This window comes from Cinclus cinclus, chromosome 3, assembly GCF_963662255.1.
Source record: "Cinclus cinclus chromosome 3, bCinCin1.1, whole genome shotgun sequence".
Taxonomy (NCBI): domain Eukaryota; kingdom Metazoa; phylum Chordata; class Aves; order Passeriformes; family Cinclidae; genus Cinclus; species Cinclus cinclus.
In genome coordinates this window covers 73997362-74285719 of record NC_085048.1, presented here as the reverse complement: position 1 = coordinate 74285719, position 288358 = coordinate 73997362, and the positions used below count along the sequence as shown (strand labels likewise).

At 38.1% G+C, this 288358-nt stretch overlaps 1 protein-coding gene across 2 annotated transcripts; it reads right to left on the bottom strand.

The window, feature by feature from the left end:
* Positions 1-104848: 104848 nt before the first annotated feature.
* Positions 104849-269414, bottom strand: PDE10A (phosphodiesterase 10A). Of its 2 annotated transcripts, XM_062489171.1 has the most exons (24): positions 268559-269414; positions 262800-262826; positions 209140-209157; positions 196366-196494; positions 169453-169481; positions 158430-158550; positions 156519-156568; positions 143675-143815; positions 141118-141273; positions 138353-138403; positions 136484-136542; positions 133833-133884; positions 130163-130305; positions 127909-128001; positions 127140-127326; positions 125591-125733; positions 123539-123622; positions 120997-121147; positions 118242-118397; positions 114912-115084; positions 113689-113800; positions 111867-111947; positions 109919-110007; positions 104849-104966 (listed from the first exon to the last, which is right to left on the bottom strand). In XM_062489171.1, exons 1-24 carry the CDS (start codon positions 269412-269414, stop codon positions 104849-104851), a joined length of 3219 nt encoding a protein of 1072 aa, XP_062345155.1. The 2 variants fall into 2 exon arrangements, with proteins under 2 accessions (XP_062345155.1, XP_062345156.1); XM_062489172.1 differs by lacking the exons at positions 209140-209157; positions 262800-262826.
* Between the last annotated feature and the right edge of the window lie 18944 nt (positions 269415-288358).

Below are 288358 nucleotides of genomic sequence, written 5' to 3'. Positions count from 1 at the left end.
ATTGCTCAAAGCCTCATCCAACCTTGGCCATTCCTTCTTGTCCTATCACTACATGATCTTGTAAATTGTTCCTCTTCAGCTTTCTTGTAGGTTCCCTTCAGTACCGGGAGGCTGTAATTAGGTCACTTTGAAGCCTTCCATTCTCCATGCTGAACGTTCTCTCAGTCTTCCTCACAGGAGAGATGTTTTATCCCCCTAATCACCTCAACAGCTCTTCAGCCATTATGATCTATCTGTGATATGGTTCACTTTTCTGTGTATTCAGTCTTTCAGTGGTTTGTAAAATTCTGTTCCTCCTACTCCAAGCACAGAGGGAGAAGTCTCCAGGAGGTGACTGCTCATAATATCATAAAGTGTTAAAATCAACTGCCAGTAACTTCAATATTTTCTCTTCTATTAAATAAAAACAAAGCAGCACAGTTTTTCCTAAACAGGGCTATTTGTTTCAGTGAAGACATTTGATATTTTTTACTAAATGAAAATTAGCATGACAGAAATTTGCCTTTCTGGCATGCAACAGAAATGAAATATTCCCAAATAAAGCTGATTTCCCCCTGATCAATTCACCTTGAAAGATGTTCTACATTACTTACCATTGGTAATGAGTGCATGATGGCACAGAACATTAGCATATGTTTGTCACAGACACTTCTCTGCACCCATGGATTTATGCCCATTTCTAAATTGTTTAGCATCCTGATTACAAGGGTACCAAGTACCCTGATCAAGGAGATTCTACTATGCAATTTAATCATTTAAAGCTGGGCTTGCTTCCATGGCTTCCATAGTTAGTTTCCGTAAGTCCTGTGACTGTGCCAGAAATATGTCAGAGGATAAGGTCTGGATACAAAACCATTTTTCTCAGGGACATTTCTTAAACTGCTATTTCATTGTTAATGCCGCATACTGAGTTAGCCACAATTAGCCCTGAAACCCCCTCTCCAAGCATGTATAGAAAGTTATCTGTTCTCATTAATTCATTAAGCAGTAATGAATTAATTTCTCTGTTTCCCTCTGAACTCACTAAGGTGATAAATGAACAACTTCTCAGATGCCTAATTATCTTCTGATCCACTCTTTGCCCAAACAAATAATGATAAGTTCTCCACCTCTTTCTTGCAGATATGGAGTCTCCCATATCCCATTCTGTTCTGCACTCTTTCAAGACGCATTCCACAGCTCAAATCTGAGCTATGTTTGTAGGTAGTAGAGGAAAGGGCAAAATCTAGGAGCACTATTTTACCAAGTAGTGTCTCAAAGGAGGTTGGTTGGAGAAAACTATGCTTTGACTATGTGTTTGGGGTTGGTTCTTTCCCTTTTCCCTCTGTGGAATTTTCCTCATTGTCATGCTAAGATACCTGTTGACTGGGCCCTGGTGACAAGGGGGAGGGGAGGGAACAGGGAAACCCCACGAGATTCAAACAACCAGAAGAGGAAGCGGAAGGCTGGGCCTCGGCCCATTCCCCCCGCGGAGTTCGGACGAGAAGGACAATCGCCACCTCCTGCCCCATCCCTGCCATCCCAGTGTCAGGAGCCATCCTCACTGCTGTTGGACCCTGCCCTGCTGTCTTCTCGCTGTGAACTACCACCATCCAGCACTCTGCTGAGCATTGGGACCCACACCGTGAGTGGAGAGCTCTCTCTCCATCTCTCTCTCCCCCTGGGACAGCGCTGCCATCACCCTCAGCCCTCCTGCAGCTCTGTGGGACCTGCCCGCCCCCAGCACTGGGAACTGCAGCTCAGGGAAAAGGTGCCTGCAGCCAAAAAACACTGGGACTGAGTTACTGTTCTGTTTGTGGGTAATTTCATAGCTGTTGTTGTTCTTGTTTGTCTTGTTAGATATACTAGTAAAGAACTGTTATTCCAACCCCATATCTTTGCCTGAGAGCTCCCTTAATTTCAAAATCATAATAATCTGTAGGAAGGAAGGATCACATTTTTCTGTCCAAAAGGAAACTTCTGCTTTCCTTAGCAAACACATGTCTTTCAAACCAAGACACTATGAGATACCTGCAGGAAGAAAAGAGAAAGAGAAGTAGCAGCATGCCATGGAAAAAGACGCATTCTCCTTTTCAGTACAGGCTAATTTGTCAGCATTCCTTCACCCTAGGAAAAGGGTTAGAAAATGCCATTAGGATCAGCATAGGTTTTGTGTAACAAGTTAAAATAAAATTCCTACCTTGATCCTCATCCAGCAACAATGTGCATGGTTTATAATCAGTACAGATGCTCTAGAAGTGCAACAGCCTTACATAGACCTTCAGGATCACCACATGTCCTCTTCTGACTGCAGGGTTTGCAGCATCTGTGGGAAATCTCACTCCAAACTGCATATCTGCAGGGGTCAGGTGAACTGAACAGTTATCCTGCAGGCATTTGCCCATCCACATCAAAACATCTGTCATGTTTGAACATAGATGACTGGGAGCCACAGCAATACAGGGTAAAGACAGATGTGTGTTCAAGTCCCATCTGAATGAGGACATAGATGCAGTTTCTGATTTACTTGCGCACATTCATTTGTAACTGTAGCTGTGATACAATAGCCCTGAGTGGAGCACTTGTGGCAAGCAATGCATTATCAATAAACATCATAGGTACTGAGGGTAATCTATACCTGAAAGGAAGGTGACAACTTTCCTGCAGTTGGTAGAGCTGTGTCTTCGCAGCAGTGATGGATTCAAAAGACAAAAAAAAATCTGTACTAATTTCAGGCCTACTGCTGCTGTGCATGGAGCTCACACACTTCCAGGAGCATCACTTAAGACTGGCCAGCAGCAGTTGCCTTCGTTCCTCACATCCTCTTGCCTTCTGTGCATTTTATCCCCCTGAGCAGACATGAAGCAGAAGCAGGTGCACACCACTGTCAGTTCTGGTGCCGGCCCCCGAAGCAGAAGATTCCAACAGCGTGTATTTGCTGATCTCTCTTTCCTCAGGCAGGGCAGTGGGGTCACGGCCTCCCGCACCAATGCCGTGGCACTGCTATAACTGCTGGGGGAAAACAGAGGGTTGGAAGAGGGATCTTGCTTTTCAGTTCCATTTTTCCTTTTGCACCATGTGACAAAATGAAGTGTGACACTGCAATGTCAGTCTCCTGCATATAGTCTGGATGTTGATTTTTAAAGTAATACTTTAAAGAAGAAGAAACCATGGAAGTTGCCCTCAGCCCTGAGACAACATTCAGAAAAGCCAAGTCTTTTGTTTTCCCTAGGCAGCTGACTCACAGACTCTTGCACCACTTCTCTGCATTTTAGAGTAAACTGCTGGGTTTAGGAATTCCTAACCTCTGCTTGCAGTTGCTCTTTCTGTTGTCACCTTTTTCCTATACAATGAAAAATTTTTATCCATCAACTATAGTCCTAGAAAAAGAGAAAATGTTTCCTTGGCATTTCCTGCAGGTAAAAGCAGTCAGAATGAAGCTGTAAATGTGGGGTTTGTGTGAGCAGCGCTAGCACTAACTATAGCATAAAGAAACATTAATTGGGAGATAAGAATAAGACCAAGAACAACTGTGGTTCCAGTTCAATTTCCTGAAGTTCTTAATGATATTACTGTTACAAGTGGTAACAGAAGGGACATCAAAACACATCTCCTGAACTCATACACTGGGCAGCAGTACTGGTACTAACAAAGATAAGGTTCCTATGGATGTGTGCTTTATTCCTGAATTTCCTTATGTGTAAAAAGTAAAACCCCAGTAAATTCTTTTGACATGGCTGGAAATTTTTAAATGCTGACTACGTGTGGCTTCTGCTCCTCAAACACCTTATTAATGTTGAGACCACAACTTCTCTATGAGGTCTACTGGGTCTCTTCTCTATCCATGTACCTATCTGTTGGGTTTCTACTTCAACCCCATACAAAAACAGCTGGCTTCAAATCTTTTCAACAGAATCAAGACAAGCAAAATATGCATGCATTAGATTAATATACTCAGGAAACCAGTGTCAACACATTAAAAGAAAAAAGTTCTCTGTGCAGACTGCTGACACTCTTACCTTTAACTAATGCTCACTTAGTTCCACAAAATCCCTTTCAGACAGTCCTATATATGAATTTTGCAGATGAGAAACTGTGGCAGCAAAAGTCTTCCTAAAACAAGATAATGCCATTTACTGTCGTGAATGAAAGGTGGAAATTACTTGCTCCAAAACTACTGTAAAAGAGGTAGCACTCTTTTGTCAATACTCCTCAAAGATACAAAATTCCAACATTTACGAAGGAACATTAAAGCCACCACTAATCAGAGTCACTTGGCATTTTCGTATACCTGGAAGATTTTATCCTGATTTCTACGATCTTCTATTAGATCTCATAAGCAACAGAAGACAGACAATAATTGAATTTACAGAATAAAGTAGTCTGAAACTGTTTTCAGAGGTGATGTCCCACTCCTATAACAGGGCCACCTAAAAAAAGTGATTCACAATGCCAGTATACTATCTAAAGCTTTGAGTTCTCTCTAGATTTGACTGACTCCTACAAAATAAAACTTAATATTTAAGGAGGTCTCCTCCTCCAGTCTTCCTCTTTGTTTTTCTTTCACTGTAGAACTCAAAGGGTTTTCTGACAACACACATTGCACTGTATATTCATTACTAGTTTTCTACAAGTTATAAGATTTTATATTACTGAGTTGTGTAGACCTTGCACCAAACAAAAAACACTCTTCAAAGTAATAAAGCAGCATGCTTCTGGCGTCAGAAATATTTCCTTATGTTTGTCATCAGCCATGTAAGCAAATACTATCACTAAACAATATAGAATACACAAAGAATGCAACCTGCATTTACAGATACATATGCCTGTGCAAGATACATGCGTTCAAGACGTCATTCAGGAGGCCAGTCACATCTAAGATGACAGACAAAATAAAAAATAGAATGCTTTGAAATAATGAAATAATTTTACAGTATTGTAAAACATTGCCTTTTGTTCTACACTATTGTTCTCGGCTGAATTTTTTACTGAAGAAAATACATTTTTTAAAAGAGACAGCTTAAAGCTTTGCTGCTGAGTTTCCCATAGTGCAATGTATTTATTCACTCAAGTGCTGCAGGCCAAATGCTATGTCTAGTTCCAAAGGAATTCAGTGGGAGCTTTGGCTTACATGATAGGGACAATCAGCAGATCACATAATTTGCAATAACAGTGTGGCCTGCAGGCCTTTCCTGTACCAGTGAACAAGGCAGCCATCAAACCTGCTAAATGGGCAAGGCTCCAGCAGGCTTCAAACTGTGCAGAACCCCAAGAGCAGCAGCAGCAGCATCTTCTGCACTATCAAATCCTCCACTGTATTGCACAGTGACTGGAATGGAACAGCAAAACTGTTCCACACCAAACCCACAAAACCCCTGAGACATGTCCAGAACAAGCAAATAAGGAGATACACCTACTCTGGCATTTCCACTGAAGTTGTAGGCATGTAGAAAGGAGAGAACAGAAGCTGGCCAGCTGCATTTCTGGTGTGTGATGGGAAGAGGTCTGGTGGGGAAGAAGAGAGAAATCTGGCAGCACCATGTTCACAATTCAATACTCAGTTTTCTGCTTCCAACACTACTAATATCAGACAAGAAGGAAAAAACAGCTGTCCTAACCTGTCATCCCAGCCACCTCTAGAATCAGTCAAACCGTGCTCTGGGCTTCCTCACAGCCTCTTGTTTCCATGTGACCATTCTTCTCTTGACTTGCAGTCCTACAGGCTACCTTCACCTTTCTTATCCTGTAGCTTTGTATCTGCACTGTGACGTAGCATAGACTGTCCTCACATAATAATAATAAAAAATCATAAAAGACATTTTCTGCCAAGGGCAAAAGACACTGATAGTTTCCTTTAGGCAAGTTTGCATAGCATATGTTAATATTAGTTTAGATGAGGTCAGAGGGAGATGTTTTACACGTGGAGCAAGAAGCTATGGGGATGCTCTCTGGTGCTTTCATCCTAGGGCAAGTGCATTGCACAGGTGCAGACAGCAGCTACAGAACATCTACTGCCCCAAGAGCATCAAACAATGCAAGAAGAGAGAGTTTACCAGTGGTCCTGTCCACTGAGGCATATAAGGCAGAGACAGACTGGGAGAAGGAAGGAGAAGAAGAAAACAGGGATCTCTTATCTCTGGTGTCTTGTGTGCTTTCTACTTACCGTTCATGTCAACAGCTGCATCTGGTTTGGAGTGCTTTTCCAAAAGAAGGCTCTGCTAGAGCTATTCTGACAGCTTGCTCGTTTCATCATAGCTGCCAATACGCATCCCAGAGCCATGATATGGAGGAGCAGTTAGACTAAAGGGAACAGATACGACAAAAGGCAGAAGAGGACGCCATTGGAAAATGGTAGGAAAAAAGGAATAAATTGTTCTAAGCAAAATCAAGTGAAATAGAGAAAGGGTGCTAAAAAGTAAAAAGAGAAGACTGAAAAATATTGTCCTCTAGCTAGCACAGTGGCATGTTCACATTAGGAAGGATGCTCTGAGACCTAAGGCATGGAGCAAAGAACCAAGATATGTGGGTTCATCTTCCATCACTGACAGATTTCCCCATCTGATCTGACTGGAGACATCCATCTCCCTATTTTCAGTTCCTTGGCTGCAGAACACCCTTCACTTCTTGGTGCTGCTCTTTTAATGGAGACCCTTCAGCAAAAGATCTGGCTCTGAAACTGTGAGGGGTGACTGCCTTGTGTCAGTGGCCATGCCATTGCTGTCAGATAAGTGGAAGGCAGGAAGCTGCAGGCCATGTTCACTGCTTGCCACAAGCACTCACATGCAGACATATTCTCTAGACCAGCTCTGGACAGCACAGCTGTACCTCTCAAGTGAAAAGCTTCAGACCTACCACAAGTTCTGGGGTTAACTCCAGGCTTCATTTTCTTGCTGGATGCAAGGGCTTGAACTTCTTTTGTCTAACCAGCAGCATCCAACCCCTCAATTAGATAGAGGCTGAGGTCTCGTATCCACTGTGTGGCACACAAAACAACCTAAAAGATGAGATAGTCCCCAGAAAGGCCCAGTCCCTTTTCCATAGTCTTTTTTTTCTGTCACCTGAGCTCAAGCCGTCTGTGCACACAAGAGCTTTTTTTGCTGACTTTCTGGGCCTCTCAGCTAGCACCCACTGCAGATGGAAAGGATTTGTTATTTACAGCTAACAGAGAGCCAGAAATAAACGCTTAATTGGAAAGTGGACAGCAAAGGATATGTACTTTCTGAACCCCTCCAACCCCAAAAAAAAAAAAAAAAAAAGAAGCAGCACACCTAGCTCAAAAGTTTACCTCTTATACTGGAGAATTTACCACATAGAATTTTCACACAAGTCATAGTTATTAACAAAACTATGTAGATATCACCACAAAAAGCCACCACACCTTCTGTCTTTGTCAAGGAAAGGCACTTGCCAAGAAGCCAAAGTGTGGTGCTCCTTCACAACACAGATCTGCTCAGCCAGCACAACCTGACCTGGCCAAGTCTGGCTTGCTCCCTCAACCTGCCATTTTCCCTTACCTAAACATCTTTGTGGCATTCTAACAGACTCCTTCCAATAAAAGAGGGCCTAGCACTGATTGTGGTATTCCAGACACAGCTTGACAAGTGCTAAATAGAGGAGAACAACAATTTCCTTTGCCTTTCTGGCTCTGCTCTAAAGATGTGGTACCTGTCTTTACTTTCAGCTCACAAGAAGTCTTAAATGGTGTTTCAAAACTTGCCAGTATCTAGCTTATTCCTACTTCTTCCATTATATGTTTTTCTCTCTTCTTTCTGGGGCTGTTTGTTTGTGTTTTGTTGTTTTCTGTTTGTTTTTTGTTGGTGGGTTTGGTTTTTTTTGTGGTTTTGGGATTTTTGGATTTTTTTTTTTCTGGTTTGGTTTTGTGTTTGTTCATTTGGGTTTTTGGTGAGATTTTTGTTTTTTGGGTTTTTTGGTCTATTTTTCTTTCAATTTTTGGGGTTTTTTTAATTTTTTGTTGTTTGGGTTTTTTTGGTTTTTTTTTTTTTTTCAGTTGGCTCCTCTTTGGCTGTACTTACATAAGTTTCCCCTACTAATACCATTCTGATGCTAATAAACCTTCGTGGAAAAAGTCAAAATTATACAGCAATTTCTGAACTGACAAGTAGAAATACATCACTCCAATAAATCTGAAAAATTTTGACAGGTTCTTCTTTGGGTCAATAAAAATACTTTTTCCTATCCTTATGGAAGATTGCCAAAGCCTGGTGGCTTAAAATACATCAAAATGTCACAGTTCATATACACTCAGATAAAATCCAGCAAGCAAAATCTGAGGGTTCTGTCGGAAGTGGACACACTTCATTTTCTTGCAAAGTTTAGCACTCCCTGGACTGCACAGCTCTGGACCAGATGGACAAGACTGCCATGGAGATTCATGTAGTAGTGGCTTCATGTGAGGATGGGTCCACACTGCTCTGGGAGAGACTATATTGAGAAAATCACTTCAGAAAACCTCTCTTTGCAGGCTCAGGGGAAAAAAAAATTAAAAAAAAAACTCCATGAACTCAACAGGAGGAATTATATGAAAAAAAGTTCCTAATTTAGAGATGATAGGATGAAAAATAGTTAAGGAAAGTTAAATATAGTTAAGAAAAGTTTGTTTTTATTGGCAGACATGAAATTCCTTTGTCACATTCTGACAGATGTAGCTGGTTGTCAGGCTTGGCTGGTAGCAAATGTTTCTGCATCTTTTTTGTAAACAACTATCTCTTCAGACTGCTTACAGCAGCAAGAGATAAGCCCCTCTTCTACTGGAAACATAAAATGTATTATCCACCACCTGCTAGGAAGGCTTTTGTTACTTGAAATTTTTCTTTTGAGCTCTGTGGAAAGCAAGTATGTATTTTAAATGTATTTTCAAATAATGAAGCAGTTCTGATGCTTTAAAACATGTTTTCTTCAAAATAAATAACAGATTTTATCACTTGAATTGACTTTTAAATGCTTGTAAAAAGGTTCAGGATGAAGCCCCCTAGAGAGAATAAGTTTCTCAATTCCCAGAAAGCCAGGCTGTAAATCCCTTACTGCCAATGGCAAACAGCAACTCACACGCATAACTCTGTGAGCACTGGTAAGAGCAATCCTTCACTGGTGGGAATTAAGCTTTCGTTTCTCTAGCTCAGTATAGCACAAAATGGTCACCATCAGTGGATGTTTCCTATGACATCCTTCAAAGTGAGCATCAATATCCTTCTGGAGAGATCTCTCAAGGAAATCCAAACAAAATCAAATCACCAGACGTCACCATTTACTGGAGCAAAAGTCAGGCGCCCTTTGGATGGAAAGACATTTTTTTTAAAAAAACGTTGCACTGGAAACCTTATTTTACAGAAACCTGGAACCAAACACTACACTCTGTACAGGCAACATAAAACAGTCAGCAGCAATTAATGCTGGTTAGTGTTGACTTGGGCTGAAGGTGAGCCAGGCTCTGTGGGAATAGGGCATTCTCAGCTCTCTGCTACTAAACTCCAGCAGCTATTGTCATTTATAATAGGAGCACAGCTGTGGAGAATTTGAAAGATAAATAATGGCATACCAGCAAGCATTTATCAACAGCAACATCATTAAAACACTGGGAAGGAAAGACTTTTTAGAAGTCCTCATCAGCTCCCAGAGAATTCCTCCCTTCACACTGGCAGTGCTATTAAAAAGAATACATGGATCGGTGTATTTTAGAGCAAGAGAACATTGCTAACAATTGTCTGACCTAAATATACAAAAATCACATCCACATAAAATGCTTTAAAAATAATGCCACTAAGGTCAAATAATCCAGCATTCAGAATTCTCAAAATAGCTGTACTAAGGTTGCCAGCATGACCTTAACTCAGCAACCCTTAATTCAGACTCCCTCAGTGTGACTGCTGAGAATGGACAAGGCTCCTTAAATAGGTAGGCAATCAGCTGCTACTTTTGCCCTTGTATTTCAGAGCAGCAGGCAAGGCACACCACAAAAACCCAGCCCCAGGACTGCCTGTCATTTCACAGGTCATTACAGTCCCAGAGCCAGCTCCCAGCGGCGACTCACAGGGCATTCAGAAAACCTGTATGAGGCCAAGACTGAAGGAATGGGAAAGGCATGGGCCAGATACTTAGAGTCCTTTTGAAACCTGTCTGCCATTTCAAGAGTCTCAGTCCAAAAATTAGAAGTTCTGCATCACCACTTTTAGTTGTGCCTGCAGTCCTTTGCAGGTAAGAAAATACCTGCTTCTAGTTGTACACAGAAGAGCTCATGTCCAAGCAATGCTACATTTCTCAGGAGCAGTCTCATAACTACAATCCAAAGGAAATCCCATAATTAACTCTTTTTCTGACCTCAGTGGTCCACTGTGGTGATATATTTATCAATAAGTACAAAGGCCAGAGGGAGACATGGTGTGCCAGCCCTCTCCTTTATCACTCTTTAGCAGTGGTCATGGTGTTCAATCAGACTGAATAGCTCTGGGTTTGTAAGTATTCTTTCCTTAAATGGGTTTGTGTACCTCTTTGGGCAATATTCTCATTCCACTAAATAAGCATTTTGTGAGCAGCCATACTTACCAGCAGGACTGCCCACCACAACAGCCTTTGATACCAGTGTCAGCACAATTAACCTTTGTTTCCACATCATCAGACTCAAAACAGGCTTGTATGTCCTGTCCTCAAGTACACATATTTCAGATGGAATAAGGCAAATAGTAAACCAGGCAAAGGGAGTCCACCTTGAAACATCCAGTATCCCTCAGGATAACCTAATCTGAGCCCAGAAAGTAGAATATCATAGCTCAGAGGAAGGACAAAAAGAGCACACTTCTGTAGAAGTAAGGCAAGTAGCAATCCTCTGGTTCTTTAAGTCGGCTTTGACAATTGAAACATTTCATATATGAACTTGATACCTCCCAAGAATCTATCCCTACTACACAGCATAGGGCCATGCAGAGTCACCCAAGCCAGCAAGCCTACCATTTCCAAATGGTAAAACAAACAGCAGGCACACACAAGAAACACCAATTGCTGTTCTGGATGCCAGTGCTGGCAAAGCCAGCAGATCAAAGGCTTTACCTTTCCAAAGGTTGGAAGCTGGCAGAAAGCTCCATTCTATCACTCCTTCCCCCCAGCCTGTGGATCTAGGCAAGAACACTTTTTTCCAGACAGAGGTTTTTGGGTTTTTTTTACACTAGCATTCTCATAAAGACATCAGAAATTTCCTGCCTTGGTACCTGGTTTCTGACTATTCATGAAATCTAATCCTCCAAGCTGCTGTGGTGAGGAGGATGGGATTTGTGAAGGCTTTGAAGACCCCAGGCAGGTAATTCCTGAGGTAATTCTGAAAGCAAAACAAAGTGACAGTCTGCTTCCTGATCCGTTTTTCTAGGAAAATTACATTTTACAGCCAATTCTGTCCTTACACACTGACTATAAAATTAACTTATTAGCTGACTCAACTCCATTTTATGTGAAGGATTAAGAAGGATTGCCTCCAGCCCTTGTCCCTTTAACTCTAATTATCAAGTGTATACCGGATTAAATTCAGAATGAAGTAGCCAGGTCAGGCAATCTACTTAAAGTTTAATGGAAGTTAATGATTCATTGATCAAACTCATTTATGTCTAATTAAACCCTTCCTGCATTATAAAAGACAAGGGGGAAGTTTTATAATGCACCTCACACCCCTTCAGCACATGGTGGATTTGCTGCAGAACTCCATGGAAAATTCACAGCATCTGCCTTTCATGAGTGCATTGTTTGGCAACAGCCCTGTAGATTTAAAAGTATAATTATCCTGGATGACTTCAGCAAACGGATGGGGTTTACACAATGCTGGCAAATACAATACCAGTATCCAGCTGCACACAGTCAGACTGAAAACTGAGCTTGTATGCACCAGCACTGGAACAATGGTGGAGTCCAGTGAGCGTAATAATAATTAGACCTGCATGTGGATCTCAAGCATGAATAAGGCAGCAGTGAAGTTAAGCCTGAGACAGGGAGAAAAGCTTCCTATTGCATGTGGATGCACCTCAGTCTCTGTTCATCCTTCAAAACTGGCAAAGCAGCCAAACATCCCAAGCATGGCACAGGCAGTGTTCAGCATTCACACATCAACAGGCATGGCAGGCAACCCACTCCAACACTCAGGATTTATTCCTTCCTCCACTGACTGCCCCCTCTTATTAAGCACTTTCTAGACATCATCTTGTATATAAAGATGTGATCACAGTACAATGGCCCTACTGAGGGGCTATCTACCAGAACATTACTTTAAGCACAGTTATTCAAAACAGTGTAATTAAACAGGAATATTATGGGCTACTGCAATATTTATCATTTTGTTACATAGATTTTAAATCTATACCATTCATGTGAAGAGTAAAAATTTTTGACAATCTCGGGCTCCCGGGGTACAGAAAGAATGCTTCTTTTTTTTTTTTTTTTTTTTGCAATTTTTGCAACAGTCTTTGAAACTATGCTTTTCAAGCCTTTTCAGATGTACAGATCCATAAGATAGTATAGTAATATAAATTATTCTGGAGAAGCAAAATTAAAGGTACTGTAATAAATTTCCTTCTTCAGTAGTCTACACCCCTATCACTTCTCAGTTGTCTGACACAAGATAAAACCAACTGGCCTTGAATTTGCTGAATACATTAAATGGTTTTGTGATGGAGCTAGTGGCTTTCAAGTGATAGTAGGACACTCCTTTTTTCATCTCCCATATTATTCGAGTTCTATAGTATTTTTCAAGTCTGTATTGATGTCTAATGATAACTTGTTAACTTATTCCTTCTGCTTCCTGCTTATTATGCCACAGTGGAGTATGTTTCGCTGTCTTCAAAACTACATTCTGACTGCATTCCTGATGGTCCAATATAGCTGTCCTCTAAGTAAATATGTATTTTCACTTATTGTGATGTTAATATGAATGGTTGCTTATATATTTAATGGTTACCAACTCCCAATTAATATCTGACTTGTCCCAAAGAACCATTTTGAACCTGACCAGCTGAATTTCAAGAAAGTCTGTTAGAAGCAGCAGCAAGCTTTGGTCATTTGTACTTTTTTGCCTGTAATTCTTTCTACCATCCTTTCCAGCCCTGGCACACCAGTAAAATGTGGCATCCTGCAGTCTGCTAAGCTGCAGATGAAATAGGCCTTCAGAAGCATTTCTTCTCATTTCCAAAATGATCTACCATTTATATATATATAAAATGGTTTTATTTTTGACAACTTTATTTTACAAATCCTTAACAGTTTTAACTCAGTTTAACAGTGGTGAGTGGCTGTTATTTTATGGCCGTAAGGCATGGCTCAGTTTCTATTTCACAATAAATTGTGCAGACCAGCTATGAATACACTGAGGTTCATTATCTCAAATGGTACTGTTTGGCACTCCACTTCTGCCCAAATATTTTATTTCTTTATCCATAACTGTTCCAAGAAGTCAGTCAATTCCCAGAAGTCTACAGAGAACCCAGTAATAATGAGGCTGTTTGTATAATTTGCAGTGGAAAGTTTATTTCCTATTTTTTTTCTGAGGTCTGTTGGGAATGGCTTGTATTTTCATTGTTTCCTTTTGCTATTTGGTCTGCATTTAATTCAACCACTATTAAATCAAATGGCAACTGCAATTTAATTTAGCTGTTACTGCAATTAATTCTATGATCTCTGAAAAAGTCTCTTGGTCAAGTTTGACTGGTATATGGCCCCTCTGGGTTTCCAGAGACAGACTTTGATTCCAGAATGGTCATGCATATCCTTTGGGGTGAATAAAAGGAGTTGGTGACCTAGGCAGTATGACCCAACCACCTCCATATGTGTCACTATATACACTCAAATAATCTTGGTATTTCCAGCAGCCTTGAAAGACAGATGGGGTTTATCCTAGTTGCCAGACCATTCAGGGAGGATGATGCACATGAGTGCTTGTAAACCTTTATTTCGTAGATTGTTTTTACCAATTCTTTTCAGTCCCTGTCTTGTGTCTCACTAATAACCCTTAAAGAGCATGAAAATTAAAGAGGAACCACACAAAAATTGGAAACAAGAACATATGACCAAGAATGAATGAAGGAGTAACCCAGCCCAGAAGACTAAAATCAAGAGAGGAATACACAAAATGAGTTATAGCTAGCAAGGAACACAAAAGGTTTCAAGGAAAAGTTCACTGATTGCATCAGAAACAGTTCTATATTTTTACAGAATATAAGAGAAAAAAAAGAAAATGTGTGAACCATATACTTTGGAAGAACAAGAAATAACATATGACACAGATAAGACTGAAACACTGACATTTCAATCCTTTTTTTTTTGGAATGACACAATGCACAATAAAGGAGAGAGGAACACGAACCAGAATAAGGAAAGGATATCTTAAAAGTACGAAGGCAAGATAGATACTTTCAATATAGCTGGACCTGACAAAGCTCACCCTAAAGAATTTCAGGAATTGGTAAAACTCATCCCTAACAATTCAGAGGGCAAAAGTGTCTCTCAGAAACAGAGAAAACCAAATCAGCACCAGCAGCGTCTGTCTAAAATAACATTCTAATACATATTAATCGAGTTTTTGCCAGTGCTTAGGAAAATACCAGCAGGAAATACTTAAATTATTGATTACTATGATCAAGAAGACAATATGCTAATAAAAAGCAATAATAAAACAATTATAAATTATATTATGCCAGGTTAATTTGGTATATTTATGTGTACTGGCCTAGGTGATAAGGAGAAAGACACAGATATGGTATTTATGTTATCTGCCTGAACTTTTTCACATACCTGCGTGATATTCTCACCAAGAAAATGCAATTCAAAGGAAATGTCAGTGCATGAATACCTGAGTTTGAAACATGCTCATGTCCTAAGTTGGAATTTTCAGTCTCAAGATGGGATTTGGAGAGATCTGTAGTGAATCCAGTGCTTGTCAGAATTTTCAACAATGATTTAACATGAAATAAAATTATATTTAAAGTATTAAGTCCAGTCCCCTGCTCAAAAGGATTGCTAGCATCTCAGATATCAAGTCAGAACCTTTGAGAATCACAGAAACAATTATAGGAAAATTTAAACTGAAAGGGACTTCAAGAGACCTTTAGTCCAACTTTCTGCACAAAGGATCAGATCGGGTTTCTCAAAAAGGTTTTCAAGACCTAACTGGCCAAAAACAAGTATGGAGACAGCAGAAACTGCAGTTACAACCTGCCAAAGGCAATCTGTTCCACTGTCCTCACTTTGAAAATGTTTTCTCTTATATTCAGGATCAGCTGTTTTTATTTCCACTCATATCCATAGTCTATCATCCTCCCACCCCTGTGAAGATTCTGACTCTTTTCTTCTCGATGACTTCCTCATGGGTGTTCAGGGGGACCTGCCAGGTTTCCACAGTAATTCTCCCATTTAAATGTAATTCTCCTTCCCCTCAGTGTTCCCACACAATCTAATAAGAAAAAAATGTGATAAATAGATACATCTTAAGATCTGGGAAAGAAACAGTTACATGCACAAATACAAAATGGGAAATAGTTAGTGAAGCAGCAGTGGTTCAAATACTAACAGGCTCTAGCACTGTCTTAGTAATGCTGTAACACATTCATTTGCTGTGCTTGGCACTTGTGAAGCTTTGGTTGGATGCACCCCAGAGTCCAGTCCTGAGGAAACAACCAATAAGATAGATGCAAAAGACTATAGTGGAAATAACTCTGGATTTGGAAATTTGGTGACATACATTGCTAGGAAAAACAAAGACATTTTTTTCTCTCTGAAGAGAGAAGGAGAAAGCGGTGAAAGAGAAGAGCAAAAAGGGCATGGAAACAGTATTCCAGTCACTCAGTAGGCAAAAGTAATTCTTCCCATACTAAGGAAAAGAGCTCAAAGATCCCCTGTGCTCACTGTGACCGTGTCAAATAGAAATACTGGTGGCCAAAAAATATTAGATCAGGGAGTATGAAAAAATCTCTAACTACAGTAATAATCAAGTAATAAATTAGGCTGCAAAGCAAGGCCATGGATTCTACATCATTAGAGCCTTTCAACCAAGGGTAGATAAATACTGTCAGCTCTGTGTCAGGTCAGAGAGGAGAAACAGATGATGTCTCAAACGTCTCAGATTATGTCATACATTTCTATTCAAAGACAGAAAATTTCTTGACAAGTTTGACTGATGCCTCAGATAAACCAAATTTTTCCAAATAAAATCTAAGCAATAACATTGCCTTATGAAACATTTTGAAGTCTTAAGGTCATTAAAGGGAGTCAATGAAATACTGTGAAAGTTGCAGTGTTGTGCTTCTACAATATGAATTTTCAGTTTACTTTTCCTCAGAATTTCATTGCAGTTCACAGCATCCAATGACACTGTTTTCTTGTTAACAAAACTTCAATTTGGCTTTGACTGAGTTGTCTTTTGCCTTGTCTAACCAAGATCACTCATTTATATTCAGCAGTTTATCCACCATTTAGCGTTTTGGGGGTTGCAGAATGTTGCTGTATTATTATATTTTTACATCTGGTACTACTCTAAGTTTCACAAAGCCTTATGCTTTCTTGTTTATTCAGAGAGTTTCCTATTTTAAGTGCGTTTGCATATCATTTATATTAAAAAATTCTCATTATTTGTATCATAAGCTTCTTAAGTAAGAAAATCTTTCTTTTCTTTCCAAGCTTGCAAGCCTTGCTAGGTCTTTTAACACAGTTACTTCATATGACTTTACATAAAAATTTGTATTTGTACTTCTGCAGTGTGGCACAGATGATGCTTGCTCATAAAATATTTGCACTTAAGTGATCTTTGGTCCCAGGGGACTGGAATCCCAAACTCTACAAGAATGTCACTGAGACATTCTCCATTTCCACTTCTACTGAACTTTGTTAAAGTGAGCCTTTCCCCTACTATAAGCTAAAGACTAATTGTTGCACACATAACACTCTTTCTCAGCTGTCTGCTATATTATTCTGGGGAATGGTAGGAAAAGAAGTTAATCTTCATGTATTTTATTTGTTTTATATGTATTTTGTATATGTATACATGTATTTTCTTTGTTTCTGATAACTGTACCTACAGAAAGTTAGTTCACTTTACTTTTGGAAACATGTCAAATGTCTGACTGTAAAATGATACAGAAACCCCCCCCACCCAAAAAAAACCCCATCAAAACTGTATTTATGGGCTTTATTCCTTGTCCTAATTCTCTCTTATCAGGCTGAAAGAAATTACCTGAATGCTGACATTAACTGAGGACAGCAACAAGTTTTCCTCATCCTTGGATGCCTTTTCTAGGGTCCAACCTGAATTTTGCCCCAATCGTGATTAAGGAAAATAACTCCTAAGTTACTTTAAAGCACAATAAAAATAACTAAAAAAATAAGCTTTAAGTAGATCTGAAGTAAATAAAAATGCATAGATGTTCTCAGAAAGAACTGAGCTATTAGGGAAAAAAAAACAAACAAAAAAAACCAAGCAAATTTTAACATAAGCAGCCCTTACGCATTGTGAAAAGTTCAGGAAGGTGAAAATGGTGAAAATTGTGAAAATGGTCAGGAAGAAAAGAGTAAGAGGTAGGAGAACTGCTTTATCACCCCTTAAGCCTGACAGCAATAGATTTCAATCATTCAGAGCAATCAGGAGGACTTCAAAAAAGTAAAGCTTCTCTTACTTCCCCTCTATATTAGGTGGTGTATAACAAAAATATATCACTTACCCTGTCAAGGTTTACTACCAACTACAAAATTACAGAGAGACACAAACACTTTGATTAAGATAAACATAGAGTGACAAGTGAGCCAGTGGAAGAAAGTTATTATTCCATGAACTCCACTGCTAAAAAGTAAAATATCTATGAGATGCATGTTTTCTAGCAGAGCAATAGAAAAAACCCAACAAATTAAAATAGAATGATGAACTGTAACCTGTAGCATAGGTTATCTTTGGAGTATGGCTGAATATGAGCCAAGTTGAATAACTGTCTTAATTAAGGTTTAGAGCACAGCTCGTAGGCAATGTTGAGTGAAATAAATATTAGTAATTTTAACAAGGCAGTATAGAAATGCAAAAATAATGCACATCCCTTAAAATATTTTATTCTTTTTTGAGATATGAATATCCTTAAACTGTCACATTTAATAGAAATCAGCATTTTAGTTAATGAACACTAGACACAGCAAAGTTTGTCTTCCTACAGGTTGTATATTTTCTACCCAGGCCATCACTTCCTACCCTCAATACCAAACTACACCTCCAGTCTGCAACAAAACTTGCACTGTAGGTAGGAAGCTAGAGACTCTCATCCCTGTTCTAGCAAAGCATTGCAAAGCTTTGACTAAAAGGGTCCACCTATTTCTAGAGTCATAAAAGCAGCAAAATTCCAAAATCTGATTTTCCTAGAAGGAACATTATATAACTGAGAAGGTTCCTAAACTCTCACCCTTTATTGCTGTCTTCCTCCCTGAGCGACTGCAGTAAATCAAATATGCGCCTTGACCAGTCAGGAAAGTAAGGAAATACACAGCAGTTATCAGTCCAAGGCTCAGCCTGGATCCTGCTGAACTTTGTTGGGCTGGGAGCCAGGAACTGCTTTCATAGGAATGCACTTGTTGCTCCTTCAGCCCAGCTGTCCTTGCCAACCACTGTCTTTTTTTCTAAACCACTGCCTTGTTGGCATTCAATTCCTTATAGGGGTTCTTGGACTTAGAGGTTCTTGCTACAGTCAGACAATAAATATGGTTTAAGTACATTATTAGTTTTATTTAGTTTAAGTCCTGTGGCTTTAGCACCCAAATTTTAAAGTTGAACTATTACACCTCCATTAAACCCATCTAGCATCCAATGATTTTGTGACACATAAGAATTTAATAAAATTAGCCTACTCTTTTGGAAGATCAATATCATCTGCAGTTTTCCTAAATTTCTGAAATATTTTGAAAGATTTAATGGGTTTGACACAAAGGTGTTACCACAATGAACAATCCTCCACACATATTTTGATTTTGAACCAATTCATATTGGATACATGAAATTAAAAAAAAAAAGGCTGAGTACTTAATAACCAGCTGTATTTTCTTATGACATTTAAGCCTCAAGACAATATTAAGATTGGGTGGTTAAAATCCACAGAAAAAACACAAAGTCACACATTATTTATGACTGAATTCATCCTGTCCCTGTTGTATCTTCTACAGACACATAAATAAAAGCTAAAAGACCCAACATTCATTCCCACAAAGTTTCTTGATCTGGCAATTTGCTTTCATCAGATATGTGAGCAATAGGTACAGGACAGTGGCCCTTCCTTGACACAAAAGAACATGGATGGTCTCAGCTAATAACAATCAGGTAACTATCAACCTGCTAATTCCTTAAGATTGAACACTCTTTGTAATTCTCATTAAAGACATGGTATTTGTACCTCTTACCACAGGAAGGGAAGAATAAAACCTCTTCTACAAATTTTCAGCAAAGCAGAAAGACCGTATGGTCCAGATTTTATTGCAGCCAAGCATCTAACATGACCAGAAATATTGCAGCCAAATCAACATCTCTTTCAAGGGATTGCAGCACGATGTACTGTCATCATGAGGCTGTGGGTGTGAGAAGTGTGTGGCATACTAAGATGGAAAACATACAGATAGAAAACACATTTCATGGAAAAGGTTTGTCAGGGGAGATTAAGATAACTGCTTTTGACATTAAAAAGTAGGATTTAAGTTGCAAGGCTCCACATGAATTCAGAATAAGTTTTTGCTTTCTATGATATAACAATGAGAAAACTTCCTTTCTTTTACAGTCTTACAGTTGCACCATCTTGGAAATGACATTCAGTGTTCGTAGATAAACATTATTGAACAATATTCAAGTTTTGTTAGTTTAATTTTGCTCAATAAAGATTTCCTGCAAAATTCTAGTGCATTTTAAAATCTTCAGCCCTAAGTATGAATAATCGTTAAATTACCACTACTTCTACAGTGAGTTTATACCAACTGTTTTCAGCTGGAGAACAGATTGCCATAAAGTCTTCTACAATGCTCTGAATCTTGAAAGTGAGCAGAAGGTAATAATTCTCCCCTGTCCTTTCTATTCCCAGAGAAAAGGATGGAGAAAAGGAGAAATATGGAAAAAAGAACTGCAGGAAGGACAGGAAAAAACTTGCATGCGGCTATCAAAAGGAGAAGAGAGAAATCAAGAAGAGGCATTTGTCCAGTGAAACAAAGGATTCCTATGAAACTGATACTGGGTAAAATGACTGTAGGGAAAAAAAAAAAAGGGTATTAAGTTATCAGCTTTATAAAAACTAGCCAGTTTTCAACTTGAAGGAAATTCCTGCATTGTGCATGACAATTTTGGTAACTCCCCTGCATCACCAGTAGGATCAAATTAATTTTAGAAATACTAGTCTTTTAAGAAGGAAGACCACTCCCGATAATGTGGATTTATTTACGCACACACACACTTCCCAAATAGGTCCATACAGGGCTCAAAGATCCTGAGCTACAGGCCACAGTATGAGTCAGCTCACAAAGGATGGCCGCTGCAGACATATCTGGCTAACTCATCCTATCCTCATGGATTTGCAACTCACAAAGCCCAGCAAAACTGAAAAGGCCAATTTGCATCTTGTCATGTCATGATTTAGAAATGGCACTCACCAATTTAGTGCCGCTCCCTTCCTCCCCTTCCCCCAAGACTGCCCCAAATCAGATACCATTCTCCTGGACTCCCCAGTTCCCTTCCCCTTCTGGAGATGGAGTTGAGAATTGGAGGCACAAAAAGGTGCTATGGGTTGAGATAAGAACAATTAATTTACTGGAAACAGTAATGACATAGGAAAATGAATAGTAGCAGCTACAATATTAATAACAAAACATGTAAGTCAAGGATTTACATGTAAAACCCACGACAAATACCAAACAGCTCTTTTCCCATCACACCATGCTTTCTCCTGACTAGAAATGGAATGCCTTTCCCCCAGGAAGCAGGAGTCCCTTTTCCCCACCACTGGCAACAGTATAGGATGGCATAGAATAAAATTACTGCCTTGTGCCCACGTGTCACGGAGTACTGCAGCCTAGGACAAATTGTAAAATGAAATTAGGATTCCTGGGCTCAAGTAATCCAGTGGGCTCAGTCTGCCTGTCAGCTGGGACTAGAGGACCACCAAACCCAGCAACTGTAACAAAAATTAACTGTCCTGTTGGCAGGAGCTAAGACACCAACAAAACAAGCTCCCTCAGTGGCAGGAAGCACTTAAGCTAGAATAACAAGAGGAGGGTGCACAGACAGAAGAGAAAGCAACTTGAGGTACTGGGACACAAAAAGGCATAATAAAGCTTTCTACAAATTGTAAAATAAAAGTGTAAGAAAGCATCAATATCACTGATTTTTTTGGAGTTAAGACAAAACTTAACTTACAGCATGGAGTCTTCATGATGTGTCCACATTTCTGTTCCACTAGGAAGGGTGAATCTGCATTATTAATCCTGAAATTATAGCTCAAACATTATTCTTGTCACTCCCTACATACTACGCTTGTCACTCTCTTCAGACCTGAAGCACTAATTTTCCACATCAAAAATTTAATAGGTGATGCATTACTGGAAATATGAAAAAATAACTTGCATTAAAAAAAACAATATTTTAATAAGCTTTTAATGTTAATTAGTCAAGAGTACTTTCAAGCTATCATATAAGATCTGTATCTCTTATTTTCTGAGTAATTGGGGTTTGTTGGTTGTTGTTAACAGAAAAAATACCTATAATTCTCTCATTGCAAGTAGAAAGTTTTAGGACACATAGATAGAACACTCCCAACTTTCAATGCCCAAATTTCCTTCATACGTATACCTTTAATCAAATAAACAAATTGTATTCAGAATAATAACATACCGTAGAATTATTATGGGTCACAATCACAAATTATTCTTATTTGAGGCCTTTTGACTATTGCAATAATCCAAAAATCTTGGTGTTTTCCCATGTTAACGGAGAAACCTTGATCAGGGTGGAAAGGATAGGTCAAAAAAATAAAACTTATGGGTTCTTTTCTTAATTTTCAATCTATATACATAATTTCATTATTTAGCAGCTGCATGCCATACATTTAAAATCAGTACAGCCTTAGTATTTTTCAGAAAGGATTTGACCTGCAAGTGTAATAAATAGGCCTCATAGGATTACCTAGAAATACTGAATTATAAACTGTGGAACTTTACTGTACATGTTCAAAGAAAAATCCAAAAATCAATGTAAAAAAATTCTAATGAAAATGCTTTTATATTGTAACATTTTTCACATCAGAATGAAAACAAAACAAAAACATGTAGTCAATTATTCCTGTGAATTATCATCTGCAGAAAATAAATGGTAAGGAGTCCTCATCACAGGAAAAGTTGGCTGGATCTTTTTTAAAGGTGTTGAAAGAGAATGCCAAGGGCTTGCTTTGTTTTTTTTTTTAGTTCTATCTGTATTGCCCAAGTTTTTCAGCCTCCCTCCATGCCCCTATGAATGAATGTTGTTTAAACTAGTCCATTTAAAAGGTAGGTTGAGCCATTTTCACATTGACTTATATAAGGCCATTTTTCCTGTTTTATTAGTCACATTAGCATTCTATTGCCCTTTAAATGTCACAAGTTCAAGACCATAGCTGTACATATCCTGGAAATATTCCTGTTTTATGTAATAAAACAGAAAGTTACAATTTCTCATAGCTACCAAAAAAACCCTAAAAACAAAACAAACAAAATGAAAAAAACAAACCAAACCCCCACCTCCCCCCCCCCCACAAAAAAAAAAAAAAAGAAAGATAAACAATAGCACAGTAAAACAACAACTGGGTAAGACAAGATTGTTTGCAAGTGCAGGAAGAGCAGGAGAGCTACTGAGAGCACAGATTCAGAAACGATTGCTTGCATTGTCTCTATCAAAACATGTGAAACAGCTGATAAACCCACCACTTGCTCTAACTCACAGAAGGGAAGAAAAATGACACTGCACTCACCCCCTGACATATTCCTTAATCTTTGAGGGACCTCTGAAAAGCCACATCGTACATTGGAAGCACTCTCATTTATTAGTGCTTTTTATTTGAAAGCAAAAACCTACAAAATTCCCTAACTGTATGGTATCTAACCTAAAATATTTCCAGGTTTATCAAGGGCAACATGAAAAGCCCAGGCTGCTTGGAGGGAGTTATTGGAAATCAAATTAATTTTGAAGTCTGCAGGATCTGACCTACCATCTTCTGTCAAAGGCAGGTTAGTGCTTGAAAATATCACCTGAGTCACCAAGTCCAGTTACCTTCAGAGGAAAGAAAAGTACAACAATTTTCTCAAGAACTTACATAATAACATCTTCCCTACATGTTACCATAACCCACGCTACACTACCCACCACCTCCTGAGAAATACAAGGCTCGTTATATTGTGGCTCTTAAATGTCTACTACAATGTACCACAAGAAGACATAACTCTGCTTCTGTTGCCAAGTGTCACAGGTCCCCACAATTGCAAATAATTTGCTAGATAAATTAGCTTAAGAGGAAAGTATGCCGCATGGTACAAAGGAGGACAAACTCTTCATCTCCTCTGCCTTCCTTCCACTCCAGAAATCTTTGCCAAGCTCATTAAGGAGAAAACCACATACACCCACAAGGATGCACGTAACATGAGGATTTGCACATCTACATAGCCACTCAGCAGGTATATTTTCAAGTTTTGTGCATATGTTTTAACCCCAGCTGTCAATTAAGCACCATGCAGATACACACTCATTGCTTCATCCTGTTGGTGAGGGAGACAATCAGAATAGCAAGTGGGAAAATTTGTGGACTGAGATAAAGACAGTTTCGTAAGTAAAACAAAAGCTTCATGCATGCAAGCAAGGCAAAACAAGGAATTAATTCACCATTTTCCATGGGTAGGCTGGTATTCATCTACCCCCATGAGAGCAGGGCTCCACCACATGTAGCAGTGACTAGAGAAGACAAATACACTTTTCCAACTTCCTTCCCAGCTTTTTCTACAGAGTATAATGCCATATATTATGGGATATCCCTATGGTCAGTAGATGCCAGCTGTGCCAGAGGTGTCCCCTCACAACTCGTTGTGCACCTTCAGCACTTACTGGTGTCGAGGGATGAGAAGAAAAGGCCTTGTCTTTGTGCAAGCCCTGCTAGCAACAATAAAACATCCCTGTGTTACCCGCACTGTTTCCAGCACAAATCCAAACCATACCATCATATCAGCATTCTGAAGACACTTATCTCTTCCCCAGCCAAACCCAGCGCAGTATTATTACAACTGCATCATGGCACCTGAGCCAAGTCCACACCAACTAACACTTGGAAGCTTCAGCATTCTTCATGGTCCAAAGCACAGGGTGTCACAGGGTGCAGTGGTTCCCTGGTGGCTGGAGGTCCCATCAGGGTCTGTTGGGGCAGAGCCCAGTCCTGTGATGCAGCCCCTCACTGAGCAGAGAGAGGTTTACTGGTCTCATCAAGAGCCCTGAGAACCAAAACTTAAAATGTGGGAGTCAGCTTGACCAACATCCCAGGCCAGACCAATGTTCTTACTGGAGTTGCCACTCAGCCCCAAGCCAAGGCATTTGTTTAGGTTCATGATAGACTCCAAAGAAAAAGGTAATCAAAAGTTTTGAACTGTTTATAATAATGTTTTATAACACTCATTTCCCATTGGTTGCCCTTATTCCCAATTATGTCATCCCTTTTCTCCTCCCAGTTCTGGAAAGTTCTTACATCTTTGTGCCCCCATTGGTTCATGTTTGCTGTGTCGTTCCATCCCATCCTACCCTACTGGCTCCTGCCCTGCATTGCTCCTCTTTTGCACCACTTTTCCCTTTACCCATTGGATTCTGACCCTATACCCACCTCTCATCATCCCTTATAAATACCCTGGATTTTCCCTCACCCTTGACTTCAACCTTTGACTCCTATAGTGTATGCATGTGTTTTGGGCCCCATCCCACATTTTCTTTTATAGTTATTAAAGTATTTTGTTCCAGAGCTGTGTTGTGGATCCTTTCCTCTTTTCACAACCCTTGCACTGATATCGGGGAACATTTAGAGGTTGGTCAGGAGACTACCCTCAAGTCTCATCCTCAAAAAACCCCAACATTAAAAGGCAGCCCTGGTGCAGCCTCTGGATTGCCCAAACAGGGCTGTACACAGCCTGTGGAAACTGCTGTGGAAACTTCATCTGGCAGCTCCGCAAAAGGTGGCAGGTAAAGGGGGGGGGGGGGGGGGGGGGGGGAATGAGAACTGCCACATAACGGGTGCTTGGAAATCCTACACCTGTGGATGTAGCTGCCTGCTCCAGCACAACCTATGTAGTACCTGCTGTCAGGTTCAGAGGCAAACAAGCAAGTCACTGCCAGTCTGAAGATCCAGTTATGGCTCTGGCAGCACAGGAAAGCCAGCCAAGTAAAGGGCAGCACCTCCTGCTCCCAGCAATAACAGCATCTACTCAAATGAAGGTAGCAGCATTCTGTAGTATTTGCTTAGTATTCCTGTCTGGCCTTCCAGCTGGCAGGCTGTCACCACACTCCTGAGGGCCCCAGAAGGGCCCCAGAAGCAGCACCAGGGACCAAGCTGTGTGCCACTGCCCAGATGTTATGAGATGTCGTACTTCAAGGATTTTTATGCACAGTAAAGTTCTACACATGGCAACAGGCAAAGGAAGAACTCATCTGCTGAAGGCTGTCAACACCAGCTGCCCATGTAGAAGGGACCTTGGTGCACAATACACAAGATGAGTGATGCTTGACAGCTGCATAAGAATGCTGAGGCACCGAGATCTTTGCCTGACATAGCCAACTTAGCAGTCCACAGGAGGAGGAGTAAAAAAAGTCACTCAGGAAAAGGGTTTTGTCTAACCCAGCAGTTGCTCAAACAACCATGCCTAAATTTGGCCCTGGCAACAACAGCCTCAACATTGTATTTAAGCAGTCAAGTGAGCAAACAATCTGTAAGCTATTGAATATCATCTTGTCACAACAAATGATGGAGTAGTTCAAGGATAAGAAACACAACTGCCAGTCATGTCTTCCATTTTAGACTATCCTAATCCATTCTTGATTTATATATAACACAAAGCACCCTTGTTGGGGGTTGGTTTTTTTTTTTCCCCCCCTCTCCTCTCTGTCTGGAACTTTTTTCCCATTGACATGCTAAGATGGCTAGTGATAGGGGAAGGCTCCCTGTTCTTTTTTGGAGTATCTCTCGCAGGGCAGGGCGGGAAAGAGGGAGAACACCATGAGATCAGGGCCAGGTAAAGGAGAGCTAGGGACAGCTGCTCACTCTCTCGCTTGTTTTGGCTCTCAGAGGAGGACAGCCACAGGAAAACCTCTCCCTCCCATCCCAGTGCTGGGAGCTGCCTTTCCTGGTGTTGGATCCTGCACCTCTGCTTGGACACCCTCCTGCTTCAGCCTACCACCTCCAAGCATCCTGTTGGAGCACCAGGACCAACACTGCCCCAAGGACCCGTGAGCAGAGCCTCTCCTCCACCCTTCCCATGGGGACACAGCCTCCATCACCCCCAGCGCTCCTGCAGTCCCGCAGGATCACCGCATCTGTCCCTGCCCGCCGGGAGCTGCTGGCACTGACTGCCAGTGGGATGGGAACTGCAGCACGGGGGAAAGGTGGTTAATTCTGTAGTAGTTGTATTTCCTATCTCCATATCTTTGCCTGAAAGCCCCTTAATTCCAAAATTATGCTAATTCAGAGGGAGGGGTTTATTACCTCCATTTCGAGGTGCTCTTCCCTATCACATACCTGTCTTTTCAAACCAGGACAACCCTAATGAATCCAGTATAACTCTGAACAAAGATCTGAGCTCAGCTCTTTTGCATATGCTTTCTCTATGTGAATGTTTTAATTCCAACTCAGCAAAAAATATGATGCGAATGTCTTCTAGGAAATATATAAAAATTGTCATGCTCAGTGCCCATTGAAAAGTTCATTCTCTTTTCTTGAAGCTGAGATTGCTCTTCCCTTGAAGTCTGTAAGGTCTGCAACCAGAGTATTGAAAATGTTCTCCAAGGATCTGTTAAATCCACTCATCAGATGTGGTACAGTAACTCTGGTTAAAGTTAACTATGCTTCAGGATCAGACAGCCCTCACAATTCATCCTCTGTGATAGACACTGATTGATTTCTTTGAGAAAGAAATTCCTAGCTTTGAGCTAACACACAAATCCCACACTTTTCATAGAATTGTTTAAGTTGGCAAAGACCTCCAAAATTTTTGAGTCCAACTGTAAACCCAGCACTTCCAAGTCCACTACTAACCCATGTCCCTAAATGCCACACCTACACACTTTTAAATCCAACCAGAGATGGTGACTCCAACATTACCCTGGGAAATCTGTAACAATGCTGGACAACTCTTTTGGTGATGGAACTGGGCCTGATCCCCTGGTTGTTCTACACATGCTCTGGCATGGCACTCAAGAGATCTGCTCCATGACCTTCCTTGGCACCAAGGTCAGGCTGACTGGCCTATAGGTCCCCAGATCCTCCTTCTGCGCCTTCTTGTAGATGAACATCACACTTGCATCACATAACTTCCAGTCAACTGGGACCTTCCTAATTAGAAAGGACTGCTGGTAAATGACTGAAAATGGCTCATTACACCCTAGAGCGTCTTCCTGCAAGCTGTTTTGACATTTCTTCTCTCCCTTTTGTTTCAAAATCTAGGGAGATGAATTTAGGCAGAACTACATTCAAGCCTTTTTCCAAGCTAGAGAAGTTAGGCATCATTTATGCTGCATAACATGCTATGCAATGCCCACCATCAAGTTCCAGAAAGAAATTGTTCAACTTACTCACTTCTCATGAGAATAGGATTAAACATTTCTGACAAAAACTTTTATCTCCCTTGTTTACAGTAAACATGATGTTTCTTTTTTGAGATAAAAAAAAGCTATTCTAAGTTCTCCAACGCTGAAGCACTCTAGGAAAGCCAACAATAAAGGATACAATTGATTCTTCTGTGTTTTCAAAAACTGTGTTTGAATAACACTAAGATTACTCATAATGCTTTAGTTCAGTCATGTTTTCCTGAATTTTAGCTTTTGTTGGTCTGTCCTTATGAAGAAAAAGGTCTAAACTGTGGAAGTTTCTGATATGTGTATTCTACTGCAGTAATGCAGAAATGGTCTTACCAACAAAGGGTAGACATTAATTCGGTCCCCATGGTTAGAAAAGAAGGCAAAATCAGAGAAACCATGGTTAGGTGTCCCCTAAAGCCTGTGCCCAGATCGCATTAATTAGGAAAGAGGGAAGAAAGAAGGAATACCCTTTGTGGAGATAAACTTTATCAGCTCTCAAGTTGTGCAAAAAACATGATACCCAAAGTATAAACAGTGTGGTTAATGTGTCTTCCTGTCTACTTTAGTAAATTTTTATCTATATTTTCTGTTCTACTTTATGTAGACTTTCATCACTCCCTATCATCTTCCTGCAAGGAAATTAAGGTCACTTTGAATCCTCTTTGCTCAATGCCTGTTCTGAGCCATTCCCAAGCAATAGAGGACTTTGGGAGAGACCACTAGGTTTCTGTGCCAGTATCAATCTTCCTTCAGAATCAGTCTCCTAATCTGCTTCTTCCTGTGGGCCAAATCAAACTTAGGAATAATTTCAGAGTTCAGGTCTGCCCCTAAATGCATCTCTTTCTCCCCCATTTTTCTCCATCTCTCCACCCACCACTACCTCCATATTCATGGAGATGCTTTGAAAGCAGACTAAATTAGAGAAAAAAAAAAATCTTTCTCTTGTCCTTACCTCTCTGACTCACCAAGCACAAAAAGACTGGTGCTCTAAACATAGCCCCTGACTACCTATCAGAGCCAAAGAATACCAAAGAGCCTGGCAAATACATAGTAACTCAACATGAACCCAAGGAGTGGGTTAATTATGCTGTCTAGTCTTATACAATTGAAAGTCATCACCAAAATAAAAGCTCATCTTCAAAACCTTCATTATTTCTCACTCAGAAAACTTAAAAAGGAAGTCAGGAAATCCATTTTCTTCTTTTTATATGATATTTTCTGTTTGGAAGTGTAAGGAAAGAAAACACTTGCTGTTACTGGAAACATTAAAAGAGCTCAATGTCTGTTTCCACACCAGATTCTGCAGCAGTGGCACCACCACTACCTTTTGAAGAACAAGAGCATAATCCCTAAATTGCACATGCTCTTTGACTTTTGTGGCTCCCAGGGAATTTGAAGGGGTTTAGATGCTTACCCAAGATAGAGTGCAAGGCTGGGATACAGCATTAGAAGCAATAACACATCACCCTTTCACAGCACAGCTGGAACAGCCTGCTGTGAGGAGAAGGCAGCAATTTAATTGCCTGTTCTTTACCCTATGAGAACCACATTTAATCTTCCAAAAAGGAAGACAGAAGAGCCTACATGTAACCCTAACATTTTCCAGCTGGCCATGGCACCGAATAGAAATGTCGAAGTAAAATCTACTTTTCCTGTAGCTGAACAATAAAGACACTTATGCATCACATCCCAGAGTTGAAGACATGATTTTCCTGGAACGGGATCTTTTGCTGATCTGAATCTCTCCTCTGGAATCAGCAACATTTCTGCTAATGAGAGACAGACCCAGACTGAGTCTCGTGTCACCTTTGGGGTAGACTGGGAGATAAGAAAAAAGGCAGGGGGAAAAAATTCTCAGTGATTAAGAATCAAGCTCTAATCTGAATCAAGATCAAAATCAAGACTCTAATCTGATTGTTCTATGAAAGGTGATGCACTTCCTAAGAAGGCAAGCACTGTCATCACTGACCTTAGTGGGTGATTTGTACATGCCTGTTGTAACACAGCCCTCCATACTGCCCCTTGGCAGGAGACTGTTCATCATCATCTGCCAGCTTTAGTGGAACGTAAGTGGCTATAAGGGAGAACTTTCTGGAGAAGGAAGGGGAATTTTCCTCCCTCCCTCCCCTGCCTTGCTCAGAAACTAGGAGGTGCAGCTCAGGAGCTGGATCTAGTTGGTAGTGGAATGTCTAGACAGAACTAGGTCCTGTGTGCACCCTCCTCGAATGGATGTAATGTCAGCTGTGATCATGGGCTTATTATGACTAACATATTGAGACAGCCTCCAAAACAGGGTTTTTTCCTTTACTGACACAACATGAGGAGACTCCTTGTTCTTCTATAGCAGTGGCCTGCAAATTGGAACTGCAAGTTCTGACTCAGGTGGAGTCAGAACTGGGTCTCCTCATTTGTACATTGCAAAGCAACTAGGAAGACAGGTAATTAAGTCCTCCCTGACTCCTGCTATGACCTGAAGGCCAAGTCCTAAGCAAGAGTCCTAAACTGAGTGAGCACCACATAAGCAAAGCTGCAGTGAGTTTACAATCAGTGACTCTCCCTGACATCATGACTGTGGGGAAAGGGTCTATCACCAAATAGTGAGTTACACAAATCCTTTCTGCAACGTCCAGAACCTTGATTGTTTGCATGGCTGAAGACATAAAAAGAGTAAAGTTTACATCCACTGTGCCATAAGGGTAAAGAAGAAATGCATCAATGGGATGTTTGTTGTTGCTGCAGTTACAAGCTCTCCATATTACCATATATTACCTCTTTGCAAAGACAAATTTGTGGGTTTCTCAAAGCTCAGACAACATTTAATGTCAGAAACTTGGTCATATGTGAAAATTCCTTTAAAGCCTTGTATGAAATAATAGAAAACATGGAAAAAAACTTACATTTAAAAACTGTTTTCTGGCTGAAAATATTTCCTCACAGGCTTTACTAAACACAATATATAGTAAGAGTCACACCATATGTGTCTTTGAAGCAGAGTATGACAAAGCAGGCACAAAATAATGTTGTATAAAAATATTTTTGAATGAAAATGGTAAATTTTCATTGCTGGCATGCAAAAGGTAAAGGTAATAAGGAATAGTAGATGAGAACTTCACTTTTTTTTTTTTTTGGTATTTGGTATCTCTAGTTTAAAAAAAAATAACATCAGAGAGGTGCATAAAAATAATATCAAGCCAAAATTTTCCTAACAATACCAATACCAGACTGCTTGAAATATAGAGGTCAGTTATGACTGACTTTTAATAGGGCAAAATAAACCCCAAAAATTTTTTAAATCTACATTTCATAAAGTCAGAACAAATCAAAAACTCTTGCTGTCTTCCATCAGCTTTTCCCACCCCAATACTTTTTTATCCTGCCTTCTTTCATTTATAATGCCTCCTATTTTTCCCATGAGAAATCTAAATTGATAGATTAAAATAGCCCATCTATTTGATTTCTTTAAAAGTAATTGAAGCTTCAAGGAGTCAAGCTAAGGATATAAACACATCTCAAACTCATTACCACTCTTTTTTGAATATTAAAGCCATATATTTTAAGTCTTTCACATGATTAAGCTGTGAATCCAAAATCTTGTTATGCACGGCCCCGCACATCAAGTAGCAGAAGGAAATTGAGAGACAGCTTTTGTACAAGAGCTCCAGAAGTCTCACTGTACAACACAGTTGTTACTCAAAAATCTTTAAAATGCATTGCAGTGATGAAGACAGAAGCTACTGGTCCTTGTTATACCTTATTACTTATTCAACTCTTAAAAATACACTTTCACAAATACTGGTGTGAAGTTCATTGAGAAGAATATTTTCACTCGTAGTCACACAAGCATCTCTCTTTTCACTCCTATTTTAGGCCTTGATCTTATCAGAAACTTCAGGGGAAACAAAAATATAACCTGCCCCAGCCACAAATACACACAAGAATTTAAATATCAGTACATCCCTCTCCAGAACCTAGTTAAAAAAAGCACATACAAATTCACTAAATTCAGCAGAATCTTTCAAGTGACCCCAGCCCCTCCAAGTATTAGGCAGTGTTGTAAGATAGTTGAAAGACAGAGTTACTAATGTGTTTCTTCTCATGTGATATCAAAGTGGATTATGCTACCAAACTTGCATTGAAAACTACGTTCACCTCACATAAAAGACTCAGTAATTTACTGTTTCACAGAAAAAAAGTAAAATGCTCATAAAACAGCTCTGCAAGGTAGGTTCAGGGCAATAAGGTTTCGAATAAAGGATGATATCTAGGACTAAATAACATCCAGTGACTAAAAGAGGTGCAGATTGTCCAGTCACATGGAAGACTAGAATACACAGCTATAGCACTGCTATAAATAAAACAGTTAAAACAGAGCCTTCAAAGGCAGTCCTCTCCACAAACAATTGTCTCACTGGGAAAGATGAAATGAAAAATGCAAACAAAAAACGCAACTCCTCTGACGCAAACTCATATAATTGGAATAACACAGTTGTCAAAGAACCTATCTAAATCAGAGACAAATCACAAGCTGGGGAGACATCCAGAAAAAAATAGAAGATTGTATTTTGAACAACAAGGATGCTATTTGCCACCAGTGTGACACACAAGCTTTTAATTTGTATAGATTACAGCATTATTCATGATGCATGCATGATGGAGAACATTTTATTCTGTAAGATACAAACCCAAGATGAAATCTTTTATTCTTATTTCTCCAAAATAAATGTCAGAACTTTCTGCTAGGTCAGTCTTTTACACTGAAAATTCTGCTACCATGAGCTCTTGGAAAAGCAAAACAGAACAAGAAAAAAAAATCAGACACGCAATGACAACAACTAACAAAATCCCTCAAATCTGAACAGTGCTACAGTTTCACAAAGTACAGTCACTAAGAGGCTTTTTGTAGGTTGAGCTTTAACTTAAATGTGACTTCAAATTCTGATTACCTGAAGGTAAGCTTAATATCATATCGCACTAAAACGCACTTGAGTTCTATATTAAATCCTCTTATTTTGTTGAGATTGCAATTCTGCAGAAAGTCCTTAAACAGAAAAGAGGAAAAATAAAAATCTGTGTGTGAAAGATGTTAAAAAGTAAATGTTCCAAAGGCAGATTAAAAGTCAGTTCTAAAAACAAGCAAGTGACAACATTTTAATATAAGTAGCATCACCCAAGTAGCCCTACTCTACAGGGAACATTCCAGCTTCTCAGGAAATGCCTCATATTGTGAAATTTTGCCCATTGTTCAAAAAAGATGATGCCATACAAAGATGGTGCCTAAGAGAATAATTTGCAAAGATGTCAGGCACTAGTGATTTGGATCAACAGCTGGTAAGATGACCCTCATTAGTGTCCCTCTCTTCGCTACTCTGAATTCTGATAAACTGCTCTGCATGTTTCAAAAACTGTATGTATCCTTTGGGTCCTCAGGGAAAATGCTTTATCCACCTGCAGCTGGTTTAAGACCCATTTATATACAGATATTTTCATACAGCTACCCCCAACAGAAGAGAAAGCAGAACCTTTTGAGATAATTAATGAGATTAAGGAGTAGTAAAGCTGAAAAAGGTTCCTTTTCCTGACCTTTCCTGTGAGTCTAAGTGTCAATGGATTCACAAACCATGGCAGGTCGGATATAAACACATAAACACTTAAACCCCAATTCCTTTCCAATCACAAGGGGAAACATTTTCCCAGACTCAGTGAAGAATTTACTAATGGTACAAAGAGCAGGAGAAAAGGAAGAAAAGGATAAAGAAAGAAAAACAAAAAAGGATAGGAAAAGAAAATAATGTAATAGATTTTTAAATAACTACGTGATGAGAAGAGATATGGTTAGCTAAACCATAGGTTTATAGCTACGAAAGGTGTGGGGAAGGGGGAACGATGGAGGGAGAAAAGAATTGTACAAAAATGAAGAAGGATGGTACTTTAAAAAGAAAACCAATATGGAAATATATGAAAATATATGGAATATATGGAAATATAGAATAGTGAATTTCCATAAGGACATACCCAGTGCAAATCTGGTTTCCCTGAGGTTATATATCAGAAAAACTAAGGATAACTGAGCTGGTAATTTGGTACATAATGCTGAACTAACTTTCAGTATTATGTACAAAATGACATTAATTTTAATAATCTTAAACTTAAAACTGAGCTACAGTTATTGGTCCTTCTCTGTAATGGACACCTGAGAAATACATAGCTCTTTCTGTCCAGAAATATTTCTCACAGAGTTTACCTTGTAGTCCCACCCTCCTCATCCAGATTTTTGACCCCCAGAAACCACTCAGTAGATTGCCCATCTAGCAGGCTAAATAAGGACTGCTGGTACTTTTCTATAGCAAAAGCTCCTGTTTAAGATGAAAGTTTTGGGATATCCTTTGATAAGGGAAAAAATACATATATATATATATATATAACATTATTATTTAGAAAATTAGTCCAAGGTAATACTATGGCCTTCAATAGTGTATACTGCTGTAAAGAAAACAAAATAAAACTATAAGTGTGTATATTGAATTGGTGGTTTCACTATTTAATTTCACTAATTACATTGCCTCGTTCTTAGCATGATTTGTGCACAATTATAATTGTCAAGTGAAATTAATTCACAAATTACTTTCACCTCTAGGGTTTACTTCACATCCTTGCTGACACAATTATTCTCATAGTGTACTGCTTTACTTGCACAGTTATTGTTGTACATGTCCCATGCAAGCCACAGACAGCACCATTTTCTAGATTATATAAATATTTTTTAAAAAGTAAAAGAAAAAATCCTAAACTTCCTAGAATTGTTTGCAAAATGTCCACATTCAGCTTAATGCTCATAAGGTTTTTTGCAGCAGTAAAATATTTCCGAGGCCTGGCAGGGATGATTTTTAATACAGAGCCAGTGTTAGCAAGAGTTCAATAAAACAGTCAAACTTTCCATTTCCAAGGCAGGATCATAAAATATGCCTATGCCAAATAAGTAGAAATAGAGAGCAGATCAAGGGCTACATTTCTCAGAGGGCACCTAACAGTTTGGAGGAGGTGTCAGCTCACCTTGGCTGAAAATACAGTCTAGATTTTAATGACAAAAATTCTCTAACTTGGCAAATTTGCAGACGTTGATCAGCAACATCAAATGAAAGCCATCAGCTGTCAATATGAAAGACAACAATCAGCATTATATTTGTCAAAAGCATGTCTTTGGATAAATCCTTGAGAAATTCTGCTACTAGTAATAATTCCATAAATCTCCATAGCTCTGTGCTGCATATCAGGGAGACTGATCTTCCTGAGTATTCCTAAAGACTTAACAATCATATGGCTATAGAACCTTATGCTGAATTAGGAGCTTCCTAACCTACACAAACCTCTATTTCCCTGTTGACTCTAAAACAGCAATAACAATGCTGAAAAGACTTTTTATCAGTCAACAGATCTCCTGAAATTTCCCTTCCCATTACTAATATCAAATATAGCATTGATTTATCTGCACCAGGTAAGACAGCAACCACATCTGACCCTTTGACTGAAAAACAGATTGCACTTTATGGCACCTGTGTGAGAAGAGAATTATTGTTCTAGAGTGACAGACCTGAATGTCCTCCAGAAATAATGGCTTGCCGTTTCGCAGCAGTGATTATCAGTGCACAAAGGCTACTGTCTGCAAAGAGTAAGTTCAACATCAAAGACCTCCTTCAGGAACCAAACAGCAATGAGATTTCTAGTTTCTTTCACTATTCTGTCCAAAACAATTAATTTAATCAGCAGACAAGGTTCAAGCTATTAACTCATGCAGATTACTTAAAACATCTCACATATGAAGTTAAGCTTCGCTTGAAAATCACATCCAATAATTTTAGTAGCAAGGTTATCTCCCCTTGCTGAATCAAAAGTTACCCCACCAAGCACAGATGCAGCAATATTTTGGTAAAATTATGAATCCAGAGCATTAGATGCACACTTTAAGAAAAAAAAAAAAAACAAACTATACCAACAGCAAACAAACAAAACAAAAAAAACAACCAAAAAACACCAAACAACCCCAGGGGTTGTCTCTTTTAACATTTGTCTCTGTATTCCTGTAGTCAGTCCAGCTAGGACGGAGCTAGCATTCCTCATAGCAGCCCATATAGTGTTAGGAATATATATACACCTATGGTGGATACTGGTGATTAGAACTGTGTGGATAACACACCAGTGCTTTGGCTACTGCTGCACAGCTCTTGCAGAGCATTCAAGGCCATCTCTCCAACCCCATATGTGCCTGAAAGGCTTTTACCAACCCAATCCAACCCAACTCAACAGGTTGGGAGAGGACAAGGCTGGGATCCCTGACCCCAAGATTAACCCACCATGCTCTTTTCCAGCACCCAATGTATGTGTCCAGCTCCAAAGAGATAAACTTTCAAAAAGGACATGGTTTCATGCAATCTGGAAACGAAACATATATAGATTGATATGCTGGTTTGGGCTAGAGTGGAGTTAATTTTCTTCAAAGTAGTTGACAAGGGCCTGTGGTATGGATTTATGCTGGAAACAATACAACACCAACAGGGATGTTTTGGTTATGGCTGAGCAGACTCTTGACAGGGTCAAGGCCTTTTCTGCCTCTCACCCCATCCCACCAGCAAGTGGGTTGTGTGTGAGCAAGGAGCTGGGAGGGGACACAACCAATCTGACCCCAGCTGATACAGGGATCTTCCATGCCATATGGCATCATGCTTAGCACATAACCTGGGGGCAGAAGGAGGAAGGGTAGGGTGTTTTGTCTTCCCAAATGACCACCACATATGTGAAGCTGAGGAAGCCCTGCTTCCCTGAACATCTGCCTGTGATGAGTGACTAGGAATTTAGAGCCAAGCAGCTCGATGGAATTTAAAACTACATTTCTAGTTGACATTCACTGTTTATGCTATTCAATCTGTAATGAAACATCAACATGAATTCACTCAGTTGTAGAACAATAAAAAATCCTTGTAAACAAGTCAAAAACCTTTCTGGAGAGGTGAACTACAAATTATCTTAAAACCAACTAAATATTTTTAGCAGCAGAGCATATAGTAGGATACTCATGGTTCACATGTAACCTCAACATGGAACAGAAAAGCCCATTAATTATTATTTTTATTTTGAACTTTCTCAAGGTACAGACCTGCTCTGTAAAGGTGGATCCAGTCTGGTAGCAACTAAAATCTCTGGTCATACCATGCTTTCTAAATCTTGCCTAGTAACACCAAGGACCTGCAGGTTCTCAATATGGACTAGAACATCTTCCAAACTTCTGTGTATGCACAGAGGTAGTTCTCCTAGTACTAGAGACAAAGAGATGATCTAGACACCTAAAGCCAAGGTATTGAAATTCCTGGGTTTGGGACAACATGGGATTTTCAGAGCAAAAGCAGGAACTTTCTGTGAATAAGGCATTTCAGAAGACCAAGACCAAGTAAATGAATGAATAAGATTATTCCCTTTGAGCAAACAAGTAGGAAATTGCAAAGTCTGAACTCATGATAACTTTCTAAAGTTTAGGTACTGAATTCAGATCTGGATTAATCCTTTTCTTCAATTAGGCATCTACAAGTCTCCAGAAAAAATCAAACTAAAAGAGTAGTATCTTTCTAAGCCAGAGGTGCTGGAAGAAAAAAAGAGGACATTACCATGGCCCACCATTTATATAACAGGTTTCCCATATATTTTGGATCAAAAGAACACAGTCATTTTTCTGAACTTATCTAAAATAAAGGCAAGTTAAGTGGTCAAATAAGTAAAGTGAGATGCTATTAACACCCACATAGCTACCACTGTTTCTTCAGCATTCTGTGGGATTCTTTTCATTGAAATTACAGAAACAATCCTGAACAATAAATACCTAGGCATTGACAGAGCCGCAAACCTGTTCCAAGGCTTGCTCATTCTGAACAATTGGGTCAAGTTTCTTGCAGAAGAGGGAAAAGCCCTAAAGATTTCTGGACATTGGTTTTTACTTGATGGGATGTGAAGAAGCAGAACTGAGCTCTCCATGTTGAGAAATTGCTGAGTGATTTTTAAAATAATGATGAGTAGAGAATCAGCTTTTAAAACATGGTACAGAATTAACTGGCAAGATAGCAAACCTTGGGCATATCTTATCTCACCAGGTGTGCCCTCTGTGTGGCAGACTGATGAGCACAGAGCATGGACCAGGCCACATGTCAGGAGCATAGAGAGAACCCTGACTGTGACTGAGCAGCACAGGGTGCCTGCCCTTTCCACCTCAACTGCACCCACAGCAGGCTTTCCCTCTAAGAAAAGAGAAATGAGACCTGCTCATGAAGGGTCCTGCGTGGAAGGGAGGAGGTCAGAATAGTGCAGCTTGATACAGGAGAAACAGGGGTCTTCTTCCCTGGGACACACTGCCAAAGTTCCAAGGTGGAGGACAATTTAATTTGTTTCAGTGTAGTTGAGCCATCTAGATAGCAAGGCAACCCTCAGTCTTTTGTCTCATCCTTTGTAAAGCCTTTTGATATCTCTTGAATGCAGTGAGAAGCATGGCCTTCAATCACAACAATTTTAAATTTATTTCTACTGAATTCCAAATTAAAACCATGAAGTGAATTTGTTACAAACAATCTCCCTTTGAAATAGGTTCAAGACAATGTTGACTACTATTCAGTTGCACGAGTCTGCTACTGACTAGTAAATGAAAAATTCTTCACTGGAAAGGTGAAGCTACTAAACTCTCACAGGTAGGGCTGGAAGACTTTAAGATTAATGTAATTATGGATAATATTATATGTTGACTGGAAAGATATTATATAGATTTAGTTAGCTCTCTGGGCTTTTTCTGTGTTTAAGTTTTTGTTGGAGTTTGATACATTTATATTCAAAACCCTTATTTTGTTGAGAAGGTCTTTGTGAGATGGCCACAAGTTAAAGAATGGGAATTATCAACTATATTCTTAATCAAAATCAAATGTTGAATTTGATTTGAGAAAAAAAAAAAAAGGCAAAAAGCAAGGAAAAGTGAGAGAAGGTGATTAGAATAACCTGCTAGAATTAGTCTTTTCAGAGGTTGCTTGGACCCAAGAGAGCTGATTTGATGGGATACATGCAAACCTTTTTTAAAAATTAAGATCAAAACATTTTAGAGACAACCTCAGAAGGTTCAACTAAGCATCAAAAAGCAAACAGAAATGTTCTTCATTTAAAAATTGTGAATATGCAGTAACTACAGTGGGTTCAGCAGTTATTTTTCTAACACATCGATACAGCACATATTGATGGCCTTTGAAATAGCCTCCCACATTTATATTTCACACAAACTTTGAGACCAAGGCCTCCCACGAAGCAGTACTAAAGTTATTCTGAATGATAGTTTGGGGAGGGAGGGCATTACATCCCATGGAGATGTTAAAGTATGTGCCCTGACAGCTTATACTTAATCTCTGACTGATGGAGGAACAGGGAAAGAGAAATTAAGCCTGGAAATAGCAAGAATCCCATGAGATGGGGCCTTCTGGGGAAAAAGGGAAGGTTTTACAGGGTGCAAGAACTGGTTGGCCTGAAGCAAGATTACAGGTCCTGAACAGGAGTAACAATGAAGAGAACAGTGTGGAAAAGTGACCTCCATGATAGCTGAGCTATCTGCACATCAAAATGAGTTTGATTCTCACAGAAAAGTTCCTTTCTGCCCCCATTAAATGAGCCAAGAGGCCAGGCCAAGGCCAAGTACCCACCACAACACAAAGCAGTGGAAGACCCTCATGTATTTGGCACTGCTACAGTGAAAGTAGACATGAGGTGTCCTTGAATGCTCAGACTAGTTCAGGAAGCAGCTAGGCTGTGAAGCCAACAGTCAGCAGCAAATTCTAGCCCCACACAGACACGACAGTAATGCAAAAACATGAGAAGGTAGGCAGAAGAAGTGTCCAACAAATAGAAAATGGGCCTGGGGAAGTTTGGACAGGTCTGTTTTTACTCATTAAGTTATCATCAGGGTTTGTTCTTGAACAAAAGAAATCTTGAAACGGGATATATTCAAGTGGCTCCAGTTGTGTCACTTTGGAATGTGTCCTGTGCTAACCAAAGCTTAGCCAGGCCAGTCACTTGAAGTTTATGTCTCATCATACTGTGTCATTTCTACTTGTGGCCAGAGTGAGGAAGTGCAGACAACCATGACAGAGGAAAGCAAAGCAGCAAGCACAATTACTCTTCAGCTGCTCCACGACCATAAGGCAAGTCACTTGATAGGATCAGAGTCCTGTCAGAGCTGCTCCATCTGTACGACCTTCATTCCAGGCATTTATTACTCAGCATAAACGTGTAAATTCCTAAGTAGCTTCTAAAAAATTGTAAAAGGAAAAAAAAAAAAGGCACTTTCCAGAGTATTAACCTAATAGCAAAATAATGTAGACTAACAGGATGCATACAAAAACAGGTGTGTTGTGTTAATCACAAGCAGCTTGATGGCAATGAAGTACCAGAAAGAGGCAATAAGGGAACAAATAAAGAATCCGTAACACGAAGTTGTATTATGCCTACTTCGATAAAAACTCCCTCATAGCACATAATGGACTCCTAGGAAGAAGTGAACATTACTGTATATTTTGGAAATAGAAGGACTGACATGCTTTCATAGAGCTCAAGCATTCATTTATTGTGTGAGTCCACTGCAACACTGAACATAATGCTGGGCCAACCCGCAACATCATTAATACCATGAACATCTCCCAGACAAATTAACACAAAGCCATAAAATCGCTTCAGTGGAGCAAGTCTGAATGATCACATTAAAACCTTCAGTCCATGCACATCTGCAACTTGTGACTCAACACCATACTTTTTGCCTTTTAGAATTACTTTAGCAGCATCTCCACACAACTGATTATCATTATGTATTGGGGCAAAATTCACTATGAGGTCTCAGGGATCTATTTGTACATTGTTTCACAGCTTCATGAGCCTGTGTGTGTGAAGAAGTAATAAACAGCATGAAAGCAGGAAGAGGGCAGTCACACTGACAGAAACCTGTGGTGAAATGGTGATTTACATGTCATTAACCAAAGCCATTGGCCCAACTTGCTAGTCCTTCTCTAGCCAGTACTTTTAGGTTAAATTTCTTAGGGATAAATGTCACCACATCATCTTTGAATAATCCCAACCCCACAGCAACATTGGTGAAATTTTTAATTATGCTGAACTGTTTCAGTATATATTTAGTTTCTAGTTTGGATATGAGTGTTATGACAGATAACAGTTTGAAAAATGCAGTAGAAAAACTGGCCTGTTAAAAAAAAATTAAAAAATCATACCTGATTCGTGCATTTGTCTCCAAATACCAAGCAGCACTCTTCATTCCTGAAGTTTTTATGTCTTAAGAACAGGTTATTTGCTCCCATTTCTGTTCCCTTCCTTTTCTTTCAGCAAACTGCGTGTTGAAGAAAAGCCTTGAATGCATTTGCTATCTCCACGTGTGAAGTCTTGGATAATTTCTGACAACAGCTTCACAATATGGTGTGCCAGTCCACTTTGTAATCCTATTGTTCAGATTTGTCTGCACCAGCTGGAACTTGCCATATTAACATTTTTGCCCAAGATCTTTCTCCACTCTGCTATGACAAGAAGCTCTGCCTGTGGTAGCTCTGGCACCAAAAGTATACAAAAAAAACATTACTGCCACACTGCAAAAGGAATCACAAACAGAAAACAAACCAGCAAAAAAAAAAAAAAAACAAAAAAAACCAAAGACAAAAACATTAGCAGTCTCAGGTAACATGGAGCAATGAATAATGAAAAACACCATTCCCTCCATTCTCCTTCTTGAAGAGAATTCTGATGCAAAATAAATATTAGTCATTCTGTTACACAGGGTGGAAGAATGAGACTGTATGTGAAAAGAAGCAGTAGTGAATTTGAGAAATAAACCAGATAAAATACCAATAAATTTTAAATATTGTCATTCTAATGCAGGAAGTGGAATTACTTTAAGATATAGCAATTTATCCCCCTATAATTAGCTCTGGAAACAACATTTATTTCTATTTTATCCAGGAATAAATGGCAGAGAGAGGAGTTCCTAGAAGAGAGAAGCAAATGCTTTTTCATTTTGGACTTGGATGGGGTTGAAAATGCATCTGTGCATATAACTACACAATTTTTTATCTACCTGGGTATGACATTTCTGATGCCAACAATGAAAGCTGATCTGAACTATTAAACAGCTGTGGATCTCTACTCTCTCGCACCCACTTCAACAGTGATTGTGTCCTTGCCATGTCTCCTTTGATTAATGATGGCAGGCTGGCCACTGCAATGTGGAATTCAGGAGGGAAGGAGCAGATCAATGCATTTGTGTGGAGTTGTGTTTTGCCAGCCATGGTTATGAACAGGTTTTAAAAGTTGGTCTATTGAACCCAGACTAATTTCAGCAATGCAAGATTGTTTTAAGACACACTAAAAAATGTATATATTTCTAGGAGACACTAACTAGTGACCAAACTAAATTCAGTTTTCATGAAAAAAAATCTTTATATTGCAACTACTGATTATCATATTGCAGAAAAAATAAAGCACAAATCTAGTAAATGATTTAACCATTACAAAAAGGAGAAGATGTAAAAGTAATATTGGTCATTCAGACAGTATTTTAAAATCAATGTTCTGATTACCAAGCTATTAAAGGAAAGTTGACCTCTTTCTGTTTAGCAACTTAAAAGCAGTCACTTTTCGTCCAAAACTTTGGTGGATTTTCTTTGAGGTTTGAATTGTACAATCTGTGAAGTTATTACACAGTAAGTGAAACTACCTTTAGCTCTGTATATTCATTTTTTGTACTGAAGGGTATTCAGTGCTTGCCATTGTCAATTCGACCCTTACAAATGGATGGTGGCACCAGAAGTTTACACATCGTACCCAGAAATGAAATCTATGTTGACTGTCAATAAAAACTATTGTATGCCCAAAAAGGTCTGAGGGAAACTTAATAGAGAAAGAGAAAAAGTACAGTAAAGGAGCACTTCTATCTAGTGCCCTCCCTACATGAGGGGTCTGGAAGGGTCCAGTAAGAAACAATGAATCCAACAGAACGTGCTAAAAAAAAAGTAACTACATGCCAGGTAGCAGAGCATCTGCCTGTGGATTCAGAAACTAGTGAGGTTACAGCAGGGATGTCATTTATCCTTGCAGAACTGTGTATATTTGATGGCATTTTTCTAAAGCATCTGACTGTCATAAAATAATACCACTGAGCTGAATCATATGATAGATATGTGACATTTAAAAAAAATACATATTAAAATTCAGGTGGAAAAAACCCTTTTTCCCCATGCTTAAATAATTCAGACTTGATTTTCTGGACAAGAATGCCTATTGCCTGTCTGTTTCTTTAGTGACAACAAAACATTCTGAAAGTTTCCCTTAGATAGTTTCAATTACTAGAATTGTAAAACCAAAACAAAACCAAACATTTAAAAAAAAACCCCAACAAACCAAAATAAATTCTTTTGCTAACCAGACTCAAAGTAGAAATGTCTTGAAATAAACCATATGATGGAGATTTCAGCTCAGCTTATACCAGCCCGCACACTTAACTCAGGTGTCACTTCATTTTTCAGGACTGGACAATTATGAAGGAAGAAATCAAGATAGATTCTAATAGAACCAAAGCTGATTATCCTGATGAAAGATCTGAGGGAATTCCATTTGTAAGCAAGTGTTAGCCTTGACTTTTCCACAGTAGGGACACTATTCAGAAAATAAAGACATTATACACTTTCCTTCTTGAATCTAGACATTGACAACTCTGGATTTGTAGAGGCAATATTGTGGATTGTATATGTAAGGAGTTGATAGCATTCAGAAAAATATATTCTCTTTGTGCTGTGGGCAATCAGATCTTGACAATGTTTTTTCATCTATAAACTTTTTCCTAATTTGTCATAAGTCCTCCTATTTTGCAGAACAGAATCAGTGGATAATGACAAGATCACAAATGAACATATTTTTACATGATTTCCAAATTGCCTTATATCAAAAGGAAACATAACGGCAGAAAGAAGAAACAAAGGAAAATAAAAACTACCACACAAACCAGAAGCAAATAGGTTGTTTCTCTTAATAAACACTAGAAGACTTGAAAGATGATGTGGTTTCCATCAGGTCATGTTGCTGACACGTTTTAGAGAAGGAATAGTAGGATCAAGAATTTGGGAGTGGATTGCAGGTCTTCTGCTTTTTCCAAATAGAGCCTTCATGCTCTTTAAATTTAGGAAGTTACTGTCAAATCACTATTTGTCACCCGTTTTGCATCTGTGTGAAATGAAATGATAGTACAAACCAAACATGTAGCAAAGTAAAATATGAATCACAGAAGTATTACAAGCCATACTAATTGGCATTTTAGCAATACAGTTGGCCCTTACCCAAATGGACAAGTTACATACCCTTTTAAATCCTAGCAGGGGACCTTCTGGGTAAAATATCACAGAACTACAGAATAAATTATGTTGGAAAACACCTCTGAGATCATCAGGTCCAACATCCAACCTAACACAATCTCAACTAGACAACAGCACTAAGTACCACATCCATTCTTCCCTCAAATGCCACCAGGATGGTGACTGCATTACTTCCCTTGGCAGTACATTCTGGCTTCTAACCGTCTGTGAAGAAATTCTGCTTAATGTCCAACCTAAACTGCCCCTGCTGCAGCTTAAGAGTATGTCCTCTTGTTCTGCCCTGTCACTGGTTGCCTGGGAGCAGAGGCTGACACTCAGCTGTTCACAACCTCCCTTCCAGTAGACGTCTATGCAAGGAAGCCTGAAGAACTTTCCAATACAGTGCATTATGCTATGACTACTCAGAGAAGTCATAGTCAAAATTCTAAAATCTGGTATCTTTATTAACAGAAAACCAGACTATTCTCCCTACTACTGCCCTATACTGGAGGAGCCAGAAATGCCTAAAAGCCACCAATAGAAGTTTTTTTTCAGAACAAGTCCCAAAGCAGTAGATATGTTGGAGTTGGGAATATGCTTTGCATACACTGAGCATTCATAGAGAAACTGTTGTAAATTTAGCCTAATCTATCTCCAAATCTGCTCAGGGACATCATGTAGCTCCAGCAGGCCTTCCCTACTGTTTTCTCCTTGCAGTTTGACCTCAAAGATGAAAAGTACTCTTTCATTGTTGGTGTCTTCACTTTTATCTTCAATTAAAGACCATGAAAGTAACAGTCAAAGCATTATTCTCCCTGTAAAGATGTTTGGATACATCAAATGTAGTAAACAAAAATTTATTTCCTAGCTCTGGAAATCAGAGTAACAAAGTCCACAAGAATCAATAAAACCCAAGACCCAGCTCTAATTCACTTGTTCCACTCTAACAAAGATATAATTCTCTGACAATTTACCTCACTGTTAAAGCAAAAAATACTGACTGCAGAAAAAAGTTATAGAGACTATAAGCAAAAGTAGCCATTGTAAGGGAAATTACATTGTTGAGAAAGTATTTTTATGTCGTTTAAAATGACAATAAAGTCAGAGCTCTGCTGAAGTCAACTAGCCAGTCAGATAATCCACAGCATAGAAAACCCTAAGAAATGTATTTAGCCAGCGATGGGGTAATAAGTCTGTGTGATGCTTGTGGCCTAACAAAATACAGATCAGCTTTACTGTTTATTTCCCAGCCAAAAAAGACCCATTTCAAAAGACGCAGACAGCTTCCTACACTCTTTCCCACTGATACACTTTCAAAAAACCTCATGGAATTACTCCACTGCTCATTCCATTGCAAAAGGACAATGGTAAGTTGCACAAAGCTTCTCTAGAGTTATTCAGCTGAAGTTTCATGGGCTTGTGGAATGGTTTAGGCGACAGGCATTTCTATTGGTATGTGAAGAGTACTGCAATGCTTTTTTTTGGAGAAAAATGCACTGGCTTTCAAAGTTTTTGTATTTCAAAGCAAAACCAGCATAATTTCAGCTCAGGTAGGATCTCTGGTTTTAAAAGGCTTATTGCTTCACTGTTTATGAGTCACATTATTATGAGACGTCTTTCCACATATAGATTATCCAACGCATTCATCGAGTGCACAATAACTGTCAGATTTAGAATCCGAGTCAATTAGTTATTCATCAGTGCAGAAGGCTTTTCCAATCAAAACCCTTTGTCCATCTCTTCCTATAATGTGCATAATTGACTTCTTTTCCTTCCAGCACATCCCACTCTCACTTCCTCTTAACCCTTGGCAGAGCTGCTTATAATGCTAGCATGGAGAGCTCTGAAGATTTTGACATCTGAGAAAGCCTGAAAAGCAGGGAGAGGTGGAAATATTTAACAACAGCAGCTGCATCCCATTCAGCTGCCTTGTCAAAGCACATCCTGATTGGAATAAATTGCATCTCAGCCTCTGAACACTGGAGAGGAAACACGCTGTTTACAACATAACACCTACTTGGATCAATTCCAAACCGTGGCATATGTCACACAAAGTTGTCATGACGGAGCTAACTACAGGTTTCTCTCCAAAACTGAAATCAGTGCATTAGCATTAAAATATTGATCTTCATTTTGAATGACAGCATCATAACATTAGCATATAATCAACATAACCTTGTAGAGAAATGAAAGATTGATTATGTTGATGGAAGACAGGGATGCATCTTGAAGAAATATGTTCATACTTTAAAATGGAATAAAGCCTACAATAAATTATCAAATTTTCCAGATAAGATACCAGATACATTTTCCTCAGCTTCTATAAAATGAAGTCACTCTTAAGGTGACTGGCATTTATAAAACAAATAGAAAGCTAAAATATAAGTCCTGTTATGGGTACTAAGAGCAGTTCAAAGCCAAATTCTGGAAATCCAGCTGCAAGTTTCCATTGTAAGTTTCTCTTCTCCTGTACCCAAAGTGATAATGAATTTTGTTAATCATCAAACAAAGATTGAAAATAGGCTGCAAGTTAAAGGCAAAGGCTGCCATGCTAGTGAATTAACCATTTATAGCTCAGTGAAGACTTCTTGCATCTTGGTTAGCCATGTGTTGGCCTCTGTTGATCAGAAAAAAGTAGAGCTCTCCTGAATATACATAATGCAGCTACACCATGTGAACAGAAGTGGTTCCTGAGAACCCGAGGCAAGTGGGACCAGAGACAAACAGGTCTTAGACACTTCCAACTCTTGTTTTTCTGATTATATCAGGCTATTGGTCATGACAAACTTAGCAACAGACAACAAGGATAACAATCTCTGCACAAGTTGTCTCTGCTTGCACACAGAACTCAATGATCATAAGCAAAAAAGGTAAATAAATAAGTCTTATGTTGCAGCTTTATAAGCATACATGCTTTTTTTTTTGTTTGCTACAATAAGGATTTGACACTACATACTTCAGGTATTTTACATTCACACTGAATAGCTACATCTGCTCCAACAGAGAGATATAATTTTTACCAACAAAGAATTTAAAAGTTGAAAAGGAGAAAAAAAGAATGTCATGAAGTCTTCGTTTCACTAGATTTATAGAAAAACAGTGCTAAGATTTTAACATCAGCCAAAGATGACGTAACAAAACAGGTCATGACCCTGAGTTATGGGAACTTCAACAAACATGAGCTAATGCTGAAAAAAATCATATTCCTACTTCCCTATGCCCTCATGAGACATTTATCTAGTAATTTTAGGGCCCAAATCAAATTTGCCAAAGCATGCATACAAAGATTATATTAAGCAATTGCAAACTATTTGCACAAAGAGAATATTAAGGAGTTTTGTGAACTTATTTATCACTTAAAGTTCTGATTGTAGAATTGTAGTACTAATGGATGTTTGTGTCAGGGTGCACACAGTCTAGCTTCCTCAGTTTTGAAGGACAGCTCATGGCTGAGGATTGCTGTTTTTCAGCACAGTCCAGCTGAATGATTTCCTCAATATCCTTCCAAAAGGTAGTTAAGATTATGCATTTCTGAGTGGTTTTGTGCTTACTCAGTGTTAGGGAGGCAGCCACTGCTAAGCAGGGATAGTTTTGTCACCAGTTTTGAATTTGTAACTCAATTATGGCAAAGAAATTTGCTTCTGTTTACCACATCACATGGCAGGTTATGGCAGTTCCCATCCTTTCTCCCCCTCTACCAGTCTCACTCAGATCAGCTTAATGGTCAATCTCCCACCCTCCTCCTAGATCCCAATCATTATGAAGAGTACAAATAGACCCCCTGACCTACCCCTTTGGCTTCACCTTCATCATTGGGTTGCTTGCTTCATTTCCAGATAGGCAACTGAATAAATGTGTTGAACTGTCTGCATTTAAGCAGAAAGTGACACTGATTGTCACTAAATATAGTGAGTCCCGTATGTATGTTTCATTGGAACCACAAGCTCAAATTAGCCTGTCAGAATTTGACTGTACCCTGATGCTAACCTGTCAAGTGACTCAATTAGCTCAAGAGAATAAAGAAAAGGCTTGTCAAAGCCATCAAGGCTTTCCACTTGCTCAAGTCCCATCCTTTTGCTCATTGCCTTTATTAAATCTAAATACATTTCATATTTGCATTTGGGTAGATGCTGTCTCTTCATTCTCTCTTCCTCAACTCCCTCTTCACCACCACTTTCTAACTGAAAAAGTCATCAAATATATGGAGAGGAATAGGAAGTAATTTCTTATAGGTCCCTAAAACCTGGTTTTCTCAGAATGAAAGGAAATACCTGTAGATAAAGCCTTATCAATAGTTCAACTTCTCTTTTCTTGCAGGGCCCTAAAAAGCATTAAAATAATATTGGTTTTAGAGATGAAATGAAAGAGCAGAGATTTCAATCAGAAGAGCTGTCTCCTTATAATTCTTTCTTTCCCTACAAGTGCATAAAGAAACACAGCATTTCTTGTCACAGATGTCTTAGAGACTAGCAGAAAAAAAATTGAAATCAAGCCCAGAATTGCTATTTGTTTCCTCAAGGGCACAGCCATGCCTAATGCAAACTGCATACTCACTAATCCCAAGCATGTCCAAAACTGATTCAGAGGCTGGAAACTCTGAGCTGCAGTTGGATCTACAAAGCAGTCAGCCTGCTCAGACACTCCTTAGCAATGGCACTTTGCACTTTTCCCAAGCACCCCCTCCCATCTCCTTCCCAGCTCTTGGCCCTGATTCCACACCACCTCTTTGCAATGTCAAAAACCCTGCAATGATACCAGCTCATCAGCCATGAGGGAAAACAAAATAGAAAAATTAATGGCATATCCTCTGAATCAGTATGGTAGTGGTTTTCCTCCTCTGAAAATATTTTGATTTGTATGGCTGTTTAAAAAAAAAAAATATTAAAACCAACATCAGGCCTTATTTTGGTAAGGACAAGACTCATAGAAGAGACTATGAGAGCATATTAGGCATTCTAGATCAATCTGTATTTCCTCTTTGCACTGCCTATCTTACAACCAATATTTCTGCACTTTAACACAAAATAATTGCTCAGCTTGAAGGCTTCTCCTTTGGCTTTGCTCCTGAAGAGTCTAATAGGCTGTCAAGTGCATCATGTCTTTTAGGAACTAAAATTCAAGAGGGCATTAGAACACTTGCTCCAGTGCACAGCTGTAAATGCCAGTCAAGTCAAAACAATCCTTACTGCTTCTGCACTTATGCATGAAAATATAGATCTGATGGATGCAACCTTTTTTAAAATCAATTAATACCTTACAACCCCTCTGATGTATAATTTGTTGGTGATGTACAATAGCTTATATTTGTAAAGAAAGAGTTCCTAAAGGGTATTTTTCATGAACCTTACTTCTGAGGTACTATGGGATCCTCTGTAGCGTCAAGCAGCCAAATTTTTTCTGTCGTGTGGTTTGTTGAAGCTTCAACCAATGACTGGTAAATGAAAAAATTCAGCTGCACTGAGCAAGAGAAAAAAGAGCATAATCAGTGCACTAACATTTAAATATTAATTAGACAGGACTGAAACATGGAAGCATTTAAAATAAATGTTCTTGTGGTATTATTAAATGCAAAATTTTATGCATGCTAAATCATTTTGTAGCCTGTTAAAACAGTTTCTTTCTGTGGCCTACGAGATGTATAATTAATATATTTTTTCTAGCCATCTATGCTTAATTATTAAAAAGTTTGACTAACATTGAGATTGCAAAAACAAAACTCTTTTGAAAAGCCTAACCTTTTTGGGAAGAATAGAAGTGAAATAAGTATTTTTTATTAGAGATTATTTTTATAATAACTTATTTCAAAATAATACATATTGATTTTTCAGGTCCTTCTGAAATCTAGGGTAGAGAAAGAATTTTAATTTCTATTCTCTAGTTTCTTTTTGAATATATATAGCTCAAGTACTTTCTTGCACTGACAAGAAAGAGAAGAAGAGCAAGGAAAAGCTAGTTAAGTATGAGAAACTAACTTACAAAATAACTGTAATTTTTATTGTTAGGTCGTCTTTATATGTACCAGCCAAAAGTGAGACATTTAAAAGCAATAAAACTTTTAACTACAGATTTCAGCTTACAAACCTATATCCTGTTTATTTGACCAATACATCCATTATAAAATAAATCAAACATAAGTTTATTAAGAAAACAGAAAAAGTTCACACAAACTTGCTTAGCCTGAAAGAGACCCCAAAACAGTGCTGCCAGTTTTGAGAGGGGTTGTGGAAGGAAGTCCCTGTAGGGCTGGTACTGACCACACATCTGGGTGACACTACAGCTTACATCATGCAGCAAACAGATGCCTTCCATGGTTATTGAAGCTTGGCACGCACCTACTCCAAACACCTATGTACTCATATAATGAATTTAATGATATCACTGGGGCATCACTGCCTTTTCTGGTTCCTATATACTGAAAAAAATCAAGCAAAACCTAATTGCTAGATACATAACAACAAGGGAGTGGAAGGATGTTCCCCAATAACTGTGGCACAAATTTCTATCTTGCCTTCGCAAGGCAAGCCTGCTGGTCACACATAAAAGCCCATAAAAAAAGGCAGAAATTCAGAGCAACAGCCTCCAAGCTCTAGGGGTTGAATGCAAGCAAACAGGCACAAAGGCGAGGGTCTCAAAAAAGGAGAAATGATCACTCAGAACCACAGGTGATGCCAGCCAGCCTGCTGGTGGCCCAACACATGGCAGCCCAGCTCCTGTCAAGTGTCTGGTAGGTATTATGAGAGTTTTAAGGAAAATGACAATCAGGGATTTGGAAAAGATCAGTGAGGTTACTTCAAGGTGGTGGAGGAGACTACTGGAACTGCTCATGGGCACCTGTGCTAACAGGAGACAGCACAAAAGTACTCACCCAAGAACTTTAAAAAAATTAGGATGTGAGTGTCTGGAAACTGCTGGTTTCCACGTGGTTTACTGGAGATGGAATTTGACCTTTGGGTGCATGGAAAAAGGTGAGGTCCTAAGAATAAAACCATGGCTTATGTTTGATGTCACAAAGAGAAGAGCAAAGTGATGATAAATGATGTGCAATACAAATGATGATTGCAGGAGGAGTACATAGTAGTATCCTAAATGGAAGGGGAAAACACTGGGTACTTGGAAATAGTTTGATATGGAAAAGAGAGAGAATTCAGGGGAAAATATAGTTTTTTTTCCTGTGGGAAGAAGATTCTCACTTTAAACACAAGAATACAGATTTTAGTATGAAAAGAGAAACAAAATGTAACTTTGCAGCAGCTTTCTTATCACAGGCTAAAAGCTGATTCCTCTTTTTCCTTGCTTTTCAAAAAATCACAGCACCACCATTTCACAGGAGTCCAGTAAGAACCAGACCTAGCTTGAATAAATGCAGCAGGAGCACTGCTGCTTTCCAATATGCTTTTCTGGAGCATTCCTCCCACACCCTCTGAGGGAATAAAACAAGCTGATAGCTGAATAATGCAATCAACAGCTATTCATTGACTTGAAGTTTAGTAAATAAGCAGGAGATATGGACTATGGGGTAACATACTTTAGAAGAAAAACACATTATTCTACAGAAGCAGACTGGGATTTCCTCTGTTAATGAAAATTTTAAATAGATAGTACTCAATGAATATACAGTTCAATGCTGTTCTTTAGGGGATGTATCATAATAGGTATGGAGTTCAAAAACATTAATGAAGGCTGGTTGAAGCATATAGATCTTGTAAAACAATTTTTTTGAGCAAATGTGAAATTGCTAGCCCAGAAATTGTAACTCCCATCCAAAAACAAAATTAAGCACCTCATTATCTAAATGCATTCAACTTGTTCCACTAAAAGCAGTATCTGTTCTTAGTGAGTAAAACACCCCACCGCCTTTGCTTTCCTGAAAAACACCACTGATGACAACTCATAATAGCAATTATTTCTTCTTTTTCTGTGCCAAAACTGTTTTCTTGCCACCCTGCTATATCCTACCTGGCAGTGTGGTGTTAGCTTTGATGTCCTCCCGTCCAGGTTTCTCACTAACAGAACCTGGGCTGACCATATCCACCCAAAGTGTCTATAAACGTGTCAGGAAGTCTTGAAGATTAATCCCTGGATTATGTGACTCCAGGACAAAATTCACCTATCATCACAGAAGGTTACACAGACAGGAGGAGAATTGAAAATAAAAATACAGTTAAAACAAAACACACAAATAACCCTCCCCCCCCCAAAAAAAAAACAAAACCCAAAAACAAACAAACAAAAAAGTGCTCAAATTTCTACCCAGTACCCATATTCTTTAGATGCAGAAACAAGTAGTTGGCAAGTAAAACACAGAAACAGAGGGGGACACCATGTTGTGAAAGATAAAAAAATGAGATAAACAATCAGACTGGGGAGGGCGGGGGGAGTGGGGGAAGATAAAATAGTGATCCAAAAGCATTTACAGTAGAATTTCTCAACATAAACCCAGAATCTTATATGCCTATTCACTAGAGAGCTTTTTAAATTCTTTAGTTAAGCCCACAAAAGAAGAAAATAGAAGAAATCTGAAGCAAATCTGTAGGGGTTGGGTTGAGGTTTTCACATTTATTCTTCATGTGCACTCACTAGTGAATAAAACTCAGACTCTACCTACAAAAGAATAAACTCAGTATTTAAAAATTAAATTGTTACCTTAAGAAATGCAGAGTTTAGCTCTGATGGGCTGAAGTACTCCTTTCTTTCTGAAAGGCATCACAAGCTAGCTACTGTCAAGTCAGAAGCATAAAAGAGAAGACAAATGAAATCATAGATGTGAGTGTTCCAGAGCAACAGCAAGATCTCAGACTTGTTGAGGGTGAAATAAAGGTTTCACACCTCAGATCAATATGAATACACTCAGAGCATTGATACAATTTATTGCAAACAGTACTCCATAAAAAAGTTGCTCAAATAAACAATTTAATCCTGAGCTTTGTCTTTGGAAAATTGGTCTTCGTAACCTCTTGACAGCACTGCAACGTGGTATGTAGACAACTTCTCCATGTGGATAGTTGAGGTAACAAACTCAGAATTCTTGTTTTGTAGAAATGAAGATGTTTCACCCCAACTCAAAGTCAAATAAGTAATATTTTTCCCTATTCTCATATACTTCATGACATGAGAAGAGCAATACACTACAGAATTTATTCAAGATGATTGAGACCAAAAGCTAAAATATTTTTCTTACCAGTTTATAAGGGTTGAAACATTTTCTTCCTCTCAGTCAATATCTGCTTTGATTATTGTGAAATATTTTGACAGAACAATCTGAATTTTTTATTACAAAGAGGTGAAAACATGAAGAGGAAAATACTCTGTTGTTTTTTATGGAGTAGCCTCCTTGATTATTCAAGCTAGAATTTTTATATCTGAATAACACCTCCTCAAGTTTAGCTTTAAATAAAGTCTTAGAATATGATTATACCCCAAATAAAAGAATTACTGAAATAGCACCAACCAGTCAAACTTCTGAGGGTAGAAACATGAAACTTATAGGACTTCACAGAGTAGCCCAGACCTAATCCATATCCTCAAAGAGGTCCAATATTATTTTAAAAAGAGTCCAACATATTTTTCAAATATCCTGACTATTCCTAGCACCGGGCACTCACCCTAGTGAGTATTAAGTCTTTTCTCAGATTTAATATGCCCAATATCACAGTCCTTCCCTTTAATTCATCTTCTCTGGCCCTTACAAAACCACTTGTAAGTTGTTTTCATACTTTCTGTCAGGGTCTCCAGCCTATGTCATTATTTTGGTTTTTTGGTATTTAAAAATGCTTTCAGCTATGTGCATTTCTGGTGAAGTATGTACACACAGTAGTAAGAAGCAGATAAACTTCCTGTATCTTCTCCCTTTTCAAGGGAGGTCAGTGCCAACCACAGTACTTTTCCTCTGAGAATTTTGTGTTCTCCTCCTCAAGCGACCTCACTTATATCTTCCTCCCTCATCATCATATAACTGGGATTTATTGCAACAAGTATGTAAACTGCTTTTTAGGACTCCAATAGCAGAGTATACCACCGATGAAAAAGTGTTTGAAAACCTTACTGCTACTAGGATTAGTCTTTCCTTTCATTTTCAGCAAATCTAATAATCCACTCTGGGCTTTAGAACATTAATTTTTCTTACTTGCATTTCTGATATTAAAAAAAAGTCCCCATCAAGTTTAAAGATGAATTTAGGAAAGAACTGAAAAAAATATTTTAATTGTGCTCAGTCACGGGTCAATAATAAGAACTGCAAGGGCAGGGATAGCAGGAGAGAATAGGAAAAATGGCCATGGCTGTTGAATGTTACCTTCCCTCAGCAGTCTGGAGCATAACAGTCCAAATACTATTTAGCAATTTCTCTCACTGCCTGTGGAGATTCATTTCTTTTTTATGTTTTTTGCCCCTGTTAATACCTTTAAACAGGGAACCAAATAATCACCCAGTATTGCCACTCATAGCTGGGCCAATTCTACTACATGCTAATTTTAAGGACATGAAAAGTCAGACGCTATTTGCCCTTAAGGTGCTAAAGTTTGCATGCATGCACAAATGATTGCCACTACAGTTCTGACATTTCTCTTTATGATGGACATGGTAAGAATACCACTTGAAAATTGCCAAGGTTTTTTTTTTTTTTTTTTAATGGAATCTATGCTGTCTGTTTTCATATAAATGAGAAAATACCCTTTTACTGGGGGCTGATGAGGGGGAGCAGAGAGTATAAAATTCAACAGGAATCTGCCCCAAAACCAAAACTTTTTTGTGCAGATGTTGCCTGCTGGGAGTTTTAATTAAGTGCCATAGGGGTATCCTCAGCAGACAACTGTACTCCTTGGCCACACTCAGCTCCCAGTATATCCTGTCATTTCCACATTTAACAAGTACTCAACCTTCATCAGCTCTGGGGTCCCACTCCTGTTGGGAATGCTCATACTGAAGAAAAAGTGAATAGGAAACAGATACATCATTGTTTTGTTTTTTTTTTTACCAAATAACCAGCTGATAGCATGAATTTTGAGGAGAAAGTCTGAAGTTATCTCCTGAGAGTAGACACTTTTCATAGACCAACATGTCAGTCAAAATCATTTTTTCACTAAAAACTATTTACTTAGGTCTAACACACACAAAATAAAATTAATCTCTCTTAGAGACCATCCCTGGGTTTTATAACAACATTGGTGGGCTGGGGGCAGTAGTAAAAGGAAATAATTTCTCTGGTTTTCAGATCTTGGGGAAGAAAAGAAAAAAAACAAGATTAGCCTGGTGCAGTCTATAGGCATAAGGCTTGGACACCACTGCAGTCCTACATAAACCATTAGCACTGGTTTTGAGTTCATAGTGGTCCTCTTCAGGTGGGTGAAGATTACTCTCAAGTGAGATAATTATATCAACCAAAACATCTGAACCTGTATTATCTCTCAGGATTATAGCATTATCACTTGTCTTTTCCCCATCACTCCCTGACCTCATTGTACAATTTTGTATCAAGTAGTAGAGATGTTTGCTGCGATAAATACGTGGGAGGCCTATTTTCAAAGGTGGCAAAACCAGAATTTTGCCTAGTTTCATACACCACTGAAAATACTTTGTCTGACACTAGATGTAACAGCAGGATCTGTTCAGCTATCCATACAACAAAAAACTTACTTGGAACACATAAATGTTACGAGAAAAAAAAGTCATCCTAGTTGCAGGCTTCAGTTCTGGAGGAAGTTAGAAGTTCAAGAGAGCAATTAATTTGCTCTAAACTTTTTTATGCACATACTAATTCCATTTGTCTGGCAAGATTTTTCAGCTGCAGATTTATCTTTTTTTTTTTATCCCCTGTGGCCAGTAGTTTCCAGCAGGCTGCACTTTCAATTCCTTTGTTTCACAAAGTCAGTTTGTGAGACTGCAGGTAAAAATTCTGTTTGGGGAATGCAGTTTTATTATTTATCGATAAATGCTTTATGTGTTTTATTCCATGTCCAGAAGTACTCTGGTCACAGGGGTTAATAACAAAAATCCACCATTATGGATGGTGACTGGTTGCTTAGGCTTTGCAGCCTTACAAGTTCTCCCTGTGGTTGCTCCAGGATGATACAAATATGCTGTAAGTGCCCTTACATTCAAATGTATTTGGACTTTGCAGCGAAGAGCAACATTAGTTAAGATAACAGTGGGGATGTATTTCAAAATGTATAAGGGGCCTTTCAAGTTCACACAAAATTATGGTGAATCACAGCACATGAACACTGAGAAATTAATTATTATATATATTTAACAATGATAATATATGACATAATAGCCATTCACCTCTGTGCATGTACACACTTCAGACAAATATATAGAAACTCCTGGAAGTTCTGAGCAACCTAATCTGCATGCATAATATCAAATAGTCAGAGATAAAAATATGAATATAATTCTCACATAAAATCCTTTTCTTAGAGCACAAAGAGAATCATGTCCTTGCTAACTCAGTTAAATCAGTTACAGTAGTAATACCAATGTCTGCCATGTTCATGTTCTTCAGTCTTGGGCTTTTTTTGTTTATAGGTGAAAGAGTATAAGATAGCAATGTTAAAGCCTCCAAATGAACAGATCAGAAGAAAACCACCTCAACATGAGGTAAAGCCCATTACTGGCTGAGGTGAGAAATTTAGAGGCTGGATGTAGTTCTCTCCTCTGCCTGGACAGAGTATCATCATGCACAGGAAGACTTCCCAGTCACGGCAGCAGTTTTTCCTGTGCATGCTGATCCTCTTTGATGAGATACTGAAGTGTTTGCCAAGTGCTGGAGAGAGAAGTAAAAAACTGATCACAGGGATATTCGCCTGAGACTTCAGACCTTCGGATTCTGGTCTTCACATGTGAAAATTGTCCAGTATTTTATACCCAAAGTGAAACACTTGCAAAACAAAACAGAACAACACACCTCAAAACCCCCAAACAACAACAAAAAACCCCAACAAATCTCCCAACCAAACAAACAAATCAACCAAAAAAAAAAAAAAAAAAAAGGGGGAAAAAAGAAAAAAAACAACATGAAACCAACTGAGCCAGAATACCCTATAATCCAGGGTATTTACTTGCAGGAGAAAAAAGAGTTAAGATAGATGTCTTTACTGCCCTCATCTAAGAAGGGTGCTGGAATTAAAGAATAAAGCATCCAAGTGGTTAGAATCCCTGTGCTTCCTCTCCTCAACTAAGCAATAATAACAAAAGGCAACACTTTGACTGAGAAGACTTGTAAAGCTGTGACAGGAATGAATGCAGTCTACTAAATAGCTTGGTTTTATACTGATATACTTGGTTTTATAATATGTAGGCATAGATACAGATGGCAGAATTATCCTTGTGCACATTTGCATGCTACCGAAATCCAGTCTTAGCTTAAAACTTATAAAAAGCATGAATAAAACAACATCTGCAGTTCTCAATCCAGTTGCAGTGCTAGCAGTAGCATACACAGAAAAGTACTGTTCTATCACCTCAAATTAAGCTTTAATTTCAAAATATTAGGCAAACATGACATTGTCAACTTTCTCACACAGCCAAAATAGTTGTTCACTTTTTACAGAAACAGCCCGAAATTACACAATTTCACACACATAGGCAGAAAACAATTCATCAGCAGCCACCTCTCTCAAAAGAGAGATCTTTTGAGCATTTCTGCAGAAGAGAGACTCAAATCACATATTTACAGGTACTGGACAACTACCCAGACCATACTAGAATTTTTTTTAAGAAATTATTCTTCCTAAAGGTCCAATTCTACTCAACATTATTCATAACTTTACCTTGAAACACTTCTTAAAAATGTATTACCTGCTCCACTGTAAGCAGCTCAGAGTAGAACCGTGAGGCTGCCTTGGGAGGTTCTGGACTGTTTGGCATCTCATAGGACATCACTCAGCTGCCCAGAAGGAACTGGGACAGCTCACCTGCTGCTAAAAGTCAGATGATTCAGAAAGCTCATGGCAGACAAGGAAACACCAAGGAACTCAGTAAGATAGATCAGACATGGCAGGCACAGGGAGAAATCCTAAAAAAGGCTACCCTCTAGGAATGCTGCAAACAGCCCAAGAGCAATACACTGTGGGCAGTAAAGATTTCCCTTCACAGGAACACCCCTGAACCATAGCCAACAGAAGATGGAAGTCGCTGTCTTTTAAAGCAAAATAACAAGAGGATACACTAGAAAGATCTCTTCTTGAAACCCATACCCTTGCAAAACTCCAGTATAGAGCTACAATTCAGCCCAAGTGTGTTTGAACCCCTGCCCATCACACTGGGTACAGCACAGATAACTATAAAATACACAGCCCCACCTCCCTATGCCATCTTGAAAAAAACACACTACTTAATAAAAACCCCAAAGATAAAAAACAGATTTGCCTGATTTTTGCAAGCAGCTTCTGACATCCCTGTAACATAAAGTTTTCTAGTTTACTGTTCTGCTTTCTGTTTTCTGCCTCCCTTGGTCCTGTAATGCAGACTGAAGCACACCATGCCTTATCCCTTCCAAATTTTTCCTTCCTAACATATTTCTTTCCATTCCTGTTACCTTTATAGTATATTTAATTAAAATCTTAGTGATTCTTTGACACCTGAATACTCACAGAATCACTCAGATTGGAAAAGAGCTTTAAGATCATTGAGTCCAGCCCCTAGCTTAACAATGTCAAGTCCAAGACTAAACTATGTCCCTAAGCACCCCATTTATACGTCTTTTGAGTACCTCTAGGGATGCTGATTCAACCAGTTTTTGAGCAGCCCATCCCAATACTTAATAACCCTTTTGGTGAAGAAATCTTGGTACAATTTCCTCCTGTCCCATCACTGGTTACATGGGAGAAGTAGATTTTATAGCATTTTTGGATCCTTACTTAAATATTAAATTTTTTTCTCGACTTCCATCCTCATAAAAGAAAAATAAGAAACACAGGCTTATGTATGAATAGTCCTTTTAAAGCCATAGAGCATGCATGTGAATATATTCTATACAAAAACCTACCTCTTCCAAAAACGCCTAGCTTTCTTCTTTGAACTAACATTGCGTCAGCAAGCTATGGATGTGCTCATTAGCGCACCTTGTTCTTGGCAGATGCATATTTTCCTCATTTCCTTTTTGTGGCATTAGCACACCTGCTGAACAAAGTTCTTCCCCAGCTTTGTCCTGTCTGGTAACCAGATCTGCCACATGATTACAGCCTTAAATAAATGCTATGCAGGCCTAAGACTAGAAAAACACTGATAGTAAACATGCAACCCTTCTTCTGCATTACCAACTTCCCCGCGTGCTAGCGCCCTTTTATTTTACACAGCTGCACCTTCTCTGAAGGGAACTTGTGTGACAGTACCAGGCAAAAGGCCTCTAAGAGCCCAGGAGCAAGCGGATACGTATACGGATATGTATACGGATACGTATATGTATACGGATACGGATACGTATATGTATATGTATACGTATATGTATAAAATAGCATAGCAGAACACCTGTGTGATCCATGAAACAGGGAGGAGGAGCAGAGAAAGCAGGTCTGAATGGAGAAAGGCTTGTTTGCCTTGGTATCAGGAGGGGCTATAGATGTTTGTTTAAACCTCAAATAGTGGGAGGGCAAGCTGGAAGAAGACAACTCACAGACCCCAAAGGCCTCATTACACTGTGATTTTTGCCCATAGCTCCACAAAAACTGTGTTACCTATTTTAATATACTCAACTTTCACAAAATATCACTAGCTACTCCCCCACCCAGCCCTTGGGCATCACACCAATCCTGTCTATGCCCACCTGTAGGTCCTGAACTGTCCAGACTGCTCTCAGCTGTTATCTTGATGTCAGGACGTCCTGAATGAGCTCTATCCTGCAAATTCCTTAAGAACACATAGAAGTAATTCACAGGGCTACCTAGCATTTCCGAATGAAGACATTGGTTCAAAATACAGTGCTTTATGAAAATAAGCCGAGATAAGAATGATGGCGATTTTAGATACCAGAATCTGCTCCTAATTAGATGATGCGATGTAGGCATTAACAATTGCATCACTTGGTTCACATCATCAAACAGTTTATGGTAAGCTAGTAAAGAGTTTTATCACTGCATAAAGAGGCATTTTTAAATGTTCTCTTCTGAATTCACTTAGGTAATTCATTTCATCACGTTTAGGTTCTTTTTATTATTATTATTAACAGAAGTAAATGTTAATTACAATATCTTACTGCTGCTACTGCTACCCTCTTCTTGCACTTCATTTATAGGAAAAAATTAAAAGAGATTAACTATACCAACTGTTCTAGGTTAAATAATTTAAATGCTTTGGATAATGGCTTAATTAACTAGACAAACAACATAGAAGAAATGCATGCCACACTGTCGTTGTATGTTATGTCCAGGTTTTGTAGTGAATTGAGGTAAGTGTCCCATTCCTGGCAGTTAATAAGGTGGAATTACTAACTCATTTAAAGAAATGTAGTGCTGGAGTCTACAATAAAGTAGGTCCCCAGCACAGGAAAAATAGACACATAAAAATCTATGTAGTTTGAGATTGTTTGCTTTAAGGTTATTTAAGGTTACTATTCTTTAAGGAGAATAGTGAGCCTTTCTTTTTCCAGCCAATGATAATTTGTAATCCTGAACGTTACCTGAGATATGAACCAAGCAAACCATGTGAACTGCAGAACTGGAAAACCATCCATGCCACTGTATAGACATGTCTAAGGGCAAGTAGCATATAAAATTAAAGCGAATAGAAAACCCCTTCCTGCATAATTACAAAAACTGTACAAGTTGATGATCCTGCAGAATGAGCCACTGAAGGAGATTTGCTCCAGTTTCAAATGAATTCTGCTGACAAAGCCTTCCTCATGCCAAAGCTCTCCCCAAGATGTTCATCCCTTCAGGAACAGACGTTTCCTCACATTTCTCTATGTTTACCTGTTATAACACACAATCTGGCAATAAACAGACTTACCTCTGCATTATTCGGCCCATGATAACAAAATCTGTGAATGAAATCTTGGTACTGCTTGCACAGCGGGGACAGTTCGACCACTGAACAAGCTGTGATTTTATTTAAGACAGTGTTCACATGAGTATTCAGAAGCCTTGGTTCTTTTCTTTGTTTGAAAGATGTTTCACTTAGTGAAGGACAGGGTCTTCTTCCCTTCATCAAACTGCATGGCTGAAATCTCATTAAATGGTAATTCCCCTTACAAAGACTGCAAGAAGAAGTCAGCCAGATGTGCTTCTGCAAAGGCTTTCTAAAAGAGAAAACTTTAGCTAACAGGAAATTGAAGTACAAGACAAGACAAGCTACAGAGGGTGAGAATCTACTTCACCTGCGACATTTTAAAGATTTTAAGAACAGGCTAAACTGGTGTTAGGACTCAGTTAATTTTCAAGAGCACTCTTCCAGCTCTGTGTCTCTGTGATGCAAGCACCCAACTCATCATTCATATCAAAAACCTTTGCAAGTCTCAGCTTGCTGGATTAAGGATAGTTTGACATATCAGTACAGAACAGGGTAAAGAAGAAAACAACTGTCTAAGCCTTTGTCACCTTAATCACTACGAGAATAATTCTGGCTTTAAAGATCATTCTTTTTAAATATAATTTCTCATTTTATTAATAGAGCTGGAATAAAATAGTACTTACATGGCATTTTTAGTAGACTGGCAGAATGCAGGAGAAAAATACACCAGACGAAAATAAAAATTCTACCACCAAAGAGAATTACCTCTGTTTCTAAAAGTTGCAATTGAGTATCTTAAAACCCAATTAGAAGCCTGCTCTCCAGGGACTTCAGGAGAGAAATGTTCTATTGTATGGGTGCTGTGGAAACTTCTACCAAAACCTTGCATGTTCATGAGTAGAAAATCTCTTCTGCTAATCTCCTTCTGGGTCTGGGATAGGTGTCTGGTCTCTTGAATGCATCAGAGCAGTGTCTTTTGTCTTTTAAAACTTCATTTATTATACTTCAGATTGTTTATTCTTCCATTCTTAACTTAATCAAAAGGCCCTTCGTTAGCTTATCCTCTCTAGCTGTTGTCATTAATATTTTTATACTTTCAAAGTATAAGAATAAAAGCCTTTTTAGGTTGTTTTGTTGGGTTTGTTTTTGTTTTGGGTTTTTTTGGGCAGTGGGGGGTTTTTGAGAAAAGTGAAAATGTTGCCTCCTCAATTTTGTAAAATTGTTTGTAAATTAAATGTTGAATCACAACTACTTTTTTGAGAATCAGACTATTTTGTTCTTAATTTACACTATTAGCTAAAAGAGGCTTCTTTCACACAGATCTCTATCATCATCTTGCAAACTGGCCTATGTAGCTGGGAAGATGCTGAGATTCCTTTTGGAAATGAAAAGCAATAAATTTACTGGACAATTAAAAAAAAAAAAATCCTACAGTCAAGTTTTAAATTCTCTTCCCAAAAGAAGAAAGTGATCTTGACATTTGCCAGCACCCTGAAATCAACCTCAAACAAAATTAAGGTAAATGTAAAACAAACACTTTACTGACAGAAGCTAAATAGATGAGAGCTAAATATTTTACTAAATAAATACCTAAATAAATTAAATATGCAAAGTAAACTTCCTACTTGTCTCAGCTACAAAGGTTCACATGGAACCCACTTTTAGACATTCATAGCTAAGGTCCCAGCATCCAGCTGCTTGGCACAATCACAGGACATAAAAATTTCAAACAGAAGAGCATTTGCTTTGGGGTTCTCTACTTTCTGCTTCTCCTCAACACTTCAGATCTTCCCATGCAAATCTTCTTCCCATCACTTCTTTCTTCAAAGATGTCCTATGATTTCCCACCCTCTGGCTGCTCACTTCTGCTTGGGAAACACTGGTAATCCCTGGGCATGATTAAAAGTGGTTACCACTTTTCCAAATGGCAAGCAGTCAGCTATGAGTGCTGTGGTGCCCCTTGTGAAGGAAAAAGCCCTCTGCCTTGGCCAGAATCAAATCCTTATGCAGATGTTCTTAATGTTATTAACCTGTGTTCTTTAGACAATGGTAACCTCATTAATCATACTTTCTAGAGTTATCCTGTTGGGATTAATATATACACCATATGATAGGATTTCATTTGGGAACAGGCATAACAGTAACTACTCACTTCAGGGTAATACCAGCCCTTCCCTGACTGCTCCCTAAGTTAACACTTGAGGTGTAATCTGACAGATTTTTAAACAATAATTATGTTTATTACAAAGAGAATTATCTTAGTGTATCTACCCATCTGCTTAAATGATCATCCTTCTCAATGCCAAAATCAGAAAGAACCAGTTGACATTCCTAAATCTCATAGGTTGGAAAGGATGGCTTCCTTCTGTGAGAATGTCCCTAAAATTTGGAAGCTATCACTACAGTAACATACAAAGATTTCTTTGGCACCACCTTCTCTCCAGGACAATTAAGACTAGCAGTCTAACAGTAATGACCCATGGAAGTACATGGAAGTACATCTCTACAATGTTGTAGAGCCAATACTGTAGTAGTGCCTTTATTTACTTGTAAAGTTATGCCTTTAAAATTAATATCATGCATAAGGGAGTATTGAGACAACCTTTAAATCCCATCTCTACCCAAAATTTGAATTACCTAGAGCTGAAATGGGAAGCGGACAATTTTAATAATTAGAAGCTTTGTATTTCCTCCCACAGTTAGACACATCACTATTAGGTTCAAAGGGGTTACCAACAATACAGGAAGAACATACAACAGAAAAAAACTTTCCTCGTCCCTTGTGCATGTCTTATCAACCAAACATTAGAAATATTTCTAAAACACATTAGAAAAAGGAAATAATTCTGTGCAAGGAAAAAATAAGCTAACTGATGAACTGAAGAGATCAATTTATAATAGGAATATGAGAAACTTAACCAAAAGCCATTGTTGTCAGTGGAAAATCTTTTTAAAGGGAGTCACAAAAAATTATTTGCACTTTGTCTGCTATCATCCTGTGTTAACAGCATACACAAATCTTAGAACCAACAAAAAGTGGAGATAAACTTTATATTTAAGTATAAATATTGGCCTGAGTATTATTTGTTAACATAAAATGTTGACAAGTTTTGGATGATTCAGAAGAAAAAACCAGCAACTTAGTTCATTGAAAACAGTCCAAAATGTAACTAAACAGTGTGGCAGCATGCTTACTGGTTAGACTTGAGTGAGGGACTGGGAGACAGTGTGAAATCTCTATTCCTAATCGGCAACATGATCCTGGCCAAGTTATTTAGCTCCTGTTTGTTTATTCATCTGTAACATGGGTGTAAGAAGAGTTATTTCCCAGATGGCAGCATGGTGAAACCTAATTGATGTTTGTAAACTTCTGGCAGAGTCTCTGATGAGAGGTGAGCACAAAATAATATTACATTCACCTTCTGGGAGCTCCTACATTTATTTCATAAATGCAATAAAGATAAATTGAAGGTTACAAGAAGAGAATTATTAAAAATATGCTGTAATAATTAGTGCATTCAAAACACACATTTGTGTTCACAGAATACTAATCAGTACTTGTACATAAGTATAGATCAGACTTGGGTAGTGACTGTTTTATATTGCCCTTGAAAAGTTCAAATAACTTTCTTTCTTTCTTCTGACCTGACTTTACTGAAATTACCCAAAATGCTTTAAAAATTTAAAAACAATATATATATTTTAAATTACCTTCACAGAATACATTTCAGAGCAATCACAAATTGCAGTAGCTCTCCATTTTCCATCTCTAAACCAGACATGGGAACTGACACCATGGGCCCAAATTCAGAAAGCATTTTCCACAGAATGCTATCTCCAGCAGCGAGCAGCACCATATGTTGCTATAGGATGTTCCCTTCCTACTTCACATATAAGATATTACTGAGGCATTCTGGCTTACTTTCAAGTCTTTTCCTGTTTTCAGCCATAACTGTTATAACTCTGACTGCTCTTGTTATCCATAAAAATTCCTATCCTCTTCAGTTCTTTCTAAAAATGCCATTCTATAGCAGATTTCCACAGACAAATGCTATCTTGGACAGCAACTCCTGATGATGATACTACTGTCTTTCTCTCCTCCCTTTTCATAATGACTTGTCTAAATTCTCTCATGTAACACGGATGACAGAAGATGGTAGATCCAAAGAAAAAGTCATCCACTAGAATTTAGGAGACACTGCTAATTCTCCTAATGATCCCTGTTCTTGTACTCTTCCTCAGAAGTAAGGGTAAGGGCCCATAGGTCTAAAATAAAATTTTAAAAATATTCTAAGAGACATCTTTTAGGACAAGCTGGATTCATGATCTGAGATGTCGGAGTCCAATGCAAGTGACACACATCAGCACTGAAACACCACAGGTACCAGCAGTGCAGAATTTAGGCTTCATATCAGACAGTGGTTTAAGCCAAAAAGGAGGTAGAGGAAACTAAGGATATTTTTTTTTTAGCAGCTACAAATTTTTATTAATCTGAATCTCAAACAAGGCAAAACCCTAAGAACTCAGCTCCATGATCTAACGTCTTCAACTTGATGTCTTACAGCGTCACCTACTACAGTGACAACCTTTTCATAAAACTTGATCAAACAAAAAATATATATCTAGCAAAACAAAAAAAAAAAACAAAGAAATCCACAAAACCAAAAACAAACAAAAAACCCCAAAACAACAAAACAAACACAAGCCAAACAAAAAATAAAACAGAGATACCCACAAAAATAAACAGAAACAAACAAAACCCAAAGAACCAAAATCAATCAAAATGAAACAAAAAATCCCCAAGCAAATAAGAAACAACTTTAAGCAATTTGAAGACCCCTGGGTTGCTGTTTTGGGGTAGGCATTTTATCTGTTTGGAAATGGTGGGTTTGATATATCTTATTTGTCTTATGGCTTTTTGGTTGGGTTTTTATGGTTTTTTGGTATTTTTTAATAAGACTTATCCCAGGTTGCCAGCAGTAGACTATGCATTTTGCTTACACTGGGATGTACAGTCTATAAGTCTCTAGGAATTAATGTTCCTCCAATGAATGCAAATATATCAATTTGACACAATGTCATCTCTGGATTTGTCTTGTTTGCTACAAAGCATGGCTATTTCCATGTCCCCTTTCCATTTGATAACTTATTAAATTAAAAGAAAAAAAACAATCAACTTTCATTTTCCATGGGTTGACCGTACACATGCATGGGAAGAAGTTGTTCCTTTAGCATGGATAATGCTATGTAGTTGGTATGATCTGTTTTCTTCCTACTTTTCCTTCATAAACAAACACTCTTCATAGCAGAGGTTTAATTACAGGTATTAAAAAACACCCTTTCTAGTTGAGAGGGCTACTTCTTTTCTTTAACCTGGTTTTTCAGGTGTTCTACAAATAAAAGCAGATGTGTCCACTTGATCTGAACCCATCTTATACTTTTTTTAAAAAACACCCAAAACTGCAGCTACAGTAAGATTTCATAAAATGAAAGCCAAAATTTGGGGGCCATGAAAAGACTCACAGAAGCAATATTCGTATGCCCGTATGCACTACCATAGTTCAAGGCATGATCAAGACTAGTTTCCAGATCTTATTTAGAAGAAGCAGCTTTAATATGCCTAAACAAATTCCACAGGGGAGTTCTGTCCTGAGTGCATAATTAATAGCTGGTGCTCCCATATGGAAAGGAGCCATGATGGAAAGAGGGCAGTGTCTACTGAAAACTTGTTATAAAGAATAACACAGCTGTTTAATATAATGATTACTAGCACTAGACATTTTCTAAAAATGTTATATGATAATATCTCTTTATGCAGATAGTATAGCTATCCACAACAGTGTATGCAAAACATGAAAAAAACCACATTTCTGATTTTGACATTTTGTTATAATGTGATTCTGTGGTTTAATAGCAGTTTTTCAAGCCTGGATTCCATTGGCATACCCTCAAGAAATTAGGAGTATACTTGAAGTGGTGAGTATTTATCTTTCTTTACTTACTTTCTTCTAGACTCTTGGAAATTCATTTTTCCTTTACAGGTAACAAAACTCCCCCTACTAGCTCCCACATCTTTCTAAAAGGAAATATAACATACAACCAACACAAACATTGACCAGAAACAGATCTAAGCCTGTGACAGTCAACATTCCAATGTAAACACAGGCAACACTCAGGGGTCTTCCCACTATGAGCCCTAAAAAAGAAACTAAGACTAACTCATCTAATTTGAGACACCCAAAGTAGCTTGTAAAGAGAGGAAGATTAACCTCCAGAGGATGGTTTGTTTTTCCTAACATCTTGATAGATAACTTAAATTTTTTTGAGTGGATCTGGGCAAAAACCTACCTGCCTTGATGCAGCAGTTCTAGAAAGTACTCCCCCTATACCTTTCTAAATGAGAGAGACCTTTTCTAGATCTGGTATTATGCATTGAATACATTCATGGAACTCTCCTATAAAGTTTTATAATGCAGAGTATGGACACCAGGATTTCCACAGAACAACTTGCTTTCCTGCTGCCTTCCTTTCCTATAATGACTTAGGCATGGATCAAATTGAGTTGTTAAGACCTGACGACAACCCTTTCTACAAAGTAGTGAGACAGATGTCCAATCCAAATTAGAACTAAAAGCTAAGTCCAAAATAGATTTTATTACCTCCACTAGACCTCTGCACACAATCCACTAACCGGGAAAACAACTAAAATCATATTATGACTTCATCTATTTAGAGGTAAAAAGTAGTGCTCAAAATTTTGTATTTTGAACAGTTTTAATTTCTCAAATAGGAATTAAAATAAAAAAAAAAATCAAAGATAGCTGATAAGCCTGAAGAAATCACATTCTTACTGCAGAAACAGTAAAAATTGTCTTAGTAAATTGCTGCAAATTGTTTGTCTGGCTACAGGCACAGGATAAATATTTGCCCAATTCACCAGACAATCTCTTAGCACCTGAGGAAAGCTCCTACTGAAGCCATTAAATAAGTATTAATCCATGTTTTCCTCTAATTAAATGTCATCTATGTTATCTTATGTGCATTAAGGGCAAAGGATGATACAGTTTTGACTTCAGATAATTAGATGCCTTCTGTTAATTAAGCCTCAAGACAGACTTTGATTCAGAAATCTCATGCTACCATTAATGTTTCAATCTTCTTGATCTGTCCTGGAGAAAGAGAATTATGTCAGCTCTAGAAATGTGGTTCCTAACATTGCGGGGGAGAACAGAATTTTGGACATTCATTTTACAAAGCAACTTATTATGCAAATATACCAAGACAGTGTGCTACTTTAAAAGGTTTATACATAAGCTCTGCTTGAAGCAAAATGTAAAAATCCTTCTGTTACATTTTTTAAAACATTTAGTGAGAGTGCTTCTGTAAGTGTCCCAGGGCTGATTACATTCAATTATTAACATCATACAAATGAGACTAATTAACCTTGTATTCCACTATATCTACTACTGATTACTTTATGTTTTATTTCTAATAGCCTTTTGGCTGGCCAATTATTTCATGTTTATAATATTCTTAAATTCTAATGTTTAACAAAATATATTCTATTATCCTCTCAGAAAGAAATGAGCTTTTTTGTCCAAGTTTTGTCTGTCAAATAGCATTGACATTTAACCACCAAGTCCCATACCTGACCTGCAGATCATGCAACTCTCAATTCAAAATTGAAGAAATACCAGCAAGTAGATTCATGCACTGTTCTGCAATTTATAAGAAGATGCAAGTGTGATCATGCCTTATAACCTTGCTTGTACCTTTTCTGTTGCTCTTGCTCATAGAACATAATTCATCAATACTTTTTGAGGGGAAAGAACGAAGAACTCTTCTATTCATGAAGGTCCAGTATATAATCTCTAACACCTCAGCTACACTGTTCAGTTCCTGAAGGGAATGTAACTCTAAGTAACCAAAACACTTATTAATTTTGCACAGAATTTTGTGAAAATCTTTAACTTTCTAGATCTACTAGTACTCTGCTCTGGCAAAGAAATCCTTGCAAATTTAAGTAGGAAGTGAAACAGAAATCACTGTCTAGTAAGTGCTCTCCCTGCTGTTTGTTTGTGCTCATTTAGATTTCATGCTTAGCTTTTACTGTTTTTCTTCTTCAATTCCTCTCCTCCCCTTTATTAAGTGTAATGAATGCATCCATCCAGGAAATCATAACATGATATACAATAACTTCATACCATAAAGTGGTTACTTTGCATGTTCGTAAAATTATTGTGTGTTAGTGGCCTTAGATTATTAGGCAGCAGCTCCTGAATTGAGAGATATTTGCATTGCCTCCCTCCAACAGCACAAGTGTCCCATAACTGTACATACCACATTATGAAACCTAACACAATTCTCAACCAAGAGCCTGAAACAGAAAATTAACAGAAGCTTAGCCTTAATTTTAAGATTTCATAGACTAATAGAATTTTTGATTTTCTATCTTAAAATAAAAATATATAAAAAAATAATTTAATTTTAAAAATCTATATTTCATAAGATCTGACTTCAGGATTCTTTTTTGCTAAGATTCATAACTTCTTTGAAAAAAATTCTTATCTTACTTCCGTAACAAAATTTAAAAGTAAAAAATTCGGCAAGTGTCAGCAAATATAACATCCCCTTTGACACCGAATGTTGTCAATAAGACGAAAATAGTTATTCTTTTCTATATTAATGGATCTTTTCCTTTGGAATCTGTAACTATAATTTTGGATTCTTACCAACAATGTCATAACTGTGCCTGGAAGTGTATAAGTCAGACACAACAGGAACCTGCAGCAACAGTCTGGGGTCCCTATGGCACAAAACAGCACCTGCCATTTAAATCTGAGAAACTGCTCTCTTAGTGTTGTGTTGCAACAAAAGGAGACAACTCCATAATGTTTAAAACCCTAAAAGGCTGACCCAAAATGCACTCAGGTCAGTGAGCCTGTGTGTCCTCAGGCCTTTTACTAACATATGATGTCCACTTCCAATTGATAGACTAAATCGTTTGCATCACTCATGCAGATGTAAACTAAAATATTAGGTGTGCAGCAAACTAAGGAATTAAATTTTCTGCAGCCTGTCACTACCTGATTTGCCTGGATGCAGCAATTTCTTATACTGATAAACTCTAGGTACAAAAACACTCATGGACAACAAACTAGACATTTCATATATTTTACAGATAATATCTTTTAACTCATACAAAGCCTTAGTTCTGGTTAACATTGGCTCAGTTTCTGTAAAATTATACTTCAGGTAAGAAAAAAAAAACAAACCTCTAAGCAGCACTACAAACTTTCAACCAGCAATCTGAAGCCATGTTAAGTATGCTGAAACAAACACCTGTATAAGTATGTGCATTTCATGATCTTCACAGTGGATAAATAAGTAGGGATAGCCTCTCTTCCACCATGCTTTGGATTGGATGGCTCCTCATACAAAGCTTTGGAATATACAGAGCTTTGGAAGACTAAAGACATGGCAGGAATGACCAGTCTTGTGCTGAAACAAAATACTGAAAGCCCACAGAAACAAATATATTCAATACTTACTTGTGACAGGCAGCACCAACAATCAAACACGCATGATCTAACATCTTTAAATATGTTACTTCAAATGCTTGAGTCGACCCCATAATACCTCCTTTCAAATAAAGAAATGTTTATGTCAAAAACGTTTAAGAAACTCAAGGTAGTTACCAATATAAAGAAAATTGCATTTCACAAATTTACCAATACTGGCACTAGTGAGTAATGTGAGAACAGGCCAGGGATTGAACTTCTCCATTTAGGGTGTAAAAAACCATCAGCAGAATCCTTTCAGAAAACTTCTAAGACTTTAAGTATTATAAAGTGTCTGTTCTGTACCTGTATGGTCATACCACCAAACCTGACAAAGGTGAAGAAGTGTTTGAACAATACTCTCAGGCACATGGTGTCATTCTTGGGGCTGTTCTGTGCAGGGCCAGGAGCTGGACTTCGGTGATCCTTCTGTGTCCCTTCCAACTTTGAAAATTCTGATTCTGTAAATTAAAAAGAAAACTGAAGCAATCAGAATTTTTAATTAAACTCTGTGCATAATTTTTATTATTTAATACTCTGAGCTACATTGAAGTCAAATCTATAATATCTGATTATGTCTCCCAGCTGCTACTGTGTATGTTCTGCAATGAACACTTGAATGCATCTGCTATCAGTAACTAATTTATCTTACTTTGGCACAAAGCTGTTATGACTGGCATTTCTATCACTCTAACATTTTCTGTGCCACCACACTGACATAGATATCTGAACATTTCATACTCACCTTTGATTTTCCTGAGTGATTTTCAGTTTATTTAAAATTTCTCTGCTATTTCCTTCAACTTCCTGTAAAAGAATACATACATGGTGAGAAACAACTAAATACCTTTCAGTATATAACAAAAATTCTGCAGCAATACTAATTGGCAACATGTCTGGTCATCATTTATAATACTCCAATACTTTTTACTCCATTAACCTTGACATAAAATACAGTAAGAAAGTCTCTGTGTGACAGGAGTTTTAATTTAGCACTACATCTCAAGTTACATATGTCTTTGAGTCTGACATAGAGCTTCTCGCCAGTTTTTTTTTTTTTTTTTTTTTTACCTTGAGGGAAACAACAGACAGTAAAACCAGGTCTTACCATGTAAACAAGGAAGGGTGTTCACAGCATCATTTTTTGCTACAGCCAGTACTATGCTACAAATTACTTGATTTTGTCTTTCAGCATCCATGACCATTTCTGGCTTTTAGATTGAGCTGCTAGACAAAGCTCTGAATGCAATGAGCATTGTACTTCACATTTCAACTATATCTGAAGTGATGCCTGCTTTTTTTTGGCTGCTAACATAGAGCTTCAGACTTTAGAGTGTGCAGCAGAACCTAAAATTGTTTTATTCAAACTATTACTCACTCTCTCAAGACATCTGTTAGCTCCTATATTTTACAGAAGTCTTTCCAAGTTCCTCTTGCTGAGCTGTTCCATGAATTTTATATGTCAGAATTATCTACCACAGGCTTTTACCTCATTCCAGTGCCTTCAGTACAGTTGGAAGGAAGAAGCTTTTGCAGCTTTGATTTATATAATCAGATCAAAGTACTCTAATAGCTCTCCAAAGTAGTTTAGGGAAAAGGAAAAACAAAAAGAAAATAAAAGAAAGAAGGAATTATATTCCATTATATCCCATAACTTCCCACCTTCTGGAGGGCAAAGAACAGTAGGCCTAATCTGGAACAAAGAGAGGATTTCCAGTCATTTGGGATTAGAGCCAACAAAGGTAACTCACATAGAAACTAGTTTGCTGTATGCCTGAACTATATTGGGTTCTAAGGAGATAACTTTTATTTGGCATTGGGAAAAGTGTTTGATGAGTTGGCTTTCATAGTTGGAGCACAAAAAGACAATAACAGATCATTAAATGGATCTGTTAACATTCCTGCAAAAGAAAATGCATCAGACGCATTTATCTTTTTAAAAATAAAACCTCTGTGGCAAAGAACTTGTTGTACTTATGTAGTATTATGAAATGTTTTTTAAAAGAATACACCAAAGCACTTGTTTAATTGGAATGCTTTTAAATTATAGTGGGTTTTCCCTTTCAATGAGGGGTTTTAAACATTGAATTGCTGCTATAAATGGTATTACAAACTCCAAAAGCCTACACAAGGATTCAGCCAAAGCATGCTTGAAGGGCCAAGTCTCCAAAGGCCTGCAGGGGCCATGCCATTTTCCCTTATGGCTACTTAAGGAGTACAAGAGGTTTCCCTCCCTTGCTGATGTGGCTGTGTCCTGTTGGAACGACTATACAACATTGCCATCTGCTGCCTTTTCTTTTTCATTACACTTCAGGCAAGCTCAGCCTCTCAAAAAAACCCCACCCTATAAACCAGCAATTTACATTTAAAGACCTTCTGAACATTCATATATCTTTTTTAAAAAGCAAAAAGAACTTCCTAACTTGGGTATTTTTTCAGAGGACCGTATTTCATTGTAATCATGCCATGGGAAAACATATCTTTGTGACCTTACACAGAAACCTTACATAAGGCACATGGATCCTAAGTTGTCCTGTTTGCTAGAAAATTTAAAATAAATATAAATAAGTAAATAAATAAAATTTTAAAAAGGAAGCGTTCATGACCTAATGCTGCTGTTGATTTTTTTAATATCTTGATACCAAGCAAATCTTCTAAACAAACTAAGAGTTCTCTTCATTCCCCAAAGCTCTCTGATGTTGAAGGCCTGCTAGTTGCTTTACAAACAAGTGACAAACTTCTTTCTTGTACTCTTAGGGAGTAGTGCACAAGGTTGGCTGAAAGATTAGGCAGGAAAAACAATTATTTTAAATATGTCATTGAATTTAAAGACGGTCAAACATATAACAAGAACACTGGCTGTACTCATACCTGCTATTTTCTTGTTATGTGTTTTTCACAGATTTTTTTCAGCTTTTCTGTGACTTTTTGGCACCTGTTCTATTCATAGTATACTTAATTAATTTTGTCTCCTGTCAACAGGTATCACTGCTTCAGAGGACAGTAAGTTTGGAGATATGTTTGACCTTTTAGATGCTTAGTCAAACATAAGCCTTACATGAACAACTGCTGTTTGCCCACCATTAGGAGTGACACATTATTCCCTACTCATGCTGACTGTACTTTCTGCTGCATGAAATTAGCTCCTCACTTCACACAGCTGGAACTCTTATCAGCGTAACCAGTGACAAGGACATGCTGAAGTGCCTTCATTGAAATCTTCTGCTATTTCTAACTGCACAACAGCCAGTAGAAAAGGAATGTGGTTAGTAAATGCTGAATGCACTAATCCTGCAGAAATTTGCAAGCATCCGTCTTTTATAGTTTAAGTGGTCTTCACATTAGCTGCTTTCAGTGTGAAAATTTTAGCACATGAACAAATTTCTGCAAGTTCTGATGTCTACACAGGGTATTCAGTACAAGCCTATCTCTCACTGCTTGCTTTGTACAGCACCAATGACTATGGGATCTGTACCAATAATGATGGAGCCTAGTGAATTACAAAAAAAAAAAACTAACAACTTTATTCTGTAAACAAGTATTCATGTTAATATTAGTCATTTTGTTAAAAATCAATTTCTCAATATCATGAACCCCTCAGAAACTTCTGATTCAATCTGGACTTAAACTTGACCTTCCTGTCTTCATCTGAAATGTGTTCATAGCTATGGTCATTCCTACATGCTAGTGAATAATGTTCAGAAAAGTTTGCTTATTTCAGCAGCCAGAAATGAGATTTAAAAGGGAATTGGGATAGTCCTAGCTCTCCCTCCTTGAAGTCACTAGACACTTCAGCATTCATTTCAAGGATAGGTGATGCCAACTTGGAACACTTAAAAATCCTACCCAGAACCTTTCTGCTTCTCCAGGCTAAGAAACAAACAAATTAAAAATAATGATGTTGCTGTTTAACATATCTTTATTTGAAAATCCCCAAACCTGTAGCATGAATACAGAAATAACCCCTGCATCTATAGATCATCATCTGACATTGTGAAGGTCAGCCTACAAGCCTCCCATTGCAGAGGCAGAGGTTAAGATGATGTGGTGAGCATAGAAACACCCAAACCAGGCACATATTGTATGTGAGGATAAAATAAAAAGACCACTGAGGGCCAATATCTCAGTGCTAAAATCCATGTGGTAGTACCTACATGGACACCAGTCCTTCTCCAACGATCTTACTAGGACATGTTTAAAATTAATGATTTTTTTTTTGCCTGAATTTTTTAAGAATGTTTGCCCTTATATGCGCTGTCACGGCATAAACCACTATTTCTTTCTTCACAGTCCTAGTGTGTTCATTTCTTCCCATTTATCAAGAACTTTACACCTCATAGATTCAAGCTGAAACAGAGAGCAGCTTTTTTGCTATTCTCTTCGCCTCATGTCTGCTCCAGGTTTCCAGAAGTAAAAAAGTACACGGACAATTTAAAGGATGGAGCTGGCAGTGCAAAGATAATTATCATCTAAGGCTGTGTCCATAGGGTTTTTAATAGGTATACCCACATATAAGCTTGAGTTAACCATGCCAAGAACCCACAACATTGTCCCCCAGTTCAGTTGGGCGCACACACCAACTGTACCCACACTTTATTTCCACCAGGAAATGAATGCTGGCACATGGGCTTTGCCTCTCACCTCTCACAGTCATCCCAACCAAGATCCTTTAGCACTTCATACAAAAATAGTCAGGTTCTGGGCACAATGGGATTAGACCCAAGGAGGAAATTACTGAGTCCCAGCATAAAGAACAGATAATAACACACAAGGAGCAGAATAAACATGTTGCAATCCCTTAGGAGAGTCCGTGAAAAAAAATGCATTTCAGAATTTCACAGGAAACTTCACTGTCATCTCACCCATTCCCCTCACTAAAACTCAACAATGTTATGTTACAAGATCCTACATGGCCAGCTCCTGCTTCTGCCCAGCCAGGGTCTTATTTGAGGCAAAGACCTTTTTGGCTTTTCACAGCTTGTCAGCAAACTTATCTGCAGCCTGTCAGTGTCCACTCTGCTGCAGCCAGAGCTGCATTTACATGCGCTTGCCAGCTCCTCATCCAGGGAATGAGAAGAACTGCAGGTGCCAATAGTGCCCTTCACTCCAGTGCTCTGTACCAATACAAATAAACACTTTCTTCCCTGGTGGAAGGGCAGCTGAGGATCATCCTGTTTCATGTCTCCCACACGTGTGTCCATATACAAGGGAAGCTATGGAGAGTGGAATAGCCAGGAAAGGTGGGTGCAGAGCTACACCTCCACGGCTTTGCAGTTGCAGAAGGGAAGGGAGGAAGAAGGCAAGGCACAGGTGAAAGGAGTGAGAACATGGAAAGGAAGAACTGGCCTTTCTCTGCTGTGTGAGAGCTTCTAACCTTGCTCTCCGGCAAGTCTCACTCCTGCAATGAACTGGCCAGGAAAATCCTGTTGACTGAGGGGGTGCCCTGGAGCTGGGAGGGGCTTTCAGAGTCTGCAGTAATTCATTGGCCATATTTGGCCCGTAACAGCTTTGTGCCAGTGTGTCAGATTCAGGACTAGGCACTACATTGAGTTATGATGTTTCAGCATTAAAGGTCACCGAACACCTACATTTCCTGCTCTCCAAGCAGCTTGTAAGTGGCAGCCAGCCCTTCTCTTCATCCCTCTGTGATGCAGTATCAGCACCCAGTCAACAGATACAGTGGGAGACAACAACTTCAATGAAAAGTGAGGCAGGCTGGAGGAAGACAGCATGAGCCAAATTTGAGGGATGCACTTCCTCATGTGGGGAAAGGGCCAGACCATGCTTCCTGCTGCTCCCTGCCCTGGGGTCCAACAGCCACTAGCTTCTCAAAGATCCTGTTTTTCATGGGAAGCACTGTAAACGATAGAAGAACACAGTCTCACTCTGTGGATCAGAATAAGTGATTAGTCCTGGAAGGGCCTCAAAGAAATGTTATCAAGACAGAAAAAAAGTAATGCCTTCTGTTTTAGAAAATATTAAGAAAACTTTATTCAATTTTAAAATGTACTCAGATGTCCCTCTTCTCCTTTGAGAAAATTGAAAAGTTCTCATTTCAGGTTAATGTCAATTGAACACTTTAAATGCTTACCATCCCGCATTAAAAAAAAGCGAACAAAAAAAACCAAAAAAAACCCACAACCCACTCAACAAAACAACCCAAAAAAACATAAACAAACAAAAAAAACCCCATCAAACAATATTTGAACATTGTTTGTAAAGCTTTGTTGCCTATAGCACCAGCACATGTTAGCACACATGGCCCAGATTTCTTGGCTTGGGCTTTTAAATACAGCAGTAAAACAAGAAGAAGAACAGCAACATCTTTCTGAGTTGGCTAGTTTTAATTCCTCAATGTGTGATTGAGGAAGACAGGGAGGGGAAGTTTGAGGTTAAACTGAGTTAGTACTTCTGAAATTAGTACCTGGCAAGGAGGAGAAAGGGAGAAACCTTTACCCATTGTTTAAAAAGCTTTTAGTTCATTGTATGCAAAACTATTCCTCAGATACTCCTTGGCCTGGAGAGTTCTGTTTGTTTTATTCATTAGTCCTGTGGGAGATCCAGAGCCAATGACTGATTATACGTTTTTTTAAGTGGTTGACTGCAAAGCAATGGAATTCAAAATCTGTACCATGCTGTAGAAACAAGCATAATCAGAGCAGCTGCATTCAGGCACATGTTCATTGATAGGAAGACAGTTACACTAGTGAGAAATTTGGGGCAGTTTAACTGCTGGGGAAAAAAAAAAAAAAAAAACATAGTTGGTTTGGCTGCACTGTTCCTGACACTACTCAGAAAGAGGAACTTTACATCACCCCATGAAAAAACTATTGCCTTATTTACAAATTTATAATTTATTATCCAGTATGTTCTCATGCTCTGGAAGAAATTGGCCTTCAGAAGAGGTTTTCACTAAAGTCATAAAGTGCAGGTGTGCTACAGTCAGGCTACTTATACTTCATCCTGGTGACATTTCACAGGATTTTCTAGTTTATCAGCAGTCAGCTTTTTTTTCCACTCTTCCATAACTTTCCAGATCTGCGCTTTTTATCCTACTTGAAGATCCTAATACAGATTCCTTACAGATCAAAAGACTTACTTATCAAGAGACACTACTTTCTTGAGAAATGCATAAATAGACTGTAAACCTCAGTGCTGTTACTGAATCAAAGCACTGAGCAAGCCTCCAGGAGGGACTGCACTATTGTATGGATAACTACAGCATTCAGGACTGATACAGTGAAGGCTGAAAAGCAGCTTAGGAAGGCACTTGAAAGCACGTGATTCAGGGTTAACCTCCTCATCTTAAGCATGAAATCCAGTTATTATATTTCTGCCAGCTGAAGGGTTTCATCCCCTGAGACATCTCCAACACTTTAGAAAGTCTTCCACTGACACCTACTGGTTTCAGATAAGGCCTGGAGTAAAAGAAGCAGAAGAAATACTACACACCTTATTTCATTAGATATCAGCACATTTTTATCACACTAACAGCAAAAATTTCAACAGCTGAGGCAATTTTTGATTGATTTTCCTTCTGGCCTTTTATCTGACCTTATTGCCATAATTTGTACCATATTTCTTTTCTACTCAACTCAGAACTACCCTATCACTCACCTTTTTGTTTTTATTTTCTGCACTCAGATTCATCTGTTTCACTGTTTCTAATTATTTCTTCAGTTTAGACTAGAACAAAAGTGAAGAACAGTTGCACGATTATATTTTCAAGATCATATACAAAGGTAGATGTAAGCAAATAGTTGTTACATATAGTGAAGATTATTACACATGCCCAGAGGTTAAATGTTGTTCTAACAGGGCAGAGAGAAACTGAGGTTCAATGAATTACAGCTAAGTGACTCCAGGTTTGAATGCTGAGTGATGCAAAGTAGAGAATTAACATTCTGTGAGTAGCTAATTCATTCAGGATTCAATCACTCTCTTCTTTAGTAAAAGCTTCTTTTCTTAAAGGGAAACCTCTTGTCCAATGTATGACTGAAGCAATTGCATGTTATTAGATATCACAGTAATATAAGTGGACAAGTTAATTCTCTGCCTACATATCTATATTCTTATTTTCTCTCTATCATCAGATTTCAGAGATCCTACCAAATATTTGAACATCTACTAACTAATGTTATTAAAAAAAAAAAAAAACAAAACAGTCCTGTATAAAAGCCTTTTCCTCTGCCCACCCTCCAAGGATGGTTTTCCTACACATAGAAAGGACTACACATGATCCACAACAGGACAAAAAATTCAGTCTTAGGCTGTCAGTAGTAAGTAATACATGCAAATGACTCAAATTTCAATTGTTGGTTTTCATGCAAATCTAGAAAGTCGACATTAGGATAGAACATGTGCCCAGATTTCTCTGGAAACTGACTGCTCTTCAGAACTGAACAGTCTTATGGGGCATTGGATTTTTATACAACAGCTGACAAAGGAGTTCCCAAGAACTCCTTTAGATAATTCTGGGATGTTTATCATCATTCCCTTTCACCATTTTGGCAGAAGACAAAATGTCATATTTTTCCCTTTTATCTCTGAAATATTTATAAAAGCTTGCACAAAAATCAATTTCTGAATAGCCCAGATAAAATTTGCATGCTCATGAGCTGTAAATATTCCACACTATGACCTGATCCTAAATTCATGCCAGTTTGACTATCCCACAGTAACACATCATGAATCCTCCCTCTGTAGACAAGTATAGATACATAGATTACTGGGTCACTGTTAGTCATCTTTCTGCTTACTTTAATGAAAGCTAATGAGCCTGACTCTCACACTCCAGCATCTTAACGGCAGAATTATCCAAAATACCTTCAAAAACCACAGTGTAAATATTGATTAGTGTATACACTAAATACACTGAAAACAGCAATCACAAAGATATAAAAGATCTCTTGAGTCACCCAGTCTTGTTAGAGTTACATTTACAAGAAAAATATATGGGTAAAAAAGGCAACTGGAAGCTTAGTGAAAGACTGACTTGGTAATTCTTCAGGTTCAGACAGTGGAGTGGAAAAGAACAAGAAAGCTGATAGGCTGCCAGGACAGCTTCCAAGCCTAAACGTTAGAGTTCTAGAATCAAATAAACATAAGGTCAAATATTGAGAGTGGCAAGCTAGATCAGAGCTTGGAGCAGTGGTAAGGAGATTTGGAAATTGCGATATAAAATATCAGGGGCACACACCAGTGACATGGAAGCACTGGGACAGTCCAGAGAGCACAGGCAGCAGTAGAAGGCTAAATTAGGCTTTGTTTCCCCCAGAGTAGGGAACAAAATCAACACCTCAGCAAAAGTGACACAGTCTGAAATTCAACAGTGCAGGCTGCAGTCTGTGTGAGGACTTCACTGTGATGACATTCAGATCTTAGTGGCTGGTCAGCTGGGAATGGCAAAAGAAAGCCTTGGTCCTGCTCAGAGTTTAACCATGATGACGGGTACAAAAGAAAGATTTTTACCCAGAACAGTCCATCCACAGAGTCTAATGTTTTGGCCTTCCTTCAAGACCTGACATTTTAAAAGCTTCCAGAACTCTGTTTAATTGTTTCTGCTCTACCCCATCTACCCTGTTGTTGCTACAAGGGTTGATAGTATGCGAAATATTATTTGTTTCTTTCCAGAGTAGTACTGGCTTTCTGCATGAGAACCTGTACACCTTTCCCAAATCTCTGTCTTTCATCCCTTTGTCCTGAGCATTCAGAGCCTATGATAATGCATAAAAAAGGGTAAAAATGTGGACAAAGAGTAAAGGGTTGTGCAATTGAATTTGGTGGTTTTGTTTGGGTTTTTCGGGGGGAGGGTGGCTACAAGTTCTGGAACCATTTTTAAAATGAAATTTTCAGTAAAATTCAGTTCTGAAGAAAACTTCTGAACAAGCCGTTGATGAGACTAATGGTTAACATAAAAAGCAAAAAAACCGCTGTGGTGGGATTCAAACAAACAAACAAAAAAACCCCTCTATGGCAGGCTGCAGCCATTCAAAGATCTTTCCATTTTTAGAATATATTAAAGGTTTCTTACTGGTTTAAAATAAATAAATAAAATAAATAAAAGAATATGTACAGTTTTCTGCATGTAAATATGAAGACTCAGAGTCATGCAAATCTCCTGGTTTTGGACAACCCTTTCTGGTGTTATGCCACTGAGCAGTGTGTTACTCAACCTAGACAAAGCTCTTATGCTGTCAGCTGTGCCATGTTCATCATTACCTTTCATTTTCATTTCAACAGATTGTCAATATCACAGGTACTCCCAGGCTCACCGCTAAAGAGAGGATAACTAGGGTGAATCCTCAGAGCAAATCCACAGGATTGCCTCTGGGTCAATGGAGAACATGGGTCTAAGAAGCTGTCAGAAACAGAGGGGTCTACTTTTGGAGCAAGGAAAGCAAAAAAAAGAAAGAATACCAAAAGGATGAAATAGGGAAATGGGCAGGGACTGACAGATCCAGAATGAACTGAGATGGGGTCCTGTGCCATGAGCACAATGGGACGAGGCTCCAAGGGGGCTGGCCAGGACCAGTCAGGCATAGGTCTGCCCTCAGGTCCTGGCATCTCCTCTGTGCTTCCTTTCTACACCCATAGTAGACTCCTTTCCTTATGTGTTCTCCTGTCACCAGAATTGAGATGTCACTAGAGGGAAAGGCAGGGGAAAGGGGTGTGTGGCACTGCTCCTGGAAGCCTGAGGCAAATACAACCCTGTGTTCAGCAGCAGTCCTCCAGTAAACCTGGCAAAATCCTGATGTGGCTCTAGCAAAAAAGGACAGAAGGACAATTGGTTTGTCACTTCAGAAATCCAGCACAGTCTATTCAGACAATGTTCTGCTTATTCTGTAAGCGGCTGCTGTCTCAGATTTCTCTACCTTGATTTGCTTCTACAGAAATTGTTGTCAAAAATAAAGCAAAGGGCGAGCACTAGATCTCCAGTGTCAAACATAAGGTCAAGGAGTGCCCATATCTGACTTTAAATACTTCATTCCTCTGTAACATCACCAAGGACATGAGCTAATATTGACAAAAAAATACTACCTTTTAATGTGCTATAAGCAGAGAGCCCAGAAGAGCTGGTGCTCTAAATAAATGGAGAGGAAAGAAGACTCTCAAAAATGCTCAACAGTCCAGGTTACAGACCTCTGTTTCAGTTTGGCTCCAGTAAAATCATACCTTTTGTGCTGCAACATGTTTTCTTATTCTGCTATGTTTGGGTTTTTTCAAGACCTAGAGATAACAAATTGGATTTCAGCTATAGCAATGTAATTCCCAGCACAGTTCACTTACCCACGCAGCTCCTCTTCCTCAAGGATTTAATGATTTCTCTGTCCTTCTCTTCCCTATAAACGTTGGATATTAATGTGCAATTATTTCACCCAAAAATATGGAAGAAGGAATTTTTTTGCCACTCAGTTATCACTGGAAGAACCAATGTAGAATTTCTACCATGACTACCATCACATCACAGAGTACAGAATCAGAGTGTAATTTTCAGCTACAATATTTTAGTTGTGTTCTACAAGCAAATCATTGCCCTAAGTGCCCAAGAATAAAAACCAACAGATTTTGTCTCATATAAAGGATTTCAAGTATTATAATTTGGCAAAGTGAAAAGATTAAAAGGAAAAAAAAAATAGAAAACTGCCTGGTAAGTCAGATAAGAAGTACCACTCATAGGTAACCGTCAAAGTGAAAGGTGGAAAAAAAATTCTCAAGCAGGTTACAAACTGATTTTTTTTCCCCGAAACATTTAACGAATTTTAATGTTAGGACTCAAAAGTTAGGAGGCTGGGGTTTTGCTGGGGTTGGTTTTGTTTGGGGAAAGGGAGATTTTGTGCACATTTTTGGGTTTTGTTGATCTTAAATAATGTTTTTAACAAAGTGCTTAAGCAATTATCAGACTGGTTGACACCAGTTTGGTGTCACTTTGTCTTACTCAAAATTAGAGAAAACCCGGGAAAAAACTTGGCCATCTTCCCTGAACACTGTCTGCCCTTCTCTCCTGACCATATAGAGATATTTCAGCAATTGAAAATGTAAACATGGCACGTGATGCCACTGTCTTGTCACCTCAGGGACACTGCAGGAGAAAAGAGTGATGGTTTGCTGGTATGAGGGTAATTGAAAGACAAAAAACCATGGTAGGAACACTGGGACACATGCAAGGGCTTTGTCTCAGCAGTAGGGCCAGAAACAGAGCTGGGAATGCACTAAGGACAAAATCACACAGCTTTTGTAACCATGCAGTTTAATTTGCTGGTCAGTCAAGAAAAATTGAAGGAAACATGACACACACAGAGACACACACTCGTGACCCTAATTTAAATTAATAAATTAAAGCAGTGACTGAAAGCATACCCTGGCTCCTGAATCAATTAATATAAGTGTTTCCAATTCACCTTTTTCCCCAGTGCTATTTCTTCCAGTCCTGTGGCCTGTGTATGTGCAAATGGTTTGCAGAAGTCCACAATTCCTTGTGATTTCTCCTTTCTCCATTAAAATGTTGAAGCTTACAGAATTAAATTATGTCAGTTCAAATCACTGAGAAGGCTGGAAATCAACTTTCAATACAAGCATCTCTCAACACTTGTATTCTGTGTTCTCATTTGCTTACCTGTGCACAATGGGAGAAGGAGCAAAAATGAGGGAGAAATTGGCTATCGCCTTTGAGACCACAAGTGTTTCAATTTTAAAAAATTATGAAGTCCATGAAGTTTGTTAGATATGTTTGATTTTAAAGTGTGAGCAAAGGGCAAGACAAGAAGCTCACCTTGTAACACACTGCCTTCCCTAAAAGTAACTGTTAGCTCAGAAAGACAAATTATCTGGAGATAACCCAAAAACTCCTAGCTAAGGAATACAACAGTTTAAATACTACAGTTATTACCTCATATGTATACATTGCCAAGTCTGAATAATAAATCTGGGTGAAAGAAAGAAGGGGGTCTCTTAGGCAACATGTGCTGGGCTCCTCTGCTATGGGAACTTTTACTCAAGAGTGCTGCTGGCCTCACTTCAAAGTGTTCTGTGCCTAAGATTAAATTTTTCACAGCAAGCCTTTTAGGTAGATAGGATACTATGACATATTTTTACTTTATGAATATACTTGTTTAAAACCAAAGCTGGCAGAAAGTTCAACCATTTAATCAAAGGGCAAAGATTGACATCACTGTTAGTTAGCACAGATTTCTGTTAAGCTTTGTACCACAGAAGTTGTACTGATTCAAATTGTTTCTGAGGAAAAGGCTTCCTGGGAAAAAATGCTTTAAAAATTACAAGATAAATTTGCTATCCTTATGTAACACTGCACTTTGCCTCTTCTATTCTCCCCTATTCCTTCTTCCTTTTACTCTGGCCTTTCAGCTCAGAGGCAGAGGAGAAAGGTTGCTTGATGATGTTGACTGAGATGGGAAGTAGCCAACTTTTGTGGCAAGTGCATTAACTGTGTGGTAGGTGATACTTTCTAAAATCCAATGGAGGTATGTTGGAGGTATACAAGACTAAAAACCTCTGCTAATTTGCTTGATCATTTCCAGATTCTGGTGTACTTCGGCTTCTATTAGGATGGCTGTTTCAGTCAAGCCCAATCTCTACCTTCCCTGTTAGCAGCCATGGTTCAGCAAACACCACTGCTAAATTCTGTGTAAAATGCCCTTCATAAATAAGCTGGCCTCTCACAAAGAATGAAAACCTGGCTGTAAGTACGATAGTGAGGGAAAAAGTGCCAAATTCTTTTAAACATTTCTCTCATCTACATGAAATGTCAGTTTTTGTCCAGGCCACACTGCCCTAGTAATTTCTTAGTTTATCAACCCTCAAATTATTGAAATAAGTTCCATCCCTAATTTCTACGAATCCGGTACCTAAATCTCACTCCTGTGTTTGGCTTTGGGTGCCGATGAGATTGTTAACACTTCCTTCAGAGCAACAACTCAAAAAAGATAAGCAACTTCTCAAATTGTGTATCCTTCAGTGATCAAATTCACTCCCCATCCCACCCATCACAAGGGTCCAGCCAGCTCCAGCTGCCTGTGTGTAAAGAGTCTGCAGCACACATAGAGAAGGAAGCTTCTTTTACATATTATTTCAAATGTGCTGCTGGACAAGGTGCTGAATATACAGCTCCTACACAGATGCCAACCAACTGTGATTTTTGCCCTAAAGAGCTTTCAAAAATCCTGCTTTCCTGTATACTAAATGCAACATTTCCATGTGACAGTGGAAGGGTAAACATTTAGTGGCATAACAGATTTGGGCTCCAAGTTTTGGAACACATAATAGGTGTGTCTTACAAGTGCTCAACTAAGCAAGCACAGGGATTGGGTCTTTGAAAAGAAGAGAGAGGTGATTTTGCTTTCATTTTCCTGGAACACACAACCAATCCATGCAGAAAGATAATGCAAAATTTACCTTTCTATCCACTTGGGGACTCTTTTTCTTACTTTAGCCAGCTTTCTTTCATGCTGCTCTAATATTTTGCTGTTGGTAATAGTTCATGGTTTGCTACAAAATCCTCCTGGAAATGCAAGAACTTGCTGAACTGTTCAGTTTTAACTACAGCAGCCAAGTGTGAAGGTATGAACTGATATTCCCCTTCAACAAGTTCTACAACCATAACCTCTGACACATCTAACACATCTCTTTTGATGACTCTCATGGAATCTGTCAGTTCCCTCCTCTTTCCTTTTAAGTGCTTTCAACTTTAGCATTTTGAGTGGAATAGAAAAACCTAACACAAATGACAGGTGATTGTGGATATCTGTTGTTAGGGCAGAAAAACTCAGGTTTTGCTGGAAGCAGAGGGATGCCGGAAGATACCTGAAAATCTTTTAATCTTCCTTACTCCCTCATTTTCACCTAGGAATGGATTTCTTTCTATTATGGAACAAGTTTGTTTCCTGGCAGAGTACCATCATCCCTGTTTTATTTTCTCTGAAGGCTTATAAAACTTCTTATGATTTAAGTGTTCAGAGGTGTAAAGTTAAAGATTTCTTCTGTAAGCCATTTCCGCACTAAGAGATGAGCCAGGCTCCTTGCCTGACAGTTTCTTTCCATGGTGAAATGGATTGGTGCAGCACACACTTAAAAGAAAAAGGAAAGATAAAATATGCTTTAAGAAAGGAAAAGTTTAGATGACAAAATCCTTCAACACAGAGCAAAACTATTCTACTTTTGGAACAGAGTATTTTGCACAAATACGGCCTACAAAAATATGCTGCTTTCTCCTACCTTCTCTGCTCAACAGCTGGACATGAGCCAACATGCACCCAGGCGACCAAGAAGTCAATGGCATCTTGGCCTGTACCAAGAACATTGTGGCCAGCAGGACCAGGGCAGTCCTGCTGTGAGGCTGCACCTCAAGTCCTGTGTTCAGTTCCAGTCCCCTCTCTATGAAGTAACATATTGAGGTGCTGGAGTGTAACATGGAGGTGCAGAGAGGGCAATGGGACCTTGTGAAGGATCTGGAGCACTAATCTGATGAGGAGGAGCTGAGGGAACGGGGGGTGTTCTGCCTGGAAAAAAGGAGACACAAAGGGCACCCAACTGCTCTCTAAAATTGTTTGAAAAGAGGCTGCACCAAGTCCAAGGTCAAGCTTTTCTGCCAGTTAACGAGTGAGAGGATGAGAAGAAACAGCTGTTGCATATTTATTATACATATATATATAATGTTTATATATATTATATATATATATATATATTTAGCTTGGATATTAGGAAAAATTTCTTCACTGAAAGGGTGGTCAGGCATTGGAATAGGACATCCGGAGAAGTGGTTGAATCACCGTCCCTGAAAGTGTTCAAAAGTTGTGGGGATATGGCACTTGGACATATGGTTTTAGTGGTGAGCAGAGTGGTGCTAGGGTAATGGTTTGACTTGATCCTAAAGTTCTTTTCCAACCTTAAGGATTCTATGATTCTTATCCACATCAGTATACAAATAATCAGACAAACTAGGAGGCACCTGTAGATTCCTGTGAAGCACAGCCTCTGCCCACATTCCTTGGCAACACAGTCTCTGGCTTTTTTTCCCCCCTAGGTCTTCCCATGAATTTTGCTCTTTGTGAATGCAGCCTTTCCTGCCAGTTTATTTACATTGGGCCTACGGTTGATCCCTTTCTGTGGTATGCCAAACATTTCCTTTTTCCTCACTCAGCACTGGAAAGTTGACAGGCAACATCAGCAAGAGAAGGCCAAATAAATGTTAGAAAATATAATAGCCTGCATGACCAGATTAGGTAGCACTCAAAGCATTGCTAATTTGGCTAAAACTGATGAATATCTGTCTACCACATGTGAAAAACTGCCTGAAATAATCTCAAACAGGTTAACACTTACTTTTGAGGATAGCTGTAGACTGTTGAGTTACCAACTGTAAGAACACTGTAAGTTTGGGGTCTGTGTTTAAAAGAAGTAAGGAAGGGAGAAAGGAAACGAGTAGAAAATTTAATTGACTTTACCTTCAACTTAAAAAAAAAAAAAAAAAGCTAGGAAAAGGTAAACTTGCTCTAAGCCTCCACATGACAAACAAGGAGCCGAATAACAGCCAGTATGATGGTTCAAGAGCATTACTGCAGGAGAAGCAGTTGCTGTTGCATATTTTGACTTTACTTAGGCTTTTGGCATTGTCTTTTGTACTACTGTTTTTAAGTAAGCAAAACAAAAGAAAATTATCTGGATCAACAGGCTAGCATGGGTGCAAAAAAAAACATCAAGAACTCAGTAAAATTTTATTCAAAGAGTGCTTATAAAGACTCCCTTGTCCAAATGGAAGAAGTAACAAGCAATTCTATATGGAGATTTAGCCTGAATCTGTATCTAATTTTCCCAGCATTTTTTTTTTTTTTACACTATGGATGATGGAATACACAGTATGCTTGTTAAATTTGCAGATGTCATGAAATGGAGAGCTGGATGCAGATACTCTTTGAGACAGGATTGGAACTAAAAATGCTCTTGATAAACTGGAAAATTCTCAGAACAACTGGATGAACTTCAATATCTTCAGAAATAAGCAGCTTCCCAGTGGCCAGCAGCAGCTGGCTCAGTAGAAACTCGGAAACATGGTGGATGGGTTGGTCAGCACAAATCAAGTGTCGATGTGGTAAGAAAGACAAATGTCATTTTGAGTTATACAGGATGGTCAGTGTTCAACACATAGCAAGTGGGAATACTTCTATCAGTGTTCCCAACACAGAAGAGGCTTCAGCCAAATGTTATGTCCAGTTTCAGTCACCATGCTTCGAGAAACATTTAAGACAACTGGAGGATTCCAGAAGAGAGTAAGTTGAAACCGTAACTGAGAAGAAAATGTACGTGCGTGCAAGAATTCAATTTAGTCTGGAGAAGAGACTACAAGAGGGAACACAGCAGAAAACATGCTTGTAGCACAGCTGGAAAGATTTTAGGAGTTCAAGAACTTTAAAAAAAATATCACCAGTATTACAGACCATGTCTTGCTTTTCCCAGTTTCCAGGTGAGCAGCCTGAGGTGACCAAGAGCAGAGCCTAACTGCTCTTGCTACCCAGCAAAACAGACTGTGAAACTGAAAAATACAGTAAATTTTATAAACTATTACTTAATAGAGCAGAACTATATTATTTCATCAACAATATGACACAAAGAGGAGGGGGAAAGAAATTTAATTTTCCCTCTCTAGCACCCATTTTTTACCTGTTTCTTTCTAAAATGTCATTTCTAATTCTAGAACTACTTAATTGTTCCTATGATTGACTTGTGCTGGAGGGATGGAAATGAGCATTCTAAGAAGGTCATGATTTTTCTCATAAAAACATGCAAGAGAGAAAGCATATTACCTCCTGCTGAATAGAGGATAAGCAGTGATTGCTGCCTCTGAGGAGAATCTGCCTAGCTGATCATATTTTCTCCTCTTTCCTATCTTTAAACTGACATGAAACCATCTTGTGGAGACTACTGTTATTATTCTAGAAATGTAACACTAGGTTGGCTAGGTATGTAGCAGAGAAAGGGACTAAATGTGTTTTCCCTTTCAGAATGCAGCCTGAGCTGGTCCTGAGGGAAATCTCAAGATGGGTTGGGATACGTTCATACTCAGATGTTGTCCCTTCATTTCCTCTCTGGGCAGAACATAGTAGTCTGAAAACTTCCACACAAAATCAGCCTTGAATTCAGTCCCTGTTTAAGCTGAAGCTTTACGACCTAAGTGGACAGGAGACGAGGTAAAGTACAAGGTAAGGCGTGAAGCAAAATTAAGCAAATATGAAATTATTTTCTTGAAGGGTTCAAGAGCAGAAATTTTCTTCTTTTTTCACCCTAATGAGTCTCTCAATGAGCAGATAGCAGAGATGAACACCTGAGCTAGCTCCTGCTAGGGCATCCTGTCTCTGTCCTGTCAAGTGAAAGCTTCCAAAAGCACTGGGCAGCACAGGCACTTCCCCTTCCAAGACCATCTCCAGTGCAATTAAGACTAGTCTACTTCTACAAACCCACCATGCCTCTACCGTCTATAATGCAAGAAAACTTTGCTCTGAAGGGGAACTATTGCTTTGAACATCTCTGCACTGCATAGGGACAAGCACAAGAGGACAGGAAACTAAATGCTTAACTATAAGTAGGGATAGGAAAAAAAATCAGTTTGGGAGACCTTGACAGGCTGAAGGAATTGGCCAATAGAAGCCTCTTGAGGACCAAAAAGAAGCTGTGTAGCATCTACAGCTGGGGTGCCCTAACCCCACACAGCTGTACATGCTAGGCATGAGCTGAGTGGGTAAGAGCTTTGCAGAAGGGTACTTAGGAGATCCTTTCTGTCGAATTGCACAAGAACCAGCTGTGTGCCCTGCAATGAAGGCAGCTAATAACATACTAGGCCACACAAGCAAGTGCATAGCCAGCAGACCAAGGAAAACTCTTATTCCCCTAGGATAAGGACATGCCTGGAACATGGTGTCCAGTTTGTAGAGCAAGCAAGACAATGAAAAACCAGAAAAAGTCCACCAAAGGAACACTTAAAACTGCTGAGAGGCTGAAGCATAGGCCACCCCAGGAGGAGCTTTTCTGTATTTCCCAGAGACTAGACCACTAATGAGAGGCAGGAATAGTAGGTTGGATGTAAGGAAAACATCTGCATAGAAAGAGTGGTTCAGTGAAGTTCTTCGGTTCAGCACTGAAGTAGCATGCACTGAGAGGTTGCGAAAGCTGCATGCTTGGAAGTGTTGGCAACTTCACTGGAGATGGTGCTGAGCATCCAATCAAAATTTGTTAGTCCAACATGGAATAGGGCTGGACTGGGTGAGCTTCAGAGCTCCTTTCCAACTTAACTTTTACTACGTTACCAGAAAGATCTTTAAGCTTGCAAAAACACCATAAAGTCAGGAAATACCTTGATGTGCTTCTCCTGGTCTTCTGTCCTGTACATTCAAGCTGCACACTGCAGGTGGCAGAGAAGCAACAGCAAAGATGAGCAAGCACCATTAGTGTAGTCACAGTGCCTGAAAAATGTAAGTGAGGCAAGGTCCGTAGGAAGAGGTAATCTCTTTTATTAGACTGACTGATATACTTACAAGAACTTGGATGGGGTTTCAGGCACACAAATGCTTCTTCAGCCTGAAAATAGAAGCAGCCCACTTCAGTGCTAAACACAGGTTGAAAATGGTTGCTCTGAATTTAGCTAGCTATATTTATCATTTAAACCATCTGAGAAAAATCCCCACATAATTGGTACTTGTGGAGTGAAAGATTTGTTAACTAAATTTTCATCTCTCCTCTTGATATACCTCCTGAAGGAGGCAGAGGGATATTTTTGCCTGCAGAACACGAGGGAGGAAGAGAGTTTAAAAGCGTGACAAAGCAGCTCAGCACAGTTCAGCATAGCTTCCCAAGAGTCAGGGAAGTTTGGGATTCATATTGCAAAAAACAAACAGACGTGTGCCAAGCCCAGTGTCATGTTTTGGACATGGACGCTGAGCAGGGGCCGCCCTGCAGTGTGCATCATGCCAGTCACTGAGGATTTTGCTCAGCTTTTCCTGCTGCAGCAAAATTTCATGGATCACCTTCAGACTGGAACGAAGGCCTTGCTTGCTTCGTCCCATGTGGCTTCCCCTCCTAAAATTCCCACCTGTGTCCCTTCAGCCACATCTGGCTGACAGGAACCAGTGTACCAGCCCTGAGGTGCTCACCTGTTTCTCCCGTCACCAACACAGCGGGGCAGAGACTCGGGGACATGCTCAGCACAGGTGCCCTCCATCACCACAGACACTGGATGCCACATTGTCCCCAGGGCTCCCACCTCGCACTGGGACGAGTTCCTGGGCTTGGTGTTCCCTCGGTCATGGATTAGGACCTAAGGGCAGGACTAGGACTTGATTTCAGGCTGGCCCTGTCAGGCACTGCTCTGCGCCCCAGTGCCCTCTTTCAGGCCCCCCAAACTTACCACAGGCTCTCCTTGCTCCTGCACAAGAACTAGACTGCAGTTACAAAGCATCCTGGAAGATGGGTGCTAGGACCTGCAATGCACTCAGCCAGGGTTCTGGGATAGCCTTTTCCCCTTCCCAGTGACTTGTTCACTGATGCTTCTTTCAGGGGTACAGTTTCCCTTCCAAGTTTTGCCATCAGCCTTCCTGTCAACCCAGGAGTGCAGAGGACTTTGACTACCATCCTCACCTCCATGCAGACTGAGGCTTCATCTGGTTCTAAAAAGATTGTGTGACTGTGATTGTGTGATATTACAAACAATAGGATTCTGAAGGACCAAGAAGACTAGCCCAGTTCTAGTCCTCCAATAAGGCTTGGGTTTTTCCTCCACACTGGCTGATCTCCAAAAATATAGTTCTAAGGAAACTTCTTTCATCCACAGAGCACCAAGTCTTTTCTATCAAAAATATTTTAATCTTCAAGGAAAGGCGTATTTGTATTGCTGACAGCAGTCAGGGGCTGAAGATTTTTATTCTTGGACCAAGATGAAGCATTGAGTAGATTCAGAATACAGTACCAGCAAAAGGCCAAATCCAGCAAAACTGGATCCCCATATCCTCATACAGTCACACCAGTATCTAGTGAGAGATTAAAAGGCAGAATCAAGTCAAGACACAGGCCTCTCCAGAAGAATTTCAGATGACTTGAGCTGACTGTGTACCTGAGAAACAAGATATAAGCAAGTCTGCACACTTAAAATCAAAGAGAGGGCAAAATCACACAGTAAATGGTCTGTGGGAGAGGTGAAAGACAAAAAGTGATAGAAATCTTAAGAGCCTGATATCTAACAAAGATACAGAGAAACCGAACTTCCATGACTGTCAGACCAGAGTTCTGGACCTGCATCAAGGTTTTGAATCAAAATATAGACAAGCTGATGACACAGTGAGAGTGCATGAAAAATAAAGTGGAAGACATCTTTTTCCCTAGCAGATAGCAACAGGCACATGTTTGACTGGCTTTAGGGCCATGATCAAAATCCTTATTTCCTTAGCACTGTTATCCTATCACGTATGCATTAGCTTGACAATCCCATAATTTGTTTCCAGTGCAGACAGAAGGAATCCAAACCCAAACAAATGGAAAACAAAACAAAAATAAACCCACAAACCAAACAAAATCAAGGAAAAAAATCCTTCAATCAAATAAAGAAATAATTAAACAAACCTAAACCACTACACTGATGCTATATATTAATCTTAAAAGCATACCTAATTAAATCCATTTCTGAGAAGTTTGAGCAGCATTGCATTGCATGCCTGTTTCCTGACAAACTAGATGACAACCACTTCATAACATTTTGAGCACAGCAAGGTCATATCTGCCTGACTCAAAAGTCTGTCCTTAAGCTGGCATCCATTCTGCAGATTGGCACAGAACAGCTTGAGCTCCTCCTCTCAAAAATCTCTGCTTTATGCTTAGGAGTCACAAAACAGCTGGACTCAGTTATAGTTTAGAATAAACATGAAATCTCCCATCTGTGCCCAGCAGTGATCATTCCCAGCCAACTCTTCTGTATATGACCACAAATACAGGTACATCAGTACAGCTTTGTTACCCTTGAAAGATGGCACCAAAAGACAAAGCCTCTCTGAGCTATTGCCCCTGCTTCTCAAACTGTGTTTGTGTAAAGGGAAAAGAAGTGGCAGCATTCCTTCCATTACTGTTATTTCTGCAGTGTGACTTTTGTTTGCAATGAGCAACAGAAAAGGCTTCCAAGGAATCAGATCTATTGGTGTAAGTTTTATGGATATCATCTTTCCCCCAAATGCCCTGAAATGCAAATATCTTATGGTTGTTATGTGCTTTGTCACAGTCACGAGTTCAATTTGCTTTAATTTCATGTTGTTATTGCATTAAAAGACACCACGAAGCAGAGGGCAGTGGATCCATTGGAAGGGTAGGTTATATTTGCTCTGTAAGCCCCGGTGAGGAGCCTGAACCAGACTAATGCAGCTGGAGTGGCCTTGTGCTCAGATCTATGGGGCAGTTCAGAGGCTGCACAGGCCCATGGCATTAACCAGAGGCAGGCTATGGTTATGGAAGAGGCAGAATGAGGGTCGACTCTTTCTCAGTTATCTCTGGCAGAGAAGAAGTTTGGATGCTGCACTGAGTCAGACATGTAATCTGTGCTCTGTAATGGGCCCACACTGGCACTTGTGCCAAAGGAAAGATCCAAAACTGGAGAATGGGAGCAGTCAGCATTAGCATTATGAGAGTAGGTCTTCTGAGGTCACTGCCAACTGGCACTAATTACACTGCTACCTTTGGAGTCTAAATGGGCATTGACTTCAGGAGCTGACCATGATGACACCTGTCCCAATCCCACTTTAAGGCTGATCTTCATGAAAGGAGTCAGCAGGACCCTCTGTGAAAACCAACATGAGCACAGCCAGAATCCAGCCCAACTTGTTTTTTCACATGTCACCATGACAGAGCTGAAAGCTCTAAGCTGCAGAGGGAAAACAGCAGGAAGATGAGTGAGGGAGGTTCGCCATCAAACTGGGATGATTCAAACATGATTGCTGTGCAGGGCAGGTATTATACAAAGGGAAAATCAGAGGCCTTAAATAAAACCCATCCATCAAAAAGTGTTTGCAGAATTTGAGAAGAGCACCACAGTCCAGATATTCAACAGTCACAGCATCCAGTTTCTTCAGTATCACAGAGAAGGCTCATGCCACCACCAGCTCCAAGCTCCAGGATTTGATTTAAGAGAATTTCTAATCTTAAATCCTTAAACAAAATCAGAAATCTTTAACAAGACAAAACCTAAGTTAGTTTTTTAAATACCTGCTATGTAGCTGTTGGTGTCCATCCTAGTTTCCTACTCACACTTTTGCACCAGAAAGATAACCTGTATGTCCAAAGTCCTGAAAGCCAGGCTTGTCTGTTAGGAAGCATTGCTCCCCGCGGCAGAGAGAGGTAAAGTGTCTCTACACAACGCATCTTAAACAGAGAAAAACAAGGTGCCCAGACTTGTTCTGAGAAACTACTGGCAAGCTGCAGTATTTAGTTTGTGTATTAGGAATGGCAAGAGCAAAAGTTTGCCAGCATTCATGCAGTATAGGGGGTTTCAATAGATCCTATTATTTTATCAACATTCTAAAGTCAAAGTTTGAATTGTAAGGCACTGTGTGATATCTTAAGTGGCTTTTCAGCAATGTCACACTAGGCCTCCCACTCCCTGGCACCTTCATTCTGCCACCATAAACCTTTTGAATGCATTGGCTGGTATCATTCAAACTTCAGAGAACAGCCTCTTAAATAACAAAATTCCATATTTGATAAAAGAGGTGGCTTTTTAGGGGAAGGACTGGGGTCCATTCCATAACTTTTGATTCTTTCAGCCAGCTTCTACAGAGTATCTGTGTATGATAGCCAAAGCACAGGAAGGGATGAATTGTAATAGAGAACAGAGGAGAATTCAAAAAGCACATGTAAATATAGCAGAAAAGTTAAATTTTTCAAATCTAAGGACAATAATGTAAATCAATAGGAATCTGGGGTTCATCACCCCTGTGATCAGAGGGAGTACCTGTTTGGGAACGCACCTGGGAACAGGAAGCTTCAGGTCCTTTGGGCAGGATTTCACATCAGCTCTGCTCCTGTGGATTCTACCATTTAAAAATGTTGGGAGCAGAGATGATGACCACGGTCTCCTGTCTCCAAGACTTGCCTGAACAGGGGTACAGTTGTTTGATTGTGTCTACAGCCTGTGGCTTTGGTGAGAAGCAGAGATGACCTTACCATTGGTACTTACCTTAACCAGAAAGGACTTAGAGAACATGCTTTGATCCTATTAGTGCAGTGACAGTGGTGTGCAGAACAGTTTCCAGGTGAGATCCCTCACAGTCACAGCAGTATGTGACTACAAGAGAGAAAAGTGATTGCAGCTTGTTTAAGCTCTCCCTGCTCTGAAAACACATAATTTTCAGCAAGGTGGGGATTGGCCACATGCTAAAAATCCTTGAAAAAGTTCTTGCTCAGCATTTTAGAACATCATTGTTTTGCCTTTGTACATTACTTTTCATCATTTATTTAGCAAGCATGTTTCTGCATATTCTCAGCCTGTTGCTGCCATAAAGGTCGAGATTCTATTATTTCCAATGATCACAATAGCTATTTGGAGTCTATATAACCTGCAGAAGTATCCAGGAAGTTTATTATCAAGTTAAATGTGACTATTCTCTGAGTTTAAAAAAAAAAAAAAAGCATTGGGCTTTGTTTTGTTGTTTTTGTTTTGTTCTTTTCAAAATATCACTGTCTAGAGGAATTTTCACAGTTTTCCCTCTCATCATTTCTTGGCATGTAGAAATTAAAACTTGTTACATTTTTCTCCTAGGTTACTTCTGTTTGAAACAGATAGTGATTTCAATGTGGGTATAGTGCTAAAGAACAAGGCAGGCTGTGGGAAAACCATGCATTTTAAAAATAATTGCTTTCATGGACATGCACAGGAAAAAGCATGTGAAAAAACTGGACTAACCCTGTAGTGTACTGTGGAGAATTACACAGTCCATACTTGGTTTTAAATTATTTCTAAACTTATACAGAACATAACATACTCCATTTATTTTACTTTCTTTTATAAGGTGAAAGTAGCACTAGTGAAACTGATGTTCCCAACTAGTTTATCTCCAGGAAAACTTGAAGAGACAAGCTCTAGAAAGGAAAAGACCTCTGTCTGTTCCAGCTCATCCTCTCTGTCTGCTGAAGTTTCCAGTATTCCACTCAATTCAGGACAAAAGTGGCAGTAACGTCTCTTATGGAAGAAAAAAATGGGTTATAGCCATCACCTACCCTGTAAAGATCATAGAAAAGACAACTCCAGTCTGTGTCAGCCACCTTAGCCTTGACTGCAGCAGCATAAACATTGAATTATAGCATTATCAGTCACAGGATTCTCTTGTTTAAAATACAGAGTTGCTACTAAAACACAGAAAGAGTTAGCGATAAGTCCCTGACAAAAAGCCTTCCCACATCTGCAAAAGGAGTAATGTTCCACTCCAGTTTTCCCATGGTATGTTTTATATTGACTTACTTGACTGAAAATGATGACAATGATCCTCTCTTGGTACACGTTCCAGCTGAAAGAATGTGAAAAAAAAAAAATCTTTCCTGTTTACCATGTGAATATCTGCTACAGCATTTCCCATAGCATCAGTATTCCTGGGGAGGGGAAATATCTGTGTCAGAAGTGTTTTGTCAGATGGAGGCTAGATGTCAAACAAAATGGAAGCTCAAGAAAATCCCCCAAACTCTGTTTTACTGTGAACTAGCAGCAAAAGGAATAAGATACACAAATGGCTTCATGTATGACAGGCTATGTAGGATCAATTATATTCAAGAAATTGATAAAAGGTCTTGTAAATGAGAAAATCATCTTGATTTCAATCTGTAGTCCTTCCTTATCACTTTCTAAACAGGTTCATAATATAGCTTCACCTTTAAAAGTAAGTACCAGGATTCCCAAGCACATTAATGTAATCTATGCCAACATGAAGACACCATCTAAAGCATTTCAGAAAGCTCTTGATAAACATGACATGATGCTTCTATGAGATAGACAGAGATTCTGCATGAGGGCCTTATGCAGTCCACAGAAAAATTTACTGTGCAGGAGAGCTGAGAGTTCAGATCAGCTTTCTTAGTTCAGGCTGACCAGTGGCTTCTCAATACGTGTATCCCATCTTTCATTTCCCATCAGACCTCATCTTACCCTCATATGACCCAGTACTCACTTAATTCCAAGCCTTTCAGGTAGGTAATACTGGATGAAAATTATTTCTTTCAGGGCAGGAAGAAACCAAGATCTGCTTTGCAAATTCCAACCCATTAACTCAGTCTTCAGTAGACACTGTTCTCTGTACTTTACATAAACCTTGGAAACACAGCCCTGCAGAATAGCTTTACACTTTTAATTTCCAATCACTGGGAATAAATTCAGCTCAAATAAAATGAAAGGATAGAAGAGGCTGTAGACATGGCAGTCTGTTGTACTCATGCAGTCCTCAAAGGGGAAAGAAAAAAAAATTGCTCTACCATAAAATCCATAGTACAAAAAGAGCAAAAAGTAAAAGTTGTCTGATTACTGGAGCTGACTGAGATAGTTTAAAGGGCAAAAAGAATGATTTTTACCAGCAGCCCTGGAACAGGACCTGCAAAATGACTGCAGAACAAGAACTACACAGGTGTGGTACGTGTGCCACAAGGGTACAATTTGATATTGGTATTCAAACAGAAGTCAGTAAAAATTCAAAACAAAATTTGCTATAGTGTTTAGTTGCAGGACTTCAAATATTTCGAATATTTTTAAGATTATATATCACTGCAGCAGCTAAAACACTAAAGGGGCAACCACATATGCAAGCTTGAAAGCTTTCAGTGTGACTTCTTAATCTTCCCTCACATCCAGAGAAAATGGAAAAGGAGGTACTCATCAGAAGCATACATGAGGGCATCACAACCCTGTGATATTTGTCCTCACCTGACAGGAGAGTAAATATATTTTTCTATATATATTTTGAATTCTAAACTGCACTTAACCAGGATAATTTCCCAATATGCATAACACACAATAAAAAGATAGTGTTCAGAGGCTTAAATAAATAATAATAATAAAAAACCACAAACATACAACAAAAAAACCTGAAAAACAAAAATCCCCAAACCATCCAAAATCTGGCAACTTGCACAAGGTTATCATGAAAATCTGTCATAGAACAATTTTGCTCCTTCAAGTCCATAAGTAGCATTTTAACAGATGTCCACTGTCTTTCCAAATGAACTGAAAATATTCTTCTCTTCCAGAATGAGTATATTTTAATGTTCAGAAGAAAAGCACATCTTGCTGGCTTTTTTCTCAAACTACTCACATGGGAAACTACCTTTTTTTCAGCAAGGTGGCTTTCTATTTGTCTCAAGACATAAAATACACCTGATATTAAATATGCTTTTCTTTCCACATGACAGTAGCAGAAGACAACTTAGACTTCACTAGCTGGAAATTAGCATTAGCTATTGTACCACTTTTATTCTTTATGCTGAACTTGTTCATCAAAGCTATCTATATTTATCACTATAACACATTCACTACTGCTATTTACATTGATGGTAAAATTTTCAGAGGCTTCTGACAGCTACTGACTCTCTTAGGTGCTTCCAAAAAGTTTTTTGGTCTTCTTTCCCTTCTTTCTTTTACTTTATTTTTTCTGCTTTTGTTTTTTTTAATTGCCTTTTTTTTTTATTTTATAACCCCTCTTTTTTCATTTCTAATAGGCTAATTAAGTAGTGTGCATTGACAACTGATGTTGTTTCTAAAAGCAGCAGAAATACAGCTAAAGGAACAGAAGGAACACTACAAAAATATTCTCACCTCTATTCACAGGGCTTACAATGCTGTAAATAAAAAAACCCCAAAAACTATTAATGCCAACTGCATGTTAACCGATGACATGGCTGAAATAATTTAGACCTGTCAGCAATGTTACCAAAAAAAGCAAAAAACCCTTTACCTGCTATATTTAATTCTTTTCATATTTCTTGAGTCTCAGATTTCTCCTTTCTTTGAGACTTTTAAACAACAGGTATAATGCACACATGAACTACTTTCTGATGCATTTCTCTGTAACTCATTCTTGAGCCAAAGATCTTCATCTTAGGAAGCAGCTTCTGTGGTACAGGTAGCTTTACCAGAGCACTACTAAAACACACTGCAAGAAAACTTTTCTCCCTAACATCTGGAAGAAAGACTGTGGATTGAGGAAGGAGGATTTTGCCCTAGTAATCATCTTCAGCAAAATAAGTGCAACAAAGTAATCTCCAATACATGTTGAGCAGGCAAAAGCCATTGATATTTGTGTCCCAGAGTGCTCGGGTACTTCCAAGTAAGACAAATTCAAAGTTCCTCAAAATCTACAGAATACACATTTCCTCTATAAACATCAGTGAGCTTAAGTAAAGTTACTTTTACATTTATGCTTTCCATTATCTGCAAAGGAATATACCCAGGCTTGATTTTTGTATGTTTCTGATCATGTTCCTCAATGTCAAAGGGCTAAAAATGATAAGGAAAGCACATCAAATGGACAGTGGCCATCAACAGCAAAACATAATGCTGTGCTACAAGAGCTACATCTGCACAGCAAGCAGAAAAATATAAAAAGGCACATGACTGACTGCCAGCAATGTTAAGATCTTGTCCAGAAAGCCATTAATTGATGTCAGCCTATAGATCCTGGCCAACAATACAGAAACAGGTGCAAAGTACTATATTAATTGTATTTAGAGAAACATTCCCCTTCTATTGCTTTTCCCTCAAAATAATTCAGAAAGTTTTAAATTTGATGAACAAACCCTAAAAAATGCATTAAATATCAGTGCAGTTTCTCTCTCATCACAAAAGCTGGCTGTTGCAGCAAACAGAGCTTTCTGAAAGGGCTGGGTCACAAGAGTATATACTAAGTGGAGAAATACACAGATTTATTTTTCTGACTTTTTTTCAGCTGTTTTTTGATTTCATTTTTAATGCTTTGCTCAGAATTTTGCTTTACAGTTCTCAAAACCTACCTTGTATTTCAGGATGCTGGCAGCTGTCAAAGTCCTGTATTGCTTTGGACTAGACCTTATGAATTTGGGTGCAGGATTATTTTTTTTTTTTACAATTCAGCATCTGAGCATCACAATAATTCCCAAAGGTAGAAAATTACTCTCTATCAACTGCACTGATACTAGACAGTGGCAAAGCAAGGGTCTGTGTGGAAGTTATCCATCAACAGTGAGATAAGCTCCTGGCAGCAGCAAAGCAAACAGAAAAGGAGATCCCTTTGCAGTTTGTGACAACGTGAACCTGCAATAAGTGATAAAACTGCATTGAAAAACGGTCTTAGGCTGGGAAAACATATCCTTAAGCAGGAAACTGCAAATACAGGGAACAACAAGCACTGCCTATATTCAAAGGCTCCATCATGTTTTGAATCACTTTGTGCTGTGGTTTACTTGTGGTTTAAACAGACATATATGCACACACATTCCCATCCTTCACTTGCACTCCCAATAATATCAAAAATAAACATGAAAAATAATATTAAAAAACTCTGTATTCAGTAATATTCACACCAAAGTATATGTATAGATATATCCATTAAAATTATGAACATTTCTAAATATATTTTATGTATCATACATATATTTATATGTATAATTACATATCCACAGAAGTCATCTTGCTGTGCTAAAGCCAGCAGTAAAAGCAAAAACAGGTTTCACAATAGGACACCCATATATGCATATGTACTGGCTGTTTGGTTTGTGAATTTATTTACAACTTAACTATATCATAATAAATGCTTACTTTCTATTGTACAAACGTAATAGTAAAGGTTTAGGTTTGTTTTTTTAAATACAAAGACTGCAAATGAATACATGAAAAAAATTACACACCATGTACAGTATTTATAATTTATAAATGCAAAGTTAAGACCTCTTTAAATTATTGCACTTGCATATTTTTTACAAAGATAGTTTATATGTATCATATATATATATATATGTGTGTGTAAATATATATATATATAAAACAAATTTTTCAGCTCACTAAATGTAGTAAAGTTGAATGTTGTTACCTTGAAGTTCTTTCTTCTCCACATAACAGCCCAACCTGAATTTGGAATATTTATGAAACTACTCTACAAATCAGTTTGATCTACCCTAGAAAGCAGTCCGTTATTTTAGGTTTATTTGACAGAGTATACACCCGTATTACAATCGAGCACAGTTTTTGGTCAGAAAGCAAACAAAAGTTATGATGTGCCTTTGCTAGATTGGGATATATAACCTAAAGTTTCAACATGAGCTTCCTTGTAGTAGTGTGCAGAAAGCCTTTTCTGTGTTTAGAATTAATAAATTAATTGTTTCACTTCACGGACCTGGTCCAATATCACAGTGTTTGAGGCAAATGCATTATTTCAAGAGGGTCATGATTGATTTGAGCATCTAACAATCTCTACTTTTTAACATGAATAGTGCTTTTTGCTACTCCTGTAATTTCAATAATAAATGCTCTAAGTGCAGTCACAGCAAACTGATCACACTGTTTTAAGTTTAAACACAGGAAAGAAATCTGTGCCATGTAAAAAGATGAATTCCACTTCACATATTCCCTCCAAGTTAATGCACTTGATCATATAAGCCAGTTGAAAAAAAAAACCAAAAAAAAACAACAAACCATATTTCGTTTCTCTAACGGTCACTTACAGAAAAAAAATTACTTCCATGAGTTGAACCACTACAGTATAATGTTGCAAAATTCAGAGACTAATCATAACAATGGAATTCATCATGCTGTAATAAAAGATTCAACATCTTTTGATGATGATCATGCTATGTCAAATATTTTTCTCACTTAGCGCACACCTTTCAGGCACCTTTTCATAATACATTAGAAATGCTCAGTTACAACTTCAAACAGTGCTTTTACCTTTACTAGATGTAGGAGGGAAAAGCAGCTGGAATTATTATCAAGAAAAATGCAATTCCAGGAATATAAAAATCTCATAATTCTAGGAAGGGAAAGATCTGTTAAGCTTTTTCTACATTCTTTTGGGCATGTTCAGTTTAGTAGGATAAAATGCAAGGAGGAATGAATTTTGATAATTTAACTTAATGAGTCAGATGTCTTACAAACCTAGATGTCTTAATCCATTGTGATTTTGAGTCCAGAACTTGGAATGATTAAATCTCCACATGTCTTTGAGCCATGAAATTCAAATGCAGCTCCAAAGTACTTTTGGTGGATTTGACTTTGGAAGTGCAGGTACAAGTCATTTTTCTACAAATATTTACATTTATGAATCTGTACTTGGTAAAGGCTAGGACAGACTACATTTGCTTAAAAAAAATTCTCATCATTGCTATTTTTGTTGGTCTGGGTCCTAACAAGGAATAATACTTTATCATGACCTTTCTCCTTTTACACATCAGGAAATCAAACCAAACCACAGTCACTGGAGCCAATTTTTAAAAATTCTAATAGACATAATACTATAGCAAACATGTATTTTAAGTGGTTTGGATAGTTCTATATTAGAAACAGTAGCTGAGGCACTTGAGACATTAATAGAACAACTTACTGCCAATTTGACAAATTTGCCAGGGAAACATGACCACTATCAGTACTTCAAAACTTAACATGTGTGTGATGCTGCCGAACATTTTCAATGGCAGGAAACAGAACTAGTGAAGTTATCTTTGCTGTCAGTGAGTAAAACACGAATGAAAAGCTTTCCATACACACAAATACAGTATGATAAGAAATACTTTTGCAATGCTTTTAAGATCAGCATTTTTAAATAGAAAGGGAAAAAGAAGGGAAAATAATGGCAAATACTTTTAATGCAAATATGCTTAAGCAAATATATTTAACCCAGGAAGGAAAACATTCCATCCAGTTGTTGGGGGGTCTGAATTGCAAAGAGCGTTTTTGTAGACATCGCAGATTTAGATAATTTCCATGTAAATTAGGAACCACAGATTCTGTCTCAATTACTTGGTGGATGAAAGGTAGCATCTGCATTATTTAGCTGAAACAGAATGGCTAAGGAGGGAAGTAGAGGACACAGCATGAGACATTATTTATTATACTTTGGTGTAATTGTTTCCTGCCATTTTTTGGGGTTTTTTTTGTTTCTTTGTTTGTTGTTGCTGTTTTTGCTCTTTTTTTCAATTCCAAACCAGTTTGCTGTGATAACCAAAGAATTTCTGCACTTAGAATTGGTAAGGCAAACAAAAACTTAAGGGGCTGTAGCTAGGTAACATGCATCACACAAATAAGATAACTTCATATCGAATTCTCAGCCTGTGGGATCTCTATGTACAGCAAAGGCTTAGGTGCATTTATACATTATGCGATACAGATCACGTACTGTACACATAAACGGATACCGGCATGTGCTCGACCATAACAGAAGGCAAAACTCAAGAGGCCAAGTTGTTCACATGAAACCCAAAAGCTGGCATGCCTATTAGAGCAATAGAGCCCAAAAGACAGGAGATGGAAAAAGAGAACCTGTGTTCTGTCCTTAGGTCACTACCATTGCTCACTGCGGTTACACAATGGCCATGTTATCACGGAACCTCCATAAGAGTGCATTATCTGTGAGAAAGCACATAATGGAGTATAGGCTGTATGTGAAAGGTATGCAAAGATTGTGTTTTCACCTACTGTGTGGGTCACTATGAAGATATTTTTCCTCGTTATTTTAAAGAGACAGACAAAGGCAAATTAAGTGTTGTGAAACATATCCTGTACAATTGCACTAAATTTAAAAGAGTGGCATTACACATAAGTCTGTGCATAAGTTTGTAAGGCTGAGGCCTAAGTCAGCACAGAATTGTAAACACACTGTTTAGTGTACTTTTCTTCAGTCAGCTATTCTTTCACTAAGAAAGGCTTTTCTAAACCTGGAAATTTTGCTAACTAGGGGAAAAAACAAACAGACAAATGGAAAAGTTTCCTAATTTCACTCATCTTGGGATGGGGGAAAAGAGCATTAGAAGACATGCAGTGTTACTGTGCAACACAAAAGCTAGTCAATACAAACACATTTTTGATTTCTTGTGATGGTATCACAATCCCTCTTACCAGACCTGACTTTTCTGACGAGGCTTTTGTTCCCAGCAGATAGCATACTTCAGGTATGCCTCCGATACCATTTAAAATAGAGCTCAGTAGGTAGAAATAAAAATGATTACTTTCCTTAATTGTGAGCTAGGCAAGGAAATCTTTGCTGTCACATTTAAATTTTAATCCAATATTTCTGTCACTATGGATACAAAAACTCCAACCTGAAACTCCCTCTCACATCAGAGATAATTAACCAGCACTTCCAGTGTTTTAAGGGAGGAGTTGTCTAGGTTTTAAAAACATCCTAAAGAACAAAGCACCATCACTAGTTCTATCAGCATTTCCCTTGTGAATGACAGACAATTAGTGTCATGATGCTTAATGAAGTACTTCAAAACTTTCACCTGAATGTTGGTTTTCCTTTAGTTTGCAGCAAGAGAATTCACTGTAACCTAAGCATAAATTATAGTCTCCAAGGATTCTGCTGGAGTTCAAACTGATTACAAGTAGATCACACATAAACATTCACAATAGCAATGGGTATATTGTTCTATTTATAGCCAAGAACTCCCAAGTGACACTGGTGTTAAAGCCAGCCACAGTACGGTATAATAAAAGTACCATTGAAACCCTTACTAGAAAGATACAATTTAGAAGTACCCCGTAAGATTTCCCCCCCACCCCCATCAGTTTTAAATTAAGGCCTCAGCAATGTAGCCCATGAGATAAGGCCAGTCTTTTGTATTCACAAGTTGTAAGTTCTCTTTTGATAGCTGACTCCAAAACATCTGGGTTGTCATTTTCCTTCTGTTTACGTTGTGTCACTGGTGTAGGTCAGGAGATTGGCTGCCAGAGTCATTTAGCAGAGGTAACTCCGTGGGTGTTACCTTCCTAGGCAGGTCTACTTCTCAGTGTTTTGTAGCTTTCCTTCTTCCTTTTTTTTTTCTATTTTTACTTTTTTATTTTTCAAATAAAAATGAAACAAAACAAAAAAACAATCCCCAAAACAAGAAGGGGTGCTTTTCAGGCTAAAGCAACCTGTTGCTGCTGTTCAGTCATCAATCTTCACAGGAAGAGAATCTGAGGTCCCAGGAGCAAGGGATTGAGAAGAAATCCATATAGAGGCTTCCTCACCTCTCGTTACCTTCTCCCATTGATTGAGATTGTCCCTGGAAATGCACAAAAAGTCAAAGGTAAGAAGCTGTTCATAAACCTGCTGGGATTTTTTTTCTTCCTCACAGTAACATCTGCTGTACTATACTTTGATATTTATATTTATGTAAGTATATTTATATGAGTACCTGTATGACCTCAAGCTTTTATCATCTGTACATTATTTCAGCCTTCAACTTCAGTTATCCCACCTTGTAATCCTATCTGACTCATATCCATGTCAACTCTATCCTAGCCTACAGTATACCTTCATTCCCCAAGGCAAGCCCTGAAGCTAGAGGCTATCATCTGCTCCCACAACAAATTTATAGCCCTCCTGGCTGCAGGAAAGCCCAGCTGTGACCCAACAGAGACATGTTTGCAGAGACTCTGAAACAGCACAGGGAACAGGAGCAGATTAAACTTTCTGAAACTTCTGCGACAGGGCTGCCGGACAGGATATAAAATGTTGCATGCTGAGATCATAGTATCAGTTTTCAATTACTATTGCAGTGATTGTAGAGGAGAGGAATCCCCCTGCAGACCCTCGTGAGGGCCCCCTGGCACTCTCTTTGACATAAGAAAAATTACTTGCTTAAATGACTCATGTTAGAAAAAATGTAAGCTCTTCTTATCTTTTTAGAATATTATTGGTTAGGTTTGATTCTTTATAATTGGTTGTTCCAAACAAAGAAAGATAATGTAGTTGGCCAAATGTGTTAACCCTGTTTTCCATTGGTTTACTTGTGATCCCCCCAAACCCTATAAAGGTACATGTGTGAGCCCCCATCTTTGGATTTGTAGCCTGACCCCTTCATGGACGATAATAAAGCCTGTGGAAAAAGTCTGAGCTGCTCTCCTGGTCTTTTTATCCCAGCTGGAAACTACAGGTTTCTGTGAGAAACCATGAAGCTGAGTGCCTGAAAGGCCACTCACAAACCTTGTAACCTTCCCCTTCCCAACAACAACTGGGCAGGGGGCACAAGAAAAAGTTAGAGTGATCATATTATCAGTCTACTACATTTAAAGAGTACCTCTTCCTTGAGACATAAATGTTGAGAATGATAGCAAACCCAACTATTCCATCTTCCTTCTGTCAGATCCCTAGTTACTAAAGCAGCAGTTCTTAGATGCCTACGGTAAACAAACAGGATGGCAACAGTACCAAAAGGTCTCCCGTGGTATGTCATGCCATGATATTACGTCAGAATTTATGTGGCAGAGCTTTTCTGATTTCCATGTCACAGCCTTGCCAAAACATTTGCTAAACCAGCAAATAATGATCTGAAAGCCCAGCTTACAGGTAAGAAGAGAAAATGTTTGGTGGTGGAAGGAAGGCTTCTGATGAAGCCTACCAAAGAAAGCTGGTGCCCTCTGAGGTATCTGTAGTGCCTGACTGTATTAGCTGAGATTCAATGCCATAATTATGTAATCTTCATAACTTCCAGTTGGCCCAAAGCACTGGCAGAGCATTTTCCTGCAGAAAATGGTGTGAGTGTTACCTCAGAAGTGTCCTCAGGCTTCATCAGACCCTGCCTTCCACCACCCCCAGAAAATGCAACATTTTCTCTTCTTACCTGTAAGCTGGGCTTTCAGATCATTATTTGCTGGTTTAGCAAATGTTTTGGCAAGGCTGTGACATGGAAATCAGAAAAGCTCTGCCACATAAATTCTGACGTAATATCATGGCATGACATACCACGGGAGACCTTTTGGTACTGTTGCCATCCTGTTTGTTTACTGTAGGCATCTAAGAACTGCTGCTTTAGTAACTAGGGATCTGACAGAAGGAAGATGGAATAGTTGGGTTTGCTATCATTCTCAACATTTATGTCTCAAGGAAGAGGTACCCTTTAAATGTAGTAGACTGTCTCCTATCTGAACCTGGGAAAATAACGAGAATCACAACCAAAATATTTTAAAATTATAGCAATTTCAGCCAGAAATGAGAGACCCAAAAGTACATGGAAAATAGTTTTAAATTATTTGGTCTGAAATAAAGGAAAAAAAAATAATTTCATCCTCCAAATAAATACACTACTATTTATACTTTGATAGGCCTACTGAGTATATGGGCTACAAAAGTTACCCAGGACTTATTCTGAACACTGTAACACAGGTGGGCTAGTAGTTTTGATCTACACAGGATGAGAAGAAAGCATTTTAAAATGTGGAATAAATTACCAGACAAGAAAACCTTCTAGACTCTTAGTTGCTACCTTACTTTAGGGAAATCAGTGTTGGATATTTTATTTTTTTGTAAGTTATAGATAATATTAATTTCCCTTTGAGCTCCCAATGAAGCCCTGGCTCCCAGTGTCTGAAATAAATGCCCAGAGGTTCTAAAAATAAGAGCCTTGATGCTGACATGCTGCCTTGGCTGTTTTTGTTGCTATTATTTGCAGCTGGTGTCTGAATTTCAAAGAACTCAAGGACACAGCAGCTTAAATACTGTGTTCCAAGAATGAGCACTGCTGCTGAAGAGGTGATATCAAAATTGGTTCAGTCCACAACTAAGGAAACACCAAACAAGAATGAAGCTGTATGCCTCTGATCACACCAAATAACAGGTACCCATCAAAAATAAAGGAAAAACAAAAGTGCAGTGCAAAATCAGCCATTTGACATACTCTGGAGTATTCTAGACCCTGCAATAACATCAATTTTTATAATTGGGCACCTGAAGTTATATCTGTGTTCTGATTTCCTATTCTCCATCTCCAAGTCTTAACTCTCAAACTTCCTCTTCATTCTCTTCAAAGAAAAAGCAGAGGATAATATCAAGGCTAAGATAAAACTACCAAACTGCTCATCAGAAGATTTTACGCCAGGGTGTGAATTTTCAAGAAGCTCTTTAGTCCTGCAGAGGCTTTATCTACTCATCTACTTTTCAGCGCTTCATTAGCACAATCTAAATTAAATAATACACAACAGCAAGACAGGGAGCTGTCAGTCCAGAGCTCTATCCAGCATGGAGACTGTGCCAGTGTAGCTTTCAGAAGTATCATTTTAACAATCTGAATTAAAAGCAACAAACATAATTTCTGGAATAGAAAAATATCGTATCATCTCTGCCAGAAGTCAGATTGCTTTTACTTCAGACATCACACCTTCTGCAAAGAAACCAACTCTTGAAAACTTATTCATGCTTGATCTTCAGAATTAGGGAGAACCTTTATCTAGAGCACATCTCTACGTGGGTGTTTGATATCCACAATTCAACTTTAAATATCCTCATCTGAGTTCTAAAATATGAACCACCAAGTAAAACAGGCTCATTTTCCAAACAAGCCTCATTGGGATATCCATGTGGCCAGAAACCAAGAGATACGTGTCTTCCCAAATTGTTGCTCCCCTAAAAGATACTGTGCAGTCTTGAACACTCCACCTAGCCTCTCTAAGGCCCAGTTTCCATTAAGTGGAATAAAAACTTCATTTTGATCAAGTCTTTACTGTAAGGGTGGTGAGGCACTGGAACAACTAACCCAGAGAAGTTGTGGATGCCATATCCCTGGAAGTGTTCAAGGCCAGGTTGGGGGAAGCTCTGGGCCCTCCTCTAGCAGATGTCCATTCCCACAGAGGGGAGACTCAACTAGATAATCTCTCTTCCAAGGGATCTTCCAACTCAAACCATTGTGAGATTCTATGATTTTCTTGAATAAACCAGATACATTAGTCTTTCTCTCCTAAGGTCTCAAAACATTCCTTCAGCTCTTTATGTTCTCCTGTTTGTTCATGTCTTTGCCTACGCTTCTTAAAGCATACACAAGGAACAAAATTCCAGCTGTAATCTCAATGTAATAACTACAGAGGTGTAGTCTCTAATCCCCCTGAATATTCCTTCCATATCCATCTAAGGGTTGCACAGCCCTGCCCAGCAGAGGTACCTAAGAGACAGCTGACTATAAAATGATGGCTCCTAAATACTCACTGTTTTTCATAAGGTAGTCCTCTGTACCACTGACACACACCTACATATTCTTCTCACAGCCATATGAAAGTGTGTTTGTGTGTGAATGATACATTAATTTCACTTCTCTGTTACTTAGAAATTATTTTGTCCACAAGATCCACAAGGGAAGGTAGCTGTGCCATACAGAGCAAAGAAAAAGTTCAAAGTAAAATAGAATTTAAGGACCACAACAAAACAAAAAATATGAGAAAGTACTAGTAAGAGCATAGAAAAACAGACCTTTAACCACTTGATACGACTAGAGATGGCTGGGATTTTATAAAACAACTGGGGTTTTCTAGAAAATATGTATTAACCTGAGAGTAGAACATTTTCATGAAGCACACACTGGTTTCAGCAAATTTTTTGCCAGGAAACATTGCCAAGGCCCAGGACATTATTACTGGACAGAACTACCTACAAGGCAATCTACCGTTATTCAAGTGGAGAAGCAGCCAACAGGTAAAGGACTCTTGCCTGTTTTCCAGAACAACCCAAGCTCCATACCCACTGTGTAAAAGGAGAAAGTTACATTTGCTTCTCCCATATCCCAGTGTTACTACTCCTATGTTCTCAACTACTGAATATTTTCTGTGTATTTCTTTTTGTTTTTTAATAGAAATTATCTGATATGAAATAAAACCACATCCTTAACACAGATTTTTTAATTATGAGAATACTAGTCAGTTTTTTTTGTGGGAACCACATTGAAGTAAAAAGGACACAAAGGGGACATTACACTGACCCAACACAGACAGGGATGCACAAACACCCAACTGTTTCTCTCTAAATGCTTTTGGCATCCAATACATTTTAATCAGCTGTGTCTGTAGATCTACAGAGGACAGTCCCAGAGAGTAGTGATCACCTCTGGGCTTCTGAACAGATTGATGTGAGATGTGTATCCCTTTTAATGTTCACGCAAATTCTAAAATTAAAAAATTGTATTTGCAGACAAACTTGCAAAGCTGTCTTGCTTTTCCTTGACCAAGCAGTAAGCTATGCACATTTACTAACCTGCATGCTCGGAGTAGTGGCCCAGTTGGAGGAAAGATCTGTGCAAGGGTGGTGTAACAGGGGATGGCTACAGCATTGTAGAACCCAATCTATAAAAAACAAGGATAAAAAAAAGTTAAATTGTTTCCAAACTACAACACTGGAAGCTAACAGCTCAAAGCTCTTTACTTAGTAATTACTACTTATATTAGTTACTCACACTTCTGCATAGACTTTTAATATCCAAATACTTTCAAGTAAGCACAACATTGAAATGTTTTGGTAATTACAAGCTGTTTACATGCCTTTCTTTTATGACTGATATGGCTGCTTCAAGAAGTGTTTTTTACAGAACCTTTTATTATTCAATTGATTCATTTCATTTATTCAGGATAATGTCTACCACGTCTACCATGATTAGTTTGCAGTTGCTTCTCACGTATGCAGTTCAATAATGTATTTTTATCATTATCATATTTAGGGAACACTAAATGAGCACTTTTTTAGTGATACCTGATTCATACAGGCTTAGGGACCTGTGATGGCTACGATGTCACAGCTGAATTGTCATGGCATGAAGAAATTTTTAGCATATGCTACTTATATATTATCAAGGACGACAGATTGCATTTTGATTCATTATAACATCACTCACTTATCCCAGACTCTTATGACAGTTACAATAGTGCACTACCCCTTCTTTCAGGCACAATGTTTAAATGCCTTTTAGTGAAATGCTATGTATTGTACCATGACCAAAGCATTTGATATTATCTCTCTTTTTAGTAGTCCAAACTTTGATCCTTATTTAGAAATTGAAGAGCAACTCTTGTCTTCATCAATACAAAGATTCCTCCCATACTGCTATGCAACCAAGTCCTCTGTGTATTTCAAATAAAAATAAGTTACATTTTCTGAGCTGTCACCCCAAGGCTCTGAGATTAAGTACTTACAGTGCAACCAACAGAAAGAAACTGCAGCTGTTTAGAAACCAAGGCTACATACGCATGGAATGTCTGCTATTTCACATAATGTCTCATTTTCTTCCCATTTGTTTTGGATTTTTTTTCTTCTTGTTTGCTAGTTTTTAAGGGGGGCTATTTTATTTTAGTGGAAAAAGGAGATTATAACTGGCAAAAAGTAAAATAGGACATAAGATACAGTCACTCTGTAGACCTTCTGGCTCAACAAAAAATCACAGAATCAAAGAATATGATGGGTTGGAAGGGACCCACAAGGATCATCAAAGTCCAGCTTTGCATAGGCCCCTCCCCAAGAGTCGCACCATTTGCCCAAGAGCATTGTCCAAATGCTTCTTGAACTCTGTCAGGTTTGATGCTGAGACCACTTCCCTGGGGAGCCTTTTCCAGTGCCCAAGCACCCTCTGGATAAAGAACGTTTTCTAATACCCAACCTAAACCTCCCCTGACACAACTCCAGGCCATTCCCTCAGGTCCTGTCCCTGGTCAGCACAGAGCAGAGATCAGAGCCTGCCCCTCCTCTTCCCCTCACAAGGAAGGTGTAACTGCAGTGAGGGCTGTCCTCAGTCTGCTCTTCAGGATGAGCAGACCAAGTGACCTCAGCTGCCTCTTATGAGGCTTCCCATCAAGGCCCTTCATCTTTCTTACCCTCCTTTGGACAACAGCTAAGGGCTGAAACACCATTTACTAAGATAAAAAGCATTACTGACACTTGTAAAAATTCAAGGTAATTGTGGTCTTAGCTAGAGCTACAAGTACAGAGAAAGGAAAAAAATTATGATAGCAAACAGCACGTTGTCATTAAAGCAAAAAATCAGAAAAGTAGTTTTTCCACTGCTACTTTAAAAATAACATAGTTGTATGCAGAACACTGAATTCAGCAGTCTGAATAACTGAATTTCAAAAGCAATATTCACTAATATATGAAAAGTTTTTTCAATACATGTTTTATTCATAAACAAGTACCATTTTCCTGAGAGAGTTCATACCTGACCCTGAGGGACTTCATCTTTCTTATCTCTGTCCATCATAGGAATAGGCTGAATACCTGTTTTCTTCATTTCATCACCCTGGAGGAAAGTAGAGAGAGAGAAAAAGATTAAGAAAACAAAAACAAGACCATTGAAACCTGCATTAATTTCCATCTTCTATTCTGTGTTAATCTAAAAATCCAGAATTTAAAATAACACATGCTATCACTCCGAGGCTAATCTCAGAAAAATGCCCAAGGAGAGGCCCATTTTGTACATTCACCTAAGTGATAAAATAAACAGCAGATGCTACAAGTCAATGTACACACGTTTTCCCTGTTTCCAAGTGTGTCTTCATAACAGAAAGCAACTGGAAAACTAAACCCAAAGAAATCATTCTATTCTGCTCTATCTGCTCAATTAGTCTCATCTTTCGAAACACATAATACAATGACCAGTAGAACACAACTCAGCCATCCAAGCAAAAGCTGAGTAAGCCAGATGAATTTATAGTGCACCCTCTTTGTCAAAAATTTTGTCTTTTCAATATATATATCAGTATATCAACACCTACCTTTATCAACTCATCCTTGGATTACAAAAAAATAACATCTGGACAGGCACAGTTACACCCATAATTCCATCTTTACTGTTTTTTAGTAGGAAAAAATCAGTTTTATCCTTCCTTCTCCACTGATCTCACAAGATTTGCATTGAAAAGCCCTTTTACTTATAAGCAAAAAAGTTGAGTATGTAATCAGTGAGACATGTCCATTCTACCACTCCTAAGAACACTCACTTTGCAGTGTAGGCATTTCAGAAAGTGAGTGCTGAACTAGATCTCTGAGTTTATACAGTCAGCATTTTTCAAATATTTTATTGTATCTGAACTGTTTATAATTAAGAGAAGAAGAACATGTGAATATGAAATACACCCACAAGAGGCACACATCTGGAGTTTCATAGTGAACACGCAACAGGCAGGGTAACAATCTCTACACTACATACATGCTACATCAAATCCATGGGCCTGACTTCTATTTTATGCCTGTATAAAATAGAAATAAGCCCACTGAATACTGCAAGATTCCACAGGGCACATAACAGAAAAGAAAAACACTTTATCATACACACATGAAATAGTAGTGCTGAAAACACAATGTATCTCCTAAAGTTGCATAACTCTACTTCATATATACATAATCAATTTATTCCTTATCTCCAGAGCAGTCACTTCCACTTCAAAAATTAAACTATTAGGATATTTACGCCTCAGCATATGAAATGAGAGACTGAATATTTATGTATGAACATGATTAAATTACTACAGCTTAATTCCTTTTTTCAATTCTCATTACACATTAACTGCCGAGTTACTTTCAAGGTATTGAAGACCCAGCTCTCTCTGAGATGCTGCTGTTGAGCTGGCTCACAGATAAGAGTCAAAAAAATTTAATGTTTTTCATATTTGCTTTAGCTTTTTCTGTACTCACACTATAGCTATATGTTTCAAGGCAGCTGATCTGGAAGCTGCTTTCATATTTTGCATTTCTACAAAAAACTACAGTTAGAGACTTCTATGTTCTTGGTACTTGGTACTTTATGTTAGGACATACTTTCTATGTGAGCTTGAACAGAGAGAAAAAACACTGCCTGAAAATTAGACAGCTAACTCAGGTCTTTAAATAACTTCAGAGTAAGTGGTGAACACATGCATGCACCAGTGAACTATCTTTAAAACAGGCACACCAAGATGTTGATTGAAAAATACTTATAGTTGGGTTTTTCCTTCCTGGATGCCTCTGCTTATAAAGAGAGTAAACAGAAGAATCACACATACCTCAGCCCAGAACTCTGCATATATATCGTTGGCTGTCAGTCTGGTAACTGGCCACAACTTTGTTACAGAACACAGATCACAAGCTGTCATCATCAGGCCAATCACTCTATCTCTAAAACAGAATAAAATAACATGAAATTATAAGTTCTGAAAAGAATTAAAGACCACTCTGCTAAGTTTTCATCTGCCCTTCCTCAGTTTAGTCAGCATGCTACGAATTTTCTTCCACCTATTGTTTCCTCCTCATTTGTTTATGATTCTTTGGTAAAACATGGCACAGATTGTATACTGTATTCCTTGCTGTATATTCCCTACATTGTTTGCAACCAGAGTTCATTGACCATTCTCTACACAACCACATACATAGACAAGGGCATAGAATACCTGTCTGTTAAAACACTCACATGCCCCTCTGTAATTTTCTGAATATACAGTACAAGTTTGTAAAAAGAAAGGTGGCATATTTTACTGCTACATTTCTTTGTGCTTTAAAGAGACAGGAAAAAAGGCTCCTAAGAAGAAGAAAGACTTCTTCTGAGTCTGTCTCAAGATGCTGTCATTGTTTCACTGGAATGAATTTGAACTATGACAGAACAAGAATCCAATGAATAACTCTATCCTATATATGCTGACAAACCTGTTCACAGAGTAACTGAACATCAGTAGTATTAAAATCATTATTAGAATAAGGCACACACAAAAAACTTTCCTATTTAACCAATTTTATAGCACAAATCTATGGTTTGTGAATCTAAGTTTTATAAAGAAAACTGGCAATTTAATTTAAAGTCACTTGTTTTCACTCAACAGAGAAACTAAGATGGCCCTTAAGGACAACTGCATATTTGTTAATAATGCCTATTCCATGTGAGAAAGCATAGAGCTTGCTAACCTGCATGCCAGTGTGATGGCAGTCATTAAAACTGTACCAACAGACAAATATAGCAGAGGAAATACAAAAATACACAGAAAAATCAATCACTAAGTGGAAAGTGCACTTTCCCCAAGTTAAGATAGACAAGTCATCAGCCATGTAAGGGTCAACACAAATACAAAGCAATGGAAATTACTGTTACATATGTGGAATTTCACATACAGCTGGTCTTAAGAGATCACATATGTAAGAAAATAACCATTCAGAGATAATTCTTTATGAAAAAATAAGGTTTCTCTTTCTAGACTAACGCCATAGGAATCTACTACTGGATCTACTGCTTTTTTACCTGTGTGTTTGGTTCTTAAGGTTTAATGCTCCTGTCTGATGCAGCTCTTCAAGTTGTTTTCTGTTTCCAAAATACAGGGCAAGGTCTGTGGCAATGATGGCTTTCCGGATGATCTCAAGTACTTGCTCATATTCGCTGGAGCTCAGATTGGAGAAGACATTGTGCCCTTCCAGCTATGAAAAAGTAAAAAACCAATAAAAAGCACAAGCTCTAATTCTGAGATGATTTCAGTCTTTACTTCACCAGACAGGTTATGACGGTTTTACAGCCCAATGACAAGTTTTGTTGCAAATTCAAATGTTAATAGCCTGAAATTCCCATTTTTATTTTTCCTTTGTAAACACTGCCATGAAAAAAAACTATGACTAAGCCACCAATCTGTTTTTTGAACTGATCCTTCTGAAGCCTAAAGGAATTACTAGAGAAAAATGACTGTAATCTTTTTCTTTGATTTAAAAGCACTATAGACACAACACTTCCAGATGGCGTTAACTTGGAGTAATTAAATTCTGGTCCAGAGTCAAGTTGGTAAACTGAGTACCTGATTTGCTTAAGCATAGTTTTGATACTGTGTAATATAGGGTATGGATAAAGAAACACTAAAGTTTAAAATGCAAAATAATTTTCTTTTCCTAGAGTTCCAAATGAAATGGGCCTGAAATCACTGCATTTACTGATATAATTTTCTCTATAAAAATAAAGTTAATTATTTTAATGCATATGAACATATAGGGGGAAAAGCTGTTTTGTTCAACCTTAAGTTGAATGACTCATAAACTAAAGATAATGGTTTCCTCTATGGAGGCTCTGGTAACACACCACTGCCATCACTTTTTAATTTTCACTAGGTATTATTGCTCATTTAACTGACAATAACCATGCACTGTGATCACTCATGAAGCTATATCACATTTTGAAAAGTCAAGACTATCTGCTGTCTCTAAGATCTGGAAAACAGCTTGTCAAATGTCTTCCTACTGTTGAGAGGAAGCAGCCAAAAAAAAGAGAAAGAATGAGCTAGCCATGTCAAGGTGTGCACATTCAGAAAAAGAAAATATCATTAAAATTTATCAACTGCAGAGGTGTTTTGACATTTAATTGGCATTTGGGCTGAAGCTCAAAAAGTTTCCCTGACTTTCGTCAAGCATTTACATAATTTGCTCAAAATAAATCCTCTGCAGTACAGATAGGCTTGGTTTCTCTCACCATCCGGACCATAAACATAATTTTCCAGGACTTTTACTTAACAAGTAGATTTATTGTGAATAATGAATAGAAAATACAATCCATCTATGTCTCAATGCTCCTTTGACAGATTTCTAAGTCATAGAACATGATGTCTGAAAAAAAAAAAATTTAGAACATTTTAACCCATCATCAGCACTTTGGGAGCAAAAAAATTACTACCACTACTACTAGGTTTCTACAATTTAGGGTTTTGGGTACCATTTACTCCCCAACCTTGCTGTCTAATTCCTGGGACCAGGCTATCTGTCCTAATATTTAAATTATTCTGGATTGTACCCTTGGGTTTAGAAGCTGCACTCTCAGAAAGACCACTGTGACAGCTTCTGTTCAGACTACTCAAAAAGAACTGATTCTGTAAAGTGCTGACATAAGCTGCCTGTTATGAGTGTGTCACTCAGGTTTTTGAATAGTACATACAAAGTACAACCCTGAAGATTTTGTTCTTTGCCTGCTGAGCTAAAGCTAGTGAATAGAATCCTCTGTCCTAAGTATGGTGTAACTAGAACTGCAGGTGGATGAGCAAAGCAGCTCAAGTTTCAAGCAGTAAAAGTACTGCAGGTTGCTTATGTAAAATTAAAACTTACTCAGATAAACACTGAAGAGCTTGGTGGGTTGGTTTGGCTTATTTTTCCATCAGCCCATGAATTCAAACAAAACCCAGCAAGTCCAAAAGGCTGCTCTAGTCTGAATTTGCTGCTAATTACCACCCATGGGTGTTTCAGCAGTAGTGTCTTGAATCCACTCCACAGCCCTGGCCACTTATTCCCCCTCCCTCACTTGCATTGACAACAAGTGTCAGAGGTGCCAGGAGAGGTGCCAGGGAAGCCAAAAGGTTCCCTGCCTTCATGGCAAATGGGATTTTCATCGATTACAACATTTCTACCAGAAAAAAAGCAAAATGGTTGGGACAGTGAAGTGTTAATGACTGAGGAACATGCTCACTGTGCACAAATTCACACGAAGAATGAACACTAAACATCTAATGCCATACCACCACTGAAGGATTCAATTACACCCTCCTACATGAAGGAGCATTCAGAGATAAAGATTCCATTCTGTGATTAAATGTATATGATACCTAAAACCATATTCACAAGATGTGATTCTGACTACAAGACAGAATATGCATTTTTCGTAAAAGGTGTTTACTTATTTAAGAAAATAAATATCTTCCCCTGAAAACCCAGAAAGAAAGAAAGGTTAACAATGAATTAGTGGCACAGTAGCAAGGTAAGGCTGCAACTTGAATGTGCACAGAAAACTAAAACCAGTGAGCACAAGTATGTTATGGACTGGCAGTGGTTTACAGGTAAGAATTCTCACTCTTCTAATTGAGAATTATAGAAATTCCTCTCATGAGAAAATATATGTTAGTAGCACACTTGTATTTTCCCAAAAAGTGTCTGAATGTTTTCTTGCAGTTTTTTCTTCATTAAACATAAAGACACATGACCCCTTATTAGGAACTCTTTCACAGAATATTACCTTACTCAGGTTTTTTAAATTCAAATTGCCAAGTAACAAAGAAGCACATGATAACATAATGAAATAAGCTTAAAATTTTCATGCATGGAAAACTAACATCTCCCTTTTCATGCCACACATTCAACGTTCACAGAATTTATTACAGCGGGTTTTCAAGTTTCGCAGAGAAAGGTGAGTATTTATACAAAATTTCAGGATGGTTGAAGACTTTGTTGAAACACATTATGACCAAAAAAAAAAAATACATATGTAACTGAGAAAATTAATTTTAATTTTCAAAGTTACTATTCCACACAGTCATGGGAAAAACTGGCAGAAACTAAAAGCTTTAAAGGCAGGCCTTAAGTAAAGACCATCAAATACACAATATTTTTATAACTTCAAAATTTTGAGCAATCTGTGTTTTGCACCACTGTTGCATCTTCGGGTTGCTAATTGTGAAACCCGGCTTGCTGTAATAAATCTACTCTTCTAAATGAGCACTATAATAGACAAATTAAACTAAGCATGCTTCAGAAAATCTATTTGGTAATGATGTGACTCCTCTTTCCACCACTGGATACTAACGCACAGAACATACAATTTCAATAATCCTACCTGCAGGATGGATACAGTCTGAGAGAAGTGGTGCTGTTCCATCGTTGATGTGGAATAGAGAGCAGCTAAGGGGTGATCAAATTTCTGAAGATAGCTGTTGCTGTAACCTCTGTGATCCAGGTCATGACACAGGCATGCAACTAAAAGACCCTTTCGCTACAAAAAAAACAAAAAAACAAAAAAACAAAAACAAAAACAAAACAAAACAAAAAAAAAACACAAGCATGAAAGCAAGATGTATTTCCTGCCCCTAGATGTCACTCTCTACCCAAAATACTGTGGTAGTTGCAGCATACTAGCATACTTCCAACAGCACATGTTGAAATATCCTTAAAAATGAGAGAAACATGACAGTGAGGACGTGATGAATTAAAACTTTTGGTCCAATTTTAATTATATTACACATTTAAAAATCATCATTTGACAGAAACATACTGTTACTGGATGGACTATGCTTCAGAAGAAATCTGCATTTCGAACAGTCTGGTTATCCACTGAAGCCATACCATGTTTATTAAAACAATAAAAAGAGCAGTTATTGAAGGAGAAGAAACATACAAGATATATGATCTGCTGGTCAAGACAGGTGCACTGAAGTTCAATGCCAAATCTGCCTCTGCAATATTCCTCGAGAAGTTAACTAAATTTCCAAGTGGGGATTTTTCTATGAAGTCACTAATACCAGTCACAAATGTTGGACAATGCAAATGTAAACAAATAAAGACATTAAGTGACATTTTTATATAATTAATCCTTAATATCCTGAAGAAATGGAGTCCCCGAAACCTCATTTTCTAAAGGTTTTCACACAGCTGACGTGTTTGGAACAAAGAATTCATTAATGTTCATGAAGTATCATGAAAATTTCTTCAGAGACCCAGTAGCTTTTTCTTATAATTGGTTCTTATGAGTGTTCAGTAAACATGGATATGGCTATAAAATTAAGCAGAAAAAGATTATTGATTAACAATCAATTAAGTGCACAACATCCAACCTGGATACTATACTAAGAGACACATGAGTCTGTGGAAAAATAGCAATGATGCAATTAGAAATGTTATCTCAAATACACCATGTGCAGAAATAAGGCTGTAGCTATGCAAACTGCATTTCTGATTTTGAAATTCACTTCTATTTTGAATGATGTCTTTTCAATATTGCATCTTGTGAAGTGCATTTTTAAAAGGCATATAAAAAATCCCGGGTGATGCAGCAGCACATGTTCACATTTATCCTCAGCAAAGGTGGAACCCTTAGGAACATAACACACACCTCTACTCCTTGAAGTTGTGCAGTAACTGCTGGCCCCAAACTCCATGTCGTAGGAAGTCATTCTTGTCTCAGTCCTCCAGAATTATACAATGCCCAATAACAGTGATTTTGTCCTTGTACTTATTGCCCCTGCTTGGATCCCATATTTTTAACAACTGCATTTTCCTCTATTTTTCTCGAGATTGGTGTCTCCTCTACAATCTTTTATACTTCTCTTCCCATCTCTAAATCTACTGAGGTTTGTGTCAGCATCCCTCACCTGAGGTCAGCCCATCCCTAGATCTCCAAACTTTCTTTCAGCAGTTTCCTGTATTTTTGTTGGATTCATCTCCAGTATCAAAAAAGTAGACTGCTGAAAAGCTGGAACATAGACACACAAACATATGAAGGCTAGCTGGAGTTTGCAGGGAAAAAATACTGTTGCCATCTCTCTTAACAGCTGTCTCTTTTGCCCTCCCTTTCTTTCTTATTCTGCATCTCCAAGGAGATGGGGCTTACTACTTGGTTAGTACTGAATGGTATCAGAGCTTTAAAAATTCCCTGAGGCTATACTCCATAGATTTTTGTTGTTAAATACTGATTTTTTTTTTTCCAAACTTGTATAGCTTGGCCAATTTCAGCATATGCTGAAAAGCTTTTTGCATTTCAGTGCCAATTTTCAAGTCTCTGCTTTACAGCAGGATAAACTAGACCTTTCCAAATGAAAGTTCACCAGGTTCCATTTTACTCTTACACACTGAACAAAACTTTTATTTCTACTAGCTTGTGTCTTTTAAAGAGCCTAACAATTGCACCTGAAATTTCCCCAAATTAATCACCTTGATGAAATTAACAGAGCCTGGAAAATTACAGCCCAAACGGATAATATTTGGCCGAGTTACAACAACTGAAAACAGGTCCACCAAGTCAGAAGTTTCATGAAACATTAAAAAGAGACAGCACTCCCTGTCGTACCTACCATAATTCAGAAGAAAAACAAGTGACAGTTTTCCAGACTATGTATTAATGCTCTAAGCCTTCCATTTTACTAGTTGTCTTAGTGATCAATTTAAAGTTTGGCTCTTCTCCTTCACACTCACGTATGTCAGCCACCTCTGCAACCCTTGTCCTCCTATTCAGCATCTCCCAAACCTCACAGTATTCAAGATCCAGGGTGTTTATGTTCCTCACGACAGATCTCTGAGAGTTAGTTTAATAATTAAAGACTGTGGTTTTAAGTTGGCAGAGAGAACCCCAAAACTTAAACATGGATTTATAGCAAATCTACCACTGCTTTTTAAGAGGCAGTCCTGAAAAACATGACAAGGATTAGGAATCTGAGTAATCCTCCTCCCTCAAACTCTTTACTCACAACCGTTCCTCCATGAAGACCTTTACCTACACTCCGTGCAAGCTGAGAAAAAAAAACTCCAGCAAGGAAAGCATACCTGTACACCAGCTGACAGATCTTAGGTGTGGTGACTAATACCATCATGTCACCTACCTCTAGATCAGTGAAAAGCCCCTGGTTGTTCTGCAGTATGGCATACATGCAATGTGCGACGGTAACTGCATGCTTCCAGTTGTGGTAGGGCACGCGGCGATAATTCTTCTTTACAGACATAGTAAATCGGCACAGCTTTTCAAGTTCAAAGCTAGGAAGAAAATAATTTGGTCAGAGACAAGAAATAAGAACAGGAAAAACAACCAGCAGAGGAGAAAACATGGTCTTTGGTTTACCCTTCTTGCTAGGATTGACTCCCATTGTGGGTGACTCACTGAATGCCATGAAGTCACTCAAGTCTGGCAAGGACAGAAGAGTGTGGATGCCTGACAATGTTCTTAGTTTAATCTGTTAAATTCAGGAACAAAAGTCATGCTACCTAGCTCAGTCAACACAATTGCATGACCTTCCCCCCTCCCACAAACTTGAAGTGATTTCTTTCAATTGCTTATTCAACATGAAATATAGCACAACTCTTCATCTAATGCACAAATTAAAAACATTATTTGTGATGAAAATTGAAAATGCAGGATTTTTTTAAGCAAAGGACCCAGAAGAAATAAACCTGTTTAAATAGAGATGCTCCATATTGACATTGTGAGAAGCAGAAGATTTTATTTTTCCAATACTTGTAGATTTTTTCTTCCAGTTTAGACTAACGGAACAGAAATTCACATCTCACAGTTTCTTCACTTCTCACCTCTGTATTTTATTAAGTCCTAAATTAATTACTTTTTCCCCTCATAGAAAGGCAGTTTTCCTTTATTCAATTTTTCTCCTCTGTTGCTGCAATGTGACTTTAAGTTTCATGTTTTAATAATTTCTTGGATATATCACGAAAGTTGTGATAATGTTCCAGTTTTGCAGTACTTGTGGGGTGAAAAAAAAAGCAGAATGCCTGACCTATTTGTAAAAATGTAGACACATCTACTACGTGGACACAGGAAGAAATGTGTATTTCTACAGTTGTGTGCTGAACAATGTAATTAGTATTCTCAGTCTTAATCTGACATTAGGAAAAACAGAGGCATATTGTCTTTCAAAAAACTTTAAGCTTTCTTTTTTAATTCTAGAAAGTCAGACAGTGATAGAACTATTGTTTGAAGTAGTACATCATAATTTAGAATATCACAATAGTCACTTCCATCTACATCCTATCTCAACTCAATGGTTGAGTTGAGTTACACAATAGTACAATTATAGCCAAAGGAAAAATCATTATCTGTAATGCCTCAACATAGAATACTACTACTCCATCCACCGCTGTGTTTTGTATACTTGATTAAAGCGGTAAAATATTATCTCTTCAGAAGAGAAAATGTGGTGAGTAGGATATACTTTTCTCTGAAATCCTCCCTGGACAGGACCATTATACATTAAATAGCTAAATAGTTTAAGGTATAACCTTATTCCTCCAAATTTTAGTCCTAAAATTATTGGTTTTGTGTCAAAGGTTTGGGAAGTTTTGTTCTTTCAGAAACTAAATACAAGTCCTGTTCCAACAGTCTCATTCTCAAATATTTTCCTCACTTTTGTTTCCCTCATTTTATATGTGAAAGCTGAGGCTCATTTGAAAAACATCGAGTAGGTATCAATTCTTTCTCATCAAAGCTATACACTGAAATGAAGAGATTGGGAGTCAGAGAGAGAAGAGAAGAGAACCTGACTGAAAACACGAGCCCCAACCCTGCATGCACAGCTATTCAGTCTGGAATGGAAACAAGCTAAATACACTGAGCAGTAGAGAGCTGTCTTCAGAGGAGTGAACCACTTTGCAGCATTGAGGAAGACTGAGAAAGACCCTCCAGTTTGACTGCAAGGTCTGAGGGCATTAATTCAGTTAGCAAAATAAAATGAAACACCAGCAAACATTTCCAGAATGTTGCTCCCTTTTGTAGGGATGTACTTTCCCCTTTCAGTTGTCCATCTGTAGTTTTTTTCTTTAATTTGGAGCAGCTCCTTTCTTATAGCAATGGGCCATACTCACCCAACTACTGATCTTAGTAATGATAACAAACACAGAAAAAGGACAGCAAATGAAGCATTTAATTTGAAAATAATTCACTTCCATAATTAATGTACAACTATGCAAATAACTGATTCATTTAGCAAGACAAGATCTGATCTTGGCATACTTTTACCATATACATTATTAATTTCAGCAGCTACATATCTGAAAAATCAGTTTTTTATACGCTTTCTCTACTTTTTGGGAAGAGTGCTTCTTATGTCTTTACCATCTTCTGTCTGAAAATCAAGCTGATCTCAGAACTAAAAAATTTTTCTGTATATTAGAAGGACAACTGTTAGGATGATATCACGAGTTTTTTTAATCTTGCTGTTCCCAGATTTTATTAACTAAGGACCAAGAAGGTGGGACAAGAAATTCAGACTGTTTGTTACAGTCCTGTACAGACCAAACATAGTAAATAAACATCAAAGAAGACAGACCTTGAATTTCTTTAGGAAGTAATTGTCTCAAAGATTATAAGTAAATAAACAGAGACTTAACAGCTAAATAAAGAAATAATATACTTCATACCAGGCTGTCCCACAGGACTGGTGAACCATGTAGACAAAAATAGCAGGCCAAACATCTTCATATGGACTGATATCAAAATGGTATCTAAGAAGAAAGTTTCCGTTTAGAAAAGACAAATACCTTTTCATTGTTACTAAAAAAAAGTGAAAATCCCTAGGAAATGCATACACAGCAAGATTGACTTCTTTCTGAATACACACAGAGAGCTGAATTTACAGGCTGTATTTTTCAGTAATGTCAAGTTATGTATTTCTGTTAAGGTCAATGGAACTATGCTCATATTTTCATACAATCATTTAGCAATTTATGTTGGAAAAGACCCTTATGATCGAGTCAAACAGCTTTCGGCTTTGTTTACTTAACAGAAACATATTTCTTTATCTAAGGATCTACAGATTAAATAATAGACAAAAAAAACAATATCTGAAAGACAATGAGAGGTTTACAGGCATTCCTAAAATATTCAGGACTTTCTTCCCAGGAAGAGTAAAGATGGTGTCTCTAATAATATATTTACTGTCTTTCTTTCCAATAATTTCTGTCAAACTGCACGAGACTCGCTCTAATTCTGCTAGAGGATAAAGCTTTTACTGGCTAATAGAAAACAAGCCAAAACACTAAAATTTCAACATTTAGTACCATATTCCTAATACTTCATTACCTGAAGATTTCTCCTCTCCCCTGATAACAGTACTCAGGCCTAATTTTAGGGACCCAGGACAGTAGAAATGTTTTTCCTTCAATTATTAATTAACTCTTTCCCTGCACTTTCTGTGCTGCAAGCCCTCTATTTTTTCTCCCTGAAACCTTAAATGCTTGGCACACTGAAGAGCACAGCAGCTGTGAGACAACTGAATGTAGCTGAATTGCTTGGAAAACGGTTAAATGTACTCTGCTTGAACTAAAGGATGCTAATATAATTTAGAATGAAACCTGTCATCTTTAAAATCAAAATTAATTTTTTGTTGAGGAGGTGGGTTATATAATATCACCTAACAAAGCACAAGAAATTGTATTGTAAAGAATAAGCTTCTATTAGGGTGTAATCCTGCAAGCTGCTAATGCCCTGGCATTCAAGCAAATCACTTCAGCATGCAATGAACTTTAACTATTAGCAGTCCTTATCAAGCACAGACTTTCACATCGCTCACAGCTACAATGCTCAGTGCCAAAGAGAAGCGACTGAGCTCTGGAGATAAGGTGTAAAAAGACAACTTAGATTTTGTGACTCAGTAGCTGATTTTAGGCACCTGGTTACTAGAGTAGAATTTATTGTCCTGGAACCGAAAATGTGATGGCTCCCATTTTTAACATTTAGTGGAGACTGGCCAATAAAACACTGACAGACATTGATCTTCAGCATACAGCAGCTGAAAATAACTAATTTATGTCAGAGAAAGCCTAAAAGGCTGGATGGGAAGTCCTCCTCCAAAGTTAGGCTGCAACTCCCCCCCTCTAACACCTGGGATTTGTAACCCTGAATTATCATTTTCCCCTTCTTCAATAAACACAAGCAGATGCACAACACACACCCCCCTGGCGCTTTAAACTCACAAAAAAACCTAAACACCCCCTACACACAGACATACCCCAAAACCAAACCTACAAAACACACACAACCCAAAAAAACCACCCAGGAATGGCTGGGAGATATATGTTTAATTCTAAAAGATATCCAAGGGGATGAGATCATACATTTGGTCCTAAGTACTGATGTTCCAAGCTTGGCTTCCTCTCTGGCTCTGAGCTGACAGTGACTTAGGACTATAAGAATGAAAACTGGTCTCTACAAATCCTAGGTAAAAACTAATGCAACTACTGTACCTACCCATGCCTGTGGAAAAATTCTGAGTAGGTATAATTTTATACTTTTGATGGATAAATTTTGTTCATGGGTCATTAAGTATAGCTAAGTATAAGAAAGCCAGAGATAAAACCACCATGACATTGCTGTAGTTCAACAACAAAAGTCCTTCCTAAAAAAACTCCACTACAAGTAAGAAAAAAAATAAATTAATGGGCTATATGCAACTACATTGGAAAAATACTTACAGCTCAATTTCTTTATAAATATGTGGAGGCAGTGTACAGTGCATGAGGTTTTGCCACTCTTCTGCTGTACAAACACTATGGTAGGATAGCTTTTCCATCGTTACACGGTAAATACACTCTGAATGACGAATTCTGTGGTACATCTGAAAAAGAAGTCATACATGAATGTGTAATTTTAATAAAGAAATAATAACTACTTCCTGTATTCAAGAAGTGATTATTACAACACATATTAGCAAAAATAATGCTTTTGGCTGCACAACTTCACACATTAGAAAACTGACATATTACAATGAATTCAGTATTTCTGCGAAACAAGCCCTTCTATCACATTATTCTTCATCTACTCACTTGGGTAAATATGTAAGGCTTAGCTGACTTTTAACTGCATATTAGCTCTCCCACAAAAAAAACAAACTAGTCCAGGTTCAGGAGTCAAAAACAGAGCTAAATCCCTTGCAAAATTCTAACAGACAGAAAACATCTAACAGGACACAATTCTTATTTTCTGCCACTGTACAAATTCTGTTAATTGGTACAAATTACTGCTATCTATGCACAGTAAAATGTATGTGGGATGTTTATCATACCTCCATTTCTATTCAGTATGAAAAACAAGTACAGTTAATTATTGAGAGGCTCAGACATGGCATGGCTTGCAAACAAGCCAGGACATAACAATGTACTAGTTAAACAATCCTCTGGAGCAGTAAGCCCTGAATGGAAATATTCACCATCTAAAAGTAGTGAACTCACACACTACTGAGTGTGCATAGTCCCAAGTGTAATTCATATGCAGGCCATTCTACTTGCCTTGACCCAAGTGAAAGAAATTGAGGTACCTGGTAATAAAATCTGCTCAGTGTAGCACTGGGATGATACAGGTAAAATTACTTAATGTAAATCACTAGGCTTAACTGGCATTGCATTTTATATTACCTCCCATGAATATAACTCAGTTCCTTTGCATCGCATTTTTACTGTACTGCATTTCTATACTCACATAGTAATGATCACTACAGTGCTTGTGTTTCCTTGAGGCATAGTAAATTTTGAGATTATAATGGGATTGTGGGAAAAAATAGCTACCCACTCTTATATCTATAAGATATAGATATAGAAGCATGGATAATTATAAGTATGTACCACAGCATACAAGTGTAAAAACTGATCTTTGAGTATTAAGAATAGGGAATTAAGACAATATATAGCACATTTCCATTCCCCAATTAAATTTATAAAATTTATTGGAATTGGAAAATTGGAATTTATAAGAGTAAATAAGAATCATACTTTTTAATGGAAAAGGGAAGGCAAATATCATTCACATTTCAGAGCTTGCTCCCTCAGTTTAGCTACACATAATTGATATATTCAGAGTACGGTTATTTCAAATGAAATCCCTATCATCCTCTTAAAATAGAATTATTCACCAAGGAATACAATGTTAATTCAATGAAACAAGACTTACAAATCATTTCAATAATCTGTAACATCAAAATACTTAAGTATTCTCATTATAAATTACAAAACTGTAAATATAACTTACATTAGCACAGTGTAAGGCTAGAGCACAAAAGACTGCAAACATTTTAAAGTTGTTCTCATCAGTTTTAGAGAAGGCACTTCCACTTATTTTGTTCACCATCTGCACAACACCTATTACACTTCCTCTGCTCACAATAGGCATGCACAGGATGTTTCTGGTTGTGTAGCCTGTGTAGAGGTCTACTTCTCTGGAGAGCCATAAAGGAGAAAGAAAAAAAAGAAAAGAGTCAATATCAATGGGCATCTATTCCTTGATTCTCAGAAATGTTGATGTACAATATACCGAATCAGTTACAAGTAGACCTAATTAGTACCTGCAAGAATTTCACCCTCAAAACCCTCTACTATTTTTATCTACTGTGTCATACTTAGAAAGAATTTTTAATCCTTTATTCTCCATTTGCAAGACAAAGAGTTAATATTGCCTCAGACAGAGAATTAGAGAACATTTGGGTACTCTCAGGCATGCTATTTGTTAGTGACCTGCTTTTTCTCCCCTGAAACTAATGAGACTGCAGGGAGACTGATAGTGAAAATTTGCAACAATCTAACCAAATTTTTCTCCATTATATTAATATTTGATAAAAATAATACTTTTATTTGCATCTTAAAAATATCTCTGATGGCTAAAGCATTTAATAAACATCTCCAAGTTACCGCCTTGTCAGAGGACCACAGGTCCATGAATGCATCTTAGTATGAAATGTAAGCAGTAATTTTATCTAAGAGGTTTGAGGAGCTACCTTTCCCTCCAGTGAAAAGCATCCTACCTGTTAAAGCGTGGGTCTGCATAGGCATCAGGGATGTTAAGGACTTCTCCTGTTCTTGCCACTTGACCAGCTATTCCTTTTTCTATAGAAAATCTGGAGAAAATAAAAATGTGTATTAGCCAAAATATGGAAAGTACATTTTTCTAGTGGAGTCTGTCTTGGGCACAATAATGGGTGTTCCCAACCAGCGCCATTTTCTTCCTTTGAGGAGAAAAATCTTACAACAACTAGTAGCACATCATAAAGAAGAAAGCACATCCTAACAGATACTTTCTAAAAACATTTTATATAGCTGCATAGTTTAATACAAAACATGCCATAACATGACCATTTCTGTAGCAAATTTCAAAATCTTCAAGGACCCAGAGGGTTAACCCTAAGAAACATAACATTTGTACAGAACCTGAGACTTGTGTTTAAACTTAAAAGGTATTGATTTTATTATGGCTTTTACATATTCACTGCTACTTTAGACACAACAAAGGCAACATGGAACCTGTTTCTTTGGGTGGCGCATGTGTGTGGATTTGGTAACAAAATTTTGGAAAAGAAAGACCAGTTTCCACTGGTTTCATAGGTAAACACTGTATGTATTTGCCATGTAGACTTGGGAATGACTAGCTTGTTTCATAACAATCAAACAATGCCACTAACTGAATCCCTTAATCACCACAAAGTTAAACACAACAAATATATTCCTAAATTGTACCAGAAAAATCTGCACGTCTGTCTTGTGAGTAAATAGTCTTCAATATTTCAACATAAAGCAGTTATGACATAAAAGCAGAGGATAATTTATGGAGAAAAACACATAAAAAGAATCATACGTGGAACACTTTGAAGTCTAAATGTACCCTGATAGTACCCTGGTGCCTGGTATTGAAGTTAGTGATAAAGCTGTCAGGATTTCACCCCGCACACCTGATTTTAAGTTAGGTTTTTCTTTTGCTTGTTATGAGAGGTACATCACACCAACTTAAGACTCCTTCCTGATGACTCACTCAGTGTCACTTTCTTACAGATATTTAAGTTGCACTTCACTTTCAGTATACAGTACCTGTGAAATGGCCCACACCTTTGCACTTACAATCAACGTTTTAATAACATACAGAAAAGACAGAAAGATATAAGTAAGAAAAACAATTATCAAGAAGGAGTATGAAAGTGCATGTTAAAGCAGACCAGCTTTTTTAATTTACACCACCTCCTTGCTTGTCAGTACGCAAATTGCACCAATTTTGACTCCTTCCATTCTCACTCACACAATGGTAAGTGGGAGTAAGTTTGTCTAAAGGAGTCTTAGTGAAGACATGAATCACATCTCATATTGGCCCAGCACTTTAAAAGTATAAGGAAGAAATGAAAAAAGTTCTGATAAAAATCAACACTGAATATTTTAGGAAAATTTTAGTACAGGATACTTAGTCATACAATTCTTTACTTTTAAGAAGCTGGAAACCTGAAACCTGTGTGCCTTTGAAAATCTTAGTCTGGATCAGGGATTCATAATTTTTGAAAAGTGAAAAACACAATATTTACTTTGTTGTTTAACCTTTTTTTTCACTAAAAACGTGCATAAGCATAACAATTAGGTACCTGTGACATGAAGCAGAATACAGACAACTTTTAGTCAGAGAATCCTTTCTAGTCATTACCAGACAACATACATTTTCAAATTCACCACTTCAAGCATTGTTCAGCACCACAATTAATTCAAGTTTGAAAATCTAAATTCACATGAGAAAAGTAAAATTAAATTACTGAGCTTGAAATCCTCAAAACCAATGACCAATCCATACTCTATTCTACATTTGCCTAATCCATCCGTAAGAAGTACAAATTGTGATTTCCTTGCTTTGGATGCGCTTGAATCACACAAATTTTAATTCCTCTTGGGAACCCTCTTGGGAAAAAAAGTCCCAAACTGGCAGACTACGGATTAGGTGCACTATTACCTGCACCTTTACCTACCTCAGAACACCTCTGTTTTTTTCCCAACATGATTTCCAAAAGGACCGCCTCCGGAAGACGGCATTTCCAGGAGTGACGTTATAGCTTCAGAGACGCTGTTTCGATGGCACTGCAATGTCATTCCCAGAAGTACTACCTTCTGGAGGCGGGTCCTGGTGGGAATGATATCACAGTATGACAAGTATTGTCAGGGTACCTGCAGATAGGCACAGAAACTGGGTAATAAAATGCCTGCACATCCATAGTTATAACGAAACTGCACTCTTCTGCTAGCTATTCTTACCTTATTTCTTTGGTCTTCTTGAAGACAGGTTTTCCATCATTTTCTTCTCCAATATCAAAAAGATCTGAATACAGCTCCTTATTTTTGTGGTCAACCTGGAAGAGTGCACACCTATCTGCATTCACCAGGTTTTTTGCATATATCTACAGACAAAAAACAAAACTAGAGTTAATGGTCATGAGTTGGATTATCTCCAGTCATTTACATGATAAAAACATACATCCCTCTATGATAAAAGTTTAGACAAACTACCCAGTATGGAAATCTGTTTGAAGGAGCAATCTTTTAGCATTCAATTCAAAAGTAAAATTTTGAATTCAATATTTTCTCTGTAAATTTGAGTGTTCTCTTCAAGAAATACAGTAATATCTTCAAAGACTTGAAAGTTTCCAAAGAGAAAATAGGCTTTCCTACTTAATTGTTTTTCAAGGCTTTCCAAAAATAGTACCTTTCCTCCCTTTATGTTTAGATGCTATTCATCTTTACTTGATTTTAAATAGATAAGTTAGAGCAAGATCTAAGAAAAATTTTGGCTTGTTACCTTCATCTTTAGTGAGAATATATTGATATTTAATAGCTAGAAAAGACAGACATAACAGAGAGGGTAGTGTTTGCTTCTAAAAAAAGCTAAGCATGCCTTTAATACACCACAGTGACCAAATGATCCTTGTGGGTCCCTTCCAAGTCAGAAATATTCTGTGACACTCTGACTCTGTCATTAGAGGTATTATTATGGATTGCCCCGTGCAGAGGGAAAGGAAATGGCTGTAGCCTCCCCATGTCAGGGACAGCACTTGCACAAGAGCTGAGAGTTAGAAATTGTGCATGAACTAACCAAAGCTCAAAGGTACCAGCCACAGCCAAGGAAGCACCACAGTACAGCAACAGACTTGCATGGTCTCTATCTTACTTTGAACCAACAAAGATAGTTTTATCTTAGCAAAAATAGCTCCCAGAAGCACTGACTGTCAGAACAGAATCTTGTCTTGGGAACACAGCAGCCCCTCACTGAAGTATTTGTCAGACATACAATAGTCTTTCTGAGAAAAAGATGAAAAAGTGAGACAGAAATCAAACAAGTATCACTGTGTTAAGATGCCAAAATAGAGGCACAATAACCTGCTCTATCCAATTCAGATATGTCTCCTGTGTTTCTTATTTGCTCAGAAGGTACAGTAACTGCATGGTAGAGTATGATCTGAGGTAGATCTCTTTTCACTTTATATATAGTGCCTACCTAGTATTTCAGCTACAGAAAGAGGCTAATAAAATCTTGGTGTGCAATGCATGCAGTTGGCATGTTTTAAGCATTCACGAGATTTCCATATGAATGATCCCTCCCCACGCCTTTTCTCCTGTCTTACAAAAATAAAAATAAAATAATAAAGTACTTCATTTCATACTAATGCAGATGGACAAATGTTACACCTTGGCAGAATAAAACCCTCATATGAGATGAAAAATCATTAGCTGAGAGACTCTAGTTCTATGCCATATGGGAGGAACTGCACAGATACCATCTAGCCCAAGTCCAAAGCCTGCAGGGCACTCCCATACAGACTGAATCTGTCAGTCAGTTCAGGAAGATTCTGTTGTCTTCTACTCCATTTACTCCATCAGAACACAAAGGTCAGGGAGATTGTGATCTAAGAGGTAAGATTTGTGCAATTTTTTCCCTTAGAGCATTAAGAAATTTAAAGACTTTAACCACTTGGACTGCTTACTCATTTGCTCAATACAGAGTGAATAGAAACTGCCCAAAGGACAAGGGGTCCAGTAAATACTTCTATTCAGATACTGTATCAGATTTCTTTGTAAAATCTACAGCACAGTGTTAATTTTTATACAACTAATCTTTTGTGGTTTAATGCATATGACTCAAGAACTTTGGTCACGACTCATGCTTTTACAAAAATAATTATTTAAACAGTACTGATTTAGAAAATGTTAATGGGCTGAGAGAGTTTTACTTTTCTAAATCCCTTGCTCAAATCCTGACTATTGGTTGAAAGAGAACATCAGTACAAAAATTATGTCAATGGGGAAGCCGGGCATCACTTTTCACTCAAGCTGCTTGTAACTAGTCAATCATATGGGCAAGAAAACTTGTAAGGCAACTTGAACTTTTACTTCCCTTTCTTGCATTTACATTCCAAAACACCCTTATGTCATTAGCTTTGCTGAGAGATTTTGATGAAAATAAAAATTAAAATAATGGAAAGAAACACACATTATTTTTTTCTTTAGCACTGCAGGAACAAATCAAGCCATAAGTGCAATAACCAAAGGGTGAAGTAGTGAGGTGAAACTGAGTTCCGAGTTCTTTTCTCACAGTGAGACCGAATGAGCCACATAATGATAAAATCACAGTCCCATAAAATGGCAATATATGTACGAACATAATTCAGCTAATTGGCTCAAGAAAGAGACAACAGCTACAGCTTAAAAGGAAGCTGATTATGAAACATCACACAGGTTAAAATACAGAATCATGATGCAGCCAAGTGTTGGAAGAGATGATGAAAGAGTAAGCATATTTTACTGCCAATTGTGTTTTTCACCAGATCTCTATTCACAGGGAAGAACAGGGAATACTATCAATATTTGTTCTCAATGCCATATGTTATGTTATACCAGTTCTTTTAAATGCTAAGCTATTTTAAGAGGTTCATTTAAACTGGAAAAGTCAATGTTCAGAAATGTGTCTCACGTGCAGAATTCTTGACTGAATCGACTAACACAAACACTGCAGAATATTTTCCATTACTAATTCACATTTCTAAATAAAACCACAATGTTATTTGCATTCTAACATCACTGTCTTTGAATAGTCTAGCTAAGAATCTCAGTCTGAAGATGGGCATGTATCAGTGAACTGTTGTAATTTTTTGAATATGAAAATTTTAAACAAAGGTATCACAGACTTGATTCAGGTTTACATTAGGAAAAAGAACTTCAGAATGCAAGGAATGTGCATAAAGCTAAAAACATATCCAACACTCAAACCATGTTATAAATAACCAGTTCATGCACATTTGTTAACACTATTCAGGAAATAATTCTGAAATCAAAATTTATTTAAACTTCTTCTGAACAGTACTTTAATTCATTAATTAGCTATTTCAAAAGGGAAGAACTAACCACTTGACTTCAGTGGTTTCTATAAGATGTTGACTGACTGTCACTCCAGTTGTGGCTGTAGTTTTTCCAAGGTCTTAAGCATCTCATTCAGCAACTGGAAAAAATACCCTATGAGTAATTTTTAAACTCTATCCCTTGCTACATACTGTAACTTCTTCAGCAGTGTTTTGCAGCACGTAGCAAATTGAATTTAGGAAGAGGGAATCAATGTAACACAGTGAAATAAAAAGAAAACCAGAAACCTTTCTATTAAAATTTTTAAACTTTCTCAGAACACAACAGTAACTATTTAGTTGAGAGACAGTCATGTTTCATTTATTATAGAAGCTGTGAATGTAAGTTGCTGCAAAAATGACAAACCAAGCCATCCTTTACCACCTTTTCTGTGTAGGCACGTTTATACTATTTGTATTATGTGTCCACTACAAACAGCTTGTATATGTCAATGACATAATGTCTTCAAGGGAAGGAGAATGAAGGGCTTTAATAACTGCAACTAATCAACTTAGAAATGAAAAAGACAACTTACCATTATATGTTCAAGTAGAGAATCTATTGCAACTATATTATCAAAATATGTTCTGCAGAGAAAGAGAAGTCAGTAAGCATTGGCACTTAGTCAAACACTTCTCAAATGGGTGTCAGGGGGTCTTGTTTCACTATGGCTTAACATAGAGCCAGAAAAGGTGAGGACAAACCACTGCATCTTGAAACCCACTGACTGGCTTGCTACAGCACAAGGGAATCAAGAAACTGTCCTAGCTCTGTTCCCTTAAGCCATTACTCTACAGAATTGAGAATATTCTTTATAATACATGGAATTTTCTCTGTAGGAAAAGGAAAAGACTACCAAATATTGCTTGCCGTGAAATGAATAGGCTCCTGCTGAGCAACACCAAGAATGCATCAAAATGCTTTGGCACCTCTAATACACTGAAAATTTTAAAAGCAGAAGAAAAAGGAAAAGAAATGTAGTGTAAAACAATAACAAAAAATCAATTTCTTTCAAATTATCAAAATATCTTGATAGGTTTACGTATGTTATGCTCTGAGAACTGAATGAATGTATGTATGTATGTATGTACTGTAGCTAAATCCACATATTATCTAATCCTTAACACTAGTTAAAAGGCTCTTACAAAACTCTTAAATGGGTGCTCTCTATCAACACAGGTTGAAGTTGGGGAAAGGGAATGATCTTGTAACTTAAAAAATAAAAAAATCTCAGTTTCACAGCAAAGTGGTTACTGTTCAAGGACAGTCAAGAACATTGAAAGATAAAGGTCAAACTTAATAGTAAAAGGAGGCTAAATCTTCCACATGCCGAGTATTAATAATCCTTGGATTACAATATTCCCAGCAGACAAAAGGCATTGTCCCGTGGCCTTGAACACATACACATCTTAGCTCTGTTTGGGTCTAGTGGAAAGGAGGTACATCATACACTGGTCTTACATTGTCAGGGGCATGAAGAGGTAGAGCACGGCATACTCCGCTCTTCTAAAATGTTACAGAACATGTCCCGGTGACATTGTACACTAACAATTTCCTCACTGAAAAAGAAATTCTCCTTCCATGTTAAAAGATACAGACCACTTCCAAGAGGAAACTAATTATTTTCTTGCTAATACAAGACTTTGCCTACATAAAGTTCAGAAAGTTATTATTAAATGATATCCCAGTTTTGTGCCTTAAAACGCAGACTTTTTTTTTGCTGAAACTAAAAAACTCTAGCAACTGATAATGCTGCATGAGAATTATTTTCTTACAGAAAGGCATAGCAAATATTTGCAGTATTTATTGTCATTTTAATCTAAAAAATGTAAAACAATTACAAAGTTCTTTGAAACAATCTCATACTATACCAGTCTGAGAATAAATTGCCAGTCCACAAATCTGGGTAGATTATAGTTTTTCGGTAAACTAGTTCAGTATGGATGTTAGTAACATAAAAGTACTCTGGAAAGGAATATGATGGTGCAAGACTTGGTAAGAGTGCCTTTTGGGAGGCATGCTCTGAATTATGCTGAAATTAAAAAAAGGTCATCCTGGAAAAACATCTGGCTATAACCAGCTTGCCCTCCTTGCATGGGGAAGACTCCTCCCTGTGGTTTATTACTGTCCCTTCCAGCTGGGTCAGCTTGGCTGCCTACATTCCTGAGCAATGGCATAGGAATCTTGGACATCCTCTAATCTCATCAGTTTGAGAATCGTTCATCAAGACACACAGAAGTGTTTGCAGCAAAAATCCAAGGCATTTCATTTTTCCACAGTATCATCACTACTTTGTGATGCACTTGGAAATTTTTCTACCAACTAGTTTCATAAAGCACTGTTAAGCACTCCAGACTGATTTACCAAAAGTACAGTTCTGGTTTATCTTTTAATTTATTGGTTATCTTTTCTATTTAAAAATCCCAATAGCAATGACAAACAAAAAAATGAAGGAAGAGCAGATCACCTAAGACACTAAAATGATTTTGCAAGTGTAAGCTCAAGCTTTCACACTCTTTCTGTGCTTTCAAATTAACCTTGCCTTATAGCGACAAGAAATTGAAAGAAAACATATTGTATGCAGTAAAATTCTTTGAAAATTAAAACAGCGCTTTCAGAAAATGCACAGGAAGAACAACCACATGGCAGCCCTGATTCTTCAAGGATTTAACTCTGAAGTCTATATATAATTGTTGGGAGAACAGGAGAAACTGAAGCATGCTAAATAATTTTCTGTGAAGTCCTTTCAAGCCTTCCAAAATTGTCATGAGACACCAAGCCTACCTATCCCTTCTCAAAAGATGGCCATGTTTAACACTGACAGAAGAGATGGGAAAAGAGCAGAAAAACCCCTGCAAAAGACTGCAAGAATACAAAAATTCTATAAGGTATAAATGAATGTCATATTTTTCATCTGCACCACCACCTCCACAAAAAAAAAAAAAAAAAAAAAGAAAAAAAAAGAAAAAAGAGTATAACTACATGCATGCTACACATGCCACTTGTTCTTGTCCCTGAACTGAAGTTTTCTTTTCCCACCCTCTCTAGTGGTGCCTTTGCATCCGCTTGTGAGCTACAGTGAGTAGCTTCCACTACTGCTATTGAGTGAACACAGGCAGATTGGAAGAACCTTTCTAGAAAAGCTCATCAAAAACCTCATGAGATTTTCTTGCAAATCACACTTACTTTGATACATCAAGCAAGAAGTCATTCAGTTCAGTCTGCTTGGCAAGGCCCCGGCACACCTGGAAGCACAGATCATAGAATCATTTGCTCTGTAACACTGATGTCAGAAAGAAACTGAAGTCCCTTCCATTTAGTTTGTATGAAAATTAAATTTAATTTGTATGAAAAAGAAAAGCAATTACTTGCGTGTGTTTGTACATATATATCTACTTATATGCTATAGCACTGTATAAAATTAAAGCTGAATTTGTGTGCTGGTTTTCAGTCTTAGCTATCTAGCTGCTGAGTTAAAACTGTGAAAGACAAGTAAAATCCATCCTAAAACTCTCTGAAAACTGTTGGTTTTTACACTTGTTCATGCTGTCTTAAAGGCTGTCACTGACTGTGATTATGGAATGAACATTTCCTTATCCAGACCCTCAGATCTTCTGAGAATGTCAAATATTTTGTTTCCCTTCTCCCTTGCCACATTTTCACCAGATTTTTCCCAGGCTGCAAAGTAGCATATAGACACAACTGTAGACTGACATCAGGCAAGTTTAACTAAGCTAAGCGACAGATGATATATGCTCAATATAGAGAGAAATCAGCATGAATATGATTACAGAAAACAGTATGCATACTTCTTTTTAGAAGCAAAATATTAGATGAAGCAAAGCTTTCAGCTGCATCTTTACTTCACCTATTTGCATACTCTGTATCTGAAGCACAACTGTAGGTTTGTATATTACTAGAGCAAGCACTGAGGCCAAAAGTAAAACAGGCCTCTACTGCTTGTACATATTACACTCACAAAAATATCACTTTGAACTAGCAATATCTTTCATCTGTGCAATGCAGATACAAAATGCCAGATCAAAATTCTTGCATACTTCTCATGCAAAAAAAAACTTGGGAAGAGCAAGCCTTCTGCTTAGAAGGAAGAAGAGAAATAAAAATGATCAATGGACTATCTTGAACTTAACTTTCCCTGCTGTGTTTTGTTACATGTGAAAGACTTGTCAGTAAAGGAAGGTGAAGGTACAACTGCATGCAATTGCAACTCCACTAGTGTTCAATAGTCTGTGCCAGCTAATTCTGCCTACTTCTGGATGAGCACCCCAAAGCCAGTCATTTCCAGCACTGAGGCAGAAAAGATGAGAACCTAGAAGAGAAAAAGCAGGAAGCTTTCTGCACGTCTTCTGACAAGTGTATGAAAGGCACCTTGAAAAAGAGAATGTCATGAATTTCCTCCTGGGAGTTGGCTGAAGAATCTGTTTTAGCATCTTCTCCGAGTTGAGAGAATACGTTTTGTTTCAGTGTTACCATCTTCTGCTAGTTGTAGTAACAAAACCTATTAGCAAAGCTGCTGGGGTTTGCTAGAGCAGCTCGACACCGTGTGAAGCTCCATTAGGCACCCAGCTAGGGACAGCATGAGGCATCCTTAGTGGCAGTAGTTACAGGACCATGAAGCAGCTAGCGAGGACAGCTTAAAATAGGCTTTGCTAGCAACACTTCATAATTTCAAACTGAACACTAAAGCAGGAGGAAAGCAACCAGTTAGCCTAGCAGTTACCTTTCCACAAGAAAAAGAAAACAAAACTACGCTGCAAAGCTGTTGTGATAAATCTGCTTTAATCATTATTTAATGGCTTTGTTCTCTCCTTTAGTACAAATATTGTTTGTTGTTTGATCTGTGGTTGCAAGTGAGGGAAACTAGTTCAAGGAACACCAAAAATGTTAGCATATTTTCCCAGGTTCAAGGAAGGGGCTTTAATCAATGCTGTAGCAATGGCCTCCACTTAAATCTGATCACAATTCATGCTCCTACCTAACAACTTCTGGAAGACAAGTTACACAATGAAAAAATGAAAAACCACTCACACTTACTTGTACTTGATGTATTGCTACTGAAGCCCATGCAAGATTTGCTGTTGCAACCTGCAACAAAAGAGAAGAAACTCTCCCTGAAGAAACTTTGAAAACTGCACATCAGTGACATGCTCTTTTCCCTATCTACCTGCTACGTAAATTGACTGAGCTGTTTTAGACAGGCAGGCAGTAACAGTGTAAGGGAAGACAGTTATTTTGCAAAAATCTCAGCGTGCTTGTGAGTGTTTCAATTCTAGAGCTTACCAATGGTTTCCAGAAGCAGAATCAGGCACCTCTATCAGCTCAGAAATACATCAAAACAATCATCCCATAAGCTGAGGGCTTTAAAAATTACACTGTTGAAAGGCATCTGCCATACATATAAAATATGCCTTAACAGCTTTCTGGGGCTGTATCTCTTCAGCAATAGCTACTTCCAGCTGTAAACAGGCACTGTTTCTTCCATTACTCTTTTGGTGGCAGAAGAACTAGACCTGATCCCTCAGCTCAAGTGTTTGAAGTATGACAGTTTCCAGGCAACATTTCAAACAAATGTCATGTAAACTGCAGCTAACTATGATGTGCCACCATGCATAATCTCCTGTCCTTGAAACACAGGAGCTTTATAGGAACACAGGGAACTGAAGCACAAGAGGTCAGCTTTTGCATACCCTCCTAATGTATTTTTTTATTTTATATTTTTAAACAGAACACTTTGCACACATTTCATAAAAATTGCTAATGGCATCCAAAGGCTTTCTGAAACCTGAAAATGAAAAGAATGCTTTAGAACACTCAGAAAGTGACCTTAAAAATATTTTTAATTTACTAATAAAATACTTTCATTTAGCAGCCAGTCTTTTCCAAGTAGAACACTCATGAACTTTGGCTACAGAAGCTATTTTATGTAACATAAAACATTCATACTTTCACAAAACAATGCACGTCTGAGACCTAGTTGAAATATAAATTGATTGATGCAACAGGACAATTTTTAAAATTAAATTTATTTTGTGTAGGCTGCAGAATGAATGAAGCCTGGTTTTGTATGAATGCCTGTTTTTTGTTCTCTGAGAAAGGACAGTGGCACCACCACACTAATCTAGTCCCCTACCCTGACCTCTGTCTACCAGTGAAAAAATACAAGGTGTGACAACAAGCTGAAGTGGACTGACTACCCAACTAAGATACAGATGTAAACAACAGATGAATGCTAGGGTACTTAGCTTACTGATAAACAAAATATACACTTGACAAATACTGCTGTTGTTTTCCTTCTTTGGGAGGGGGGACTAGTTTTAGTATCTCTTGCCTAAATATCTTCGGTTCTTTTCACACAAATAATTCCTGTTCAATACAGCTAAATTGCACCATGGTGGATCTCATACCATTGTCAAGACAACACACCTGGCTAGAACTCATTCCCATTTTGTCCTAACCGTGTGTTCAGGTTCCCTTCTCTGAGGGGTTGCACAGAGAGAAATCCATCTTTTTAGAGACATCTTAATGGGACATAACAGGGATCCTCACCCTGACATGAGAGCAAAGATGCACTTTGAACACTTTTAGTATAGCAACAGCCTTTGCCACACCTGCTCCATTTTCTAATCGAGTTGTATTTGGCTAACAGCTCCTAACTTCAGATTGACAAATTACATGTATGGACAATGCACCTAACACAGGACTTACATGAACAGAAATCATGCCTGCAGAACAGTCATGGAAAGGGGAAGATGAGAATGAATGGGAATATCTGGATAGGGAAGCATCAGGAGGTAAAAAAAAAAAAAAAAAAAAAAAAAAAAGCAGAAGAGAGCTTTACGAGTGTCACCTAGACTGGCAGGTCATCCAGGCACCAGCACTTCTATACACAGTTTCTAAGGACATCTAAAGTCAGGCGACAAAGGACAGTGATCCTGATAACTCACAGAGATGGGACATGCTAGAGACAGACAAAAGCTATCAGCTCCTAAAAGCTAAAGAAAAGCCTGACCCAAAACCAGCACATGGTTGTCAACCTAGAAAGAAACCAGGAGACCATAAAGACTCAGCAGAGAGCATCCCTTGTCCTTCTGTTGCAAGGAATTCTGGAGGGACTACCTGGATACCTGGTACTGGAAATACCACCTAGACAGATACATCTTGGTGCTGGAGAGCATGGGCAGTAAAAATATGAATGCAAATATCAAAATCTCTTTGGCTTCATGTTTGATTTAAAGTAAAATCACTTCCTCTCCTGTGAGACCCAGCACTGAGACTTGATAAGCTGTTGCTATAACATCACAGCACTCTGTTCTGCAATAGGTCTCATTCCTTGAGAGGCCGCACCAAAAAGGAAACAAAAATGAATTTCAAAATCTTACCATAATGTAAAATAAAGCTGTACCAGAAATTTAAGATCAAGCATTTTATTTTTTTATATAAAGTGTTTTTGAGTTTTGATGTTTGATTAGCATTTACATTTCATTTACCTGCCCTGTGTTAATTTCTCTAACAACTCTGTATTGAGTTCATAATCAATAAAGAAACCTTGAATCTGCTTATCCACAAAAGCACACAAAAGGTACAATTCTTGATATGACCCTGTACTTGTATATTTTACCTCCTCTGACTGAAAATACAAATCACTACCTATTTTGTTCTTTAATAAGAACAAAAATCAAGTATGAAAAAGGTATAAACCCGTGAGAAGAGTGAGAGAAGGAAGTTTGGAGTGGGGGGAGGGAGTGTGGTAAAGTCCTGACCATTATGGGGACAGGGGCAAAGGCTGCACACGAGCTCACCTCTTGGTGACTGTGGTGGAAGGCCTCTTTGCCCCAGTGACGGTAAAGCTCCAGGATACCAATCAGGTCACCAATAGCTGTGACAATTGGCAAACACAGAACAGACTGGATACGGGTCCCCGACTCCAGCCCAGTACCTTTGGGAAATCGCTCATCCTAGAAAATGCAAACACAATCTGGTAAAATGTAAAATCTGATAAGACATTAACAGGAAAAACATACTGATGTTTTCTTCCCTCTACTACCTGAACAAATCTGCAGGAAAACTACAAAATTCACTAAAACTCATCTCTCAGCATAATTTATACACATTAGTAAGACATCTACTAAAAAATGCAATAATCAAGTCTCAACATTAATTTACATACACACATGACCTTATCGATGTAAGGTCAGAACTAGCTGTGATACTACAACCCAGCTTTGGGTTTGTTTATATAATGCTTTTTTCTCTAATCTCACAGGCAGCAAAAGCAGCACTTCATTGCTGATGCCAGTCCAGATTAAATAAAAACCCAAACAAGCAACACCACCTCCCCACCATCCTTCCCTCCAAAAAACCCCAAAGAATTTGTAATCACAAAGTGGACTGCTCAGATATCAGTATTAAAGAGCAGACAACAGTGCTTGCAAAAAAACAAAAAGTGAAACTTGGGGCTAAGGCTTTAGGTTATAGTTATAATCCTCAACCACCTCTTAAGGAGGAAAATGTATTCCCAAAAAATGACACCTGAGAGTAAACATCTTCTTCCTTTGCTTACACATCCTGAACAAACTGGTGAAAAAAGATACAGAAACAAATGTTAAAATAATCCTATCAGCTGCTATAGAAGGTCCAAATACATAAATTTCAATCCTCATAGGGAGTGTTCAAGGCTTTATAACTTCACTTCTCCACACAGGAAAACTCAGGCAGAGCTAAGAAAGCACCTGGATGTCATATTTAGTAAGGCAGTCACTGCCTAGTGCCAAGTGTACAAGACCCACTTCGTCGCCCATCAGTCCTTCAGTACCTGATTCCCACCAGATGTTCCCTGCAGGCTGTGCTAAGGCAAGACAGACACCCCTTCAAGGCTGATCAAAATCTCTCACTTCTCAAAGAAAACAGCAAGTAATCTCTACCATAATTGCTAGGATGACAATCCAGTTGAACAAATGACAGACAAAAGAGAGTGGGAAGCACTTTGAAACACGAGCCTTCTGCTTTCTCTTTTTAGTTCTGTCCTCCCACAAAAAAAAAAAAAAAAAAAAAAAAAAAAAGGGGGGGCTGGCAAGTCTACCCGCACGTGCTTTGCTTTCGCTGTTGGAAAGTTCCTAAAAATCACAGGAAGGCAAACCATCTCACCAAAATGAGTCTTGCTGGTCAATGAATCACTGGTATTAAACCAACAGAAAGTTCAAAACTCCTCCTCACTAACCCCATGATTTTACTAAGAATGTAAGATTAAAACACAGAACTCTTGTATGTAAGGGTATAATGATATTAATTGGAAATTACTAGTAACAATTTAAACCCTTAATTTAACTGAAAAAACCATAGCAACACATAAATAGTCCAGGGCAAGTAGAAAGCACTGACTATTTCTACAGGGAGGCAGTTTTTGCCTTTTGGTTTTGGGGCTCTAAGTGTACTCACATTAGGCATCTGGTATTTGTTTATAGCCCAGGTTTGCCCAACTAAGTTCATATATATTTTAAATAATTTCAAAAGTAGAGACAGCAATGTTTTTTTTTGTTTGTTTTTTGTCACACTACGCAAAAATTGCTATTCTAGACAGAACTTGAAAACATAGGAAACACTGAAGAGAGAAGAGAATGTAAACTTCCTTGGTGTTCTCAAAACCAGCTAACCATAAAGTGCTCACACAAAGTACAGTTTAAACAACAATTTCATAAAATTACATAGATGCAACTAGAGGATGAAGTGTTTTAAAAATTAAAAAGGACAGACATACAGAGTGCCAAGAATTATTGGAACATCATCTTAGGAATTTCCAACTCCTGTTACAGAAAAAGGCTTGAATTTTGATATCAGTTACAGTAGTGCACTTTTGACATAGATCTACTGATACTATCAGTATTCTAGCTTCACATTAGACTATGAAGAGATAAAAATCCTGCTTAATAACCAGAATTCTGATTGACATTCTTGCCAGTGTGAGCCCTGTATTAAAATTAAATCAAATTTTCAAATTTGATTGACTATATCAAAGTCTTCTTGTTTGGGGTTAATATTTCAAGATCAAGATGACCTCAGGAGTTTCGATTGGTTATTTTTTCCAAGTGACTGTGGGGCCATCACATCCTTTACCTGACAGCTAAAAAAAAGTTGAAATAACTCAAACCCAAAGTGGTAAAAACCGAAATCCTTAAAACTAGAAAGAAGTTAAATATTCTGAAATTATTCCACCAACTAATCCAAAGTCAGATTTATTTTCCTGGTATCAAGACAGGTGCAAATTCTGTCAATAAACATCCATCTCAAACATTTCAGCATCAAAACATTAATTCTAAGAACATGCTGCAGTCATCTAATTAAAAACAGAAATCTTTTTACCCCCAGAATATCTTCTACTAACAACGTTTTTCTGGATCTGGCTACATAAGCAGATACTGTAGTGCCATGTGCAATGGGCCCTGCAGGAATGAGTCGTGGGTGTCCTTCTTTAGCTCCTGGTGGTGTAAATACACACAGACTCTAGTTAGAAGAAAAAAAAGAGAAAGAAAAGGCAATTAGAAAGCATGATTACAGTTACTGCACAAGCTATGTAGAATATAGAAAAAAACTTGAAAAAACTCCATAGAATTCTTCTGAAATCTTAGAAAATCACACTCTAAATCCATCCAGTTAACTCCCGGACCACTTTTGTGGAGAACACTGGATGACTAAAATCAGTTGTTATTTATATCTGGATATTCCATTTACTTTGAACACACAATACACAGCATACACAGACTCATACAAGGAAACATTACCTTGTAAGAAAAACATTTTTTTTTAATCTAGGATGCACTCACTTATTTCAATAGAAAATACTCGAAAAGTAGAGATAATATTTAAATTTCTTGTTATATAAAACCAGAGATAGATAACAATGGCACACCACAACGTATTACTAACATTCCTCTTAAGAACAGCCACAGGTTGTGCTGCTGATTAATTTTACTCTCAGAATTTTCATTCATTAAGGCTTCAATAAGACAGGAGCTGTCTTCTAGCATGGATTTTTACAGGTAAAATTTGCATGCAAAAATTCAGCATCTAGTATCAGCTGTAGAAAATAAAGGGATGATATGAGGTGCATCCTCTCATAATTCTAATTTCTTTACAAACATGCAGAGTCTGTTATAAAACATTAGTACTAAACAATTCCAAAAAATCCCCACACGGAAATCTTCAGAAACTAAAGAGACGCCATATATGCACCATATGAAGGTACTCCTGCAGTGATGAAGACATGTAGCTGTAATGTATTACCAGCATTTTGGAAGGAGAAAGTTGGGACTTTATGCTGAGGGGAAAAAAAATAATCAATAAACAGTATGAAATTCACAGCCAAAGTAAGATCGAGGTCTATCCAAGGAGAATCAGTAGTCTAACCTTTAGGGTATTTAATAAGCTCAAGAGAAAAACATTCAAGATTCTGAAAAAAAAACAGTAGCCGAGTATTCTTAAATAGAAAGTCAGTCCCAAAAAATTCAGTGAGACAGGAAAGCAAGTTTTCCATCCAGTAATTCATTTGCTAATACGTGGTACAGATGAAAATTCAACTGTCTTAAAACTAATAAGAAATAGACCTGCCCCAAACTATTTTAGCACTGACAAGTATTTTTTGAGCTGGAAGGAAAGATGATTCTTCCATGGACTAGACCTGCTGAATATTCAGATTATTTACTTCATTTTGATATCTTGCATTACAGTGCAAGCACATGAAATCATGGAATTTTCTGTTTATTCTTATCCTAAACCTGAAACTTATTCTTCAAATACACTTATGCTCACAGCTGCTTCTAAGTGTGGCCACTAGAACTAAGATACACTTGAAAAGTCAGAATGTTAATTTTCCATATGAATTACAAGAACACAATTTTTTTTAAAAAAGAAGTAACATCCAAACAATCAAAAAAACATTGAATCAATACACTGGATCTGTCAGAACAACCCTACTCAATCTACCAGAATAAAAAGCTCCATTTATTCTTACTTGCCTGTAATCTAATAAAGATACATATAATTTTTAAATGAAAACTTTGTTTCACAGTTGCTTGCCTTCATAAGCTCCAGTTCATGTTTTTACATGCACTTAAATAGAATGAAAAAGAACATTTTACATAATATAGCCAAGAAAAGCACACCATGATCTAAAAAGGTACATTATACTAATAAAACTGAAGAAACCACAGATCTTTATTTATTTAAATCAGCGTCCTGGTAGAAAATAATTTTCAAAAAATAAATAAGTAGTAAAACATAATGGGCAAAGAAATACTAAAATGCTTATCTTTACAAAAGTCTGATCTGCTACTCTATATGCTTAAGATTTACTATTTTAATAGGAATCCTAGTTACAATAGGAACAGTAACACTGTAATGTGTTCAAAACTGAAAAAGGCGGCTTCTGTTGCAAAGTACTGCAAAATGTAGAGATGCAATAAAATCCTTCAAGTCTGATTGATGTAGTCCAAGTAGTGGAATGATACAATATCAACACTGGAGGCCAAAGTTGATTTTGCTGAAGATGCCAAAGAATAACACTTCTATTTACACCATTCTTCTTAAATACTTAAGACATATTTGATTCTTTTTCCCAAGGTAGCAATACGTTGCAGTTAGCAAAGTAACTACGCTGTTTAAATTATGTGTATAAAATGTGGATTTCCACACTCATCTCCTGTGTCATGCCCAGCACTAAATACAAAACAATGCACAAGTCTCTTATCTCAGAAAGAGCTTCTCAAACCAAGGAAAAAAGGGAAGAAAACCAAACAGCCTCTTGCGCCAGAAAACAAAGAACTCACTTCTCACACACATACATATTTTTCTTCAGAAAACACCTTCACTAAATCTTCAATGGCCAAAAACCTGTGTTGACACCATGAAGTATTGCCTGCAAAGGCTGCTTTCACCAGCACAGTCTTTCCTGTGTCCTTGTTTATCATTTTGTCTGGTAAACACCCCTGTTGCTAAAATCATGAAGTACTGCTTTGAACAAGTTTCCACATGCTGGAAAAGGTTTGTGAAGAGCATTTTACTTCCAGCTTCTCCAAAAAAAGAGTTTTGCAGAAGCAATCCCATTCTGCTTCTATGGAAAGTTGCAAACCCATGGCTAAGGGGACACAGTGATCAAAAAACTCTTCCAACTACCCAAGACGTTCTAAATTTGCCACTATTCCTCCTGACTGTAGAGGCAGAAATGACTGTGCAGATCAATAGATAATCTTATCCTGACCATGCAGCACAATTAAAAAGAAAGGTAATTTCTCTGATAACCATATATAAACTGAAATTAATCCATAAGCTTATACTATTCCGCACTGACTTTATACATACACTTAATAAATTGCTGTGAGTGTTCATACATTCCTTATTTGATTAATTTTAATCTGAATGAGTTTAAATATTTATTGTCAATTAATTAAGTAGAAATGTCTCAAATACAAGCCATCAGTGGATCAGCCAAACAAAAAGTAAACTGTGCTTTGCACTACTATGTCATGTGACTGAAATGATCTCTTGAGGAACCTCACAGACAGAGCTTTATGGTAAAAAAGTCACTGTTGAAAACCAAGTTTTTCACATCACCTATGCAGCTCACATTTAATTTTTTCTTTTGCTTAAGAAAATACTTATGAAATTAAATGTACTGCAGTAATGATAAAGTGTGGGGCTCACCTACTTTCTTCCACTATTAATGACTCCAGCATTCTTTTGATTTGCAAATGTACTTTCCAATAATCTTCCACTAGCTCAAAGGGTAACTAGAAGTGTATCCATACAGATGTCCAGACATCAGATATACTCCATACAGCTTCACAAGTAAGTGAAGAAATTAATAGATTGTTCCCTTTCAAATTAACTCACATTTTTTCTCAGTCGGTCTGAATATTTTACTTCAAAAAAGACAGTTTGTATTTCTGGTAGTGATAATGAACATTGTTTAATAATGAACAATGTTTAATAATCAAAATAAGAAATCAGTGCATCTTTATCCACAAGTTAACCAATATATAGCCGATAAAAAATGAAATATGACAAATTTAGGCTCCCTGTTTTACCAAATACTATACTGATAGCTTAAAATGCAGTAAAAGGAAAAGGTTAAGGAGACAGCAGGATGCTTGTGCACTACTCACAGACTTTTTTGCTACTATTACCACTTGCAGGGAGCCTCTTGGTCAGTATCAGAAAGGGATAAATACAAATAGCTCTTCACTGATAGTGCAATGTCACTGTCTCTATCCAGGCCAAAGTTAAGTAATAAAAGATAACTAGTGTAGAAAGAACATAAGGGATCTCCTCTGCTGATTAGAGATAATGTAACCAAAATGGGAAATTTAGTCTGGATCTGAAAAACTACCAAAAGGACAAACATTAGCTTGGAGAAAGAATCCTTTGGAAGCTTCCAGGTTCAGGCATTCTCTGATCTGGCAGTCCACAGGACTCTGCAATTCCCAATTTTGGTCTGTATACCCTCCTTCCAAACAAAAAAAAAAAAAAAAAAAAAAAAAAAAAAGAACCTCCTTTCCTACATCAGTCTCAACTACCCCATTAACAATATTCTTCCAACAAGTTCCATATGGTGATGAACTTCATTCTTTAGGTGTAGTAGGCAGAAGAACACTGAAGTTTGACATCAGGAACTTCCTGTACCTTGTTGAAACCCTAGAGCACACGAGGAGCTTTCTTTCCTTCCATCTGTACCAGGACAGATTGTTCTAGTTGGGCCTAAAATCTAGAAAATTATTCCTCCCCTCTTAGTTTAATCACCTAATTCACTTTGATATAGTCCACTGCCAAAAAAAACCCCTCCTATTAATTTTGAGATATTTTGAGGGTTTAGAATCCACTAATGACCTATCATGAACACAAAGATCAAGAGGTTCTTAAAAAAAAAAATCTGAAACAAAACAGAAAGACCAAACTAAATTATGACCATAACAAATGCTTAAACAGTGGTGAACAGAGACAAATGTTGCAAAATTCACTGTTTCATCTTGGTGGTGTTCTGCTATACAGTTGGACTCAATGTCTCAGTTTTTTCCAACTTAAAATATTATTCTATTTATTCTATTCTATGACCCATGTTTCTTAGTCACTCTAGGTATAGGCAGCATATTGTAGTCTCTATTATGTTTTTAACATACTAATGTATTAATAAGCCTGCCTGTCTACAGGAATGCAGAATGATGTACTGTTCTTGAGGGATATAAAGATGACAACATCCTCAATTTACAGAAAAACCCACCACCTTGGCTTTCAGACACATATGAAGATCAGTATACACTCAATAAACCATTATACCATGTTTTTTGTGCTCTTTCCTTGGTACTATGCACTCAGTCTAGTAAAATTATTAAGTAATTTATCTTTAATCTCTTACTGTGGCTGAAAATAAACTTTCTTCAGTCCTCATTTCTACAGCTAAGAGCATGCACATGAATTACTCATGTTCATCTTGTCATGCTGTAGTAACTTGGCCCCATTGTTGGTGTTTCTAGTGAAAATCTAATGCCTGACAGAGACAGCAGATTAAAACCCCAATAAAAGAAAACATGAGTAGTAGCAGCAAGTCTCATAAGACAATAGCATCCTCAGCTCTTCACAGATACTGTTACAGCACTAAGAAAGTACCTACAGTTTTCAGTGATTTCGATCTTTGGCTCTTCTGATGAAGAGGACAGCCACAGATATAACTGATGCTATTTTTCCAGTCACTGTCTGTATGCAATTTTTTGGAATCCGGCACAACAACAAATCCTATCTCACAAAAACTAGAAACCATTCAACCAACTACATAAAGTTTGCCAAGATCATATTTAAACTGCATACATGTATTTATCATCATCATCATTTCGCAAACTGTTATTTCTTCTTTTCACATAACTACTTATAACTAAGTAAATGACAATCACAAACCATTTTTTCTAAAATTTCCTTGCAGAAAAGCAGTCTGGATAAGAACCAGGTTTAATGATTAAAATGAAGGTTAAAGTACACATGTGACAAGCATTCCACTAACAAACTATTTGGGTGGTACAGGTGACTGGATCTTGATCTAGTATATGGCACAGCACAATCTGCTGATAAAACTGGTCCTAAAAATGCTTCATGGGAAATAATTTAATATTCAACTGACATTAAATGAAAGCCTTCATACTAAAGCATTGTTATGTGATTTGATGCTTGGGGGAAATAAAACATTAAAGAGAAAATGGAAATTGATCAAGCTGATATTAAGTGAGTTTAATGGCTTCTGCTGCTCACATCTGTTTCTGTTCAGTAACAGCAATAGATTTTTACTCTCGGTAAAGGATAACTTAAATTTAAGACCACACAACTGAATGATATCATTATCTGCAGATATTTACAAAGGCTATGCCGTAGGGCCTGGATTTTTAGCAAGAATAAAACTTATTATAATTAGCAAGGACAACCAAGAAAAACAAACTAACAGAATTAATTTGGAAATTATTCACAGCCAAACCCTTTCGATTTCTTATCTGGCTTAGTTGAAGTAGTAACCCATTACTACCATGCTAAGAGCTGTAGGCAATTCTGTCCTGGGTTTAAACACAAGTTCAGCAGTCTGACTTCATGAAGCACACAGGGATAAAAAAAAAAAACACCAGCAACTACCACCACTGTTTATAAAAAACTTGTTTCCTTTGCAATACATCACAGTGTACTAGACAGGAGACTTGCAATTTTAAGCCACAGAGTGTGCACAAGTGTTGGATACTTGTGAAGATGATGCACTTACACTAGCTGTAGAACTACTAGGAGCTGGGTTTTGTTTTGTTTTTTTTTGTTTTGGCGGGTGGGGGGGGCAGGTTACACGTTCACCCTTCTGAATAGTATCAATTTTTAACTGCACTTAACTCCTGGGCAATTTCCATTTGATTAACACAAGAAAAACACCACCAGAGTTATAGCAGTTCATTGACACAAAAAAACCCCAAGTTGACATACATTTCTAACATCCCTTCCATTTTTAAGGCATGGTCAGCTAAGCATTTTTCTGAAAGACGTTTGGCCAAACAGGTCCCTCCAGGGATGAGGATCCCTGAGCAAGCACAAGCAATAGACTGTCATGCATCATTACAGCTACAACTGAGCAAGTTTTCCCAACTGCAAGTCAAGCACACTGCTGCTTGTCCTACTCACCACAGGTATTGGAAATTATTCCCTTCCTCTCTGCCTTATCCAGGCATATCTTCAACCCTAAGCTTTCTTTAGACTAAGCAAAACCACTTCTTTTGCTTCCTGACCATTCTCTCTGCTCTCTCCTGAACTTACTTGAGCTCCTCCAGTTCTAATTTTTGTTCAAGTGCAGTATTTAAATGAGGCATTATTTAATCTGTGGCTTTATCAGTGGAAAGAGAAATAGGAAAAATACACTGGGGCTAGAGTTCTGTTAGTGCTGCATACATAAGTGTATTTTTTGATACAGCAATGATTATTGCAGACTCATTTCTACCTTCAAATTCACTGAAAATCCTAGAACCTTTCTCAGAGTCATCAACTGCCCTACACAGAGAGAGGCAATATGTAGAAAGCCAAGCACTTTTCCTAGTTGAATTACTGTCTGGTTTCTTCTGATCATTTTCCAAATCCCATTTTGAAAACTAATCTGTTCCTACAAACATATCTGCAGTCCTATATTCTTTTTTCACCTATCATTAGTGAATATATTAAGCAGATAGCTGGAAAAATCTTTGCAGATTTATGCAAAATAACCTTCCATTCTGATAATGAAACACAAATAACAGGACTCTCATTTTCTGGCAATCTCTGCATTCTACCTATAGTATATATTGATATATACAAAGGCTTGGGAATGAAGAGCAATGCTGAGGAAAGTAATCTGGGGATCCTGGTTGATGTCAAGTTGAATGTGAGCCAGCAGTGCCCTGGCAGCCAGGAGGTCCCACCCTGTCCTGGGGACATCAGGCACAGCATCACAGCCAGGCAAGGGAGGGATTGTCCTGCTCTGCTCTGAGCTGGGGCAGCCTCACCTCCAGTGCTGGGGGCAGGTCTGGGTGCCAGAATATAAAGGAGATTTAAAGTTGTAAGTGGGAATCTAAAAGAAGGCCACAAGGATGATGAAGGGCCTTGAGGGGAAGCCTCCACAAGGAATGGCTGAGGTCACTTGGTCTGTTCATCCTGAAGAGGAGACTGAGGACAGCCCTCACTGCAGTTACACCTTCCTTGTGAGGGGAAGAGGAGGGGCAGGCACTGATCTCTGCTCTGTGCTGACCAGGGACAGGACCTGAGGGAATGGCCTGGAGCTGTGTCAGGGGAGGTTTAGGTTGGGTATTAGGAGAAGGTTCTTTATCCAGAGGGTGGTTGGGCACTGGAACAGCTCCCCAGGGAAGTGGTCACAGCACCAACCTGACAGAGTTCAGGAAGGGTTTGGACAATGCTCTGAGGCACAGGGTAATTCCTGGGCTGTCCTGTGCAGGCCAGGAACTGGACTTCAGTGATCCTGATGGGTCCCTTCCAACTCAGAATATTCTATGATACAATATTCATCATGAACGCATTCCACAAGTCCATTTACCTGAATACTAAATTAAACAAGACCAGTATTTCCCTAAAATACATTTTGACACTTATTTCAGCTTGATGATTTGACTCAAATATAAACTCAAACACTGTAACTGAACAAGAGTTTTGCTCAGTTGAGTATCACTATTCACTGTCAAATAAGAAAGCAACAGATTTCTTCCACTTGACATATAAAAAAACCACATGGTCTTAGAATTGCTTCAAGGATAAAAACCAAAGTTTCCTGAATTGACTTGCAACTAGAAGGATTTCACCTGGAAACATGTTTAAAAGTCTCAAATTTCAGAGAGGATGTCTATGCATTCAAAAACTGGAGACAATTAGCAAGCAGTACATGTTTTTTTCTGGGTTCTTAATAATTCAAATCACCCACCTCATAAAACTCACTAGGTGGCACTGCATATACATCAAGCTGCAACAACTTTTGCATGACCAGAAATTCAAGAATGGCTTAATAAAATACACCCTGAAGCACAGAGTATGTGCACATATTTGTCGCCTCACATAATTATTTTTTACAATAAAGCTATTGGAAACTTCTGTCTGAAGGGAGGATTATCTGTTTGTCAACACAATTTTCAGTCTCAGGAACTAAGTAAGACAAGAGCAAGTAAAAGCTTCTTTAAGTGTGTGCCTGTTATATTCGAAGTCATACATCTTTACGTAGGAATCACGGTGTAATCATGAGGCAAATTACTCATACAAGTAAGAGCTATAAACAAGAACTATCTGAAGAACTGATTAATAAAGTAATACATTAGGAACTCTGGAACTGTGATACGTATTTTAGAAATATTACCTTGTAAAGATGTCAGCTTATGGGCTTAAATCCATGCCCAGCTAGCATGATACTTAGGCAATTGATTTATACACACAGTATCCAATATGAGGATTTTAGTAAATCCTTTAAGCCATGTTTGAAGATGATACTTAATTAAGGTCATAGCAGGAGAATTATGAACTGTATATTCATCCTCACAAGACATAAAAAAGAAAATTGAAATAAAGTCAAGTCCTTTGCTGGAGAGCTGTGAAACATTCCTGTTTGATCTGGAAGGGTTTCTGCTCTCCAGTATCTAGTATTTGTAAAATGGCTGCTGTGTACCTTAAGAAAAAATAATTTTATTTGCATAACTACGCTAACTCAGACCAAGATAATTCTATAGACATGAAAAAGTTCAAAAACCAGAGGCAGTGTGCACACAGGTCTATTCAGATCATGACCCTGACGAAGATCTACTGATATTCGCATGATGAATGGTAGAATTTAGGCAATTCATTCTACCATATACATAGCACAGGCAGAACCAGATTCTGATACAGTCAGCAACTTCATGGGGAAGGAAGGAGCTGGGCATGCAAGGGGTGCTCACCTGCTAGAGGGCAATCATTTGCAAAGCAGAATCACTGTCAGAGCAATCTCAGTAAGGACTGCACTGAATTGGTAGTGATTCCAAGCAATATGAACACCCAGAAGAATGTTAAAACAACTGAACTGTTCACACAGGCACCATTCTGGCACCAATTCTGAGTAATAGTCGCATAAAGAAATGCGCTGGAATCTGCAATTGATGTGGCATCTTCTATTTCAAGCAAATTCACTCATGTAAATATCCTGAAGGCATTCAACCTCAACTGTCTCAGCCAGAAGTTACTTAGTCCTTGTGCTGTTTTCCAGCTCTTACACAGCATGTAAACTTCAATCGAGAGAAAGAAAATAAGGCCATAAAGAAACGTTTTATATGGACAGATATTTTTACAAACTTGCTTTTGTGCCATTAAATTCTCCAAAGGAATTTTTTCTAAAGCAATGTCCTCCTCTAAAGTTCAGTGTATCATCTATGTTTTGGAAAAAGAAAGGGACTGGCTCATCCAGAGCTTTTTCTCAAATTAGATTAATTTTCTTTCAGCATCAATATAACTTTTGTGTTAAGAAAATTCTGCCGGTATTAAATATGGCACCAAAGAATGATTTACTATGCACTCTTAGTAATCCATGAAAAAAATCAACCTGCAATGATATGACAATTTTCTCTATATTAAGAAATAATAGCACAAAGTATGTAGCAATCATTTACTGGTTTTCATTTTTCAAAAATTAAGCATTTTTGTAGAAGGAAATTATCTTATATCCTAATTAGAAACTCACTAAATCCAGGCTAAACATAGTTAAGGATATCTCATATTGCAAAAAATGTTCCTTTGAGATTAACACAAGTCAAAATTCTCAAGTCTGGATTAATTTAAACAAGCCAAAGTATACCTATACACATTTAAAGCAGGAACTGAAATTAGAGTTAGCGCTTGTGCTTCAGGTTTGGTCATAAGCTCCCTCACAGAATATAGTCAGAACACACATCATTAAATATCAGAAGATCATTTGAAAGTAATTGTCTACTTGTTAATAGGATTCCTCCATTCTTACACACTTCTCTCCCAAAACTTAATTCTCAAAGAGATGCACACACAGAGTCTCCCAGCTGGATAACAAGCAGGTATTTTCCAAGCTAATGAACAAAAATCCCAATGCTAAATTCGAGGGGGTAGGGAAAGGAGTTTACCAAATTTGCAAAATTCAAATCACAAATCTAGCATAAAAATATTAAGTCACCAAAAAGGAGATATTATTCTTCAAATATTCAGCAAATACTCTGTCCAGGCAAATCAAAGGGTTCTATTTTTTTTTTTTTCAGCTTAAAGAATTAGCTCATTCCTGTTTTTGCTATGCAGAATCTTTTTGTTCCCATTTTAAAACGACATTTAATAAAAATAAATAAAAGTGTTTTCTAGGCAGTGGCTAATCTCACTTGGATACATCCTCTAAATTAAATATTCAAGAGACTAGAGCTATCCAAATTAATTTCCAATGACAATTTCTTGTAAGAAGTAGGCTAATGCATGACCATTTAGTTACAGGACTACAAACATGAGTTTGGCCCAAAGCCCACTAAAGTGAATGGAAAATCTCACACTAACTTCAAAGGACTTGGGATCAGTCCCTATAATAACTACATGAAGAACATTCCATTTTGGGTGATGCAGCTACATAGCAGTGGTTAATAAAGTCAATGTGTGTTTTTAGTGGTTGGAGCTTTTTTAAGGAAACAGTTGTACTGGAATACTGAGAAGCAAATAGATTCATCTGCCTAATATGTTGTTAAAAACCACCAGAAGGTCATATAGTACCCAGGCCCTCAGGGTATCAAAAGGCTGTGAGTAATCCCATATTATGCCACACTAATCTAATAGGAATAACCTCACCACAGTAAGATTTCTCTTTGTCTCAAGCTGTAAAGTTAATTTTACTGTAATCTTTTACAAAACATTTAGAGATAAGCATGCTCAGCTGGCAGGCAGTCACTGCCACCAAAGATGGCCAGCTCTGTGCACTGGGGATGGAGGCTGAACTTCCCATGGGTTCCTGCCTCTGGCAGCAGGAGGGAGCTTTTCAGTGACTGTTTGCAACACCCCCTATGACAATGAAAGCTGTCACCTACTAATGAGAACCAAAGATGGCATTCATAAAGGACAAACAACATGTTTCTGAAATTATACCTCTTGGTGAAAGAGTTATTTAAAATACATATGCTATTTATATGCTTAACAGAACTCACTGAGAAAAAACAGTTTCTGAATAATAAAGTCAGTTATCTTTATTATTTTAAACTATCATATCACAAAAAATGCAAAAAACCTCATTTCCGTTTCTTATAGGAAATTTCTGTAGGGGCCACTTCTACACCAAGTTACTTGCAGGTTTGTACATCTTCAATTCTGTTTCCACTACTTCAAAAATGTAATTTTTACCATTTTTTCTGAATTCAAATATTGCACAAAGAGCAAAGGAAACTGGCTAATGGACTACACAAAAATAAATTATTAAAACTGGCTGCGTAAAGCAAGGAAAAAAAATGAGAAAAAAATACTTTCCTCTCTAGTCACTGCTCGTTTCTTGAACCAATGAAAGATGAAATTTCTGACAAATTGTGATGTTTAATTTGAGGGAAATGACAGAAATACTAAACTACATGTCCTTATTGATAGCCATTTGAAATAACTATGGAATCTAATATCATTCTAACTGAAATTAAACTGGACAGAAAAGGATGCAAGGTATTCTAACAATCAAATAACAAAAGAACAAATATTGGACTCACTGTTATTTGAATTATTACATCAGAAACTAACTGAATTAATAAATTTTAAATGTATAATTTATTTTATGCCGACTAGAATCTACATCTGAAATTTACATTACCTCACTATCAATTTGCAGCTGACAATTAACATTAACAAAAAAACAGCGAGATAACTAGATGCAAAGAAAAGGCTATGCAGACAGTAAATCCAAGTTAAGTTTTCTGCTTCTTAAAGACAATTAATAATAGGGCTAAATCATAAGTTAACCTTCCAGAGTCACAGAAACAATAGCATTAGTGCCAAAAAAAGAAAACAAACAAACAAATAATAAAACCCAAACACCACCCACAAAACAAAAAAGACCAAGGATCTAAATGAAGAGAACATTTTTTTTTCCATTTTCACCATTATTATATTAAAAAACATACTTGTCAATGTACAGAAAAGAAGCATTTTAATCCAGTATACTTACATTATTGCATTCTCCCAGGAAATACAGTGCAAATCCATCAGCTTTTGTAGCTGCCAAAGCAAAACAAAAGAAATAATTGTACTCAGAGGAATAAATCGAACTTATACAGCATCTTGGAGGTGAAACCACAGATTCAATTCCACTTAGGACAAACATCTACTATTTGAAACGCTAAGGTCTTCTGCTGTGTCCCCTAAAACTTGCAAGAGTCTACAAAGTTAGAAGTACCACAGAGTTCTTGCTTTCTTCATTGGAATTTACTGCATTCTAAAAGATAATTAGAAACAACTTCTTTACGCACCTATACTCCAAGGCCTAATGTCTGTAAAGGCAAATTATGGCAGAAGTAACATTTTAAAAAAAGTGTATTTATAATATAATCCATCAGATACCATTACAATTTCTATGAGCAAAATAAATGCCAATTGTAAATGTTAAACTATATTTGTCCTTTCCTTAAGAGAAGAATTCATGGGAAAATGAGGAGTTACAAATAACTGCCATAAAAATGTGTTTCCAAACAAACTTTCTATTTTCTGCACCTAGCCCATATTAAAAATACTGACACTCACCAGAAAGTTTATACATTTTTAGATTTCTGCCAGATTCAGATTGTGATATGAAACAGGGTAAAATCAAGTTCCTTAAACTCTCAAAAGTTAGTCAACCAACCATCGTAATTTATCATCAAAATCAGAACAGTATATAGCAGAAAATATTTTTCACCCTGCTTTACATAACAGGCTTGGATCATGTGTCTGTCTTTCCAAAAGTTAATAAACATTCTAGCCAGTAAAAAGACATATTTGGTACCTATTGTTTTTGAAGGAACTCAAGAATCCTTTTAGTACACTTCAGGGGAAAAACTTTTACTTGTGTGCAATCAAATCAAATGGCTTTCCTAATTTCTTTGACAAAAAGAAAAAATTTCCACTGTGTAGTTACTTGCTTGTTGTCAACTGTACAGCACTGGTAAGAGTTGAGGGCACAGAAATTTGCATTCAGGTTTTAAATCCTTCATCTGTAGTATCTAAGTATATTGACTTACAAGGCAAATGAGTATTGTAAAGCAGATATTATATAAAAACCCTCCCATCTGCTTTAAAAAGGAAAAAAGAAACATAGTTGTAAAACATAAGCACCCTGTATTGTCACGTCTCACTTGCTGTATATTAAATTCTATTTGCTGTGAGTTGGACATCAATATCCAAATAATAGCTTAAGCAAAATCAGCAGAGAAAAAGATGTTTTAAAACATCATAGAACTATTACTCATCATTACAAAATTATGAAGTAGCTGGGACAGTAAAACCTTTCTAAAGAGCTGACAAATCTACTGTGACACTTCCTATTGAAGCCTGTGTACATACACTCTGGCTGAAAAGAAGCCAAACTACACATACATTATTATTGTTTTCTTCATTTTTAACTTTCGATCATATGTAGTATTCTCTTACCACAAAAGGTACTTAAATCAGATAGAAAGAGAGAAAAACATTAGTCAAACAACTGAGTTTAATTTGAGATCACTCAGAAGACATGCCTTCTTCCAGTGACATTTCAATTGTTTCAAAAGGCATTTAAGTATGCAGTGATATTACTAATAGCATTTTTTTTTTTTTACTTTCACTATTGAAATTGCAACACCATCATAACCAGAAGAGTCATTTCTTGGGTTCATTTAACATAAGACTCTAATATCGCAGTTGGATATGCAAAAAGATGAAATTCACTTAAGTGCACCTAGGGATTCACTGAGGGACAGAAGGTAAAGTAAGTTCACACTGAGAGAACATCCAATAGGAACACTGTTATCCCTCAATATCTGTCTTTATTAATTAAGCCACGTAAGAAATGTGCTGTGCACTGATGCTGAGCAACAGCTCAGAGACATCTGATTCTCCTTCTTACCTATTTTAATGATGCTGCTCAGCTCATACAGAAGCAGTTGGTTATCTCCTCCTGTATCCAGGCGCTGCTCTATGTAGCTGTTTAATTCGTACACTACGCCTTGCATATTCGTATCCTGGTACTATGGAAGCAAAGATGAGAAGAACATTTTAGAATAACTGAGATGCACTTTGCAGGTTTTAAACATACAAATTCTTTTAAAATAATATGTTAGAATTTCAATACTGAGCCAAGCAGATCTGTCCTAATCCAGCTACCTAAAGAACAAGGTCACTGCTAAGCAAGAGGCACAGCATTCCACTCTCTGTTCATTAGACATTTGTTCAAAGCACATTGAGAACACCTCTGACAATTATTAATTGCCTAAACTGAGTCAGGGTCATGGACAATGTCTAAAGAGAATGAGAGATGAAAATTATCAAGTAAGTAGACTCCAACTTCTTCCTTTTAAGCTCCTGGTCCACCAGGAAAGGAAGCAAGCAATTGCATTAGCTAGCATCTTCCACCTCAGATTTGTGTGCCAAATGACAGAACTCTGCCAAGCACCAGAGCTTTCAGGTGGTGGTAGTTCAGGAAGCTCAGCCATTCAAACACAGAAGCAATTAACACCGACCAAGTGAAGGACAAAAATCATGAGTCAAAATCATGCCAGCCACTGTGGCTTCATAGGTATTTGTTTCAACTGATGATGGCAGACACAAATCAAATCTGTTGGCAGATTGCAAATCAGTTAGGGTATTTAGATGGGAGCCATGGGGTGCTGATTGCTGGTATGATGGAACAGCATGACATGGTTAAAATCTCACAGGAAAGGAGATGCAGCCTCCCTTCAGGGGCCCAGCTGCATTTGTTTATCCATTTCCAAAGTTCTGAAGGGCTGATAGAAACAGCTCTAAATGTGTAGGTGTAGCATGACAACATCATGAACAATAATTTCACAGAAAGCAATACTCGGCACTAGGTAAAGATACATTACCCCGCCCAAAACTGGTAATGTGGTAACTGAAGAAAGTAATATGGTCAATTACTTACTGAGTGCTATGATGCAGTAAATTACATTGCTTAAACTAAAAATTAAGCTGGTGATATTTAGACAAATTAATGTTGCTTGAAAGACTAAGGCTTATTCTTCTGCTCATTCCTACTTCAGAGACAAGTTTAATATAGATCAGACTGATATAAACTACTATGGAAAAGACCATAAATGCTCAGAGTATCACAGTCCAGCCCGCTACCACTCCAGTGTTTTTGTGCATATATGTAACTGCTCAATACCTTTCTAGATCTTCTGTCTGTAAATGCAGGTAAACCTTGACATGTGACACTTACTGATGGATTAAGCACATAACTTAAACAACATATTTCATGAGATGACTTTTATTCCCCCTCTTATTTTCATGCACACAACACACTATGTCATTAATACAGAGCATGTAAAGAAAGCATTTTGATGCTTCATCTCAATAAAACTCAAAAAGCTCCACAAACAAATTTAAAGTGCCTGCTGGATAATACCAATTTCCCAGTTTCTTTAAATTCAGCAGATCTTAATCCTGACTTAAAAATGGCTCCTAAGAATATACAATCTTTGCCATGACCTCTTCTTAATCTATTAATCTACTGCTCCACATGGACATATTAGAACATTGGAGTCCTAGGCTGTCCAAATATTCTGAATGTATAACAAATCTGTCACTTCATAATTCTTCCTGTAAAATGATGTGATGGTTATACATTTTGACAGCGATGTAAGGTCACACTGCATAAATGCATAAACTACTGCAGGTCTTGGGTTTACAATACAGCATGCCACCACCAATATTAGCACCACATGCAGCTGGCAAGCTTCCACTGCCTGCCCTCTGTTGTGTCCCACATTTAATCCTGTATGATTGTTATTCAAAGGGAGAAAACAACAGCATAGCTTCATGAAAGTGGAACTTTTTACTTAAAATCTGTAGCCATAAGTAACCGTATAGAAGGAAAATGGTGAACAACAGTCTATACTATTCAGATGTGCTAACCCCAGTCTGCAAAAGTATCTATAGCCTCATACCCTAAAGCAACAACAGCTAATCAAGCACACATGCACAAAGCCTTTATCATGTGGAAAAATGCCTTCTCAGAACTTGGAAATGAATACACATCTTTTCGCCTGTGACGCACAGTCAGGATTTAAATCAAATCTTCAAAGGTTAAAGTGAATACATTAGGGGAACACATCATCAAAATGTGCCCATTGGCATAACAGCCACGGCAGAGTAACTGCTTTGCCTCTAATCAAGCAGCAGTTCAACATGCATAGTAATTATATAACAGCTATGTGCCTTTTATCCTCACCTCTGCACACGTGGTTGCAAAGGTTTGGTAAGCAGGGCAAAGGATTGCCCTCACCCATGTCACTGAAGGGATGGCAGCTGCGCAATGCCGACCATTGTCACGTGGCACGCATCTGATACTGACCATCTGCACACCCACAACTGGCCACATGAACACAGTTTGTCCAGATTCACTATTAAGCAATTCCTAGGTCAATCATCAACAAAGATTTACTCTGTCATGCTGTGAAATGGTTTTCCTTTTATTACAGTACAGTGAAAGAGTTTTTTAAATTAGGTTCTAGACATTTTAGATTGGATAACCCCAATAATATTTGGTTGAAAAGCCACAATAGTCTTTGTATTGTACATGAAACCATGTACTTAAACACTGAGTAAGTCATCAGGAAACTCTGGTACAAGCACTGCCCAATGTGGTTGCTAACAAAGACTTGGGCATATTTGGTGTAAAACTTCCAGAAAGCAACACCTCAAAAAAATTCAACACACATGGTGGAAAAGGAGTGTTTATTGTGTGTGTGTGTGTATATATATACACACCCACTATTAGATGGAGTAAATAGAGTTTCTTATTTTGAAATTTAATAATATTCATCAACTTTTTCCTTAATTCATTCTTCCCATTGCCAATTTCCTTCTATTTAAGATTCAACTTCTACAAGTATTTTGGTATACTTACTACAAAATTCTGAATTTCCGTGACATTACATAAAATAATTCAACGGGACTAAAAACTAGTTTAGCACTATCATATCAGCGTCATATTTCTAGTAGCTGTGCCTATTTTAAAGCTAGGAAAATGGACTAACAATTAAGAAGGGAAATCATGTTATCAATAGTAATATTAAAACTTTTAAATATGAAATAAAGTTGGTTTTACAGGATTTATTTTAAAATATTTATATGGTTCTTAGTCTTCAGAATATTGCAGTGCAATACAGGACAACCACCTATGACAGGTGATTTAAGAATAGTTTTGTGACTTAGAACTAAATAAGGAGGCTAGGAACATAAACATTAAAGGAGATACTGAAATACCACAGAGTGAGATGAATTTTAAATATTCCTTCCAAACAATTAAGACACACGGAGAAACTGATATTCAAGTACACAATTTAATATCTAAAGTTAAAAAAACAAAAAAACAAAAAAAAAGCCTCTGAAATGAAGATTATTTCCATGCTTTGATGCTCATAGGGCAGCTGTGCCACAGGCATTTTATGCTTTTGCAGGAAGGAAAATGCCCCTTTGCTGCAACAAAAAGCCTTCATCAATACAGCAGAGTGTCAATACGTACCGACATAATCCAGGAGTTGATCTGTTTGCTCTGTAACTTCTTAAAATATCTTGTGAGTAAGTTTCTATGTAACACTTACTCCCTACTACAGAGCTCTTTCTCCAGAGCAACAAATGCCTGGTTCTGCAACAGAACTTGGTCCTTTTGCAGGCCTCAAAGCATCTCACCCCATCGCAGAACAGAGTTACAATAAACAAGCACCCAAATTCCATTTGATGTGGAGAGGGATAACCAAACATACTTTGGGGATACAGAAATTCAATGGATCGGGAGAAGGGGGGGAAAAAAAAAAAACCACGACCAAAATCAGATGTCCTGGGAAAACTGTGCCATCCCAGGTTTCCCTTATTTCATTTGCTATGCCAGAGGAGCCAGGAGGAGAGGGCCAATGCCTGACTCTCACCACTGTGCAGTCTGCCAGGATGGAGTGTACCACAAGAGCCTCAGCAGTGCTGACTGACCCCGTGCTATCGATACGTGTTGCAACCAGTGCCACCAATTTCACTCGGTTGTAAGGCACTCTAGAGGTGCCAGAGGGGGTCAACACCATGGACAGATGGAGAGGCATTTCAAACTGATGACATATTTTTGATCCTAGACGTAAGCAAGCCAAAAAAGAAAAAAAATAAGAGAGAGAGGAGAGGAAAAGAAAGAAAAAGAAAGGAAAAAAATAAAAAGCAAAGCAAACAAAGCAAAACATCAAAAAAAAAACCACAAAACCACAGACAAACCACAAAATAACAACAAAAGCAGCATCAAAAACACAAAACAAACACACTTTATGAGATCAAAACAACATTTGTAGGAAAGAAAACAAATTAACTCAGTCCAGGTAAGGAGGAGCTCCTGGACCAAGAAAAGGATCTATTGGGGCAAACAGAGGTACTTGTAAGGAACCTCAGTTCTTGAGCAGTGTGAAACCACTAACCATAAAGGATGCACATAGGCCATGGGCACTGTACATAGACCCAGGAGTTTAAAACCCATTCTCTATCTGGTTAAATCAGTTAGTGTTTTAGATAACCAGCTTCTTCAAACTGCCTAAATTAAACTGTCAATGGCAGCATCAAAAGTTGCAGATAATGAATTCAAGTAATTCTATGCAATTTTTTACACAAAACAATGTCCTTAGGCAGAGGCTGAATTACACCCAAGGTTCTTCAGTCATCTTTAAAACTGACAGCTATAGGAGCTGTCTTCTCTAATAGCACACTACAGAACTTAGGCAGATGCTGAACCCGAAATGACCAAAAATCCCCTCATAAACTTCCAGCCAACACAAGCTTTCTTTCCTATAAAACTATGGTCTTGGCAACAGGAGTCATGAGGGAAAGAATTTAAAGATGAACTAAAAAAACCCTCCAAATAAAAAAAAAAAAGGAACATTTTTTGAAGTCTTTCCGGTCTGAATTAGCTTAACATTTGACTGAGATGTAATATTTCACTCTAGGTATTTTCATACTCGACCAGAAGTATAAAAAGACAGGTCTTGCATACCTAAGTTCTCAATGTCATTGATACTTGCATTATAAAAACAATTTCCCAACAGCAACACTTCTGTACTTCTTTAAAAAAAAAAGAACTGTTGTCATAAAATGAATTAAATAAACTAAAATATTTGATGCCCTTATTTTTGAACAGATGAGATTTCCCTTCTCTCAGGTAGCATCATGAAAAATCCCATATGCATACTTACAATCCTGATTTAAGAGATTTGCTCTATATAATTTTCCAGTTGCATCCATAACTTATCTTCTGGAAAGATAATCAATACTCAATTACTCATATCTCTTCTAAAGAAATACTACATGTCCTTTAAGAATTTTGGCACTTTTACTTTGCCCACATACTAAATATTTTCAATTGAAGAATATTCTTCTAGATTTTTTGGGTTTTTTTCTTCCTCACAAAGGAATGCCTAACTAGAAAGGAACATATTGGTGAACTAAATCCAATACCTTGAAGGCAAAGGCAGCCTTGTAAGAGACATTTGGCTAAAAAGTACCTAAAATATTCATTCCATGTGTCACTACACTTTATCACAATGAGTATTCAGATATCTAGTGTAGAAACAAAGAAAGCCAGAACTGTAACCACCACAACAGTCACCCCTTCTTTAAATGCAAGAAATTATTTTATTTTAGTTATAGTGATGTTATTGCACTTCTGAAGACCAGTAGGTATAACAAAAGAAATGGCTGCTGGGGATTTTTTTTTTAAGTCAACCTATTTAATTAAATCAATACTAAAATTTATTCAGGTCATTTTTATGTGTAGTGAGATAGGTTGTGTGCATGCTTGCCATGTATGATTATGTGTACTGCTACCTTTTCTAGACCTTGTCTTCCACTGGCTACAATATTTTTGCATTGTTTATCTGCTCTGATGGCTAGTTCCCACCTTGAATGGAAACCAGCATTTGTTATTTTGGGACATACATAACCATGAGATAACTACATTCTAACAACACTGAAAACACATATAAACTGCACATGTGAAGAAACAAAACTATGAATGTGAACTTCATTTTAAAAATAATTTAAAAACACAAATCCTCTTAACCTTACAAAAGGCTAATCACATGGGTTGTTTCAAAGTGGAAATGCTGAGACAGGATGTGAAATCCTCAGACTGAAGAAATCAGTAAGCAAACTTACAGTGCATAGATTGCTTTCAGAGGAGCAATGAAAGGAAACTCAAAAAACATCAGAAGAGGTAACTGGGTTTGGCTGGAGTAACCAGTTTTCTTTAAACTTGGACACTGGAAAGCAAGCAACTAAGAGCAGTCTTAGCTGAGATGATTAATTTTAATGCCTGTACATAGCCTGAGAGAAAACTGCTCCTACATGCATTTTGTCTGACGTCTATTCTTCTTGTTTTGACTGGAGAGGACATGGGTTAGAACTTGCATGGTAAATAAAATTTAGCACTGCAGCACCATACACAGGTAGTTACGAATATTTTCTTCCCTCAAGCACCTTCATGACAAAAGCAAAGAAGGGAAAACACAAGATGACGCTTGGCAGCATAGGCCCTATCATGATGCAAGCCATCTCTCTTACTCTCCACAGAAAGGACTCACTGGTTTTGAAGTCAAATATTTCCCAGCCTTTCTATGTAGCTGATTTCTAGGGCTCAGAGAGATGGTGAACACCTTCCCTAGAAAAAGGTTCTTGCCCCATAGCCCCCACTCCCTGATGTCCATTCTGACCTTCCCATCAGCTCCTTCCCTGTTACCAAACGGTAACGATGAAATAAACAGCTTCACAATAGAAAAAATACACCATAAAAAGTGAAGGCTTCACTTAGAAGAAAAGAGCATTATGATTACATAGAAGTAACCATATAATCTGTTATTAACTGTAAGGCTCATAAAACTTCATGAATATCTCAATTATATCACCTCTCAAGATTATATAATAAAACAGCATAATGAGCTTCAGTTTAACTTGACAAGGCTGAATACTGCTCCTCTTTTTAAAAAAGCTTTTTATAAAATGACATTCCCTCCTAATACTTGACTTGCAAGCACTCTAAAGACACCATGTACAAAATTAAAAATAAACTTCTTCATTTTCCTACCACTGTTGCTTATCAGTACCACAGTATTCACAAGGTTTTCTTTTTAAAGAAATCAGCTTATACATGCATATTCTCGTGACAATAGGTGCAATGCCGTTTGCAACACTTCTGAAGACTAAATATATATTTATATATTTTTTAGCTCCCCTAGCTTTCTGATTACTTTGTTCTCAGTTCTGGGATGGCATGAAAACACTTAAATCCCATCTTTAATAAGAAGATACTAGAAGGAATGAGCTTGCTTTGCTAGTGTGTCATAAAGAGCCCAAAACTTTATTATCAGTCGCACAGTGAAGATACACGCAATTATTACAACTATTTACTGAAAACAAAATTGTTAATTCTGTGACTGGCAGTGACATACTGTGCTGGGTACTGGCTGGTGCCAAGGCAACTGCCAAAAAGCTGCAAGTCCAAAAAGGGGAAAGGAGAGGATTAAAGTATCATTCCTGTTTCCAAGAATAAAGTACTCTAAATGAGCGAGTCACTTGCTAGGTAATAATTTTCTGGTGTTTATACGGTAAACTTCTGCAAAGCAAATTGCTGTTGGCATTGCCAGAGTTTACAAAGCAAAGGTACTTGCCAAAAGGCAGCTTCACTGGAAGTATTGTTCAAGTAAACATGGAATGGAAAGTTATTAAGCAAAATGAACAGCTAATTTTGCCATGATCATATCAGGAACATTGAGTATTTCCATTTAAACTTCAGAATCTGAGGTACAAAAGAGCACACAGTGATCACGGGAAACTTAGCAGCACGTAGAACAGAATCCTGGCTATAGTTCATGAAGGAATGGGGTTATTTTTGCCAGCTGCAAAGAATAATGTCTCCAAAGCACACTGTTTTCACTAATGTAGTCAGAGAACTATATCTTTAGTCTAGATGTGCATGAATACACACGCACTTAATGCTCAAACTCACACTCCTCTTATTTTCGTTTCTTTCAGCTAAGTAACAAAGCATTCATGTTAAGTTTTCTTCATCCAAGTAGTTCAATAGTCGGTTTACTTTCTAAAATCCCTCTGCCCGAGAAAACCACTTGTGTAGCTAGTATGGATGGGATCAGCCAACACACATCTGCACAATAAGTAAGCAGAAGAAACTCAGCATTTCCAAGGATGCTCCTAATACTACATCATGCAAAAAAGAGATTCTGTCCCCAGTTACATATATTTCATAAACACTGGAAACTGCTATTCAGAAAAAAGTTCACAGGTTCACTGGTCACAGATGCTTATGAGGTATTTTGTAACCACAGATGTTCTCGTGCCAAAAGCAGTCTACAGGAATCAGGAAATATTTCCCTTCCACCACCCATCAGATGCTATGTCAGGCTGAACGAGAAAATCTTTCGATATAATTTGTGAACACCAAAATACTGAAAAAAACTGCCATTAGTAGAATAGCAATTAAAGATTTAAAAAATAAATTCTGAAAAGCTTATTTAAATTATGTGGAAGTTTTCTCCTACTTCCTCCTCTCCCCTTCTTTCAAAAACGTGAAATGAAGTGCCAACAGCCAAATTGGCTGCTTTATTTTAATTTTCTACTAAGAAGCTAAAAATTATATTCAAAATGCAGTTCCTATACAACAGGATTTCAAAACTTTCATTTTAAAATTTCTTAAATTTTCAAAGTGTGAAACCGCAACATAAAACTCTTGAAAATACTGAAATTTCCTTCCAACAATTAAAGATTTTTTTGAAAAAAATATATTTTGACAAAGGTAAATTCCTATCTCGTTTTCTAGCTAACATGGTATTGTTAAGCAATAGGTGATTTAATTCTGCAGTAAATTTTCTTCCACTAAGCTTAATTTTTAGTTCCCTATGATACAAGCTACTTCTTGCAGATGTTTTCAGGAATTAAAAATGTAACACTTAATGACCTCAAAACTCCTAATTCTTCAGTCAGCATGAACATGTCTTTTTGTCTGAAAAACATTACTCATGTACAGAACTTTGCTAATTTAAATTCTAATTTATGGTCATATTTTAATTAAAATGGTATCTGTTTGAGCTGCTGTTGCTGAAGAAAGAGGATATATTACAATGGTCTACGTTATTAAATATGGCATTATTCAAAAATACAGCAAACAAACAAACCTGTTAATTTGTAGCATGGTATATTACTGAGTACCTTCAAGTACTTTAATTTAAAAAAAGTCAAACCAAATATTAGTGCAGCACAGTATACATACCAAGTGCACAATGACTGATGGCTAAAAAAACAAGGGAGAAAATGTTTACTTAAGAGCATCAGAAGTATTATCTGCACCCTACTGTTTCCAGGGCTGCAAGTGACAGCCCATCCATCTTCAGGAAATCCTAAGCCACAAGATATGACTTTGGGAGGGGCCAAGTGGTTGCAACCAGTCAGACACACAGGAAGTGACTGGCAAGGCAGACTTGGGGGTTCAGAACTTGCTTTCTTTGCCCTAAATAGCTTAGATGTGGTAATCAGGATATATTCTATAATTCTATTTTAGAGAGGTTTTGATAAATGTTAACCTATTAAATTAACGATAATTAAAAGAACCTCCCCCATATATAATTACAGCTTATGAGATTTTTAGGCAGATCTTTAGTTATTTTGAGATCAAAACAATATATATAGATATACTAATAACAATAATTCCAGGTCACATCAAATGGTATACAGTGTCATAACAGTAGCATAGAGATTAACAAAAACCATGTTGAAAACTAGTGAACTACTAAAACATACTAATTTTCACCTAAATTCTCAACACCTTTACAAATCCATGGCACTTCATGCATATGGAAAATGTCTGCTTGAATGAACTCATTTTAGACAACATAAATCTCTTTTTTGTAGACACGTATGAGGCAAACTTTGGTTCCACCTCATCCCAGCCCTCTGCTCACACGGTTACAAAATTGAGGATTCCACTACCAGCCTGACTTCTCCACTCCTTCCACATTCCAGCATTTTCCAAAGGAATTCTACTGAGTGCTAGAGCATGCAGCCAGTTTTTGCAGTCTTTCAACCTGCCCTAATTTTAAGGTACGTCTGACACTACTGTGTTTCTCCTGGGAACATGAAATAGTTTATGCAAGACATTCAAAAAGAAGAGCAAAACAGGACTATGATTCCACCTGGGAAAGCTGTAAGGGCTCTCTCAGGATTGCTGGATCCATTTGGGGACAAGAGATTGTCCAATACTGATCTTTTCTCATTCACAGGAGAGGCACTCATTCCTAACAGATCCCTGTAATTAGTCCTCAGTCACGGACAGATATTCTGCAGGACCAAGTGTCCATCAGATGTAAAGCTAGGGTTGGGAATCTATTACTGAATATGGGATTTTTAGGATTTTGGATTACATTTCATGCAGACCACTGCAAAATATTTTAAATTAGAGAATCCAAGTCATTGTACCAAGCCACATCTCAAAAGGGAGTTATTAAACAGGGCATTTTTCTTCCCTTCTTATGCTTGCCATCTATTGAGGCACTTACACTGATTAAATAGTCTGATGTTATGCTCAATGTCCAATGAATTTCCTGGTTTCCATGAAGTACCTTTTTAAAACTGGATCGTGAAAATAGCACTGGGAGAACTCCAAATGCAAAATACGCTTCAATTTATTTGCAGCCAATCAAGTGTTCTTAATACTTATTTTCCTTATTAACTGTTCTCTAGACAGTCTGTACAGCACTCTTTTTCCTCTGGAGATCCACCATAACCAGGGCATAGACATAAATCTTGATCAGAGTCTATGGAAAAATCATCTCAAGTGAACAGTGGGCCACTTTTTAGAGGGGAGAGAGAGCAGCACTTACCCTGCTGACTTCTTTAGGAGCCGTTTCATCTAAAAGGAAACAAACCAAACAATTAGGCACTCTGGGAAGTTTCTAGACCAAATGAAGAACAAGAAAACAAATTGCAAACTATTTTTGCACATTTGTACAAAACTTTCCTAATATTGTTTGGTCAAGTGATTGAAATATCCTGAAATTTGCTTGCATTTGCAATCTTTTAAAAGCTTCTAAAGCTAAAAATCAATTGAAATTAGGATAAAGAACTCAGGAATTCTATCCTGACTTAGTAAGAAGACAAGATTTCCTACATTTCAGAATTCAGAGGGAAGCTGGCAGAGGCCAGCTAAACACTACATTTATTCCAGTTCAGTAAGTGTATTGTTAGTTCTGCATAGTCTGAGAATTAAAGGCCTTTGCCACCAGACATATACAACCAACACCCCACAAGGAAGCTAGTGAGCAGACTTGAGCCGTCTGTTCTAATGTCAAAGACTATACTCCTATTGACTTCTTTGGAACTGGAAAAAAAGCCTTGTAGCCATAAAAAGAGAACAATATCACTGATGTGATCTGCCATAACATCTTAAAATAAATGACGAGATCTTATATATATATATATATATATATATATGCACACAAACAATAATGTTTTTTCCTTTCAAATGGAAACAGACTTTCATACACTTTTGGTAGGTTTAATACATATGAATAAACACAAGTACAATATCTGAGGTAAAACACTAAGTAGCATTTCTGAAAATACAGCTGAAATTTCTGAAAATGCAGCTATACAGCAAGAAGACATCTGCCACAGGAAAAGTTTCCAACTTCCATTTTAACCACACGAAAAGTAGCTTAAACACACCTTTACAAACCTCCAGTTGGTTAGGTGTTTCTGAAAACATGAAGAGAACAATTTATAACCTTTTATTTGCTCCTGGGGATCATATTACTATACTTTGAAAATTAAAATTAAGTCAGGAAAAAGATTTAATCTTACAGGAAATTCCATATGTTTATATTTGTCAAAGGCTCTTCATATTTTGCCATGTAAAATGAGCTTTCAAACAATAAAGGTAAAAAAATGCCCAGATTTTCTAGCGAACACATTTAATACACAATTTCTGATGAAAGAATTCCCTAAAGCAGTATAGATTTCCCCTCAAAATTGAGAGATGCCAAGGAAAATAATATATTGCACAAAGCGAGTATCAGTCTACTCTTAATCCCAGCCAAATGATATGCCACTAATTTACACACGCAGAACACAGACAAACTTAATTCAGCTATTTAAGGCAGTTCTGTTGCTTGCAGTGCAATGTGTAACACATGCTCTGCCATGATCAGTGATGTTATCTTCCTTGTTATCTTCCTAATACCCATTACAAGAACAGCCAGAGCTACACCCAAAATCCATCTCCCCTGTTACCTGATTTCGACACTGAGCAACAGGAAATGTGAACAACAGAAAACAGTGATGACATGACACCTTCCTTGGAGCATACTCTCAGTTTTCAGTAACCAATGGATCAAAACTTTTCTTCAACCACTGGTGACACTTTGCTGTTTAAAGGATGGGTTTTTCTTCCTCACACTTTTTGGGGCGTGAGATTTTGTTTGGCTGGTTATTAAACCTGAGTCATCAGCCTTCAGCATTCTCAAAATGCTATGAGCTCCACAGCTCAAATACATAATACAAGTAAAACTATTATTTTTTTGAATATGCACACTATGTATTTGATCTGATTCCCTCTATTCACCTGATTTATAGAGCCTGTGATCCTACACATCTCTCAAGCAAGTCCTTCTCTGCCTCATACCCCATCTAAACCTTTCCTGGTTTGACAGGTCCAGTCTGATTCAATGCTAGTAACTCTCACTCCTGTCCCACTTCATCTTGCTGGGTGGGAAGTCTAGAACTACAGGCAATACTGCAGCTCAGAAAAACATAGCTAGGTGGCACAAGGATGATTTAAGGAGTTTCTCTCTATTTGAAAAGAACAATTCCTAACATTTTACTTGTTTTCTTGATAGTTACTAAACCCTGGACCAGCATTTTTAAGCATTTATATTCTGTAATACTGATACCTCTCTCAAAATTATAACTAAGACACCCACCCCACTGTACATTATAGTAATTAAAGACAGCATCCATCTGGGAAAGCTTCCATACTAAACCCTGCAACACAAGATAGGAAGAAACAAGAAATAAGAAACAGAGCAGACAGAAAAAATCCACAGAAGTTTGTTGTTTGGCACAGTATAAATGGGGCAAGGTTTAGTTGGGCTTGAGGTACTTTTCTGGGGGGTTGTGCGAAAAGGTATTAAATTGCGTAACCATTCCTTAAATAGGAAAATTTCAGATTTCATTTTGCACATTAAAAAGAAAAAATAAAACCCTGTCTCATACTTGGATTTCTATGCATGCATTTAAAATATCAAAACAAAAGTCAATAAGTTTTCAACAATTGCAAGATGATAAACTAGAGCAGTCACAAAGAAAACTTTAATGCAAAGTTTTCAACATCTCAGATATTAAATTTTGAGGCATTTGACATGGAAGCAATGATTCTAATGCCCAGTTAGTTTTATCACAGGAACTCTTCTGGAAAAACAATATTGACTTTCTCCCTGGTCTTATGCTGTTCTTTTTTTCTGTGTAGTTAAATGCTGCTGCTGGTACACTATTGCTGTTGATGACAGCAAACAAATGCTCAGTATTAATTCTGTTTGTGAGACCCCAGATAGCTCCACACAGTTTCCTAAGGAATGTTTTCCCACACAGCGGATGTCAGATTGACCTAATAATTTTTCTTTTGAAAATTTGCTTTAGGCTTCAGAAAACAAGACACAAGTTGTTTGTAATACAATTATACCACCAAAGATGTATTTGCTGCTTTTTTTGCCTTGAAAATAGTCATACACCTATAGATCAATAGAAATTCCACATTAATTTGTGTAGATTGGTTAAAGAGTGATCTCATCACCCTGAAATAAAGTCTACTAGGTTTACTTGATCTCTGTGGTAGAATGGCATCAGTCAGATGAAATTGATCAGTACATTTTAATTGCAATTTGCATCTTTGTTTTAGACATCTTGAATCTGGCATCTTATGTCTCCACAGATATTTTTAAAATCTTTCAAAGACACTTCAGCTGAGGGTGGGTTTCCTAAAGCAGTAACTACCACACATGCAACAGAAATTTCAAGCCATGACTCAAAAACCCTCTTGCTTTTTAATCTACAATCTCATTAAGGGTACCTGAGCACCTCTCCTAATTATTAACAGTCTAGATTTACCTCGCAATTCAGAAGCACTTGTGTTTTGTACTTTGTTTAAACAGATTCAGACATGGAATAGTCATTACATTGATCACTGGTAGCACACTGTGTTTCTTTCCCTGAAGCAGGACAAAACATGAATTCTAGCTATTTCACATGTTCAATAAGATCTACATTTTTAATTTCCTGGAAAAGGATGCTCAGTTCTTCCTCTCCTTAAGTAACATGCATCAGACAATAAGTAAGGCCTGGACCACAACTTCACTGCAGATGGTAAGCAGAGAAACATATTGTCTGCCAGGTGTCCTAAAATTTTAATTCACTCCTCCGCATGTAAGCAAACAGGGCACTACACACAATAGGATAAAGGAAACTGCACTTGACTTCATTAGACATACCTAAATCTGGTAAATTTGGAAGCTTATTATTTTCTGTAGTCTTAGCCCACACTAAAGTGATGATACAGTTAGAGCAATTTTGCAGGACGGCTTATTCTGGCCAGAAAACTTCCAAAAGGCATCTTCTCAAAGTATCACCAGTCCTTGTGAGAACAGAAAGGGATGAGGAAGACCCAGGGTTTTCTTCTCTTTCCAAAACTGCTTAGTGGCACAAAACATACTGATGGTAGCTTTACATTTATACATCCATGATCATAATAATCCTCATTTGTACAATGTATGTGACAATCTAAACTAATCTAAGCAGGGCATTCCCACATCTGCTAAAAGCTCCATAAAATTCTATAGAAGTCTCTCAAGTTTAGTACACCTCAGCAAAAATCATGTTGGAACCTGGGCTCTGACCATCAGGAAGAAACTTAATAGTTTCCAGCAGCAAATATGCTTTACCAAGAAAGTCTATGATTGTGTTTTATGATAATTAGCTGATGACTTCATATCCTATTCAACAGGGCTGTTGAATGACAAGAGTGTTAAACTGGTTAGCTCATTTACCTTATCAGTCAACGAGGTGCAATCACCATTGCTTATTACCAGAATGCAGCCACAAGACAATGGGCTGAAGAGCATGTAAAACAGTTTATCATTTCTCCACACTTGCCGGTTTACAGCTATACCTTTATGCCCCTATCTACTGCTTTTCTTGTCCAACCCACAATTCTGCCTGGCTTTCACCTCACTAGCTGCACTGCAGCTTTCTTTAAAACTGATTACATATCCTGCAAGCATGTTCGGTGAAGCAAGTTCCTCATCCAGTAGTAAAACACTTTCAGAATTACTCTTTTTAGATCAAACTTTTTCTTTTGTTGTTGTTCCAGAAGCCCTGGTTACCAAGTATAAAGTACCCTTAGAGTTTACTGCAATCAATGTATCTAAGGAACAGTATTATCATTACTAACCTGTCCTCTTACTTTTGAATACAGCAGTCCGTTTACTCTTGAATATTATTCAAATACCAAATTCAAACTTCAAAATTGAAGTTTTATTGTGTTCAGCAGGTGTTTTCAAGGAGAAGAAAAAAATTACACTGCTGTTGACATATACATAAAATTACACTACTGAGACATATACCTTAAGCAATTGCATTAAAATCAATAGAATTGCTACAGCATGCATTGCAAAACAGAAATGCTTTTATGTATTAAACGTCACAGCATTTCTGTAATGTACAGTGATTCAGGGCTGAAAGAGAGAATGAACAGAGAACACTGCTTGAAGCAGGTCCTACAAAGCTCCAGCAACCTAAGAAAGTCCCACTGGATCTCGTCCACAGCAAGATGTTCAGATATTTTAAAAACATGCATACCTTTTGGACCCTGCTGGGCCTCTTAAGTTCAGCTTGTTTATTCCTAGATCATGAATACCTCTTCCCAACTGAGAAGATGCCTGGAGAACTTTAAGGAAAGGCATTTCCTCTTGCTTTCCCAACATCTATATGCAGCCCATACTCCACTCTGAGTCCAACGAGGCAAGGGATGGGAACACACAGATCAGTGAAATGACATTCCCATCCCTGGCATGGAGAAAGGCTTCCAAGACTTGCTGGCCCAAAGAGAAACCAAGAAATTCCAGCAGATTGTCAGCTTCTGGAGCAGGAAATACTGCATATGGCTCAGTGACAGCAAGAGAACATAATAATCTTACACATATTAGGAAGAATGTAATCTTTCACTTACCCTGGGGAAATAGACAATCCAACACCAACATCTTTAGTAAACTTTTTGCTTTTAATTATTTCACTTTTGTTCTCACCCTTACCTTTATGATCACTGTATTCTTATCTCCTTCTGTTTAGAAATATAAAATACTGTTTTTTAGGGAAAAAACATGTCCATGTAATAAAACTAATTTATTGGACTCCTAAGTTGTTTAAAATTTTCAGATTGCAGAGTTGAACACTAGAGAGAATGAAAAGTAGAACAAGAAGCTTTGCAGCCTGTCTGATTTCCTTCTTTCTGCACTTCTGACTACATTGAAAACAACTGTCATGTTACTGAACTTTGCAGTAAAACCCTCAGAATTCACAGAAAAATCAAGACTGAGTAATTTTCTTCTCTTTAGAACAGCTGACAAAGGAAACAAAAGAAAATGCCCCAGAGGAAAAGTTTGCTAACGTCAACAAGTGTAAGGGATCATTAGAGCTTGAGATGGTAGGTTACCACGGGAGAGGGTACAGTGATCCAGTGTGAAACATTTATGCCGGGGAATAATTTCGATCCTTCTGAAGAAACCGTACTGTAACTACAACATAAGTATGTTTGTTATTAGAGATGTACTTAATTTACTTTACTCTGGAAATTGAAAACCAAGAAACTGGGAAAAAATGTGTAAATTAATCAGGAAAAAATCTTGAAGATTAAAAAGAGACTAAAACTTACAAATTAAGGCTTTTTGTTTTTAGGATATTTCAGATGACTTGTTAGTAATCATAATCAAGCTCTCAGTGACTGAGCTGAATATTACAGAATAATGATGTGTAGATAATTCATGACTTTGGAGTCTTTGAAAAATGACATGCTACACTAAAATGATGAATAGATTGAAACCAAGGGAAGATCGAACTATTTACTACTTATCAGTACCACCACTGTGAGTAAAACACTTTGCTTGCAATGAGAAGATTGCTAAAAAACCCATAAAATTATAACTTCAGTGAGTGGAAAGGAACAGAATATGCAACTACAAAATTATAGACAGTTCTTCATGAAAGATAATGACAGCACCTTATCAATTTATGAACTAGTCAGTTTTATTCTAAAAAGATTTGATAATGACAGATAATTATAATTCACAAGTATGATACAACAAAAAAAAATAATATTAAATTTTATCTTTTTGGCTGCTCTACAACAACAACAAGAAAAAAAACCAAAGCACTGTGGAGTTCAGCATTCTTCTACTGAACATTTGAACAAATGCAAAATTTTAACTCTCTCTAATAGCAGGTGCAGTATTAAAAATGCTAGTGCAGATTTAGAAACGTTTCCAGACAGGGATACATGCACTATGATGTAAAAGAAAAAAAAAAAAAAAGTCCAAGCAGTCTGGCACTCAATTCCTTGAAATGAAAGGAAGTTAAATACCCCAGTGAGGAGCAGGTGTGTTAATTTACCACTGCACACGAGAGAATGGTTATTCATTAAGTTGTAAAGACTCAGCCACTCGTGAACATCTATGATGATGTTGAGGTCACAGACAAGATAAAAATGTGAGGAATACCAGTTGTCCCTGGCTGAAAACAAGAATGTTCCCAATGAAGCTCTGTTTACATAGCTCTGACTAGTCTTGTGTAACCTTGAGGACATGCTGTAACAGCCAACATCAGACACTTCAGCACCAGAACACATGACCAAGTCACAGCACCTAGCAGTCCACATGCATCAGGAGATATGGTCATTAAATGCCTTGGCACATCAGCACCCAGATTAGCCTTTGACCCAAACTGGTTCTCCAAGAAGTTCCACAAAAATTGACAGGTAGAACCCAGTCCTCAGTGGACTGATAATTTCTGAGTGTGCCACCAGCACATCGTCACACTCCACTATGCCAACAAATCTACTGCATACCAACTTCAGTATAGAAACCTCGACACAGGCTTCAAACTGAGGGCTAGCTGTTCTATCAGACACTGATGACAGTCCCATCATAAGAATCTAGCTCCTTGAATCATTAAACCATAAGAAAGGGAGACAAATCACAGTATCTCTGCCATTAGGAACATGAGAGACTTTGTGACAGAAATCATCCCATCCTTAGGGGTTGCAAGATAGACAGAAAGACAGACAGAAAGACATTTCTTTTTTGAAAGAAAGGAAAACAGCAAATTCAGATCTACAAGCTTATAGTAAATGAAGAACTGGATGCGTTCATGAAAGACAAAATTACTTTCATGTGCATTTTTTATTTAACTAACAAAATCCAATGCAGATGGTAGATTAATTTAAATACATAATAAGAAATCAGGAAATACATAAAGAAATCAGCTGGAAAGCTAATAAACTATATCTAACACAGCAGTAAGAGAAAGTGCAAGTACCACTTCTGTTGGTGGAATAAAGGGAACCAGAGCCAACCGCACCTCTTCAGCATGGCTGAAGTTGCCACCTGCTGGGATAAGGAGCTGTGTCTATCTCCCAAATTGTCAATCTAACAGAAGTACTAATGATCACACACTGAGAGCCAGCAACCAAGCGAGAAATCTATTCCTGCAAGTATGAAAAGGGTAATTCATAATCTAAGTCCCTTCTCACCATGTCTTCAAAACAGTTTTGAAACAGTCATGATTGAGGAATCTCATAATTTGTCAGTTACAGCATCATTCTTCCCAACTTCCTTCATCAGGGCCTGCCACAGAGTTCTGTCAACACCAACACAAGTTTCTGACGTAAGCAAGCATCACACAGCTACTCAGACGAGGAATTTGGAAAAACAACCCTGTGACACAACTGCTTCTTAGACACTTGATATACTCCATTTACCTAGTTCAGAAACACCAGAGCTGTGTTAAGTAACCCATTCGGGTCTGACATCTACTCAGGCATACATTCAAGGCCACCCAAATTTCACACACTGCACTAACTCCCTCAGGAGCTACTAGGGGACCTGACCATTTCTAGACCTCAGGCCATTTGTTTTGACAATTAATTGAAGGAGTGAGATTAAGTCACCAAACAGCACACCAAAGTGACCAGCCTAATAACTACACAATAAGCTGGTGGTTCAAAAGACAAACATCATAATTAAATAAATCAAGACTGAAAACAGAAAGAAGAGCCAAAGAAAAGAGTTTCAAAACAGAGTTTCAAAAGGAAGACATGCAGGGAGAGAAGGACAAAGATGGCCAGGATGAGCAAGCAGCTTGGACAAAGACATCAGATGCTACCAACGGTGATGTACCTTACTGACCTCTCTAGGATTATTTTACTTTCTGACATGGTAAAAAAACAAGATCCAGTAAAAATAAAAAATACTGTTTATTACAGATTAACAAACTCAAACTGTATCTAAAGAAAATCAGACATGTAAGTCACAAGGCAATATCTGCACAAAAACATTCCTTTTGTTTCCAATATTGTTCACTGCTACTGTCAATGAAAAAAGAACGCCGGAAACTTAAATCGTAAGCTTTAAAAGTACAGCTGTCAAGAAAAAGGTAGTTGCTTCAGTGTGCTTTTCTATTTTCTATCAAGTGAACAGATGGCACTATTAAAATTCTAGTTGAATGAAGTATTTATAAGTTCATTAGACAACACTAACTCTACAAAAAAAGACAACAATATTGCAAATAAAGCTGCTGGATTCAAAATAGCATAAAAGTACAAATAAGGGTTATAAAATCACATTTATGAGTTAGCATACAAAAACAAATATGCTAAATGAAACAAAAGCACAAAAGAAATGCAGAAAAAGCTCTATAAAACAGTAATTTATTTTCCAGGGTAACTTCCAAGTTATTCCATGCATTTTGAGCCTGAATTCTATAAAAAGGACTTCAATTTTGACAGTGTCTAAGATAACTGAAAGGGAAAAAAACCTGTTACATTTGCTTTTCTTTAAATGGATATATAAAATTTACACTATGATGTACAATAAGTAAGAATGAAATTGTTCCAGAAATAATACAAACAGAAATGTAAGTCTTATACTCTGAGGTGATGATCTTAAGAAATAAACAAAAGCATCCAAAGCAGCCAAATGCATCTAGCACACGGGTCAGTGCTTTTAAATGCTCTGCCACAGTGGCTTATTGGATACCTGAGGCGCTTTATCTGCTCATCACCATTTTGAATTATTAGCCTACACTGAATTCACTTCGGAATCACTGATTTGTAATCGATTGCCTTACTGTCTATTATCTTTCTTCCAGCCATAGCAATGTCTTGACTTGGTAAAGTGGTGTCTGTTAGGATTCTAATTAACTTGAATAAGATGCAAATTCCTGTCACCTTCAAAATGTGCCAAAATGGATTTACTATAAAAAGAGAGAGCTAAAAAACCTGAAAATTCAGCTTTCACTCCAAATTAATATATACCAGTTCCCATATGTGCAGATTTATTCAAATGCACACCAGTTCTCTCTGCAACTTTTATTAGTACAATCTGTGTTAATGTTTAACTCCTTTAAGCATCCCGTCCTCTCTGTGAATATTTTATTCAGTCTAACATGTCATTCTTGGAAAGTCCTTGCTTTGATAACTACATGGAAAATGACTCAAAGAGGGACATGTACAACTTCTCCAGAGTTTAAAGAATTGCATGGCGCTTTTTCATTTGAGGGATCCATCACCACAGGAGAACATCAATCTGTTGGAGTGGGTCCAGAGGAGGACCACCAAGTTGAAAAAAGACATTGGGATTATGTAATTGCAGCCTTCCAGTACCTGAAGGGAGCCTACAAGAAAGATAGAAAGAATCTGTTTACAAGAGCACTTGGTGACAGGACAAAGGGAAAGGATTTGAAATGAGAGTTGCTTTAGATTTGACATTATAAAGAAATTCTTTACTGAGAAGGTAAGAAGGCAATGGAACAAGCTACCTAGGTAAGTTGAGGGTATGCCATCCATGGAAGTATTCAAGACCATGCTGTATGGAGGTCTGAGCAACCTGGTCTAGTGAAAGGCACCCCTGCCCACAGCAGGGGGCTTAGAATTGGATGATCTTTAAGGTTCCCTCCAACCCAAATCATTCTTTCATTCTATTACCAAAACCATATCCAGCGTTTTGTCAGTGTTTGTCTATTACTTAATCGGCTCAAACAGATGCCACCTCAGATTAGAATATTTGAAACTGTCTCTTCCTGAAGTGATGAAACTATCTAGAAAGGAATGGCAAGGTACAGATCCACACCAGCAGAAACCAATTTGAGCCTGAAATGCCACCTCTGTGCTCTCCCCACTGCCTTGGGGCAGTTTACAGCTGCTGCAGAGAGCCACAGATACAATCTAAAATTACATAAGCAAAAAGACCAGTGCATGGGAAAGGCTGGATGTACACACCCAGAGATGCAAGCCGAGGGCAGGCAGTGCAGGCTCAAATCAACCACAGAATTATTTCCTGGGAACAAGAAGGTTCTGGCCTGAGTGAACACCACTTGAGCAGACAGGATTCGTTGGCATCTGGGTTTCCTAATGACTGGGCTATTCAAGGCTAGTTGGTGCCAACTAAAGGAGCCTGAGATTCTGAGGACTTTCAAGGAGGCATTGCAAGTTCTCTGCTAAGATGACTGCTACTTATTTTTTAACATGACAAGTTCATTCACATGTTATAGCCTAATATTTAATAAAACAAAACGCAATTATGGCTTCCTTCAGGCTGGAGACACAGACACATCCTCTATAAGAAAATGTAGCAGTTACAGAGATGTCTGGATTTAATGGGTTCTTCCATTCAAAGAACATGATATGATGATCACATCAACATTAATTTCTATTTAGTAGTTCCTTTTGCATAGGACTGGAAATAAGAAGCTTTAATATGTTTTAGGTACTTGTAGAGCATGCAGAGAAAGGTTTATGTAAGAATAACACTATTCTCTTCAAATCTTTAAATATTTCTTAACATTCAAGGCAAACAATGCTAAGTCATACCTCTGAGTATATTTTTTCTTTTGGACTGTCTTGCATCTGAATGATTTAGAATAGATTATTTAGGAGATAATACTTTAGGAACAGTTAAAGAGGAAGGGAATTAAGATTGAAAATTAACTTCAGACTCCTAGTTTTGAATTATTTAGCTAAACCTCAGTGGAAAACAAGCATAGAGAGAAACTTGCTTTGACAGCACAATGACAGATTCTACAATCTTGTTCTAAAAGATGCCTGTGATCCCAGTAACTGATTTACACTGTATTATTGTCTTTAATACTCTCTTTTTCCTTTGCATTTCCCGATATACTGGAGGAATTCAAACCTACTCCCTAATTTACTTTTGTTTGCATGCAAGCAATGAAATTGGATAAGGTGTGCCTACAGTATCAATGACAGGGTAAAAATGTGTTTGGTTCCAAGAAAAACCCATTGCTACAGACTACAATTTTTTCAAAAACACTTTAGGAAAAAAAAGCATCTATTCTGTTTGAGTTTTGTCTTGGGAGAAATCTGACCTACAGAGCTAGAGAAAATTTATTCTTGTGAATATCCAATACAAAAGATTACAATTAAAAAAACCAAAAGCTATGGCTCAATGCTGCAAATGGGTGGATGCACCCTAGTGTGCAGAAAATAATGGCTGGCTTTCCAGTGGAAAGGCTTGGCAGTCAGCTTTGTGGTGCAGACTGGGTTCAGTCCCTGAAGACACATTCACTTTGGCAACATAGTGGGGGTAGTTTAGAGTGCAAAAATGAAGGAAAATTGTCTTTCAATTTAGTCTATCAGCTGATCAATGCCATTCATAATCATATTGTACATAATTTGATCTACAGAAAACACAGCAAAATAAAGATTCAGAAAGAATTTTTAAATTATGGAGTCCTGTTCTCCTACTTAATATCACTTTTTAATTATGAAAACAAACAAAAAACTTTATTAAGTACTTTAAAAGTTCTCATTTGAAGTATTATCAGTCACTAAACATTTATTTTTCCGTATGTAATCTAGCAAATTTTTACATTTGATGTATAAAAGCATTTCCCACAAACATAAAACAAGTCTATAACTCCATACATTCCTTTAGAAACCCACTCTAGATTGTTGGTTTAAGTTGACAGCTAATATTAATATAAACAGGACTTATTACTTAAATTGAAACTTGTTTCATCCTTGAAATTAGGTTTTCTTTAAGCCCAAAGAAACCCAGGCTCTGTAGCATCCAAATTCATGGGAACAAAAGCCAGCAAGGAAATAGAAAAAATTCTATATATTTGTTTGCATTGCTGGGGTGCAAATTAGTTGAAAAGGGTGAGTGTCTCAGCCTATCATCACCAATCCAAAATAGCCTACACGCATCTATTCCTGCTTTTGTCCTTTTCTCATCTGTCCTATGCTTCCCCAATGGCTCTCCTTCCAATACATAAAGGAAAGAAAGAAACCATTTGGTAAAGCCACTTCATATTCCTATCTTTACTGGGAATGTAGCCAAGGATGTCTACAAAAAGCATGAGTGGGATAAGCAAGTAAGCTGTTTTCTAAGCTTCTCTACTGACAGAGCAGCTCAGTTTTTCATGTATTATGCCACAGTATCTTTGAAACACTAATCTTCAGAGCAGTAATTTTCTAGTAAATGATGAAACTAGTAGTGAAAAATCTCTAAGATTCTGAATTTGTTCAAGGACTCAATAAGATGAGGATTTATAAGAAAGTTTGGAGGGTTCTTGAGACAGGAGTTCAGTATGAAAGGCAGGAGCAAATACTTAGGTACTGACAATTTTTTCTTTACCTATTCTTTGCAAACAGTAACTTTTTAGACAGACACTGAGACTTCACCTTTAGATATGTTTTAGGAGCAAAACAACAAGAACTTCATATGATCAGCTCAAGGAAAGGCACCACTGTTCAGAATGTATTTTCCTGCAGCATTTTAACAGGTCATAAGGAATTCCAAATATCTTTTCTATGAAAAAATACAATCTGCTTTTGCATTAACCCAGGCCTTTCTCTTAGAATTAACAAAATGAACTGGAGATTTGTGAGCTTTTTTCCTGTGTATATAGATGCCAGTATCTGGAACTTAACGTATACTTTGTGCAACCACTTAAAGGAAAATTTGAAAAGATGAAATATGTCAAATGAAATACATTTAACTAAATACAATCTCTTGCAACTAATCTGAGGCACTTTGAAAGCAAAGGTCAGACTGAGATAACAGGATTAGTGAGAGGTCAGAAGAGAAGTTCAATACTTTCTCTGGATTCCTAATCTCTTTTCTCAAGGAAACACAAGAGTTACCAAGCCAGTTTCCACTGATTCCTTCTCTAGGCTTGGATCCTGGACATATTTTTAAAACATCTTCAAAACCCAAGGTGATATCTGATACAAATGCCCAAAAAGAGGTCCTGGTAAGAATGCCTGTCCTTCTTTTATTCTCCTTATTAAAATGTGTGAGCTAGTGACTTACCACAGCAAAGGTTTTCATTAACCTTTTGAGATACACAAAGGAAGCATCAAGGATATAAAAACAGTCAGGCCAGGAGCTATTATTAAATATTTTTTTCTAAGAGGTAAAAGTGGAATCAGAATTCACCCAAGTTTTATTAAGTCAAAAAGTTCCTGACTGACTGTCTCGGATACAAATCTCACCTACCTACTGTACAAAAAAATGCTTTTGTTTCTGCATTCTTTAAATAAATCCACCGTCAAAAAGCGTAGTGAAAGACAACCAATCATATCCGAGGGATTTGGACATATCACAAGACAAAGTGAACCTTGAGACCAAGGAAAATCATTTCATCACTTTAACATGTAAAAATAAACTACAGACTTTGGAATGAAAACCTACTAACAGCAGGCTTAATTCTGCCTATTTATCAAAAGGAAAATAAGGTACAAATACTAATAGGATGATGCTGAGCTAAGCAGGTGTTGATTTCTATGCCTGAACATCTACATAAGAATCACTCAGAAAAAGCCAATAATTTCTTAACAGTCTATAGATGACAGCTCTCTGCAAAAACCTCAAGTAATTAATTGTGGAGCTGAGAAAACTTCCATAGAAAATATAGTATTATTTAAAGTAAGCCTTTAAGATATGTCAAAAAATAAAGAAAAACAAATATCATAACTCAATTATGCAAGATTTTATGAACATTTTTTAAGAATGAAGAAAATCTAAATTGAATATTCTCTTCCTTTAACTAGATTTACAGGAAATAAAGCTGAACTTCCAATGTGGCATTTATTCCTCAGGATTCTGTGTATATAGCTTTTCTCTTTTCATTGTTTCTATTACAAGAATTATTTTTCCACTGTTAACAATCAGAAACCCACCCAATTAATTTTTTAAGCTGCCCTCAGAAATATTGCTAGATGCTATCAGCATTTGTTAAGTGCTCCAGAAGCATACGCATATATGTGTATATATATGTACATATATAATCCATATGAAGTTGATGGATGCTGAATTCCAAACATTAACAAGTCATCCACATTTGTGAACAGAAACTGCACTGCCATTGTCACACTACAAAGAAAACATTCAAATCATCCACATGATCCAGAAAAACGGCTTTATTTTGGTGATTTTCTTCAAAGTGTGCTTAAAAGACTCTTGTTCATGTCCCTATGTAAAAGGGCCAATCTTTGCAATGCTTAAATAAATCTGTGTAGAAACATATGGCTGTAGTATTTAGTCCAGAATTTGAGCCTATCCATTCTCCAACCATAAAGTCTTATTTGTGAAGTACATGACCACCAACATGGGCCAGTATTCATTCATCAGTGTTTAGATCTAAAAATGGTCACTAAAAGATGCTGGACTGGACCATGACAAAGAGCATTTCTGAGATTTTCTATGTTTTTTGTGACTACAATATTGTTCTGCAACACCTATTGAGAATTTTGAAGAGCCATAATTGTTTCTATGCCTGCTCAAACTGTGTTGATTCAAAATTTCATAACGGTTATTAAGCAGTGCAACAAGGAGGTTTTAATGAAGAAAAAGAACCTCAGGACATGAGAAAATATTTGTAAACACCCCCTTCTGATATTATATGGTGCCATTTTCTCCGTAATTGGATGCATATCTATATATTCCCTGTACTTAGTGCATACAGTTGGCTGCTACAATAGGTACCTCAAACACTGAAATGCATCAGATTTATGGCCACTATTTACTCCTCAGAAGCAAAATTTTTTTTTAACACAATCATATTGATAGATGGGGAGATGACAGTTATTTTCTCCAAAAACTGTTTTGGCCAGCAAACTGTCGAAAAAAACAATCTGGTAATGGTACACATATGTAAAAGCAATTACCTGTAAAACTAAAATTTTGTTTAAGAAAAGTAACAATGGGGAGAACTCAGATTTTCTTTGAGCACATTCAAGATTGACCATGAAATATATGACGGTAAACCAGAAGGTGTCACAGTGATATGGCTTCCTAGGTAATACAATGCAAAAATAGCACATCTGGGTAATTTAAAACTTGATTTGAAATAACTTCCTCTCCCGGGAAGGCATTTACTGTGTGGGTCATGACAACTCCAATTTTAAAAAAACAGGGTCTTGTTTTGACAAGTCTCCCCAAGTGTTCACTGTAAATCCACAATCATTGCCCAGCAAGTCCCCCAGAATAAACATATCTTTACTGCTATACAAATACCTGATGCACTTCATGAAAGTATTTCCAAGAGTTCACAATGAACCCTCTTGAACTGAATTAGTATAAATGTAGCAAGTCTGTTGCCACTTCCACATCCCAGTCACCAAAACCTGATGTCAGTTACACCCAATTGCTATAAAACCTTCAAAATCTCACAGATATTCCTCTTCCCATGCCTATTATTGAATTGTGTTTTAATAATTTCCTAATCTTTGTTGCTCATCAACACCATCATCCTTCTCCTCTTCCCTTTTTACTCCCTATACTTAATGACAAATGAAATGAAACCAGCACTTCAGAATGAGGAACAAGCACCCTGTAAAAGAGCTCCCTTCTGCTACCTGAACAAACAATAAAACACACGAACATTCTACCTGTGTATTAAATAAAGAAATGTGAGAAAGTCTAATAACTGTTTTTACTGTTATTATTGAAATTATTCAGCAATTTCAACTAGAGAAACTTTTTTCCCTGTAGCCAAAAGATCATCACTTATGCGTATCTCTGCATACTGCAAGTTGAAAGAAAGACTAAAATAATTTAGCTCAGTACTGCAGCTAACATAAGTCTGAATAAGGCACTGTTTCAAAGATGTTTTTTTGTTATAACTGAAGAGACCTCTTGTAGCTTATCTAAGAAGATCCATAAACAATGTGTTACAGTATAAAAACCCAGTTTCTTCTCCAGCATATTCAAATGAGTTAAGACAATCTGACTCACAATTCGAACAACGGGTGGTACATAAATCCCAGAAAGGCCAGAGAAGCATAATGGCAGAGAATAATGACCCTATTCTGCTAAACTAAAAGTCCATCTACTCGAGTTTGTAGCCTATGACAATGGCTAGTAACAGCTCATTGAGAAAGGAAATAGGAAAAGAATATGAAGAATTTACACTGTATGAAAAGGAGAGAAAACACAGACTACAGATGTACAGAGTACACTTACTCCACTATGTCCTCAGAGCAATCAGATGCTTATGAATTTTCTCAGCTGGAGGCTGCATCAGGATCATAGTATGTAACAGCTCTTGATGAAGTATTTCTTCTTTGGAATGTGTCTAATCACTTTTCGAACCCATTTACATTTTTAACATCTCAAATATATTATGCTAATGGGTTCATAATTTAGGCATGGGTTGTGTGAAAAAGGACATCCTGTTGTTTCAAATCTGTAGTCAATTTGTTTTGCAGGGTGCCCTTCATTCTTCTGTTATGGAAGAGGTAAATCTGTCAACATTCTTCATCACAGTGGTCATAATTATAAAACTTCTGCTACAGTTCAGGTCTTTTACAGAATAAAGAATCCCTCAGTGTTTGGTAGCAGCATCACAAAAGTCATCATAGTGTAAAGACAATAAGGAAGAAATGCTTTATAAAGAGATAACACCACTGTAAGAATCACGGGTCTTTTTCTGGTTGAACTAGATGCGCTAGCCAGTGCAAGAAACTCAGACCTTGCTAACTTCCTTCCATAATAACAAATCTCCTACAAAAGAAGATCATCTATGGATATTAACTGAGCATCCTTAAATGCCACATATTTAGTTAATTAGATGCAAACGTCTCCACAGAATTTATAAAAAACAGAAACAATTATTTTGAAAAGAAATTATTCTTTAACCTAATTATGCAATTTATTTTTTCTTAGCTTTTCCCTCCTTATGCTTAAACAAGACAAATCTTTCAAGTAAAATTTATACTTATCATTGTCTCAACACCAACTGACACTGGTTTTATAAGCCATTATAATTTCCTGCCAAACCTCCTTAGACCTGAGCTTTAAGTGTTCCACAAGGGAAAAAAAGATCCATTCCTCTCAGACCTAGAGAAAATTATCATACACAATCTCTTCCTCTTCCATAATTGACAGTCAAACATTTTGCTCAAATTGTCTATAGAATTAAAATAATTAAATACAATTAAACTCAGTATACTGTTATCCAGGTTTATTTGCCATTGATAAAGTCAGGTGAAGTGGTTCCTCCAAGCCTCACATGCTGGTAGTCAAATAATTCATTGTCCCCTTCTGCTGTGCTGATGGAAATGTTAACTTACCACATACATTGTGCCAACAAAGAGATTTACATAAATAAAAAAATACTTCCTTTCTTGCTTGTATTTTGATATTCTAGAAATACAATTAAAGACATCTACACATCTAGTTAACTTTGCTCCTCTGTGTATCCTGAGGAGGTGGTATTACCTGAACTTCAAATTAAACCTCAGATTTCCACAGTGACTTAATGATGCTTCCTGTTTGGTTGCATTTGGCTAAGCTCTCTATCTGTTCCCAAGTTCTAATGGCTGATTTTTTCCACTGTGTTCCTAGCATCCCTCCTTGAGCTGCAATAGCTAATTCAGGCTGGACCTAAAGTAATGGAGCAACTAGGGCTCTAGACTGGGTTTGAATATCACCAGTATCTGATTAATTTTGCACCCACAGAATGGCTTGGATCTTGCCAAATTGCACTTTCCCAAAACAATATTCGGAATCAGATGAGAGAACTAAAACCTGCCCAGGAATACTCCAGATGGTAGCTTGGATACAACATCAAAATTGGGTGTGAAGAAAAACCAGTCCAGCCTTGTAGATGTGATATGCCAAACAACAAGGCCTCAGAGGCAAAGGTCAACAAAACCTTACTTTTATCTGACACTTTATGAGATTCTTTGCAGTTTCTATGCATCTGGGTTTAATTTTCAGTAAAACAGAAGTTTCAGTATCCTAGTATATGCATCCATTTTTTCAGAGAGCTTATGAAAATAAAAATTCCTTTCAGAATACTGAAGTCCTCTGTAGTAAAAATTGTCTAGGAATTCCATAGTTTGCTCCCAAGTTCTTAGCAACTCAATAATCTTCAGGAGGATTTTTTTCTCCAATACCTGAAATTTCTGTCCAATATTTGTATCTTTGAAGCTCTTTGAAAAGGGTTCATCTCTAAGTTCTGTGGGTTTGTCTGCTGTTGAATTTTTTATTGTCTGCAATATGAGTACATTTTTTGAACCAAATAATTTCTATCTACATCCTTAATAACACCTTCAAAGCACTTGAATAATATTTGTGACACAAACAAAACTCTATGTCACTTAAGCAGAGGCAAGAGTGTTCATTTATGTGCAATACATATATTTCTCCTACAACATATTTAAAAAGGCATCATCTCCTGGAGGAGCAATTAGAAAATGTATAGAAGCAAATCAATTGGAATGAAGTCATGCTTAGGCTTTCCTCTTGCTGAATGACATGGGAATATAATTTAAGTTCCATTCATAAAACATGGGAAAAGAAAACACAAGCAACTTATTATAGTCCAGAAGAAAGATATTTAACAGGATTTATTTCATTGCCAGGATGAAGAGTATGAAGACATAATTTTTGGACAAAGAACTTGATCTACCAATGACCACCAGGGCAAATAAAGGGAGTACCTATGACTCACTGTGAAAAGGACACACTTAAAATTAGCCGCAGTAAATCTGATCTGATAAACACAGGACAATTAGCCTAAAACTCCATATAATCATAGACATTCTAAAAGATAAAGTAACTGAATCACCACCATGATTAGCTAAATCATTACAGAATCACACGCTGAAAATTTCTGGTCTTCATTAAGCCCATACTGTATCTGTGACTTACTTTTCTGTGTACACAATCTGCTTTCAAAGCCTTAAGACTTGAGAGCAGTTTCAGAAGTAAAACTTCTGCTGAAAATCTTCACTGATAGCCAATATGAGGTTAAGACAAACATCATTAATTGCTTCTGCCCACTGAAACATAAAATCATCCATTTAGAGCATGGCATTAACATTTATAACCAACTAGACATCTCCACTGTAAAATATGCATTTTCATTCATCCTCAGGCCTTCCTGTACTTCCTGTGATACAGAAGAGATGGTAGAATTTTTATACATATATTATATATGGATAAGGGATTGAGAACTCTGCTGAACTGAGTTTTCACTACTTGCATACAGAACATCCATGAATAAATATCCTGTTTTTATGCACATGTGGTGTAACAGACTATCACACTGTGTGACTGCATACTTCCCTTTCCTCAAAGATGCAAGTCTCATTTAATGGACAGAACAAGCAATGTTAACATCTATAGTTATTTTATATTTTGCATTTTTATCGTTATTGGTCAATCTTTGATCACAGGCCTCATCTAGCACCCATTAATCAAATTAATACTTAGATTTGAAAGGCCCATAAAAGTTAATGACTATTCCCTTGTTATTTCTTTCTTTCTCAGCTTACAGACCATGGGAACATTCCTACTCCTTTTCAATGCAGGTAAAACAGGTTAGCTGACATTGACATACATAATCATTATTAAAAAGTGTTGGCTTCATGGGTATATTCAGTTGTCACATACATCAGCAAAATGGATCTTCACCAACTAGTGAGATCTTTTCTTTTAGTCTACTTGATTTTTTTATTCTAAAAACAAAGATCCATGTACAGGACAGAAATAATCTGAAAACAAAGAATAGTAGGGCCAGAAAACATTCAGAAGAGCTGTCTCACACAGGAGGGAAATGGTTTTGTATTGCATATAATGCTAATTAACCCATTATTGAAATACTATCTCTCTTCTACTGCCCACTCTTTAGAAAGATATTGATCATCTGGAAATGTTCACAATGTAAACTGAACAGAAACAGCAAGAAAAGTGAAAAACCTGTATCTCAATATGACAGTAAAAGAAGTTTCATATTCTAATTTACCAAAAGATTGAGAAATCAACATCTGTTGATTTTCTAATATGACTAGCAGTACTGAGCAGAAAAATGATTCTGTGAAGCCAGGCTTAAAAGTGAGGAGAAACAGTGTTTTTGAGTAGACAGAAAAAAACTCCTAATTCAAATTTAACAAAGATGCAAGAAACATTAGTGTAAGTACATGTTGAGAATAATTGCTCTAGATATAATATGATTAACATAATAAGTTCAAGAAGGAACTCAGACCAAGCAGTGACGTCTACCTCCTAAGACCAAACATATCGTCATTAAAGGATTACCCTCTGCAAATCTCCGACCATCCAAACAATTCTAAATATGCAGAACTCCAGAACAACAGAAAAATCACTTCCTTCCCCTAACCCACTAAAAAAAAAAAAAACCAACAAAAAAACCAAACAAAAAAAAAAAAAACAACAAAACAATCAAACACACACTATTCAGCAAATTAGAAGAAAAAACATACTAAGCCATTTTTAGCATTGTTTGGAGTTTGCTAGTGATAGTTTTTCCAATAACAAAATAAAAATTAGCAACTGCTTCAACATTGAAATGCACACTGAAATGACTTCATCATCACTCAAGACTTCAGTATTGTCTACCAAGAGGCCACTGCTCAGTATTTCTGTACTATCAATGCATTAAAAAAAAAATCCTGTTCTAATCTAAATATCCCTTCCATTAACCTTTTCTGTCCAAAAAAACATACTGACAACACAACAGGGAGAACTTTTTCATTAACTCCTTCTCAATATTTACACAGCCAAAATGAGGCCAATTATAAGCCGATTTTCCTCTGATTAAGAGAAAACAAAAAAAAAAAATTGAACTGATCACACAGGAAAGAAACTATTTCACCTCAGACAATTAAACTGAGTCTTTCAGGAAATGATGCAGCAATAAAACAATTTTTAAAAACAATGGCACACTACAACAGTCTCCTCAGATACCTGCTCCAAAATTCTTCTGTACCTCTGACACATGCATTCCCGTTTCCATTATCTGGACTAAAATGGCATTCCTATTTAGAGCTACACCACAGAACTTGGAAGAGCCTTCACCTGTCTGCCTCTGAAATATGAATATTAACACACTTTTTAGACACCTGAAAAATGGCAACCTGCAAACTATGCCATACAAAAGTCTACGATTGAGTTTTATCTCCATGGAAGTGAGAACTGTGCCAAATACACAGAGAAATAGGTTCCACATAGTCAAGTCCCCACATATTATTGCAACTTTTCTGATAAAAACAGTCAAAATGGAGACAAATTTTGTCAGTCTGGATATTATCCCAGGAAATTAACACCTGTCTGTATTATAAGTTACCTTGGTTCAGACCAACAAGACCACCTAGACCCACACTCTGTATCTAACTGGCCATTAGCAAATGCTGAGTGAAGAGCAAGACAGCAGCAAGCAATTATTGTGGTTGGAATTGGAAGATACAACCTGACTTATTTTAAGAAAAAAAAATCCAAGAAAGGCATCAAAATATTTAAATAGTGGGGTTTGGTAATAAGAAGCATTAAGAGCCACTACTATAGCATCAGCAGTGCAAAGCCACACACTGCCCAAGTAATTCCCACAATTACTCTTGCTTTTTGGCAAGTATTTGTTACCTGCTTGGATGTCACAAACATAAGCACAGTAGGGATGCATCAGAAAAAAACACTATGTCTGCAGCATCAATGAAGTATTAAGACACCTAATTATGAATCAAGGAGGTTGTTAACATACTGCCATATCAGCTCCTCTTGCCCAGGATGTGGAGAAGTTGGAATTGCAAGAAGCTGTGGAGCATCACAGCAGTGACAGTCTCCAGATTCCAAGTATCCTTCACCTACACTTCTACAGCTACTACCCTGCACTACAGAATAGGCATCTGCTCAGTCAGTGCAAAAAGGCACAGTCCTCAAAAACTAACAAATCAAGAACGAACAGGCTCCAGTTTTTCCTTTATAATTCTGGCAGCAAGATGACATCTCTTTAGCATACACATACTGACACACATCCTCCTTACATGTCTTTTTATATACACTATCCCTGCTTATGGAAATGCATGTTAGCCATCCTTTCGCCTATTCAGTAACCTTAGGCAAAAGCATCTATACACCATCTTTTAAAAGCAGTAATAAATGACATAATTAAAAGAGTAGATAATGGAATAACTACAATTCAATGTAGAAACATGTACTTTGGTATTCCTTAACAATAAAAACCTAAGAGCAGACTTGCTCCCTAAATAGAGCCACACATCAACACCTCTCAAAAACTCACTACTTTGTCTCCTACAGGACTGTATCCAACTTTCAAGCCCATCATGCTGATATCTTAAAACCTGAAAATGCAGCACCATAAATCACTTTTTGCACATAACTTTGATTACATGTCAGTGATGTAGCCTAGTACAGTTCAAACATTACAGCAATGTCATACAAATGTTATATTAAGCAACTCATTTCTATTTACTTCTCTTTTTTTTTTAACACATCAACTATGAAATACCAGGTTCCTAGAAATGCAGTAAATCAACAGCACTTAAAAGATGGAAACTTCTGAGTAAAATCAGTGTCATGTCATGTACTGAATGTACCACTTTCAAATTATTTTTTTAAAAACTGTATTTAGTAATTACTTAACATTTGTATTAACAATGGCAAAGCACTTTAGGTTCCCAGTATAGGTAGCTGTACATGTTTATGGCAAATGCTGCTGGGAGAAAAATAGTGTATGAAGCTATTAATATTTCCAGATTCAGCAGGAATTAAGTACATGGTCATGCACTGTAATGAATATGAGGGCCATGGGAAGTGACGAGTTTCTGAAGCGATATAGACAGCTTTCCATGTAGAAATTCTTTTTCAGTACAGTTTGTCCTTTCTTCTTATTATAAGAGAGAATTTAAAAGATTAGGAAAAACATCTATGAAATTCAGTACCAACAGTGTAGAAGATGCACATCTGGCTTATAATCAATGTGCTTAGCCTCCTATTGTTGCGGCAGTGAAGCTTCACATAATATAATTAAGGTTGGAATTTATAAATAATTTTCTGAGAAATTTGTTGGGAGATGAGGATCTCTCCAGCAGCAGAGTCTAAAACTTTCCTAATATTATGGCTCTGGCTACAATCATCTGCCACTTTAGCTTGAATGATATGAAAGAGTACAATGGAAGAAGTCTCATGAGTTCTGTGACTATTATATCTAGGCATCTGGAAAAGTAAAGATCCCCTTCTGGCAGATTAACTGCCATGATCTGGGTAGGAAAAATTTAAAACTTCAGTGTTTGTGCATTACAAATAGAGTTGTTTGGAAATTCTGTGTGCAACAATACAAGGCCTGGTGTGTTTTGAGCATGCAATTTATCAGTAGATAGTAGTCAGAGGTCAAAAAGTTGTAGTGAATACCAAATGTCAACATGAGCAGCATTCCTTTCCAGTGCTACCTTTGCAAGTTCTGTCCAATATACCAGGGGGAAAAAAAAAAAAAAAAAAAAAAACAGGTTAAAGAAAAAGAATGTCTTATAATCCGAGGTAGATCACTATCACCTTCAACCTGTCATGAGCAAATTTCAGCCTAATATTTACCATGATAGATACAAGATCTAACACACTGATGACTCAACTCATCATATTTTGGGACGTAGTTATACCTTCAACACTGCAGTATTTAGTGATTTCCTCCCTTTTTAATGATTTAGGTTTTAAAAAAAGCCCAAACCATCTACACAAATTAATTCAGTGAATCTCAGTCACAGATAAATTTTGGTTCATTTAAGTCCAAATCAGACATTTCAGTTCATGCTAATGAAATTCAGATAAACTACCCTGGCTGCAGGCCCATTGACTTCTGGCTGAAGAGTACACACAGCTGGATGTCTGTAAATCAGGCAGGACACAATTTCTGCATATAGGTTAAAGACTGTTCTGCGTCACCAACGTGTATGAGTACAGACACTAAGCCAGAGACCTCAAAACAGCCTTTTGTCTGCCTGGCAACTTCCTCATAAAAACAAAGCTTACTTTTCCAGCTGTATCACACTACATGATGTAAGCATTTGTAAAGTAGACTAGACTGAAGCAAAAGGGATAGAGGGAAAAATTATACGCCTACTGAATGTAAAGTGACTTAGGCTACACAGTCACTTTAAGTCACCACAGATCAGTGCTGACACCAAAAGAATCAGTTCCATCCTCTCCCCCTCATTTCTTACTGCCACCATAAATCAGGCAGTAGAATTTGTACAAACATAGTGTGAACCAAGGAAATCATCTAGGAAATTTCTTTCCTGAAAATATTGCTTTTAGAAAGATTAGGATAAGTTGTTATCAGAAATATTTTATGTGACTATGGACTTTATCTTTCTACAAGAAAATCACAGACAAGGCTCATCAGTCTCTGTTTCATTCTATTAAAAAAAAACATCCAAATTAATCATTTTTACTTTGAAAGTGTAGTTTTAAATCTGGTTCTCCTTAATTTTATCTAAAATCCTGCACTAAAGAAGCCACATCTCTATGACTGCCTTTAGTGTAATAACTACAGTCATCTTAAAGACTGCTGTCAGCAAAAGGGAAGTAACAGGGAAGGCAGAAAGACCTGTAGGATAACAATAGATATGAAGCTAAATGCTAATGGTAGCATAACTATTCCTTGACACTTTTAATACAAGTTTGGGGAACACTAGCCATAATACACAATTTTTAAGTATATGAAAAAAACAGACAAATCCCTCTGTAGTGCCTGTTCACATTAAAACTTCGCTAGGATAATGGTCAGCAGTCACTTTGCTCCAGCAGTTGCTACAAAAAGTTTCATGAGTACTTCCACAAAAATTTATCTTTCATTTTTAGCCTTCCCCCCAAAAATTGGCAACTTCGAGCAACTGGTAATAAATTCCACTTAGCTAAAAAGCCTCCAAAGCATTTATTTGGTTTTAGCATAAAGATCCTTGACCCTGACTATAAACAGGGTTTCAAACACACAATGATTTCTTAGAGTGATTTCAAGCACCTAAGAAAAAATTATTATTTTTAAATGAGCATAGCTCATAAACACAAGGATTATTAATTTCTGGTAACAGGAAAGTATTTTTCATCATCTGTTTACATAAAGCATTGCCACAGCCTATTCCCCTTGATGCACAACACTGTTTTTCTGATTTCTCTTGTGGATTACAACAACAGGTCTCTTGCAGTGCTGTAGTTTGCAAACCACAAAGAAAGCAGAAAACATTATATTGCTGTATACTTCTATTCTGCTGCTAGGTAATCTCTTTAAACCAACAAAAATTTATTGCCACCTTAGGGTGATATGCAGTCATCACCACCAAAAATCTGGCTCAATGTAGCCTTTTCTGTCCCTTGTTTACCATCTTTTTTTTTTAATAATTCTGCAGAAAAGGAATCCTCTAGGAAATAACAATAGCCCCTCTATTTTAAATATTAATTATCATTAGAACTTAAAACCCTAACCATCTTAGAAGTCAGCCAAAAAGCACCATCAATGCTTCTTCCCTAACCTTCTTGGTAATTTCCTCCTTTGCATTTTACCTGGTACATTACAAATCATTGTTAGAATTGCATGTATCTTATGTTTGTAGACAATGTCACAAAATCTAAGATCATTACAAAATTTATGACCATTGTCAAACCAGGCTGGCTTGAAAGTAAGTTTTCTGGGTCTATTTAGCTAGGCATTTTACCTAAAGCAACCCAACAAAAATAACTCCAGAATTTGACACACTGGGTTATAATATCTATGTCAATGCTCATATCTAAAATTGACTTATTACATGTTGCAATTAGGAACTTTTGAGATGGTACATCCAGTAATTTACTGAGGCATAATGGATCAATTTAATTCAAAATTTTGCAATTTCAGATCCAAGAAAACCAAGTTATGCTCTCAAAACAGACACTACAGGTTGATGGATAGTACTTGCAATTCAAAATAGGTAAACTAAACTTCCAATATTAATACCAGTACAGTTCAAATATTAAAACACCAAAAGGCTCAAATTACTTTAAAAATTTGTTAGCCTATTTTGCCTTCAAAAAAAAAGGTAGAACCTAAACACAATAATTATAACAGTCAAGTTATACCAAAACCACATTTCCTTTTTAAATCTGAAAATAACTGAGCTGTTCAAAGCTAAATATTAATCACAAATAAAAAACACATACCTTCTTGTCTGTTATTTTTCCTTTTTAGCCATTTTTCCACAGTTTCTGCACTTACACTTTCTGACACAAACTCATCCAGTACCTGGGGGTGAAGAGAAAGATATGCCTTCACTTTTTCATCTGTTAAGCCTGAAAGAGAGAACATTAATTGATTACATTATTGGTATTAACTCCCTCATATGAAAAAAATACCTGGAGACGAGCAAGTATCAATATCCCTTTAACACACTGACTGAATATATGACTATTTAAAAAGAGCAGAGAGACCAATATCCTGTCAAAAAAATGAGCTGTAGTACAGAGAATAGTAGAAGCAAAGTGTAGCCATATAAGATACCACGAACAACAAGTCCTCTAAAGTGGTACACATCAACATTACCTGGGAGAAACATCCAGGCAGGAATTCATGACTATGATTATGACTACAAAATTACTTCCAAGCTATGCAAGATGATACATTGATAAAGAAACTGGTTAGAAGGAGATAGAAGAAACTGAACTGGGATGTCTCACAGAGCACCAAACTCACTGCAAATGGCAGCAAAATTAACACAAGCTACTACGGAACACCTAAATTATATGCAATTTTCAAATACTAGAATTACTTAAGTTACTTTTGATGTATAAGCTGTTTTCACAGGCATGCTTCCATTGCTTTAGTAACTTAGTTACCAAAATGAAAATAATTGCAGATAAAAGGCATTTAGAATATCTGTAAAAACTCCAGTAAACATTTTAGAAAAAGAAGAAATATTCACAATCTCAGCTCCCTGATGTTCATAAATAAATTTTCAAATTCACAAAATTATAATCTAACTATATACTTTGCAAATCCCCCAAACAAAACAACTGGCCACAGGGAGGTGAACCCAGCAGTGCTGACACTGTCCAGTTGCAATAAAAACCACCTATCCTGAGGGACTTGGCTCCAGGCTACCAGAGAGGGAACAGGCACCCCAGTGCAATAGCCTTAATGAGATATGAAGGGAGAGGAGCAACATCCACTGTCATGACTCTAAATATGCCATTTCTCTTGTGTTTTGCATATTTAAACATAACAGTAAATTCTCCACAGAAAGCAGCCAGGGTTCAGCAGAAAAGAAAGCCTCCTCTGAACAAACTGACCCCTTCCAGAGAATATTCATGCTACAAAATTAAATCAATTCTCCTATTCTGTGCTTTGCACAGTATCAGAACATGACAAACAGAGGCGTAGGGCAATTTCAATGCTAGTCAATGATGGTAATATTAAACATCTCTTACAAATGTTTACTGTGAAAGTCCCCAAGAAGTAATACCAGAAGACAAACCAACAGCTCTCATCTGCAGAACATCAACCACCTACACTACATTTCTCACATCAACTGCACCACATCACTCTCCCATATCAGCCCCCAACTGCTCAAAACTGGTTTAAAGTACCCTTGCTTTTAATCCAGAGGTGACCACTCCTGTTGGATATCATAGTTCTCAATGACACTGCCACTTCAGGAAATTCCCCATATGAACTGACATTGAAGGAAATTCCCCGTGAATCACTTGAATAAGAGATAATTGACCATCTTAATTTTCATTAGTAAAGAAAAGGTTTATCCTAAATCAATAGACAAGTAGGTAATCAGCAAGTGGGGTGAAAACAAGCAAAACCCCATTACTTTGATTGTTTAACCCCAGGTGATAGCTTGTAGAGTTAGACTATAATCCAGCTATAAAGAAGTAGTGCAAAATTAAGAAGACGATTTTAAAACTGATTCAAGGACCACCCAATTCTGAAAAAAATAAACTCATTAATACAATTCTGTAACTTGTACAAATAAGAAAAATGTAGTACCTAGAAAAAGTATTTCTAATTTCATAGTGAGAAAATTTGAAAAGGAAACATGTTTTAAGAATCATTCAAAAGATTACCACATTTTAAAGATATAGCCATCAGAATGTCATGGAAATTTACCTTCCCTTTAAGTTTTACATAAAAAATAATCAAAAGAGACTTGTCATATAATGTCTGCTACTTCCAAGTTGTCTGTACACTGCAAAGAAACACTTTTTTCCTTCCAGTAAAAAACTAGGATCTTAAAAGATTGTAAAATTAGCAACTGGAATTCTGAAAGGACTGATTTGTTTCTTCACTGAAAATAAACTGTCTTGATCCAAACCTTTATATGTTGTAGGTTTTGTAAAATACATATCGAAATTCAATAAAATGTCAATTTAAAATAAGACTTCCATCTACAGATATCAAGTTTAACATCCAGATATTATGCAACTTCAGCAACCTAAAGGTAAAAACTCTGCTTTAACCCTATACTGAAAAGTGAGTCGTGGAGCTGGTATAAGAAACCTTAAACAGTCTTTAAATCATCCTTTCTTTATTTCACTAAAGGTACCTGTGCAGATGTTCTTTCTCAATGTGGGATTTGTAGATGGGAGCAAGAAGAACAGGATTTACAATTGCGTTTGCAGAGTCAAAAAGAAGTAATTTGAACCTACTTTCTACATAGATTAATTTGGTCAGCTCCCAGTTGTTAGCCTGCTGCATCAAAAAACACACCCTGCAAACTTATACACAAACTCCACAACCAAAACTAACAATAACATATAATAACTTCACAAAATGTAGAAACACAAGCCTTTCCAAATACATTTTAATGGTTTGTGGTTTATGTGCATTAAGGCTAAAAAGTGTTGTAAAGATGCCTGAATATAAGAGCATTTTACAGCTGTGCAGATGCAATTATCTTATGGCATATGTAAAGCCTTCTTGATTGCAAGATGCACATTAGAATAAAGTTATTGCATAACAACAGGCTCACACTAGCCCTCTTGAGCATTCACATGCTTCTGAAAACTAATAGTACATGTATTTTTGTTATATATTACTGACCTCTCTATGAAGCACTGTAATAATCCCTTCATTCTGAAAAATGCAAAAAAAAAAAAAAAAAAAAAAAAAAAAGAAAAGAAAACAAGAACACCAAAAAAACAAAACTCCCCTCACTTCATTTCGTGCACCCCCAGAAAGCATCACCTCGTGTATCTGGAACCCATCTGTCCTCTGACAGAGCTGTGACAGTTGCCAAGAGGGACCATCACTCAGGGGGGCTGAACTCTGGCCAACAGCCTAGCATTCAGCAGGCCAGAAAGCACAGAAAGACTGGAATAATTCCTCTGGGAATTAAAGGATGATTCTGGCATTTGATTTGGATGTCCATTCATTCCATTTATGCCATGGAGTTTGCCCTTCATCCATATATCCTGTTTAATTAAAACCGTAACACACCAAACCACCTTTCACTCTCGCATTCCTATTTTAAAAGGATCAACTCACATTTCAATGCTGCTATCTAACACAACTTGCTGTTGTGTACATTAATTATTTGTTCTGAATTTGTGATTAAATAATGAAGGACACACAAATATCAGATAAGTTCCTCCTTTTTTCATTCCCCTATGAACAAACCATAGACAAAGAAACAGCTTCAGCTGCCCACCACTTGTGGCAGTCCAGCAGCTCCTCACTTCCTGACTAGCACACCCAGTTAGGTTGTGTAGATCACAATTCAGCCATACCATCTGCTTTTAAACGTTTCTTCATATGTATGGAAAACATTAATCAAGTTTGGTTCGGTTTCATATTTTTCATTTCTAGGTCACTCTAACAGTAAGTGGAAATACATCTTTCTAATAAATGCTGGGCTTTATGCAAGCAGTTCACCTTATTGTGGGGTTTTTTTGTGTATCTCACTTATTACAGGGTAGGACAATGTAAAACTGGCAAAGCTCAATGCAAAGCAGAGTACAGAAGAGAGCCTTTCCTCCTGACATAATCCAAGAGGCAATTCCTTGATCACCAAGAGGCCTCTTCATTGCCAGAGGAAATTACCTTTCTAGCAGAACACTCATCCCAGGACGTTCATGTTGGCATCAGTTCTTGGCACCTCTAGATGGTGGTCTCTGATTGACACCATCAGTTTATTATCCTATAGTAAAAACCTGCATGCCTTTTCTCTGCAAACTTCCTGGGCAGCTCCAAACAATACTGACTTCCTTCTCTTCTTCCCTTTTCCTTCTGCATGAGCAGCTAACTCCTTCCTGTCCATTACATGACCAGCTAACCCTCCTCATAGCACCATCAGCAAACTCACTCTTCTCTGTCCTCCTAACTCTTTATACCTTTCTTTCTCATCTGCATAACACCTGCATGTCCTTTTACTCTTTTGTGACTGGTCTACACAAATCAGCATTCTATGCTTCTTCTCCTTCAATGCTGTTCACCTGTCTCATACAGCTGCATCCCATTAGGGATGAGGCTCAGCTACATCCCCATTCCTAATCTTCCACAATCTAGTCTCCTACATGTAAAGAGTAAAAAGGGTAAACAAAATGATGGAAAAACAATTGCATTTACTTGTAGAACTTCTAGAAACTTATGTATTAGTGCACTAGATGAAAAAAACATAGCCCTGCTCTTCTACTTTGTATATGCCTCAAAATGTGCAACTCATTTGGCGTACCTCATGCCAGCCCATTAAAATTTTGGGGTTGTGTTTTGGGTTTGGTTTTTTTAAGTGGTGGTGTTCAAGGGTTTGGGATCTTTTAAGTAACTCCTTGGCTTTCAATTCAGCATGTGCAAGTGGTTTGGTGTCACTTTTGAGCTTTTTTTTCCCTACCCAAACTATGAGAAATACTTTGTTTTTCACTGAAATTAAGAGCAGAAATATATACAGGTGAAGCCAAAATTATGTGTGGATTTTTTTTTCCTTTTTTATTTTACTAAATTAACAATAGAAAGTCCAGACATTGCTACCAAGTATCACAGTCCAGTTATTATTTAAACTAAAAAGCCAAAACCCTTATGATAGTCTGGTTTGACAAAAAAAACCCCTATTTTTCTCTAACTAATACTTTTTTAAAAATGTTTCATTTCACTGAGGGTAAAGAATAAAGAAACCTTTACCTGAAGATAATTCAGCTAGTTCAGTAGAGCTGTTTAAATAGGAATACTTACACAGATTATGAACCAACACAGAAAACTACATTTACTCTTTATTAATTTCAACAGGGTACCAAAACTAAATAATTGGGGGTTAAAACCATAACTAAAACATTGAGTGGGTTTTTTTAGTACTTCTGAAAGCCAAACAACCCCAAAAAACCCCAGAACCACCACCTTCAAAAATACAAAGCCAGTGTGAATATTGCAGGCTGCTTAATGGCAATTGCCTGGCCTGCTCAAGCCTAGTTTCTCCTTCTGATCTACCAGCAGAGTTTTCATGGCAACAACTACTACATTTCATTAAAGATAACATAAATTAGAATCCTAAAATATATCAACTGCTTTCACAGAGCATTCTCCCACTGTCCAGTGTAAGTACACCAACAGCTTCATTAGTCAACATCTGTAGCACTAAATAAAAAAATATTACTTACGATATGAGAAAACTGGGAAACATTATTTACAGTTGGGCATACTATACTAGGAGATCATTTTAGAGGTACAGGCACAAACATTTTTCAAGAAGCTTCAAGTGCATGAAGATAGTTTCCAAACAAAATGTGTATTTGAATGACCAGGAAGGAATAAAGCATAAAAATGGACAAAGTTTATAGAATGAAAAGATTTCCCTAATAAATGTGATCAATATTATCACCATCCTCTTAATGTCTATGTTGGGTTTTAGGAGAGACACAAACTGTAAACACTGTTGCAGTCTTATATGCTGCTGTCCTCTTAAGGTGTCAGAAAAATGCTCTTTGAAAAATAACTGAATATCAACACTTTAAAATAAGAGCATAAAACACTAGGACTTCTATCTTAAGGAATAAAATGGTTTTTTTTGGACAGAGGTGAAAAATTATCCCAATTTAACATCCTAAAGCTCATTTTACAGGGAGTTTTACCTTAAATTATAAGGGTACTACAAGGAAGCACTGTAGGCTTGTGTACAACAGTAAACTGACCTGAAACCAAGTGGTTTACAAGCCCTTCATCCTCACTATTAAGCTTTCTTGATCTCCAACAATGAAGCTGAGGGAAAACTGAAAGTTTGACTGCCTGCTGGAAACCACCCTTGATCTGACCCTACTCCAGAGCAACATTTGAGACCTGCCCAGGACATCACTAGCTGGCTTGGAAAATGCAATGCCCAAAATCATTCCAGACAAAAATCAAATTCTAGTACATAAGAATGCTCCTTCACACTGTTTACTAACTCAGATACAGCAGAGCTGGGTTTAAAAATAAAACAAGAAACAAAAACCTTCAAACATCAATTATCAGTAATTATTCCTTGCCTTTGAGCCAGTCTTCAACAGCCTTCCTTTAGGAAAAAAAAAACATAAAGTCAAAAATCACTAGACAGCCATATTTTTGCTTTCAGCTTTTTATGCTGCCTAAAATATTTTAAACATTTCTTAGATATTAGATAACCTGTGTAGTACTGAATCGATAAATGGCTCCACTCTCTGACTCTTAATCCATGCCACACTGCCCTCTCCTCTGAGAATAGTTTCACTGAGCTCAGTATAAAGCAGAACTGACTGTGAATGAGCTGAAAGAATTGAAGCCTAGAGCTATGTTTAAAAATCTGCTCCATTTAGCAACATGAGTCACACACGTCATTAGCAATTCTGGCAATTTTTTCATTAGCGTTTTGATATTTGGTCTTTTTTCTAAAACCACTAGCTTAATCAAACCTCATGATTAGCCAGGAATTTTAATTTTCACCTAAAGTTTCTGGTTCCCAGTCTGGGGGGGCACATGGGGAGTTAGGAAAGAATAGGTAAAATATGATGAGCCAGCCTAATACTTAACAAGGGTCAGCATTTTATCCTAAAGCAGTTAATCTCTCAATGACTGCAGTCATTGCTTCCCTCCAAACCCTGGCACTTGACACATCTTTTGCCCATTCAGACAGGATCCAGTGGTTTGAAAACCCATTGTGAGGGTGTACATTGTTCACTGTAAGAAATCAGGTGGATTTCAAATAATCAAGAAGGTTTTTACAAATAAAAACAAAAGGAAATGACTTTAAATGCTATCAATGTTGCATTTGTTACAATAACAGCAACAAAGTAATTAAAACAAAAAAAATAAATTAACTTGTTTTGTTTAATAAGATATTATACCCTGAAATTAGAGGGGGTGCAGAGTCACAGCAAATATAGGCAAAGTTCTTAATTTCTCCAAGTAGCTAAAAATGTCTAAGTTGGAAATATTTTTTTTCTTATCTGAAATAACAAAATTATGAAGCGAGAAGTTTGCCACTTTCTCAAAATCACCATTTGAGAATAAATATCATACTTGTATGAAAAAGAAGACCTGAAATATCTGAAAATCATCCAGAAGACCTAATTTGAACACAGCTTTGCCTGTGTACTCCTTTATCTAAAGCAGTCTTGTCCCATCTCTTAACTTACACAAAGATCACCTCTCTGTATTTTTCTGCAGCTTTATAAGTGATATTTGTAGTTATTCTCAAAAGCATTCAAAGCATGTGTGTACATTGCTTCATTTGGATTAAGCATTAATCCCATTAAATCAATCCCTTCTTTGTTCAAAGCATCAGGATTCAAAACCACAGGCACAGTCAGTTTTGAAATATCCTTTTCAAGTCAGACTTTTTATCTTAATCCATTTAAGTACGCAGGAATGTAATGTGACCAAGTGCCCAAACCCTCTGAAACCTGACATTACTGGTCTGGCAAAAAGTATAATCACTAACGAAAAGCCATCAGAATGGAAAAACCTCTTTGATTTCTCTTTGCTTGAAAAATCAATTCACAAGCTTGTCTGCGAGCAGCTCCAGTCACCATTTCTGCCCCTCTCCTCCAAGTTCTTGCTGCATTACTAGAAGAAACCCAATACATGGCTCTAGGATATCACCAGTAAAAACCAAAAATGCAGCACCTGAAAACACCTCACTGCTGATTTAGGTATTTTTAAAGGGTTTATGTTTGTTTCACAGAAAATAAATTTTATTATTAACTGTTTCAAATCTTCAGTTCAAAGATGGCTGTTTTATTACATGAGCCTCTAGTAACTGCATAAACCTGCAGGCTCTGTATACATGTAAATGACAGCAGTAGCCATGTGACATCTCAGCCAGGATGCCAGCAGCACTGCTGAAGGTTTAGAGAGAGAAAATAGAGACCAGCTCAGCTAAACAGAACTGGAATGTGCTCATACAGAAAGGATATCAACAACCTGTAACCTGCAATTAAAATCCCATATTCCTGATGAAAAAGCCATGGATGCACTTGAACACGCCAGATGCAGAGCAAGGCATGGACATAAAGCCTTTAGTTTCCACCAACTTGCATGGTGTTTTTTCTGATATTATCAGCATCTTGCAAGCCTGAGCCCTAGACATGTGCAGATACTCAGCTGCTTATGTCTCCCAAAATCTAACACTCTGTACTGGCAGCTCAGAGCCTTGATTCAGTATTAACTTAAAAAGCAAAAAAAGTACATAAACTCTTGAAATCCTTTTTCATTAGCTAGAGCTAAAAGACCTATAATCCTTCCATAGGAATTATATGTTTGCCTAATGGAATCAATGTATTCTCAATCTGAATATTCATTTTTCATATGGTTTCAAAACATACTTCATATTGTCTGAATGGCATAATCCTGTATGTGTACTGTTATGCTGTAATATCATCCATCAATTGATGTATGGAGCTTTTTAAAACTCAGTCTTACTTTCCTGGTTTGAGAGTAGCTTTTCTCCAGTTCTCATTAGCACATCAGAGTAATTCCGAGGGGTCTGTAAAAAGTTTTATTCTCCTTCCAGGTCCATGATGGAACCAAATTTGGAAATTTAACACTCTGCAAAAAGCTAACAAAAGGACTATAGACATGCTCTAGGACTTGCAAATTGTAATCAAATAATTTCAAGCATTTGCCTGAGAGAGTTATGTACCATCTTAAGGTTACTGATAAAAATAATTATTAAGATAATTATAAGTAAAGCATTATTCAGAAATAGGTTTAAATGTACTTGTAGATGCATGAGGAACATCTCAGTATAACTATTTGCTTTTTTCTTCCTTTTGTTCAACACATGGAGCCAGGGTACCTTGCTCCTGCCCAAAATATACCTGAAAAGTAATGTATATCTTAATAAAGACTAAATAAATACTAAAACACATCAATAACTCATTATGAAAACTGTAAAATCCCTCAGAACATGCACATAATTAATCTCTTAAAAAGAGTATATATATCTTGAGATTAAACTACTTAAAATCTAATGATTAAGCAAGGTTAGAATGCACTCTTCCTTTAAGAACAGGTGTTGGGACCAAGTTCTTAATTTATGTCTTCTCCAGTAATACCTTCTGGCTGAGGAAATGTCTTTCTCCCACCTGACACCAAATCCTGGAGCAGCTACCTTTTGAATGAACTCTCCTGGGCTTAGAAATAGTCCCATTCCCTTTATTACCAGTGTTGTACTGCTGACTTATTACTTAAAACAAACTTTTATAAATAAAGTTCTGTAAATGCTTCATAATATAATCAACCAATATAAATGTGCAGTCCTGTTTAAAAACTGCACCTTAACTTATTCCACAAACAAGATCCACTAAGATGAAACCCTGAAGGATACTACATGCCCGTGCCAAAACTCATTCTGTTATTTCACTATATTGGAAACAGAGAATGTCCTTCCTTCAGAAAGGAGCATCCCACTTCATCTAAACACTTAGATTAGTAGATATGCGAGGACAGTTTCCCAAAGCACAGGACTCTTCTGAAATAACACCTACACACAATCAAATAACACGCTACTTCGCAACAAGACTGGACACCCAAGAGTCTCTACTTGGGTGATACTAGGACCCTATCTGCAGCACCACAGACCAGGATTTGTCACTCTTTTTTAAACCCTTCCAAACTTAAATTCTTAGGATGCTGAAAGAGAACACAGCCAACATCCTTCACAAAATGAGAAGGTACAAAACCCAGAGAAATCAGTCACTAAAAAGTCCTAATAGAAGAAATATAACACAACCACATCCAGAAAGGTTTCATCTAGTTTATGGGAAGGCATCTCTTCAAAAACAAACCATGCTAGCCCCTTTTCTTGACATCATGGCTGAAATAAAACATTCAGTCTACAATACAAATTACTCTAAATGACGAATTTCACATATTCTGTAATTCCTTCAAGTCCTGCATCCAGGTCACTTACGAAGACGTTGAAGAGCACAGGCCTGAGGATGGAGCCCTGTGGAACCCCACTAGTGACAGTCCCCAGCCTGCTGTCACCTCATTCACTGTAACCCATTTGTGCCTGACCCGTGAGCCAGTTACCCACCCATCACATAACAGTGTTATCCAGCTCTGTGCTGGACAATTTGTCCAGGAGGATCCTGTGGGAGACAGCATCAAAAGCTTTGCTGAAGTACAAAGAGATTGCTATGCACAAACCTGATGAGTTGTTGAATAGAAAATTCAGAAGGGGTTCAAGAAGCAGGCTGCAAGCTGCTATTATTACTTCATCTAAAGACTGGCCATGATATTTACAGGTTAATTTGTTTAAAGACAGATAGAAAGTGTTACCAGGATCCTGACCTTGATTAACACAAAGGGTGTCATCTGCTAGATGTACATGAAGCCTAACAAAGTGAAGAGTGAAGGCTGAGCTGGTGAACATCTTTTTTAAAAAAATTATCTGATTTTAAATAAAGACCAAGCTGTAAAAGAGTTTATTCCATTTTTCAATTAGTCTCTTCAGGTTACTAATAGGTATAAAATGGGTGTACCTAGTAAAGAAATAAATAAAATTTTGAAATCCCATTCTAACTGTAGCATCATTTTTTCTTATTTTACCTTCCAGCAATTTTTTTTTCTTTTGTACTTTAATGATTATCTTGAAATAGTTTTCAGCATTACAAATGAACTCTTTGTAAAGGTACTCCTAGTGTGAATGAATACCATCTATCCTCTTTACACAGTGGAACAGGCTCATTTTTCTAAATTATAACACTGTATTCTTACAATATTTCACAATTCCAAAGAGTTTTAAACTCCAAGTATCCATATGCAGATATTCAACTATTCCTACAGTAGCTCCAGAAAACTCTCCTATCTAAATCAAGCACCTTGACAAAAATTTCAGTGCCTAAAACAAAAGAACTACTACAATATAACAGCTTCTAAAAACCTTCCAAAAAGTCACATTTTTGCGACAGAGACTCCAGCTTTATCACTTGAATGTTAGAGGGTACATCATAGCCTTCCCTCAACACCACCAAAAGAGCTACACAGAAGATATATTAGTAATAAAGTTGAAATAGAAAAGGTTGGTATCACATAATCTTGGGAATCACTTTTTACTCTGCAATTTGTATTACTATAAAATATAGTTATAAGATGGCTCTTTGTAAAAGACTGAGCTTTGACTGACATTTAAAATAAAAAAAACCACTAATTGTTTTGTGAGGAATAGAAAGCCTACCTTCAGACTAATTAAGCACTGAAAGTAAAGCACTGACTCCATCAAAATGTCAGAAGAAAAGTTAGAAAATCCAATTTATTTAAAACATTATCAAGGAAGAGAATTATTTTCTTTTTTTTCTGTCAGCTCTTTTTTTTCAGCTGTATAAATGAACAGAAGGAAAGATGATTTTTCAGAGATGCTCTCTCTGCTCAGTTGTATGGTTATGGATGTAATGATATCTCTACGTCAGTAAAGCACAGCCTAGGAAAAGCAGTATAAATTTGAGACATTTAAAAGAACACGCTACTGAAGTAAAGGAGGTTTGAAGTGATAATTAAATGCTGTGTTACATACACTTGTACGTTACAGACAAGGACCTATTGTGCAACCCTTATTTGCTCTGGTGAACACTTACAGGAGTAGTCCTATTGACGTCAGCGAGACTGCTTATGTGGGTAAGAGCTCACTAACGTGTGAAGGGTTGTGCAACAAAGCCCCAGACACGTCTCGTTCCACACATCGTTTCAAGCTTAGTTCCTCAACCAAAAGTTTTTCTCTAATAGCGTTAATAATATTATTTCACTAATATTAGCACTCAGAAAAATATGTGAGAGCATACAAATTGTTTAGTGGTATCTAACATACTCTGGTTTTCCAGCTAGACACCAAAGCAGAGGGACACAAGAATTGCAGATTCACTGAGGGTGGCAGGCACCTCTAGAGACTGCCACCAAAGCAACCCTCTGCTCAAGCTGCAGTGGGTTTCTCAGTGTCCTGGTCTGCCAGCTTTGAGTATCTCCAAGGGTGGAAAGAGACTCCACACCCTCTCTCATGCAGTCTGTACCAGTATTCAGGTGTTTTTCTGTGTTCAGGTAGAAATCCCCATGTTTCAGTTTGCACCCAAAGCATTTTGTCCTCTTGCTGGGAACAGCCAAGAAGAACCTAAACTTGCTGCATCTGTTTTACTTCCCCCTCCATAAGGTACTTATACAAGCAGGTAAGCATCCCCCCCCACCCCGTGTGGCTCTTTTCTTCAGGCTGAATAATCAAGTCCCAGTCATCTTTATGGCCCTCTGCTGGACTCACGCTACTATGTCCACACATATCTTGCACTGGGGAGAATAAAACTGGACCCAAGATGTGTCTCACCAGGGCCGGGCAGATGGGCAGGATCACCCTTCGACCCAATGGCAATGCTCTTCCTAATGCTGGGATGCTGTTGGCCTTCTTTGCTTTGAGGGCAGAGAGCTTGAGCAGTTCAGTAGATTTACAGGAAGAAATGCTACAGGGATTTCTACTTCCTGGCAGGTGAAATAAATGAAAATACCTTCTACTGACTTGGATGCTGGCACCACCGAATAAAAAACAACATATGGTGTTGGCTGCTTTTCCAAAAGCTTTCACTGCTGTGGCGATGCTCTGTGCATGCAATCTCATCTGGCAAAACATCTTCCATCGATACTATTTTAGACAAGAATTCAAATAATCCACTTGTTACTATTTTAATAATTTCTTGTTGGCAACCACAGTAGAACAAAGATGCAGTGTTTCAGTCATGCCCCTAGTTTTTATTATAAAGCTTAAGCAAATGCCAAGAATTCAAGGCTAGTTTCAAAAATTAAAAATGAGCAGCTGCATCTTTTCCCTGTCCTCCTCCCCTCCATCATCTCCCCACCCTCTTTTGTTTGTTTTGGAGACAGTGTAGCTCACAAACACATGTTCACCTCCAAAAAGCATCCTTAGAAAAGAATGGAATGGGGGAGGGGGGACAAGAGTTGGAAAGAGCACAAGTAAAAGGAAAACAGAAGAGATGAAAACTGAGGGCTTATATTTGTACAGGACCCAGGAAACATGTTTTTTTAAAAATTCCCACATTCACAGGATGCATATCTTGCACTGTGCATTTGCTATAACAATTTATACAAACTTTTCTCAGGCAAAGATGATAAAGTACTCAATGAGAAAAAAAAAATTCTGGTAGAATCACTTCTCCTAATTGCTTTGTAACAGCTTTGTCTAAAGCCTATTTGAATTTGGCCATTGACAACATTCAGAAAAACACTTTATAAATATAAGACAGACACCGTAGCACCTGAAATTGAGGCACATTTCCACAAGGCTGGCCATAAATTATCACTTTAATGTGTTACAGTACTGACGGCTGAGATTCTGATTTCAGTCCAGCTCGCTGACAGATAGGTCTCATGAGCCCTTGGTAGGTCCCTTACAATATTGTACAATGACCAAAAAAAGAAATACTAAAGCCATACCTAAAAAAACATGTTGATAGTACATAAACAGACTGATCCACTGCCACAAAGCTGTATCATAAAATATCCAATAGGAGAAGAACACAAAAGGACTTCAAAAACTTTAAATTAGACAAAATAAAGAGATTTAACAAATAGGTAGCTATCAACATTTTTCAAGTCCTTCATAATCACTCTGGGAATGCCTCCAAGACTGCAACTTCTATAGGCTGGAGAACATAAATTTTAATACTATTCAGTTTAACTGACAGTGACATGAAAGATCTGGAGAAAACCCAGTGCATCCAAGATAACTAAAAAATGACTCCATGTTGTACTGCAAGAAAAATGGTAGCAGGAGGTCTCTTAAGGATATGGTATCAATGACAAAAAGCAGTCATAAATACCAGTACATTATTCTTTCTCCTTCACTATCACATTATTTTACAGACTAATGGCTTAGTAATTTTGTGAACAGCAGTTCTGAGGACTTAATAGTGCTGGAGCTGTTCATGTCACTACACGAGCTAACAATCCTGCAGTGGTTCTCTTTAAGCAACTGTGACACACTAACTTTGTTGCAAGAAATCCAAGCTTTTCAAAGTCAACTGACACCAAATATATTCATAAGTAAGTTGAGCACACTCAGCATGACAGCAGCTGGGGAAATTCTAATATGTACAGACTTTTAATTGGGGGGAATTGGTGGTGGTGCAGAGATTAGTAAAAAGAACAAAGAGGGAAGCAAAGGGTAATTAAAAATGCATCAACTCAAATCTTTTAGGCACAGTCTTCCCATGCGATACAGAGGCTCAAGAAATACTAGATATATTATCAGCAGGAAAAGGTCACAGGACTACACAGACAGCTACATTTTCACCATGGGTAAATGGACAGAGTAAAGCTGGGAAAAACACAAAGAAAACATAGAAGAAAACTTTAGAGGATGAACATGGGTCAGAGAGTACAAAGACTATTCAAGAGGTATGACTAACCAAATGACTAACCAAACTAGTACAAAATTAACCAGAAAAAAAACCAAACCCAAACCAACCAAATAAACAAAAAACCCAAAAAAGCCACAACATCCCAAACCACAAATTGACAGCTTTTGGCAAAATCAAATTATCCTTGCTGTGTGAACCTTCATGTTGTAGCAAAGAGTGATAAGTATAGGGATAGGGTTAGGCTAAAGGAAGGCAGATCTCTTCATACAGAGTAACATTGATAACCTCCTCTGGTCTACAGTGATTGGGGATTACAGCCTAAAATGTGGAAAAATGAATGCATGCCATTCAAGTGGCCATGTAGATACACTAATTTGCAAGTGCATAATGTCTAGAAACGATCAGCTAGCATGCTTTTCAGATTCAATAAACAAGTACTTTTTAAAATTACTCAAAAACCAATCCATTAGTTTCTTAGAAGAAATTGGAAAGTTGAATTTCTCAAGAAATATAAGTACTCCAGTATTCTGAAATTTAGTTTTTATTTGTAACCAGTATTAAAAAAAAAAAAAAAAAAAAAAAAAAGAGTATGAAAACTGGGGGCATTTTTGCATATTTTTCATTTTACTGCTTTGTACTTTTATTATTTTCTTTAGAATTCTGAAAAATATAAAATGATTTTCTCATAATCTTTCTATTAGAACTAAAATGTTTGTACTTTCATTTCAACAAATCTTCATTTTCCAGAATGTACAAGTGAGTGGTAAGAGTCCACCTCTCTATGCCACTCAAAATTCCTCTTACACAATCTGCAGACATGTGCTTCTTTCTTTAACTTTCCCTATTAGAAGCACCGGAATGACCTAAACCTTACTAATTGATTTATTTGGCCAACCATTAAGGAAAATACATTACAAGTAACATGAGCTTCCTTGGAGTTAGGCGAAGAAAAAATACAGTGAAATAAAGCAATGTTTTTCAACTGAAGAAGGCTATCTAGTCAGTCTCAAATACCACCAGAGACACAGACAAACTGGAGTCAAAACTGCTATTCAAAAACTGTTTTGTACATAACCATCCCTCACTGAGCACTCATGTTTAATTAGCATCTTTTAAAGCTATAGTCAATATGTTTGTAAGAAACATCAGTTAAAAATATTAGAAAACTGGATTAACATTTGCAACTTTTCTTCAGAAAAAGAACAGTGTAACAAAAAGGAGAGAAAAAAAAACAAAGCTGCCTATAAGAACTTTTTTGGAAGACTAAATCCCAAATATCACATGTGACACATGAAAAATAATGGCTTTACTTATGTAAAAAATAATTATCTTGAATAAAGAATTTAAAGAAGAATATAATTTCCCATCACGTTCAATACCTGCTAGGCAACATTAATTCTTATTGCTTCAATTTTGCAATGAAACATATTTAAATGGAAAAAAAAATTCTCCTCTAGTAGTCAGGAAAAACATATTTGGGCTTCACTTCCTTCATGCTCAGAGCATGCACCTACAACATATTCTGAACTATTTTAATTTCCTCTAAATCAAAGCAACACAGCACAGAACATCTCAGGGTACACTGTCATTGCTTGTGCGACCAGAGGGGTGCCTTAACATCCAAGAGAATCTGTAACTCTGGACGTGATCAGTATACTGGTAACACAGGCCAAAAGGAAGCACCAAATATTTTATACGACTGCCCAGTGGCAAGAACACATAGAAAATTAAACGTGTACTGTGTTACCCTCCATGGCCAAAGTTCTTTGAACCAACAACTTTTAAATCCCTCCAGAGTGCCTTAGCCAGCAGACAGCAAGGAGCTCTGGCTGGAAGCAGGCCAAGGAGGGAGGAAAGCTTCTGCAGAAGGTCACAAGTGTTTGAGATACTGAGAAGTGATGAAGCCAGAAGAAGAACGAGCAACAGCGTTCCAGCACAGGGACCACAGCACTCAGCTGGCAGCAGGGGTACACCCTGATCCAAGTTTGTTCTCATAAAACTACTCCTGGTTCCCATCCAGTAAAATTTTACTATACAATATACATGAACGATAACCATAAGGGGGTGTTTTGCTTTGTTTTAAATACATCTCGCTCATTAAGAACAATTCACATCCATCCACATGCACATTTTTTTACTGGGCTTTACTTTAAGATGTAGAAGAAAATGCTACTAAAATGTAGAATCTATTAAGGACAACGCATTCCACTTCCCCAAGAGAAACGTGATGCCCATGCTGGAAAAATGTTCCACAGTTAAAACCATAAAGATAAATCCAAAATGATAAAGGTAAATCCAGAGATAAAATATTACTATTTTGTTACCAGGACCTAGGGATCCCCTTTCACCACCCACAAAATGAGAAATCCACTGTAGAAGGGCACTAGCTCAAGAAGTTCCTGTACAAAGATCTAGAGTGCAATCATTCCACACACATGCTAGAACAACTATTCCTTTGATGGAGTTTTAATTAAATTTATACAAATCTACCATAGCTTCCCCCTACTACCAAGGATATATAATTACACTTGCCAAAAGAATACAGCATTTAAGAATTTTATAGATTTATCTGTTTATTTTATAAGTATGCATAAAAGTAATTTCATTTGCACTGTTAAGCAAAAATATTAGCAGAAATATCTCAGCTATGGTTATAATGTAGTACATAAGCACAACACTTACTTGCACAGTCATTTGAAGACGACCATAGGAGTAGAAATATATCATAGCTCGTGTGATAGCTAAATTATAGCGAGTGAATGAACAATTGGAAGAGTTCCACTTCAGAGAACTGCTTGAGATGAGGTAGTAGGCACATACACAACTGGCCTTGGGGAGCATCAGGAAGCAGATGAACAGCTGAATTCATTATACTAAAATATGGCTCTGACTGTTTTGCTCAGAGGAGAAACCTCACCCACAATAGCAGCACTTTTGTTGGGTCATGAACAATGAAATTCTTCTTTCCACCCAATCAGAATAGTGAAGGAACAGCACCAAAAGATACACACTACTCTTATGCCAAAAATAGCACTGATTTTACCTTGCTTTCACATGTCTTGGTTTCTTTAAAGTAGTATCATGAGAAAAAATGTACTAATTAATTAAAAGAAAAAATTACAGATGCACCACATGCACTCACAAGAAAAAAAAAAAAAAAAAAAACCCAATGTCACGGTGCCTTGATGCTGGAAGTTGTTTTCCAGTTCAGAAAAATGATACTGAAATTAAGAGCAGTGTAATGGCTGGATTATTAGAAGCAGAATCTTCAAAACATCCTCAGCTTTTATTTGCATAAAACAGACTGTCTCTGAAGATAGAAAAAAAAACAAAACAGTGATACAGAGATTTGTATGCTCTCTAATGTCACTCCTTCTTAAACAACATACAACTTGCCATAAAAAATAACTAGTTTAAAATCGTTGTCCTCCTACATTTCCTATAATTGAACTCTTATCAAGCTGTAAATAACACCGGGTAAACTTGTATTTTAGCACCCACAGTCACTACCTTGTTATTTGAAGACTAAGCAAAGACTTATCTTTAAAAAAAAATACAATGTTTATTTAATATCACCCCAGGTACTAAAAACATTGATTAATGAAACCCACACACATTCAATACCAGTTTTACGATAATTTAAAATAAAAATACGTTAAATTACTCTTGTACATTTTTTTTCCTCTGTGTTTGGACTAGTCCAAATTATTACTTCATTATATGTTATAAACTCACAGAGCTTTAAAATCTCATAGTATTCCTGACACTTAAAGATTAACTCAGGTCAGTATCTTAGTCCTAATGTTATAGCTATAAACGCACACAAAAATATTTCACCATTGATGTCTTACTGAAAACCTTGTCTATAATTTACAACTCCTGTGAAAAGATCTAACAGTATTTATACTCGTGTGCATAATGACTTTGCAGTACATACCCTGCATAAACAGTTTCAAATGTGATTTGTGTCAGGTCCTTTTAATCATCTGAAGTACTGTCTTCCACATTCCCAAACAAATAGTTTGTACAGCTAAAACACTGGCTGCTTGTAAGCACCTATCTCCATTCATTTAGACATGCTGCTGCTGATGACAGGAAAAGTTTCTGCTGGTCACTTTCTCCTCCTTACCGCATTACTATACACAGAGCAATCTGTCCTGAGGGCTCAACACTGATCACATCATCAGTTTGGACAAAAAAAAAATCTCAATAATACAGTTACATGAAAATAGTTATCTCACAAAAGATGAATATAGAGTTTTAAATGGTTTGTGGTGGGCCTTACATTTACGAGCATAGCATTGTAAGACCCTTATCTAATTAATCTTATTTTCAGAAGTGCAAAGCTCTGCCGTTAGCTTTCGTTGAACTCAGTGGGAGTTAATTATAATGTTGGCATGTCCTGAGTGTGCAATCACCTTTTTCAGTTGTACATATAAAAAAAAAAAAAAAAAAAAAAAAAAAAGAGAGAGCAATTGACAATACTGAGACCACAGCGATTTTTCAGATCAACTGCAAACTCTGAGAACAGGCACAAGTTTTCATGCTTTCCAGTCCACCCTAAAAAGGACACATGAAGCTAGCCAAATCAATGTAGTTTGAAATACTGCAATGATTCTCTGGCTATTTCTAAAACTGTATTGTATTAAATAGAGACATGGAACAAATCTTAATTATTTCTAAATTCAGGAATTCATTTATAAATCCTATTGAACTGCATACCTGCAGAAGCTATACATTCTCAGTGAATGGTCTCTTCAATGAGATAAAGGAATATTAATCAAATAACTTCAACTAAAGGGAAATGTCACTGTTCCTGGAAAAAAAGGAGTTGTTCTCACAGATGTCAAAACCACTAGAAAGTATCCCAATGATTTCCACAAACATAGGTAGCACAACAATAACAGGAATTTAATTTGGAACTTGAAAACATTCAAAAGGACAAGTCAAACGTGCAGAGAGCATACCCTCACATAAAGCTGGCAGGTGCTTTAATAAGCTTTTTAAATGAGATATAGTCCCACAGAAGCCACAGCAGCATTCATTTCTCTGACAGTCACCCAATATGCTTCAGTTCTTTTGTAAATCCTACCACTGAGTGGAAAGAAAGAAAAGAAATTGCATATTTGCATAATTCAAACCAAGTTAAAATAAACTATTGAAATAACATTGTGGCTTTCAAGTGATACAAGGAAGACTGTCAGTTTAAATGAATATAAATCAAGGGTGGCCAAACTTTTCTGTTTGATGTGCAGGCAGCACAAAACAAAAGCTAGAGGCTCTAGGTAACAACTGTCCCATCACTGCTTCCTTCTTATCCACAAGCTGCATTCCTTCAGCCCATAAAGTTTGAGCCCGTCTGCTTACAATTGTAACCTCACACCATCTTTTAGACTGAAACCTCTTATTACTCATTCTTTCTCTTTTAAGGTATTTTCTTCAATACTTAGAAAGAAAGAACATGTTTTGCCAGCCACTAAAAAAAAAAAAAAAAAAAAAAAAAAATCAGCCAGGAGAGAACTGCACAGTCCGCACAGTTTCATGAGCAGAAAGTCTTCCTTACCAAGCCTGATTTCCCTTTATGACAAGACAGACCACATAGGTGATCAGGGGAAGCCAGTTGATGCAGTCTTACTGGATTTCAGTAAAACTTTTGATAGTCTCTCTCACAGGATCCTCCTGGACAAAATGTCTAGCATGCAGCTGAATAAACACATCATGGGATGGGTGAGCAATTGGCTCATGGGTCAGGCACAAAGGGTTACAGGGAATGAGGTGACATCAGGCTGGGGACCTGTCACTAGTGGGGCTCCACAGGGCTCCATCCTCGGGCCTGTGCTCTTCAACTTCTTCATAAATGACTTGGACACAGGACTGGAAGGGATACAGAGCAAGTTCACAGATGATACAAAACTGGGAGGAACTGTTGAGTCCCTTGAGGGCAGGGAGACCCTGCAGAAGAGACCTCAACAAACCAGAGAGCTGGGCAATCACCACCTGCATGAAATTCAACAGCGTCGGATTCTGTACCTGGGATGGGACCACCCTGGATGTATGGACAGGCTGGGGAATGAGAGGCTGGAGAGCAGTGCTGAGGAAAGGGACCTGGGTGTCCTGGTTGATGGCAAGGTAAACAAGAGTCAGCAGTGCCCTGGCAGCCAGGAGGGCCAACCCTGTCCTGGGGGACATCAGGCACAGCATCACAGCCGGGTAAGGGAGGGCATTGTCCTGCTCTGCTCTGAGCTGGGGCAGCCTCACCTCCAGTGCTGGGGGCAGGTCTGGGTGCCACAGTGTAAAAAAAGACATTAAACTGTTAGAGCGTCCAAAGGAGGGGTAACAAGGATGATGGAGGAGGAGGGGCTGAGGTCACTTGGTCTGTTCATCCTGAAGAGGAGACTGAGGACAGCCCTCACTGCAGTTACACCTTCCTTGTGAGGGGAAGAGGAGGGGCAGGCACTGATCTCTGCTCTGTGCTGACCAGGGACAGGACCCGAGAGAATGGCCTGGAGTTGTGTCAGGGGAGGTTTAGGTTAGATATCGGGCAAAGGTTCATCACCCAAGGGTGCTTGGGCACTGGAAAAGGCTCTCCAGGGAAGTGGCCACAGCATCAAACCTGACAGAGTTGAAGAAGCATTTGGACAATACTCTAGGACACATAGTGTAACTTTGGGGGGTGGTCCTGTGAAGGGCCAGGAATTGGACCTGATAATCCTTGTGAGTCCCAACTCATCATATTCCGTGACTCTGTGATGCATCTCCTGCAACTTAGCCTAAGCTCTCCATGGAACACTGACTACCCAAAAACATCAACCCCTTTGCTAAATTGCAGAATATTATTTGGAACAGTTTCATTATAAGAAGTGGTGGCTGATCTACCATTTTCACCAAGATCATAACCAAAACATACCTGTTCTCTCCAAAACTTGTGTTTTACATTTACAGCTATCATTTTGTATTAGAATAGAAACCATAATGGACCACAATATCCCTTATGTCAGGGTTCCTCAATACACCTTTATTCACACCTAAATTATTTCCTGTCCAGACTTCTGTAATTCCCCATCTGCTGTATTAAATGCACAGATTTTTCACAAAGCTTGAACACTGTGGCTATATTTTGCTGCTGCACTATTTAAGCTTTTATCACCTCTCTTCTCCCTCCACCTCCACCCCTCCTCTGCCACCTCCAGCACAGACTTCCTACAGCCACTGTCAGGGTAACAGTTTGAAAATTACACGGTGGTTTCCAGACTTGCCACAAGCAAATGCTCTCATTTTCTGAAACACAAATATTCACCTATTCTCTTTGCCTAATCACTTTGCTGCTTCTGTCTTGGCTCTTGGCTGTCTTGATCTTGCATATTTCCACAGCTGGGGACAGAGATATTGACTTTTCAGTTGTCTTTAGACTACATGCACATCAGGAATATTTTGTCCCTTCTGTAAACAAAAGGTTTATATCTGAGGTACCATATAAGCAAATACAGCGCAAATTCTTACCTTCTCCTCGATTATAGGTGCCTTCTAATGGATTTTGGAAGATACTTTATAAAGAGCAGAAAGTAAAAGCAAACAAAACTGCTTAATTACATGAATTTAACAGCATAGTGTTCTCATACCAAATTATGTTTTGGAAGAAATAAAAGCACTGTGAAAGACAGCTTTAAACAATTGTTCTCTGTGAAAGAAAAAGCAGGAGGAGATTTCTAAAATCTCATAAATCTTGCATTTTCCTAATTGCTGCCAAGATTCAGGGGAAAGACTAAAGGGCTTAAATGCAAGTCATTCATTAATTGTCTGTTCACTCTCTTTTTTTCCTTTAATTAGTATAAATAAAGTGTAATTTTCACTATTACAAAGCTTCTGGATTTAAATCCTTATATTTATACATTCAAATTTACATGATAGAGGTCATTAAAAATAAAAGGATCCAATTACACAGTAAAAAGCACAGAAACACAGAATATGAGAGAATCTTTAAGTTCCTTTGTGTGATCTGAAACAAGATCAAGTAGTGTACCCGGTCTTAGATATCATTTGAAAGTTCTTCCTAAAAGCCTGTGGTAGCAAACATTCCAGCTTATATTGGTTAACTATCAAAGTATTTCTTATTATTTAGTTAGTGTCTCCCTGAGTTTCTCTTCTGATACCATGAGCTCCTATGGAAAATACCTGTCTTCCTTCATGTACCAAGCTTTCTCATGATGATGCCTATGTTCTACATAGCTCTCTTCAATCCATCTCCTCTATTTTAGATGGATCAAAATTTATTATGTTTTCTCAGTCTCCTTCAAGGCTATTGCTTTCCTCTGGATTCTAACTCATTGGTACCACAAATTTGTCTTTCAACATACGTATTATTTTGGCTACAGCCTCACCAGTGATGAAGAGAGGCGAAATTGTTTTTCCATATTTTTAACTGTAATATCTCTGTTATTAAGACTTGTGCCATACTTCGACTTACTCATTTTGCTACCCACTACTAGACCCATATCTGATTCTGCATCCTTATACCTACGTACTTCTGATTCGACATTTACATAGGTTGTATTCAGTGTCACTTATCATTCTTTACTTGGTTCATTACAGGTAACTACTCTAGTTGATCAAGATTTTTGATTCTTACACCGTCTTCACAGCTTCTCTCTTGCCTGGTGGCAAAAATCCACTGATTTTTTTGTACTTGTACAGCCATGCTTAACACTATCTTCCATTAAAGATGCGAGATAAATGTAGTCCAAGAAGAGGCTTGTATGTGCTGTTAAGTTCAAGAGAAAATTATTCTTTGAGTAACATGGTTCACTTTGCCATCTCAGCATTATTTCAGTGAGAGCACCCTGTTTTAGCTGCACTAATGCACGGAACAGCATTAAAGTTGAGACAGTTCTATAACTCACTACAGCAGCTCCAAAACCAAGAAGCAGAAAAGCCTGAAGTAGTAAAAGAGAAGGAAGGAGGAGATATAAAAGAAAAAAAGAAGCACAAGAAATATGTAGTTTATTGTTAGAAACCACTACCACATACAAGTCACAGTAACGATGGACACCTATTATTGGAATCACCAAGAGATGAGAAATTGGGAGAGGCTCTCAGAGGCACAGAGGAAGCACACAAGGGCATGGAGGGGAAATGCACATTCTGTTCCCATGCAGTGTTGCCACGCTGCAAACTTCTTGCCTCACAGAAAGCAGCTTTTCTCTGCCCAGGACAGTAAAACAGCACACCCAGGCATGGGTATGAGCACACCTGCTGGGTCTGGGAGAAAGAATCCACAGCAGGCTACCAAAACCCCATCCTGACTGGGAGGGAGAGGGCAGACCCAGAGATCTAAAGCCTTGAACCAAGAATTCAACAAGAATTTCATCAAATACTGCTGCTTAGGCTGCAACTAACTTACAGAAATGTTCTGCTCACAACTTTTAATACAGCTGTATAAAAGTGTTCAGTCATAGCTTACCATCTTACAGTCATTAGATCTGCCTTAAGTGCACATTTCAACTTCATTTACAACTTCCCTGAGGCTTTTTGTAAGGATCATCTTAGGTGCCGTTTCACACAAGCTGTAACCCATTTTACATCTCACCATTTCTGACTATTTTATTAAGTGGTCCATTTTTTCCAGTTACTCTGCATTACATAACCTTCATCCTCTTCCTCTCATGTCATGCTCTCTATCTCCTGTATACAGATCTTAAAGCATCTAGAATGTCACAAATATATTGCCAGACTATTCTTCACACAAAACCATGTCTTTTAAAATAAAAAACTGATTTAATGTGAAAGGGGTTTGATCAGTAAGATTCAGGATCTGTTTTGAAGTTAATTTTACTCAGAAGAAAATTAGTTCATTAATTTTAAATAATATAAGCAATATGAAAACCATTGTAGCAAAAGCATACACAGCCTGGTGCTTTCCTTAAAGACAGTGAGATCATGCTGCTAACTATAATGAAATCCATTTCAGTCTACCAATTGCTAAAGGACAAAAATTATACAATTACTCACATTAAAACACAATTATCTTTTCTTGCTATTATTAAAATGATGCTAACTGATAAAATGAGAATTTAAGCTATTTTGTATTTTATAAACATTAACATTTCATGAGTATAAACTATTTAGAGTCACATTACATAGGAAATTAATACTATGTATGATAGCTTCCACTGAGGATTTGTGAAATGTTTTTGATTTCAAAATAATAATTGAAATTCTTCCTAAAATTATCTGGAGAAAATTATTCCCGAATCCCTAGGGTGAAGCACCATCCTGCTGAAGTCAGCTGATAAAATTTGGTCTTTATTAATTACAGTATCTATCTGTAGTTTCTCTTGCAAAGCATAAGCAAAAATTTTTCAGAAAAAAGCTTTTTACAAACTTACCGATATTGAAACTATTCAGGCAGGTGTACAATATCTGAATCTCTTTTTATTGTATTTTTGTTGTTAGTGGTGAAATGAACACTAGCTTTTTAAGTCCTGTTCCATAATATATTCTATTTAAAAGCATTCTAGAGTGAATATGAAATATGGTTTTGTCTATAAACCACCAGTAGAGAACTATAGGAATACCTCTCTTTTCTTTTCCATGAAGATTCACAAAGTAATTTTGTAGACTTTGAGAATTAAGTATACAGTAACCAGACTGAAAAGGGAAGAGAGCCAAGGGAAACCCTTCCATAAAATCAGAAAATAAAACCCACTATCATATGATAAAAAAGCACAGTGCAATAATGAAATTCACAGCATAATTTGTTTCTAGTAATAATTTACTCAACTAGCAGAGTTGCACTTAATTTAAACCACATTCTGTTCATTCTGACTTCTTATGCAGTCAAATAGTAAATAATGGATCACTGCAGGATGATTTAGCTATCTCTTAAAACAACAACATACTGGAGGAGCAGCAGAGCCTTTTACAATCATAGAATGGTTTGGGTTAGAAGGAAAATAAAAATCATCAAGTTCCAACTCCCCTGCCATGGGAAGGAACACCTTCCACCAGACCAGTTTGCTCTAAACTCTATCCAACCTGGCCCTGAACACTTGATGCTGTGCATCCAATCCAACTCAGAACCACTCAGGCACAAATCCTGCAGGCTCTTCCTGACTAGAAATCCAGCTGAATTTTGCAAGCAATGGCTATATAGCTAGCAGAGTGTCAGTCTCAAGAGAAATTACACTTTCAGTTACCCAAAACAGTACTTTGAGCAGCACTGAGCATTAGCATAATCCTATGCAACTGTGAAAAGCTGTTTTGCAGTAGACCTTCATGTTTGGCATTTTAAACATTTACAGACACACACACTAACTTTTGCTCCTATGATAAATGGATGAAATTCTGTAAATGGATGAAGAGTAAGATATATGGCTTTATACACAAAGTAGCCCAAAGTGAATCTAAATATTTTAATAAAACATGTAAGAAGGCACATATAATAGTTATACTGATGTTCACTTAATCATCACTAAAAATGGCACATTAAACTTAGCATCACCCTTGTGCTTAATAACACACAGACATAACTCCTTCGGTTCAGGTAGCATTAAAAGTAGACTGCCAAAACATTTAAAAGGTATTTCCTGAAACCAAGTAGCTTCCCAAAAAAAGCTTTGGATAAGGATTTGAATTATTAGCCCAGGATAACCATGTTAGTCCCATCATGCCACTGCTTAATTACAGCAGCAACACTTCAAAGGCCAGCAGCCTCATGGGGGCTTCAACAACAGCAGCCACTGCAGTGGCTACTTGGCTCCTTGAAACCTGTGATTAATTGGGTTATCTTGGCACATCTGTTTTGGATTTGGCTTTACAGCAGTGGAAATAAAACCATGACTGTATATTCCTATAAACACACTTGCAAGAACACTGGAGTGTAGAAAAAACTGGACACACATCTAGTAATTCTAAAGAGCAACACAAATTTTGAAACATCTGTACAGAAGAACCTCCCATTTGCAAACAACAGGCTTGAATAAATATACAAAAATAAGTACATGACCGAAACAGTAATTTATTATTTCCTAATTTACAAAATTTGCTATCTTAAAAATATTACACATAAAGCTTTGAAGTCATGTAAGCTCATGACCTCATATTATTTCTAGAGGTTTTAACAACCTGCACTATTTGGCCCAAAGTTATTTTGTTAAGAAAAATTAACAGGAGAAAATGTAATCCTTCTAAAGCAGGAGCATATCTTTAAAAGTCTGAAGCACTAAAACTACAGTTTAATACACAAAATCAAGCAATAAAAACTATATAGATGAACAAAACCAATAAGAGTTCAAGGACTTCAAAGGGTACTGTTCTACTATGGAAACATTCTGACAGCCAACCCATTTTTTTAATCATTAATGTAGTCTAAAATTTGTAAATTTTGTTCTCTTGCTCTGCTTCATGATCAGATACTAGATTCTTGAAAAGTAAGCTTTGTGTAGCTTTAAACAGCACTGTAGTGTGGGTTTGGCTATCACGCTTTATAAACACTGCATGCTGCATTGTGTGTCTGATGCTGCAAGTACAGTCAAATATACATCACGCATGATGAATTAAACACACTTTTTTAAGCGGACATCTATTCTTGCCAAACAATTCAAGAATAATATTAAATAGTTTAAACAGACAGAACTCTGGCCTGAATTCAAGAAAAGCAGCAAGATGTTAAAAAAATATCTCAACAGAGTTGCCTTTTCCAGACAAAGGGCTTTTTTCTCCCCTCTTGGCATAGAGGTTTGGGATTGGAGCCAAGGTGCTACTTATCAGCTGTTTGACATCAGGGGAGGACTGCGTGCGTCAGTGGACCCAGTAGGGACCCTCGGCTTATGGCACGCACCATGTGGTTCTTATCTTATCAGTTTGCAGGGTCTGGCACATCAACCTCTGCAGCGTGAAAAGAAAAGAGAAAAAAAAAATGAGGGGGAAGGAAGGGGAAGGAAGGGGAAGGAAGGGGAAGGAAGGGGAAGGAAGGGGAAGGAAGGGGAAGGAAGGGGAAGGAAGGGGAAGGAAGGGGAAGGAAGGGGAAGGAAGGGGAAGGAAGGGGAAGGAAGGGGAAGGAAGGGGAAGGAAGGGGAAGGAAGGGGAAGGAAGGGGAAGGAAGGGGAAGGAAGGGGAAGGAAGGGGAAGGAAGGGGAAGGAAGGGGAAGGAAGGGGAAGGAAGGGGAAGGAAGGGGAAGGAAGGGGAAGGAAGGGGAAGGAAGGGGAAGGAAGGGGAAGGAAGGGGAAGGAAGGGGAAGGAAGGGGAAGGAAGGGGAAGGAAGGGGAAGGAAGGGGAAGGAAGGGGAAGGAAGGGGAAGGAAGGGGAAGGAAGGGGAAGGAAGGGAAGGAAGGGGAAGGAAGGGGAAGGAAGGGGAAGGAAGGGGAAGGAAGGGGAAGGAAGGGGAAGGAAGGGGAAGGAAGGGGAAGGAAGGGGAAGGAAGGGGAAGGAAGGGGAAGGAAGGGGAAGGAAGGGGAAGGAAGGGGAAGGAAGGGGTGTATAACTGGGAGGGAGGAGGTCAAACGGGACTGGTGAGCCAGGCTGCACTGCAGGACAGACAGAGCCCTGAGTACACTCGGGCCTCCTGCACTTTGCATGGTTGCAGAAAATACCAAAAGAAATTTCTCCTGCTTGCCCCACACACTCGTAGAAGGAAGGAATCTCTTCTCATGCCAGTTCAGAGAAGGCAGAATAATGTGTGTGTTGGAGGGACAATGATCCCTTTCATGTACAACTGATAGAAGGGCTGCCAGAGAAGTGAGGAATAAGATATACTCATGAAAAAGCTTATCAACGTAAGCATGTCCTCCAGGAAACCTATGGACCGGTGCAGCTTCTTATTGCAAACAAGATTTAAACACCCTAGATTATTTCCCCAAATGCACAGCTTCAGCAGGACTTAACAGCTTTTGCTATTTATTATAGCAAATTATTCTCAGGACCAAATGAGCCTTATGGTACAGCACAACTCCAAGCTTAAAACTTGATTGCACAAATGATCCTTTGTACTTAGTATTTAGAAAAACATTCACCACAGAAGATAATCCTCAAGTAAAGCATCTGCTTTCCAAGGTTCATTCCAACTGAAAAATTAATATAATTACCCAGAAAAATATTATTTGTCTTACCCTATGCTTCCTACACAATGTGTATGAATCAGACAGCAAAAGAAAAAGTCACCTCCTTCAGATTAATTTCCTTAACCTATTCTATCTCTCAAGATGCATCACAAGATATAAATTACGGGAGAACATGAAAAGGTCTTTAAACTATCTATGGAAATTAGTAGGTTTGCACCCTTGAGCAATCTTTAGAATTACTTCTAGGTATTCCCATACAAAAACTTGGTCTTATACTGCAGCGACCAGACTAACATCAGTAGAGGACCAGGAAAAAAAAAAAAAAAAAAAAAAAGGGGGGGGGGGGGGGGGGGAGCGGGGGGAAAAAAAAGGGGGGGCTCTGTGCTTCCACAGAAACCTTGCACCATGCTTGCTAAGGAGTCAGCAGAACTCTGGGAAGACCTGGTGGCTGAGGACCAGGCCTGGGCAGCCTGTCACGAGTTCTGTTCAGCTTATGAAGATTCTAGTTTACTTCAAAAGACTATTTTCATAAACAACATAATCAAAAATTGCAATGTTATGCTGCATGTAGCCATACTGTGCTTCAAGTTTCATTTCTCATGTTGTGAATGAGATATATGTAGTGAACCATAACAGTAGTGCCTAGTCAGCAGGACAATTACCAATCTGAAGAGGCAATTCCAGTACTAGTACACTTCCTTCTTCAAATTCAACCTCCTTTTTAGGTAAATACTAATAATTCTTACATAAAACACAATAACCATTTATGACCAAGGATCCTGTAATCTAAAACTTATCTATAGAGTGAAACACATAATCACTGGTTTGCTATGGAAATCTACAAAACTGCCACAATATAATTTTTTAAGTCATGTATTTCTTTTCTTGCCTGTTATTTTATTTTGGTCAGACAGGCTGCTGTTTCATCAGGCTTGGGAGACAAAGAAAGAGAAAAATAAATGAGAAGCCTGAAGATAAATATCACCTGTAGACACTATTCTGTGTCCTAACTTCTATGGATTAATTTCTGCACTTGGAAGAAGCCACCACTGCGCTCAGCTCAAAGGCCTGTGCATTGTGACTGGGATACTGAATTGGTGCCTTGAAGAGTATGCTGGTCCCCCCCGAGTCAAATGAGAAATATAGACATTATTGGTAGTGATCAAGGATCACTCCACATGGGATCATGTGTTCCCATGATGCCCATGATTACAGAAGTTAGTTTCTTAGAGTGTGTGGTTTTTCACTCTTTCTACTTTAATTTGAAAACACAAGTGACAAATTAATTATAAATGTAGCTACAGATCTATGGCACACAAACAAACACTGGATGTGATGCTTCATTAGCCAAGAAAAACAGACACAAACATGAAAAAATAATGTGTATCATCTCTGTTATCAGTCCTATTACATGGCTGCTTGACTACAAAAAGGTCTACTTTGTATCTCCATTTTGCAATTCCCCCTCTACTTCCTCCTTTTTTTGTTGTATAAGTGTCAAAATCGCAGTGCAAATATACAATACCTAGTACTTTTTGACAAGTCAATTTAAGCACTTAGATCTAAGTTACATGACAATGATTTGTCAGCTATTTCTTTGGCACAACTAAGTAAATTTTTTGCATAAATGAATTGGGTCACAGGCCCTACATAGTTAGTATAGATACTGTGTACTATTCCAGTGTCTTTCTTCGAATAATAAGCCTGATTTGTTTGTAGTATAACAAAAGTACAAAGATACATCAAATTAAGTCAATGACCAATGTCATGTTCACCTAAGACTCTCCCCCATCCTTCACATCCAGCGGAAACAACATTCCTTGAAGAATGAACCATATGGTGCTCCTTGCACACTCTTGTTCAATCTTTTAATATGTGTTATTTCTACTAAAATATTCAGTATAATGAAGCCAGTGGGAGCTCTTCATATGCCTCAAGATAATCACATTTGTGGTCAGTAAAAGGAAGGACATTTGTTAGTACCCTGCACTTGCTGAATATCCTTTAGAAGTGGTCATGACCATGTCCACAAAAAATACTCTGATTAAAAAAACCCACTTTGCCACACTTTTATTGATTCCTTTACCTTCCCTGACCATTTTCTCCAGTTTTCAATCTCCCATGCAAACAACAGATTAAATTTGAAATTAAGATTTCCAAACTCCATGTGAAACTGATAAAGTGATCCCCAAACTCTCCTGTCTTAAGAGAGAAACCCCACCAGACATTAAGGAAACACTGCTTCTTTTGACATTCTGATGTGATTCTGTTCAACAGCTTTATGTATGAAAACATTCAGAAACCAAAACTGCACATAGTATGCAATCAGGAGTAAAGGAATTAAGAGAACTAAAATCACCAAACCAAAGGATTAATGTATCACAGTTAATGAAGTGCCACAAGAGAGTTAACAACCCCACATAGCACAAATTGTTATCTTATCCAGAGATAAGACATGTCCACAGCTAGAAAAATGATTTAGCACAAACTGAAGGAGGAAATTGTTTCCTTAACCATATGAAATTTCTCTAAATGCTCATTGATACAAGATCCCTCAAAAGATCACAGCACAAAAGGTATGCGCTTGGGCAAGTGCAATTTCAAAAATCCATAGAATATGTTTAAAATGCATAAAGATAATAAAATATAAGCACATACTCTCTTTAAAACTGATGTAGATTTGGAGTCTTCTAGGTCTTCATTTTTACCTGGAGAGATTTTGGTTAGCTTTCAAACAGCTTTGGGAGTGAAGAAAAAATTACTAACTTATTTGTACATAGAAAGACATTTGAGTCTCTTATGACCAAGGTGTACTTTTAAAAAATTTAAGTTGATTTTAAACATCAGTGATGTAAAAGTATCTAAAACATAGAATTACTGAGCGTTTTACTCTTCTTTCATTTCATTGTGGGCAGTACTACAGAAATAGCAGAAAAGAGTCTACTGTGCTAGTATGTTAACAACTTTGACAGCATGAAGGTCCATGGGGGGGGGGAAAACCAACACAATCAAACCTCCAATCTTTAAATAAAAGGAAGTCTTATGTAGACTCAGTAGTATCTATATAATTATATATTTTGATCCTCATCAAACTAGTAAGATAGCCCCAGAGGAAATTAATATGGGAAATTAAGCATGTTATAAGGTACATTTGGATTACATAATCATCTATTCATCACTATAAAGACAAAATTTCTTTCTCCACTGAATTCAGTAAAACTACCTGGACAGGTTACTTTTAAGGAAGCATCAAAGACTCTCATAATTTTGACTATTATTTTTAGTTCTAACTGAAATGAAATCACAAATTATTTTAACATCCTTTCCTGTTTTCTCAAGAGAAACACAGTTTATAAAGTTAAAAGTCCAAACTAAACATCTTGCTTGAAGACATTATTCAAAGAGCACTCATACCAAAATCATTAGCTGTTCAGCCTTTTGGCAACTTTTTTTTTACCTTAACAAAACCTCTTCTAAAGCAAGCAATGCTGCCATTACTTCACCACTGGCAAGTAACAGCAGTTCCAGACCTACACGCTATATTATCTGTCTTTATAATGCATGTCAAAATTAAATTTTTCTTTAAATTTAGACCTTGTGCACCCTAAAATGTTGGTGACAGGGTGCATGGGGGAGAATCAAGTAGACACTTGCTCGCAACCAGAGTGCTCAATCAGAGCATTCCAAGCCTGCTTCCTTTGCCTGGGCTGTCCTCACAACCTCAGCTCAGCACAGCTGATGAGATCTGGCCTTGTTTGTGGGCACTTCTTCATCCCACAAGCTCCCAGCCAACATTTCCCTTCAGGGAAAACTGCCAGGACAAACAAAGCTGATGCAGCATGCTGAAAAAGATGCTTATATTCTCCCAGATAACTGCAGCCATTTGCAGCCACATGCCACAAAGTTCTATTTCAACTTGTTACTTTTTTCATCTCATTTTTTGTTCCTAGATATATAAAACACAATGACAGAAAACAAACTCTCAAGGAAAAGTCTCTAGACAAACATTCCCTATGCAGAGACAAAATAACAAACTGTTTAGCATTAGTAAAGCAACTCTATTAATGTTCCTCTATTAATTTTATCAATTACTTTCATTATGCAGGAACATTTGTTCTACCTGATTCCTTCGAGTTTTCCATGATTTTTTTTTTGCCAATGTTATTTATAAGCTTTTGTCCTAAAGCTCCAGGATAACTATAACACATCACCCAGTACCTTACTGGATGTACACAGGATCATAATTAAAATGACTGGGCTGCTCATTTCAGAGGCAAAGTGTAATGTTAAAATTCACTCATTTAACTTTTTTGGAAAACACACATGGATTATACTGCTCATAGTGCTCTGGCATAGTTTTAAGATTTATCCAGAACACTCATATCTGCAAGGAGGCTCATTGCCTGCTCATCACTGGAGAAAGGGTCTCACTGACACAGGTACATAAACATACCCAGACCTAGCGCACCAGAAAAGGTTTGGGATTGTTCAGATACCTGTCAGCAGATTTTCCAGTAGACTCAAATTTTTGAGTGGAGAAAAATATGATATCATGCTTACAGAATAAAATTTTTGCTCAGAAAATGTTTACTCTGCTGAAGCCTAGAATTCAATCCTGCAAACATGTCCAGTTTTAAGTACTACTGACTTCAGTAGGTATATTCACATACCTAAGGAATTTTAAGTTACTCCCACACACAAATGTCTACAGCAGCACCAAAAGAGTGAAAGGGATCAAAATTGTTAAACAAAGATGACTCTTCACCTACAAGTTTCAAAATAAGCAATCTTGAAAACTTTTTAAAGTATTTTTAAATAGGAATTTAAAAACTTCACCTAGTAAAATGAGCAACGAAAGTTTAACATTGTAGTTCTGTAGTAATACCAGGGGTTATTTTTTGTTTAAAAAACAGCCTCACTCTTACAGGAAAGACTCCAGGGATTTCACCTAGTTTTGTTCCTTATTCAGTTCCTTCCTCATGAATCAGGCAGGGGCAGATAATCTAAAAGGATGACTGCAAGGATATTTCTCTGAAATGACTGGCTCCCCTCGCACAGCAGCACTGCCCCTCTGCTTCTCCAGACAGACACTAAATAGGGCCTTGCCTGCATGAGGCTTTGCAAAGTGTCTACCTTCCAGCACTAAAGAAAACTTAATAACCCTTAGCCTTTCAGAGACTAAAGTCCTGGTGGTTTGCGGGTTGTTTCGTTAGCTGAATGACAACTAGGTAGAAGTAATCAACAATTTGTCATGCACTTTTCAAGCAGTAACCCCAGGCTCAAATCTCTGTGGTTTATCTGAAAGGATTTCAAGGCAAGCCACAAGTGCCTGTAGCAGGGAACATTCGAAGAGTGTCTAGATGATCCTTTCAATTGTGTTGACAGCCTTGAGAAAGTAGCATGTAACTACCGAGGACAAATGTGCACGGAGTTGTTTTGGGAGAGAGATGCCAGTAACTGCTTTGGCCTCTCTCTCTCTCTCTCTCTCTCTAAAGGACCACAGCCATGCAAGTGGCAAGACCCAAGGAGCCCCCAGAAGTTCATGTAAACTTTTAATGGATGCTTCAAGCTGGTCACAGTCTTGACTCCACATTCCAACTCATTCACGCATTAAGATGCAGCCCTGTATAGATAAATCTATTTGTTCCTGTTAAAAGGGGCAAACAGAGCTTGGATGTTTGGCAAATGTGGAAAAACTGACAACAGAAAATCTTGATAAAAGAGGGCAAAACATACATAGTACATAGTTGCATGTGAGTTTAACCGTGGGTTGGCATGGATTTCAATGTCTGGAACACTGAGGAACTAAAAGAGATAGCTGTATTTCTACTGTGTGCAGGCATTTTTACACATATAATGGTGAACCAAATGAAACATGCCAAAGAGAACCATTTGTAAATACAGCACAAACATTATACAGCATATTTTCTGCTTAATTCTAAAAACTCACTCACTTGAGATTTATCTTGACTCATCATTCTCATTATAAAATGATTTAAGGAGCCACAAGACAGCCACCTCTGAATCCTGCCTTCACAGCTCTATTAATCCAGAGAACACAGCAAATACAAGAATTATAAGAGGCAAGTAGACCTAACTGATATAGTATGAGCAAAGGCCAGATCCTTAGAATGCACAAACAACTTTTGCTTTCAACCAAGCTGCATACTCTGTCCTTCCCAGTCCCAAAATGTTAATGCAACACACATACTGCAAATTCTGTGCTTTATTCAAAATAGCTCAGTTTGAGCTTATACAGTATCAGTAATAACTTTCAATTTCAAGTCAAGGCTGACTCCAGCCTCCAGGAAGTAATGGAAAACTGCTTGTTACACATATCTAAGTTTACATAAGTGCTTAGCTACACTTAGAGACTTTTAGATTCCTGGTAATCAACCTTCTCCTACACAAATGTTCCCACTCTCATACAAAAAACTACCACCTGCATCATATGTTAAGAGACAAAGATTATGCCCAAATAAAGCTGCTTTGTTTTATGCATTTTAATTATTAAGAGGAAATGCACATAAAGTTATACTGTTACCTAATCTGTATTTGACACCAATTATGCTTCAGTTTGCATTCTTAAGGCCTTCTATTAATCAGTCCTATGACACATTACTGATAATGCTTGCAAAAAAAAAAAAAAAAGAGTAAGAATAATGTATAGAAATTTAAAACACCATTAGCATAATAAAAAATATTTTCTACCTATTATTATTTTGTGGATGTTTTGTCATTGATAGGATAATTAAACAAATGTAGCTTTGATAAATACAAAGTTGAAGTCCCCCTTGACAGCACTGCTGTTCCCGTGTCCGAAATAAATCACAAAGTGGCAACATAACCACAAAAGCCACATTCTTGAGGCCACGGTTTCTTTTGCTCATATTTTTATATAATAAATAATTACAGCCTCAAACTCACATGCTCTCCACTTAATCATACCATATTTTTAACTTTACCCCAATGGTTAGCCCCCAAATTCCAAAATCATACATTTTAAATCCCAAATAAACTTTCTTCTCCTGTGCACAGATTTAAATCATGATATTTTAATACATAATCCCATACAGAAACACAGCTGGCCCACACTTCTTGGAAAAAACTGCCAACAGATCACAAGAAACTGAGAAGGAATGCTCTTTAAATAATTATTCAAAACATAAAACAAGAGCTCAAGTGAAGTTTTCACATTACAGGAAAAATTAAAACTATATTACAAAGAAATTAATTAAAACAAACATAGTAACTTCTGACATCAATTGCTGTCAATATTCACAGTTGTGTCTCTCTGCTGCAACTAGCAGCATTGGGAGAACTTAAGTCAGCAAAAGGAATGCAATTCTCCATCCTCTAGGTAGGAGTGATGTGAGCAGCTGTTAGAGGAAAGCAGTAACCCTTCAGGCTTTGCTCATGTAAGGAAAAAGCCTTTTAATTAGCATTTTGAAATTAAAAGCTGCAACATTATTTAATTAAAATAATGTGGCTATTTGGCTCCACTCCCACTATAGCTTAAAGAAAATCCTCTCCTTGAAGTAGTCAGAGGCCTTGCAGAAGGAGAGGGCAGAAGCACTTAAAACACAGTGAGTGAGAAACAAACCCAACAGTCAGCAGGAGGATCCAGTATTTTCAAGTCTTTTGGGAGAGATGAAATTATTTTCAATTCATTAACTTGAAATTAGATCCCCGACTGACAATTTGGAAGATTACTTGAGTCAGAAAAAGCCTTTTTCTGTTAATTGCAATTTCCACTGTTCAAGAAAGGTTTATCAAAACCTTTGCAACCTCCAAAGACCCAACTTCCAGATAAATAGCTCAATTTATTTCAGAAACAGTAAAATAAAATACACTTGCCTTTGGAAGAGGGGGAGAAGGGAGCAGACACCCAAAAAAACCCAAACCATCACAACTACCAATACTGTCAAACGTAATGGTACCTCAAGTATACAAATGAATTATTGCCAAAACAAGTTTTAGTTTCCAGACAGAGCTTCACTAGAGACAATCTCATCTGCATTTATTCAAGTTGGTTTAAAAAAAAAAATACAGAATATTTACATGTACACATTTTTTTATTTTTCAGAAGACCCCCAAATAATCAAACAGGTAATATAACTTTAGACCATGTTAGCATGATGTTATCCTTTTTTAATGCCTGATCATGAGATGTGATATAGGAAAAACACAGAAAACACAAGGTTGCTGAAACATGTAAGCAGCAGACCCTCTCTAGCTACTCACTTTATACACCTAATAATTCTTTTAAGGGAATCCTGCACATAAAGTAGTTTTCAAAGTTTGTGTATTGGTCAGACCTGAAACACTTCAGCAGCATATCCTTCGGAAGTTCAAACTTCAACATTAGACAAAGTTTTGCTTAAATTTAAAAAGAAAAATAAAATTAAAAGGTCACTGTCATCCTTCCCTGCTTTAACTCTCCCTCAGAAAACTGTATTAATGCGAAGCCCCAAAATAGCCATTCTCAGGCACTAGAAAAGCCTGGGAATTGCTTACCTAAAGAACACTAAGCTTTACAGGGCAATGAGCATTTAAACCAGAAACTCTGAGTGGAAATCATGATGAAGTCTCAATTATATTTTTGTTAATAAAAATAGATTTGTTCTAAAGAAAAAAATTCCATTTCCCCTTCTGACATTGTTTTCCCATGAGATCTTGAGGAAGTTCTAAAGGCCAAATCACTCAGTAGGAACCAGCAATTCCACATGTCCCTTTCTGGTACCCATCAGAGACTTCTTCAAACCCACATTCAGGAGGGACAGTTTGTTTTCCATTTAGGTTCATTTTGTGCTATGAAAGCGGTTAAAAAAAAAAAAGGAATTCTGAGTAGAGACATCCTAGCACAGAGAAATGTGACATTTCTGGCTACATTTCACAATGTGGATTTAAATGCCTCCATTTTCCACCTTTAAAATGGCCTTTGTGTTAAAAGACAATAGTAGTAAACCAGAAAATCATGTGTGACAAATGAATAGTTATGATCTTTACTGCCATTCACTTGTTGTTACGGTTTTTTGTTGTTTTTCTTTTTCTTGGAAGTCTTTCACATGGAGGAGTGGCTGTTGAATATTGTGATGAATCTACGGTGAAAAATTCCACAATTCAATCAAGCAAGGAAGGCTATAAAAGCAAAGCAGACAGTCTCAGTTATTTCAGTCAGATTGACTAAACAAGTCATTGCTGTGTCAGGTTGCAAAAACCCCTACCATACATAGAAGGTTAAAGTCAGTTGAATTATTTTATTGCCAGGAATTCACTGTTTTTTTAAATCATTATCCTTTAATAAAATAAGTTTAAAAGGCTATTTTTATAAGCAGGTACTGACCAGTTGCTACTGTCTTACAGCACAGATTATTTCTGTCAAAAAAGCTGTATGTTTTATTCAGACTCCTCTAACATACTAAATAAAAACTTTTTAAATACATATTATCTTATTCAAATTTATCTCCTCATATAGTTATCAAAAGCTAACTAGACTCAAACATTTAATAAATGTAGTTAGCAATAATAAAATACAAGATATCAAAACTATCCAAATTCCACAAATGTTATTTAAAAGTACTTAGTACAAAATGTCATTAAAAACATGGAAAGTGTTTTCCCTCTTCACTACTCACATGGCTTACAGAATGCATAAATTGATATAAATTTTATTTTAAGCAACTGCTTAAGCTGTAATTGTCTGGCTATAAGCTCTGCCTTTGTTTTACCTTTTTCAGCACAGAATACCAAAGATTGTCACTAATCTGCTACTGTGTACACCTGGTGACTGAAAAGAAGCAACATTTTTCAAATATGACACATCCCTTACAAACATTTGAGATCAAGGTTTAACTGTGATCAGTAACCAACAAGTTTTACTTAAATTTCTTTGGCCTAAGCAGTACTCTTTCAACAACAGAAATTACTCTATTCCAGGATTTCTATTTTCTTTACTATTAACCTCAGCAGTACACATTGCTACGCACAACCCACAAGTTACCAACATATTCAGCAGGTTCATATGAAAGCAGCTATACCCATCTCAGTTTCAGTATGTAAACAACATTCCCTGCACTTTCCCTACCTCTCCTTCCAAAGTTGTTAGTATTGAAAGTGTCACTCAGGCAGAATTTATGACCCATCTTGCAACAAGCTGCCTATGAATGATCCAATTATGGATTCAGAGTCAGTTTTGGCACTCTGGAATTTCAAGACCTGCCTATGCAGGGCTGTTCAATTCTGAATGGTATTTAGTCTGTGGTCATCTGCAATTAATTGAATGATGCAATGCAATGCTGTGGGAGTGAATTGCGGCAGCAGAGCCTCACTGAACTGTTTTCACTGAAGTATCACTACAGGGAGGCTGAAAACATGAAGGAAAAAAAAACAATACACAGTCACACAGATGTTACTGTGCAATTATCAGCATAAACATAAAAATATATATATATATAGTCATGGGATCTCTGAAGCCTGTTTCAAAACAGTCCTGGAGCACACTGACAGACCAGGTTGGGAATACTGAGAAACAGTAGACAAGTTCTAGCAACAGAGAAGAAGCTGAGGCTCTGACTAGTACATTTGTTTCCTCTTGAACTAGCTCTGAATGAAATATGCTAATTTAGTTTGCACAGATGTACATATAATTTAAGCTTTAAAGCAGTTATGTGTGAAAGGTGGTTAAAATTCTCTCCAAAAATATCACAAAAGGATGGATTAGCATAGAACTAACACAAGCAAAAGAAAACGAAGAGGAATTCCATATGTACATCTAGCACAGTAACTCTGGATAACCAAAGGAGACCAATTAGAAATATTTATAGTTCCTCTGCTCCAGTTGTAGATTCAACAGCACTAGATCCAGTCCAAATAAAACATAAGCTTACAAAAACCATGTATTAATACTCTTGTTAGTAAGGCTGAGCAAAACACTGTTCAACACTGTTTCTATGTAGAAGCAGTATTATTTTTTTGCTATAAACTGCAAAATGTATAATACTAAAACTTTAACAACTTCTCTAGATACGTCTGTTAGTAAAGAAAACACTGCCTGTAACCCTGCATCAGATTAGATATGCAGTAGTGCCTCTGGCAGTGGCAAACTGCCACTGAGCATGTAATTTGATGTGTAATCTTAGTGGCAATGTCTAGAATCATTTATTCAGTTATCACAGCATAACCAGAAAAACTAATAACATATATGAAAGGCATCTATTTTCTACACCCCCCCATCTATCCTCTCTTACTTTCTAGCGGTTCAGGCTACACTCTTCTTGGTTCTGTTTGTCAATGCACAATATATCATCTTTTTCTCTCACAGCTATTTGATGCCCCCTCTATCCTTTCAGGAGCATTAGAATAACTGTTACTGTAGTAGTGGAGTCATTACACTGCTTATAGAAGTGACTCAAATCACTTCTAATAGCCCAACAAAAAAGAAAATATGCCCACAGCAGAAAAAAAACAACAAAAACCCCCCATGAAGTATAAAAGATTACTTAAAAAAATAAAAAAAACAAGCTTCTCTGTAAAATAAAATTTCTATGCTGCTTTTGTATCAGTCCATGCAGAAGGTGAGCAAATGAAAGTATTATGAAACCTCAGGCATAATATCCAAAGTATGGAAATTTTATTTTTCATCTGGCCTGCAAAATACCATCTTGTCTACATACTTCCTCATATCCATCTCTTTTTTTCCTTGTATATTTGATACTGTTGCTGTAAGCTCATGAAAGAAAATATTCTAAACTGAATCACCAGCGGCATTCACATTTGACCAGAACAGTATCTGAAATCAGTAAGATGGTAAAAAAGAATGTTGCACAGTGCCCTCAATTATTAAAAATTTTGGATTAGATCAGTTTTTAAATAGGCCAGGGGGCTTGTTTTCACAGCTGGATTTGCCTTTTATTTTATCATCTATCTTGGGAGTGCAGTAAAATCCCACCGGAGGCATCCATATAAAGCATATAATGTTACTGTGGGAGCAAAACTTCCAAAAGTAACAAACTCCCTAGACTGGACAAACCTAAGGACTGGGGGGGGGGGGGGAAAAACCCACAGTTGCTTCACCAGCCTAATACAAATAGTACCAATTAATTCTACTGTGCTACTCCTGAGAAACATGCACTGAACAGTGAATTTACTTTACAGAGGATTTACTTCACTGCCAATTTTTTCTGCCTTTAGCCAACAAGCAAAACTGGAATAAGGAATTTAAAATTTCTTAGTCAACATTTAAAGCTGTTGCCATTGTCAAGTTGATGATGCTAATCTGCTGTATTATTACTAACCTGCCAGACTCCAGCTGTTGTCTTAGTCAAAACCTGAGTTTTCCAATAACTAGGAGCTGCAGCTGCTCAGAATGGGTCACCAGGGATTTGCACCACCACAAACATTACTCATCTGGTCCTGCCCTGATCAGACATCTTTGGCCAAAAGACAGGGTCAGGCCTGCATGAGATTTGAGACATACAAATTTAAGGTTTTTCTTTTTTCCCTTATCTTCTGAAAAATAATATTTTTCATTCAATTTTTAAAAATGTACCCATGATTCTCACCAAACACTGATCCAACGTGGTAAAGCCTACTTTTTCTGGACTTTCTGGTAACTAGCCTTTGAAATAAAGACCATGAATTATAACTTAAGACATTCACTAAATTACTGCTCCCATCTATCATCCTACCTCTGCCAAAAAAAAAAAAAAAAAAAAAAAAAGGCAGAATCAAGGAAGTATTATTTATTTCAAATACTTTTATTTCTAACAATTGAGAAACAGTTTCTACACGATTCATCTGCCAGCTGCTGCATGTAACAGGTGTAACCACAAACATTAGAAAATACTGCATTTTGATGTGCAAACAGCTGAAGTGCTGCCTGATTGAAACATCCCAAACCAGAATAATTCTTGTTTAGCAAATATTGTCACATGAAGTACTTCCAACAGAGCTCCAGAACATATGGAAAACAACTATTTAATGTTTAACATTTCACTGATATTTATTATTGGTTTTACTCTCATGTACCAGTTTTCAATGGGAATCTTCGCCAAAAAAACCACTAATTGTTCATTTCTCCAACTCTTATTAACTCTTTCTGTTTGGACTGCCAACATCACACATCCTGATTTCTTCCTCTCCTCTCAGCAAGTTTCTCTCCAAAACAACAATCAAGTTGTCCTGCACCCTGAGCTCTGTGGCCCTCTACTGCTCTTCCAGAATTACCTTCCTGTCATTCTGGCTTTCAAGAATACTACTCCCTCTCCTTGCACTTTTGTACCATTTCTGCATTGTACAGATAAAGTAGAAGCACTTGTTCATGAGCAACTAGAGAAGTTGATGTAGCTTTTTCACACTCACTGAACACAGAAGTGCTTTAACCACAAAGACAGGACAAACAGGTACTTTCTCCATAGCTCTCAAGGTGCATAGAAATTAATTGCACATAGTACAGGCTAAAGAGCACCCAACAACTGGAGCCAATTTCTTGCAGAGGAGTGAGGAAGAGTTCAGAGAAGGGATACCAAGCACAGGTTAGAAGACTACAAGCAAAGTCACAGTGATGGACTGAGCCCTCAGTTTTCATCCTAGCCACTTCAGTATCCAACAGCACACTTGCCTCTGATGTTATGGTAGGCTATTTAGAAGCACAAGAGAAAGCAAACCATGCAATGGCCAAACCAGATCCCACCACTTCAGTGAAAGATCATCTCATCAGCATTACAAGGGTTTTCATGTACAAAAGCAGCATGACTTCGAGCTTAGAGTGTCCTTTGCACCTCCAAGGCTCAAGCTTGACAGAAGAAATAACAAATTATTCTTTAATCACCGCATAAAAGTAGAGAACTGTCAGTGATGGAAGTGACAGGTCAGTCGAGTAAGTAGGCAAAGCTCTCTCTTGTTTACAGGCAGGAGGAAGAAAAGCATGCAAGGATAGAAATCTCTTTTTGAGTGAAAAAGTTTGAAGGCCATTTGCTAACTTTATCTCCCTTTTTTTTAAGTGGAAAAACATGAAGAAGAAAACCTTGAACAGCAAATTTTGAAATACACCTTTCACTGACCTTGTAGAAATTGAAAGAGAAAAATTTATAAATTTCGAAGCCATGGAATTTCTCCTGCAAATAGCAAGAACTGAAACCTCTTGAGGCAAAACAAAAAAAAAAACAACATCAGTCACAAAGGAGTCAGTGAGGCATTCTTATTAACAAGGGTTTCTCCCTTTAAATCCCACAGTCACTACAAGCAATGCCAACATTTTTAATCCTAGAAAAGCAGGTAATTCATCCCATTCAACTGACCAGCTCTACTCTTCTCCACTCAAAAGGAGCTAACGCCTTGCTCCTAACACAGAGCTAGGTAACCTCCCTCTAGGAGAGACCACAGCTATGAATGGATTAACTCAGTGACAGCTATTTTCTCCTCACATGGAAGGCTGACTTTTCCACCCAGTAAAGAGCTTTCTGGGCCTGTGGGTTTTTTTCTTTCCTTCGTAGTAGAATTTTGCCCTTTGCATCTCCCTTGGCCTTGTCCCCGTTCTCTTTTTTTTTTTTTAACTTCGGGGGGGGGGGGGGGGGGGGGGGTTGGTTTGTTTGTTTTTTAGGTATCTTCAGCCAGTTGAAAATATCTGCCAGAACCTGTCTGCCAATTTGGTTGCCATGCTGATGGTTTCTGATCACCTTTGCTGCTGAGGGCTACCCACGGACACTCATCTTTGGCTTCCTTACAGCTAGCAAAATTTGTAACCTTTTAAAAGAACTATACTTCTTTTTTAAAAAGGATTCCAAGTGCTCTTTAAGCACATTAGCAGCACACTCTATGGGGGACCTACCCATGTTAGCATCACACTAGCAGGCTATTAACTGCAAGTTTGCTTCCAAGTGACTCTCCCCATGTACCTCCCTCATGGCACCTCGGTCCCCATGGCTGAACAGACTCAGAGCACATGCATGGAGGCGTCCCCATAGGCTGAGCTACATCAGAAGATGCACTCCAGGAAGTCCAAGGGTATTACAATGCACAGAACTGACACAGATCCAGGCTGAAATAAACCTCACTAAAATGCACAGGATCAATGTTGAATCCTTATTTCCCCTACAAACCCACTACTTTGCACTCATTCACTTTCTCCACATCTCCTTCCCTGCAACTCATTTCTCTTCCACGGCCCCATTTCTGTGGTCATCACTGCGTAGATACCTGAAAAGGGTTAGACTCTCAGGCATCTCATTCCACTAGCTGTACGCACTGGGATTCTCCATCATCGATATATGATGTTGCACATCACCAACAGCTTTTGCCTGAAAGACCACTTCTTCACTAACACAAAATGTTCTGAAACAATAGCGTGAATGTTGAATGAAAACTGGATTGCAAACAGACTTACCTCTCAAGCTAAGAGAAATCCAGTTTGTTTGCTTAAATGCTATACAAGTCCTCAGAAAGTCACATGCTGGCACCACTCTCAGTACACTGGGTCGCACACCAGGAAGGATAGGTGCATTTTTGACAAATTATGCTGCAGCACATTCATATCCACACAACATCACAGGAAGTCAGTCAGTCTGCTGACCTGCCACAGTACCTTCCCAGGCAGGAAGGCAGTGACTACATTGTGCCTACAACTTGAGATCAGGGATTTGAATGCCAAAACATGAGAGTGTAAAGCAGAGACAAGAAGAAAGAACAAACTGTGAATTCACCCCAGTAGACTTCTGCCAGTCCAGAAACATCCTGTGCAAGTCAGAGCCACTGTAGGAGTCTAGAGCAGAAAACATTTAGGCTCCACAGTGTTCACACCTTCAGTCCTGACTCGCCAGATCAGCAGGACCTCTGCTTTTTTCCCCACAGCAACTTCTGGACTTGCGAGCCAATTTCAACTAAAACCAGCAGAGGACAAGTGTTATCAAAAAATAACTACATTTCTGAAAGTTTTATGACCACTAGCAACTGAGTAAACTGGCATGCTCATAGTTAAAAGAGGTTCAGATTTTCTCTTTCGTGCCCAGGATTTAATCAATCAGCACACTGGCAGTCAGTCAACCCACACCATCAGTCACATCACATTTTCTCCACATGGCTGCTGTGACCCATGGGATAGAAAGTATTTGGGGACACAGGCCAAAAGCATTACAGGGGGCAAGAGGTACCTCTAGAGATACTAAGTTCAGAACATGTAATCCATGTGAAACAACACTAGTTTTGTATGATTTCCAAAACAAATGAGCAAATTTGATAATAAAAATATAGATGCGAATGTGCACATGAATGTGAAAAATATTTAAAGGTCTGTCAATTTGCAAAGAAAATATTCATCTCTTTCAGAGGTTAACACATTTGAGATCACTCCAGAACAGCTTGGTAAAAAAAGAGGGTATATCTGTGCCTCCACTGAGAAAATGGCTGCAACACTGGCTAAATCCTTAAAACATATAAAGGTATCTACAGAGGAGGACCAGCCACCAGAGAAAAACAGAGCGGAAAAAAGCTTTATCAGTCCCACCGCTCAGCCTCATGGGGCTAATTAATCAGTTATTCAGGATCCGACCAACCCTAACTTTGCCCAGCCCAAAGCCAGTTCAACAGATAATGTGATCCGACCCAAATCATCATCTCTGGCACACCCCTTCCTCTTCTCTCTACTATTCACTTCTTTCCCCATAAAGTCTTCCTTGTAGTTCCTAGGCACATCAATGTATCCCCTCCTTGGGGAAATGTTTTCCCTTGCCCTCCCCGTTGAGCTAGCAAGCAGAAGATCTCAGAAACACCAGCACCAAGTCTTTCAGAAGTCATGTTGGCACAGGCTAGCTTGACGTATTTCTCAGACTGCCTTAAAACATCAAAGCACAAGGTCTCAGTGGTCCAACTGCTGTCTAGCTTTTTTTCCTGTTCTTTTTAATATTTGTCTTCACAGAGCTTAATGAAAACAAGCATCACAAGCAATCATTACTGCTAAATCACTAGGCAATTTATCAAGGAAAAAAATGAAATCTATGGTTAAATTTTCCAAAATGGGTAACTGGATAACAGCATTTGTCTTTATAGTTAAGACTACCCAACACTATTATTTAAAATCATCACTTCATAAATCACAAAGTTTAAATAAAAGTGTTCTGTGACTCACTTTAGTGGTCAGTGGAACTTATATTGAACACAGAACCAGCCAAGAATTCCTTCAGGAAACAATAGCAAACCCACATTTGGTAAATTCTACTCATTTGCACATTTATCTAATTAGTCCTAGAGTCTTGTGGAGTTAGAAACGGGAACAGGCATCACAGAATAAATGAGAGTGATACCCAGCTATGCAAGAAGACTTCCCCAAATATGGTTAAACAATGGACATTTTTAATTGACTATGCTCAGAACACTTGTCCCAGAACCTTCACATTCCACCTGCATTAAATATGTTAGATATGGTTAGTCTCACGGCAAACTGAGACTATTATTTCTGTGGAACTGTTATTTCAATTCCATAGAAGTAACAGTAAAATTGGTAGCTCTCCATTTTATAAGCATGTTATTTAGCCTCAAAGGGTGGTAGGACAAGTTATTTTTGAAATCCTCACTTTATAACGTTCTGCTCAGCTTCCCCTCACTTTTGCTTGGGTTGAAGCTTCTATTCACAAACTTTGTTAACAAACAGTGTCACATACTGCTAATTCAAGAAGCCCTATTTCACAAGTTGGATAGCTGATTTTTTTTTCTTTTTTACAATGGGAAAACAATGAAATTTTACTAGTTCATCTTTTTTTAATATTGAAATTTTGCTAGTTCATCTTTTTTTAATTATTATTTTATGTTTGAGGGAAATTTAAGACAACAAGCCACAATCTTATGCCATCATTTCTCACTTGAGAAATGCCAGAATTCAGAAGTTAGAGTAAATTGAGTCAGTCTCACCATTCAAGCCTTTCCTGAGCCAATATGGTATCATTACTGGTAACACAACCACATAGTACACCATCCTAAAGGCTTCCTTTGCCAGCCCACAATGTACACTTTTCATGTGGAGAGAAACAGCAGTGCACACCTACTAATCTCTATGGAAGTGCAATCTCAACACCTGCCATGCAACAGTTAAACTATGCAGGAGATGTATTAAGTAATCTTTTCTTTTTAACTACATTTAAAGAAAACAAAATTAAGATTTCCACATAAATGCAGATCAGTCAATAGTCTACTGTCTTTTTAAACTATTTTCTCTAAATGAATGTATAATTGATGTTATATAGATCACTGTTAAAAACAGCAGCCCCCCCCCCCCTTTTATCTGATAAATTTACAGCTGTATGATTCCAAATTTCTACTGGAAATGTCATCATAGCATGCTATCCCAGGTGGAGCTTTCAGATCTTGTCAGAGGAGCACAAGACTGCACTTCATACCCTTCCAGAATTAGAAAGCACACAAAATACAATATAAATCACCAAAACATATAAAGCATCAAGACTACACTAGAAGTTAAATATCATTATCCTGTAATGATTTATGTATGCATTTATTCTGGCATCATTCCTGCAAACACCTTACAATAATCAATTTGCTCTGAAATCAGCATGTGCAAAGCACACAAGACCTGAAGTCAGACTGAAATAACTACCTACCACCTTCAGGTAACCAAGCCTCTTTCTTTCCTAACACCCCATTCCCTCAGTTAAAATCAGTTTTATGGGGGCAGAGGCATAAATAACAACTTTTCACTGGCTATTTCTTCTATAATAGCTCACAGAGAAAGAACAACATATATTTCGTGCTACATTTATTTTCACGAAAATGGTCAAGTGCAGCCTAGCAGCTCCATCTTCTGCAGATGACAGCAAGAATGGTGTTGCCTCAGTTAAGGCTTAAGAGTAATGAATAAAACATGAGTTCAAGAGAAATGTACATTAAACAAGACCATGCACGCACATCCTACATGTTGGTGTGGTTTATGTCTGGTATGTGCACATGTATGTTCATGTACAGTGTTGTATCACATTTAACACATTCATGTGTTGCTTCACATGAATACCACTCAGGTATTTTTCTAGCTAACAGCCCAGAACCGTGCGCAACAAACCACATCCATGACACAATTCCTTATCTGTATTTTTAACATGCTTTCAACTTATGCAAACAGCCAAGACAGCACTCTAGTTAATACCAACATGGTGCCATTGTAAGCAATATTGTGCAAAAGATCAATTAATAAAATCACCTACCTAAAACATTGCTGCCCATGTCCTCTATATGAGCTAAATGGCACCACTAAAATTCAAAAATTCCTAGCTATTTAGCTTATATTGTTGGAGACAAAGGCAGTCTTGGATAACTCTGCTAACATTGGTATAGGTACAGCTTCTATCACATAAATGTTTGCACAGTTTACTTCCCAAAGCAACTACACATGACCATCTCTGGATACAAAAACCAACTACCAAACCACTAATGTTGCTACAATAGAACTGCTTGGCTTAAAAGAACAACATAAAAAAACTCACAACACACACACTTAATTCTTAATGTTACCAAACACAATACAAATGTCAATGTACACGATACTCCCTGAATTACACCAAAAAAAAGTGAGATAACACCATGCTTTAATATGTTTCTGTTAGTGCTAAAGATGATTATAGTGTTAATAATGAAGTGCATAAAATTGTAAAATGGCAAGACTGAAAAGTGACTTGTTATCACTCAATAAAACACTTGCAAATAACTGTGACCATGGCTACATAAAACAGCAGTAGGAGAATGTTCTGGACCTGCTGAAGGTAAAACCAGTGTTCTATTAAGAAGGAGAAAAGAAAAACAGCATTTAGTAATAAGTCAATTACAACACATGCCTATTTTTTGTTTGTTTTACTTGACTTTCCAACAAATAAAGCAACCTCCCTATGACTTTGCTCCTTTTCTCCTCCAACTAGCTGTGAGTAAACATTTGGAGTAATCTGTCATGCAGGCAATCTGCACCATCATCTAACTCCCATTCTTTCATACCAAGACTGAGGTTCCAACAGACCTGCACACAGAGCCATCGAGTACAGCAATGATGCCAAAAAAAAAACAGATAAAGAAGAGGAGGAGTCAGCCTATGGCAGTCTGGAAAGGAAAAAGTTCTCAAGCTATCTGAATAAAGAAAAGCACTCGTAAAAGTAAAGAAACTCGTACAAGTTCAACAGCCAAGGAACAGAATGAACTTCAGCTGGGACATCATCGGAAAGAAAACAGTCAAAAAGCAATCTTACAAAATAGGAGGGGAGAGGGATTACAGAGAGTAAAAACTGCCAGGGACAGAATAAAAATGGATCTTAGAAAGTACTACATGCAGTGAAGAAACATAAGCAAAAGCAAGAATATATATATATATATATATATATATATATATATATGACAGATGCAGATAATTTATATGGCTACTATTTTATCAGATAAAAAAATCTAAAATTATATTATGCTATCCTTCAACATGTTCTCACTAACATATAATAAAATCTTATATTTCATGCAAAATCAAAGCATGTTTTTATTGCAGAGCATGCTTTTCATTGCAAGACCTAGGCTAGGGGTGGAAAGAAGACAAGCTACTTCTCAGCATTGGTTAATACACTATTTAATTGACCTAAGTAATGCAAGCCAAGTATTAGTAAAGTTTCTGAAGAAAAGCATAAAAATAAATGAAATGTAAAAAATAAAATTGATTTACGTCTTATTTTACTTTCCTTCATGCATGCTTTCATATTTATTCCGCTTGAAAAATTAAGCTATTATTGTAAATTTCACATCTAACAAAATTGTTCAAAGAATGAGTAAAGAAAATTATTTATCTGGCTCAGACCATCTCTCTTAATTAAACCTAACCTAACCCCAACCTTTCCCCTAGTGAAAAAATGGTCCTGTGCTTGCTATAGATCCAGATTGGGATCTTGCTCTCCATAGGGGATTAGGTATTTCTGAAAACAGGTGGTAGTAATAAGAAACTACTTTGCAGCACTGTCTCTTGCTTTCAGCAAAAACTGTAAGAGTAAAAACAGGAAACAGCTTAAACTAGCCCATCGTAATAAGAAATACAAGGAAATGCAATAATAGTTTTCACAGCTGAAGATCTGTGCAAAGGTTCTAAGTCAACTCTGTTAGAGGGAAGCACTGTAAGATGATTAGAAAATTGAACCACTCACTGCTAAGTTTAAAAGGCCAAGTGAATCAAACCTTTCTTTTTTTCACCTCCCCAATTAAAAAAAAAATAAATTAAAAATCATTCTTTTACAGAATAAGCATATAAAAAAAGCTAAATACTTTCCCCACAGCCTGGAAAAAATGCAAGGTTAAAAATCTAGGCTCATGAGGCCACATCAATCTCCTGTTGATTAAAGAGTGTTAAGTTACAGAATCCCACACATTTACAGCCATGTTATAGAAACTGCATTACATTATTTAATGTCCTGCCCAGTAACACAGTCAATCTAGATACTGTTTCTTGATAGCACTTCACACACCCTAGTCTCAAAGACAGGATGACTGTTGTTGTCTTACCCTATATGCATTCCTTCTTTCCCCTATTGTAACCTTAATACTTTCAGTAGCCAAAGATATTATCACAACCTTTTCTGACCTAATCCCTAAGACAATAAAAAATATTTAATGGCATTTCCCTACTTTCAAAAAAATAATTATTCCATTTCAAGCATCTGTCAAATCTAAGTAATCTATTGTAAAATATTTTATTTCTGTGTAAGAAGCTCTGCTGAAATTTTCAGTAATGCCTAAAGCATATCAGCTGCTTTTTTCCCCACTACTCTATAAAAAAATATTTGCCTTCTTTTGTTGTCAGTCACTCCTCACACAGGGCAGCAATCAACAGTGGTCTCACAACTGCCACAAGCATCCATCCCTTATTATCCTAAAAGCTTTCCCACCTTTCCCCCAGTTGATGGTAGGCTCAAATAACTGACACCAAAAGTGGCAACAAATGTCAACCCTTGTTTATCCTACAGTAAAACTTCCATACCTTCTATCTGTAAACTCCACACCAGCAGCTCCACACAACACTGACTCCTTCTCTTCCTTCTTCTACCTCCTCCTCCTTTTTCTTATTTCTCCAGGACTAGCCAACCCACTCTTATAATTCCCATCCTTATTGGACATATCTGCAACCTATTAAGGGCAAGGGCTTTGGTAATTAGCACAGCTGCAAGGTTGCCTGCCGCACCATCTCTATGCTCTTACAATCCATTCTCCAGCATTCTCTTATATAACTTCCCCTTACGAGTACAACAGGTAGGAGGAAAAAATCAGAACTGCTCTGAACCACAATGTGCCAAAATGTAATTGTCTTAAAGACCGTCAACAACTCTGAAAGAATCTCCACATCAGCATAACAAAATTTGCTATCCTGTAATCTCTGGAATCTCCCTTGGGTCAGAAGTAAACCAGTGTCCTAAACAGGGTGCCTGTGGTCTTGAGAACACAATCACTGGGACAAGCCTTAAACAAAGTCCCTTACTAGAAATGTAGGACTCTTTCTACAGTCCCTATTCTTTAGAAATCAATGTCTCTTCAACTGCACCTGGAAAAAAGATATTACATGTAAAATATTGCAACCAGTTCAAACTAATGAGTAGGTAAAACAGAATCCTTCAATCATGAGTTCCATGTATTCCTCCCCCACCCGCTTCCGGTCCTCAAGTCTGTCACATGACAAAATGCAGAGATAATCACTGCTTACACACACAGTCTGTATTTCATAATCAAAATGGGGGGACCCCACATAAACCCCTGTTTTGAGGAGAAAATAACACCATGATTCTGTAGTGAACTCAAGAATTATTCAGCTATTCTTGGATCTCCTAAGTGACGATGATGAGCCTGATTCTCCAAATCATCAAGGGATACTCTTAAAGGTCTTCATATGATAAACAAGCATACGACTGTGCCACAGATGGTGAAAGACTCAAATAATCTTTCTTGTATTTAACTTCACCTTAAATGTCTTCTTAGTCTCTAACCTGTATCTAAATAAGAAGGCAGTGAAAGTCTGCATGTCACCTACACCAACATCACCATCAGTCCTTCTCAATGCAAAGGCTGCCAAACTGGGGTAAACTTAACATGTAGAGCTGTCATGCTCTGAAACACTTCCAGGATACAAACCTGAGCCTGTGATGGCCCTGGCATGCATTGAAGCAAACTATCTTCCATTATTCTAATCTAGATCTCTGCTTATAAAACGTTTATTTCCTAAAATCTTGTAACATTCTATTCTTTCCTGAAAGACGACTGTTTGCACTCAGCCCAGCAAAAGATTTGTCCATATATGGGAAACCCTGAAGACAACAAATGGCTCTTTTCCCAGTCCATTATCAAGCCAGGAAATTAGACTGCCTGAGGTACTCTGCCTTACTTACTGGGTTCAGAGCCCAGAGGAAACATTCTTGAGTTCGTTAATCATCCATTTTCACACGAAGGTGAACGGATGCTTTTCCTTTACAGCTTTAGCAGCAATCACCACCATCAATTACATGGAAGATTAAAGTCCTCACAGAGCCATGGGAGATAACCGAGCGCTAAGGATGACAGCAAAAGTTACAGGGCAGACAGCTGTGTCCCCAAGGGCTTGGTGGAGGGAAGAAGAAAAGTAGTATAAAAATTTAAAATGAAATAAATATTACACATCAATAAATTCTGCAACACTGAAAAAGCAGAAACAGGAAAAAAGCAAAATCCCTGTGTTTTCAGTAAAGTCTCACCTATTTTCTTGCCATTCTTAATGTTTAAATGCAGTTCTACATAAACCTTCAGCCTGAAGAACACTATGGATATGAAACACTTTACTCCCTAATACTCAGGGGCCTATAAAGTTCTTTTACCTTTCCATGCACAACTTGCAGTTGAAGTCACTATCTTTAGTAAGGAAAAAAAAGCATAAATGTGAGTAATCTATAGTCTGAATAGATCTAAAAAATAAATTCAAGGTCCAAAAAAATTAAAGACTTTTTAAATGGCCAAGAAACTTCCTCCTCCTTTTACACTGGAAAGCGTGCAAAGAAATCCCTCTCACAGTGTCAGCTCAGCTACCTAGAAACTTAGAGGCAAGCCAGCCTTTGTCTTTTTAAGCTGCAACAAAGGAAATGATTGAGGAAGCATTAAAACCCAAGTGCACCATAAAAGGCATCTACCAGAAAAAAATAGCTGCTATTTACATGAAGAACGTGCCTTATTTAAATGATAACAAATCACCACAGTCCCTATGCTCTATTAAGATATAAAGAACATATCACAAGAAATATGAGCAAAACATGGTATTTCAGCTCCTCAGAAGCTGGCATATTTCTTTCAGAAACTTGAGTAGGTGGGACTGTATTTTCTCAATGGAAAAATATGAACTGATGTGTCATAATCTATTTATGTTTTGTTGGTATTTTTTAAATCTTCTGCCAGAAAATTCCTTATTGCCCCTTCCACTTCTTGGTGTCCCAATTGTCTTTTCAGCTATGTTTATTTTCTGATTGGCAAGGAAACTACAGAATTCTATCTTGGGATTTTTTTAATACGCTTTCTTGTTCTCTTCCGTTTTCCTCCAATGAAGACATCCTGCGCACGTTAATCTTTCAAATTGTGTTTCACAATGGAGCCAAGCAGCTCTCTACACTGCCAGCATTAGTCAAGGCAACAAACAGCTAAAAAATGGCTACTTAAAGCAGTCACAGAATTGTCACTGCTGAGTATCTACCCTTAATACTTCTCAAAGATTATAGGTATCTATAAAACGACCAGTCTCACTCATTTGATAGCTGCTGCTCCTTGGTAAAGCTGTCAGCATGGGGCTAGTGTTTGGACTTTCTGAGGAAAGTGTCTTCTGAAATGAAGCTGTGCTGGGATAATAAATTAAAAAAAAAAACAAAGAAACAAAAAAAAAAAAAAAAAAAAAAAAAAAAAGCTCTTCCAGATGATACTGCATCTACTGAAAGGCTGTGGTACGAATCAATTAAGAATAACAAGTTTTAGAAGGAGAAAAGACTGAAACACTGAAAGCACTCCCACCCTTTCAGCAGGTAGCCCTAATAGGGGAAGGACCTGGAATGCCACCTCTGCATTTTAGGAAGATATGAACAGATAGTTTATGTTGTTAAAAATACTATTATGAGCACTTGGTAGTACTCTATTTCCTTCCCTAGCTTCCACTAGCTGCCCACCTTCTACATGTATAATACATGGGAATTTTACTAATATACTGTACCTTTGTCAAGAAAATATATTCACCATAAATCTAAATTTAAACCGTGCATAACTTAAAATCATCAAGGGAAGGGAGCAGGTGACTAAGTGAAACTGCAACAATCCTAGTAGTTTGCCATTTAACAATAGCATCTAAAAGCATTATTTCCCTTCCTCCTTTTGTCCATTAAATCAGATGAAGGGTTATTTCATCCCTCCAGCACAGTAGTCCACTTCAAAATGCCACAACACTGAAAAACAACTGCTGTCTACATGAAATTACATGAATACCAAAAGAAAAGCCGTAGAATGAAAATCTAGTTTACATATACAGTTTGGACTCCAGTCTCTCCCCCATTATTAACAACACTGTTTCATCACCATAGCGTCAGAAACAGCAACTACCATTTATTTTCATAAAGCCTCCCGCTTTTAAAATATGACACAAGCCCATCTGTTGAGTCATAGAAAAGTCAAAGAAAGGGATGTCTCTAAAACTTTTTTAAAAAGTCCAGAAAATTAGGTCGAATTCAAGCCAAATGTAGCAAGTGTATGAAGTATTGTTGTGAGCTCAGATAAAAGGGCAAAGGGACTTCAAATATGCTGTAAACCAGAGAATAATCTCCTGAAACAGAAACTTATTGCTCTTCACTTTCAATAGAGAAAAATTTTGCTAAATATAACAAACTAAAACATAATTGTATGTCAAATATTCTTGTTCAGGCAGTTCCACTGTGGTCTTCAAAACCTGGAATTAAGTTTAATTGAATTAATTATTCTTATCCAAACCATTATCCCAGCAGCTTTTAAGTGTGTCTGTTAGGGAGCTCTGACTGTTTGCTTCCACAAGTGTCCCAAAAAAAAAAAAAAAGAAGAAAAAAAAATGTTGACAGATTTTCAGCCCTGAATATTGCACAACTGGCTGGAGGACAAAGCAGGGAGTTGCCTGTCTGCAGCATCCGAGCAGGACAACCATCTCTGCTCTAAAATTCCAGCTGCTACAGGACTAACATTATCCTTACCAATTCACCTTTTAGTACTTGTCACAAACACTGTGGGAATGAAAAGTCTGTTCCAAGTCCAAAATGCAAGCTACAATTCACAAATACACTTCTAGCGTATTTCACAGCTGGTGTCCCTTAGTACAATAGCTAATTAATGTTTTGTTTTCTTAAAAAGCTTCACGAAAATATCACAGTTCTTCCATAAGTAAAACACAAGCTGCCATGTCCACTCCCATCTTCAGACCAGCAGAGAAAAAACTCTACTTTTTATTTTGGGAGAGTTAGTGAAGGAAAGCCACTTCTCATTTTTTGTCATACAAATAAGGAGAAAGCAGCAGCAAAGCTGTGTGTAAGTTTCATTAGAAAAGTACATCATGGCTTGCAATTCCCTCCTTTCCCTTGATTTCTATTTTTTTATACACAAAATGCAGGTCATGCCCTTGAGCTTCTGCCAATGTATGATTTTACAGAAAGGCCATGTGAATAACTGAGTGGTTCAATATGAAGTAAATGATGAAAGAAAAAAAAACAAGACGATGATAGTTGTTTCAGATGAGTTTGCTCTTTAGTAGAAACCGAGTGCACCAACATTTGAAAAAGGAAAACTTTTACCAGCTTAACATACCTTACTCATTAGTTTAGATCATCTGAGAGTGTCCTTCTAAGTTAATTTTCCTGAAATCTGCAGCTAAAACAATCTTTATTTAATTCACAAATGAGTTTAGAGACACATCACTCTGCCTAAAAGAATAAAGGTCTATTTGGAAAGAAAGTTTAAAAAAAAAAAAATCTATGTACAGTTTTCAACTGTGGATCCAACTCTTGTTCAGTTTTATTGGGATTTGAGTCGCAAATTCATCCTTGGCCTGGTAAAAGGAATAGCCACAAAGCAACTATAAACAAAGTATCTTCCAGCTGTTACAAAAACATACTTTGCTTTACTTTACAAAATAATTTTATCCTACTGTTTTTAAACCACTTGCAGAAGTTTTCTTCAGTGAGATTTATGCAGAGTTACGCAAATAAAAAATACAACAACCACTGAGTCTTCTATGCTACAGTATACAGAAAGAACAGTTGTCTGTCTAGCTGCCATTGCCTTCCTGTCACAGCAAACACGAGGTTCAGCCCATGCCTTTCAATCTTCTTTGAGATCATGGGCTAGAATTGGGAGGTACCCATAATACAATTCCATGACACAATCACTATTATTTTTAATAATACAGAGCCATCAGAGTACCATTTGCTTCCACATCTGCATGCATAAGCAATAGTTAAGAGTGCCTAAAAAGTTCTACAGAACTTTTCATGACAACATCATACAGTCTGGCTGAATCAAAAAAATAAAATCTTGGTGATGTCTGTACACAGGAGGGACTGTTTTTAAACCATTTGCAGAAGCTTTCTTCAGCAAGATTTATGCAGAGTTATGCAAATAAAAAAAAAAAAAACCTGACCACTGAGTCTTCTATGCTACAGTATACAGAAAGAACAACTGTATAATTTTTTTAATTGGCTATATGCTTTCTGAGTTTCTATACCATCATTACCTTAAATAGAGCAAAAGTCAGCTAAAGTTACGAAATATCAAGCCTCTCCTCTAATCCTCTCCTCTCCAAAACCGGGGCTATATATGAATAAATAAGGGAATGCTTTTTCCTTTGGAGTATTTATGAAGATTTTTTTTCTGGTTGCAAATTTGACACCCAGTTATTCACTCTACAAGTTACCACTAAGGTAAATCTCCATGTTTTGTTTTCTATCTGTGATCAGATAAGAACATTCGGACACCCCAAGCATTCAAACCAACCACTTGTACGTCACAGAGCTCATGCTCTTCCATATACCACCATAACTTTTTCTCAAGTCAAGCAGAAGAAGCCATACCAAAAAAATAGCAAGACAAGTCACTGTGTTCCACTGGTGAAAACACAATATTCAGTAGTAGACACCGAATACTCTCTAGCAACGGAATGTAATGTGTTTCCACTTCAGACTAAATGAGATTTTAGGCAAAAATAGAAAAAAAAAAATAACACATCTGATAGAAAAGTGATTTGGCTTAAACATAAACAGTGGCAGCCAACAGGAACAAAGTGATACTGTTTCAACTTAATGCATTTTAGTTTCCGAGACAGACTGAGAAGAAAGAATGCATCTTCATCAGAAAATACACTCCTGACAGGAGAAATACACACTGCACAGATCTTGACAGGAGTAAAACGCATCAGATAAATATTTGGTCTGTTTGAAAAATTTTTCAAGTCCATCCAGTTTTATGCATCTAGTCCCTCTTGCCATATCAATTATTTTGATCTCCTGTTTTAGCATAGTCTGCAGAGAAAAAGAACAGAAGTTTTATTGAAATATGATTTAGTTACATATTTCAAAATATTTTGTAAAAATAGTCCTCATGAATAAAAACATCCAAAATTTCTTTGAGGGACCAGTGTCAGAAAATCAGATTCATAAACCACAAAAAATACATCAAAACAAAAAGATCAAATTATATGAGTAAAAATGATAAATAAATAGTGGTGTTTAATCTCCAGCTGGGCTTAAAACCACGACACATGGCAACAGAAATCAATGGCAAATCTCAAATCAAACGAAGCAGAGCTGCGATTTTTGTTCTGTTTCCAGGAAACGCAAATGCATTACATCAGTTGAGATGCACTTCCCATCACGATGACTCGATTGTAGAGTCCCTTGGTAAATGACACTTGAGAAAGAAAAAGCTACTGAAAACATCACTGACCTCTCCCGCAGAAGCTATGCATCTCTGCCTTGTGCAAAAACACTAAAAATCTTAGGAATCCAAAGAAATTAGAACCATCATTAACAGAAACTAAATGCTACCAAAAGAAGATGCAATAAGAAGAAAAACCCAACAGATCCTTAAAAAGTCCAAAGTAACAAAACACGCAATAGCCTTACTGGCTTGTCAGCTACAAAATTTGCCCATACAAATAGATTTTGACTTTGTGATTAACCATAAACAAATTTGACCCTACTATACATGTGTCAGATGAATTCACGAAAACCAGCATCTGGGAAGACCACAGAGAGATGAGCAAGTGTCCACAGAAACTCTGGCCTCTTATGAGATAGCAGACATTCCAGGCAGAAAGAAAGGGGTGGAGAAAGAAAGGAAAAAGAAAAAGCACCACAAATATCCAGACTTCAGATTTATTGACCACTGAATTGATTGGGGTTTAAGGGTTATTGGTCTTTGTCTTACTAAATTTGAATTGAACAGGCGCAGAGTTGAGCAGAAAAACCAAGTAAGCAAAGTTGCTAAAATATGAAGACATACAAAATAGAAGAGCAGCAGTTTGGGTGGTACCCAAGTTATACACTGCTCTAAAAAAAGAAAGCATTATGTCAGTAAGATTACAATATTTGCATTGCAGAATTTTACCAAAATAATTCATAAATACATGTATTATTTTTTCAGAACAAGATTATTATCAAACAAGTTTGAGATAAACTGCTAAAAACTAAATAAATCCCAAGCCTTAATTCAAAAGCTTCACTGAACTGCACATCAGGTGATCAGTTGATAAAACTGAAGGAATAAACCTTCACAGGCAGATTTTGACAGCCAAATAATATAAAAGGCACCAGTAAGCAAAGTAGATATTTAACCTCCAGCAGTACAGGACAGGGAGTGACTGCTATCCCTGCTCCTGCATGCAAATGACGAAGTGCACACTGAATAGCAACATAGGAAAATATCAGTAACCACCATTTAGACTGAAGACAGTATAAATTACTTCACAGTCACTGTACAATTTTAAAGATACTGATCTATTTCTCCTTATTTACACCCTTTACGGACACTCCTCCCAAAACCCAGTAATTACACTGAAGTTCAAGAGCTCTGATACAGCTTCAGGAAGATCTCCCTACTGATGCAAGGATGCAGGTTTGAGTTATGAAAAAATTTATGGAAAACATTACATTACTGACTGAATTTCTCCCTCAGTAGGTTTAATCTTTCACTTTTTCAGCAACAGCACTGACTGTAGCACACTGAGTTATGGCCAGACCATACCAGTAAATATATAGGAGGAGAAAAGTATGTTCTGAAACTCAGAGCAAATTCATTGCAAAAGGTGAAGTAAAACTGCCTCGAATTCTAATGACCAAGATCAAAAATGAGACAAAAATGGTAAGTGCCCAGCAAACTATGAATTGCAAATACAGTAGAGAAACATCTAAATAATACCTTCTAGTTTTTCTTATCTTTAGTATGTTTTGTCTTCCCTTTCATTTTTTTCTCCCCAGTCTTTCTGGAGATGGTGAGGTAATTTTGTCATGTTTATTGTTTTTACCATTTCTCACTACATATTATATATAATGCTATCTGCTAAAACACAAATTCTTTCCTCAATTAAAATGAAACTTAGAAAAGTAGCAGTAGCAGAAATAGATCTAATCAAAACTAATAATTACCTCACACTTTATGCTTTCAAGGCAAGAACATTTAAAGTGATTTAACTGTTGCCCTTGAAGAGAATTATGTTTTTTATCCAAAGCTCCCAGCTCCCCTGCATCTGGGAGCTGTTAACAGAAAAAAATACACAAACACAAATTAAGTCACAGGAAGGAAGCTATAGCCATATTCTGCTGGGTCATTAAAACAATGTGGTCTGACAGAGGGATTGGAAGCCATTGCCATTTTTCTACTTTGTAGCCACTCATCTACTCTGATAAGGTTTCCTCAGCTGCTTGGAAAGATGACAATGTTTCTCATTGCAACTTCCTGGTTTTGCAGACTTCCAGGTTTGTTGTGAGAACTCATCTGTGTTCACTCAATGTTTGAGGCAGGGGCTGAGTAGGGGTGGTGGATATAATTATTTCAGGTTATCTCCAACCATTAACTGACTAAGAAAACTAGTGAATATTCCTGTACTTCTACCTAATCCCTTTCTTTCTGCATTCTTCAGTAATATGCAAGTGACAAGAGAATATTACTGGCCCATAGCACAAAAAAGGCTATAAAGCTATTAAAGAACATCCAAAGGAGGGTAACAAAGATGATGAAGAGCCTCGAGGGGAAGACATATGAGGAATGACTGAGGTCACTTGTTCTTTCAATCTAGACAAGACTGAGGACAGCCCTGACTGCAGTTACACCTTCCTTGTGAGGGGAAGAGGAGGGGCAGGCACTGATCTCTGCTCTGTGCTGACCGGGGACAGGACCTGAGGGAATGGCCTGGAGCTGTGTCAGGGGAGGTTTAGGTTGAGTATTAGAAAAGTTTCTTCACCCAGAGGGTGTTTGGGCACTGGAAAAGGCTCTCCAGAGAAGTGGTCTCAGCATCAAACCTGACAGAGTTCAAGAAGCATTTGGACAATGCTCTCAGGCACACAGACAGTATTCTCAGGCTCATTATGTGATTCTTGGGGTTGTTCTATGCAGGGTCAGGAGTTGGACTCAATGGTCTTACAGGTCCTTTCCAACTTGGGATATTCTATGAAAAAACAAATCATTTCATGCCCACAAAACCTTCCTGCAATCACCACCAGCAGAAAAGCCCAGAAGAAAACTAGCAATTCCATCTCTGTAAAATGTCTTCACAGTAGAATTAGAAGGATTTGGGGTTTGCTCCAAAAAAAAAGAAAAAAGAAAAAAAAAAAAAAAAAAAAAAAAAAAAAAAAAAAAAAAAGAGGTAACACTTCCTATCAACATCATGCACATTCCAGGCTGGGGAAAGTACTGGGCCAGAGAAACAAAAGTCCTGTGAAGGAAAAAAAAAAAAAAAAAAAAAAAAACAAAACACCAAACAAAGAAACATAATTTTCAGCTTATAAGCAGAAACTTTCATAAAGCTGACTTCCAAGATGGCAAAGTTTACATTAAATAGATCTTGCTATATCCTCATCTTCCATATTAAATAACATTTTAAACATACACTTCCAACCCATAAACATGCCTGTACAAGGGGAGGACTACTCATATATAGAAAGAGCAGCCTTAAGGAGGAGAGATTAGGCCATTTATTTAAACAGGAGGGTTAGTTTACGTGAACTTCAAGTAACCACGAAACTATGGCGTAAGCGTACCAAGCACAGCCAAGCTGATCTACAATGAGCTGCTGATGAAAGGGGTTATCCTGTCATCAGCTCACAGCAACAGGCTGACGTGTCACCAGGCTTCCCATCAGCACCAGTGACCCTTTGACTCCACAAATTCAACTTCCTGAACTTATTCAGGAAGTGAGCTATTAGAAAACTTACTCTACACCAGAGAGAGTCAACAAGCACCTAACATATGCCAGCCCCCTGAAACAGCCTGCTTTGCGATCAGTCACGCTCCAGAATTAACAGACAGACAGCGGAATGAAGCCAGACTGTGTAACAGTTTATGTCCTCACTGCTCCTAACAGCCTTTTGCAATCTGCTTCTAGAGATTACCAGCACACGAGTAGGAGCCAAGGTCACCTTTGCAGTTCTTCATCCATCACAGCAGCCTATAGCTCAGTAAGCCAGCAGACCTTCACCTCTACGTGTGTTACAGGTTAGGAAGACAAACAATGTGCTTGAGCCTTTTTCCTGCTACCTCTGCTGAGCTGGTAGTGACTTCAAGCAAAGAAGCACAGGTTAAGTATCTCAGTTGCCACTAATAGACCTGCCAGAGCTCATCTCTGACATATAAAACACACCAAAATCACATGGGTTTAAGCCAATATTCAATTCTTTATTGGGGATTTAAAATCAGTTTGTCAACTCAAGTTTAATTTCCGAAGTTCAGAACAGAACTATATGTAAACAAAGCTTAAACAATTTCTGTTCTGGCAAAAGAATTCAAAAATTCCAACATTGCTCAATATAACAGTGTAATTGTTTTCATGCTCTCTTTTCAATTTTGATATATATAGCAAATTTCAACTTCCTTACCATTCCTCCCTTCAGCTCCATAAACAGCAAAAGAATTGTGAAACAAGGGAAACAAAATCCTCCTTTTTAGAACTGCTTGGGAAGAAGTGTTTCTTGGCACAGCAGAATGGCTAGTTGCTTTGATTCAAACACAAGTCGTTAAAACAAGATGTTGCAGAGTGCTAAGAGAGTAGTTCAACATAGTTTTTAAAGAAGTACAGACAGTTGAATGAAGAAAAACAAACAAAAAATTAGCTTTGCAGTCAAATCAAAAGGTAACACCTGCAACATCATCTTGTAAACAAGAACCACGGCTTGTCATGGACAAGTACAAGGTCACCATCATCAAAGCAGCCAACCACAGTGATGTTAGCTATACTCACAATATATCCACAGCCACAGCCACCCAAGGCCATTCATGTTAAGAGACAGAGAAGGGCACGCGGTCTACGTGTAGCCAGAATTACAATTTAATAAACTGTTAGGGAAAAAAAATCAGGAACAAGATGGATCAGTTATTACACTACAATTAAAACATAAAAAAAAAGAAAAAATAAAAGAAAAAAAAGAAAAAAGGAAATAAAAACCACATGGGGTAGAACAGTAAAACTTTCAGAGCGACCTTAAAAAACAATGGTAAAGGACATTCTCAGATGGCATAAACAAAAGATTGTCAAATAGCAGTTGGCCTATTCATGAAGATAATATTAAGTTGCAAAAAACAAAGAAATAAATAAAAATATTATCTGTCAGCACATTCATAAAGTATATAAGATTCACCGTGCACACTTATGTTGTTATTAAGGAGGAAAAGGTTAACAGTTGAGCAGAAAGAAAGCATTTGTGACATTAAAAAGAAAAATAACACTAACTTAAAAACCAGTAATCTTTTACTTCAGTCAAATCTTATACTTCATTGAAGAGATTCCCTTGAAATTTGATAATTTGCTGGGAGACATTTACATATCAAGCCTTTCATCTACCCCAAAAGAAACCTCTTAAGAGTTTAAAAATAGCTTTCCCTATAAGGATGAACATTTTCTTCTGCTGTAATTGCATTCCTTTGAGCAATAAAAATGTTAAACTCCTCTTACCATTCCAGTCTTTCCCCTATTTTATTCTTGACTTTTGTCCTTTTGTTACTGGTGTCATAGATGGACAAGACTCCACCATCTTTAATTAACTTAGTATATGTAATATCACCACACACACTTCATTCGTCCCTGTCAACTAAACCAACTTTGTGTCTTCTTTTTCTCCTATGAACATTCATATACACATTCTAGTCACAACTTCCAAAGACCCTTTCAAAGCAGCAAGTTCAAGAAACAAAGACAGAAAATGCAAATAATTGTGCTGACTCAGGCAGCAAGCCATGTCCTCCAATATGGTCCCTTATTCACTGCATGCATCTTTTATTCAGGACTTTGTAGAACCTGTGGAGAACCTGTAGAACCTGGTGTTGTACAATCAAGGTCTGCCTACTGCCACAAAGAGTTTAGACTGTGGCTCCCCTGCTGCTCCATAAAGCTATGTCCCTAAACAAGTAATTAAAACAGCCCAGAGCCTGATCTTTAACCACAAAGTACAGGGGCATGACACAGCTTGTGTCTGCAAAGCTAATCTCTTCTGCTTTTCCAAGGTAGGGAGACGCAAGTATAATTCCCAGTGCTTTTTCAGGAACAGTCTGCATTTGCTTACTCCCAACACACATGTAATTAGGCATCAGTCTCAACTGGACCAAGGAGCTCACTAAAAATTATGCAGAATAGACAGGACTAAAGCTTGAGCCCACATCCTCTGCGCTTAGTTCAAAAAGCATGAGCACCGCACGTAGCTCCAACAAAAGTCCAAAAAAGGTCTGAAAGAAACACACAATCAACAAGCACATTCCTACCCTCAAAAAGTCTATGAAAGTTCCTGCAATGTCCAAATTATCCAGTTCTCTCTACCATCACAAGAGCTAAGCCAGAAGTTGTACTGTTCTACAAACATTGGAGACTGCAGGTCACCCATTCCCTCTGATGTCTTCAAAGCACTTCTCAAAATGACACCTCTAATCCCAAGACTGTCTTGCATTCATAATCATGAGCTGAAGGCCACAAAACTACTACATTTAACACTTAAGATCCAGGAAAAAGAAGCTTCTAAGAGCAGTTGTCTCAGGAGTCTGTATTGGTGAAAACTGAAGAAACAGGAACATTGGGACACAACCACACAAAAGCAATTCGCTCTCAAGAAAGAGACACGGAAGCCTGGCATGGTAAAACCTGAGCATATTAGCTAAGGCAGTGCCTGTTTTGAGAACAGATGAGTTCAGTTTCCTGTTACATCAAACATCAACTTTCATCAGTCCTACGTGTGCTCAAAAAAAAAGCAAGAAGAAAAAATCTCTACTGACATCACACTTAGGGCTGGGCAGACAGTGGCAGATTAGGAAACACAGTGAGTCACCACAAATACCAAACACATCATGAGCATTTTCAAACTACCATGCAAAATTTCTTCTTACAAAAAAAAAAAAAAAAAACAGACAACATTGTTTAAGTGAACCATACCAAAAAGTGCCTTCACTCAATACAAGTAGTTGGCAAAAACAAAAACACTAAAAAGGACAGTATAAGACACCAGACTTGTGCAGGAAGAAACAAAACCAGCACAATTCAGCAATCAAGAAAGAAACATCAGCTAAAATAAGCTTATGGGTGGACAAGGGGGAAGTAATATAAAACTGAATTTACAATACAACTGAAAGACAGGCACACAAAGAAAGGACAGCCGACAGAGCTATATTCCAAAACAGAATTCACTCCAGAGAAGCTGCCAAGGTATCTGTATATGCATGAAAGAAAACCAAAACACAAACACAAAAAAAAAAAAAAACAGTGTAAGTAGCAGAATGAGTTACTACTCAACTGCTATGTGTTGGCAGGAAAAAAAAAATTAGCAAAATACTGAAACACTTTCTATGTATTTTTTTTTTTAAGACTAAGTCAAAGACCTTTAGAAGAAAGGGAAGCAGCTTTACCCAGTTTGGAAGCAAATAAATCATGACACTATAGAAGAAATACAATGGAAATATAAAACCTAGGCAGTGAGGAAAACTACAAAAGAATAAAAAGAATGCAAATTTAGCCACCATAATTCAGGCAAAGCATCTTATTCTCTGAACCATAATGTTGCAGAAATACTACTAAAATATACATGACAAAGAAAGTGTCTTCTTTCCTGCCTATGTGGGAACTTCCCCACAGGGTGAAGTAAAGCAAGTAGTATTACTAAGGTAAGAACAGCAGTGCTTGTCAGCAGCTACAAACACCTGCTATTTTGGGGATGTATGGGTCAAAAGAATTAGAGACGTGAGGTTTCTGTAGAAAGCTATTAGAACTTCAGATGCAAAAGTTTCCTTTAGGAATTATTTTTGGCTTAATATTTGGGTATTTTTCTTTTTGATGCAAGTATAAGGATAGAGGAAGGAAGAATGTTGAAATTTTTATCAGCTGAATAAAGTTCATTAAGAGAAATACAGCTCTGGTGCACGGAATTGGCTGATAATGCAGAAACAAGGAATCAGATCAATAAGCGCTAATGAAAACATTAAAAGTTTTCAGATGGAAGGTGGATTAACTGGTCTCTGACATTGTCAATCAAGTCTTTGGGTCCCAGTGCCAAAGAAGTTGAGATTACTACTGCTGCTTCTACACTGAGGTTTTTTATTATTATTTTCATTATATATGAATAACATTACTATGGGTTCTACGAAGGCAGTGAATAATATACAAAAGCCTTCTCTTTTAGTATTCCTGAGCCAGAACCACTTCATAAAGTCTTCAGGTTGATACATTGACCACAACTCTAGCCCTTTTGAGCAATAAGATTTGGCATCTCTTAATGATGCGACATTTTATTGTTAAAAATATCACCTGGAGTAAAACTTGCTATCAGTGTGTTTTCCAAAAGAATATGAAATTCTTAAAAACAATATTTTTTTGCTCTTAATGCCACCTGTGACAAGATGCTTAAGAGCTGGAATTAAGAAAGCTTCCTGTGGCAACAAATCCCCATGAAAAGATATATTAAATGAATTTTGAAATAAAGGAGTTCTTTGTAAGTATGTAAATGATACAATTTTTTAACTAATTCATAGTCTTGCCAATTTTTTTCAAGACATAATTAGCATACTTGAATGCCAAAATAAAGCATTCTTAGAGTGCACTAAAGATTAATGCATGACTTTCCTGTAAAAAATTAGAACTTGTCAACCAAATTGTCCTTCTTGCCTGCAAAAACAAACACATCGTGAGCATTCTGGAATGTTCACCTGTTAACAAAGTCATAGTGGCGAGGCTGTTACCTGCCTTTTGAACGGCCTCATTTGAGTGTGCAACACATCATTACATTGTCTGGCATAGCAGCAGCCAAAGTCTTCAATAAACACCAGCCAGGCTGGTTCCTCCCACACTAATTATGACAGCTTGACAAGAAGTGATGAAGAAATCACAGAAATATGACACTTTTGCACAAGCTTTTAAAAGGGGACGAAGATGGCAAGGGAAGCCCACCAGCCAGGATGAAAATCCTGTGTCCTCACCTTGAAACAAATTAGGGGGGAAAAAAACTGCATCATTTAATAGAAGAGCTCAAAGCCGAGACTTGATTCCACCCAGCTGCCACGTTGAACTGCATTGACTTGTCACACCCCAAAGCCAAGCTGAGCTGTGAGAGCCTTCAGATGGCGAAGGGAGCAGCGCTCCGGAGCTGTCAATCAGCAGGTGGCACTCTTCAAACTCCGGCCGGGGAAGAAGCCAAGCACCAGCACAAGCGAGGACACACTAGCCAGCAGCCTGGAACTCCAGCAGAAATACCCACAAGAAACACTGGACTGTTTTAGTCAAAACTGACACCCGTGGGGAATGCAATGGTTTCATTTCTACAGTACAAAAAGCAACCCTTGTATGTAATCTCTGAAGTTCCTAGAAATTACAATTTTTGGGTGCAATACATATTCTGGATGAACACTATTGTACACTACTATAACAAAACCAGTACCTTAAGAAATTATCCCTTACATCTGCAGAACACTTAAGTGTATCATTGTAGCTAATTATTTTGAAGTAAGTCAAACTCATGACTGCATTTTATCTTTTTTTGTAAATATAACAAAACATACCATAACTATTTACATTTTATCACAGCTGTTCTTCAAAGCTGGAAAATAAATTTGTTACAGCAAATGAAACTGATAAACAAATCGTATGGAACAACATATGAATTGTTATTACTGTAAAATTTACTATTGAAGATGTGACCAACACACCCAAAGATTCAGCTGTTTTTATGACAAGAGTTAAAATCAATACAAGGTAAAACAAAAAATGGAAACCCTGTTCCATTTTCTTAAGTGTGTCAGACTTCCCATTCCTGCATACAGTGTTTCTTCACTTAAAAATTATACTTTTTTTATTTTACTTTAAAAACAGATTGAAATCAATATATTTCACAACATATTTGATAAAACAGTAAAAGAAAAAGTAGATTTAGTAACAATGTTCAAGTACAGGTACTTGTAATTGAAACAGCCAGCAGAGGGAGTATAAAAACAATTTTAAAACCCTCAAAGATCCTTTTTTCTTTATATATATAATATATATTTACTTGTGATTTTTAGCTTTCTTTTAGAATATGATAATAGTGCCAACAGTCCAAAAATTGTAATATTATAAAACTAACAAAAATCGAATGCTCAAGTTTTAAACAGAATGAATTGAAACTCAAATACTTTTTAAAGTAGCATTCAAAAAAAAATAAGCTGATACTAAACTCAGTCTGAAATACAGTTTTAAACACAGGCAAGGTTAACATCAATCAACAAGATGCATAAGGCATTTTCAAGTTAAAAATCCACTCACTCACAGACTCTCATTCCTAACTTTCTGAATATAAAACTAAGTCCACAATTTCATAATATTGAGAGACTGTTGGTTATAATCTATTTGTATGAGAAAACAGGACAGAATCTTAAACTAAGCAGAAGTTACTGTTGTACTGATGAGTACGACTGATGACATAAGAGCAAGTCAGCCAGGAATATGCCCTAGATCATTAATGCAAATAAGCACTCACGTGACTGTTTCAAAATCAAGTCACTAAGTCACATACATGTTGAATAAGAACTCATCTTTGCACTTGAGGTTTTCACCACGTTCAGCTGATGAGGGTGACTTAAACACGAGCAAAATGGAGAAGAACGCAAATGGGGTGAATGAAGCTGCTGGCCTTTTGTTAGAATATTAAATAAGCTGCCATCCTCTTCACACAAGTGGCAAAAAGAAACCATCTCCCAACTCATCTAGAGTATCCCATTGTGCATAATCACACCTTCCACCATCCATATCACAGGAGGAGCAAGGTTAACGAGTTAACAGGGAAGGCATTACCTCCTCTCTCAAGGCTACTCCCAAACCATCAGGCACAGTCAGCAGAGCTGAGGAGTCAAAGGGACAGAACATTAGATATTCCAGATGTAAAGTGCACGTTTTACAGACAACCATTTGTAAAAATACCTGACTTGGAAAAGCAAGCCTTGCTCCACTGCTAACTGCTTGTGCTTGAATGCTTTTCATTACCTTTCCATGCCATTCCTTGCTGTCTACCCCACGTATTGTTCTGCTATCCCACTAAGTAGAATGGCAGTGCTGCATACCAGGATACGTGGTGTTCCTATACATTAATGTAAAATGTGAAACATCAGTCCTGACAGGAGCTGTTGAATGACATCACTTATCATAACAATATCCAACTTTAGTGATAATTTTGCTTTCAATCAACCTGGAGTCAGAATCCATGGGGTGAAAACCAGAGACAATTTCATTTCTTACATATTCCAAATTTTAAGTGTGATCTAATTGGAAAACCAAATTCCGTCCACCTTCACACAAGAGATTCATTGCTGAAGATCAGCATTTAACTTAGAACACCCTGATTTCAGAAAAATAAATACACAGACCAGGAAAAACAAGAGCCAAGACAAGATTAACTTTTCCATTAGATCAAGTAACAGGAATACTTTTGATTTTATTTAAATTCTAATTGCTGTTTTCTTCCTGAGCAACAGATCTTTGCTACATACATTCTTTCTTAGAGTTCTGCTTAATCAGAAAGTCTTAGCATCTAGCATGTAGGTATGGACTAAGCCAGAAAAAAGATAACTAGAGATAACAAAAATACACAGATAGTTTTCTGACAAGCAGAAAGACCACATACTGTAAGGAACTCATACCTGCCAGTATGAGACTCATGGAACACAGATGACCTATGCTACACCTACACCATGAGAGAAGACCTTGAATGTGGAAGGAAGATGGCATGCTCCCCTAAAGGCAAGACATTTCCCAGAAACCTGAAATACTGGAATACCTGGCAACATGCAGTAGTCTAAATATGATAGGACTCCAGTGAAGTATTGATCCAGAACGTTCAATACTAAAAGTTTCTTAAAATACTGTGTTATGCACCAAGCCTTTAAACAGTTAAGAAAAACAATATACACCACACAAATTTCATATAAGCTTTTGCAGTCCAGTGCTTCATTAGGAATTTTAATAACAAAAATTGCCAGATGTGGCACAAACTGAGTATTTCAGAACCAACCTAAAATTTTAACAGTAATAACCTTTTAATAAAATATTGACTGGAGAGCATGCAAGTCAAAAGAGCTCAGAGATGAAAGAAGAATACATCTCTAGCAATTTCACTGTTTTCCACTCTTGAGGATTCTATTATGTCACTTTTAAATCTTCTTTCCAGAAGGACTCATCTCAATTCTCTTCCCAACAGAACTCCTCAGGTTCCCTGCAAAAATATTTAGGCTCTTTTATTCCTTTCTTTTTGTCTTTAAAGTCAAAGAGCATATATACATAGATATTATTTAGAACTTAAAATAATACAACTCAGGAAACAAAAGCTATGAGACACAGCACATTATCTTCATTATTTTACATGATCTCATCCTCTTCAAAACAATGATAGCCTTCCGGCTGCACTGTAACCAGGACTGTGCACAGCACGCCAAACAGTTGGACAAGTGCTCTTCGCAGTAGCTGCACTGGAACTGAATAGTATCTTGTTTCCCTCCACTCCTTTTTCCAGCCTAGTTTCCTAAGGAAATCAAATTTATGCAATCACTCCGGGAGGGAGGAAAGGGTATACATATGTACATACGCACCCACCGAATGTGAATGTCTGTCCTTCCATCCATCTGACCTCATTAGTACCTTTTGAGCCCACTGGTCAGTTTCAATCACATTCAAAAGAGAAGCAGAGAATATCAGACTTAAGTACTTGAAAGTTTTGTGAGCACAGGCAGCAGAGTATGGAAAAGTGTTTCCACAGAGAGAGGCTGCATGTCTTCTCAGACGTCAGTAAACTCACAGGGGAAAGAATAGTTCAGCTCCTTTCCTGCCTGCCGGAAAATCTTCAGTCAGAGGTCACAATCAGTGAAAGATGAACAAATTTCTTGTGTTCAAGAGTTCATAAAATAGCTGAAGTTGAATTCACTACTGCTTTTAAAGTTGCTTTGCACAAAGCTGATGTTTTCCACATCATCTTTTTCCTGGTCTAACATAGGAGTGGACTGCCTTACATGATACTCATTCCCTAGTTCAGTTCCTTGCTTCCAAGACCACTTATTTTAAAACATCAGTGCTGTACCACACTCATGGCAGCATTCTACGCCTCTCAAACACAAAGAAATTAAAATTGGAAGAGTTTAGGATTCCTTTCACGTCTCAAGATTAAACAACTATGTGGCTCTGTACCATAATCAACTAATCAACTACTGAATAAAGTTGTGAAAAGACAGTGCAGCAAATGCAATAATCATCTTTATTCACCACAACTCTGGAACACAAGTACTACCACACTTGCATGCTCTTCTGCTCAAGACAGCTGTAAGTAATAAAACAGATAATGAGGTTTCAGTGGACATCTCTGTAGTTCTTCTCACATCCCCCCAGTGAACCATACACAGTTCACCTGTATCCAAAGAGCCACTTTTATCAAAGTATACTAACAGATTGAAATTCAAGTCTAGGTACACCTAAAGGCATAGATCCACAAACTAAGGAGCTGTCACACACACACACAAAAAAAAAAAAAAAAAAAAAAAAAAGGCGCAGCTAACAGAAAACATCCTAGGCATCAAAATAACAGGCAAGGAAAAAAAAAGTTATTTATATATATTTATATATATATATATATATCAGCCCTGATACATGCTCCGCTTGTAAATTTTTTAGACCCGTGACCACACCGAGGCCCAGCCCATTTCCCGGCGGGGCGCTGGAACTGAGTGCTGGCGGTGGGGCACGGCCATGCGGACCCCGGGGAATTTCGGCCCGAAGCTCCGGCCGGTCCGGGGCCACCCCAGCCCCGGGGCGCGCACCCGGCGGGGCGCAGCGTGCCGGGAAAGAGCCTGGCAGGCGGGAAGGAGAGACACCCGGGTCGCAGTCGGGCCGCACGTCCCTGCGAACGGGGAGTTTGTGCTATCCGAAGCCTCCTCCCCGCTTCCACACCGGGGGGGTACTCGCCCAGCGGCAGCTCCGGCTCCGCTCCCGCCTGCCGGCACGGGGCGACCGCAGCCCCGCGCCCTCCCCCCGCCTTCGGGCTCGGTGGGAGCCGGCGAGGCTTTGGGAACGGCTGGCTGCGGGACGCCCTTTGTGAACGCCTCAATTCCCTCTTTATTCCGCCCTCCCCGCCAGCCGGTCACTATCCCCGCTCCTGCGCCAGCCCCTCGTAGCAAGGAGCACATGTTTCCTCTCGGGCTCCTGGCCCGCCTTACAACGAGCCACGGCCAGGGAAAGGCGGCACCCGGTACCAAAGCCGTATCAGAAATATGGAATGTGAACGCGCGTGGCAGATCTGACGGGGGATGCAGAAAGAAGCGATCCATTTCACCCTTTTCGGTCCTCCGCCGCCGCTTTTCTGTCAATTACCGATACCATAATGCTTCTTTATTGCCTGTTCAAGTAAGTAGTGGGGACAGTCTCCATTACCCTACGTGCCATTCCTGAACAAATTAAGCGTGTACCAAGCAAAAGGCTGACATACATAGACGTAGAGTTGTCTGATCCCGGAATGATGCCGAAATCCTCGAGGCGTTAACAGCCAGCTCCCACAAAGAGCACTCAATTACATCGAGCATCCCCTTTGTCCGTGCATCCTCAATACACACCCGGCCGCTCCTCCATGCGTCCACACACGCCCCACGTACACGGCCCCTTTGTGTCCTCGCCTCCCCCCACTCACAAAGAAATGCCCTTTCCACAAGGCATGCACCCAGCCTCGGACGCAGCCCTTCGCCTTTCCCCGAGACACGCGAGACCCGCCGCCGGGCACAGGGCTCCGATACCTACTTGTATTCAAGAAACAGTCCGTAAACCTCCTAAAGCAGCTTGCAGAATTAGATCCATCTTCCATGTCTGGCCCTAGGAGTAGGGGAGACGAGGAGGAGAAGAAGGCGCCTCTCTGCCGCTGCTGCCGCCTAGGAGTCCTGCTCCCGCCGGGGCCGTCGCCTCCTCGGATCCCGTCGCCACGGGCTGCTGCTGCAGCACCGAGGGAATTGCAGGACCACGGGCGAGAGGCGGCTGGGGAGAGGAGGAGTCGGGAGTGCTGCTGCCGGGGGCCGCCGGCTGCGGTACGGAGCAGCAAGCCCTGGATGGAGGAAGAACAGAAGAGTCTCCTCCTGCCGCTGCCGCCTGGATGGGCGATCAAGTGAGCTGCTGCTGCTGCTCCGCCAACATCTCTTCCTCCTCCTCCTCCACCTCCTCCTCCTGCCGCTCTCGCTGCCTCTCCTCCTCCTTCCCTCCCTTGGAGACTTGTGAGGTTAAAGGAAAACGAGGAGGGGAAACGAGGAGGCGGCGGCAAGAAATAAAAAGAAGATGGAGAAGCGGAGGAGAAGGAGGGAATTGGAACGAGGAAAGGAGCCGCTGCCGCTCTAGAGACGATGCTGGCGGAGACGGCGGAGGAGGCTGTGCCTGTAGCGCGGCTCCTGCTGCTGGTGGTGGTTGTTAGGAGGAGAGAGAGGGAGCTGCAGGCAGGCGAGTCGCCTCCAGGAGCGGGGGGAGGAGGAGGAGACCCGCCGCTGCCTCCACCTCCACCGCTCTGGCCATGGGAGTGGAGCGGGCGGCTGCCGGAGCCGGGCTTTTCCCCGGGTGCTGCAGACAGGGGGGCCGAGGGGCGGGATAAGATCCGCTTCTCCGGGTTGGACATGCTTCCGCTCTTCCCTCCCTTTCGCGATAGTTTAAGGCAGGACGTCTAGCAGAGACACCGGAGTAAAGGGAAAAGGGAAGCCGAAAAGGACGGAGCCAAACGAGGGGCAACCTCGGATCGGTCCCGCGTTCCCTCCGGCAACTACCGGGCAGTATTTCCTCCGCAACCCGGCTCCCCGCCCTCATAAAATCCTCACATTTCCGTTCCCCCTTTAGGCCAGAGGGGACAGGGCGCTACTGACCGCCAAGCGGTTTCAATCCCCTTTAAAGTCCGTTTTTCCCCATGCTCCCACCTCGCATTCAAAGCAAGAAAACGGCAACAATCTGTATTTTCTTCGAGGGAGAGGCAAATATTGCCCCGTATGTGCGCGCTCGCCTGCAAAGAGGCAGATACAGTCACCGCAGTGCCGCTTCCAGCGGCAGCTCCGGCCGCCAGAAAACGCCCACTGGCGGAGCCAGCGCTTCCCAGGCTCCCTCCCTCCCTTCTCCCTCCCTTCCTCTCACTGCTAGGCGCGCACACGGGAACTACGGCACAGCGGTTACCTAAAGGGAAAGCGGGGAGAAACACGAGGAAAAGATCCTCCTTGTGCGGTGTCATTGTCTTAAACGTATATTTCCAGTTGTTGACATCAAAAGGCAGACGCCCTGCTGTGCCTGGGCTGGAGATATCAGAGAGCTGCCCCGCCGCTTCTATGTGGCATCCAACACCATTTCTACGCGAAGATGCTCCCCGACGCTCAGCATCACACGTGTTTGCTCTGGCTCCCCTCCGCTTTTCCCACCCCTTGGCACACTGACAGTCACCCACTCTCAACCGCAGCCCTCCGGCTCCCCGGAGGCTGCCTCAGACCCTGCTCTCAGGTGCAGTGTGGCGCCGGGGCTGCCACCGGCCTTGCTCCGCAACCACAGGCACCGTCGGTCGCCGGTACAGCCTGTCGCGCTGGCCAGCCGCCACCTTGACTCCGCGATGGGGTCCCCGGGCATTCGGGCTCCCTCCCCGCCGCCTCGTCCCGCCACCCCGGTCGCAGCCTGCCCGTCCGGCCGCCACGGCGGTGCGCGCTACGGCGGCACTTAGCGGGGCAGCCGCCGGCAGAACGCCCGGCCAAGGGAAGCCCAAAGGCCGGCTCGGATTGGAGCAGGGCCGATGACCGCGCTCAAAGCCCCCGCCGTTTGTATTTCGTTTTCGCCCTGAATTCTCTCTACCCTGGCCGTCAGCTGCCGAGAGGCGGGAAGAGAGGTCCGAGCCCACCGGCGTTCATCTCCAGCAGCAGCAAAGAGTGGCTAGCATCGCCAATTGCCTATTGGTATCCCTTCAGCCCGGCCGGGCGCTCTCGTCGGGCCGGGTCGAGCGGCACCGCGGCCGTCGTAGAGCGGATACCCCGCGTCGCCCATGGGCACGACCGGCGCCCCCGGGCTGCGGGTAGCCCTCCGCCGAGCTCCCCTCCCGGGACAGCCGTACCCCCAGGCGCTGTCAGCGCCGGGAACCGGCCGTCATCGTTCATCACCCGGGCAGCCGATGCAGCCCTCGAAGCCCCGAAGCGGCGGCGTTCTCCCGGGCGGGGGCTGCGGAGCCCGGCGTCGCCTCCCCTCGCCCCGCCGCAACTGTCGGGCAGCGGGGCGACCCCCGCCCTCGGAGGGGGCGCTGGGCTCAGCGCGGGCTGCCCGGCCGCCAGGCAGGAACTCCCTCGGGGCACCCCCGGCGCCGACCGCCAGCGCGGGGGCATCTCCGGGGCACGGCTGCGAGGGACTGGTGCCCGGCGCAGTGTCACTCCGCCGCGGCAGGACAGCGGCTCCTGCCCCGCAGATACCGGGACGGGGCGGAGGGAACCGCTCTCCCCAGGTGGACGACGCATCCCCTCGGCGCATCCCCCCGCCAGCGGGCGGAGAAGCGGGCGCGGCGCTGGTGCCCACCCAGGTGCGGCCGCCGCCGTGCCGCTGGCAGCAAATTTTGTTGAGGTGCGGCGGGGTCCCGCGCAGCCGGGGCGGGCGCTGCCCCGCGGGGCGGATGGAGCGGGCACCAACGCAACCGTTGCGGATATTGCCGGGAAAGATGTTTGTGTTGCGGCGGCCAGCAGGGCACCCGAAATGCGGGAGATTCTGTTTTGCTTCTCTACCTTCCCGGAGATCAGACCTCCGCGCCGTCCGCCGCCACTCCAGGTGCTGCATTACCGGGTCCAGGTGTCGGCGAAAATCCTCATCCAACCACTGCAGTCTTCCTATTTCCGTTCAAAATTAGGCTCGCTCTTTCGAATTTCGACTCCTGCTTTGAAAACAGTGTAAACCTACGCTTTTGGGTTTTATTTTAAATCGTTCAAGTGTTTTATATTTATCATTTCAGGACTTCTTTTAATGCTAGAAAACACACCAACTCCTTTAAAGCTGGAGTCTTTATGTATCAATCTGCAACGCTGAAAAAGATATTCTTCTGAAAATAGCAACGCTGTCAAATTAAAGTGCATTTCTAGCCAGCGGAATGTTCAGTAACAGTGAGAAACAATCCACGGAGTTTAAAGAAGGTTTAGAATGCAGAAACAGATTAGAGACTCTAATTAAACAAACAAAAAACCCACAAAACAAAACAAGACTGAGGTTTTACTAAACTGTTTACATCTGCATGGTTCTTAAAACCTGTTGCCTAAAAATCCAGATCTAAAATGCAGAAAACTGAATCTGCTTTTGTGATCCATCTTAGTACATTTGCCTTTACCAAATTTGTTTAATAACTATTTCACATGCCTATTTGTGTGAGATGCTTTTATTTCCTTAAGTCAAGCCACTACATAGAGAGCTTTTCCCTGAAAACTGCTGCACAAGGACTAGAGATTCGGTGAATATCTAAATTCTGTGACAGAAAGCTTTGTTAATGGAAACAGAATTTCAGTGAATTGTGTTTTGTTATTGCAGCCTGATTGTTTATCAATTAACAATTTCTTATTAGAAAAACTCTTAACCTAAAATGTTTAAATTGAAAAGCTAATCAGATTGCTAATCAGACAAAAAGCAAGAGCCAGTCACCTGAAAAAATTTTATTAAAGCAGGTCCTTCAGATAGATTAGTTCCAAATTGTTCTGTCAATATCAAGAGTAAATTACTGAAACTTTACATCGTCAGTTTATAATCGTAGAAATCTTGTTTAACTATGCTAATCTATGCTAAGTTCCTCAATTGCTGTTCATCCAAACTGCAGTAGTTCAAATATCACTGCCCCAGACTGGATATCTCTGTATTCATACAAGACATGTCAATTGTGCATGTATAAATATGTATCTGTATGTTCACCAAATAGGAAAAATAAATTCTGATTTGTAGGAAACGATCAGATACTCTAGAAAAGCAGCTTTCAGGTTAAGGGTTATTTACAAACTATTGATCTGATTACTATTCATTAGCCATTGGCAATTCATACCTGATTGGTCACCTCCTTCTTGGCTGGGCAAGCAAAAGCAATCACAAAGAAAAGTTAGATGACAGTGAAAATTAATTTTCAATCTCTCTACATTTATATTTGCGAATTATACAGATTTGCAGAAAAGTTATAATATATAATATTCTTCCTGGCCATCTCAGTACCTGGGGATAAATTAGTGGTGAATCACATTTGCTCGTCAATGTCAATCTGGGTTTTCATTGCTCAGTCAGCATCAAAATTTCCATTGCCACAGAGCAGTGATGTCACTGATCCCACTGTGGTACTAACCATATACTCATGTCATTTACCAGAGACATCTCACCCACTCCAATATGAAACAGTGAAACTTGTTACATCATCCCCCCACACATCCCCTCCCCCTGAAGAAAAAAGGATTTTAAAATTGCAGAAACACAACAAAATGCAAGTTAAAATACTCTGGCGCATTCCTTTGCACCAGGTGCAAGGGCTCTGGTACAAATGCCCTGTGTCAGTGCAACCATGAGCAAAGGATTTTGATTGTATTTACATGGAGAAATGTGATTTCCCATGAATTCAGAAGTCACAGCACACTAAAGCCATCAGCAAGTCACTGAAACCATCAGGTACATTGCACTTACAAGCACAGGCCTGGCTTGAAAGCAGCAATTAAGACTGTTTTGCAATAATTTGGCATTATTAGTCAAAATACTTGAAGAAAAACATTGTGGGGGGGAAAAGTAAAATCAAGCTATAACAAAGTTTGGGGTTTTTTTCTTATATTAAATACATCTTAAAACCAAACACCTGTTCTTTCCCAATTCTGTTGGCTCCATTTTAAGAATGACAGTGACTCATCTTTTACCTGGTCCCACTCTTTTGCTTGGTAAATCCTCTTTTCTCATCTTTATATCCTGAGTCCATTCTACAATGCATGACCAACTCATTGAAAAAAAAAGAATAAATAGGACAGACTGTGGGGAAAGGGAGTTTATAAAAATGCAGGATGACAGCAGTAGAGGAGCTGACAGAACCAAACACCTGAATGTGGATGAGACATAAGCAGCCACAATGAAATAGAGAGAAGGCAACCTGCTGGAAAAGTGGGGCAGAGGCAACCAAAGGTTAAATGCAGCTAAAACCCAGGCTCTGAGGCTGAGTAAATACAAGTAAAAATATTTTTGGAAGAGTCCTGAGCAAGTTCATAAAAATAATTGTTTTGTTTTTTTCTTAGGGACTTTCTGCTAAATGATCTTACACTATTGCCAACCAAATACTGAATTGTTATCCCAAATTAGAAACCTCCAGAAAAAAAGGTTGTTTCCTAAAGTCTTATTCTATAAATCTTTAAAGTAATTTATAGAATGTCTTACTTCATAAGAGTTTGCTCTTACAAAGGGCAATCCTCAAACGCCATACTCATGCGAGGAGTAAGTTTGTTTAAAGGGTATATATTAGCCATTTTCTTTGATTCCCACAAACATTCATTCAAGCCACCTCTTTTCCACATGAATATTAACTACAAGTGTTGGTAACAGGCAAACATGTGCTAGCAGCCATCTTGAAAATATTTTGGGGTATTACCTAGTCCAGGTGCAGAAGACATACTCTGAGATATGAAATGAATGGCAATTCTTTCAGAAAATCAAAAGACCATCTTTTTTTAAGAAGTCCAGGTCTATTTAGAGATAAGTGAGATCCAGAAAAATAATAACATTTTTTTAAAAGTAGGTAAATATCTTGTTTACCTTCGGTATTTTGTTCAGCTCTTCCATTTCACTTTCTGCTCAGCTTTCAACACAGCTGAAAGGTTCTGTGGCTGGAACTATAAAGCACTTCTCTAGAAGTGCTATGCTGTGTGATGTATGATAGTGGGTGCATTAATAAGGCTGTGAAGACCGTGTCTTTTCCTGCCAATTTTTTTTTTTTTACTTCCTTTTAGAAACACACTGAACTATGAGAAGTATTCAGCATTGCTTTCCAGGGAAAAACTACAATTCTTTATGAAAAGAAGATACTTCATGTGACTTTTTTAAATCACAAAATTTTCAGGTTGATATATTACTAAATATTACATGGAAATTAAAAAAAAACTAAGAAATTTTTTTTCATTAAAAAAGAAAAAGCTAATGTCAGTATACAATTTACAATAATCGTACTCAGATTTGTTTCCTATAAAAGACTATGAAAGAAGCCAAACAAAACCTTATGGAGCCATCTAGCATTTTGTGCTTTCCTATGCAGGACAAAGAACAGATATTTACTGGTTTTATTTAGAGGGTTTTCAGAGAGTGAAATTACTTCTTGGGTTTAAATTACTGTTATTAAAGTAGGGGACACTCCTCCAGAAAAACTGTCCTTTAAAGAAGTTAAAACTCCAGTAGCAGCTCTCTTTACTGAGAGATGCTTTGTTATAAACCCAAATCAGCATAAACACAACAAGCTTTTTGATACAAAAACCATCTTTTGAATGCTGTCCAGCAGAACAGGATCATAGCCCAGGACCAGGGCCTCTGAAGCTGTAATGAAACACAAACAGCAAAGGATGCAATGGTTGGCATGCTAGGCAATAGCATTGTTGTTACCTAGTACTGTTGGAAGAGCCATTTTTATTGCAAGAAAAACAAACAGCATTATCAGAATTTTTGTGGTTCTACCCTTCTGTTTTTATAATGAAATCTAGAGTTAATTTATGATAGAAATTTGTTATAATTTGGTATATAGGTTTATTCTGTACTCAACTGGAATATAAAAATTCTATTCTTTACATGAACTAAAAAATAGATTTAACAAAAATCCAAAAGGAAAGCTTAATACTGATTTATACTGTACTCATTCACTGTGAGTTGTGTGTGCATCTTGCTAGCACATAGCACAATAGCACACTGCTATTGTCACAACAGGGATGCTAGCTTTCCCCCTGTAATTCTCTTGCAACCCCTTTCTTAATTTCCCCAAATTTTACCTAGTAAAAAGAAGCAGACTTTTCCCCAACATGATTTAAACAGTTCATGAAAAGCCCTACTGGCAAATTTTTTGATGCAATTAGCAATCTCAGCTCTGAGTTTAAGTGTATAACTTTGTTCTGGCCTAAACCTACAGCTGGTTCCTCTTCAATATTAACAGCAGGTACAAAAACATAATAAAGAGACTGAGTCCAACCTTTAGAATTACCTACAAATAAAACAACTTCATGTTGAGTACAAGCACCTGGTTGTAATGTCTAATCATTGCTCAAGGGAAATTAAGTGATTTTTTAGAATGCTTCGCCCTTTTTACTTGAATTCCTCCTTCCTCCAGTTGCACTACCAAGCTACCTGCTGTGAGGAACAGGACTTTTACTCCTGCCCTTCTGTTAAAAAAGTCAGACCTGAAACTGTGGCTGTTGACACTGAAATGCAGTCATTAGCTTTCAGGGTTAACACCTTGATAAGACAAAGAGTGAAAAGAAATGCATACCTCTAGCAACCACGGATTATTTAAAGTGTTTTCTAGAAAGTCTGGTTTCAAGCCCATGACCCACTTCTATATAGAAACATAGCTTTGCAGTCCTGAAAACTAAAAAGCTTGACTTTGAAAATGAAAGCTTTGTACAAATATAGCTGTCCCACGCGGGGTCTCAGACTGCTGTAGCATTCATTCATTCAACACCACAACTAAGCTAACAAAATTGAGAAATGTTTATTATATAAGCAACTTTTCTCCATCCCATCCTAACCTTCGGGATCAAGAAATTCAAACCAACTTGTTTCTTTACAGAAACATACATGAACACACTATGAACATGTACCTGATATCTTTATATTGCACCATAAGACATATATTTCACTGTAGGACACACTTGCTATCTTTTTCTTGCCTGTTCTTCCCACTTCTCCCCCTATTTTTTCTCTTATTTTTTTCTCCCTCTCTTTTCCTCTTCCACATAGACAATATTTCTCTAGCTCCAGAATCAACTTAAGAATATAGATTTTCTTTATGCAATATTTTAACATCAGCATGTCAAACACATCACATAGAAAGCTGGGGTATTGCTGCCATCATACCTGAACAAATGCACAACCCTATACAAATCTCACATCCACAACCCTAGACCATTGCAGACCATCTTATTCGATTCAGTACAATTCTACTCTAGAAATAAGAGAATTGTCATATACTTTTTTCATTGGCTTTTACCGCTTAGTTTACTGATTCCCCATTATCTCCTTTTCCATCATACAGCAGCTCCTGTTACTCCCAGAGCTTTCTCTCCCTCATGCATGATCCATTCCTCTCTCCAGTTTACTGTTTCTGCCCATGCTGCCACATCTGCTACATCTCAGTAAACATACTTCAAGCCGGCAGCCATGTCTGTTCTCTCAGCTGCAACAAGCTCTTCACCTACTTTCCCTTTACTACTTCCAAAGTCTTTCTCCAACAGAAGCACATCTTCCTGCCCTTCTGCTGTGCTGGTCCCACAAAAAGCTCTGGTTCTCAAAAGAGGAGGGAGATTCTTTCCAAGCCCTGGGTCTAAAGAAAGGTTATCTGTTAAAAGTAGAAAGGCAAGGACAGAGACTGCTTCTCTAACAGACTGTTCTCTACCAGAATGTTGGGGCTGCCTATGGAGGAGGCTTTAGAATGGTAGAAATGAAGCAGCATTATCTTATCATCTTGGCCACAGAGACAGGGAGTTTTTCATCTCTCCTGCTCGATATGGGCCCTCTGAATGAATGACTGGGAGACTTGAGTACAGACCACAGAGTTCAAGCAGAACAAATAGGACACATCCTACTCCTATGATAATTCAATACTACTCCTACTCCTGCAATTCCAGCAGTCCAGAAATAAAATAGACACAAATATTTTCTTTATGTGTTCTCCTTAGAAAGAAAATAAAATAGGATTCCACAGGTATAACTGACAGGAGTCCTGTTCAGACTAGGAATCTTTGTATTCTTGCTGGCCAAACAGGGCAGGGATTTTAAAATATATTGATTGCTTTATTAGCTAGAAAATAAATATGCAACTGTATACTGCTGTCATATTTGAAAAGAACATACCTGAGTATCTATAAAATTTTGAAAAAAAGTTTATTTTAACTTTATTTTTTCATTTTTTCTATTAATGTCCTGCACCTTTAGGACAAAATCAGAAGGGAAAGCCCAGTGTAACCCACTTGAAGCAATCCCTACAGCAAACTCAACTCAGGTCAGCTCTCTATTGCTGGATACAGTCTGCAGAGATGTAAATCTGAACCTTGGGTCTGACTATTTTCACAGCAAGGCAACAATGTGGTTCCCACCAAACCCCATAACTCAGAGTCCATACACTGAGAAAGCTTCTGGCAAGCCTTCATTTTTCCCAAAGCAGAAAAAGTAAATCACAGAGCAGTCCCAACACTCAAGTCAATCAGACCATCTCTACATCTGATATGGCTCATGTACACTCAGATATAATTATCTATCATTACCATTTTTTTTTCTTCAGTACAGATTGACATCCAGACAAAACAAGCCATTAATGCAGGAGCAACTCTGGGTTTATTTCTGGAGGAAGGACTCCTTTGTGAGAGTGCAAACTTCCCATTTAGCTAAAGCTTTATGTGATGTTTTCACCTGTGGTTGCTCTAACCTAAGTTGTGGTTTGTTTGAATGGAGTTTCATGAAATAAAACCTGATTAATTTTATCGATAAAGCAAAACTTTTTGCCACCAATGGCTTTTCCTGCTTACCAGCACATGCTCTGTACGTGGTTTATCACAATACAAACTCAAAACTGAATATAATTTTTCTAGAAAACTGTGGGAGTTAATATTTTGACTATTTCAGCCCCATGGAGCTCTAAAATGACAGGATAACACTGATGCAGCTGTAAATGATCTACAGAGGGCTTTAAATGAAGGGGAAAGGAAGCCATGGGAACCTTTAAATGGAATAGGGAAAAAAGTGAAACAGACAATTTTTAGAATATGTCTTCCACTTTTTTGACATTTGGTATTTAAAGAGAGTAGTCTTATCCTTCTCAGACCATTTTCCTTGGCTAATCAAGGCAGAATCTTCTAGTTCTTTCATATAATTGTTGCTCTGTTTCCTGGTGTCTTACAAGCCCTTCACTATACCTCCTCCACTTGGAATTTACCTTTCCTCTGTGCAGGTGACTACAGCTGCAGACAGCTCTTGCTAATGTTTTACAGATAGTTTAAACATTTGCCAGTTCTTCTGGAGACATTTTGCCTTATACATCATGATCACAGTACTGGGTGGGTGGGAAGAGTCACTGTTGCCCAAGTCATTTTGTGATGAACATAGCCATGAGGACTTTCTTTGCTCTTGGTTGTTTCCAGCTGATGAGCTCAAAGACAGCATCCATATTCGTCCCTAGGTGAATGATACTGCACTTTGAACTGCTGTGTTTCATTCTGCTTCCAGTCATACAGACTAGAGAGCTCTCTGAATCATACTAAAGTCTGCACCAGTTCCCCTCTGTGCAGAAAATTGACTCTAAAATTTTATAACCTATAAGCTCTGCTAACACACCCTTACTTGCATGTAGAAAAGAAAATACAAAACCAGTTCAGACCCCAAACAAATTCTTGCTAAATTCAATTTGTAACCTTCCTGATGCCAACAGAGCATTTGTCTTTATGCTATGAACACTCCATTCTCAGGTGGTCTACAGCACCCAGTATTTCTGCAGACTTCACAAATACTTAAGGCATCGCCTGACATCTCTGCTACACAGGGGAGCACTATTCATTAATGCTGCCTTACAGAAGAAGAAACACAAAAGTTTATTTCTGTCACCAACCTCCCCCCCCCGAGTTATGCAGGAAGTTTTTAAAAAGTGTTCTAAAAGACCATTGAAAAATGACACAAATGTATTCTGGTCCCTCCTCTGTTCTTCTGCCTGCAACATCACCATCTGTTTTCTCCTCCATTGCACATAGGAGGACAGAGTCCAGGCTGGGGCTGGCTTCAGGCAGAGGAAAAGTAAGCAGATCCTGAAAGCTGCAGACTGGCGGGGGGCACCTGGCTGCCTGCTCTGCCTTTCCAGGAAGGCAAGCAGAGGAGCTCTTCCATAAGGGTAGCCACCCAAAGAGCACAACTCCAGCCTTGCCTAAAAAGCCTCCTGCTGTCTCAGCCACTGAGAGAATGATCACTGATCACAATGCATGGCTTGTCCTTAGTGCCTGCTGTCCTGTTTTTTTTAGGAAAACAAACTTCTGCTTTCCTTTGTTTTCCCTCTTCCCATGATCATTTCTGTTTGCTATACATGACACTAAGCAGTTTGTAAAACAAAACCTCATATTCAACAGAAGTATAATTTTTCAAAACCACACTCATGGCTGAGATCAAACCATCCCTCCTCATCTATGAACTGCCAGTCTTCTTTGCAAAGCCACTCTACCAAGCATTAAGTTACAATGACTTAATTTAATCTGAGAAAACATTTAGAAACTTCAAACAACAACAGCTGACCTGTTACTCGATTAAAAAACCCCAAACCAAACAAAACCCCACCCAATCCACATCAACCTTGGCTCACTTTTGCTCATAGAGAGACCTAGAAAAGCCCCCACCTCCCCAGTTAAACCTACCTTCTTGTAATTGAGAACTTGTTCTTTGTAATCAGATACCTGGCCTGGCCTGGGTGTAGAAGGAAGATTCCCACCTAGAGTTTAGTGCATTGTTAATATTAACAGCATTCATGAGATCACTGCATTACTCTGCCAAGTGAAAATATTTGATCTACATGAACTGTACTGAAGCCTGACATACAGTTTGACGTGTTTCTGAGGTTTTTCTTAGCTTTTTCCAATAGTTGGGTTTCAGGCAGCAATACAAACATAACTGACACAGCAGCAGCTCCTGCAGTCTCGCTGTCCTGTGTTCCTTTTTGGGACACAAATGGCCTGACCCCAGTAGGATTTATTACAGCTTCTACTTCTGTGTACACTGTGTATCAGATTCAGACTTTTTGAAAAGACTTTTTGAAACCTATATTGTTTTGAATAGCAACAATGAAAAGTTAATTCACACTACTACTCTTCCATGAAAATCAGCATAGCTACGTTTCAGCAGATAGCTGGCCTTTATAAAAGAGGTATCAGTGTATACTACATTCTCAACTCTCTATAGCATTTTCAGGAAATGCAAGAATAAATGTAGGAAGGAATTGAAAAGATCTAGAAATCTCATGTACAAAAGTACAAAACAAAAAGGAAAAACAGCTGTGTTAATCAGATAGTATGTTAAAATTCAGAAGGAAGGGAAATGTAGAGAAAGGTAATGGAAAAGTAAGTGGAGTCATCTTGGAGCTCTGAGGGAGTTTTTTGCCATTTAAGTACTAGTTATTTTAAATCTTACCACACCCTGCAGCAGTTTCAGGCAATCAGAAATATGTTTATCAAATGGACCCTTCAGGTTCTTGCTTCCCAAACCATAAAACAGTTTTCTGGGTGAGAAGTCCAAGCTAAACAATAATTCACTCGTTTACGTACATGAAAGATTGTGTCCTTGCTTTGCCTGAAACCTTGCATCAGTTTTTTTATGCTTTGTGCCAGCATAAAGCCATGGACTTCAATGGATTGGGTTATTTCTATAGCAATCAAAGAGAAGAGCCAGACCACATGTTTTTGACGTTTTCCTCCAGCCCTTCCCTGGTTTTACTGCCTTATTCACTCTTCTTAATTATTCTATTTTTCCCATTTCAAAGCCTCTCCAATCGCAGCTTACAGGGATCTGGCTGAGATTAGGTTTCCTTCCTTCCAAGGGCAGAAAATTCAAGAAGTTACCTAAGCCTCATGCTGCAGGCAAATACTTGCTGTAGTTACATGGGACAGAGTAGATCAATTTCTCTATGAGCACAGAATGTGGAGGCAGTCTAGGAATCCCCATGCAGGTATTTGAATTGCACGAAATAAGCATCAGAAAATAACTTTAAGCCCACCACTCCAATTAGATGAATCTACCAGATGGAAAATCACCTAAAAAGCTAACAAGACTGTCATATTTTGCTGATTCGTCACCATGTGCCCTCCAAGCATGTTTGAGGAAGAAAAAAACAAAAAAACAAAACAACAAAAATCCTCAGAAAGCCAGAGAAAGCAGAATTACAATTGGGATTTTCATGCATGAGGCCAAACCAAACTGCCCATATATGCAGACACAGTCTCCACTGGCTATTTAGATATAAGGTACAATTTTCAAGCCCTGCATTAATTGCATAGTGAAAAGCATTTCTTTACAGTTCTTAATAATAAGTATAGTTTTAAAAGAAAACTGTGTGGGACAAAAAGAACAGATGCTATATGAAAGCATCTGGTACTTAATACACCAGAGAAATTGTTTAAAGTTCATTCTTCCTTGGTGTCACTGTCTGATTAGGCTACTCACCAAAAGTTACTGTGGGAATAATTCTGACTTTGCAGATAACTTCAAAACCATTATGTCCTGCTGTCTGGGAAATGCTGTGTTTACTTGAAAAAGAGTTTTTCTAAATTTCTTTACTTTTTTCATAATTATTTGCATTCTATTTCCCATAAAAGCCCAATGAAACTGTCTTTTTGATTCCATTAGTTAATATTACTGATCATGTTTTATTTTAGGGATTTGCATATTCCAGATATTGACAGAGCATCCTCAGCTGACAGGCCACTTCCACCCATGTTTAATCCTTGGAACATTTTGTTCTTGTGTGTTTAAGGACTGTGTGAAAACTGTGTTTCCACAAATGACTACTACACACACTAACTAAATAATGAATGCTGAATGCTGAGGTATACCTAAGCACTTGTGTATCTTGATGGTGCCTGGTTGTTTTCAGAAACTTGAGGACCCAGGGTAGCGTAGCATAGTTAATAACTGAAAAGATTTGCTTCTTCTCCAGAAATGCTAAAACTGTGTAACTGATTAAAAATATTTAGAATATGCAATGTGTGACCAAGCTGTGTGAATCATTGCTCTTTTAAAAATCATCCTAGCAATGTTAAGATTGAAATTAGAAGTTCATCTAAGTTTCACAATTTAGACTGGTAATTCAATGAATGAGACTAGGAAAAATCCTCTCCCATGAGCAGCTTGTTTCACAGTTGACTTCACTGAGATTTCTTGCAGATTCTTCCAAACTTTCTAAGAGTGGACTCTCTGAAAAGCAGGGCATGACCACCAGACAGGCTTATCTGCAATGGCCTCTTCTATCTTCCAAGCAACCTTAACTTTGAAAAAATTGTTGAGGGAAAGGGTGATATTTTAACCAGAAAGGGGCATGTTTTAACCAGAGCTTTTCACATGAATAAGAATTCGGCAAAACAGAAGACAAATAATAGCCTCAGAACAAAGCCCAATGAACAGAGTGCCTTCCCAAAGCAGTGACTGGCTGGAGCAGTTGGTTTATCTTGTTGTGTGTGATAAAACAGTACCTAAGAGTAGGAAGCAATCTAAAAATACTAATTTTCATATGTTAGCAATAGTATTTTTGTAAAACATTAAAATACTGTCAGAAAGTAAAGATTAAAGCGTGCAGCATAAATGTAGTGGTTGCCAAATGTCTCTGTCTGACATTGTTAGAAACTCTGAAACATGCCTATCACAAATGCCTTCTAGACACTGCTTTTCTGCCTTACTGTCGTGCTCCTTCCCCCATTCATCAGTTTTCCTTTGCAGCTCCGTGAATCACAAAACTGAACGCACTCTGAATCACCCCAACACTCACCAAAAAGGTAATTCCCCAAGCAACAATTTGCTTGATGTGGTGACAAGGAGCTGAGTATTACCACCACACAATTTTGGCCACCAAGGCCAGCTGAGCTCAGCTGGGAGAAATAGTCCACCTTTCAAAAACCTTAGTTTTTTCCCCTTGATATTTTTTTCCTAAATGAATGCGTTTGCAAAAACAAATCAACAAGAAACAACAACAAAAAAAGAGACAAACCCAAACAAAGTTATTTTAAAGCTGTCTCGTATTAAAAAGGTGTAAACATGAAACTAAAGGTGACTTATGCACATAGCCATACAAAGATCCCCCAAATCTATTGAAATATTAGATTTTCTTGACCCATCTTCATGTTCAAGAACCTGCACTTCATATTCACACTGGGAGATATTTTTGGGACAACTTGATACAACTAAATGTAGATAGCATCTTTTTCTTATCTGTTCCGCAAACTGAATCAGGTTTAAAATGAGAATTAAAAAAAAAAGAAATTACTTTCTATCCCAGTAGAGCAGTCTCTCTCAGGGGTGGATGGACTAAGCATACTCAGAGGGCAGAGAGGGTACTCCTGGGTTGGGGATAGCACTCTGCTCCAAAATTAGGTATCCCTCTGACAACCCATCTTCTACCCCACAGGTCAGGAATTCCTCTGTCCTGCCCATCCTCCTCACTCAGTCTCTCAGATGGTATATCCTGCTGGCACCCTGCTCTCTGCTAACAAGAGGACTGTAATGTTTTAGCTAGTTATCCCAACTGCTAGCAGTTGCTTTTCCCTCTCTCTTAATAAAGGGAAACAGGAGTTATTGCTCAGCAACAAGTGGTGGAAGCTCTTACACTTTTTTTTTTATGTTGGAAATCTTTTAGGCATGTCTGCCCTCCATTTCTGCAGGTGTGAGTATGAGTGAAATAATTTTAATCTCCGTATCTTTCAAGTCTTTGTACGTGGAACTTTTCTTTCTCGTCTTTCTGAGCTGTCCCCTTGACAGATTTTGCATGTTTGAGTTACTAAGAGCTGGTACCTTGTTTCATTTTAACATCTTTATGACTGTGCATGAATCATGGCTGCAATGCTGAGTACAATGAAGGACTCTCCAGAAAAGTCATACATTAATCCTGTTCCCTGTATCTTTAACAGACATCATCCTTTCTCATTGAATTATCACTGGAGCAAGACCCTTGGTCTCCATGGGTTTGAGGTGGGTGCTGGCCCCAGGAAGAAGATTCAGTCCCCTCCAGACCCACCCAAACTTGTCCAGGGTGGCAAGCTCTGTACCTCCACCTGCATTCAGCACCTGAGAGGGTTCTATCTGCTCTCCATTCCCCCAGTCTCAGTCAATGCCAAACTTCTTACTTTTACTTTCTGGGGTCTCTTTACAAGCATATCCCTGTTCCGCTAGCCCATCCTCCTCCTCCTCTTGCTGTCTCCATCTGCTCAGCTTGGCCCTCCCCCATCTCCATTCACTCCCTCCATCCCCTTTGTGTTCCCCTCACATGCCTGCTTGCAAGATCTTTTCATGCTGTCTATGCCTGGATTTCTCTTCTTGAATCCCATCTGGCATGCATTCATTCTTTCTTCCTCCCACCTTACTCCCCTTCACAAAATTAACTTCAATGAAACTTAAACAGTGGTTTCTGCCTTAAAACTTATCCATGTTAATCTGGAAAACTCACTAGTATCAGTCATCTGAGTAAGTTTTTCCAATAAACACGCCAGTCTCGCCTCCATTCCTTTTCTCCCCTCTTCCCTCTCTCCCACCCCCCAACCCCCCTCCCATGTTGCCCTCGTCACTTGTTTGTTCTCCTTTTAACTTAGGCTGGAAGCTTTTCAGGGCATCTTTATCTCCATCAGAAAGTGCTGTGCATGTTGATAAAAGGGAGGATTGATATGAATGGAACAAAAACATCCTGCTAACTTCAGACATTACTGAAGATCCTACAGCTAAGCTGTGTTAGTAAACACCAGCCAGAAAGGGTGAGTTAACAAATTATTTAAAACTGGTGTTTTGCTCTCCCAGCTAAAGGCAGCAGAATCCACCAGGAATTTGGAGCAAGCACAGAGGGATGAAACAGAGGCCAGGGACAAGAATGAGAGGCAGGGACAGCTCTTGACCGGCTGTGAATGGGGAAGGAACCAAAACTCTTGTGAGAGAGGCACAACTAACTCTCCTGCCTATTTCTTCAGCAGTCATCAATGGCAAATTGAAACCATACAATTAATGCATAACAGCATCAACATAGTAGCCTAGCATCAAACACAAAAAGCAGCATGTGCTTGCATGCTGACAGTGCAATACAGAATTAGCACTTTCAGTAACAATAGAGAAAGAGCAAAAAGATATCAAAGTAACTTCCTTTGCAGGGTAGAGCATCAAAATCAGTGCAATGGTCTAAAACTAGAGTGGAATGGATATCTTAGGAGGCTGTTAATAACAAGAGCATTTCACTGACCAGACTAATAATTGAGTTACTAAAGTCTTAAGACTCAACAGAGCACTCCTCACCCCTTAAGAATAATTTCAAGTGCAGGGAGATATTTCTGTCAAGCACAGCTCAAACCTTTCTCTGTGCTCTGATGGCTTTCTGGTTGCCTGTAGGGCATTAATAGTTGCAAATCACTTCTATGAAAGGGGGGGGCAACCACACTGAAAATACCTTTTTGAGATGAAAAATTATTAACAAGCCTCCTTGGTAGCTTCAGTGGGAGAAATACTAGGCTAAATTGCTTGCAGATTTAACTGTATGTTTTCATTTGGAAGAGTTCTTCTAGCTAGAGTAGAAGAAAACATGACACTGCTTCTGAGCCTAAATCTCTCAGTCCAGGCTTGCCACTCTCCAAGCAATTGGTGAGAAGCAGATGGAGTTTCCACAAAAGGGGTGACTTCAGCACCCCAGAATAGACCCCCTGTAATCCAGGAGGAAGTAGCTAGTGACCTGCAGAGCTATTTAGACACTCAAGTCTATGACCAGATGGTATTCAGCCAAGGAACCTGATGGGAGAGATTGCTAAGTTGCTGTCCATCATTTATCATCAGTACCTGGCTGACCAGGGCAGTCTCAGACAAATGGAGTTGGCCAATGTGATGCCCATCCACAAGCAGGGCTGTAACGAGGATCCAGGGAACCACAGGCCTCTCAGTCTGACCCCAGTGCCTGCCCAGCCTATGGCAGATCATCTTGAATGAGTTCACATGGCACCTACAGGACAAATAAGGGGTCAGGCCCAGCCATCACAGAGATGGGAAAGGCAGGTCCTCCCTAACCAACCTGATCTCCTTTTATGACCAGAGGACTCACCTAGAGTCTGTGTATGTCTTCTACTTGGACTTCAGCAGATTTTGATACTGTCTCCCATGGCACTCTCCTGGAAAATGTGATAGCCCATGGCTTGGACAAGTCCACTCTTTGCTGGGTTAAGAACTGGTTGGACAGACAGGCCCAGAGAGTGGAGGTGAATGGAGCCACATCCAATTGTCAGATTGGACACTAGTGGTGTTCTCCAGTGCTCAGTATTGGGCCTCAGTTCTATACTTATTAAAGATCTAGAGAAGGACATCAAGTATACCCCCAGTAAATTCTCAGCCAAAACCAAAGTTGGGTGGGTGTTGACCTGCTTTAGGTTAAGTAGCATTTGCAGAAGGATCTGGATTGCTGGGCTAAGGGCAAAGGTATGAGGTACAATGAAGCCAAGTGACAGGTCCTACACTTTGGCCACAACAATGCCACGCAGCACTACAGGCAGGGACAGTGTGGTTGGAAAGGGCCTGGTGGAAAAAGACTGGGAAGTGCTGGTCAACAGCCAGCTGAACATGAGTCAGCATGTGCCCAGGCAGCCAAGAATGGCATCCTGGCCTGCACCAGCAATAGTGTGGCCAGCAGAAGCAGGGATGTTTGTGCCCCTTCGCACTCAGGTTCTGTGTACAGTTCTGGGGCCCTCACTTCAGGAGGAGGGTGCTGGAGCAAGAGAAGGCCAAAGGAGCTGGTGAAGAGCTCTAGAGAGTGTCATATGAGGAATGGCTGAGATAGCTGAGATTGTTTAGGCTTGATGGACCCTATCACTTTCTACAACTGGCTGAAAGGAGGTTCTAGCCAGGGGGGGTTTTGCATCTTCTCTCAGGCAATCAGAGACAGGATGAGAGTACATAGGTCTCAAGCTGTGCCGGGGGGGTTCAGGTTGTACATCAGGAGGAACTTCTTCATGGAAGTGGTTATTAAATATTGAAATGGGCTGCCTGGCAAGGTCACGGAGTCCCCATCCCTGGAGGTGTTCAGGAAATAAATGAACGTGGGACTTAGTGCCATGGTCTAGTTCACAAGATGGTGATCTGTAAAAGACTGGACTCAATGATCTCAGAGATCTTTTCCAACCTAAATGAAATGATTCTGTAATCTTATTGGCATTTTCATAGTCCAGAATTTCTATCATAAAGAACAACCACAACCTTCCATCTGAAAATAAATTTAACTTTTGATTGATTATAGCTAGCCATTACCATGAGAGGAATCTCAAGACTCCTCCTTCCAGTTTATTGACCTTCAGTTACTAACGGGTTGTCAAGAATGTTTTTTTTTATTTTTACACATAGAAGTTTTAAGAGAGGGTGTAATTAACCAAAGCATCTGACTGCAAGAAAGTGCTAACACCCACGAAAGATAATTTTTAAGGACTTGTAAAGCCTCATGCAGCTTTCTAATAGTACTACTAAATCTATTTCATCAACAATTCTTCCCTTAGTTTTTATCTCTGCTAAACCAGAAGAACCCCAGGGACAGTCCTGGAGTCTGAGTGATGAGAGCAGACCGAGATCAGCAACCACTACACATTTCCTAAAAATCACCAGAATTCTACTAAACTTTTTACTCTC

Excerpts from the sequence above, each read along its gene's own strand:
- PDE10A (XM_062489171.1), bottom strand. The coding sequence starts at position 269,414 with ATGTCCAACCCGGAGAAGCGGATCTTATCCCGCCCCTCGGCCCCCCTG. Across the intron at positions 133,885-136,483 it reads TTCTTGCTTGATGTATCAAA|AACATATTTTGATAATATAG; the intron begins GTAAGTGTGATT and ends CTTTCTCTGCAG. Across the intron at positions 110,008-111,866 it reads ATGAAGTCCCTCAGGGTCAG|ATTGGGTTCTACAATGCTGT; the intron begins GTATGAACTCTC and ends TGTTTTTTATAG.